This window comes from Lissotriton helveticus, chromosome 6, assembly GCF_964261635.1.
Source record: "Lissotriton helveticus chromosome 6, aLisHel1.1, whole genome shotgun sequence".
NCBI lineage: Eukaryota > Metazoa > Chordata > Amphibia > Caudata > Salamandridae > Lissotriton > Lissotriton helveticus.
This window is the reverse complement of record NC_136067.1, coordinates 702,717,632-703,005,989: the sequence shown is the minus strand read 5'-3', so window position 1 is coordinate 703,005,989 and position 288,358 is coordinate 702,717,632.

Below are 288,358 nucleotides of genomic sequence, written 5' to 3'. Positions count from 1 at the left end.
CCGTGGTGGTCCCAAGGAGTTGCCGTTCTAAGGCTCTCCTATGAGCCTTTGAAATGCAGAACTTTGGGCCAGCCACTGCAGGGCCGCCTGCCGGGATTACAATTTGTAATCCGGCAGGCGGTCAGCGGTGGAGTTTGGTGGTTTGGGAGCGGGGCAGTGGCATGCAGCCCCGCTCCAACACCAGCAAACTCATAATCAGGCCCAAAATCTACATCATATTTGGCCAAGTGAGATAATATTCTCTGCCTTTTTATCGGATTAACAAAACCTTTTACATTCCAAGAAATAACTTTGAATTGAATACATCACAAAAACACATATAATTATGCAGTCTGCAACAATAACAAAATATAAATTAGAGAATATAGAAAAGAAGCCAAAAGAAGCAAGAGAGAATGAAGGGGTAACGGAAAAGAGGGGAGAGAGAAAACAAGTAGAAGAAAGAACAATAGAAGACAGTATGTGTCAGGAACTGATGACTGATAACAAATACTTTGATCTGTCACACAGGTGAAATGGTACAGTTCAACAAGGGACAATGTACGACACTGGAACATTACATAGGAAAACTGAAAGGATGAAATAATTCTTGAGTACCTGCAAGGAAAAAACAGAAAGAAGAGGAGGATGAACAAATGTGCAACACCCAGTAAAACCATGCTGTGAAGCAATTCATAAAAGTTAGAAGCAAATCAAGATATTGCAAAAAATATTAGCACGTTGAAGGTCCAGCTGTGTTCATTGAATCTGCTGCATGGGGATTTAGACATTTTCTGAGATCTGATTGATCTTCGAAAGATGTAGTCTTATTTTGGCAGGTAACCTTGACGATGCAGGGATGGAACAGGCCAAAACTAGCACCTAAAGAACGTAGTGCAGGGAGAAGGTTAAGAAAGTCTGTCTGTCTGATAGCTGTAGCATTGGAGACATCTTGCAAAATAAAGTTTCTCCTGCCTGACCACAGCAGATTTCATTTTGATTTAGCTGCATTTAATACCTTTGAAAGGTTGGTGAACTCCAGGAATAAGATAATCTCTCCTCAAAGTTTGGCAGATGAGTTGATAGTAGCAAGGTGAAACGCCAGTCTATGTGTTCTTTTATAGTTAAGTTTCGTGGATGGTGGTAATTCTACCAATTGCGGCAACAGTTAAAATACCGAAGGCTTCAGGATTGTCTCCTTCAATACCTTCAGGAATACCATAAATGTGCAGGTTGTTGCGTCTGTTTCTGTTTTCTAAGTCTTCTGATTGTTTTTTGTTTTTTTTAAAACTTATTTTTCTAATAAAGCAATTTTATTGGATTCATCCTATATATCACTGACATGCTGCTCAACCAAAGTCATTCTTGTCTCACTGTTTGACCATTTGTCATCAGGTAATGGATTAGTTTGTTCATTTCCTCAACAAACAGATGTGGGGTACAGATTTCCTCCAAAAAGAGTATCTAAAGAAATTGGGGACATTTCTTTCTTCAGAGAGGGTGCATCTTGTTTAAGGTTTTTATTTGCAGAGCCTGATGAATGAGATTTCAAGGCAGCCACTGCTGCACTTGTAGAATGAGGGGTTACAGAATGCACTATGTCAGTTCCCAAAAACTACTTGTCTACAAAAGCCTCCCTGGAAGACAATCCTGAATCTGTTATGGTGATGAGCTGTGCCTTGCTTATCAAATGTGACTTCTTAAAAATGCCCATACATTAGCTGATGACAATGCTTCACAGAAACATTACTAAGCAAAGACTCTTTGTAAACTACCTGTCTATTTATATCTACACTTTGAACAGCATGACAACATATTCTGGCAGAGGACGAAAATAAAAAAAAATAGTTACTCCTGATGAACAACTGAGTTTATATTATCTGGCAAACAGAAAACACGCAGCTAAATATTTCAGAAAGAGTCTGTTAACAAGGTCTTATGTTTAATTGGCACATTAATAAAGTGCTTTCCACATCCTGAAAAAAAGAAGCCTCGCGTGCAGCAAGAAGTAATTTGCCAGACATAAAGATCAACTCTAATTAAAAGGACAAACTTTTTTTCTGACAGGACTTTGTAGTGTGCTTAGCATGGCTCCTTTACAGTGCCATAATATACCTAAAATGGCGGCCGCGTCACTCCAAGCAGTGCAGTCCAACAAAAGGAAGAGATTCAGGCATTGTTATGCATCGGTCAAGGACTGCGCTGTTCCTCAGATCCTCCGATCATCCGCCGCTCCTTACCAGTGATGTTGGGTTGAAAAAAGTGTTAAAACCACATATTTTGAAGAACAAAGTTCCAGCGGTTAAATGAGACTCTGGTGGAGTCGGCCATCTTGAGTGGCATCCATGCCATGCCCAACCACTAAAACACTTTCACTCTCCATAAACTAACAGTTTTCAATTTGTGCCAAACTCATTATTACCATAATAAGAAACAGAAAACAATGGTATAAGTAACAAATAATAAACTTAGAAAGTGTGAATACACCCTCAAATCGGTGAAAGCCATGAATCACAGATTAATAGAAAAATTAAAAAAAATGAAAGCACACACAACTACGTCAAAATGAAAGCACACAATAGAAGAATGCAAATGCAAGTGAGTTCATCACAGACACATACTTGCACCCTTTTTCCAGACCGCTTACTTCCAGTATAATGTAAGGACTAACCACAGAATGAGGAATGGATCTGTGGATCACACACACTAGAAGTGATTGGCAGCTGTCTTTTCCTTACCTACCATTCTTTTTACATACTAAGTAACCACAAAGCTGATTGCAGGCCTATCAGTTCCATTGTAATAAAGTAGCCACTATTTGTGTTTAAGATCCTTTCATGTGCCTCCTCTGCCTTCTATGCTTGCCTCAGCTACGACTCCCTAGTTAAATAGAAAGGATTCCCACAGAGCAGCACAGCATATGAAAGTGTCTTTAAGAATGGGAGTGGAAGACTCCTCCACTACGTTAGCTGCCTCATCTTCAAGCAAAGATTGATCGCTAAACCGAGTACCAACGACCACTATCACCTCTGAATGCCTGACAGTTTCAGCTGCAACAAAGACTACTACTATTGGTATTTGGAATCCTTCTCCTTCTTTCCTCAAGCAAAGTGGTTGCCTTATTCTGGGCTTCTGCTGTCTCTGTTTGCTCCCATCTACTGACTCACTAGTTCAAAGGAAAGATAGCCAAAGGCGCAGTGCAGCAGATTTGACAGATGCAGAAAGTACATATAACCAATTCATCCTAGTCACTTGCCAGTATATCATCTAGCTGCTTCACTCTCTTCACTCAAAGTGGGCAGTCAATCATAATGATGCCTGTATGCTTACTGCATTTTTTGCAGCAAAATTATGCTAATATTTGTGTTCTGGACCTTTCCCATTGTTTTCTTGATGAACGTAGCCATTTGAGTGTTGATCTTGAGGACCTGCAATCCTGTTCCAACAGCAGCAATGTGCCTGCTGAAAATAAAGGTGGCCCACAGAACAGTACATGGCCACTGAACCATTCAGCCAGACAGAAGCAGGAGCAGGGTCACCACCTGGTCCATCTTCATGCTAAAGTGTGATGTGAATATATTCACTACCCTTTTGCAATTGCAGATTGGGTTTCGGGCACCCCTATGAAATATGATTTGTACCTCACAATACATCTAGATCACGGTTTTTCAAACTGTGGGTCGTGGCCCACTAGTGATTTGCCACCCAATTTTTGATGGTTTGCGAAAATGCAGTCAATAAATTCTGTGTTTATCTTTCACATTCGGTGCTTCAAAGACGCAGGTCAAATGACAGACTAAATGAGATTACTATTTACTTTTCTTTCTCTGACTGCAAAGAGAGAGGGATTTTTGAGTGATTGATGTCACAATCTTGGTGGAGTATAGGAAAGTGTGATTTTCTTTTGCAACACACAAAAAAGGTAAATACCTGTAAATGAACTGTATTTATTCAGCAGTTAGGAAATACAGAAATAAAGCATTTATTGTATTTCTGAAGTGTGCTGGAAACATAGATTTTATTAGGAACACAACAAATCAAGGCACTTTACTTGGTGATACACAAATTATAAATATGCACAGAATCCTGATTTCCACACATTATTGTTCTTGCTCTATATAGTTTTATCAGTAAACATTATGTCTGTGCAAAGTTAGGGGCACACCAATAGAAAATGTGCTGTCTGTAAATTACGCTTACTGACACAATATCAATGCATACAATATCGAAACACAAAAATATCAGAAAATAAATATTGTTAACAAAAATATCCCTGTCCTCTACTTAATCACAAAGTTTGAGTACACAAATATCATTGTTAAAAATATAAATGTTTACTAATATCAAAAGCACAAATATCAGAAACATAAATATTGCCATCTTTTAATAAACAAACATATGGATTTACACAAATATTGATTACCATGATATCACCAAAATAATTACAGCATCATTAATAAATAGGTAAACACTTTTTACATAAATCAATTGTTTAAAATAAACATAAAATATGTTATACACATATTAAAATAAAACGTTAAATCACCTAAATATTTACGATTCCCCTAAGAAATATATAACTAAATTCAATATAACCAGAATAAATATTGCCATTATCTACAAACAATTAAAAATCAACTTAAATATTAAAAAATGTATAAATAAATAAAATGTGATTTAAAACTATTAAACTGTGTAGCAACAGATATAAGTAAAATCTAAATTAGAGTTTACCATAGAAGGACATAACAGGTAAAAAAGTGCAAACTAAAACTAATTAACCAATAAAGTCAAACTATGGTCAACCTTAACCAATAAAATCAGACAAACTCTAAATCATATATATAAAAAAACACTCATTATACCAAATAAATACTTCTGAAACTACAAACATTGCAAGATGAGGAAACTCTTCCAGATTCTCTAACCAGACTCCTAAAGTAAAAGTTTGCACACCTCGACAGATACCTAACCAAGTAAGTAAAACTTATATTTAAACTAAAACTAACTTGTAAATAAACTCAAAAATGTAAAGTAGGCAATAATTAACAAAATACTCTTCAACCTCAATCTCTTTGCTTGTAATTCCTAAAAGTAAACAATACAACTTTTAAAACTGATAACTTGCCAGAACAAACCTACCTCAAACCAGCAAATAGACATAGTAAAGTAAGTGTACAAAATGTTTAAAAAGATTTGAAGCACACCCCAATAGCGAGTAAAAATAAACCTAATGACCTCAATCTCTACAAACTGCAACAAAAAGACATTTCAAACAAAAGTAACTGTTTTGTTCCTACCGCCAGAAAAGAAAGCACCTGTTCAACGTCCCTAATGGAAAAGCTACCGAACGGTGTGAAATATTTAAAAAAACATATATGTAAGTATAAAAAAATAGAAGTGGTTGCATAATGTCTTATGTAGATAACAAAAGTGTAAATTTGGAAAATGATATGTATGAATACTGTTAAACTACTTTCAGATACTATGGCAAAGCAAGCAAAATATTCTTGGTCCCAGAAAGGAGAGTGGTTACTAAGTCAGATGGGTTGCACCTACCACCAAGGAAGTGGATCGGCAGAAAATGTTAATTGGAAATATACCAAATATTATTTTAATATATGCTATTGGAGTACCACTACAAAAGATAATGTTGTAATACATGTAAGAGAACACAACCAACCCCTAGATGTGACAGAAATAGAAGTAAGGGGTGTATTACAAGATATAAGAGAGGCACGCACTAGCTCCCAGGAGCCCACAACCAAAATCCTAAAATATATATTTGCCTAAAGTTCCTGAGCACATCACAGGGCAACTACCACTTCTACCCATTTTCAAACATTTAATTGCAAGATCTGAAAAAGCTACCAGCGATATTCCACTTGCCTCTAGAAGATACCAAAGAAATATCTGAACATTTAACAATACCACATAATGAGGAACCTTTAGTTTTATATGACAATCTAGATAATGAGAAATGAACCCTAATAGTCTCTACAGAAAATAACTTACTCAAACTAAGTCCTTGTCAAGCCTGGAAGATTGATGGAACCTTTAAAATGTGTTCCAAACCAATCCATCAGATATACACCATACATGATGTGTATCAAAACACATATACCCCTTTTATATATGACCTTCTATAAAATAAACAAAGCAGCACTCACAGCGATCTCTTAAACCGCATTAAACATAAAACAAATAACAACCAACAAAAAAATAATACAGTACAAGCCATTATTCAAAGCATTTTACACATTTACCCCCACAGAGCCTTACAAGGTGGTTACTATCATTTTAATCAAAGCATATAGGGACGCCTCCAACAATCTGCACTAAGTGTAGAATATGCTACAAACAAACAGCCAATTTGCCTTTGAAATAAAGAAATGATAAAACTAGCCTATGTCCCTGTCACAAACGTAGCTAACCACTTCAAGTCACAAACAGAAAGCCCTTTCTACCAACCAAACGAACACAAACTAAGCCCCCGATGGATTATTTCGAAGATACTTCGGTTGGCAGGTTGATTTGCTCCGGACACACACACCCACCCCTATGCCAAATACCATGGTATAATGTCTATGGCAGCACCTTGACATAGGAAGCCAAAACAAACAGCGCAGTAGTAGGATGGCACAATGCCTTCCAATTCACGCTAGGCAGAACCCAACCTACACTCGATACTTTTATAGAAGAATTACAAAAAGAGCAAAGCTACCAACGAATGGAGCAATCTGCTAGCCAAATTGCACATAAACTTAGCAAACAAAATAAAAGACTGTACGACATCATACAATTTAAGCTCAAACTCTTCATGAACAACAAAGGTGTAGATTACTTAGGACATAATAGCCAAGAGTATATAATATCATAAATAGTAACCTACAAAACTCCCAAAAACCTGTCACAGATTCTAAACTTAGACATGAAATACTTTTTCATATAAATAATAAACATAATATTTTATTGTATCAGTCTAAATATTAAATAAAACTTCAATAGTAAAAAAAGATTGAGATAAAATAATATATACATTATTTACATACAAATATAAGCCTGACCAACCCAAAAGTTCAAAGAACAAACTAAATCCATCATATAAAATAAATACAACACATAAACAATGCATTTCCAAAATAATAATAACAAATTTAGACAAACAATAAAATATAACATTTTCCACACAAAAAAATTATAAAATAAAGAAAACTTACTTTTCAGTAGCTGCAGATCTTCTTTTATATTCACATAGTTAAAAAGTAACGAAGCGCAAAAAATGGGAACAATAGTTTCCAAAAAGCCCCCAAAAATGCAAAAATTAAACAAATCCAATAGACATCCCACAACGCAATCCAAAGTATGTAGTAATCATTAAAAACCAGCAAAAGGGTTTAAAAATTGGAACTCTCCTAAAAACTCAAAAAAAAGAAAATCAAAACTAAAAATATGAATTTAATATAACATATACAACAAAACCTAATATAATAAAGTACATACAAGACAACACAAACGATATTATGTCCAAAATTGTCTAAATCAATATTGTTTACAACAATATTAAATACAACACTTAAAAAGATTTTTTAACCTTCAATATTCCTGTCGATTATATTTTTGACAGCCCAATATTCTTGACACAATATTTTTGTATCACAATTTTTTTTCTATATTTTGGCCAAGCACTGTAAATGACAGTGCAGTACCACACAATGCTTTAGTTACATTAAAAAAATCTCACGTCCTCATGTCCATTAAAGTTAAGTGGGTCACAAACATTTGTGAATCTAAAAAGTGTGTTGTGGTTCTAAAACGTTTAGGAACTACTGGTCTGGATAAATAGTTTTCTACACCATGTGATGTGTGACCTCCACATTGCATACAATTCCACACACCTGAGGTTTTGATGTCCTGTGCATCTACAAATTGTGGCCCGCTATAGCAGCCCTTCCATGCAACAGAGTGGTTGGTACCCTGCACCTAGGTGAACTTTGATTAGCACTATGATTTCTAGAATATCTGGAAGTATTACCTCCATGCAGTAAATGTACACCTTATCTATTAACGGCCAGCTGTGTATGGTGCACTTAAAAACTTAACTACACCCCTCTCACTCCTTGTTTCTTGATCACTGATCTGCTCTCTGAAACAGTTTTATATGTTTTACAAACCTTTATTAAGCTCGCTCCTTGGTAAATCTGTGAGCTCTCCTGAGACATACTTGTAACAAGCTTTCAAAAGTTCATACATTTTTGCAACCTGCATTGAATCTGCTCCTTGTCAATACTTAACAGTCTGTAAAAAAAGCCAAACATTGCCTTCGTGGCATACCCTGTATGGGCATATCTCTTCATCTTCTTTGACAATATTCTCTTACACCATTCACCCATGCAGCCATTTTTTGTGTTCCTCACCACCAAACACCACATTGATCCCAATAATCATACCCCACACATACCCATGTATTCACACAACCAGAAACACTGCCAATCTAACATCATTAAAATAACTACTGTAGACATTCAACAAACAATCTATTGTTACCCAGAATGTTCATTCATGCTCATCAACCATAATTATGACTCAGAAATGTTCATTTGACATTTTCAGCTGCCTCAACAATCCTGACATTGACATTCTTTTCATCACTAATTCCTAGATCACTCTACTTCCTCCTATCTGTCTGTCTGTCTATCTATCTATCTATCTATCTATCTATCTATCTATCTATCTATCTATCTATCTATCTATCTATCTATCTATCTATCTATCTATCTATCTATCTATCTATCTATCTATCTATCTATCTATCTATCTATCTATCTATCCGTCTATCTGTCTGTCGGTCTGTCTGTCTGTCTGTCTGTCTGTCTGTCTGTCTGTCTGTCTATCTATCTATCTATCTATCTATCTATCTATCTATCTATCTATCTATCTATCTATCTATCTATCTATCTATCTATCTATCTATCTATCTGTCTATCTAATATACATAGATAGATAGATATACATATATATATTAACACACATATAAACATACACATATATATATATATATGGCGGTGTCCAGTAGGTAGTTATAGTTAGGACCTATTATCCATAAGAAAATCGTAAATTCTTTTCCCAATAACTTTTCCGCCGGTTGCCGAATCTTCGTGAAATTTTCAAAAGTTGTGGGGTGCTCCGGTCAGCTCCTATCCTGGAAGTTTCGGGGTGATTCGGCAAGTGGGGGTTGAGACAAACGTGTTTTGTCCATGTTAATTTCTATAGGAAATTTTAGACACGGCTACAGCCCGAACTGCTGAACGGAATTACACCTAATTTGGAAAAAAGGTAGCCCTTGGTTCAGAAGGAGCTCTTTTTGTTAAATGGTGTAAATACGTTCAGTAGTTGCTGAGAAAATCAAAATAAAAAAATATCGATATATAGAGGCGCAGTGGATCCGCGCACCCTGCCGATCACGAGCTGCATTCTAATCGGCTGTCAACACTCCAAACCAGGAAGTGTTGGCAGCCATCTTGTGCCTCTGTAGAACCGAGGCATAAGAAAAGAGAAAAAGAAATGCGTAAAAGACGAAAAGGGAACAGGGTAGAAACTCCCTGACCCCCTAGGCCTGCCTAGGGGGTCGCACAAGGGCCCCCCGGGCCAAATAAACATTATTTTTGGGGGGGTTTTAAACGCAAGATGCACGAAGGATCCCCGGATCAGGCCGTGAAAAAAAAAAATGAAGCGCGTTATTAATTAGCCCCCGGGTGGGCCAAGTCCCGGGGGCCTGTTACAAATATATTTGCCGGGGCCCAGGTGGACCCCGGCAGCCCCGGTGACCTCAACCACCCGGGGCTTTCTATAAATATTTGCGGGCCACACAGCCCCCCGAATCCCCGGGGACCGCCACCCCCGGGGCTTTCTTTACATATTTGTGGGGGTCACATGGCCCCCCGCAGCCCTGGAGACCGCAACCCCCCAGGACTTGTTTTTTTTTTTAAACTACCTCCCCGGGGCACCAACTAGGCAAATTTGGGGGTCGTTTATGGACCCCCGAGCCCCGGAGACCACCACCTCCCCCGGGGTTGCTAATGTTGGGAGGGGGGCTGCACGGCCCCCTCCTGGGGCCAGTGATGGCCCTGGGGACTACTACCACCCCCCAGGGCCGGCTCCTGCAGTGTCCAACCCCCGGGACACTGCTGTTTACAATGACAGGGCGGGAGCCTCGCGGCTCCCACCCTGTCATTGCAAACTCTGGTTTGGGTTTTGAAAGCGAGAGCAGGAAACCTGCTCTCGCTTTCAAAATCCAAACCACATTGCTTTTCCACAAGGGGAGCTGCATCTTAGCAGCTCCCCGGGTGGAAAAGCAATGCTGGCTCCTGCAAGAGGCGGGGAGCGGGCGGGACGGTGTGGGAATTGGGGACCCCCCACGCTCCCCAACGAGAGGCTGGGCCAGACGCTCCCCCTCCCCCATAAGGAAAAAACACAGAAAGGCCGGCCCCGGGGGATGGGGTCCCCGGGACCATAAATGGCCTGAGGATGGGGGCCACGCAGCCTCCCTCCAATAATTATTGTTTTTTTTTTAAATGGCCTTGACCGGAGAATGGGGTCCCCCGGGCTGAATATGGCCTCGGGAGGAGGGCCAGGCGGCCCCCTTCCAATTATTTTAAATAAATATAGGGGTCAGGCCCTATGGGATGGGGTTCCCAGGGCAAATAAAATAGGAAAGGAAGGGGGGCCATACAGCACCTGCGCCCCTGGTGCGTTGTAAGATGGGGAATTAATTCCTCCTCAATCCTGTGGGTCCCTGGGGGCCAACTAGCCCACCAGGAACCTCCAGTATGCACCAGGGACCTGCATTGCAGAGAGGTGTGCAGAGGCCACGCCCCTTATTATACCTCTAAGCAACGCTGCTCTGTGGGGCTTAATGGAAGTACCTGATGGGCTGGTTGGACCCCAGGGACCCTCAGGATTCAAGGGGATTTAATCTCCCAACTTAAAACGGCCACAGGGCGTGCTTACACAGTGGTGAAGGGAGGGGACAGGGCCTGAGGTGACGTGTGGAAACACACCCTGTGGTGCGTTTTAAGTTGGGGAAATAATTCCCCTTCAATCCTGAGGGTCCCTGGGTGCCAACTAGACCACCAGGTGCTTCCAGTAAGCGCCACTGTGCTGCATTGCAGAAAGGTGGTCCAGGCTGTACCCCTTTTTACACCTCTCTGCAACACAGCTCTGTGGAACTTACTGGAGATACCTGGTGGGCTAGTTGGACCCAAGGAACCCTCAGGATTCAAGGGGACTTTATCCCCAACTTAAAAAGGCCACAGGGCGTGTTTGCACACATGTCACCTCAGGCCCACCTACCTTCACCAGTGTGCAAACACGCTCGTGGCGCGTTTTAGGAGGTAGTTTTAATCCCCCTGCCCTATTATGTACTAGGGTCTTACAGAGGAGGTCATGCTAATCACAGGGGTACCCCAACGCATAGTGTTCCCTAGTGTATGCAGGTGTGTTCACTGTATTCTAAGTGTATTTTAACATAGCACTGGTTCTAGGCCTGGTTAGTCAGAGTCAGTTATCACCAGTACCCGTCTGAAAAAGTTGTGGGTACAGAAGGACTTTCTGCTCCTCTGTTGGTTCTTTCTGCAGATCTCTTGTTCCTGCACTTTTTTTTCGTCTTTGTGGACTTCTGTTGCTTCTTGCTGCATTTATTTTTTTTCTTTCTGTGCGTTGTTTCTACTTTTATCACATGTCCTACCTCTGTAGGCATAGTTAGAAACTTGCATTTAAAAAACCTTTGAAATTCATTGAAAAAATCATAGGTTTCAGGCACGTTATAGTTAGAAATTAGCATTTTAGAAACCTTAGAAATTCATTGAAAAAAACATAGGTTTCAGGGGTGTTATAGTTAGTTGGACATTTCACTCATACAAAACCACGGAAATTCCCCCGTTATAGTTAGTTCAGCTAACTATAACTCGCGCGCCCGCAATGCACTGCTGATGACGACACATATTACATCACTCATGACATGGTCAGTGACATCACTGATGACATCACTCATGACATCTCAAATGACATCACTGATGACATCACTCATGACATCATCCTTGTGATAGAGTGGCAGACCTCCTCTCACCCTAATATAACAGTTGATACACACACTCAAAAATACAAACTAACATTTTCAAAACAATGAACATCTGAGTTCAATATTCACTCTTGTGTGTGCTATAGATGTGTTTTTTACGTTTTATGTATTATCCCTTCTTGATATCATATGAAATGTTATGAATGTACAAATTCTATATTATGACTTGTTATAAATGCATAAACTCTATATAGAATAAGAAAAAGAGGAAACATTCCTCAACAAAAAAATTGTTCTTTGTATATATAAACAAAATATCAAAATATCGATTTTTAGAAATAATAAAAAAATTTAAATATCAAATTCACTCTAGGTGTTGAGTCTATATGTAATGGGCTTTTAATAAAGTATCTTCGAAAATAATGCACCACTAGCTATAGACCTTTTTCAAAGAATGTTTACTCCCTATGTATAGCTGGTATAGTTCCTATATAGGGGTCCCCTACTTCCAAATCAAAAGATGACGACACATATTACATCACTCATGACATGGTCAGTGACATCACTGATGACATCACTCATGACATCTCAAATGACATCACTGATGACATCACTCATGACATCATCCTTGTGATAGAGTGGCAGACCTCCTCTCACCCTAATATAACAGTTGATACACACACTCAAAAATACAAACTAACATTTTCAAAACAATGAACATTCCAATACCAGTACAACACACCTATTCAATAATTCCAAGATCTACACACACATCCACTCATTCACCAAAAGTCCTATTCTGTCACTCATACATTTACTCACTCATTATATGTACTCATACACCAATACATCCTGTTACACACCGCCACTCATCCATAGAGTTACTCACACACATAGTCAGACATGCAAACAAAGTATCAAAACATCCATTTACTTGCATATACAGTTATACACACACTACCACACTTACTTCTACAGAAACTTACACATATTTACTCTCTGAAACAATCACTTATAGAAACACATACTTATTTATACAGGAACTCTTCCAATCTCTCACTGTCACATATACTCACTTATATAGACCAATACTCACATATACTAGTATGTCAAATCCCTCCTGTCACATTTCCTGACCAGGAATAACCTGCTAGACCCCTCCCAGAATGGCTTTCGACCGTGTCACAGCACAGAATCTGTGCAGGTCCTGCTCTGTGTCTAGCGCCATTCAGCGCTTACACTGGCTGCCTGTGGTCAGGCATATTGAATTTAAGGCTCTCTGTATAGCCTTTAAAGCCTTGTAACTGTCTTCTCCCGGCACAACTTCTCCTGCCCTATGTTCCCTCACGCAATCTTCGCTCACAGGGTCAACATCTGGTAGTTGTTCCCCGAACCCAGAGAGTCCGCGCTGGAGGCTGCTCATTCCGTAGTAGAGCTACCCTCCTTTGAAATACACTCCCAGCCCACATCCGGCGCCTCAACAGCTATCCAGAATTTAGGAAGGCCATTAAAACCCACCTTTTTCCTGCACCATAGTCTTTTCCTCTGGTCCATCCGTCATGTCAGTTGCTTTGCTGTCAGCGCTGAGACGCCCCTTCGCTGGGGCAGCTGTTTGCGCTTTACAAGTAATGTTAACATAACATAATATAAAATAAAAACACTATTGAGACAGTCCTTCACTCACTAACACACCCATACACACACTCATCCACCCATAGAGTCCTGCACATATGCTGTCTTCCGCACATACAAACAGTGAGTCACTCATTCATGCATTTATGCACTAAGTAATACCCCCCACCAAACCATAGAGACACTCAGACACTCATACCGATACTAAAAAAAACAACTAATAACCCGTATACACACTCAAGTAGCTACTCACCAACCCATGCAGCCACTTGTACACAAAGGGGCTCATTAGGATGGCGGGTGGACTTTGCCCGCCCACCACCCTCGCGGAAAACGGGACCGCCCGTGAGCTGAGCGGCGGTCCCGCACTGCATATTAGGATGCGCCCGCCACAGTGACGGGCGCATCATGCATTTCTAACATTGTGGCGGGCGGTGCTCTCAGCACCGCCCGCCACAATGCTAAAAATGCATGTATACATTTGCATACACAAAGCGGCAGGCACCGCGCGGTGCCTGCGGCATTGTGTATGCAAATGCAGGGGGGTACCATAGGTACCGCCCCATGTGCACCCCCCACTGCCCCCTTCACCATGGGGGCCCGCAGGGGGCCCCTAAGTGAAGACCGCATGCCTTTCCATGGCAGTATTGCCGCAATAGAAAGGCATCTGTTTAAGCCCATTGTAATATGGCTGGCGGTGTCTGATAGACACCGCCACCATATTAAACCTTTTCTGCCCCGGTCAAAAGGTGACCGGGGACGAAAAGCGGTGGGCCGCGGTCCCCCCCGCCATGCTAATATGGCGGGGGGAAATGGGTGGCGGTCGGACCTGGATGTCGGGCAGATCGCCACCGCCCGCATGGCGGTGGCGATCAGCCCGACATCCTAATGGGCCCCAAAGTGAGAGACTGATACAGATATTTACATATTTAAACATTGCTCACTAACCTATTCATTCACTAAGATACACTTAATCAGTCAGTGATACAGTCAAATTTACAAAACAAATACATCCATTTAGACACTTATATACCCATTTATTCTTCCATCGACCTTGAGATATATATATATATATATATAAAACATATTTATTTTCAGAAAAACACACAGTCACTGGATGATGTCATCAGTGATGTCATCAGTGATGTCATTTGAGATCTTATCAGTGATGTCATGAGTGATGTCACTGACAATGTCATAAGTGATGTAATATGTGACGTCATCAGCAGTGCAGCTGAACTAACTATAACGGGTGAATTTCTATGGTTTTGTACGAGTGAAATATCCAACTAACTATAATGCCCCTGAAACCTATGTTTTTTTCTGTGAAATATATATATATATATATATGTATGTATGTATATTACCTACTGGTCGCCAGAAGGTAGTTATAGTTAGGACCTATTTTCCATAGGAAATCCACAACATTCTATTTGGAATAACTTTGGCGTCGGTGGATGAATCTTCGTGAATTTCTCCGAGAAAATGGCCTGCTTGGTTCCGCTCTTTCCCTGAAAGTTTGGGGGTGAATCATCAAGTGGGGGCAAGAAGAAATGGGGGTCCCAAAACGTGTTTTCCCCATGCAATTTTCCATAGGGACCTTTAGCCAGGGCTTCAGCCCGAACGGCTGAACGGAATTATAGCAAATTTGGCAGAGAGGTAGAGTTCAGTTCGCAGATTGTGCTTTTTGTTAAATGGTGTAAATCCGTTCAGTAGTTTTGAGAAAATTACAAGTAAAATCATAGCGATATCTAGAGACGGAGTCTGACACGCGTACCGAAATTCGTACAATTACGAGCACGAGCTGCATGCTGATTGGATGTCAACTGTCTGTGAACACTGCAAACCAGGAAGTGTTTGCAGCCAGTTTGTTCATCGCTAGAAGCGAGTCACAAGAAAACAGTAAAACAAAGTTGAGAAATAAGGAAAGGGGGCAGGCTAGAAATATCCTGACTCTCTAGGCTTGCTCAGGGGGTCGTACATGGATTTTTAGGTTCCATTTTTTTTTTTGAAATAACAAATCGCGGTGTACGCATATGGTACTCGTACGTGGTGGAAAAGGGTAAAACAACTCGAAGTCCGTTTTATTTATTAGGTCTCGGGGGGCAAATTCCGGGGGCAATTTTTAGAGCTATATTTTTATGACAGTATGTAAAACTTTAGTTTTTTTTCCTGCATCAGTTGTACTCTCTACGCATGTGCAGCCTTGTTTGCAAGTGCACTTTTTTTTCTTTTTCTTCAAGTTCGCCAAGCAAACCTCTACTGATTTTAGATATTAAATTTGCCGCTTTCTTTTCCCGGGTCGTGTGTGTCATCCGGTGCTATACTTTTGTAATATATTAATAAACATATTGTATGTATATTTATGTGAAATGTAGTGTCGAGGCGCTAAACATTGATTACATACTCCGTCCAACCGCCATTTTAGTAGTTTTCTTCCGTTATTTTTATTATACCTGTTACTTTCATTTTACCCTGCGCTTATTTTCTCTGTGATTGATGAGATTTCCTGCCACAGACACCACGGTGTTTGTCCTTTGCCTCCGATCTTATCAGACTTGGTCACACGCATACCTAGAAACTAATTTGAAGGACGTAAGCCACAGCCATTACAACGCGTGTTCGTCAACAAAAAAACATTATTAAGATTATGCATTTATCATGTGTGGTAAATGCATACTAGTTGTAAAAGCATGTGTGGAAAAGCGATATGCGTGCTAATGGTTTTGTGGTGACGATCACGCGTGCTTATGAACCGGGTCTGGGCGTGGTGGAGTCTAGGGTACCAGGCGGAGGGGCACCCAGCTGCACTTATACAATATAGAAGTAATATAGGATTTTTAAAAGTAAAAAATGATTTCATAATTATCCTAGATTAAGTCTTCTGTTAGTATGTTCATTAAATATATGAATATATGTTTTTAAACAATTAAAAACATTCGCGTCTTTCGTGTACGGGGCGCCGTACATGACATCACACAGAAGCTTTGATGCGACGCGTATGTCAAAGCGTATTCGTAGCGTATGCTGAGAATGATTAGCAGTACAAACTATGGTGTGATCACTCTCCCATTGTCAAATCAGAGCATAGGGCGCGCTATGAGAATGATTAGAAGTGGTCACTCATTGGAGATCCAATTCAGGTGTGTGGCTTATCCACAGTATCATAACATTATTTTTTAACCTGTTTAAGTTTGAGGTTTGCATGAAATACTATGCTATAGGCAGATATGGATGTTTAGGCAGCTCTTATCTCCATGAAGCTTGGTTATTACCATTTACATATAGGTGCCTGAGGGAGGGAACAGAAGTCTATGTGAATGGCGAGGATTTCACAATAGTACCAGATCACTCCTTAATTTGTAGACACATACAATTGCATGGCTCTTGTAAACAAGATGCGCCTAATTTGGACTGCGTTTTGAAAGGTAGTCCGACACCTGTTATCATAACAACGTTCAGTTTACTGAAAACGGGAGTTATTTACTTTGAAATAATGGAGATTGTTGTGCAATGTTAGAAGGCATCGCTTACATGATTACGGTAACTGAGCGTGTGGTTTGATTACAAAAAAGTTGTGTTAACTCCTCTGCATGGGAAGCTGGATGTTTCCATCTGGCTGTCGATTTCGACCTTGAAAGCAGAGTCAACCAAATGAGTCATATAAGAGCGCTATTGTCTCAAAAAGAGGTCGCTCTTATACCTGCTACAGAAACATTTGTCCTTCATGTAGCAAACACCCGCACAGAAGTGCATGCTTTATTACATACAGACGTGCTCTTGAATTTTGGGGAGTTCATTTAGAGTATCTTTAATGTGTCCTTGCCTACGGGGTTACCTTACTTGTTTAAAGTTAGAAGCAGTGGCCTTGTGACTTCTGTAGAAAGTATATTTGGTGTCTTTTCTGGATTTTTTCATTCGATTTTTTCCAGCATCTTTGGTGGATTGCGCTTAATACTCGCATTAGTTGCCGGTGTGCTTTTAATAATTTGTTTACATAAATATGGATGCACATCCTGCAGCAGACAACAATATGTCCCGGGGTTGATGGTCCTCAACCGAATGATTAGTTATTAAAGAGCGCTGCCTCTGGCTACATTGTGTGCAGCTTATGGATTATCGTTTCGATTTTCCTTTTTCACATGCATTCAACCTGTGTTCCATTGCCTGAGCTCTGATTTCGACTGGGCCCTGGATTTATGTCTCTGCAGTACGGTGTCTCCTAATGCGGATTATGGCCAGCAGATGAGCCCCTTAGTGGTTCATGACGTGCTCTGTTCTGGCGGCGGGATTATGGCCTTAGCAATGATACATGGGATAATGGGATGTTGGAATGTTTTTGCAGCGGCGCTTGAGTTCCTGGCACACAGTTACATTGAAGATGACCTGAGTTTTCCTCCGCTGGTGATAGAGGCTCCGGTCGTTAAGGAAACATGTATCTTCATTCCCACTATTGAATTGGATGGCTGAAATGTTTTCAGATGAGAACAATGACTTCCTGTTGGAGTCTGTTGCTACATACTGTGCTTACAATCAATCAATCAAAGCATTTATATAGCGCACTACTCACCCAGAGGGTCTCAAGGCGCTCGGGGAGGGGGGTCCGCTACTGCTCGAACAGCCAGGTCTTGAGCTGCTTCCTGAAGGCGAGGTGGTCCTGGGTCAGGCGGAGGTGGGTCGGGAGGGAGTTCCATGTCTTGGCGGCGAGATAGGAGAAGGACCGTCCCCCTGTGGTGGCTCTTCGGATGCGGGGGACGGCGGCGAGGGCGTGGCCACAAGAGCGAAGCTGGCGTTTGGGAGCGTAGAAGTTGAGGCGGCTGTTGAGGTATCCTGGTCCTTGGTTGTGTAGGGCTTTGTGAGCGTGGGTGAGGAGACGGAAGGTGATTCTCTTGTTGACCGGGAGCCAGTGTAGGTCTCTCAGGTGTTCGGAGATGTGGCTGCGGTGGGGGATGTCCAGGATGAGTCGTGCTGAGGCGTTCTGGATCCGCTGAAGTCTCTTCTGGAGTTTGGCAGTGGTTCCTGCGTAGAGGGAGTTGCCGTAGTCCAGACGGCTGGTGACGAGGACCTGGGTGACCGTCTTCCTGGTCTCGGTGGGGATCCACCGGAAGATCTTACGTAGCATGCGCAGGATGTTGAAGCACGACGAGGAGACGGCGTTGACTTGTCTGGTCATGGAGAGGGAGGAGTCCAGGATGAAGCCTAGGTTACGTGCGTGGTCTGTTGGTTTGGGTGCGCTGCCTAGTGCGGGGGGCCACCAGGAGTCGTCCCAGGTGGAGGGTGAGGAACCCAGAATGAGGACTTCCGTCTTGTCCGAGTTCAGTTTCAGGCGACTGTTCTTCATCCATTCGGCTACCTCTTTCATCCCTTCATGAAGGTTGGCTCTGGCGGTGGCGGGGTCGTTGGTGAGGGAGAGGATCAGCTGGGTGTCGTCGGCGTAGGAGATGATGTTGAGGTTGTGCTGGCGTGCGATGTCTGCGAGGGGGCTCATGTAGACGTTGAAGAGGGTTGGACTGAGCGAGGAGCCTTGAGGAACTCCGCAGATGACTTCGGTGGCTTCAGATCTGAACGGGGGGAGGCGAACTCTCTGTGTCCTTCCGGCGAGGAAGGAGGTGATCCACTCCAGTGCCTTCTCCTGGATTCCGACGTTGCTGAGTCGCTGCACTAGTGTACGGTGGCAGACAGTGTCGAAGGCCGCGGAGAGGTCTAGGAGGATGAGGGCTGCTGTTTCTCCGTTGTCAAGCAGTGCTCGGATGTCATCTGTGGCTGCGATCAGGGCGGTCTCGGTGCTGTGGTTGGCTCGGAAGCCAGACTGCGAGAGGTCGAGAGATCCGTTTGTCTCGAGGAAGACGGCCAGCTGCTTGTTGACGGTCTTCTCGATGACTTTTGCAGGAAACGGGAGCAGCGAGATGGGGCGGTAGTTCTTGAGGTCGGTGGGGTCGGCTGATGGCTTCTATAGTAGAGCGCTGAGTTCGGCGTGCTTCCAGCTCTCCGGGAAGGTGGCGGTGTCGAAGGAGGTGTTGATGATGTCCCGCAGGTGGGGTGCGATGACAGCATCGGCCTTGTTGAAGACGTGGTGAGGGCAGGGGTCGGTCGGAGATCCGGAGTGGATGGAGTTCATCGTTCAGACGGTGTCTTCGGTGCTGATCTGGGTCTTGGCACGGAGGGTGGTGGTGGGGGGCGGTGGTTCGGTCGTGGCGTGCGTCGGTTGAGTGGTGAAGCTGTTGTGTATGTCCACGATCTTGTTGTGGAAGTAGGAGGCGAGTGAGTCGCAGAGGTCTTGCGAGGGAGTGATGTCATTGTTTCCGGCGCTGGGGTTGGAGAGCTCTTTGACGATGCCGAAGAGTTCCTTGCTGTTGTGTGCGTTGTTGTCCAGTCGTTCCTTGAATGCAGCTTTCTTGGTTGCGTGGATGAGTTGGTGGTGTTTTCGAGTGGCGAGCTGGAGGGCAGTCATGTTGTCCGGTGTTGGGTCTCTGCGCCAGGTTTTCTCGAGGGCTCGGCAGTTCTTCTTGGAGCTCTTGAGTTCTTCGGTGAACCATGGGGCTTTCTTGCTGCCAGGTCTGCTAGGCGGGGTCCTCAGGGGGGCGAGGTCATCAGCGCAGTCGCTGATCCACTTCGTGAGGTTGGTGGCCGCTTGGCTGGGGTTCGTTGCGCTGGTGGGTGGGTTCTTGCTCAGGGAAGTCACGAGCTGGTCGGCTGTGATCTTGTTCCAGCTTCTGCGTACACGCTGTTGGATTACGTTGTTTTGATTTTTCTACGTATTCTTTATTATTTAGCTACTGCTTTCTATCAAAGAGCGAAAAACTTTTTGGGGGAAATGTGAACTTGACTCTGCTTTTTAGGCTTGGACTCTGCGTTCCTAATTTGCCCACGTTTATATCACGTGCTTCGATCAAGGAAGGGTGCCGTGGGGCTGAGCCTTGCACTCACACCCTTTTAAGTTAGCATGGGTTTATTAGAAGCTTGCACACTATTTTTGCTTTCCTGCTCTGCTTTGCACATGACACGTACTTGTGATATTGTTTAGAGAACGCTGAGTATTTTGCTTTATATGAGAATAATTTGGTATGCTAGATTTGTAAACTGCCTCGCTAGTTTTGTGTGTATAGTGAGAGCATGGAACATTAAGGTTATCTTGAATACTGTGTCTGTTATTCAGAATGATCCTCGCACGTTCAAGCCATAACACATATGCAGCTGTGGCCACCTCTGATACTTGCGCGTTTCATAATGCATTGTGGAGGCAAAGTTACACACAGTTGTAGAACATTCGTATCTTGACAGTTTGTGGAGCACTGCATGTGATCCACTACTGCTGAGTACCAGAGGTAGGGGTCTGCCCATGTAATCTTATGAGACTTTCTGTAGTTATAAACTGATCTGCTAGATAGGGAGGGTGAAATGTAGGTATATTTTAAATTTGTTTACCTTTAACATTATAGGATGCTTTTTCCGTTTGTATTTCATAGAATAGTAACAATGCTGACAACCTTGTTTCTGATAATATGTTTGGTTGTATTATCTAAGGTACTGTGCATGAGATTATGGCGTTAGAAATAAACATTTCAAAGTTGCATGTGTCTTTATTTACATCTTGTTTTGGACTGGTATAAGACTATAATGAAAGAGAGCTCTTGTTATCCACTTTACTTCATGTAATCTAAGTCGCATGTTCTGGGTTGACTAGTCATTGGTGTTTTTGCTCTAGGGCGAAGAACCAATGTGTCACTGATTGCAAGTCTGGTAGGGGGTTTGTGTAGTAAGGTGGGTTTTGGTACACTGTAATTCACTGAGGTCCTAAGTCTTCATGCACAGTTCTGTGTATGAGCAGAATTCCTGGAACAGTAGTTACAACAAAAAGGCTCGATAAAGGGCTTGCACTTTGAATATGAATATAAAATAGAAGAATAGTTGATAATCACAGCTAAGGAATGCAGCAATTAGAGGTGTGTATGAGCGGATGATGTGTAGATTGAGTGGAATATGAAAAACGTGAAAAATAAGAAAGGCTGGAGAGACGCAAACTACCCACTGCATTGTCAGTGAAGTGGATCTTTGAATTTCCAGGTCATTACACAGATAGGGTGTTGGATTCTGCAGTGGGAGCAAGAGGAACTAGTACCACATCTAAGGAAGAAAGCTAGTGCATAAAGTACACACAGTTGGGCAGATTTACAAGCTTGTGGGAAAAATGATGCAAAAGTGGCGCAAGGGGCTTGTAAACCTGCCCCAGTGTGTGGTAGAAAAGACGCAAGAAAGGACGGAAGTGTGCAAATCACCCACTGCTATTCACGGGTAGTAGTTACCAAGAAGGCTGAATAAAGGGCCTGCACACCAGATACACTGGCCACAGGACTCACTCCAGACAAGGCTTCTACACGGCGTCGCTTACCCTGCGAGTCTAAGCCCTGAAGAAGCCCTTGATCTGGGCGAAATGTGTTGGCTGATCTCAATCCTTTGCATGCCAAAAACATCTGGAAATAAAAGACCAATAACGGCACAAGACTAATGTCATCTGAGGGGGAGAAGCAACCGGCCAGTGAGGGGCGGACATACCTGCGGGGAAGACGCTCGCCGACGCGCTCCTGGGGCCCTAATGCTGTAAGTCTCACCGCCACTGCACGCCATCCTGCGGCTGGAGACTACAGCTCCCAGGGAGCTTAGCGGCCACTTCCTGCATCCGGCCACAGCGCGCCCGGAGGCGCTACTTGAGCAGGACACTCCCTCCGCGTCGCGGGACGCGCACGGGTGTGCGCCGGGCTAAGCCCGGGCAAAGGGGTGGCCCTCAGTGGACCGAATAGGACGGGACGGGCCACCCCCCTTGTAACTTCTGCTAAAGGAGGTATAGTGTACACACATTATTTTGACTCTTTTCTGTAATATCACTATCTCCACTCCGATTATGCCCTGCACGGGGGGAACAAGCTCAGCTGCGCAAATGCACTAAACGATTACCACAAGCTCTCTGCCTACTGTTCAAGTGATAGACATAAACTGTCCTTGTTACTCTCCATCTAGTACACTATCTCCTCCATTAAACTCCCCAATAGAGCATAACCTGTCCCTGTGGGATGAACTAAACAGTCTATGCAAAACAAAGTATGTCAGTTTGGATGCACCCTCTCTTGCCAAAGGCACCGGTACTATAAATACTAAAGGCAGTACACAGGAATCCCCCTTTTTATTGAACAAAGTCAATACACAAGCCTCTGTACTTCCATGGCTATTACCCGTCAAAAGAAAGCATGATGAGGACAATGCCGAAAGGACTCAATCCAAATTCCATAAACCATCTGTAAGCCCCGCATGGTCTGTTCATAATCTCCCTATCATCATGGAGACTGATGTCAAACTGGATGAATCAATATCTTATTCCCAGATCCTTCTATTGACTCAGATTGAACAGCTTGTTAAAACCATCATTTCCCCACTAACAGAAAAAATCAACGCTATAGGAGAAAGGCTCTCGGGTCTAGAGAATAAAATCACGGCTATCCTGAAACCCATTGATAATTCAGCAACATCGAACCGACCCCAGCCATCTACCACTTTTTCAACAGCTAAGCCAACTGCCATCCACAAAAGCATGCAAGTCACCCTACAATCTCCTAAAATCCCAGATTCAACTATTCCTAAAGCTCCTTTCAAATCTGTTATACCAAGGCCCTCAGAGGTCAAGACAGTACGCAAAGTACCACACATACACCTCCTGCCAGAAGCCGCGCCATATGTGTCCGTCCTCTCAGGAGTACCAGCACTTGCGATGGGAAAAGCTGAAAGACAGTAGGATCTATTGAACAAAGTTATATTCTGGATGGGAAGAAATAGACCCCTACCACCGGATAAAGACGGCGGAATCCTGAGTGTGAGAAGGGTGGGCTGGTTGGGCCCACTACCAAAAAACATTTCAGGGGACTTGGTACTGGTTAGATTCAGGAACCGGAACATCGCACCTTACTTAAGATCTTGTCCGCCCCAAGAAGGGGATGGCCCAATACATATTTGGGATCTATTTGATTTTTATCCCTGTATGCCAAATATCCCCCGGTTAGGACCAACAATAGCCTACCACCACGCGTTGGGTGGGGAAGTCCAGGTACCCAGTGGTATTAGTTTTTCTGTTTCCAACAGATTTGATCCATTGTACAACTGTCGCAACTCTTGAGTCTACTCATCATAAAGGACAAACCCGTGTATCTTTACTCCAGATAGGGATAAACCCCTTGAATAATATGTTACACTATTGAACTCCGAGGTTGGGGTTATGTCTTTTTTGAAATTGAAGTTATGTTATTCTTGAATGTACACATTTATTTTTAATGATTGTCTCTTTTTTGGTACGCTTTTATGATTTTAAAAAACAAAATCGAATAAAGCATTTAAAAAAAAAAAAAAAAAAAAGGGCCTGCACTTTGAATTTGAATTAAAGAAGATGAATTGATAAGCTCAGCCAAGAATGGTAGCAAGTAGGTGAATGTATTTGTGGTTGTTGTGTTGATTGAGCGGAAGATGACTAAGGTGAAAAATTAGAGAGGTTGCAGAGATGCAAACTTTCCATTTCTTTGTAAAGGAAGTGGGTGTTTAGTTTTCCAGTGCATATATATATTCACTGAAAAAATCAAAGCTTTCAGCCATGTCATAGTTAGGAATTAGCATTTAAAAAACCTTGCAAAGTCACTGAAAAAACCATAGGTTTCACACACGTTATAGTTAGGAATTAGCATTTAAAAAACCTTGGAAATTCACTGAAAAAACATAGGTTTCACACATTTTATAGTTAGCTGGACATTTCACTCATACAAAACCATCGAAATTCCCCCGTTATACGGGGGCTCTCTTCAGGCACCTGCCTTACCTCACCCATCTGCACAGGCCGCGGACTCCGATTCTGGAGGAGCCAACATACATGGTATCTCTAACACTGCCGTAGAGTCAATCCTACAGGCCATCGCCGCCCACAGGGAGGAGACTGCACAGGATAGCAGGCGTTCACGGGCGGCTATCCGCAAAATGCAAGGTGTGGTTAAAAAGCTATTGGAATCATGTAAGCAGATTGGTATAAAAATGGCGGAAGTGGAATCAAGGTTCTTTCCACAGAAAATGAGGCTATGGCCAATACGGAAAATATAAATCTTCAAGCAGCCGAGCTAACAGATATTAAATGGAAGCTCGAGGACTTTGAAAATAATCGTCAGCGCCGCAATAACCTGCGCATACTTGGTGTCCCCGAGAAAATGGAGGGAGAAAATGTACGCGCTTTTGTGATTAGGTTATTTAAAGAGTCATTGCCCGAATTAAAAGACTGGAACTGGGAATTCGAAATCCAGCGAGCCCATCGAATGCCGTTCAATCCTCCTGCTAAACCCGGCCCATGCCCAAGAGCAATACTGGTTTATTTTGGAAATTTCCTGTTAAGGCAAACTATAGCTGAGAAAGCCAGGCCAGATCATAAACTGACATTCCAAGAGATATCATATTTCACGAGACCTGATTTTTGCCATGCAACAGTTGAGAGGCGCTGGCGATTACGTATGTTAATTAAGCCTTTTCAGGAGAAAGGAGTCCAGGCCTATCTGAACAATCCTGCAAAACTTAAGGTGGTCAAAGGGGGTCTGACAAAATTTTTTGTATCTGAAATCAAAGCTCAGGCTTTCCTAGAACAGATGAAGTAATCAGTTCTGCGTGACTATGTATTAAATCTTTGCCCTTTCAGTTCATAAAGGATGGGGGTTTTAATCTATTGAAAAACCGCATATCTCTCTAATAGCAAGACCAACCTATAAACTAACTGGATGCGATTGGCCCATTTTGAAGGGCAACAGGATATCAGCCCTTAGAACTCTGGTTTCAAACCTTTTTTTTTTTTTCTTCTCTTACCTTGGGATTTGGTATGAATTTAATATAGTAATCAAAGGTTAAGGTATTTAGTTTGTTGCATGTTGCATGTTGTTTTTTCGACATTCTGTTTATTATTACTTAGCATTTTCTTTTTCAAATGAAGATAGCGGAAGCTCTGGTGTTGTTCTGCAGCCATCACCCAGACTCTAATTGAGTCTGATCGCCTCATAGATTGGGGGGTGGAGGGAGGGCAGCAGGTAGACGGGTCTACTCGGGGCGAGGGGGAGGAAGGGGGTCTGCAAAAAATTAGAAAATACGAACCTAGCCGGATGGCAGTTGCCTCACAAATGAACATAGAGTTTGCAATGAAGATAACTGTAGAAAAGAAGCAAACTATATCAAGTATTAACCCTAATAAAGGAATACGTTTTACACCAGTTCAGTCTATCCTATACAACAATGGGTAGGTTGAGTATTAAAAGCTGGAATGTTGGAGGGCTCCTAAACAATGAGAAACGCAGACGATTGGCTGAGCTCATTGGTTTAAACCCAGTGGATGTAGTATGACTCCAGGAGACACATGTGCCTTGGGATAAGAAATCCTTATTAAATGTAAAGGGCTATAATCTGGCAATATCTTCAACCCAAACGTCAAATATTAGAGGGGTGGCAATATTAACCAAGACACATTTGGGAGAGACATCACGCTATCTCTCCGACCCCCACGGCAGATGGGCTATAGTTAAGCTCACTCTTGGTATTACTATATGTAATGTGTATGGATCCAATGATGACGATCCTGCTATATTTGAATACTTAGAAGCAGAATTAGCCACCTGGCAGGGACCCTTAATTATATGTGGGGACTTTAATATCTCTCTTAATCTCTCACTAAAAACCGGTTCTGCGACAAAATACGTGGGCCGAAAACCCAAAGTGTATAAAGCAATTAAAAGGTTAGTTAACAGCTTTGGTTTAATAGATGTCTGGGCTCAAAATAACAAACAGGATCCAGGGTACACTTATTTTTCGCACCCGCATCAGAAACATGTACGTATAGATTACATGTTTGTTACACAGGAGTTAGCCCCACAGTCTTCGATTGTTAAATATCCCCAAATAATATCAGACCATAATGCCCTCATTCTTTCTACTGAATTTGGTTCCCCGCAAAAGCAACGTAGGCACTGGTCATTCGATCGTAAACTTTTGGTTAATGCTGCATACATTATGTATATCAAGAAATGGACAGAAGATTTTTTTAATATGAATCGTTTCAGTTCTTCAAGAAATATTGTGTGGGATTGTTATAAGGCAGCACTTAGGGGAGAAACTACTAGCTATCAAAACAGGATCCGAAAAAAACAACTTAATGAACATAACCTGAAAATATCCACCGAGCTAAAGCTGAAGCAGATCACACCAGGCTAATTTCTTTGGGGCAGGACGCCAAGCAATTAATGTATCAAGTAATTACATTTGAAATCTGAGATTAACACGACTCTCAGCCAGAAAGCGGCGCAAACATACAGGGCCCATAGAAAAGATCTATATGAGAACGGAGAGAAAGTAGGCAGACAACTGGCTCTAATCACCAGGCAAAAAAATTTTGCCAGTAATATTAGTTTAATTCAGGAGGGTGGTCAAACATTTACTAAAGCGACTGATATAATACAATTATTTCAGCAATACTATCAAAGTCTATACACTGAAGACCTAGCTACCACTGACACTCAAATAAATCTGTTTCTTAACAATTTTCTTGATAACGAGAATGGAGAGAAAGTTCTCGATGAGGCTACTCGTGAAGATCTGGAAGGGGAAATCTCCATCGAAAAAGTATTAACAGCACTTACTTCGTTACAAGCAGGAAAAGCAGTGGGGCCGGATAAAATTCCAATAGATTTGTATAAAATTTTATCTGAACAACTAGCCCCAATTTTGCATGATCTTTTTCTAGGGATACAATGGAACGGAGTTTCTCCTGCATCTTGGTCTGAAGCCAGTATAGTTGTATTTCCTAAGAAAGGAAAATCACCCGAACTTCTCACTTCATATCGCGGCATATCCCTTATTAATTCGGGCTCTAAATTGTTTGCTAAAGTAATGGCCGGTAGATTAAGCAGGGTTATTGAACACCTGGTCTCCCCTTGGCAGCATGGTTTTGTTCCAGGTAAAGGGACTACTGATCACACCTGCAGGGCTCTGTCCCTCTTCGATGCCATTGCTGTTAGGGGAGGGCAGATGTCAATGATCCTGTTGGACGCCGAGAAAGCCTTCGACCGGGTGTCATGGAAATTTCTCTGGGCGGTTATGGCAAGAAACAATTTTGGCCTCAAATTTTTAAAAGCTATGAAATCTATGTATACGTCCCCCAAAGCCAAATTACAAATTATGGGTTCCGAATCTGGTCAGATTAATATATTGCGGGGTACTAGACAGGGCTGCCCTTGTTCACCACTTTTATTTGCGCTTTATATTAATCCGCTTATATTAAAACTCTTAGAGCATACACTTATTACCCCCATCCTGAGCCACTCATTTGAGACTAAAGTACTAGCCTACGCGGACGATATCGCGGTCATTACCGCTGATCCAGTAGTGGCCATGTGCGAAATCGAAGAATTAACTCTGGAGTTTGGCTTATATTCGGGTTACTCCTTAAATAGGGGAAAGACTATTATACTGGCTACAGCCAATACAGTGTGTAGTGATCAAAGAAGGAGTCATAAAGCCACCTATTTGGGAGTCACTTTAAGCCCTGATACCAAGCATATCGTAGCTTTGAACTATGACCTTCTCATCGCCAAGATTAAACAGGACCTAGATCGGGTCAATAATTTACACCTCACGATCATTGGAAGAGCTAACTTTCTTAAAATGAATGTTTTACCCAGCTGTTTATATCTTTTTCGTGCAATACCGTTAGTAGTAGAGTCAAGGATATTAAAAACACTCGACTCACTTATGTCGAAATTTTTATGGCAACACGGAAAGATTAGGAGATCGCATAAACTGCTCTCCCTCCCTATAGAAAGAGGGGGACTTGCTGTTCCAAACTGTACGCTGTACCACTGGGCTTCGATTCTAAAACTCTCAACTCCTATGTTTTGTAATAGTAATGGAACTACACATGTTGATATTGTTTACATTCCTTCAATATATGAGCTGGTTCTCGGTAAAGCAGCAAAGGGGCTCTTCCTCCAGGCAATTGACACTAAGTATATGAAAAAGAAATACAAGGTTGAAATTATGTTAAGCGCTTGGAAAGTCTGGGAAAAGGTTGTTAAACGTATACAACTTAAGAAACTTAGCAGTTATACGCTATTATGGAAACATAGTACTCTTTGTGCACCATCCTATGATGTAATAGCAAGAAAATGGGAAAGGATTGGTATAACTACAATTAGCGACTTCTTGATTAACGATTTTGAAACCACTTTTAACGACCTGAAACAGAAATACCAACTCTCAAATGGTGACTACATTAAATTTGCACAGGTAATAGCGTATTTAAGAGCAAAACGTCCCTCTATTTATTTGGGGAGAGTAGAGATAATTGAAGCCCTTAATAACACAAACACTAGAATAGGAGCACTTTATAGGCTACTCCTAATTAATATGTCGGATGACCTGGAAAAAACCGAAACTAGCTGGGCTACAAAATTAAATAATCCTGACATGGATGTTGATAGGATACTAGAGATGAGCCGACTTTTGATTATGGCCAGTAACTTAAAAGCCCAAGTATACAAAACAGTCTTCAATCTCTATTATACACCCGCCAAGCTCTTGCAATGGGGGAAAAGGGAGAATAACATCTGCCCAAGATGCTCGAAAGGTCCCGCCACCCTGATACACATGTTTAGTAGCTGTCCCTCACTTGTCTTAATTAAGAACATGCTCTTGAATTTTTGGGAAGAGCTTTTTGGGCACAGGGTACCAGATTCAGATACACTCTTTGTCTTAGGATTCGATACTACTTTAAAATTGACTAAAACAGAGCAAAAAATACTATATATTGGTACCGCTGCCTTTAGAATCATTCTGGCAGCTCGCTGGAAGGAGCAAGAATCTCCTAGTTTTCAGATGTGGCTTTCCCGTTTTCTGGCAATCTAAAGCACAGAGACGGCTATATATACTACAAGGGGAAAAAGAGCAAGGAAACACGGGGAATCACTCTGGCTTCCTATAACTAATTGGAAATCTAAGCATAATCCTATGACTATATAAGGCTCTTAGATCGCTCCATTCCAGTTGCTTGCTTTGATGCTCTTTGATATATTTCTGTTATTTCTCTTTCCTTTAATGAATCTGTAATGTTTTGCTTTATATGATGTATTGTATAGATTCTGTCTGGCTCTGCCTGTGTTGGGTTCGTAATAAAAATAAAAAAATAAAAAGAAATTCCCCCGTTATAGTTAGTTCAGCTAACTATAACTTGCGTGCCCGCAATGCACTGCTGATGACGTCACATATTACATCACTCATGACATGGTCAGTGACATCACTCATGACATCACTGATGACATCTCAAATGATAACACTGATGACATCACTGATGATATCATCCTTGTTAAAGAGTGGCAGACCTCCTCTCACCATAATATAACCTTTGATACATACATTCAAAAATAGAAACTACAATTTTGAAAAGAATGAAGATACCAATACCAGTTACAACAACCTGTTCAGTAATTCCACCATCTACATACACATCCACTCATTCACCAACAGTTCTATATAGTTACTCATACATGTACTCACTCATTGTATGTAGTCATACACCTATACATCCTGTTACACACCGATGCTCATCCATACAGTCACTCACACACATGCTCACACATGCAAATCAACTATCAAACATCCATTTACTTGCATATACAGCAATACACACACCGCTACACTTACTTTTACAGAAACGTACACATACTTACTCTCTTAAACAATCACTTATAGAAACACATACTTATTTATACAGGAACTCTTCCATTCTGTCACACTCTCACATATAATCACTTATATACATCAATACTCACATTTAGTAGATTAAAACATATGTAGTTACTCATAAAGATACTATTGAGACAGTCATTCGCTCACTAACATACCCATGCACACACGCATCCACCCATCCACCCATACAGTGCTGCACAAATGCTGTCTTCAAAACATACAGTGAGTCACTCATTCATGCATCTATGCGCTAAGTAATACTCCCCACCGAACCATACATACACTCATACTGATACTCAAAAAGTCAACTAATAAGTTAACTCTTACAGACACTCATGTAGCTACTCACCAACCCATCCAGCCATTTATAGACAAAGTGAGACACTGATACTCCCCACCGAACCATACATACACTCATACTGATACTCAAAAAGTCAACTAATAACTCTTACAGACACTCATGTAGCTACTCACCAAGCCATCCAGCCACTTATAGACAAAGTGAGACACTGATACAGATATTTACATATTTAAACATTAGTCGCTAATACATGTATTCACTAAGATACACTTAATAAGTCAGTTATGCAATCATTTTTACAAAAATACATCCATTTAGACATTTATTTACCCATTTATTTTTCCAACAACCTTTAGATATACATATATAAAAAATATTTATTTTTCATTAAGACACACATTCACTGGATAATGTCATCAGTGATGTCTTCAGTGATATCATTTGAGATGTCATCAGTGATGTCATGAGTGATGTCACTGACCATGTCATGAGTGATGTAATCTGTGACGTCATCAGCAGTGGATTGCGGGCGCGCGAGTTATAGTTAGCTGAACTAACTATAACGGAGGAATTTCAATGGCTTTGTATGAGTGAAATGTCCAGCTAACTAAAACATGTGTGAAACCTATGGTTTTTCAGTGAATTTCCAAGGTTTTTTAAATGCTAATTCCTAACTATAACGTGTGTGAAACCTATGTTTTATATACTCATTGTAAATGCTGGACAAAATCAGAATATCAATTATTTAACCTGCTTATCTTACCATGGGAACAAAGCTAATCCTGACTGAAATGCCCTAATCAGGGCAAAAATAGTCTTGGGTTTCATATGATTCGGTTCAGGGAGAACCTGGCCTGACAGTTTGGGCTAGCCTATTCCTATTGGAAGAGGGGAAACACTGAACTGCATGTGGCAGGGTCCAAACATTGCATGGTGGGCAAAAGAATGAAGGGTTGGAATGCTACCAATAGTGACTGCTAGTGGTTAAACAAATTGCAAGCATCCCTCCCCTCACATTTTGTGTGTTTGATGCACCACCCTAAGCGGTAAGGGTATACGCAGATATGGGTTCTGTGCTCACTGTGCCACTGGAACTAGGCTACACAGGCTGAAAACGCCCCAATCAGGGCAGCACCATCTTAGGTTGCTTTTGCTTGTGGTTCAGAGAGACCCTGGCCTGGTAGTTTGAGCTGGACTGTTCCTATTGGGTCAGTGTCAAGACTGATTTGCATATGGCTGAGTTTAAACTGATGTGGCATGATCGGCAAAAGAACAATGTTTTGGAATGCTACCGCAAGCGATTGCCAGTAGTCAGACATATTGCAAGCCTACCACCCATCACCTTTTGTGTGTATGGGTTACCTTACCATAGTGTCTCTGATCAAAATCGATATTTTGGTTAATCTTTAGTTGCTACATTATCAAGAAAGACTCAAGTTAGTTCTCCATAAATTGCCATAGTAAGTTGCTGGCAAGTATAAGCCATATGCTTTATGAGAAGCACAGAAGTCCATAAATAGCAGCATCGTATTTACTTAGGTCTAAAATATACTGATCAGGAGTTCTTGGATGCTCCAAACCTCAGCTACCAGAGCTGTTGCAAATATCCCTAAAAGAGACAACATTTCTCCAATGCTGAAGAGGCTATACTGGAATGCAGCCATAACAAAGTACAATATGTTTGTTTTTGACAAATAATATGGTGTATAGCAATCTTCAAGCCTATCCTAAAACTACAGTAAAATTATATACCCTGGCCTAAACGGTTTGCCCTTGTGGAAAACTTCTTCATGGGTGCCCCAGTTGACTGGGTTTGTGCTGGTGGGATTTTGTTTCCATCTCATGCCCATCATCTTTGGAACTCTCTTTTTGAATGAATGTGGGTGGTAGAGAATCTTGTGTCTTTTAGGCTATTGGTAAGGACCTATTTTTTTGATCCCAGCTAAACTCTAAATCAGGTCCTAAGGGTAGATTAACTGCTGTATATAATTGATGATGATAATATTTATAATGCTATAATGCCCTACTCCTGCGCCTACTTAATAAAGTACAACATTCCTAATTTGTAGCCCTTTCAATTCCTCTCCCTTGATAATCTGGCTAGGTTTCTCCAAGCCCCAAAATAAAAAAGTTTATGACAGAAGGCCCTTAAAATGGTAGCTTTTTAGTTCCAAAGCCACATTGATTGTCATAACAACAGTGGGGCTACAGCAGTCATCTGGAGGTTGAATTTCCTGTCTGAGTGCTTTTGAGGCACTATGTCTCCCGCTGCGTGGGGCACTTCAGTTCTTACCTGGACTTCATCAACCTCCGCAGTCAACTGAAGGTGGATTTTCCTGTCTGAGCACTTTTAAGGTGCTGTGTCTCCTGATGCACGAGACACTTCAGCCCTTACTTGGACTTCATTGCCCACAAGCCAGTGGGGCTACCACAGTCATCTGGAGGCCGGATTTTCTTTCTGAGTGTGTTTAAGGTGCTGTGTCGCCAGCTGTGTGGGACATGCCTGGGGCGGTCTGGGTGTAGACTTGGCCAAGAGTGGGACAGTCTGTGCCAAGAGAAGACTGGTTTGGGCTACCTCTCTTGGCCTGTTGTCTTTTTGGACTCAGGTGACATTACAGATAGGCCGTATCTCGCAAAAAAGCCTGATAAATTTGTAAATAGCCAAATCCCAGGGGCAATGTGGATAATTACAATGGGGGTCCAGAGGGGCCCCGGGGACCGCCACCCCCTGGGGATTTAATGTTATGAATGCGGGGGGCTCACAGCCCCCCGCAGCCCCGGGGACCACCACCCCTGGGGCTTCTTTTTTATTATAATTATGGGGGGCCCAGAGGGGCCCCACAGCCCTGAGGACCGCCACCCCCAGGGCTTCTTTATTTTTAAAAGAAAAAATACCTGTGTGGGGGGCTGAAGCCCCCCCCCACACGCCCCGGGGACTGCCACCTCCCCGGGGCACTACATTTTTCAATTAGGGAGTCCGTGACAGACCCCCCAGCCCCAGGGACCATCACTCCAGGGCTTTTAAATGTTGGGAGGGGGGCCACGCAGCCCCCCTCCTGGAGCCTTGTGGTGACCCTGGGGACCGCCTCCCCCTAGGGCCGGCTCCTGCAGAGTCCCGGGGTGCCTATCCCTGGGACACTGTAGTTTGCTATGGTAGGGCGGGAGCCTCAAAGCTCCAGCCCTACCATAGCAAACTGCTTTGGTTTTTGGATGAGAGAGCAGGAAACCTGCTCTCTCTTCCAAAAACAAAAGACGATTGCTTTTCTACATGGGGAGCAGCATGTTAGCTGCTTCCCATGTAGAAAAGCAATGTTGGCTCCTGCAGGAGGCGGGGAGCCGGCAGGGACCGTGGGGGGCTTGGGGACACCCCAACGGTCCCCAACGAAGCGGGCCAGGGCCCGGGAGATAGGGTCCCCGGGGCCACGCGACCCCCCACCCAAAAATGAAAAAAATAGAAAGGCCGGCTGGGGGATGTGGTCCCCGGGGCCATAAGTGGCCCTGGAGGGGGGCCATGAGGCCTCCCTCCCAGATAGTTTATTTAAAAAAAAAATGAAAAGGCCATGCCCCGGGGGATGGGGTCCCCGGGGCAATTAATGCCTCGGGAGGGGGGCCATGCGGCCCCTTCCTCATTTTTTTAAATTAAAAAAAATAGGGGGCAGGCCCAGGGAGATGGGGTCCCCGCGGCCCAAAAAATTGAAAAAGAAGGGGGGCTACACAGCCCCCCTCTTAGAAAAAGAAAGAAAAACACCGGGATCAGGGAGGAGGCCACGCCCCCTCCCTGCACCACTCTGCAAACGCGCCTCTGCAAATGCGCCCCCTGGCGCGTTTGCAGAGGGGGAAGTAATTCCCCTTGAATACTGCCCATGAGGAACCTTCAGTATGTGCCAGGGGCTGCATTGCAGAGAGGTGTAATGAGGCCACACCCTTTTTACACCTGTCTGAAACGCTGCCGCCTGGCGCATAGTGGAGGTTCCTGGTGGGCTAGTTGGCCCCCAGGGACCCCCAGAACCCAATTTAGAACGCGCCACAGGACGCGTTTGCACAGTGGTGAAGGTAGGGGGCGGGTCTTGAGGTGACGGATTGCACCACTCTGCAAATGCGCCCCCTGCCGCATTTGCAGAGGGGGATCTAATTCTCCTTGAATACTAGGGGTCCCTGGGGGTCCACTAGCTCACCCGGAACCTCCAGTATGTGGCAGGGGGCAGCAATGCAGAGACATGTAAAGAGGCCACGCCCCTTTTTACACCTCTCTGCAACGCAGCCCCCTGGCACATACTGGAGGTTCCTGATGGGCTAGTTGGCCCCAAGGGACACCCAGTATTCAAGGGGACTTAATCCCCCAAACTTAGAATGCGTTTGCACAGTGGTGAAGGTAGGGGGCGGGACTTGAGGTGATGTGTGTGCAAACACACCCTGTAGCGTGTTTTTAAGTTGGGGAATTAATTCCTCTTCAATCCAGAGGTCCCCTAGGGGCCAACTAGCCCACCAGGTGCCTTCAGTAAGTGCCACGGAGCTGCGTTGCAGAGTGTTGTAAAAAGGGGCGTGGCCTCTGAACACCTCTCTGCAACGCAGCTCCCTGGCGCATACTGGAGGTACCTGGTGGGCTAGTTGGCCCACAGGGGACCTCAGGAATGAAGAGGAATTAATTCTCTAACCTAAAACGTGCCACAGGGCGTGTTTGCAGACATGTCACCTCAGGTCACGCCCCCTTCCTTCATCAGTGTGCCAATGCGCCTGTGGTGCATTTTAAGTTGGGGAATTAATTCTCTTTCAATACTGAGGGTCCCTGAGAGCCAAATAGCCCACCAGGTATCTCCAGCATGCACCAGGGAGCTGTGTTGCAGACAGGTATTCCGAGGCCAAGCCCCTTTTTATACATCTCTGCAACGCAGCTCTGTGGGGCTTACTGGAGGTACCTAGTGGGCTAGTTTGACCCTAGGGATCCTTAAGATTGAAGGGGACTTAATCTCTCAACTTAGAACGGTGACAGGGCGCGTTTAGACAGTGGTGAATGGAGGGAACAGGGCCTGACATGATGTGTGCAAACACGCCCTGTGGCGCGTTTTAAGCTGGGGAAAAAATTCAACTTCAAACCTGAGGGACCATGGGGGCCAAGTAGTCCACCAGGTGCTTCCAGGAAGCGCCACTTCGCTGCGTTGCTGAGAAGTGGTGCATGCCGTACCCCTTTTTACATCTCTCTGCTACGCAGCTCTGTGGCGCTTACTGGATGTAGTACGAATTCCGATTATCTCACCTGTTATCAGGAGAGACCTCAGTGCTGCATCTTTGAGCCCAGTACTGATCCTCAAAAGTAATTCTAACCATACTTACCAGTAACTTGAATTTCCTTCCATAGGCTAACATTGACTGGTTTCACTTGGAAATTCTTCTAAGTGGAGAGTTTTGGAACTTTAAAATATTCACCTAAAATCATCCGAACAACGAATTCCGCTTTACTCACCTGTTATCAGGAGAGAACCCAGTGCTGCATCTTTTAGTCCAGCACTGACCCTAAAAAGTAATTCTTACCGAACTTACCAGTAACTTCTATTTCCTTCCATAGGAATCCATTGTCTGGTTTTCACCAGAAAAGTTTCTAAGTGTCTCTTTTCACAAACTAAAAATATTCCTTAAAAATCGCCTGTACGACTTGAACGCATTCTTTCAACTGTTTACAGGAGATGCACCAGTGTGGGATCCAGGATCCACCACTGAGTAAGAAAAATTAATGATAACACTACTTACCTGCTAAGTGAATTTCCTTTGATAGGGTAACATTGAGTGGTTTTACTTGGAAATTCTTCTAAGTGTGGAGTTTTGGAACTTTAAAAAAATCCTCTAAAATCAGCCAAACTACAAATTCCAATTTATTCACCTGTTATCAGGAGAGACCTCAGTGCTGCATCATTCAGCCTACTACTGATCCTGAAAAGTAATTCAAACCGTACTTACAGTAACTTGAATGTCCTTCCATAGACTAACATTGACTGGCTTCACTTGGAAATTCTTCTAAGTGTGGAGTTTTGGAACTTTAAAAAATCCCTCTAAAATAAGCCGAACTACGAATTCTGATTTACTCACCTGTTATCAGGAGAGACCTCTGTGCTGCATCTTTCAGCCCACTACTGATCCTGAAAAGTAATTCTAACCGTACTTACAGTAACATGAATTTCCTTCCATGGGAATCTATTGTCTGGTTTCACATGAAAATTCTTCTAAGTGTGGAGTTTTGGAACTTTAAGAAATTCCTCTAAAATCAGCCGAACTACGAATTCTGATTTACTCACCTGTTATCAAGAGAGACCTCAGTGCTGCATCTTTCAGCCCACTACTGATCCTGAAAAGTAATTCTAACCATACTTACAGTAACTTGAATGTCCTTCCATAGGCTAACATTGACTGGTGTCACTTGGAAATTCTTCTAAGTGTGGAGTTTTGGAACTTTAAAAAAATGCCTCTAAAATAAGCCGTATTACGAATTCCGATTTGCTCACCTGTTATCAGGAGAGACCTCAGTGCTGAATCTTTCAGACCACTACTAATCCTGAAAAGTAATTCTAACCGTACTTACAGTAACTTGAATTTCCTTCCATAGGATATCATTGCCTGCTATAAAAAAAATATAAAAAAATATATAAAATAAAAAAACAAATATTACAATTTCAATATTTAAAAAAAATAAAATTCAATTTATATTAAAAATATGTAATGTAATTTAAAAAATAAAATATCTAAAAATAAATAGTTTAAAACAGTGTAGTAAATCAGTATAAAAAAAATAACAATTAATACATTTCAAAATTATCATTTACAAAACCTTTGAAATTCACTGAAAAAACCCACAGGTTTCAGCCACGCTATGGTTAGAAATTAGCATTTAAAAAACCATAGAAATTCTCTGAAAAAAGCCATAGGTTTCACCCACTTTATAGTTAGGAATTAGTATTTAAAAAACCTTAGAAATTCACTGAAAAAAACATAGTTTCCACACATGTTATAGTTAGCTGGACATATCACTCATATAAAACCATTGAAATTCCCCCGTTATAGTTAGTTCAGTTAACTATAACACGTGACATGGTCAGTGACATCACTGATGACATCACTGATGACATCTCAAATGACTCAACTGATGACATCACTGATTCCATCATCCTTGTGAACGAGTGGCAGACCTCCTTTCACCCTAATATAACCGTTGATACACACATTGAAAAATAGAAACTAACATTTTCAAAACAATGGAGATACCAATACCAGTTAGAACAACCTATTCAGTAATTCCAAAATCTACATACACATCCACTCATTCACCAACAGTTCTATATAGTCACTCATACATGTACTCACTCATCATATGTACTCATACACCTATAGATCCTGTTACACACCTACACTCATACATAGTTACTCACACACATACTCACACATGCAAAGAAAGTAAGAAACATCCATTTATTTCTATATACAGCTATACACACACCACTACACTTACGTCTACAGAAACGTACACATACCTGCTCTCTTAAACAATCACTTATAGAAACACATACTTATTCATACAGGAACTCTTCCAATCGCTCACTCTCATATATACTCACTTATATACATCAATACTCATATATACTAGTTTAAAACATATGTACTTACTCATAAAGACACTATTGAGACAGTCATTCACTCACTAACACACCCATATACACACTCATCCACCTATACAGTCCTGCACACATGCTGTCTTCAAAACACATACAAGCAGTGAGTCACTCATTCATGCATCTATGTGCTAAGTAATATCCCCCACCGAACCATACAGATACTCATACTGATACTAAAAAAAACTAATAACCCATATACACACTCATGTAGCTACTCACCATCCCATGCAGTCACTTATGCACAAAGTGAGACACTGATACAGATATTTAAATATTTAAACATTACTCGCTAATACATGTATTCACTAAGATACACTTAATAAGTCAGTTATATAATCAATTTTTTTTAAAACCATCCATTTACACACTTATTTACCCATTTATTCTTCCATCGACCTTTAGATATACATATATAAAAATATTTATTTTTCAGAAAGACACACATTCACTGGATGTTGTCATCAGTGATGTCATCAGTGATGTCATTTGTGATGTCATGAGTGATGTCATGAGTGATGTCACTGACCATGTCATGAGTGATGTAATCTGTGACGTCAGCAGCAGTGGATTGCGGGTGCGCGAGTTATAGTTAGCTGAACTAACTATAACGGGAAAATACCCTGTGTGGGGGGGCTCAAACCCCCCCACATGCACGGGGACCGACACCTCCCCGGGGCACTAAAGATTCAAATTGGGTGGCCCGTGAAGGAACCCCCCAGCCCCGGGGACCACCACCCGCCGGGGCTTTGTAAAATATGAGAGGGGGCCGCACGGCCCCCCTCCTGGAGCCTTGTCATGGCCCTGGGGACCGCCACCCCCAAGGACTGGCTCCTGCAGTGTCCTGGGCTACCCACGGCCAGGACACTGTAGTTTGCAATGACAGGGCAGGAGCCTCGCGGCTCCCGTCCTGTCATTGCAAACTGCTTTGCTTCATTGAAACGAGAGCAGGGAAATCTGCTCTCGCTTCAATGAAGCAAAGCAGATTGCTTTTCCACATGAGGAGCAGCATGTTAGCTGCTCCCCGTGTGGAAAAGCAATGCCAGCTCCCGCAGGATGTGGGGGGCCAGCTGGGATCGTTGGGGGATTGGGGACACCCCTACGGTCCCCAACGGAGAGGGCCAGCCCCGAGGGATGGTGGGGTCCCTGGGGCTACAAGTGGCCCGGGAGGAAGGCCACGCGGCCTCCTACCCAAAACTTTAAAAATGTATTAAAAAAAAGAAAGGAAAAGGCCATGCCCCGGGGGATGGGGTACCCGGGGCATATTTAGGCCTTGGGAGGGGGGCCATGTGGCCCCCTTCCACATTTTTTTTATTAAAAAATAAATTAGGGGGCAGGCCCTGGGGGATGGGTCGCAGGGCCCAAAAAATTGAAAAAGAAATGCGCCACGGAGCTGCGTGTCAGAGTGTTGTAAAAAGGGGCGTGGCCTCTGAACACCTCTCTGCAACGCAGCCCCCTGGCGCATACTGGAGGTGCCTGGTGGGCTAGTTGGCCCCCAGGGACCCACAGGATTGAGGAGGAATTAATTCTCTAACTTAAAACGCGCCACAGGGCGTGTTTGCAGACATATCACCTCAGGCCACGCCCCCTTCCTTCACCACTGTGCAAACGCACCCCATGGCACATTTTAAGTTGGAGAATTAATCCTCTATCAATACTGAGGGTCCCTGAGGGCAAACTAGCCCAACAGGTATCTCCAGTATACGCCAGGGAGCTGCGTTGCAGACAGGTGTTCAGAGGCCATGCCCCTTTTTACACTTCTCTGCAACGCAGCTCTGTGGCGCTTAGTGGAGGTACCTGGTGGGCTAGTTTGACCCTAGGGACCCTTAGGATTCAAGGGGTCTTAATCTCTCAACTTAGAACGGCCATAGGGCGCGTGGTGAAGGGAGGAGACGGGCCTGAGGTGACATGTGCAAACATGCTCTATGGCGCATTTTAAGTTGGAGAAATAATTCCCCTTCAATCCTGAGGGACCCTGTGGGCCAACTAGCCCACCAGGTGTTTCCAGTAAGCGCCACTGCACTGCGTTGCAGAGAGGTGGTCCAGGCCGTGCCCATTTTTACATCTCTCTGCTACGCAGCACTGTGGTGCTTACTGGATGTACCTAGAGGCCTAGTTGGACCCTGGGGACCCTCAGGATTGAAGGGGAATTATTTCCCCAACTTAAAACGCACCACAGGGCGTGTTTGCAGAGTGGTGAAGGGAGGGAATGGTGTAGGAAAGTGGCTCTATATATACTGGACCGAAGTAAAATCAGCCGAACTGCGAATTACGATTTACTCACCTGTTATCAGGAGAGACCTCGGTGCTGCATTTTGAGCCCAGTACTGATCCTGAAAAGTAATTCCAACCGTACTTACCAGTAACTTGAATTTCCTTCTATAGGCTAATATTGACTGGTTTCACTTGGAAATTTTTCTAAGTGTGGAGTTTTAGAACTTTAAAATATTGATCTAAAATTAGTCGAACTATGAATTCCGATTTACTCACCTGTTATCAGGAGAGACTTCAGTGCTGCATCTTTGAGCCCAGTACGGATCCTGAAAAGTAATTCTAACCGTACTTACCAGTAACTTGAATTTCCTTCCATAGGATATAATTGCCTGGTATATAATATATGTATATATATATACATATATTTAAAAAAAAACTATAATATAAAACAATATTAGAATTTCAATATTTTTAAAACATTTTTTTTCAATTTATATTAAAAACTAGCTTACCCGTTGCGCATTGCTGCAATCTCCGAAGAAAGGAAATTCAAGGAATCTTGTTATGATAACATTCAATTTACATTGTGTCATTTTTATTGAAACTTATTCATTTTAATATGGAAAACATTTCAAAGTGTCATTTTAATTCTATTTATTTATTCGAGTGCTTGTGGATACATGATTTTTTGTTTTTTCGTCTGGTGCGTACATCAGTATTCGAAAGTTTGTGAGGGCCCTGGGGGGCCGATATTTTTTTTTTAATTATGCCAGAAACCTTCGCGGGAGTGTACTCCACAACTTCCCAAAGTTTCCTTGCGATCGGATGAATGCTGTTTTAATTCTATTTATTATGAGGGTCCTGGGGGGCCAATTTAAAAAAGAATTATGCCAGAAACCTTTGCGGCAGTGTACTCAACAACTTCCCAAAGTTTCCTGGTGATCGGATGAATTCTGTTTTAATTCTATTTATTTATTCGAGCGCTTGTTGATACACAATTTTTAGTTTTTCCGTCTTGTGCGTACATCAGTATTCGAAAGATTATAGGGGCCCTGGGGGGCCGATATTTAAAAAAATGTTATGCCAGAAACCTTCGCGGGAGTGTACTCAACAACTTCCCAAAGTTTCATGGCGATCAGATGAATGGTGTTTTAATTCTATTTATTTTCTCGAGTGCTTGTGGATACACGATTTGTTGTTTTCCCGTCTGGTGCGTACATCAGTATTCGAAAGATTATGAGGGCCCAGGGGGGCCGATATTTAAAAAAAAATTATGCTAGAAACCTTCGCAGGAGTGCACTCAACAACTTCCCAAAGTTTCATGGCGATCGGATGAATGGTGTAGTAATGCATAAAGAACAAACAAACAGACAGACAGACAGACATACTTTTGTTTTTATATACATAGATATGTAATGTAATTTAAAAAATAAAATATCTAAAAATAAATAGTTTAAAAAAAAATTGTAAATCAGTATCAAAAAAATAAATATAACAATTAATACATTTAAAAATTGTAATTTACAAAACTTTTGAAATTCACTGAAAAAACCATAGGTTTCAGACATGTTACTGAAGGAATTAGCATTTAAAAAACCTTTAAAATTCACTGAAACAACCATAGGTTTCAGACATGTTATAGTTAGGAATTAGCATTTAAAAAACCTTAGAAATTCACTGAAAAACCATAGGTTTTAAGGGTGTTATAGTTAGCTGGACATTTCACTTGTACAAAACCATTGAAATTCCTCCGTTATACATAGTTGTACTAACTATAACTCGCACACCCGCAATCCACTGTTGATGATGTCACATATTATGTCATTCATGACATGGCAACCGGTTTTACTGAGTCACAAGAAAACATTACAAAAATGGATGCAAATCAAGAAAAGGGGCAAGGTAGAAACAACCTGACCCCCTAGGCCTGCTCAGGGGGTCCCACAAGGACCCCAGGGCCCTAAAAACATTTTCTTAAAATATTTTTAGCCGAATTTGTGGTGAGTGCATGAATTCGGCCCAAAAACTTTTTAAAAATCGAAGCACAGACTCCTGTGCTTCGTTTCTTTCAGCCTCTGGGTGGGCCAGTTCCCGGAGGCAATGTTTCATTATTGTACGGGGGCCTGGCAGGCCCCGCAACCCTGCGAACCAACACCTCTGTGGTGCTTAATTTATTATGCACGAGGGCACATGGCCCACCCACAGCCCTTGGGACTGCCACCTCCCCAGGGATCTAATAATTATTGGGGGGCCCTCCTGGGTCCCTCAAGCCCATGGGAACCCCTCCTCCCTGGGGCTTTTTTCATTAATGGGGGGACTCATGGGCCCCCCAATACCTGGGGACCACCATCTCCCCATGGCTTTCATCAATTATTGGCGGGGGCCTCGTAGGCCCCCCAAGACCCGGGGACCATCACCTCCCTGGGGCTTTCTTCATTATTGAGGGGGCCCTCACGGGCCCTCCAAGCCCTGGGGACCACCACCTCCCCGGGGCCTTGTACTCAAAGTGAGGGGGCAGCCCAGCCCACTCCTGGAGCCCTCTATGACCCCGGGGACCGCCAACCCCCAGGTCCGGCTCCAGCAATGTCCCGGGTAGCCCACCCCATGGACATTGCAGTTTGCAATAACAGGGCGGGAGCATGGCTTCGGCCCTGTCATTGCAAACTATGCTTCGCTTCATGGAAGCAAGAGCAGAAAACCTGCTCTCGCTTCCAAGAAGTGAAGCAGTATTGCTTTTGGACAAGGGATGCTGTATGTCAACAGCTCTCCTTGTCCAAAAGCAATGCTGGCTCTGGCAGGAGGCAGCGAGCTGGCTGGGACCGAGGGGGCATTGGAGCTCCCCTGTGGTCCCCAGCGTAGGGTCCGGCCTGGGAGATGGGGTCACTGTGTCCATAATTGGCCTCAGGAGGGGGACCACACGGGCCCCCTCCTAACAAAAAATCAAAGCTGGCCAGACCCCGAGGGTTGGGGTCCCCATGGCCATAATTGGCCTCAGGCAGGGGGCCACACATCCCCTCTCTAAAAAAATACAAATAATAAAGTTTGGCCAGGCTCTGGGGATGGGGTCCCTGGGTCAATTGTGGCCCAGGGGAGGGGGGTCATGCGGTCCCCCTCCCTTATACATCATTTATTTATTTATTTTAAACGAGGCCAGGCCCTGGGGGATGGGTTCCCTGGGGACAAAAGTGGCCTAGGGAAGGGGGGCCAAGCGGTCCCATCCCGTTTTCTTAATGAGAAATAAATAAAAAACTAGGCCATGCTCAGGGGGTTGGGGTCCCCAGGCCAAAATCAGCCTAAGGAGGGGGGCCACGTAGCCCCCTCCAGAAACATAAAAATAATAAAGTCTCGCTAGGCCCGATGGATGGGGTCCCAGGCTGAAATCGGCCTCAGGAGGGGGGCCCTGTAGCCCCTTTCCCGTTATTTAAAAAAGTTCTAAAAAAGGCCCAGGCCCTGGAAGATGGGGTTCCCAGGGCCCAAAAATTACTAAGAGAAGGGGGGCCACACTGCCCCTTTATGAAAAATAAAATGAATAAAAGCCGGCATCTCGCCGGAGGCCATGCCCCCTCCGTGGCCCACTCTGCAAACGCGCCTCTTGGCACATTCTAAGTTGGGGATTAAGTCCCTTTGAATCCTGAGGGTCCCTGGGGGCCACCTAGCCCATCAGGTATCTCTAGTAAGCCCCACACAGTAGGATTGCTTAGTTGTGGTCTGAGGCCACACACCTTTTTATACAACTCTGCAAACGCACCTCTTGGAGCACTGCTGGTGGGGTGATGAGGTCCTCTTGTGTCCTGAGGACCTCAGGACTAAAGTGGACTTCATCCCCGAGCAGCAATGCACCAGGAGGAGCATTTGCAGAGTGGTGTAAAAAGGGGGCGTGGCATTAGACCACTCAGCAATCCAGCTGTGTGGGGATTACTAGAGATAACTCATGGGCTAGTTGGCCCCCAGGGACCCTCAGGAGGTAAGGGGACTAACCCTAACCAAGAGCGGGCCAGGAGGCACATTTGCAGGGTGGTGGAGAAAGGGGGGCGTGGCCTGTATCCACCTCTCAGCAATCCCACTATCTGGGGCTTACTGGAGGTATCAGGTAGGCTAGTTGGCCCCTAAGGATTCCCAGCAACAAAGGGAACTTTAAATCCCACTGACGAGCTCGCCAGGGAGCGCATTTGCAGACTAGTGGTCAAAGGGGGAGTGGCATGCTATGAGTACTTACCAATGCTGCTGTGTGGGACTTACTTGGGGTAATAGGAGGGGTAGTTGTCCCCAAGGTTGTCCTTAGGGGCCAACTATCCCTCCTGTAACCACTAGTAAGACCCACACAGTGGGATTGTTAAGAGGTCTTCGAAGGCTACACCCTCCCTTTTTCCACCACTCGGCAAGCGCACCTCCTGGCACACTACGGGTTGGGGATGAAGTCTACTTTACTCCTGAGGGACTTTTGGGGCCAAGAAACCCTCCTGGTACCTCCTGTAAGACCTTTGTGGCGGAATTCCTGAGCGCTGGTTGGAGGCCCAGCCCCCTTTCTCCACCACTCTGCAAACGCGATTACCAGTTAAAGAAACATTTGCAATGTAATAGGTTTTGCATTTAAGAGAGTAAGAGCTATTGGTGTTGTAAATGTAAAAGTGTTTTATTAATGTTTCTTTGTGTGGAGTGGATGTAAGTGGTGTGTAGTGGAATTATGAGTTATGTTGTGAAGTGAAATTATGTGGATAGAAAGTACATGGTATTTAGTGTATAAGAATTATGTAGAATGGGATTATGTGTTATGGAGAGTAATTGTGTGGTATGATAGTCTGTGTTGTGGAGTGGTAACCTCAGGTTTAGTCTTCCGCATTTCCATAGAAGCTAAACTATAAACTCAATGAGACAAAAAAAAGAATGAACCACTGAGGAGCACTTCTGGACCTAGTCGGAGGTTTGAGCAAGGCCACTGGAATTATGCAACTGTTTTGCTGCACCGACATTTGCAAAAATATACATTTTACGCATTTGCCACATAATCCATCATCTGCTGCATAATCTGCAGATTTGAAAAGAAAAAAAAAAATTCGAGCTCAAACGGCTCAAACGTTACCAAAAATGCACCAACAAGTGTTACAGCATGGTGGAAGGCCCTTTGCAAACCTAGAAGGATCACCTGTTACTTATTGCTAAATGTGGGTATTAATAGGTACTAATGATGTGTAAACCACTCTTGCACTTTCTGCACCTCTCTTGTCACTTTCTGCACCCCTTTTGCCTCTTTCTGTACCTCACTTGCTTCTTCCTTTACCCCTCGTGCCTCTTTCTGCACCCTTCGTCCCTCTTTCTACACCTCTGTTGCTTCTTTCTGCACCTCTGTTGCTTCTTTCTCAACTTCTGTTGCCTTTTTCTGTACCACTCTTGCCTCCTTCTGCACCTCTGTTGCTTCTTTCTGCACTTCTCTTGCTTCTTTCTGTGCCTCTGTTGCCTCTTTCTGCACCCTTCTTCCCTCTTTGTGCAGCTCTATTTCCTCTTTCTACACCACGTTTCTCTCTTCCTGCACCACTCTTGCCTCTTTGTGCATCTCTGTTCCTTCTTTCTGCACTTCTCTTGCCTCATTCTGTACCCCTCTTCCCTCTTTCTGCACTTCTGTTGGTTCTTTTGCACTGCTCTTGCTTCTTTCTGCACCTCTCTTGTAATTTTCAGCACCCCTCTTGCTTCTTTCTGCACCCCTCTTGCTTCTTTCTACAACCTTCTTGCCACTTTCTACACTTCTGTTGGTTCTTTTGCACTGCTCTTGCTTCTTTCTGCACCGCTCTTATGAATTTCAGCACCCCTCTTGCTTCTTTCCGCACCTCTCTTTCCTCTGTCTGCATCCCTCTGGCCTCTTTCTACACTTCTGTTGGTTCTTTTGCACTGCTCTTGCTTCTTTCTGCACCGCTCTTATGAATTTCAGCACCCCTCTTGCTTCTTTCCGCACCTCTCTTTCCTCTGTCTGCATCCCTCTGGCCTCTTTCTGCACTTATGTTGGTTCTTTTGCACTGCTCTTTCTTCTTTCTTCACTTCTCTTGCATATTACTGCACCTCTCTAGCCTCTCTCTGCAACCCTCTTCCCACTTTCTGCACCTCTCTTTCCTCTGTCTGCATCCCTCTGGCATCTTTCTGCACTTATGTTGGCTCTTTTGCACTGCTCTTTCTTCTTTCTGCACCTCTCGCACATTTCTGCACCCCTCTTGCCTCTCTCTGCACCCCTCTTCTCACTTTCTGCACCTCTCTTGCCTCGGTCTGCACCCCTTTTCCCACTTTCTGCACCTCTTTTGCCAGTTTCTGCACTTCTTTTGCCTCTTTCTGCACCTCTCCTGCTTCCTTCTGCTCCCCTGTTGTCTCTTTCTGCACTAGTCTTCCCTCTTTCTGCAACTTTTTTGCCTCTTTCTTCAGTTCTCTTGCCTCCTCCTTCTGCGCCTTTGTTGCTTCTTCCTGCACTTCTTTTGCCTCTTCTTGTACCTCTCTTGCTTCTTTTTGCACCTCTTTTGCTAATTTCTGCATCCCTCTTGCCTCTTTTTGCACCCCTCCTCCCTATTTCTCTACCTGTCTTGTTCTTTCTGCACTCCTCTTGCTTCTTTCTGCAGTGCTCCTGCTTAATTCTGCACCTCTCTTGCAAATTCCTGCACTCCTCTTGTCTCATTCTGCAACCTTCTTCCCACGTTCTGCACATTTACTGTCTCTGTTTGCACCCATGTTCCCACTTTCTGGTCTCATCTTCCATCTTTCTGCAACTCTCTTGCCTCTATCTGTACCCCTTCCCCTTTTCTGTACCTCCTTTGCCTGTTACTACAACTTTTTTTGCCTCTTTCTACAGTTCTCTTGCACCTCTGTTGCTTCTTACTGCACTTCTTTGGCCTCTTTCTATTCCTCCTTTGCTTCTTTTTGCACCTCTCTTTTGCTAATGTCTGCATCCCTCTTGCCTCTTTGTGCACCCCTCTTCCTTCTTTCTGTACTCCTCTTGCTTTTTTCTGCAGTGCTCTCGATTCATTCTGCACCTCTCTTGTAAATTCATGCACCCCTCTTCCCACTTTCTGTACCTCTATTGCCTCTGTTTGCACCCCTGAACCCTCTTTTTACATCCCTCTTCTCTCTTTCTGCAATTCTCTTGCCTCTGTCTCCACCCCTGCTCCCTTTTCTGCACCTCTTTTGCCTGTTTCTGCAAATTTCTTGCCTCTTTCTGCAGTTCTCTTCCCCCATTCTGCACCTTTGTTGCATCTTTCTGTACTTCTTTTGCCTCTTTCTGCAAATGTATTGCTTCTTTCTGCACCTTTGTTGTCTCTTTTTGTACTTGTCATCCTTCTTTCTGCACCTCTCTTGCTTCTTTCTGCACCCTTCTTCCATTTTGTGCATCCCTCTTGCCTCTTTCAGCAGTTGTCTTGCCATTTTCTGCAACTCTCTTGCCTCTTTCTGCACCTCACTTGCCTCTTTCTGCACTTCTCTTGCTGATTTCTACACCTCTGTTATTAGTTTCAGCAATTCTCTTGGCTCTATCTGAACTTCTCTTGCTTGTTTCTGCACATCTCTTACGTCTTTCTGCACCTTTGTTGCCTCTTTCTATACCTTACTTGCTTCTTTCTGCACCACTCTTGCCTCTTTCTGCACCCCTGTTCCATCTTTCTGCACCTTTCCTGCCTGTATATGTACCTCTCTTGCCTCTTTCGGTACCTCTGTTGCTTCTTTTGCACTTCTCTTGCCTCTTTCTGCACCCTTAGCACCTCTCTCAGCATCTCTGTTGCTTCTTTCTGCATGTCTCTTCCTTCTTTCTGTACCCCTCCTGCCTCTTTCTGTATCCCTCTTGCCTCTTTGTGCACATCTCCTACCCATTTCTCTACCTCTCTTGCTTCTTTCTGCACTTCTCTTGCTTCTTACTGCACTGCTCTAGCTTCTTTCTGCATCTCTATTGAAAATGTATGTATCTCTTTTACCTCTTTCTGCACACCTGTTCCCTCTTTCTGCATCTTTCTTGCCTGTTTCTGCACCTCTCTTGCCTCTTTTGGTACCTAAGTTGCTTCTTTCTGTATTTCTCTTACCTCTTTCTGCACCCTCTTGCCTTTTTCAGCACCTCTGTTGCTTTTTTCTGCACTTCTCTTGCTTCTTTATGCACCCCTCTTGCCTCTTTTTGTACCCCTTTTGCCTTTTTGTCTACCTCTCCTGCATCTTTCTGCACCTCTCTTGCCTTTATCTGCAGTTCTCTTGCCTCTTTCTGCACCTCCTTTGCTTCTTTCTGTACTTTTCTTGCCTCTTTCTCAACCCCTCTTCCCTGTTTCTGCACCTCCGTTGGTACTTTCTGCGCTGCTCTTGCTTTTTTCTACTGCTCTGTTGCACATTTCTGCATCCCTCTTACCTAATTCTGTACCATTCTTCCCTCTTTCTGTACCTCTCTTGCCATGCTGCATACCTGTTCCCTCTTTCTGTATCCCTTTTGCCTGTTTCTGCAACTTTCTTACCTCTTTCTGTAGTTGTTTGCCTCCTTCTGTATCACACTTGCCTCTTTCTGTACTTGTCTTGTTTCTTTCTACAACTGTCTTGTCACTTTCAGCACCTCTTTTGCTTCGTTCTACAATTCTCTCTCCTCTTTCAGCACCCCTCTTGCCTCTATCTGCAGCTCTGTTGCTTATTTCTGAATTCCTCTTCCACTTTCTGCTATTCTCTTGCCTCTGTCTGCACCACTTGAATATGTTTCTGCAACTCTCTTGCCTCTTTGTGCAATACTCTTGCCTCCTTCTGCACCTGTGTTGCCTCTTTCTGCATCTCTCCTATCTCTTCTTGCACCCCTTGTTCATCTTTCTGCACCTCTGTTGATTCTTTCTGCACTGTTCTTGCTTCTTTGTGTACCCCTTCTTCAAATTTCTGCATCCCTCTTGCCTCTTTCTGCATCCTTCTTCCCTATTCCTCTATCTGTCTTGCTTCTTTCTGCACTCTTCTTGCTTTTTCCTGCAGTGTTCTTGCTTCATTCTGCTCAGCTCTTGCAAATTCCTGCACCCCTCTTGTCTTTTTCTGCACCCCTCTTTGAACGTTCTGCACCTCTACTCACTCTGTTTGCACCCTTGTTCCCTCTTTCTGCACCCCTCTTCCCTCTTTCTGCAATTCTCTTACATCTGTCTGCACCCCTGCTCCCTTTTCTGCACATCCTTTGCCTGTTTCGGCAACTTTTTTGCCTCTTTCTGCAGTTCTCTTGCCTCCTTCTGCACCTCTGTTGCTTCTTTCTGCAATTCTTTTGCATCTTTCTGTACCTCTCTTGCTTCTTTCTGCACCTCATTTGCTAATGTATGCATCCCTCTAACCTCTTTCTGCACCCCTCTTCCCTAATACTCTACCTGTCTTGCTTCTTTCTTCACTCCTCTTGCTTCTTTCTGCAGTGCTCTTGCTTCATTCTGCATCTCTCTCGCAAACTCCTGCACCCCTCTTCCCACTTTCTGCACCTCTATTGCCTCTGTTTGCAACCCTGTTCCCTCTTTTTGCACCCTTCTTCCCTCTTTCTACAAGTCTCTTGCCTCTATCTGCACCCCTGCTCCCTTTCCTGTACCTCTTTTGCCTGTGTCTGCAAATTTCTTGCCTCTTTCTGCAGTACTCTTGCCTCCTTCTGCACCTCTGTTGCATCTTTTTTGCACTTCTTTTGCCTCTTTCTGCACCTTTTTTGCTTCTTTCTGTATCCCTGTTGTCTCTTTTTGTACCGGTCATCCCTCTTTTGGCACCTCTCTTGCTTCTTTCTGCACCCTTCTTTCCTTTTTTGCATCCCTCTTGCATCTATCTGCAATTGTCTTGCCATTTTCTGCAACTTTCTTGCCTCTTTCTGCACCTCACTTGCCTCTTTATGCACTTCTCTTGCTTCTTTCTACACCTCGGTTGCTACTTTCAGCAATTCTCTTGCCTCTTTCTGCACTTCTCTTGCTTGTTTCTGTACCTCTCTAGCATCTTTCTGCACCTCTGTTGCCTCTTTCTACACCTCACTTGCCTCTTTCTGCACCCCTCTTGCCTCTTTCTGCACCCCTGTTCGGTCTTTCTGCACCTTTACTGCATGTTTCTAAAAATCTCTTGCCTCTCTCTGTACCATTAGCACCTCTCTCAGCACCTCTGGAGCTTCTTTCTGCACTTCTTTTCTTTCTTGCTGTACCCCTTCTGCCTCTTTCTGTACCCCTCTTGCCTCTTTGTGCAACTCTTCTACTTATTTCATTAACTCTCTTGCTTCTTTCTGCACTTCTCTTGCTTCTTTCTGCACTGTTCTTGCAAATGTATGTATCCCTTTTACGTCCTTCTGCACACCTGTTCCCTCTTTCTAGACCCTTCTTGCCTCTTTCAGTGCCTCTGTTGCTTCTTTCTGCACTTCTCTTGCTTCTTTATGCACCCCTCTTGCCTTTTTGTGTACCCCCTCATTTTCTGTACCTCTCTTGCCTTTTTCTGCAGTTCTCTTGCCTCTTTCTGTACCTGTTTGCTTCTTTCTGTACTTTTCTTGACTCTTTCTGCACCTCTGTTTGTTCTTTCTGCACTGCATTTGCTTTTTTCTACGCCACTGTTGCATATTTCTGCATCCCTCTTGCCTCTTTCTGTACCCCTCTTCCCCCTTTCTGTACCTCTCTTGCCATGCTACATACCTGTTCCCTCTTTCTGCACCCCTTTTACCTGTTTCTGTAACTGCCTTACCTCTTTCTGTAGTTCTTTTGCCTCCTTCTGTACCACACGTGCCTCTTTCTGCACTTCTCTTGCAAAAACCTATACCCCTCTTGTCTCTTGCTGACCCCCTCTTCCCTCTTTCTGCAACTCTCTTGCTTCTGTCTGCACCCGCTTCCTTTTCTGTGCCTCCTTTTCCTGTTTCAGCAACTTGTTTGCCTCTTCCTGCAGTTCTCTTGTCTCCTTCTGCACCTCTCTTTCTTCTTTCTGCACCTCTTGTGCTAATTTCTGCATCTTGCTTTTTTCTACGCCTCTGTTGCACATTTCTACATCCCTCTTGCCTCTTTCTGTACCTCTCTTTCCATGCTGCATACCTGTTCCCTCTTTCTGCACACCTTTTGCCCATTTCTGCAACTTTCTAACCTCTTTCTGCCGTTCTTTTGCTTCCTTCTGTACCTCACTTGCCTCTTTCTCCACTTCTCTTGCTTCTTTCTGTACCCTTCTTCCCTTTTTCTGCACAATCGTGCCTCTTTCTACAAGTCTCTTTCCTTTTTCTGCACCTCTTTTGCTTCTTTCTACACTTCTCTCTCCTCTTTCTGCACCCCTCCTGCCTCTATCTGTACCTCTGTTGCTTCTTTCTGAACTCCTCTTCCTCCTTTCTGCAATTCATTTGCCTCTGTCTGCACCTCTTTTGTTTCTTTCTGCACACCGTTTGCTTCTTTCTACACATCTCTCTCCTCTTTCTGTCTGTACCCTTCTTGCCTCTTTCTGTAATTCTCTTACCTCATTCTGCACCCCTCTTCCCTCTTTCTGCAATTCTCTTGCCTCTGTCTGCACCACTTTTGTCTGTTTCTGTAACTATTTTGCCTCTTTGTGCAGTACTCTTGCCTCCTTCTGTACCCCTGCTGCCTCTTTCTGCATCTCTCCTATCTCTTTTTGCACCCCTCTTGTATCTTTCTGCACCTCTGATGGTTCTTTCTGTACTGTCCTTGCTTCTTTCTCCACCTCTGTTGCATATTTTGGCATCCCTCTTGCCTCTTTCTGTACCCCCTGCCCTCTTTCTGTACCTCTCTTGCCTCTGTCTGCACACCTGTTCCCTATTTCTGCAACCCTTTTGCCTGTTTCTGCAACTCTCTTGCCTATTTCTGCAGTTCTATTACCTCCTTCTGCACCTCACTTGCCTCTTTCTGCACTTCTGTTGCCTCTTTCTGCACCCTTGTTTCCTTTTTCTGCACATCCCTTGCCTCTTTCTGCACCTCTTTTACCTCTTTCTGCACATCTCTTGGTTCTTTCTGTACTGCTCTTGCCTCTATATGCACCCCTCTTGCCTCGTTCTGCATTATAAATGGCTAATCCTTGAACTTCTACTATTGAAGCATACAAACTTGTATATTTTGTCTGCAACAATAAATACATTTCAAAATCATCTTCATCAAGCTTAACAGTTTCTTTTGTACTCTGGGTATGCAATCTGTCAGTCCTAACCATGTGAATGTACACAGCCCTCCTGTTATATTTAAAACAACATCCTTTCATATTTGTCATTCAAAGGTACGCTTGGAATCATCATTTTTATCAAGTGGGACTTATATTTCATTTTCAGAATCAGTCTCATTTGAGCACATTTAATATGATCTGTAGAAAACGTTCTATGCTTTACCCTGCCATTGGTTTTAGTAAAAGGGCGTCAGCCAAAGCATCAATCTGCGCTTTCAGGAGGTCACTTTGGGGTACCCACACGCCGGGGTAGGGTATTTGAGTACCAACACTTTCCAGTATAATCTGGAAAAGAAACAAGTATCACTCTTCTTGTAAGCAAAATGTTTCAGAAAGCACATGTTCTCCTTTTCCTGTATTTAATCTGATGACAAAGTATTGTCCTTGATCCCTGCTGGTTCTGGGGAATGATTTGGGAATTCTACCCACACTTTGGTCTCTGGGTTCTTGTTAGTGAAGTCAAACCCTCCTTCCTCTCGTACAGTAGGAAGGGCTTGGTCAGTCCACTTCCTAACTATCTTTCCAAACACTGTTGATTAAGCACACTGTTGATCATTTGGCCATATCTGTGCTGGTAATTTTCCTCTCTCCACTGGCCCCCCATCACCTGTGGGGCTAGTCTGTATTGTGCATGCTGACAAATAGTAATCACAACTTTAATCAGGTCTAGGGAAATATCCATCCCTTTATTCTCCGCCCACCTTTAGTGGCTTTCTCTCTCAGGTGTCCACTTTTTTGGTGTGCCCACTTAGCCATTCCCACCAAATAAGAATCGTGCATCACCACCTCTGTCTCCGAGATTTTGCCTTTTTCGTCTGCAAGGGAATTAAACTGCGTTCCAGTGAAGTGGTAGGACAGAAAGCGTCTACATGATACAAGGTGACTATGCTTTGCGGTAACATTTCCCAAATCTCTTGCCACAACTCCTTATATTACTTCACAGGGAACTATTGTATTTCAGACACACTCTGTGACACCTCTGTATTTTTCACAGGTACTTCCACTGCCTGCTTATGCAAGACTGCAGTGTCTGTCTGCATGTACAACTTACATTTGATCATTTTTGCTTCTTGTGCATGGCCTGTTCTGTATGACTCAGGAGAACTCATCATCCACTGCATTAGAGAAATTTAAAGTCTCAAAATCGAATTGTGCCTGATTGTCATCGGTCCAGTGTCTATCAGAGCACAGCAGCACACAAACAACTGTATCTACCCAGTGTCTATCAGAGTGCAGTGAAACGCCAGCAACTGTTTTTCAAAGGGAGTAAGCCACTCTCCAGCATCTAGCAATGTTTTAGTCCAAAAGCCCAGGAGCATCCTCTTCTTTCCATGTTTTCCCCACATACTCCAATTAGCATACTGCCCCTGAACTGTCACGTGACTCATTGTCTCCTTTCTGTATTGACCACACATCTAAATCATGTTTACAGCCTCTTTTGGCAACACAAAAGCACATTGCTACTGCTCTCCCCACTTAGAATCATGTTTAAAAATGGCATTTTTCATAATTTCTTCCTTCAGACTTTGCATAGCATCTCTCAATGTAAACCAAGGTTTGTCATTTACTGACCAGTCTGACTTGTGACTGCACCCAGCAACCACTAATTGTAACAGGCTGATTTGTTTATCTTCTCTTCAATTTGTAAAGTATTCCTGCATATTGGAGTCAATGCTAAGTCCACAAAACTGTGCTTAATTTTCTCAGTTTAACATCACTTAAGAGGATCCTAAATCAAACAAGTGCACAATCAACGTTAGCAAAGCCTCCCCTGGTTTCTGCTGGGATCTTTCCAAAATGCCATTAATATTTTGTGGAGTAAAGTCCTCCAGTCAATTAATTAAAACCTCCTCTGGGCATTGGGAATTAACCTGCAGCTTTCCTTGAAGTGCTGGCTGTGCATTCCTTTAATACGACTCACTCTGGCTATCTGGAAAGTCTAATAATGTATACAGCGTCACACACATGGTATCTCACTCTTGCTCTGCCTGGTACATCTGCAGCTTATTTTTTTTAAAGATTTACTTTCACACATCAACATATTAGAATTCTTTTAAACTTCAACCAACTGCTGTTGTATTTCATTACGTTCTTTTTCTAACTGTGCACATTTTCCATACATGCTACAAAAAGCAGTGAAAATAATCCAACTTTTTCTCCCTGAAGTGCTCAGCTCTTTTTCCTCTGCAAAGGAAACTTTCTGCAAACATTAAAAAATCTGTGCTTGCTCTTCGTCTGTTAAACATGCATAAGAGGCATATTCCCACCCCAATAGCTCACATGTCAAAATGCAAGTGCACAAAGAATGATGTTGTACATTCAAGATAGAATACATTAAAACACATAGGGGCATATTTACAAAAGATGTGACTGAGCGTCACTAACGTTAGCCTTGTTGGCTTAACACCACACTCTGCTACTTCTGAAACGCAGGGCTGCATCGTGTTTACAAGAATGCGGTGTGGCCATGCGCTTCTACCTGCGCTGGTGCTAAAATTAGCAGCCTAGGGCCATCGCAGGACCCCTGGCACCATAATGCAAAGTGGCTGCGTTGAGGGAAAAGATAATTTAGTGCAGGAAAGTGTCCCTTCATAGACATAAACAATCTGAAATGACACATAAACAATCTGAAAGCCCACCACAACACCCATTGCCCGCCCCTTTCACACTAAGTACAGAGAGAACGGGTTCCTTATTTACAAGGCAGCGTTAAGTGTTTCAATACTGCTTTGTAAATAGGGAGGCGCCCATATTGCCATAGGAATGTCACTAAAAGTGACTTTCTTGTGGTGATAGTGGTTTGTAAATATTCCCCATAGAGTCAATTAAAACGATAGCAGTCAAAGGTCATCACATGATCTCAATACATATGAGTGCATATAGCACTACAAGAGTACACAACATGTCAAAAGCATTGGTGAAGGGCAAAAGAGTAGTAATACTGAGTAAATAAATATGTAAACATAGTTAATGAAGTTTTCATTTTGCTCAAATATGGAAGCCAAAGTCACTTTACCGGCAGATCAGATTTTAGCCCAACTATATCTAAGCGCCCTTCGGCTATTTATTTGGATTCTCCCAGACTGGTCAACTCTTCTTTGCCCACTGCATTTACTATGGAGTCGGGAAATCCTAAAGTTGTGTCGTTGAAAAGAAGGACACCCTACAGGCCATCTAAATCTTTATCTGCTGGTTTTTAAAGGGACGGTAAACGATCCTTCTCAAATAAACTCCAGAAGACCTGAAACATCTAATTCGGGTACTAAGTTCTGTAAGCCTCCAGTACTAAACTTGTATTGAGATAATGGATGGTTGAATGGGCATCAAGTTAGATATGATGTGGAGACAAGGAAAAATTATGAACCTCTAGATGACCACAGAAAAATTGAGTGACTCTCAAATTCCTCTATGACTGCTCAAGATCCTCCAAATGTAATTTTAGTAGATCCTGGCAAGTCAATGCCCTTGCAAACGTTTAAGTTTTCTTTGAAGTTACCACCAGGCGAAATGGCCTAATTTTATGGAATATGGCTGGTGCCTATTCCAAACTGTCAAATACTGATTGGATAGCATTTGTTGGTGAGTATGATATAATTTGCTGTCAAGAGACATGAATGATCGATGCATTTTATAAAGTGGTTTTTTATATTTTTTGCCAACCGGCCATATCTTCCATAGTGGGAAGGACAAATGGGGGCTTGGCTATGTCTATCTTTGTCAAACTCCCCACCATGTGAACTGAAGAAATTTGGAACATGACATAGTTTTTAGCTATATTGTTATTCCTCCCAAGTAACTTTGACATCTTACTTGTACACTTTTATTATAATGTATTCACCAAGAGGACCAGCTATAAGATTGATCAATTTGATGTAATTTTAGAGAGTTTGGATCTAGATATAAACTAATATTTTGTTTATCTGGGCAGGGGATTGTAACATTTCACTTTGTTAGTATAGTGGTATGCCTGTTTTTAATTTAAAAAAATTGAGCTCTGAGTATGTGATGGATTTTAGACACTCATCTTATGGAGAGGCCTTAAACGTGTCGGATATCCGGACCACTATATTACAATTTCCATTATATCATATTGTAGTGTAGTTCCTATATTCCCAATAGGCTCTGCGCATTGGAATAATATATTCAGCAGTGTAGACGTAGGACTGAGGTCGACTAGGTCTCTACTGACTATATTAGACTTAAGTTTTGCCAGCTAGCTCAGAGGTCACTAGAAACTTTCTCGAATAAACGAGGAGGAGTTTAACCTCCCTGGATAGACAAGAAGGGATTAGCTTCTGACAACCATATAACATGACAACTTTGCTCCCTCAGAATAAGAGTGTATCTCTAGAGTCGTGTGAAAACAATAGACAGCTATTTCACTCAGTCAAGTGTGCATACTTAGTTTCACCAGAGTGCAGAGAAAAGAGAGACGGGCGTTTTCAATAAAAGGTTGTTATTTATTGAGCAGTCTTCTTTCTCATGCAAGAGAAATGAATTGCCACAATTGCAATACTCATAGTAAAGTAAAGTGCGTACAGTAAAAGGAGGATTAAGAAATAATACTGTAAAAGCATTGATATGGTTTCTTAGCCATATGATACTTTAAAATAGATAAAATATATACATACTTATATACATTGACTAACGTACTCAACTGGTGCTTCTAAATACGCCTACCCCGGTGTACCTGACCTAAGCCTAATACGTGGGAAGGAGTAAGTAAGTAGCAGTTTAAGTTAAGTTAGTTTTGCCAAGAATCTGACTCAAGAATTCTCTTCAAGGGTTTAGTCAGCTCCGTACCTGGGTATTAGAAAGCAGGAGGTCTTGTATCTCTCTCTCAGGACTCGATATCCCAGTAACCCGCGAAGGTATTTGGATTTCTCGGCAGGAGAAAAGACAGCGTCTCTCTCAGTGCGTCAAAAGGGAGGGGCAGCGTCCGTGGGCTCTCGCATCAGCTGGGCTCCCGGGCAAGTAGATAGCTGCTCTGCTCCAAACCCACCACTGTGTGTTTGCTTAAGGCAACGTTGGTATATTTATACCTGAAAGGTGCCGGGTTTGACGTAAGGTTGGACATAAGACGTCAATAAAGATGTCACTAAGAACTGGCCGTTCTTACAGTGCTTTACAGGAGTTCTAGGACGAAATCAAAACAAAAGCAAGGGGGATTTCCCAGGTTGCTGGAGGTTTGGTTTGTTTAGAGAACTCGTTGTGCTTTCTAGGAGTCTGGGGAAGTAGCCTTGCTTAATGTGACAGCATGTGCTACGACTGAATATGGATATGATTACTATGCTGTTATAGGGATATTATTGATTATAACCGAACAAGGGCATAAAAATAGGAATATTGAGTTAGGCTCCTGGATAAAAACACAATACCCACTCCACGATCTAATGTCCATCATTACTAAAACTAAGCAATAGTAAACATTTAAAGGTGCATGTGTATTCCAACCCACCCCGAAATACATTTTATTTTTTTGTATTTGAAATGGTGTATGCGAAATACACGAAAATTATATTGGTACTGTACGCTTTTCAAGCAGTGTAATCATTCAGTTAAAACGATGTATATATATGATTAGCTGAACGATTTGAGAAATTTACACATGAAATGGCTCTTAATACAGAAAAGAAGGTTGAGACCATTCCATCACATATAAATACAGTCGCTGTAAATGTGCTAGAGGCTGAGGTAATATATTGTCTCTAGAGTTCCTAAAAATAGAAGCTCTGTTCTTTAAGAATAGTTCTACTTTAAGCAGAGTACAAGTGCCAGGAAAAAAGGTAAATATTTTGGAATCGAAGAAAAAATAATTTTGCTTTCAGTGGGAGAAAATAGTTCCAAATATTTTCAGTAGCTTTTGTTTATCAAAGCTGAAGGCCAAATTCAGAGTTCAGGGAACGCTGTGTGCTCGTTTGCTTAAAAAGTTATTCTTTTTGTTCAGGGGAGAACATCATTTCAGACAGACTCGCAAAAAAGTTGTCTACGGCTTCAGGTGAAAGTTCGATCAAGTTCGGAAATGCCTCAACTGAGCAGATTCGAGCATAATTGCCATCGTCGATGTCAGGATCAGCAATGCTCACAGGAGGTCGTACCTGGGTGATGTTGCTCTCATCTCGTACTTCACTACCACCTAATCGTAGTGGTGAAGTCTCAACAAATGCCGTCATCAGGATGGGTAACCGCTGGGGACAACGCGATGCATGAGCCGTTACAGGATTTAGCAAAGTATCAGTATCCGATGGTACTGCTGATGGTAGTGTAAGACAGACGTCCAACACGCATTCTTCTCCGCATAGCATACATCGAAGCACAGTTAAGATGGAATTCTGCCAGATGGGTCTGAATGAAAGAAACCAGGTCATATTCAGATCTCTTAGCCGGGCTAATCCAAGGACTTTAGTTATGCGGTCCCGATAGCGTATAGCCAGGATCGTTTCTTCCATCGTTGCTGGAGTCTTGTCTGCGATTTGGCTTGCCATATCGAAGCAGAAGTATCAAAAATAAAATGCCTGCTACGAGTCCCAACAGAAGTGGTAGGCCGCCAAAGACAGAATGGACAAAATTAGGAAAAATGCCCAGAACTATTTCGAAGGGTGTTAACAGTCCCGAAAAAATTGTCTTAAATATATGTGGGATACCACTGGTATCAGACATATTTAGGATTTGGCTTAGCATTTCTACGAAATGCACGGGGCAATTTGTTGATAAAAGGCTATGTATCTCTGCTGTTGTCCTTGCAACTTGCAGATCATACTTTTCTTTTGATGACGTTAAGGGCACAGTTGTCTGTAAAAGTACAGACTTTATTCTACTTAAAGTAGCAATTCAAATAGAAGAGATATTCAAAGAAGGCCAAATTGTTGCCTCCGTATCTGGAGTGCTGTTTGGATACAATACTTGCATACAGCAAGTGACCATGGAACTCACGCTCACGAGATAGGCTTTTCCTGGCACCATGCCACAACAGCTGTGGTCCACTATTAGAATGTGACTCCCGTTAGAAAGTCGTCTAAAGAATGGCTCTATTTGTGTTGCAGGTGTGCCGTGCTGGTGACATGAAAGGTTATTTGAAGTCCCCTCACAGGCCCCATGCAGGTCAATACCTTGACACAGAAGTATACCGCTTAGTGATTGTTTACAATTTGTTCCACTAAGAAATACATTCTGTTTCTTTTCACTGTAACATGTGTGTGTGTAAGGTAATTTCCATGATGACTTAATGTACCCTTTACCCAACCTTTCATACTGGCCCGCTGGTATATACTCTTGGCAGTATTTAAATTGGAAAGTTGTTATCGGAATTGTGATTATTCCATGTATTATCCATTCAATGATAGGTCTTTCTGACATTGTCAATGGTAATCTCTCAAGTTTTTCAATGCTCAGAATCGTATAGTCTGCTCCTTTTTGTGCCAAACTGATTTGTGTATCAGTAAGGTTAAAGATAGAGAATAATGACGTTGTGTTGATTAAACGCCAGGGCACGTAGCCTGAACGCAGACTTTGCAACGTCCAGCCAAGCTGTACAATAGAACTTAATTGGGACTGACCGTGTTGTAACATTAGTAAGTCTTGCTCTATTATATCAATAGCAGATGATACAATACTGTCCAGTGAATATATTCTGGAGGACAGAGTCATCAACCCATTGTCCACAACAGAAAATGATTTTTCCAAATTAATACGATCAATTTCTCGTATTTTTTCTGCTGTTTCAATTTGCATCACTTTCCAAGCTTCGTTGTAAGTAGCGTATATACCGGCCGTTATGAAACGTTTTTGACGCTGTTTGCGTGGTCCCATTATGAAATCACGCAAGTCAGCACCGTCTTTAAGTAAAGTCAAGTGTTGCTTAATTTCTGCCAGTGTGGATTTCTGTAGCCATTCGAGGCAGAGTTTCCCTACACTGTATGTTGTAACTATCCCTGAATGTTGTCTTTGGGAGTATCTAGGGTCTGGCCTGGTCATTTTTAACCCCTGTAATTTGTTCAGGAATCTATTTTGACAGTTATTTGTGTCTGTGGGCCAGATCAACCATTTTTACCAATCAGGATGTGTTCTGTTTTGGTTAAAACATATGGGATACGTCTATCTCAACATCTGTAGTGCTATTACTGTCAGGTGTTGGCTTTGGAATAGACGGTCTGTTTAAGTCTTTAATTTTGGCTAGGCCAAGACAGGTTGTCTGTTGAATGGTGTCTTTCAAGAATATAATTTGTTCTGGGATCATGCAGGCTCTAAATAATGCTTCTAAACCTTGGACCTGCCAATCTTTGGTACCCCAGATGGTTTTTCCAGAAATCAAAACCAAATGTAATCGTTTTTTCATAAAATGTTTCCGAATAGATCAATTTAGTATTAGTCAGCATTGTTTTTACCCCTGTCTTATTTAACAATTTGAAATAAAACGTTTCTGCATCACTTGTGTTAAATCCTGAAAAATATGGGAATTTCTCGTAAAATTTTTCGAACTGCCTTTCGGTGGAGTTGCACAATGTTCCCATTGATTATAATTAAAAACATTTCTAGGTTGAGCAGATTTATGCAAATAGTGATGTGCAAAGTGGTTGTAGCAATACATTTCTTCATAATTTGATGAACCCTGTAAATAATCATGTTCTGTAAATTTTGCTGACATAACTAAATCTGACATCATATCATTAATACTTTCAAAGTCCCAATCATCAGAGAATGTACTCGGTTTTACAAAGTCACTTAATGAAACCTTGAACTGGTGTGGATATTTTAAGAGCTCGACCGGGCCATAGATTTCGCAATCTGTTTTGTCCCATGCTACCCCACCGGGTACTGGATTGGCTGTGACATTCACTGATGATAGTTCTCTTTTCTCGATGTGAGATGACGTAAGGTTTTAGGACCAAGTTGATGTTCTGACTTGCTGTGTCCATTTTACTGTATTTTCCTTCAATGAATTTTCCCAAACAAAGAACCATGATGAGCCAAAGCAGGAGGAAAAGTACACCTAACAAAATCCAAAATTCAATCCATGGAGAAATAAGATAGGTTTCTTTTAGTTGATGAAAGAGTTCAGTTACTTTGTCTTTAAAATTTTTTGTTGTTGACGTTTCTTCAGGTTCGATTGGATCCTCAGAAAAGTCATCCAAATTGATGAAGTAGCCTGATGCAGTTCTGTCAATTGTTGGAATCGCTTCCGGATTTTTATCTGCTTTTGGAATTTTCTTTGTTTCATTAGCATAGTCTGAGGCTACATCGTTGTAGACTGGTGTTTCTTGACGAACTGTTGCAATTTGGGTCTCAAGAGGCATAAGTTCCATGGCATTATTGCATAGTCCTTTTTTATTCACTGCTGGTTTATCAAGTGTAATTAGTCTCTCAGTTTGAACCTCTTGTATTGTAGCAAGTTTTGGTGTTCTGCTACGTCTTGGGAGTCCACTGGGCCTACTACTTATTATTGGCCACATGATTGTGGTTTTACCAGGTCGATGGATACAACTCGGTTCTCCTTTTTACCAGCAAAGGGCGGTAGTACAACTGATCTCGTTCCGCTGACAGCTAAGACAGGTACTGTTTTTCTGTAAGAAGGCCCACATTCCTTCTTCACTGCAATCTTCTCTCTGACCAGATCCCCAATTTTTGGAATCCAGACAGGCCTTGCTGGGACAGGTGGTTTATCTTCAGTGGCTGTTGGCTGCTGTTTTAACTTTACGTTGCTCAGGCCTTTTCTTGTTTCATTTAAGTCCTGTAAAATAGCCAAACGATCTTTGATATCAAAGCATTTTTCTTCTACCACTGAAGTCTGACTATCTAAGTCCTGAATATTCATTCTAGTCCCGAACAATAGTTCGTACGGACTGAAACCTTTTAGAGAATTTCTTGGAAGATTGTTAAGACTACGTTGGACACTTGTTAAATGTTGGACCCACCCATCACCCGAACCTAATACCCTCGCCGTTATAGATTGCTTTATGTCTCCGTTTTTTCTTTCCACAATCCCATTTCCCTCAGGATGGAAGGGACTAGAGTACCGCAATGCAATGCCCATGCTGCTCATGGCCTCCTTATAAGCTCGAGAGCTAAAAGCAGGTCCCTGGTCAGAATGTAGCATGCCAATTGCGTATGTGCCGATATAAACTCGCAAATCTTTTATAACAGTTCTGGCGTCAGCCGAGCGCTGGGGCCACATCCAAATGAATCTCGTACAGGAATCCACTGCGACCATGATATATTTATAGTTGCCATCCCTTTGTAAGGGACCACAGTGGTCCAGGTAAACACACGCTAATGGTTTATCTGAGATTAGAAGGGACGTCTGTGCCGGTCGTTTCACTGTTGATACTTTCATTCTTTGGCATATTTCACATTCTAGAACATAGTTCCTAGTTTGTTTTCTCATGCGCGGCCACCAATATCTCTGTTTTAGTAACGATATTGTGGCGGAAACACCAGCGTGTGCAGAAGCCAGCCCTTCGTGTGCCGCTGTAATTAGTCCTAACCTATGTTCCATGTTTGGAATTGCCCTATCCCCCACTCCAGGGATTCGAGCAAATGGAACATTATTCGCATCAGTTATGTATGAGTACTTTACTGGAAAGCCTTTCGGGAGTGATTTTATATCATCTTTTACCGTAGCACTGACAGCTTGCATTATATCGCTGTCTATTTTTTGTTTTTGACCGGGTGATAGCAGCTAAGGAAGCCGTTTGCACAGCTGCCTTCACGGCCTCATCAGCCAATGAATTCCCCGCAACGTGAACGCCATCACGTTGATGACTCAGTGTATGTATCACGTGAGTCTTTTGTAGTTCTTTCTGTAAAAGAACTACTTGTTCCCAAAGCATTTTATGCTTGATTGTGCCACCTTTTGCATCTTTAAAACCGTTTTGAACCCAGTTCTGCAAGTATTCATTATAAGACTGAACGCAGTAATATGAATCGCACACTATTAGTGTGGGGAATTCGCGATTGGTATTTTCAAGCGCCATCTTAAATGCTAGTAGTTCAGCTCGCTGAGCTGTACAATCTCCTAGAGATTGGGTTTTAGTGACCAATGGTCTAAATTTTCCTTCGTGCCAACGACCTTTAACAATCGCGCACGCAGCACTGTAAGCTTGTTTACCCCCAACTGCGTGTTGTGCTGATCCGTCTGTATATATTATACAGCCGTAGTGTTCTAGAGGCAGGATTTCGGTCAGCAGAGGACATTCATATTCGTATTGTAGAAATTCTTGTGTTTTCAAATTAGGATCAAATTCGTATACTACGTCTGTTGCAGCAAGAGAATTAACCCATTGTATCCATCTAGGATGTAGTTTTGGAATGCTTGCTTTTGTTACCGCTTCTAGGGCTGGTATTGGTGTAATGATTTTTATTCGTTTACCTTGTGCTAGGGCTCTTTCTTTTGCTACAGCAGTCTGAACCACAATTAGAATTTTTTCAGTAGAACTGAATTTCATTTCAGCTTGTGTGTACAAATGTGATTTGTAAGCTATTGGTACCGTTTCTCCCTCATTAGAGGTCAGGTACGTGAATACGCATCTTCCTGGGATGACTCGGATTACAAGGTTGCGTGTGTTATCGCGAGTTTGCAATTTTGTTTTAGCTAACATGTCTGTTTGTAATGATCTCAAAATTTCTGTGTGTTTTTGAGTCCAATTGATTAGTTTGAAATCAGGTTTTATTAATTCACAGAGAGGTTTAACCATCTCTGCATAATTTAGAATGTAAGTTCTTCCGAAATTCAGGAAGCCTAGTATTGATTGTAAGTTCTTCAGCGTTTTTGGTGCTTGGAGTACTGCGCATTTCTCTAAGAAATTGTCCGCTAGACTTTTGCCTTCACTTGATAATTCATAACCTAAAAATAGGACAGTTAGATGGGCAATTCGTGACTTTTTAAAGTTGAATTTGTAACCCTCTGCTGCGAACCCAAGTATTATGGTGTTCACTCTTTTCAAGTGAGTATCCAAGTCATCATCTGTTAGATAGATGTCATCGACATAGGATAATGCCTCATCATCATATATTTGTAGTAACTCTGTTACTCTTGCTGAGAATAATCCTGGGCTATTCTTGAATCCCTGTGGGAGTCGACAGAAATTTTTGTGTGACCCCATTATTGAGAAAGCGGTCAAATACCTGCTTTCAAGTGCAATGTTTTGACAAAAGAATCCATTAGAGATGTCTAATGTCGTTTTGTACTTTTTGCGCACAGTGTTATTCATTAGTGCTGCACTGTGTGAGTTTTGTACTGCAAATGTTTTGAAACATGAGTTAAGATGTCTGTAGTCCAAAACTAGACGATATGAATCATCTGGCTTAGAGACAGGAAACAAAGGATTGTTCATTTGAGAGGTGCATGTTTCAATCACCCCTTGGTATTCAAGTTGATCTAAGATCTCCCTGACTTGTTTTTTAGCTTCTTGCTTAATTGGGTACTGCCTTTGTGCAGTTGGTTGACATTTTAACTGGATTTTGTGAGGAGGAGAGTCCTTATCCCATCCTACATGATTTTTATATAATGCAGGAGCTTGGGCTACTGCCCATTTTCTTGCATATGTATATTTTCTATGAATTGGAATATGATTTGAGAAGGCAGGTATAATCATTTCTTCGCCATGAGGGCACTCCCTGACAAACTCTGGTGGCCAGTCTTTCTCAGCTAAAAGGATGTCATAGCCTTTTGAAAGATTATCCCAAAAGAGACCCCTTACTTTCCTAGTCTTATCTCCCTCTATACGCAGTGTTATTTTGTATAATTTATGAGGTTTGCTAACTCTGGTATCCGCAGTTTCCACCTGAATGTATTTATTCGTGTCCACTGTCTCCAGATGATTCATCAGGATCTTGCAAGCTATGGTCACTTCTGCTGTGCTGTCTAGCATTGTCTGGGCCCACTCTCCGTTTTTCAGTTGTGTCCTCAGTATCCTCGGCATGTTTGATTATTTTAATACTGGCTACCTTCTTTCTTGGAAATTGTAATTTTTTACTTTGATGAGCAGGTTCTTTGTCTTTGGACTTGACGTGCTCTTCCCTGTGTTCTGACCATCCTCTTCTTTCCGATTTCTGCGAGGAAGTCTGAAAAGATCGAGAGGGACGTGTATCAATATCTTGATATCTGTCAGGTTTTTTCAGATTATCCCTATTTCTAAGGTTGTATCTTTTCTCAGAGGGCTCCCTCTGGGTAGACTTGTGTCCTTGGTCCAGAGATCTTTCTCTCCGCCGAGGAGACCTTCCTCTGGACTGGAATCTTTTTTCTTTGGGAGTGAATTGTTTATTTCCATCCCAGATCTTTTTTGGAGTGTTTATATTATTTTTAATAAATATTTTTTCAGGGTTTTCAGTTAGTTGGGGTTTCACTGGTTTCCCACCCAAACTATCTCTTCCTAGTTCTTCATAGGATTTTTCTATGATTCTGGCAAGTTCAATTGGTTGGTCTGCTATATCTGTCTCTCTCAATTTCTGGCGGATCGCCACAGATGCTGCTTCTCCTTTTATGTTGGCTAATAATATAGCCGGGACCTGCTTGAAGTCTTTCAGTAATTTCATACCCAGAGTTAAAGCAGGTTCTGGACCGTATTCATTTTGAATCTGTCTTAGCACATCTGGTATTATCGCCATAGACGGAACACCATGTGTTTTCGTGTAAATGGAAGCAAAGACTGTGCCCCAAGTGTCACAGTCCTCCACATGTGGTGCGATCCCCATTGAAAGGCAGATAGTCATAATTCTGTGTTTCTCAGTTGGGGTAGTATCCGGAAATACTGCCTCTATTTGAGTAATTTTTTGTGCTAACCAGAATGGAATTTGTTCCCGTTTTGCGGGTACTTTACCAAGACATGATTGTATGTTCTGTGGTGTCATTTTGTTGGTGTTCCCCTGATGAGGGGTCAGCTGTGGAATGTTACTAGCTGGTTGGACTGTTGTAGTCCGCATTACATATTGGACTAATTGTCTATGTATTTTAATCAGTTGTTTTAGCTGGGCTAAAAGTTCTGGTACCTACATTTTTTCTATGTCGGGATGTGGTGTGTAGCTGGCTAGAACCGGCCACATTGCTCCTGGTCTACCTAGTGGACCGAGCCTTGTGATGTGATTATTATGTTTTAGGGTGCCTTTAAACCAGAGCAGGTGCTCTTGGTATTTTAATGGGATTTCAACCTCCTCGAAAGGGGTGTATTCATCCAGAGGTTCCTCTATTTTGTAATAGTGGAAGTCGTGTGTGACAGCGTTTGCTGCTGGAAAGTTTATCCATGAATAGAATACCTCTGTCTGCCGATATTCATGGGCCTCAATTACGAATACGACTATTCCACCTCTCGGTGTTAGTCCATTTTCTATAAGTTTAAGAGTTATAGTTTTCCTTATGTTGACCGGAATGAGTATAACACTCGGGTCGTTTTCTCGGAGACTTGTGTCATCTGCTAGGAGTTGAGCTGCTATTCTAGCTGCCTCCCTTTCGTCTTCACTTTCTGACATTTTTACTGACAGAAAGGTTTTTGTTGCAGATCAAGTTTCAAGGAAACAAAGATTAGGTGCACAATATTTTTGGAACACTGTATCCTTCAACGTTGACTATACCAAAAACTATACATAGGAATCTCTTCCTACTAAGCTCCGGCGGATTTTAACCTTTTACCCACTCCAGACGTCTTTTGAAGTATTTACGGGAAAAGGGATCTGTGTGAAAAAGCACGACTGAGTTACTCTAACGTCTTGCGTTAGATTTATCGCCTTACTAAACGTTGGGCGCCATGGAGTGTAGTTCCTATATTCCCAATAGTCTCTGCGCATTGGAATAATATATTCAGCAGTGTAGACGTAGGACTGAGGTCGACTAGGTCTCTACTGACTATATTAGACTTAAGTTTTGCCAGCTAGCTCAGAGGTCACTAGAAACTTTCTCGAATAAACGAGGAGGAGTTTAACCTCCCTGGATAGACAAGAAGGGATTAGCTTCTGACAACCATATAACATGACAACTTTGCTCCCTCAGAATAAGAGTGTATCTCTAGAGTCGTGTGAAAACAATAGACAGCTATTTCACTCAGTCAAGTGTGCATACTTAGTTTCACCAGAGTGCAGAGAAAAGAGAGACGGGCGTTTTCAATAAAAGGTTGTTATTTATTGAGCAGTCTTCTTTCTCATGCAAGAGAAATGAATTGCCACAATTGCAATACTCATAGTAAAGTAAAGTGCGTACAGTAAAAGGAGGATTAAGAAATAATACTGTAAAAGCATTGATATGGTTTCTTAGCCATATGATACTTTAAAATAGATAAAATATATACATACGTACTCAACTGATGCTTCTAAATACGCCTACCCCGGTGTACCTGACCTAAGCCTAATACGTGGGAAGGAGTAAGTAAGTAGCAGTTTAAGTTAAGTTGGTTTTGCCAAGAATCTGACTCAAGAATTCTCTTAAAGGGTTTAGTCAGCTCCGTACCTGGGTATTAGAAAGCAGGAGGTCTTGTATCTCTCTCTCAGGACTCGATATCCCAGTAACCCGCGAAGGTATCTGGAAACACCGGAGCTGGATTTCTCGGCAGGAGAAAAGACAGCGTCTCTCTCAGTGCGTCAAAAGGGAGGGGCAGCGTCCATGGGCTCTCGCATCAGCTGGGCTCTCGGGCAAGTAGATAGCTGCTCTGCTCCACAACCACCACCGTGTGTTTGCTTAAGGCAACGTTGGTATATTTATACCTGAAAGGTGCCGGGTTTGACGTAAGGTTGGACATAAGACGTCAATAAAGATGTCACTAAGAACTGGCCGTTCTTACAGTGCTTTACAGGAGTTCTAGGACGAAATCAGAACAAAAGCAAGGGGGATTTCCCAGGTTGCTGGAGGTTTGGTTTGTTTAGAGAACTCGTTGTGCTTTCTAGGAGTCTGGGGAAGTAGCCTTGCTTAATGTGACAGCATGTGCTACGGCTGAATATGGATATGATTACTATGCCGTTATAGGGCTATTATTGATTATAACCGAACAAGGGCATAAAAATAGTAATATTGAGTTAGGCTCCTGGATAAAAACACAATAATATGGAGCTTGTAATACGGTGAACGGGATATTAGCCTCTTTTGTGACTGAGTGAGTATCCCATACGCCAAGATCTTAATCAGGCCCTTAGTCTTTGCTAGCTATAAAGGAAATGGGAGGCATAAATCATTCCAAACTAGGTGCCCCTTTTAACTTTAAGACTACAACAATTTATAAGAGCAATTGATACTGTTTTTCGGTTTTCTCACAGGTTAGGTTAGAAACCAGTGAGAGAAATGATCCAGATGTATAAGAGTAAATGTATTGCAGTGGGGATTTATGGAGCGGGAATATTGGAGTATAGTAATCCTGATATTCTCCCACGGGTGAAGAATGATTTTATTCACAGACTCTTATTAGTCCCTTGGAGTACTGCCTCATTTACATCTCATGCCAGGGTAGGATTGAGCTCTTTGGAAGATGTAATTATTATGGCCCCTTTGTTGTTATGAATTAATAGTTGTTATAAACCTGGGCATCCCAGAGTTATTTCTGAACCCTACATGTATAGTTGGAAAGAGAAGTTTAACACCTTGGGTGCTCATGACAAGCTCAGCTCATCATGAGGCATGGTGGCGCTGTGCTCATGATGAGCTGAGCTCATCATGACTACCGTGGCACTCACACGCGGGCCGATAATTCCCCTGCTGTGCTGAGCGTTCCACGGAAATGGGCGTGGTCATGACGAGCTCAGCTCGTCATGAGCACAGCGCCACCGTGCAGCGTGATGAGCCGAGCTTGTCACAAGCACTGTGGCGCTGCGAGCGCCCCTCCCCTCAGCGCCGTGGGGGAATTAGCCCCGAGGAGAAGGGGTTAAACTTCCTTATTACAATTACTGCAGTATAGTTCGGTTGGAAAGAGTACAATCCATGAAGTCAGTTGAAAACTATGTTACTGTGTCCACTTTGTGGGAATGGAACATATTTGCTTTTATTATGTAATTCTACTTACAGATATTATCTTACCCACACACGATTCAGCACATTGCACTTTGTGGTAGTTTTTCTGTTACAGGAACTTGGTCTGTTGACCTTCCTAAATGCCCATGTGACAACCTTGCAATTTAAAGCACTATTTGTTTTGCACAATATATTCTGCTCTTGGGTCCAATATTGTGTGAAGTTAATATTAGACATCACCAGATTGGGATTTTTTTTGTGGAAGACTCAGAAGGACTTCTCTGCTGCTTTGCAGGAAGGACTGCTACTCTCTTGCCCTGTTGCCTGCTGCCCTGCTGCCTGAGGGAAGGACTGGACCTACATCTTAAACTCTGGATCCTGAGAGTGACTCCAATGGCTGGTTGTTGGCCTTCTGATAAGAGCCTCAGGGACAGAGTAGGCTGCAACAACCTTGAGCCCAGCACCTGGACTCTGCCTGCAGTGAGTCCTGTACCCCAAAGTGGTGCCACCTGAGTCCTGGACCCTTGGAAGTGGGCCTAAAGGTGTCAGCCCATCTGTGGTCCCAACAGAACAGATGCAGTTTTTTGAATTGTCGCAAGACTCTGCATCAGAACCACTGTGCGAAACATCCAAAACGCGGGTTGTGCATTGCAGCCCACAGCTCCTTGGAATCAACAATGCATGACACCTCTCCATGCAGGACATCGTTTCTCCACCGCAGCTCCCCCGGTATTTCCGCTGAGCGATGCATCTCCACGCAAGGACCTCGCATTGCCTCTGCTTTGTAATGCATCCTCAACACGGGACTCTGCATCACTTCGCAACTAGGATTTAAGGTTCTTATGTCCAGTGAGCCTAACTTGGTCCCTGTTGCCAGCCCGTGCTCCATCACAGTCGACCTGCCAGTTATCCTGGTCTGGTGTGACCATGAAACCACAGTTGATGCTTTGTGCTTTTAGACAATAAATTACTTAACAGTTTAAAATTGCATACCTCCAGCTCTACTGATTGTATTTTGTTTTGTTTTGGTTTCAAATAACTTATTAAATTGTACTCTATTCTTCTAACTTGGTGTGGGATTTTTCTGGCGTGGTATTTCACTTTATACTGTATACTTTACACATTGCCTCTAATTTAAGCCTGACTGCTTTGTCCCAAGTTGCCAGAGGGTTAAGCACAGGTCATATTGGGTTTGCTTGTGACTTCACCCTGGCAGAAATTGTGACTGCTGCTTGAGTAGGGTTTCATCCCCTCAACCAGTATCCCAATTTCCAACAATATCCAAGATCTGGAAAACTGCCATTCAATCATGAAGTTATTTACAACAAGGGGTGGTGATGGACAGAGTCTCTGAATTAAGCAGAGTACTCTCACCCAGTCAAGAGATCAGGGCTAGATCCAACACCGTTTTTTAGCTCATTGCACCATCCCAGTTTCAGAACCTGGCTGTATGCAAATTAGTCTGTCCCTGGCCCAGTGCATCATGGGAACAGGGCAGACCAGACTACAAAAGCCAATTCTTACACTGGGAAGGAAACAAGCTTCCGGGGACCGGTTTCTGGCATTTCAGCCGTCTTCGGCCCGGCTTGCTTGAATCCTGATGGTGCAATGAGCAAGGGACTCACATCTGAGTATACCCTTCCACGCTTAGGGTGGACCAAATTATTTACAACAAGGGGTGGTGATGGACAGAGTCTCTGAATTAAGCAGAGTACTCTCACCCAGTCAAGAGATCAGGGCTAGATCCAACACCGTTTTTTAGCTCATTGCACCATCCCAGTTTCAGAACCTGGCTGTATGCAAATTAGTCTGTCCCTGGCCCAGTGCATCATGGGAACAGGGCAGACCAGACTACAAAAGCCAATTCTTACACTGGGAAGGAAACAAGCTTCCGGGGACCGGTTTCTGGCATTTCAGCCATCTTCGGCCCGGCTTGCTTGAATCCTGATGGTGCAATGAGCAAGGGACTCACATCTGAGTATACCCTTCCACGCTTAGGGTGGACAAAATTATTTACAACAAGGGGTGGTGATGGACAGAGTCTCTGAATTAAGCAGAGTACTCTCACCCAGTCAAGAGATCAGGGCTAGATCCAACACCGTTTTTTAGCTCATTGCACCATCCCAGTTTCAGAACCTGGCTGTATGCAAATTAGTCTGTCCCTGGCCCAGTGCATCATGGGAACAGGGCAGACCAGACTACAAAAGCCAATTCTTACACTGGGAAGGAAACAAGCTTCCGGGGACCGGTTTCTGGCATTTCAGCCGTCTTCGGCCCGGCTTGCTTGAATCCTGATGGTGCAATGAGCAAGGGACTCACATCTGAGTATACCCTTCCACGCTTAGGGTGGACCAAATTATTTACAACAAGGGGTGGTGATGGACAGAGTCTCTGAATTAAGCAGAGTACTCTCACCCAGTCAAGAGATCAGGGCTAGATCCAACACCGTTTTTTAGCTCATTGCACCATCCCAGTTTCAGAACCTGGCTGTATGCAAATTAGTCTGTCCCTGGCCCAGTGCATCATGGGAACAGGGCAGACCAGACTACAAAAGCCAATTCTTACACTGGGAAGGAAACAAGCTTCCGGGGACCGGTTTCTGGCATTTCAGCCATCTTCGGCCCGGCTTGCTTGAATCCTGATGGTGCAATGAGCAAGGGACTCACATCTGAGTATACCCTTCCACGCTTAGGGTGGACAAAATTATTTACAACAAGGGGTGGTGATGGACAGAGTCTCTGAATTAAGCAGAGTACTCTCACCCAGTCAAGAGATCAGGGCTAGATCCAACACCGTTTTTTAGCTCATTGCACCATCCCAGTTTCAGAACCTGGCTGTATGCAAATTAGTCTGTCCCTGGCCCAGTGCATCATGGGAACAGGGCAGACCAGACTACAAAAGCCAATTCTTACACTGGGAAGGAAACAAGCTTCCGGGGACCGGTTTCTGGCATTTCAGCCGTCTTCGGCCCGGCTTGCTTGAATCCTGATGGTGCAATGAGCAAGGGACTCACATCTGAGTATACCCTTCCACGCTTAGGGTGGACAAAATTATTTACAACAAGGGGTGGTGATGGACAGAGTCTCTGAATTAAGCAGAGTACTCTCACCCAGTCAAGAGATCAGGGCTAGATCCAACACCGTTTTTTAGCTCATTGCACCATCCCAGTTTCAGAACCTGGCTGTATGCAAATTAGTCTGTCCCTGGCCCAGTGCATCATGGGAACAGGGCAGACCAGACTACAAAAGCCAATTCTTACACTGGGAAGGAAACAAGCTTCCGGGGACCGGTTTCTGGCATTTCAGCCGTCTTCGGCCCGGCTTGCTTGAATCCTGATGGTGCAATGAGCAAGGGACCCCTTTTCTGATACATTCAATCATGAAGGGCAGCAGGACATTCATGGTCGTCAATTTACCGAAATGCCTGGGGTAGCAAAAGTGACATCACATGTCCTATGACCTCCACTTTCACTGACACATACTTACACATACACACAAATTCACACACCTACACTCTCTCAGAAATAAACACACTCTCACCTGCAAGTAAACAACATACATTTAAAGGCAGTGTTTACTTATGTCAGCTGCCTTGGAAGGGCGTATTCCACACCATTGTACACTATTTGCAGGAGCGTAACAAAGGCCCCAGCAGCCCACGCAGTGCGGGGGGGGCTACACTCCAGGGGGCCCCTCACACTCACAAACCTCTTCATGAATTAAATGGCCAGCTGGCGGCCTCCTAATAAAATGGTGCGCGCGCGCGCACGCCTGGGGGGGCGCACTCCAGGGGCCCCCTCACACTGCTTAGCAAGCCACAGAGTCCTCCAGCTCTTAATTAATTAAATGGTCGCAGTTGCGCACGCAAGCAGGGACCCCGGCCGGGCCTCTGAGCTTTTAGTGCCATAACGACTTCTCCAGTGACTAAGGGGGGGGACAAGACAACCTGCAATATATCTGTGCCTTTCTTTTGATATTATATTGAAAAAAAGGTGTTGTGTTACACGCCAACTCTACACGCGTCATCCTGCATGATGAGCAAATAGTGAACTGGCTGGGGCAATGAAATGATTTGCTCAAGGTCAGTAGGTCACACACATACACTAAATGTGCTGGGCCTCTGACTGAGGCTCTTTATTAATTCATTAAATTGTGATGGGTGGGGGTGCGCGAGCTGATGACCAATGCCATTTCGCCCGCAATTAAAAGTGCGCGTGTCACGTGAGACTTGTGAGCCTGAGGTGAGCGAGGCATCCAGGACCCAGCCAGCCACTCTACGACTAACACCAAAGACTGAAAAGGACCAGGTGAGTGAGTCTGCCCGAGGCAGGAGAGGGGGCCCCCGCACTCAGCAAGCCTCTTCTGCTCTTCATTATGAATTAAATGGTTATGGTGTGCACGCCCGCCACCCGGTCTCTTATTATAAATTAAATGGTGCGCACGCATGGAAGGGGGGGACCCGGGGAGAGCCGTGCGCGAGCCGGTCTCTCCCCGGGTAGGTTTGTGCGGGTCAATGGCCACGGCAGGTGGGGTGCTGATTAGTGAGTGCCAGGTGGGGGAATTAGGGCCGGCGCAGGGCAACGGAGCATTGCGCACTAGGGAGGCGGGCAGCGATGTTCGTTTTGTGCTTGCTCTCGTTGTTTGTTTCTATCTGCGGCTTGCGGAAACGGAGGAAGTGCGGAGGGCGGTCCGGGTACTTTGCCAGTCTGGGTGTAGATTTGCTGTGCCCTGGAGTCTATGGCGCGGCCTGGGTGGGGCTTGCCCGCTCTGTTCGTAGGGCTGTGTCGGCATGCCTTTCCACACAGGCAGACAGCGGGGATGACGGCGAGGCGGTAATGTCGGAGGCGGAGTCTTCGGGAGAGGCGGTTCCCCCGGGGCAGCTGTCGGCCCCCTCCAGAGCTTCGGGCCCCCTGCAGCAGGTATGTCCCGCCCCTCGTGGGGCTGCTGTCTTGCGTGGGGTCTGGCGGGGGGGGCGGGAGCATTCCGGCGGGGGGCCCTGAAAAGGGGGGGTGGCGTTTTTTCTCTGTGAAATCCATTGAGCCTGCCTCGAATGTTGGAGGCAGGCGGGGGCGGAGTTTGATGCCCGGAGGCTCGCCCTGTGTGCCTCATGTACGGTCTGCTTCTGTTCCACACTGACTTATTGGAGGCCCCCAGGCCTGGTTTGGAGGCATTCTTGGTGTTTCATGGGCAGCGCTATTTTCTTTCACCTGCCCTGTGTGCTGTCAATGGGATTCCTGCGATTCCTTCGGTGTTACCTGGTCATGTTGAGGATGTGGTGGGGCAGGTTGCCTTTTTGCTCAATGTTTCTTCCCCTCTTTACCCAGGGTAGTCATGCTGCCAGTGCGGAGCTCAGCCCCTATGCTGTTCAAGTGAGTGGGGTTGCCTGGTGCCACCTGGTGGGGCTGTTGGACCCCCTCCCCTGCTTCCCGCTGTTTTTCCCCAGCCTTCCGGGGGTGTGCATATCGTTGGGGACGCCTCGGCTGCCCCCATTAACCCCCCTCCTGTGTCCTTCCCCAAGCCTAAGGGGGCGCCCCTAGATTTTTCTGACCGGCGACATAGGGCTTTGGGTGGCGGCCGCTGGGTGTGGTTGGGCGCTGGTGGGGTCCCGGCAGTGGTTCCTCTGGGTGCGGATGGGGGGCTAGGCGCTTCGGTGACGGCGCGGTCCGGTCTGCGCGGCCTTAGGCGTAAGGCACCTGCTACAGCACGTCATTCTGTTTCAATACCAAGTGGTTGGCGGGCTGCCCCAACGGCGGTTTCTGGGGAGGGGAGAGCGGAAGGGGTTTCTGGAGCGGATTCCTCTTTTCAGTGGCAGGGTGGGGAGGTTGGTAATGTTGCACCGGTTTGGACACACCTTTTTCCCTTGTAACACACTGTGAGCTTCCTCTCACATTTTGTTTGCTTTTGATACTTGCACAGGTGCCCACATTGCCTATGTTACGTTTATGCTGGTGCCTGGTTGTCTAGCTTATATTGCAGTATTATACCTCTACTTGTGCTTGGTTTTCCTTTGTAACATGCACATTGTCACTTTTTCCTCTTGGCGCTTTTCCAACCCATGTATTTTGTTTTCTCACCGTTTGTCGCTTTTACCTCATGTTACTTAACGTCTTCTTTTGTAATCTGTTCCCGTGTAATGTTCTCCTCATGTATCAGTCTGTTCTGTTTGGGGAGCGCCCTGGCGCCTTCGGGTGGGGTTTGCGCTTTCTGGAAGCGAGTGAATGGCTGACTAACTACATACATATATAACTTTAAGTTTTACATGAGTTGCAGGGGGGATGCACAGAGGGAACTTGTGAAGGTGCAGGCTGTAGGGTCGCACAAGGAGGAGGCTGGTTTATAGTTATCTCTGTATACATGAGATGGGATACGCATGGGTATACTCTACGTGTTACTTAGGAATTGTAGAGTACAGAGGGGTAATGCATATACTAGTGCTTAGAGTTATCTCTATATACATAGGGAGGGGATACGAATGGATCTACTCTAAGCGTCACTTCGGCATGATTCTGGGTACAATGGCCCCTCCTCGTGCCTTGTTTCTCTCGGTGTGTAGTTGGGCTGGCCAAGTTTTCGCTACGTCTCTCCAATTCCTTGGCAGGGCTTATGTGCTGTCCTCCTCTCCCAGCAGGTTCAGCCTGGGGCCCTTGGTTCCCTTGTTTTCTCCGTCGGCTGGTTTGTGGGGCATGGGGTGTGTTGCCACCGAGCTACGCTCCTTTTCCTTTGAGAAGCAAGGTGGTTGGGCCTGACTTTATGCATGCTGCGGTGTCCTTGCCCGGGAGCCTTCTCCAGGTGGCGATTCATGCGCGGTTGTTTCCACTGCTGCGGCGGGGGTTTCTGGGTATATCAGTACGGTGCAGTCTGGCTTGAGCGGCTACAACGGCAAGGATACAGCTACAGTGCGTCGGTCCTCGGCTGACAGGAAACAGTTACGGGCTGAGCAAGAGGCGTTTCAGTCTGGGGCGGAGGGCTCTGGAAAAGGATCTGGAGCGAATTTCTCTTCTGGATTGTGAGGCGCAGTGCGCAGCGAAGTTATTCAAAGGCTTTCAAACGTTGGTGGACTTGGTGCTTGCAAGTTGCCTAGGGGCTGTGGGGTTTATGTTGGACATGATGATGACCTTATTTTGGATGTCTCTAATGATAACATGGAGGGGGGTGAATTACGAATTGAGGATGTTGCACATGTTTAAGTCACAAGTGAGAGGGGTGAGTTGGGGCAAACTGTTTCTCTCAGTATTTTGCAGGAGTCCTGTGCAGACCATGCGAAAGTTCAAGTCTCATCGTCAATCGGGTCGCGTCAAGGGGACCCTGAGTTGTTTCAACAGAGACTGTCGCGGTGTCGAAAGGTAAGGAAGGCTGGTGGTCTGTTTGGCACAAAGGGGAGAGTCTCCCAGTTTCGTACTAGATCTATTGGTATTGGGGATGAGTTTGTTGGGGAGCAAGTTGCTCTTCAAACGCTGCTTGTGCGGCAAGCTGATGTGAATAATAAGTTTGGAGGGGGCGATGCCGCCATTTCACGTGAGCGGACAGGGGACTCTGTTGCGGGCTGCCCCAACGGCGGTTTTTTGGGGAGGGGAGAGCGGAAGAGGTTTCTGGAGCGGATTCCTCTTTTTCGGAACAGGGCGCAGTGCGCAGTGATGGTATCCAATGGGAGTATTACGATGGAGGTGTGGGAGATGGGGAGATTCCTGGTGGAAGTGGAAATTATGTTAAGGATGATGTCTTGCATTGGGTTATTGACGATGATGATTTGGAAGAAAGAGACGTACGTGCTGGGGAGGTTAGAAGTGTTGCCGCAAGGGTTTGGAAAGGGGGTGTAGGGCAATCCCATGTTGTTAGTTTTTGCAGGAGTCTAGTGCGGACTATGCAAAAGTGAGAGTTCCGTCTTCAACAAAGCTATGTCAAGGGGATTTCTGCGGTGTTTTGACAAACGTTGGCGCCATTGCTTACAGGTCAGGAAGGGTGGTGGTCTGTGTGGCAACAAGGGGAGAGTCTCCCCATCAAACGTGCTCGTTCTCTTGGTGTTGGGGATGGGGATGTCGGTGAGCAAGTTGCTCTTACCAAGCTGTCTGAGCGGCATGCTGCTGTGAATTAAGTTACAAGGGGATGATACCGCCGTTCGAGCTGGGCGGACAGGGGATGATGCTCACACAATGCTTCAAGTGAAAGGGACCAGTCTGTTCACAAACAGTTGCCTTACTCTGGTTTTGTTATGCCGTTTCGGTTCCCACTTATCGGAGGAACCTAAGTCTAGCATTTGGAGTAACGAGTTTGTTGATGTTTTTACGTTGCCATCTCTGGCAAATTGGCGGGGGTCTCTTTTTATGGGCTGCTGTGGTGGGGAAGTGATCCGGTGGGGGGGGGGGGGGGGGGGGGAGGTGTTGGTCAAGGTTTTGAAGGGCCTGGGTAGGTTGCAGTCTGTTTCCGGGTGTTTGCGTCGGCCGGTCACTTTGGATTGCCCCAACAAATGTTGTTTCAATTGAGGGGTTGCTGTTATGATGAGTTTGCGTAATTCACATTTAGGTTGTGTTTTGTGTGGTTGTTTTTTCGGGGGGGCTTTCGGGCCTATGTGCTTTTGGCCTTGCGCACCAGGGTGGGCATGTCCAGTGAGGAAGTGGTTTTTGAACCAGATCGGTTGCGCATCTGTTTGCGCGCTTCCACACTTGACCAGCTGGGTGAGGGCAAGTGGGTTTTCTTGGTAGGAGTGGTGTTGTGGCTTGTTGCCCGGTGTGTGAGTGAGTGGGAGTGTTTTTGAAATCTTGTGTTTTTCGTCTGGTGTGATATTTTGTCATGCTGATGGCAGTCCCGTTACAGTTGTCCAGTTATTTGCTGTGTTACGGCAGGTATTGTTAGCTCTGGGATTGGAGCCTTCACAATTTGGGGCCCATTCCTTTAGGATTGGGGCGCGACGGAGGTTGCCCGGCAGGGGTGGGGCTGGTCTCAGATCCGGAGAATTGGGAGGTGGAGGTCGGGGTGTTGCGAGCAATATGTGAGACTGTAGCACATCTTTGCTTCGTTAACATTTCTTTTTCTACTAGGTCCCTGGCTCAGGATGGCTGGCTTAAACTGGAGGGTGTGGATTATTGGACAGTCTTTCTTGTTGTGGGCCGCATTGGCTGCAGAAGGACAACTTTGTGGGCGATCTTTGGGTCTTAACGGTTTGACACATGAGGTTGTTTGGCATGGTATTGGAGGAATGCGTTGGGGGGGTTGTTTCCTTTGCTGGCTACTCTTGGTATTACGGGTGGGGGCCTGCCTGACCTGCTGGTCGTTCTTCTGGGCGACAACGACCTGGTCTCTTAATGTGGCTTACCTTTGATTAAAACACGGCAAATGGATCTGGAGGTACTCGGAGACGCATGGGCGTGGACCATGGTGATCTGGACAGACTTCGTGCCTCGACTTCACTGGACTGGTGCACGGAATGCTTCTGCGATGGACAGACGCTGAACCGTTCTATGAGACTGTTTTGTAATGATTTCTGTATTTATGCTTTGGATCACCCTCATTTGCAGGTTTCAGAATGGCACCTATTTCGTGAGGATGGTGTACACCTTTCTCGCATGGGTCACTCATTTCATCTTTTAGAGTTACGCGATTTAATTGCACAAGTTCTTGATTTTCAATTGTGGTGCTCTCAGAGTTCAGTTTAACTGTTTGGGTGGGGCAGGAAAACTCTAAAGGTTTTCCTGGGTGGCGGATTTTAGTGGGGGGTGGGCAGCCTGGAGCGGGTCGGTCCATCCTCAATAGGCAGTTGTAGGAAAGCAAGGGGTATACATAAGAGTTAGGGGCTTCTGGTGTGGTTAGGGTTAACTTGGTGGGGGGTTTATCAGTGGGTAGGAATGATCTGTTAGGCTGAGAGCAGTTTGAATTAGTAATTAAATAAATAAATAAAGAAGTGGTTTGATGTGTTGTTTATAACCTGTCTTAATAAAGTGGCCTTTCTTGCTGACTAAGAAGTTGTGGACAGTGACTTTATTGCGCGAGAGGCTGTTCGAGGACGGCGCCGGCCCCGGATGGTTGTAAACGCCTCTCAGCACTGCAACTGTGCCTCTGTGTACGTCGTGTGATCTAAGGTGTTGGTAAATATCTACAAATTCATATTCCTGAGAAGCAATTGCCATATGTTTGCATGCAGATCTGTTTAAAACGGCGTTAGTTAGAATTAATTGGGAGATACATTTGAAAACAAATGCAGTTGTTTCAATGAGAAAGGAGGCAGTTTATTTTACACATTGATCACCGCCTGCAGCTCGTAAAAAACTATTGCTTTAAACCAGTTACTAGTCTATACCGAGGGACTACTGTGCACGTTACTCTGCACTAGGATATCATACATACATACAGGCTTCCTTGCCTGCTGAAGCGTCGCCTGTTTGTGTATCTGCTATTTTTTCAAGTGACAGAGACCGAGTCAGTGGAGTGAAATCACGTGTTGTGAAGACCTCTATTTAACACTTCGCCTTGTGCCTGTGAAAGACCAATACTATAAGACTGGGACAGAGTCAGCTGTTCAGCCTGGCAAGTAGATTCTCTGCGCACAACACCCATATCTCGCTATAGAAAACAAGCTAAGACAGCTTGTTTGGAGTCACAGTGCAGAGAATAATTCTGACAAATGGGTGCTAACATTTGAATTTGAAAAATAGGGTTTGCTGAGCCACTGCACTTTGTTACTAAGATAACAAACATGGTTGCCTGCTGAAGCGTAGCCCATTTGCATTTCTGCCATTTTTTCCATGGCTCAGGCACATTATATGTTCATTTACTCACCATATGGCAGGCCCGAGATCAGCAGCTGCCTGTAGCCTGGGGTGCCAGTCTGGTCATGACATGACTCACCTAGAAGTTCTGCATTGGCATGGCTGCAGGCGTGGCTGCTTGTAGAGGCCCAGGCTGTGACAAATGTGAGTGTTTTTTTAATGTATATGTCTTCATTGCTTCATTTTTGCTCGCGCGAAAGTGTCATTCATAGTCATTGAAATGTCACTCATAATTAACACTGAATTATGATAATGTCACACATAGCAATTTTAAACCTTGGCAGCTATGCGTAAGACATCACGTTGCATGCATGTCGCAGAAGAGGTACGCAGTAGGCAGTTGTGTATCTGATGGGAGCTATCGTTCTTTGAGTTAAAAGGCACAAGGTTCGCTATGGGGCTCCGATAGATATGGAGTGAAAAAAGTAACATGCAATTATATAACTCTATATTTTAATTACAGATTCGAATGGCTGAAAGTACATTCAATCCTAAGTACCAAGACTGCATCTTTGTTCCAGGCCCAAGATCGCGTGTATGTACTTTTATACCGGAACCGAGAAGATATGCCTGCATATTATAACCGATACTCCAGTTTGCCATACGTAAAATCCAGTGACGAAGGACACAGGCCATATTTCTCGCTAAGCCCTCCCCGTCATTTAATCAAGAAGCATCTCCTTGTGCCCCACGTGTCTGTATGTATATCCACGCCATGCCCCTCTATTCCCTGTTGTTGTGCCTGAAAGAAGGCACATGACCTAACAATGATGGAGCCATTCATCAGTGACAGCTATCAGCTACTCACACATGTTGAACATTGTGGAACTGCGCAGTTTTCGGCAGCTATGCCCCTCTGCCTTATAGTTGAACTGTAACGCTTAAAGGATAGACATGCCTATGTTCCTTGCATCTCTGCAACTGACTCTCTGCTTCTGAACAATCGGGTGTGCAGGTATCCCAGACACACTTTACTTTTATATTTGCCCGAAGAGCAGCACTCTGGGCCAAACGTGTCTCTGTTCCCATTCTTGAACAGGAGACCTATTTGGTAGAGTAATTTAACTGAGAAGGAGACCACGTTCCTTGGCTTACAAACGGAACATAATGGGGACTTCTATGCAGGGCTTTAAGTGGGCCAGGTCTTGCCGGTGCATAGCACTGGCAGTTCTTATATGCAGGTGCCAAGACGGGTCCCTAACAGGGTCTCCCTTTTTGCACTCATCATGAAAAAAATACATCTTACCTCTGCAGCAGTACCACCCTCCACTGCCTTTGATGTAACTTCACAGAAACTCGTTATAGTTCTTTCACAGCCCTACCATTTCAGAACTAAAGCATTCTCAATATGCTATACTACGAAGGCATGGTTGTTGCTGATTTATGTTATGCAACTAAAAACCATTGACAAAGCCAATAGTACTGGTTTGCTGTAAGTGTAATGTTACTCGCTGTATTATATATCTAGATGTAATGACAGAAGTAGCAAAAAAAACAGTGGGGCGGCACACTAAGATAAGCATAGATTTTCAGTTTATGTGCTTTTAAGCCAAGTCCTTAATTACATCGGCCACAACCCTTTCAGAGACCCGCCAGTTTTTTAATCCTACTTAAAGCCCTGCTTATATGAGACCCTTTACAAACGGGCCACACGCTGAGTCAAGGTATGTGCGCAGCTACCCTTTACCCCCCAACTACTTGTTACATGACCCAGCGCTTACCTACCCAGATACTCAATGCGGGCTTCACCCAACACACAGGCAACGCTGGTGCTGGTGGGGTAATCGCTCCTGGATGCATGCCCGCTCAGTTCTCTATGTAGCCTGTGCAAGAGCACTTTGAAATACTTGCCATGATTAGAGACCTGTTGTTCCCTGCAATGTGCCCATAACCCCCAGGCTTCGCATGTTTTGATTTTTGAGCATCTGGGATAAATTATCTTCACCTTGAAAGCAACGCTGTTTAGGCTCTGGGGCTTCAGGAGCTGACTGTACTTGACATAGTTCGTGTTGTCTAACACGGTTTGCCTGAAATCAATGGTGTGCACTCATGCATGAGATGATGAGCACTGTACATGCCTCTTCCCGGTATCTCCGCGCCTAGATAAATCTCAGTCTGGAGTTCCCACCTTGCCAACCCACTTTTCCTGTGGCATTTGATCGTTCTCGTTCAGACAGTGTCGTGGATAGCACCACAGCAACAATCACAGGCTGTTTGAAAGGATTTTTCACAAACCAATGTCAAACTCGCCGAATCCAACAGAAAAACACATGTAAATGATCAAATTAAATCTTTGTAATTCCCAGTAAAAATCCATCAATCTATCTAACCTACCCTCCCTTTCAGACACTATGACTACTAGGATGACATCTATGATTATAATACCGTCAGGATCCATTTCAATTATTTTCATGGAGAAAAATGGAAGTACACCCAATGCCAGGCATACACTCTCCCCATCCGCCCAAAAAAAGTAACATAATGGGGAGCCTCAGCCAACGGCCAAGAAGTCAAGGGAGCTGCTGGTCTAAAAAGTTTGGAAAACACTGCTTAAGATGTTCCTGGTGCCATCTGCGAATATGATGGCCAAAATTACCCCGTGGGCTGGCACATCTAGGTCCATGGAAAAGATATTTTGTGTATAAAGTTAAGCAAAAAAACCAAATTGTAGCAAAGGTGCAGAATGTTTAAACTCTGCATAAGTGTTTCTATGGTGGTGCCCATCCATAGGGGAATTAGTTTGACTAAATAGGTTTTATTTATGTATGCTGCTGCTTGCTGTACTTGTTATTGTTTTACCAGTCACTTTGAAATATTTGCACCTTCATGCACAAGCACAAACCAAAAGGTCATTGGTTGACTAAAGTGGTTTGATTTGTGTATGCTGCTACCTGCTGTACTTGTTACTGTTTTGCTAGTCGCTTTGAAATATTTGAGCCTTCAAAAAGAAAATTGTTAGTTTAAACTGGTTTGATTATTGTATGGTGCTGTAGTTGTTATTGTTTACCCGTTGCTTTTAAATATATGTGCCTTTATGCACACACCAAACAGGGAATTGTGTGACTAACCTGGCTTCATTTTTGCATACTGCTGGACTTGTTTTATCATGTACTTTGAATGTATTTTCACGTTGATGCAAGAAGTTAATTATTTTACTAAACATGCTTGATTTTTGTTTATTCCCAGACTGGTGATTGCTTTATTGTGCACTTTGGAAGTAATTGCACTTTTCTTTTGCTTTACCAACTACAGTTTGCATAGATTGTCATTAGGTACTTGCTGATATGGTTTGTTTTTATTCTACATGCAGTGTTATTTATAGTGTTGCTTGCACTTGTCTGTAATACGTGTGCCTTAAATTTTGTATTGACTGATGCCGATTGTGTCCTCCGTGTGTACTGACTGGCGCGCTCATGTAAAGCCAGCCGCGCTAATACTTCCGGGTCGCGTTCCTGCTATATAAACAGTAACACTTTTTGAAGTGCAGAGTGACTACTTATAGATTTTGTCTACGGAAAGGGAACAATACGTTAATCATAACATTTCTTCTTGAATGCTGCTAGTTTGTGACCGGTTTAGTTGTTTGTTTAGTTGTTTCCAGTTTGAATAAAAAAAATCTGTGAGCTTCTCAGCATTGTATCTCGAAGTCTGTTATGAAGCTCTGTGGATATTCAGAAAAAGCAGCTACCAGGTTGTTGTTATATGACATCCCTTTATTAATGTAATAACTGCACTTTCACAATTGCTTTATTAACCTTCTTACTTCACAAATTTGCTTGGAAATGCACCATTTACCTACTCTTTTTCGAAATTTTCTTGGGGAGAGACCCCTCCGAACCCCCTTTAATTGTTCATGCTCGGTCCCTCCGTTCGCTCGCCACAGTGCTCTCCCACAGAACATTTACGCCCACCAATTTCAAAAGTCACCAGCCACCACTGATTGTCAGTCGAGTCATAGTTATTCTTCAGCCATAGGCAGTTCCTGAACAATAGGACCGCTCTTTGGCATTGTTCTGATTGCTGCCGTTCCTGAGACAATAGGCTCGCTCCTTGTCATTGTTCTGATTGCTGCAGTTCCTGAGACAATAGGATAGCTCCATGGCATTGTTCTGATTGCTGCCTTAGTTAAATAATCTGCTTTTGACATTATTGTTACAAATTGCGTAGTTTATATATTAAGGAGTTTTCCACTTTCTCATTAGAACTTTGAGAAAGACAATAGAGGCATTTCATTTAAATGTTGGCGGTTTCAAATCAAAATATACCAGATTTTTTGGGCTGTGGGGCAAAGTGGTAGGTGGTGGGCCGAGCCGCCGGGGGGGCCCCCTCCATGTGTTTTGCAGGGGGGCCCCCTCAAGTTTTGTTACGCCACTGACTATTCGTGAATGATATATTTTATTGTAGTTGACAGAAAATAAAGAGAGTGGAGCCCCTGCTGCCACTGTGTCCCTGGCACTGATTTTGCCACCTCTGAGGCCAGGGGTCGCAAATGCATTGCTAGGAGCAGCAAACGGCAAACGAGGGGTCGCAGCTGCGACACCTTGCACCCCTTAACTGGCGTCTGTGAGTACATTTGAAATAGAATGTCTTAAAAATAGAGATAAACTGTAACTTCAAATTGATAAGTGGCTCCACATCATGCAACTTGATGGGATCTCAAACCTCCCCTCCCCGTACCCCACTGTGCCAGAAGTGCCATATTCTTAGGCTTCATAACAGATACCTGTCCAATCCAGGAACATAAGTCTAAAATGAAAAGCTATCGTAATAATTATGAGGCCTTTTCTTGGTATTCTTTGACAGTCACTGGTTACTAGGCAGCATTCTGGTGTTCCATGGTCATCAAACCTATTATACTCTGAAAGGATAACCAATTTACTCCCATTAGGCACTTGTTTTATGGCTATGCAAAACCAAGCAGTCAAGGAGGTGATAGGGGTTAGAAACTCAGATGTAGCATGACACAGTAATTAGTTCTCAATATATTAAGGGCCTGATGTACAAAAGATGCTGCATTCTCAAAGATGATGCACATGACTTTGAGATTGCAAAGACTCATTTACAATGTACAAAGTAGTTCAAAGTTAATGAATGTTTGCACCGTGACTCCTTTTACAAAAACAGCGAAGTCATTACAGCTATAAAACTACTTTGTTTAATGCTATTGAATTTTTCAAAACAATTGCAAGTAACCCAAAAAATGCTAACAATAGACAACTTTCCACTAGCCCACTACAGGTGAAAAAAGTCCAGACTTAAAAATGAGGGCCTTTTTTAGTCTGAAAATGCACAAAGAGACTGGTCACACCATACTATTTTGCATTTCGCTGCGACCAGCCTTCCCATTTGCACTACAAGGGATGTTCAAATCTCTTGCATCTCAAAAAGCAGCCGATCACAAAAGTCAGAAACTGCCCACCTCCTTAATATTAATGGGAGGCGGGTTAATTTGAACTCAAAAGTTGGAACTGCTAGAATGGAAGCCTGCATGGGACAGCAGAACGCAATCCCAGTATTTACCTTTGCAAGATTCCTGTCTGATTAATATTAATGGATGGGTGGTTTATGATTATTGCAAACAGTACCATTGTACTTTTGAGGGCCTTATGCATCCCTACCTCTGCAAATGCTGATCACAACACAATAGAAAACATGTGCTGTGAACAGCTTCTTTTAAGTATCAAGAGCAATTTATATAGCAGTTCATACGTTGTAAGTGCTGTGATCAATAAGTGCTACTCTTACTGTGGAGTGGTGTGGCTCACTGGTTAGAGGCGGCAAACCCGGAAGCAGACGTCGGCCTGGGACCGGGGTTCGATTCCTGACGCAGCAGGGTCGTGGACCAGGGTCAGCGGACTCGATAATTCACGCCTCGGTGCCTACTCTAACCAGGGGTCGCACTCGGCAACTCTGGGCATTAGCTTACCTAATCTCCACAATGGCCCCATCAACCCTGGGGATGCCTGGCTCCACCTTGGGGACTCCCAGCAGGGACCATCCCACAGGGAAAGCCAGGACAGGTTCCCCAGCGGTATACAGCGCCAGGACGCCGGCTGGCAACAGTGCGCTTTACAAGTATACACATTACATTACGTTACTAAATTTAATGGTACTCAGATTGCTGGCTTTGTAAGAATGGAATGCAGAGTTGGCCTTGCAGAGGGTTGAATTAATAACCAACATAACCACTCAAGTCACAAAATCACCCTGCCAGGTAAATATCATGGGGCATATTTACAATAACGGCGCATCCCTGCAAATCAGCAGGGATGCGCCAGTTATTGTGCGCCACAGCTCCGCCATTATGGATGCGCCGCATTTACAATGCGGCGCACCATGGTGCAAAAACGGCACAGATGCGTGACGCATCTGTGCCGTAAAAGTGACGCATTGCTGGAGTTGCGTTGCAAGCGCGACGCAGCTCCAGAAATGCTCTAGGGGCCTTATCAAGTTAATGCTGCGTCAATCCTTATGCCTGCTTCAGGCAGGCGCAGGGTTTTGACGCAGCATGGCCCTAAAAGTGACCGAGTGAAATCTTGTTGATTTCACTCAGCCACTTTTAGGAGGCATTCCTGCGCCGGAACGCCCCCCCCCTGCACAGGAACGCCTACATGTGGCGCAGGGCATTACAACGTGACGCATCTCCCAGATGCGTCACGTTGTAAGTACCCCTGCACCATGGAGCAGGATTTGCGCCGCCGCTGCATCACAAAAGTGACGCAACGGCGGCATAAATGAGGCACAAGGGGCTTGTAAATCTGCCCCCATGAGCCTACTTAGAGTATAATAACTCTACCGGGAGACCCTTTGGGGTAGCTGCGCGCTCTACAAGCTCTTTAAATAAATAAAACTACTGTGAACTGAATCATATCTCCAAAGGAAAGCTTTACTTCTTTAAGGGCCATATGTACGACGGCATTTCGCATTTTTTACCGGTACGAATTGATATTTCGGACCATTAGGAAATGCAAAATGTCATTTCGGTAAGTACCAAAGGCATTTGCGATAGTGAAAAATGTGATTTCTAACTTGTAAAAATTGCATTTTGAAAATCGCGAAATAGTTGATTACAAATTGAGATTTCCAAATAGCGAATCGCTAACCACATGTACAAAGGATTTACTAATTGTGACTAGTTGAAAAATGGCTATTTAGGAAATGCAATTACAATTCATTCAGATCAGGTGGTAACCAGGAGCAAACTATAAAAATGCACCCAAAATGCATCTGGCTCTTTCACAATACCGATTTTGTACATTTTGGAGAGGAGGATGATGGTTTTGGCTGTGAGGCAGAGAAGAAGGAGGAGACAGGAGAGGACATTTTAGGGTGAGGGTCACACTATTTGAACAGAGGAGGAGAATATTGAGAGGCACCGACTGAGTAGTCAGGTAATACTCAATTTAATTTCTGAGTTAAAACCTAAACTACAAGCCCCAACACTCAGAAGCGGTGCACTCCGACCACATGTGCCGGTATTGTGTTGCCTACACCTCTTAGCTTCTGTCAATTACCAGGGGGTCATAGCAGTGGAGTGGGTTATGTCACAAAGTGCCTTTCCAGGTTCTTTTGAAGGTTCCTGGACATTATGGTTAGCAAAGTCATCCAATATATATCATCCTCCAATACCCATCAATTATTGCAACAAACCAAATTGATGTTCTCCAGGGTAGCACAGTTCCCCAATGTCATTGGCTGTGTAGATGGCGAAGTATTGCCATATGACTCCCTGCTAAGCAACTGAATACATATACAGGACAAGGAAAAGCTCACACTCAATCAATGTGCAGGTAGTGTGCGATGCCTCCTGTATCATAACAGACCTTGTCACCAGATAAATCAATAAATACAGTGGCCAAGATGGTGTGTGTAATGTGGCCTAATTGCTTTACTTCTCACACTCTTAAGGTGACAGTGGACATGCCTTACATCCCTGCCTACTCACACCATACATTACTCCGAGGACAGGAAGTGCGTGTTCAATAATAGAGAGGACCTTTGGGATCCTGAAGTCCCACTTTCCCTGCTTCCACAAGACCGGCAGGGCACCACTGTATAGACCGGATACATGTTGTAAGATAATCGACACATGTGCCATACTCCACAATATTGCAATGAAGAACAGTCTGCACAACATCCCCATCGTGTCTGATTCTGACTCTGATGATAAATTACCACCACTTCAGGTGCAGCAGGAGGGCACACATGCAGCAGAGGGACGTGCACGACGCACAGAGACCACAACAACTATTTCAGAGGTATGAGAAATTTCATTTCAACATCCAATAATGAAACATCACACACGATGCTAATGCTTGGTGCATAACTTAGAGACAGACCTGCCAACTCACACAAAGGCAGGAACAATTAGCAGGAAACCACTGTAAAAAAAGTGGATTTCCAAGCTGAGGCTTTGAACTTCCAACGTCCTTTAAAGGGTGGAATAACACCCCAATACATTGCCACCAGCCTCAAAAAACCTTTTTGTTGGAGGAGAGGGCTTGGGGGCAAAGGTGCCTATTAGGTACTTTTTGGCATGATGCCCTGCCCCCTCTAAATCCCCACCCCTCCTCACACTGTGAGATTGTTGTACAAGTTGTCAGGTCTGGAGAGGCCACCATTTATTCAGGTATCAACAAAATTGTTTCAATCAAGAATCACCTGTACCTTTCAGCCTGTAACATTGTTGGAAAATAAACAACAAAGTAAGCAATGCCAAACTAAACAAAGGCGACTCATTCCTCTGAGTGTTCAGTGGTTCACTTCTTTCGGCATGTGGGGTTGGGTGCTTTGTCAACGACACTGGGCCATGGGACTTGTGACATGTCAGTCCCAGAAGTGTGTCTGCGTGAACGCCTGGTACTGCATGCCAGCTGAACGGATGTGCCACTGAGGCTAGAGCCATCTTCACTCCCAGGTGGGGGCAGGATGTTGGGGACACAGGGGTTGTTGGTCTGGATATTCTCAAGGGCTGTGGTCACTTGCCCTAGCCCATAAGCAATATCCTGACAGCATTGCCCATGTCAGTCTAAATGTTTACAGTCTGCCTTGCTAGCGGTATTGTGGCTAATGTGACATTTTCATGTTGCACAGATGCGTTTGATGCAGTCATTAGCACACAGTTCAGCAAGCAAATTATGTGTACTTCAACTCCAATGATGCATTGCCAGGACGGGACAAGAAGCATCCCAATATAGTTAGTCATGCTGTAATGTGTGATATATGGATTTGCTAACATTATGTTTTGTAAGGTAATTAAAGGAAAGATGTCTAAGGAATGGTGGTCCGGGTGACTCTTAGGGAGATAATCTTCTCCAGAATGCTGATCCAGATTCGTGTCTTTTGGCTCTCTGGCATGGAGAAGGAGGCCTTCCTGAACGGTTCGTCCTTATGGGCCTTACATTCCTCTGTCAGGAGCTCCAGGTCTTTTGCAGTAAATTTTACCTTCCTCTTCCTGCTCCCTGAGCCCTTGTTCCCTCTTCTGGCTCTTCTCCAGGGATGGCATTATTCGGTGGCAGAGGTGATGCAAGCTCATTCCTTATTTCCAACCCATGCCTCTGGGTTGTGGCCACACACTATGGGGCTGATTTGCAAGCCCCTTGCGCTGCTGGTGAGCCACTTTTAACATGGGTAAAAGTGGTGCACTGGCGGCGTAAATGGCTTGTAAATAAGCCCCTATATTTGTAAACTACCTGGTCTGACATTATCATTCTGCATCCAGAAAGCTCTGTTTACTTTTTTGCAATTTCCTAATTGTGAACGCAAATCCATAGGAATTGCAATTTGTGGAATTGCTGGTTACATACAAACATACTGTTTTGTGATTCTCAAATAGCGATTTCTACGGATTCGCTATTTGGAAATCGCAATTCCGGAATTTCGTACAAATGGTCCTAAATGTAGTGGTCCACTCACAGGGGCTAATCTGTTTCACCCATGAACATATGACCTATGATAAATAGATAATACATATATTAATATCCATTACAGCAAAGGCCACTAGTTACTTCAAATAAATGATGATCAATAATGTATTTTTTTATTTATAAAAGTTTTATATAGCGCGAACTTGACCCACGGGGTATATGAGCGCTTTACAATAAAAGAACATAAATGGTTGAGGTGGTATACAAACAATCAAATTTTTCAAATTGTGCAATAGCAATATAAAGTAAACACATAACAAATATAGAGGACCCAGATTCTGCAGGACGTTGTACATTAGACAGTTAATGAATGTTAGGAGATTGTGCTAGCAAACATACATATTATAACTTCTAACGCTCCAATGTTGATATTTAAGATATATAGATGACCAGGCGGACCCACAGTCAACTAAGCATTAGACAACATACAATTATTAGACAACATACAGTTATAGAAAAAGGGCTGTGGTATAAGCCTTACATCCGGTAGACTGTACCAAACCATTTTAGATAGGTAGTGGTGATAGGAATTTAAAGATGACTCAGTGTCCTCCTATAATTAAAACTTAGGAGATGAATTTGTTCATTAGTAGTCTTTTTACTACCTTTTTGAATGCAGTAAAGAAGGTGATTCCATGCACTATTGGCGGTAAAGAGTTCCAAATCTTTGGTGCAGTCCCTGAGAAAGCTCCACAGCCTGTTCTCTTCTTATGGAAGGTTTGAGGTTACAGAAGGAAAGTGATCGCACTTCGTAGTTGTCTGCATCCTCCAGACTTTAAAAGCTTTAGTGCCAAGTAACTGGGTGTATTGTTGTGAATTGCTTTATGCGTCATGCACGCCACTTTAAAGTGTATTCTTGCCTCGTAAGGCAACCAATTCAGTGCTTTCAAGGTTGGTGAGATGTGATTGTTTCTTTTGGTTCCAGATACCAGTCTAGCCGCCGCATTCAGTGCTGCTCTCAGCTGGGCCAACTTGAATTTAGGGAGGCCACAGAGGGTGGTGCTTCCATAGTCTTATCTTGGCAGTACTAGGGCTTGTACTGCAGTTTTTAGATCTGCCTGAGGGAGGAAGGGTTTGAGTTTCCTTAAAATACTCATCTTGAGATAGCTGCCTTGGTAGTCATAGAGATGTGTGACTGCATATTCACATGTTTGTCAATGGAGATACCTAGGGATTTGGCTGAGTCAATGATGAGGGGGACACAGTCAAAGGAAGTTAGGTGTGTTAACCAGAGGTCTAGCTTTGGAGTGTGGCTCGGAGGTGAGATGAGAATGAATTCCTTTTTTTGTATTCAACATCAGATGGTTGTTAGTGAGCCAACTTTGAGTGTTCAGTAGAATAGTGTTGAGGGCAACGAAGTCATCAGGCGAGGAGATTTTTAGGTACAGCTGGGTGTCATCCGCGTACAGGTGCTATAGAATGTTCACTGATTTCAGTGCATTTGCCAAAGGCTCCATTAGGAGGTTGAAAAGAATGGGTGAAAGGGCAGAACCCTGAGGCACACCAAGTGTGACCATGGAGGGTTGCGAGAGTGAATTCTTCATCTTAATTCTTTGTGATCTGTTATTCAGGAAGGAAGAGAACCATTGCAACACTGTGCCCGTGAGGCCCATCTTTCTTTCCAATAGGGACAGAAGGTTGTCATGCTTGACTGTATCGAAGGCGGAGGACAGATCAAGAAGTACCAATAGGCATGATTCATTGCGGTCAAGCATTTTTAGTATATCATCCATAATGTGTGTGAGTGCAGATTCTGTGCTGTGTCCTCGGCGGAAGCGCGATTAGTGACAGTCTAAGAGGTTGTAGTTCTCAATGTGGTTGCATAATTGTATTTGTACACATTTCCCCAATAGTTTTGCCAAGGTGGGGATGTTGGTAATAGGATGGTAGTTGTTAAGATCAGATGGAGAGGTGTCAGCTTTCTTTAGTATAGGAGTGACCTGCCCTATTTTTAGATAGTCCGGAATGACACCTTGACTCAGAGAGGCATTTACAATTTTTGCCCATAATGGTAGGATAGATGTTTTTAAAGTCTTGAACAGGGCAGGAGGCATGGGGTCCGCGAAATGATTGGAGGGGTTGATTGCTTGGAAAGTGTTGTCAATAGTTTGTTGAGAGATTGTCGAGAAGGAGTGCCAAGAGGCGTTGTTTTTTTAGACTTCCCTTGTAATATTAGAATGTACTTTGAATAAAGCTCCCAATTTAGGATCTTGGAGCATAGAATGCGGGAGGGCCATCCTACCTTGGATGTCTAGCTCAATGGTCCTAGTCTTTTCCTGGAAGAAATTGGCAAGCACGTCACATGTAGGAGTGGCCAAGTCATTTAACGCACTAAAGTTAGTTGTGTTACATGATTGTTTCTTGACGATTTCAAAGAGTTTTTTGGGCCGGTTGATAGCTTGGTTCAACTGAGTTCTGAAAAAGTCTGCCTTTGCCTTAAGAATCTTCCTATTGTAAGAATTTCCTAACCTTCTAAGGTGCTCAAGGTTAACAGTGTTAGGAGCCGATTTCCAAATACGTTCAGCAGCTCTTAGATGTCTGCGCCCCAAATTCAGGCCCTCATTGAACCAAGGCTTAGAAATCTTGGAGGAGACATTTTTTTCCTGTAGGGGTGCTGTAGAGTCCAGGATTTCGAGTAATGTGTCATTGTCGAAGGTTGTAAGGTCATGTACGTCAGTTATGTCCATCATGAGTTTCAGAGCAGAGTCGCAATGGTTTAACAAGTAGATGGGATTGATATTTTGTAAGTTCCGTTTCAATTGCCTTGAATTTGAGGGTTGGCCCCTTTTATGAATAGCTTCGATATTGATGGAGAAGAGGATGCTGTAATGATCAGACCAATCGCATTCGGGTGATGGAATCTAGTAGGATGATGTTTGATTTTGCAATGATGAGGTCCAATGTCTCTCACTTGTTATGCGTTGGGCTGTCACAGAATTGGGATAACTCATGTTCAGACAGAAACTCCTTAAGACAACCTACAATATGATCATTTGCGTTGTTCCAATGGAGGTTGAAGTCACCTAAGAAAATATGAGGCGCTAGAGAGTTGTCTATGTGCTTTGTATCTGAGATATTAATGCATAGATAATCACAAGAGGATAGCTCAATAGAGTCAGCTTTCTTGACTGATATTGAATTATGATAGATGCAGGCTACACCTCCCCCTAATTTCCCAATTCTATCGAGTCGTATTAAGTCATGGGAAGGAGGATTCAGTAAGTCGAGAATGGGAGAGGAGGAGCTATTTAGCCAAGTTTCTGTGAGTACCATAATGTCTAAATCATCCTCTAAAATGAGATTGAATATGTCAGTAGCATGTTTGCTAGCAGATCTGCAATTAATGAGCCCACACTTCAACTTGTTAATCAAAGGGTTTAAGGGAAGCGGTTCTAAATGGATATTTGTGAGGTTATCTCGATTTACAGATCTGTTATTGAGTGTAGGTTCTCCGAGGAGATTGGATTCAATGGTTTGAATAGCTTCGCAATGGGACTTACTATTGGTTTGAATAGCGTCGCAATGGGACTTACTATTGTCAGAATGCAGGGAATAAGATGTAAGGAGGTCGTCTATGTCACTGTCTGATAGTTCAACACTTGACCTCCTGGTCCACAAGGGGGAGGGTAAACTACCCGATTAGTATTTATAGGGAGTGTGATTTTGGATATGGATCTACTAGACGAATGGTTGAGCTGAGTAATGTTGTCAGTGTGAGCATTCATGTGGCTGCAATTTCTCATTTGGAGACTGATTTGATTCACGGTGTCATTAGTAGCTATGTGTAAACTAAGAAAATCTTGCGTGATAATAGGAAGGTTATGCATTTCAACCTTAAGATGGTATAGACCAGTTGGCAACTCATTGTTTTGATTGATCAAGATGGAGATGGGAGAGTAGGAAGTAGATGTGGGCTTATGTTCAGTTAGGGAGGGCGATCTGCCCGAAGCGTCATTATGCATGGTATCCAATTTCTTGTGTATATCTACAATAGGTATGTGTGTGTGATCAATTATGGAGGGAGATCTTCCAGTAGGTTCTGTAGGCAAGATCACATTCTCCAATTGCTTGGGGATAACTTCCATAGGAGTCCAGGTGGGAAGCAGAGATGGGAGGATTAATGTGGGATCCACGTCCAATGGAGGAGTGGTATAGCAGCAGGGGTCTTCCCCGTGAAGTTGTGGATGGGTCACAAAGATCTGTGATTGGATAGGCGGGATGAATATAGCGGGTGTAAGGGTTACCTCAGATAGCGTGGCAGATGGTGGGCAAGGGGGGTCAAGGCAATCTGCTTTGAGTGAGGGAGAGGAGGGCAATGTTTGTGGCAATCAGATTGGAGCCATCCTGCGACTAGGGCCAGGGTAACGTTGGTGTGTCAATCATGATGTGATCGGGATCAAAGACTAACCTTGACTCTTCTGGTCTGGGGGGTACAGGAGTGGATTCAACCAAACGTATTAGGCAGTAGGGATTAATGGTGGTTTCAGCACTGCTAATGATAGAGGCTGAGGACAAGCCTATCACGTCAGGGTCAGGGGACCCAAGTGTATCTGTAACAGATGAGTCAGGGGAGCTGGACACAATGACAGGTGCGACATTTGTCAGATAGGGAGAGTCTGATATGGTATTTCAAAAAGGAGGAGTTAGGGAACCCTCTAAATCCTGGCGCTGCAAGGGTGCAGTGAATGTGCTATTACTATAGTTTACTGCATTCTTAAGAGTAGGGAAGAGCCTGTCAAAGAGATAGAGATTCTCATTAGAAGATTGTATAATGGAACTCACAAAAATATTTAACGTTTTCCCTAACTTCCTGGTCCTTCTTCCAACTCAATAGATAAAACATATAGTCATATTGTTCAACTTTTATTCTGCTCAAGGTACATACAAATGTATTTATTAGCATGTTCAATACCAACATGTAACTGAACAAGCCAGTGTCAAGTGCAGCCATTGTACCCTGTGTTGCTTTAAGTGCAGCCATTTCACAGATATTGCAGCTACAATTTATTTCATCCTTTCTCATCCCTCCTCCACAGCCTGCTCACTTTTTGTTCGACCTTGTACTCAGACAGTGTCCGTTTATGCTACCTCCTATGCCTCTAGAAGTGGCTCATCAGCGGGGAGGTCCGCAATTTTCATGATAATTTCCCCCCAGGTTGCCAGATCCTCTGCCGCTATTTCAACTCTGCGGGTGTGTTTAATATGCTGCTAATCGGTCAGTGTTCACTCCTCCAGATCCCTTCTCCAAACGAGACTTCCGGAATTCGAGGCGCCCATCAGCCGATAACAATCTGGCATCTCACAAAGACTATTCCCAGTGCCTTTCGCTGGTTGGCATTTTCAATATCCTATCCCCCTGTGGCAGCACCGCCAGAAAGTACATTTTCGCTGTCTTCAGCAGGATGACTCCTAGTATATGTGTCAATGCACCAACTACATCTGTCCCGAATCCCACTAGTCGCCCACAGGACCATGTCATGTGTATAAAGACTGCCATGGGCTGGTCACATCTGCTACATCAAGATGGAAACTTAGGGTAGATTCTAGAGAGTTTCTGAGGGGTCATAAACGTCTGGTGCAGAAATTAAGATGTGTGATTCTGAAGCGGGTGTTGGTGAACACTGATCAGACCTACCACAGGCTCGTCACCATACAGTGTTTGACAGTTCAGCCCCACATACACGCTCTACCTCTCTTTAGCCTGTGCCATGCCCCCCCTTATCTGTGAGTAGGGCTACATGTAGATGGGTAATAAACTGTCTGCAACCTACCAGGTCCCTCAGTTGCAGCAGCACATCTTGTTCCTGCGGTTCTTTTGGGAATATGGCCCAGACCCCCTGGGTTATGTGAGTTAATCTAGTGTACTGCAGAAATTGCCCCGGGCCGACCCCAAACTGCTCTTGTGCCTGGTCAAAGATGGTTCCCCTGCACTCCTACCACCTCCCTCCCACCACCTTGTGAAGGAAATGTCATGCAATAGTGTAGAGAAGTGTGTGAGTGCCCAGAGGGGCAGTTCCCACACATATGGCGCCCTGCTAAGGACCACTGTCACCAGCCTGTGACAAAACTCAACCCATCTGTTGTATCAAATATGGTAATGAGTCAGGAACATTTTTCCCATCATGAGGACCTCCAGAAGTGCAGAAGTGTGTACAGGCCATACAGGTCATGTGTTCCTGCTAGTAGAGCCTTCTCCCAGTACGAGTCTTCATCCAACAACTCCACTGCGTGTTTGAGCTGAGACGCTGCCCAATACAGGAAAAGATAAGGCAACCCAAGGCCTCCTTTCTGTCACGGGAGCATGAGTGTTGCCAATTTGACTCATCTGTGGCCCCCTGCCCAAATAGCAATTTATACAGCATCACGAACATGGAGTGGGGAATTGGGCACATTGTATTTTGCAGTATGTAGAGACATCACTGCAGGAAGTCCATCCTTTCTACTGCTATTTACCCCATCATAGATAACAGGAACATCTTTCAGAATTCAATAGATCAAGTCAGCTCCTCATCATCTTCTCCATGTTAAGCATATGTTGATCCCCGGGTTCCGCGCATCCTAAATTTCAAGAAATTGGAAAGTGTTGTACTCCCAGTGTATTATTAGGTCCTGAGGGAGCTGTGCACTCTCCTGCCCCAACACAGCCAGGTGGAACACCTTAGACTTGGCACTGCTCATAAGCAGTCCTGAAACCTCTGTAAATTTATTCAGCTCTTCCAGCAGTACCATTACTGACTGCTCAGGGCTCTATAGGTAGACCACGGTATCATCAGCGTATAAAGAATTCACAAGTGAGGTTTCACCCAGGTGGAGCTCCATCAGACCAAGCCTCCTTCTCAGGATACATGCCATCACAAACTACATAGGGGGCCAAGGGATAGCCCTGTCTCTTACCCTGCTCCATCTCCCAGGATTCCGAGATCACCCTCCCAGTGCGGACCTGCTCCACCGGCCACGTGTATATAAGCCTCACCCATTTAATGAAATTAGGGCCAAATCCCATATGTTGTAGGGCATACCACATGTATTGCCACTTCACCATGTCATTCACCCATTCAATATCTAGTGTTACCACCGGGGAGGTAACCAACACATGCATTAAAGAGTTAGGTACCTCAAATTACACATAGTGCTGCTTCCCAGGATAAACTAACCATTTTGTCTGGGTGTATTAGTGTCTGGACTACTCACAGTAGTATAGCAGCTAGTATTTTAAGGTCTGTATTAAGCATAGAGAGGGTCTATATGAGATGAGCTCAGCAGGATACTTTTCTTCTTTAGGGAGCAATATTATCGTCACCTCTTGTCATGACCCTGACCTACTTGTGTTCTCACTCCTCCTGGACCTCGTGTATGGGGGGCTAGTGGGATCGAGCACATGTCTCATTGCCTCCCTGACTGTTCATGGGACTCATTACCTCCCCGACACACATTAAAGGTCATACGCTTTACTACTAGTACCCTGGTAGCAGCTCTGCCACCGGTGCCCATAGTATGGTCTGACCACTTTGTCATTCCTTTAACACTCACCCCCACTAGTCAGTCCCTCTGCAATCTAGTAAAGCACTCTCTGCCCTATATGGTTAGGAAATGGGAGGCGCTAAGGCCTGAGGCTTTTGGGGATAAGCTGTCATCAAGCACCCAGGTTTTAGGGACTGAAGTACATATAGCTGAGGGGCAAGTCTCTCTGTGGATTAAGGAGGCAGTGGATTTTATTATCCCCCTGAAACCCGGTAAAAGTTCCCACAGAACACCCTCCGCTAAATGGTTTTCTGTGGAATTGATCTCTTAAAAACAGATTGTAAACACCTTGAACGCCAATGGAGGGTGAACTACCTTAAGGAGAACAGAGTGCTATACCTGGCTGCTCTTAAGCTGTATCAGCAAAATGTGAGGAGAGTACGGAGGAAGTTCTACATTGAGCCAATTGAAGCAGCTAAAAATTCCACCGTGTGACAGCTTCAATGCCAGTCTCGTCTGACTATTGCAATCAGGTTGCAGACATTTTTATGAGCAAGATCGACAAAATCTATGGTGCTTTCCATGAAAGTCAAACACACAAGATGATGGACAGAATGTTGCACAATGGCAAAACATTCCCCCCCCCCAGTAACAGATCTGGGTTCAATCCATCATTATTTTGCTCACCAAGCCACCCCAGTTCAGACATGGCCATATGCAAATCAGTCTTGACCCTGTGCCTCATGGGAACACTCCAGCCCGAACTGCCAAGCCATGTCTTCCCTGGACCGGTGTCAAGCATCCTAGGACCGGTTTCTGGCTATCAGCCGTCTTCAGCCAGGATAGCTTGACTCCAGTGGCTTAGTGAGCACGGGACCCACGTCTGGGCATACCCTTCCCACATAGGGTGAACAGCAAAACACACAAGATGATGGACAAAATGTTGTACAATGGCAAAACATTCACCCCCAGTCACAGATCTGGGTTTAATCCATCGTTATTTTGCTCACCAAGCCACCCCAGTTCAGACATGGCAATATGCAAATCAGTCTTGACCCTGTGCCTAATGGGAACAGTCCAGCCCGAACTGCCAAGCCATGTCTTCCCTGGACCGGAATCAAGCATCCTAGGACCGGTTTCTGGCTATCAGCCGTCTTCAGCAAGGATATCTTGACTCCAGTGACTTAGTGAGCAGGGGATCCATGTCTGGGCATACCCTTCCCACATAGGGTGAACAGCAAAACACACAAGATGATGGACGGAATGTTGCACAATGGCAAAACGTTCACCCCCAGTCACAGATCTGGGTTTAATACATCGTTATTTTGCTCACCAAGCCACCCCAGTTCGAGGGGGCGTGGCTGGCTGCCTAAGATGGCGGTTGTGCTCCGATAGAGCTCCGGACCTCCTGGGGGGAATAACTTATTCTGTGCCGTCGCACTGCCTACTGCTTGACAGGAATAGGGGTCCCGGATGGCAGGAGCCCCCCTGTACTGAAAAATCCCCCAATCGACCTGGAAGATGGTGAACTGCTGGAGCTACAGCCCGAGGCCACCCAGACACGGGCCGCGTGCGGGGTCTGGGCCCCGCTGCGAGGCGCGATCCCCCGCACTGCTTGGACGGCTGTGGCTGTCCCGGCCTGACACTGGACACTAGCCTGGCAAAACAAGACCTCCCTGGCTCGGATTAGCATTGTCCTGCCTGCCCATCGTCCGCCGCCGGGGAGCGGCTGTACCGCATGGAGGACACCGGCATGTGGTGAGGTGCAGACATGCTGAGATCGTTGCCCTGGAGCGGCACATTGGGCTGCGACTTGCAAACTCTGCACGAGGGAAAGGGTTGATGGCGCCACGTTCGTCCCTGGGAGCTGCATCGTGGGGGGTGCTGCCTGAGGCCTGCCTGTAGCCGAGTGCGGACAAAGACCGGGGTCTGCATTACATCCGAACCGCGCCTGATACACGCGGCGGCGGACACCGCGGCACGGGCTCGTCCCTGCGCCTGACTACCATTGCGGCCCCATGGCCTCTATCCATCATGGCTCCGTCGACGCCCTCAGCCTCTGCCCACTGCGGACCCACCGACGCTCCTCCTCATCGCCGGAGCACCGCCACACCGCGGGGCCCCTTGATGTGGGGAAGCAGCTGACCACGCGGCTCGGAGACGGAGCCACCCCTGGAGTCCAAAGCTAGGTGAAGGTGCGGCATAACGGCAGTGGAGTGGCAACAAGCCCATTCTTGGAATGATGTGGGGACTAAACTCAAGGTGCGCTTCCACACTGGCCTTGGCGCCTTAGCCCTGAGATTGCTGGAGGGACTAACACGTCCAGGGAGGCCCTTAATCCACGGCGACGTGGCAGGCTTGGTTGTTACGGACTTCTGCCACAGGCTTTGGGGGAGTGTCGGTGCCTTGCTGTGGGGGTCCAGACTGGGACGGCTCTCTCTCCCCCCACTGTGTAGAGTGTCTATGTACAAGCTGCCTTTCCTGTTTGCGCCCCCACCACCAACTGGACCTGCCTTTCCGGTGCGGACTGTCTGCATCTACCGGAGGGAACCAAGCAGGATCTTACTACGATTTGTACCATAGTGCACCTATAGAGACACACACACGGGCTGGCCTTGAACTACTGTGGTACGCCACTAATTATCCCTATTAGAACATCAGGACCCGCCTGGCTGAGCGTAGTGTGGAACCGACTCACCCACCCCTGTGAGCGGTCGGACGGATTGGTTGTCATGTGGGTGAGATGACCCTGCAGGCTACTGGACGGAAGGGGGTTCTGGTGCAGTTTCACTCTCTTTGGGGATTACCTTCTGCTGAGATCGCTGGATCTCCGCTGCAGCGCTAGCCCTGGCCTCCACTAGTTGGGAACCAGAGTCTTGAGTGTACCACTGCCCAGGACATCGCAGACGCTCCTCCTGATATCCAAGGAAACGAGCTGAGGCTGAACTTGGCACAGGGTCCGCAACATGAGCAGGAATCGGACAAGGGCGCTGGAGGGCCACCAAGGGAATGACCCCCCACCCCGTGGATCTGACCTCACTAGTCGCCTCCCCTCATCGGGAACGGCTCCCATGGATCATACAGGCGGTACACCTGATAAATTAGACCTTATACTTTAGGAGATCCAGGACTCTCGATCCGCGCTCGAGCTGCAGATAGGGTCTCTTACCACTGGGATGGCGCTACTCAGGGCGGACCATGGCAAGTTAGCTGACACAGTTAAGGAGCATGGACAATCTATCGCTGACCTCACCCCCAAGGTCGCGGACCACTCATCCACTATCAAAGAACTACAACAACAGATGACGTTGCTTATGGGCCGGGTGGAGGATGCGGAGGGCAGGAATAGAGGCAATAATATACGTGTTATTGGTCTGCCAGAACGCAACAAGAGAAATAGGGCAGCAGAATTTATGGAACATTGGTTCAGAGACCACGTAGCCCCAGAGAGCCTCTCCCCATACTTCTGCATTGAAAGATCCCATAGGATTCCGACTGGTCAGCCCAGACCCAGTGCACCGACCCGCCCCCTGATAGTTAAAATTCTAAACTATAGGGACTGTGACACGCTACTACAGAAGGCGAGGGAAAAGTCGCTCATCCAATTCGAAAATCATCGTATATCACTGTACCCCGACTTCAGAGGCAGAGATCCCCTTATGAAGCCGTAAAGAAAAATCTTCAGAAGGCACAACTCAAATATGCTTTGCTGTATCCTGCCCGGCTGAAAGTTATCCACGATAAAAAGACTTACTTCTTCAAAAGCCCGGCGGATGCTGAAGAGTGGATGGAAGTCATGTGTATTGGATCTAGCCAACTCAGCCACTCAGACCTTTCTTCACAGGAATCAGGTGTCCTTCCGAAACGGACCTCTTCTTGATCTCAGACCTCTAACAGGAACAGCAGAGGCACTGGCCCCTCACGGGAACAACAACGGCCTTATCAGGAGGGAGCCCTTGCCATCGCTGGTGCCTTCCGTGAAGACCCCAACAAACTCCACACATATTCGGAGGATAGCACGCTACACTCAGACTCAGAACATAGCATAACTCTTTTCCCCTCGATCACGCTTATGATATAATCGATACCTGATCGGGGATGAGGTGTTAATTAGACTCTGAGAACTGCTATGCAAGGACGACATACGCACAGGACGGACTCCACGCCCTGGAGCCAGGCATATCCATTTTTTCTACTTTATCAATATGGGTCCTGTGCATGTTATTACTCTGCCTTGCATTGATTGCTAACGTAAACTGCCTAAAAGTTGGCACAACGATATAGATTATGAAGCTTTGTCTAGTATGTATTAGGTTGAACACTTGCGGGGCTCCGGAATCATCCTACCCACACCCGGCAGAGTCTGGAAGACGGGCTTTGACGTGTCTGGCTACGACAACCCCCCTGGGGAAAGGTCCCATAGAGCCATCCAATCATGGACCTTTGTATGAGTAGGACCACGTCTGGGGGCAGCTACCCCTCTATTGGCGTATGCACCGTTATTTGTTATGCATTGTTGGTACGATGTTGTTGGGCACAGCCAGAGGACCCTGACACCTTTAAATATCTAGGAATTCATGTCTACAGAAGGTAAGTGGATCAGATTGACGGCAACATAATGCGAGCTATCACGGCTGTTCGGGCAAGTGTAGCCTTCTGGACCTCTCTGCCATTGTCGGTAATGGGGAGAATCGCCTTATCGAAAATGGTGATGTTGCCTCATCTTTTATTTTATTTCGTGAACCTGCCTGTGATCCTGCCACGGTTCATCTTTGCCACACTAAATACTATACTGGTGAATCTCATCTGGGGCACTGGCCGCAGACGAATAGGCCTGCGGAAGTTGCAACTGGAGACCCAGAGTGGCGGCCCGGGCGCCCCTGACTTCAGAAGCTATTACTATGCCAGTCAACGCCAATGGCTTTCCTTTTGGACGGCAGGGAGGAATCTGCAGGAGATTGGGTTCACGCCTCAAAAGCTGGATCGGGGCGAACTACATTATTTACTACTACAGAAAGACACGATTCCCATAGATAGCCCTCCACTATTTAAAACGGCATTATACTGCTGGAGGAAGGCACTGTCATACACTTCTACAGCAACCCCTTATACCCCTAACATCCCCGTCCTGGGGCTCCCCACACAACAAGGTAGACTTACGAGTGCCAGGATACAGGACTGGACAGATAGCGGAGTGGAGGATGTCGGGGCGTTCTTCTGGGATGGGATCCTACTTGATCACAACTCCTTTGTGCAGGCTACAGGCGCACCCCCACCCATCTATACTTACTGCATGCCGCAGTGACACATTACATTAAGAATACATGGGCCCTGCAATGGACTGAACCCACTCAGCATAACCTGGTACAACTCCTATACTATATGGGACATGGGGGGCATTTAGTTTGGTGGCTGTATACTGGTGTCCGAGCGCATGCAGCAGTCACACTCCCTTCCTTCAGGGCGAAATGGTCTGGGGATGCTGAGGTTGAACTCACTGATAAGGCCTGGAAATGTATGTTGGAACACCCTAAGAAGGTATCGCACAATGCGAAACTAAAGTTCATACAATCGATGATTCTCCATAGATCATACCTTCCTCCTAAGAGACTCCACCGCATGTTCCCGGACTCCCCTCATTGCTGCCCCCGCTATAAAAAAGATAAGGCAGACTTCCTGCATATGTTATGGTCTTGTCCCTGTCTTCGAGCCTATTGGGGGGGGTGTACCACACACTGAATACAGTCACGCAGTTACCGGTCCCAACTGACGCTTTGAACTGCCTTATTGGTCTTCGTAAGTGCTCAGGAGTACAGAAAGTACAGCTAAAATTCCTAGACCAAGCCCTTATATTGGCGGTACAAGCTCTAACCATGAGGTGGAAATCCCCCAGGTGTCCCACGATATCCATTTGGCGGGCTGATTTGCTCCAGTGGGGAAGCACAGAGGGCTCAACTGTCAGACCTCGTGCTAAATCTATCTCCTTGGTCTGTAAGGTGTTGGGTAGACCAGCTGTTCCCACCGTTTCAGCCCTCTGGAGTTGGCGGCAGCGTCTGGCCAAATCGTGGTCCTAGTAGAATAGTGGTTCCTGGATGTGCCATTAGCGCAGTCAGTTAGCGCTCTAGCAGTAGGCGGCAATCCACCATTTTGTGTGCTCGAGAATACCTCTCTGCGCACTTCAACTGTTGTTTTTCCGGCGGCAGGTTGCGCTTCTCTTGCGTGCCCTTCAGCCCGCATTTCTGACAGGGAAATTTCTTTCCCTTTTGTTTCCTGTAAACCTCAGTACTTTATGAGGCTTGCGTTATCCAAGTGTCCAAGTTCGTTGTTCCTAGTCCCGGATGTTCTCAGTGAAGGAACCTGTAGCGGCTCCCTGAAATTCCTCGACAGCCGCCCTTCAGCGTTTCCAGTTCTGCACCTCTGGTTGGAGAGTGAAACTCTCGTTTCCTGAGCCCAGTGTTCGTGAGGTATTTCGGCAGGAAGGTTTCCTACTTGCCTGAGTTCCAGCCATACCAAAGACCACTGGTAGGAGTTTTCTGAATTATTATGAGCAAGTTCGTTTATTCAATTTGAGATATCTGCCGGTTTTCTGTCCTTCTGCTCAGCACAAATTCTAAGACCTTTAGAGACATTGTTTGGAGCCTAAACGAGTCTTGAGTACTGATTAAAGAAACTCTTTCTATGAACCTACTGAACATTACAAGTCATAAGAAGGCGTCATTACAGAACTAAGTCTTCCTTACAGAGAGTGAGCCTTCTCAGCAGAGTTCTTCCCCGGCTACCAGTCTACAAGTATATAGGGTACTAAATGATATGCATATTATTGATACCAATGTATACCAACTGAAATATCATCTAACGCCTCCAGAACTACTTCAAGGGCTATCAAGTCAGGGTCAAGCAACTCACTCATTCTCTTTGGACACTTTTGATAGAGAGCAGCTAAATCCACACAGTACACAGGTAGGATCTTGGATAGGAGGAATTAATTCTGTGCCACAGTATATTTGGGAACTGTATTAATGTTGTGCTCAATATTGTAGGTGAGACCAGACCTGAAATACTGAAGAGTCTTGGTGATACCTGTGTGGCAGTCTCTCTTTTTCATTCCACTTCCCCTTTCCCTTACTCTTCTGGGCTTAGAGAAATCTGGGTTCAGGGGAGTGGGGGAGTTGGGAAATATTCAGCTGGGAACCTCTCCTTCACGCCATCTGCTTCTACGGATACTCAAGGAATTCAGGTACACTTTGTGACAGATTGAAGTGCCCTGCAATTCTTCCGTCCGAGCAAGATGGCTGAAGGCCTTGATGTGAAGGCGTTGGCATCTGTACTAGAAGGGTTACAGAAACAATTGAGTGAAACCAGGGAAGAGGTTAGGAAATCCAATTTAGAAGCAGGTTATCTTCGTCAGAGATTAGACCAGCTGTCAGTGAGTCCCAGTCCGAACTTTGGGGGGTTAAAAGCTCCAACCTTTGATCCATCCCCTACCTCCTCCTCAAATTTAACCACACAGGTGGTACATGCCATGTCCCCGACTATTCCGTTGGCGGCCCCAGAGTGGTTTCAGGGGGATCCCCATAAGGCGCAGATATTTATGACCCAGTGCTCTTTGCATTTCCTTTGCAAGCCAATTCTATTTAAGGAGGACCAGTCCAAAGTGGCTTTCGTGCTTTCTTACCTGAGTGGTGACGCAGCAGCTTGGTCCATGCCCTTGGTCACTTCTAACAGTCCAGTCTTGTATAAATTCGAAGATTTTAAAGCGGAATTTTTGCGGATCTTTGATAGAAGAACCATTTCCCAGACCACCGACAATGAACTTTTAGATTTAAAACAGGGGAATAAAGAATTGGTGGCTTATCTGGCGCAGTTTAATAAATTAATTGTAGAAACTAATTGGCCAGCAGAAAAAAGGGCAGCAATCTTCTACAGAGGACTTAAGGATGAGCTTAAGGATGGTCTTGCTCAAATTCCCAAGAGACCCACAGATGTGTCGGAACTCATAGACCTAGTGCTCCAGATAGACCAACGGCAATCAGAGCGGCGGAGTGAGAAACGCAAGGATTTCAAAACATTCCCTCCTCGTCTGGATCGGGTACGTGTAGAACCGGTCAAGAATAGTGAAGGCATTCCTGGAGAGGAACCCATGCAAATTGGAATGGTGAGGGGCCCTCTCACCATGGAGGAAAGAGAGAAACGTCGAATTGGAAAACTTTGCATGTATTGCGGTCAATTTGGTCATTTTGTTCGGGAATGTCCGAAAAAATCAAAGTCAAGGCAATGGGTAAAAGACAAATCCCACCAGTAGATGGAGTTGCTCTGGTGGGAGGTTCGCAAGAAACAACTCCCAAATCTCAATCTTTAGCAAACACCCTGCAGTCAGCGGCCCCTCATTTGATTTTGTCCTGCAAGATCCAATTTGGAAGTTCTTCGGAGGATGATGTTGCCATTATGTTAGACTCTGGGGCAACTGGAAACTTCTGTGATATTCGTTTTGCAAAATCTTTGGGAATCCAATTTGAGAAAAAACCCCGCCCAGAGCCGGTGCGGGCAGTTGATGGAACTAATCTATCTTCGGGACCCATCATTTTTGACACTGAGAAAATCACCATTTTGGGACCGGAAGAGCATCGCAGTTATGTTCATTTCAATTTGATTGACGCTCCACAGTTTCAGATGATTTTGGGGTTACCGTGGCTCACAGAGCACAATCCTCACATTGATTGGGCGAGTCGTACGGTGGAAATGAATTCCCTTTTTTGCTCTGAGCATTGTTTTCATTCACCATCGGAAAAGATGCAGGCTACCACTCCATTGGGATTCGTTGATCATGCTCAAATGATTTGTGCGGTGGAGATACCTGAAATTCCCCCCGAATACCAAGATTTACAAGAGGTGTTCAATGAAAAGGAGGCGAATAAATTGCCACCCCATAGAGAATACGACTGTCGGATCGAGTTGGAGCCTGGAGCCTCCTTATCTTGTAGTCGGATCTATGCTCTATCGGAACCAGAAAATCTCCATTTGAAAGAGTACATTGAGCAAAATTTGGCCTGTGGTTTCATTCGACCATCTCAGTCCCCAGTGTCTTCTCCACTCTTCTTCATTCCTAAGAAGGATGGCTCTCTGAGGACTTGTATCGATTATAGAGCCTTGAATCTGGTTACAAAAAAGAACCGATATCCATTGCCTCTCATTTCAGAACTTTTAGATCAAGTGAAGGATGCTCGAATCTACACCAAGTTGGATTTGAGGGGGGCTTACCACCTAGTTCGTATGGCCGAAGGAGAGGAATGGAAGACGGCTTTCCGGACTCGTTTGGGGTTATTCGAATACCAAGTGATGCCCTTTGGTTTATGCAATGCCCCTGCTGCCTTTCAACATTTTGTAAATGATATCCTGCGAGCGTTTTTAGATCGTTTTGCAGTGGTATACATTGATGACATCCTCATTTTCTCTGACAATCAAGAAGATCATGTGGGTCATGTTCGAGCAATTTTGGAACGACTGTTGGAACACCATCTATTCGTGAAATTGGAAAAATGTGTTTTTCATTCCACCAAGGTGGAATTTTTGGGGTTTATTCTTTCTCCAGAAGGCGTATACATGGATGATTCCAAGTTGCAAGCAATTCGTTCCAGGCCAGCTCCCAAGTCTGTAAAAGAAATCCAGAGTTTTTTGGGATTTGCAAATTTCTACCGAAGGTTTATTCAAAATTTTTCCGAGAAGGTTAGTCCCATTACTAAATTGTTAAAGAAAAATGCCCATTTTGATTGGAAAGAGGACTCAGACGAAGCCTTCCAATCCTTAAAAGCAGCCTTTGTCTCCGCCCCAATTTTGCAACATCCCGATATGAAGGAACCTTTTTTCATTGAAGCCGATGCTTCCAACCTGGCCATTGGGGGGATTTTGTCTCAACGCCATAAACAGACAGGTCAGCTGCATCCAGTGGCATATCACTCCAGAAAATTATCCTCTGCAGAAATCAACTACTCGATAGCTGACAAGGAGTTGTTAGCAGTGAAGGATGCGTTTCAGGTCTGGAGACATTATCTATTGGGAGCAAGGCATGTGGTGACAGTTTTTACGGATCACCGAAATCTGCAATTTTTGAAATCGGCACGAACCCTTACACCCCGTCAGCTACGTTGGTCACTATTCTTTGCAGATTTTGACTTTGTGTTGACTTATAAACCTGGATCTGCTAACGGAAAAGCTGATGCTCTTTCTCGCCTCAGCACTGAAGGAGGGGCAGAAATGACCACGGAGGGTTACATCATTCCTCAAGAAAAAGTGGTGGCCATAGTGGAAATTGGAGATTTGATCAAGGAAGAGTTCTGCAAAGAGGAATTTTCTAATTGGATCATGGAAGGTCAGGATCGGGAGGTTCGAGATGGGAAGCCATTTGTGCGAGGAAAGATGTTTGTTCCGAGTGAAACCCTGCAAAAGGAAGTCATTCAGCAGCTCCATGATCATCCCCTAGCTGGTCATAAGGGAGCAGACAAAACTTTGGAACTAGTAAAGAGGACCTTTTTTTGGCCAGAGATGGACACTCAGGTGAGACAGTACATAGCCACTTGTGAGCAATGTGTTAAGGGAAAGAGTTCTAGACAGTCCCCTCAGGGGTTGCTTTTGCCTTTACCTACAGCCCCCTCTCCTTGGCATACCATCTTAATGGATTTTATTGTGGAATTACCTTCCAGCCAGGGTTACTCAGTCATTTGGGTGGTAGTAGATCAGTTCACCAAAATGAGTCACTTTATTCCTTTGAAGGCCTTACCCACTGCCCCACAATTGGCCTCGTTGTTTGTCCAACACATAGTTAGGCTACATGGAGTCCCTAAGGTAGTGATTTCAGACAGGGGACCACAATTCATTTCCCGATTCTGGAGGTCATTTTTGAAAGGTTTGGGAGTAGATTCCCGTCTGTCTACCAGCTTCCACCCTGAGACAGATGGTCAGACAGAAAGAGTGAATCAGGATTTGGAGCAGTATCTTCGCTTGTACTTAATGGACCAGGAGGGAGAGTGGCCTGATTTGTTGAGCACTGCGGAGTTTGCCTATAATAATTCAGTTCATTCAGCTACTGGTTTCTCCCCATTCTTTTTGAACTCTGATCGACATCCAAATATGATCCTGGGTGGGGAAGAGGCAGAGGTTCCAGCCGCTGAGGAAGTGATTCAGAAATTACAGAAGACATTTCAGTTGGCTTCTCAGAATCTTTCCAAAGCAAAACTTGGATATAAGAAACAAGCAGACAAACGACGGAGAGAGAGTCCACAATATAAGGTTGGGGATTTGGTTTGGATTTCTACCCGACATATGAGATTAATTGGAAATAGGAAGTTTCAACCTAGGTTTGTAGGTCCATTCCCAGTTGAGCGTATGATCAATCCAGTCTGTGTCAGGGTCACTTTACCTAAATCCATGAAAATTCACCCCACCTTTCATGTCTCCTTAATCAAGCAGAGCCCCCCAATGCTGAGACAAACTCGCCCCCCAGTTCCTGTGCAAGTTCATTCTGCTGAAGAATTTGAGGTGAAGAGAATTTTAGACTCTAAGAAGAGAAGAGGCAGCCTTTTCTATTTAGTGGATTGGAAAGGTTTTGGCCCAGAAGAGCGATCTTGGGAGCCCAGTTCTAATGTCCATGCCCCCAAGTTGGTTGCTGACTTTCACAAGACCTATCCACAGAAACCCAGGGAGGGGCCTTTGGGCGGGGGTACTGTCAGACCTCGTGCTAAATCTATCTCCTTGGTCTGTAAGGTGTTGGGTAGACCAGCTGTTCCCACCGTTTCAGCCCTCTGGAGTTGGCGGCAGCGTCTGGCCAAATCGTGGTCCTAGTAGAATAGTGGTTCCTGGATGTGCCATTAGCGCAGTCAGTTAGCGCTCTAGCAGTAGGCGGCAATCCGCCATTTTGTGTGCTCGAGAATACCTCTCTGCGCACTTCAACTGTTGTTTTTCCGGCGGCAGGTTGCGCTTCTCTTGCGTGCCCTTCAGCCCGCATTTCTGACAGGGAAATTTCTTTCCCTTTTGTTTCCTGTAAACCTCAGTACTTTATGAGGCTTGCGTTATCCAAGTGTCCAAGTTCGTTGTTCCTAGTCCCGGATGTTCTCAGTGAAGGAACCTGTAGCGGCTCCCTGAAATTCCTCGACAGCCGCCCTTCAGCGTTTCCAGTTCTGCACCTCTGGTTGGAGAGTGAAACTCTCGTTTCCTGAGCCCAGTGTTCGTGAGGTATTTCGGCAGGAAGGTTTCCTACTTGCCTGAGTTCCAGCCATACCAAAGACCACTGGTAGGAGTTTTCTGAATTATTATGAGCAAGTTCGTTTATTCAATTTGAGATATCTGCCGGTTTTCTGTCCTTCTGCTCAGCACAAATTCTAAGACCTTTAGAGACATTGTTTGGAGCCTAAACGAGTCTTGAGTACTGATTAAAGAAACTCTTTCTATGAACCTACTGAACATTACAAGTCATAAGAAGGCGTCATTACAGAACTAAGTCTTCCTTACAGAGAGTGAGCCTTCTCAGCAGAGTTCTTCCCCGGCTACCAGTCTACAAGTATATAGGGGTACTAAATGATATGCATATTATTGATACCAATGTATACCAACTGAAATATCATCTAACGCCTCCAGAACTACTTCAAGGGCTATCAAGTCAGGGTCAAGCAACTCACTCATTCTCTTTGGACACTTTTGATAGAGAGCAGCTAAATCCACACAGTACACAGGTAGGATCTTGGATAGGAGGAATTAATTCTGTGCCACAGTATATTTGGGAACTGTATTAATGTTGTGCTCAATATTGTAGGTGAGACCAGACCTGAAATACTGAAGAGTCTTGGTGATACCTGTGTGGCAGTCTCTCTTTTTCATTCCACTTCCCCTTTCCCTTACTCTTCTGGGCTTAGAGAAATCTGGGTTCAGGGGAGTGGGGGAGTTGGGAAATATTCAGCTGGGAACCTCTCCTTCACGCCATCTGCTTCTACGGATACTCAAGGAATTCAGGTACACTTTGTGACAGATTGAAGTGCCCTGCAATTCTTCCGTCCGAGCAAGATGGCTGAAGGCCTTGATGTGAAGGCGTTGGCATCTGTACTAGAAGGGTTACAGAAACAATTGAGTGAAACCAGGGAAGAGGTTAGGAAATCCAATTTAGAAGCAGGTTATCTTCGTCAGAGATTAGACCAGCTGTCAGTGAGTCCCAGTCCGAACTTTGGGGGGTTAAAAGCTCCAACCTTTGATCCATCCCCTACCTCCTCCTCAAATTTAACCACACAGGTGGTACATGCCATGTCCCCGACTATTCCGTTGGCGGCCCCAGAGTGGTTTCAGGGGGATCCCCATAAGGCGCAGATATTTATGACCAAGTGCTCTTTGCATTTCCTTTGCAAGCCAATTCTATTTAAGGAGGACCAGTCCAAAGTGGCTTTCGTGCTTTCTTACCTGAGTGGTGACGCAGCAGCTTGGTCCATGCCCTTGGTCACTTCTAACAGTCCAGTCTTGTATAAATTCGAAGATTTTAAAGCGGAATTTTTGCGGATCTTTGATAGAAGAACCATTTCCCAGACCACCGACAATGAACTTTTAGATTTAAAACAGGGGAATAAAGAATTGGTGGCTTATCTGGTGCAGTTTAATAAATTAATTGTAGAAACTAATTGGCCAGCAGAAAAAAGGGCAGCAATCTTCTACAGAGGACTTAAGGATGAGCTTAAGGATGGTCTTGCTCAAATTCCCAAGAGACCCACAGATGTGTCGGAACTCATAGACCTAGTGCTCCAGATAGACCAACGGCAATCAGAGCGGCGGAGTGAGAAACGCAAGGATTTCAAAACATTCCCTCCTCGTCTGGATCGGGTACGTGTAGAACCGGTCAAGAATAGTGAAGGCATTCCTGGAGAGGAACCCATGCAAATTGGAATGGTGAGGGGCCCTCTCACCATGGAGGAAAGAGAGAAACGTCGAATTGGAAAACTTTGCATGTATTGCGGTCAATCTGGTCATTTTGTTCGGGAATGTCCGAAAAAATCAAAGTCAAGGCAATGGGTAAAAGACAAATCCCACCAGTAGATGGAGTTGCTCTGGTGGGAGGTTCGCAAGAAACAACTCCCAAATCTCAATCTTTAGCAAACACCCTGCAGTCAGCGGCCCCTCATTTGATTTTGTCCTGCAAGATCCAATTTGGAAGTTCTTCGGAGGATGATGTTGCCATTATGTTAGACTCTGGGGCAACTGGAAACTTCTGTGATATTCGTTTTGCAAAATCTTTGGGAATCCAATTTGAGAAAAAACCCCGCCCAGAGCCGGTGCGGGCAGTTGATGGAACTAATCTATCTTCGGGACCCATCATTTTTGACACTGAGAAAATCACCATTTTGGGACCGGAAGAGCATCGCAGTTATGTTCATTTCAATTTGATTGACGCTCCACAGTTTCAGATGATTTTGGGGTTACCGTGGCTCACAGAGCACAATCCTCACATTGATTGGGCGAGTCGTACGGTGGAAATGAATTCCCTTTTTTGCTCTGAGCATTGTTTTCATTCACCATCGGAAAAGATGCAGGCTACCACTCCATTGGGATTCGTTGATCATGCTCAAATGATTTGTGCGGTGGAGATACCTGAAATTCCCCCCGAATACCAAGATTTACAAGAGGTGTTCAATGAAAAGGAGGCGAATAAATTGCCACCCCATAGAGAATACGACTGTCGGATCGAGTTGGAGCCTGGAGCCTCCTTATCTTGTAGTCGGATCTATGCTCTATCGGAACCAGAAAATCTCCATTTGAAAGAGTACATTGAGCAAAATTTGGCCTGTGGTTTCATTCGACCATCTCAGTCCCCAGTGTCTTCTCCACTCTTCTTCATTCCTAAGAAGGATGGCTCTCTGAGGACTTGTATCGATTATAGAGCCTTGAATCTGGTTACAAAAAAGAACCGATATCCATTGCCTCTCATTTCAGAACTTTTAGATCAAGTGAAGGATGCTCGAATCTACACCAAGTTGGATTTGAGGGGGGCTTACCACCTAGTTCGTATGGCCGAAGGAGAGGAATGGAAGACGGCTTTCCGGACTCGTTTGGGGTTATTCGAATACCAAGTGATGCCCTTTGGTTTATGCAATGCCCCTGCTGCCTTTCAACATTTTGTAAATGATATCCTGCGAGCGTTTTTAGATCGTTTTGCAGTGGTATACATTGATGACATCCTCATTTTCTCTGACAATCAAGAAGATCATGTGGGTCATGTTCGAGCAATTTTGGAACGACTGTTGGAACACCATCTATTCGTGAAATTGGAAAAATGTGTTTTTCATTCCACCAAGGTGGAATTTTTGGGGTTTATTCTTTCTCCAGAAGGCGTATACATGGATGATTCCAAGTTGCAAGCAATTCGTTCCAGGCCAGCTCCCAAGTCTGTAAAAGAAATCCAGAGTTTTTTGGGATTTGCAAATTTCTACCGAAGGTTTATTCAAAATTTTTCCGAGAAGGTTAGTCCCATTACTAAATTGTTAAAGAAAAATGCCCATTTTGATTGGAAAGAGGACTCAGACGAAGCCTTCCAATCCTTAAAAGCAGCCTTTGTCTCCGCCCCAATTTTGCAACATCCCGATATGAAGGAACCTTTTTTCATTGAAGCCGATGCTTCCAACCTGGCCATTGGGGGGATTTTGTCTCAACGCCATAAACAGACAGGTCAGCTGCATCCAGTGGCATATCACTCCAGAAAATTATCCTCTGCAGAAATCAACTACTCGATAGCTGACAAGGAGTTGTTAGCAGTGAAGGATGCGTTTCAGGTCTGGAGACATTATCTATTGGGAGCAAGGCATGTGGTGACAGTTTTTACGGATCACCGAAATCTGCAATTTTTGAAATCGGCACGAACCCTTACACCCCGTCAGCTACGTTGGTCACTATTCTTTGCAGATTTTGACTTTGTGTTGACTTATAAACCTGGATCTGCTAACGGAAAAGCTGATGCTCTTTCTCGCCTCAGCACTGAAGGAGGGGCAGAAATGACCACGGAGGGTTACATCATTCCTCAAGAAAAAGTGGTGGCCATAGTGGAAATTGGAGATTTGATCAAGGAAGAGTTCTGCAAAGAGGAATTTTCTAATTGGATCATGGAAGGTCAGGATCGGGAGGTTCGAGATGGGAAGCCATTTGTGCGAGGAAAGATGTTTGTTCCGAGTGAAACCCTGCAAAAGGAAGTCATTCAGCAGCTCCATGATCATCCCCTAGCTGGTCATAAGGGAGCAGACAAAACTTTGGAACTAGTAAAGAGGACCTTTTTTTGGCCAGAGATGGACACTCAGGTGAGACAGTACATAGCCACTTGTGAGCAATGTGTTAAGGGAAAGAGTTCTAGACAGTCCCCTCAGGGGTTGCTTTTGCCTTTACCTACAGCCCCCTCTCCTTGGCATACCATCTTAATGGATTTTATTGTGGAATTACCTTCCAGCCAGGGTTACTCAGTCATTTGGGTGGTAGTAGATCAGTTCACCAAAATGAGTCACTTTATTCCTTTGAAGGCCTTACCCACTGCCCCACAATTGGCCTCGTTGTTTGTCCAACACATAGTTAGGCTACATGGAGTCCCTAAGGTAGTGATTTCAGACAGGGGACCACAATTCATTTCCCGATTCTGGAGGTCATTTTTGAAAGGTTTGGGAGTAGATTCCCGTCTGTCTACCAGCTTCCACCCTGAGACAGATGGTCAGACAGAAAGAGTGAATCAGGATTTGGAGCAGTATCTTCGCTTGTACTTAATGGATCAGGAGGGAGAGTGGCCTGATTTGTTGAGCACTGCGGAGTTTGCCTATAATAATTCAGTTCATTCAGCTACTGGTTTCTCCCCATTCTTTTTGAACTCTGATCGACATCCAAATATGATCCTGGGTGGGGAAGAGGCAGAGGTTCCAGCCGCTGAGGAAGTGATTCAGAAATTACAGAAGACATTTCAGTTGGCTTCTCAGAATCTTTCCAAAGCAAAACTTGGATATAAGAAACAAGCAGACAAACGACGGAGAGAGAGTCCACAATATAAGGTTGGGGATTTGGTTTGGATTTCTACCCGACATATGAGATTAATTGGAAATAGGAAGTTTCAACCTAGGTTTGTAGGTCCATTCCCAGTTGAGCGTATGATCAATCCAGTCTGTGTCAGGGTCACTTTACCTAAATCCATGAAAATTCACCCCACCTTTCATGTCTCCTTAATCAAGCAGAGCCCCCCAATGCTGAGACAAACTCGCCCCCCAGTTCCTGTGCAAGTTCATTCTGCTGAAGAATTTGAGGTGAAGAGAATTTTAGACTCTAAGAAGAGAAGAGGCAGCCTTTTCTATTTAGTGGATTGGAAAGGTTTTGGCCCAGAAGAGCGATCTTGGGAGCCCAGTTCTAATGTCCATGCCCCCAAGTTGGTTGCTGACTTTCACAAGACCTATCCACAGAAACCCAGGGAGGGGCCTTTGGGCGGGGGTACTGTCAGACCTCGTGCTAAATCTATCTCCTTGGTCTGTAAGGTGTTGGGTAGACCAGCTGTTCCCACCGTTTCAGCCCTCTGGAGTTGGCGGCAGCGTCTGGCCAAATCGTGGTCCTAGTAGAATAGTGGTTCCTGGATGTGCCATTAGCGCAGTCAGTTAGCGCTCTAGCAGTAGGCGGCAATCCGCCATTTTGTGTGCTCGAGAATACCTCTCTGCGCACTTCAACTGTTGTTTTTCCGGCGGCAGGTTGCGCTTCTCTTGCGTGCCCTTCAGCCCGCATTTCTGACAGGGAAATTTCTTTCCCTTTTGTTTCCTGTAAACCTCAGTACTTTATGAGGCTTGCGTTATCCAAGTGTCCAAGTTCGTTGTTCCTAGTCCCGGATGTTCTCAGTGAAGGAACCTGTAGCGGCTCCCTGAAATTCCTCGACAGCCGCCCTTCAGCGTTTCCAGTTCTGCACCTCTGGTTGGAGAGTGAAACTCTCGTTTCCTGAGCCCAGTGTTCGTGAGGTATTTCGGCAGGAAGGTTTCCTACTTGCCTGAGTTCCAGCCATACCAAAGACCACTGGTAGGAGTTTTCTGAATTATTATGAGCAAGTTCGTTTATTCAATTTGAGATATCTGCCGGTTTTCTGTCCTTCTGCTCAGCACAAATTCTAAGACCTTTAGAGACATTGTTTGGAGCCTAAACGAGTCTTGAGTACTGATTAAAGAAACTCTTTCTATGAACCTACTGAACATTACAAGTCATAAGAAGGCGTCATTACAGAACTAAGTCTTCCTTACAGAGAGTGAGCCTTCTCAGCAGAGTTCTTCCCCGGCTACCAGTCTACAAGTATATAGGGGTACTAAATGATATGCATATTATTGATACCAATGTATACCAACTGAAATATCATCTAACGCCTCCAGAACTACTTCAAGGGCTATCAAGTCAGGGTCAAGCAACTCACTCATTCTCTTTGGACACTTTTGATAGAGAGCAGCTAAATCCACACAGTACACAGGTAGGATCTTGGATAGGAGGAATTAATTCTGTGCCACAGTATATTTGGGAACTGTATTAATGTTGTGCTCAATATTGTAGGTGAGACCAGACCTGAAATACTGAAGAGTCTTGGTGATACCTGTGTGGCAGTCTCTCTTTTTCATTCCACTTCCCCTTTCCCTTACTCTTCTGGGCTTAGAGAAATCTGGGTTCAGGGGAGTGGGGGAGTTGGGAAATATTCAGCTGGGAACCTCTCCTTCACGCCATCTGCTTCTACGGAAACTCAAGGAATTCAGGTACACTTTGTGACATCAGCTCTTCAGAGAGAAGTAGAGAGGGGGTTGAGGACACAGCCTATCTCATTGGAGTGAGAAGCTATGCTGATTGAATTGAAATCGATAGATTTAGTACCCACACTAGATGCCCCGACACCATAGCGCTACTTGTCACCGGGTTGTTCCCTAACCTCGGACTCTGTGATCTGGGCCATCACTTTATATCACAAGGAGGCTACAACCTGTGGGGTGTGCTGTGTTTATAATGATTCCCGTTGATTATTTTCGCTGTGAGAGCGGGACTGGCCTGAAGGGGGAGTGGAAGGGTTAGGGAGGGGGGAGTTGGGGTTACACACGTTCTAGATGTTCGCTAAAAATGTACTTGACTTTGTGTTTGATACTTCCTATATTGTGCCCTTTCAGCTTACACTGACAACAGGATTATATGAGATCATGATGATTGGCATTGTAATTTACATAGAACGATATGCGCCGAATCTGTATACGTCATATGCAATGTAACTACTATAAAAGGAAAAAGACTGCCCCTGTATAATTTTATTGCCTTGTATAAAATAATGAAGTCATCAAAAAAGCCTGTTTAAAAAAAAAGCCATCCCAGTTCCGACACTGCTATATGCAAATCAGTCTTGACCCTGTGCCTCTTGAAAACAGTCCAGCCCGAACTGCCAAGCCATGTCTTCCCTGGACCGGAATCAAGCATCCTAGGACCGGTTTCTGGCTATCAGTCGTCTTCAGCCAGGATAGCTTGACTCCAGTGGCTTAGTGAGCACGGGACCCATGTCTGGGCATACCCTTCACACATACGGTGAACAGCAAAACACACAAGATGATGGACGGAATGTTGCACAATGGCAAAACATTCACCCCCAATCACAGATCTGGGTTCAATCCATTGTTATTTTGCTCACCAAGCCACCCCAGTTCAGACATGGCCATATGCAAACCAGTCTTGACCCTGTGCCTCATGGGAACAGTCCAGCCCAAACTGCCAAGCCATGTCTTCCCTGGACCGGAATCAAGCATCCTAGGACCGGTTTCTGTCTTTCAGGCTTCTTCAGCCAGGATAGCTTGACTCCAGTGGCTTAGTGAGCACGGGAACCACGTCTGGGCATACCCTTCCCACATAGGGTAAACAGCATAACACACAAGATGATGGACGGAATGTTGCACAATGGCAAAACATTAACCCCCAGTCACAGATCTGGGTTTAATCCATTGTTATTTTGCTCACCAAGCCACCCCAGTTCAGGCATGGCCATATGCAAATCAGTCTTGACCCTGTTCCTCATGGGAACAGTCCAGCCCGAACTGCCAAGCCATGTCTTCCCTGGACCGGAATCAAGCCTCCTAGGACTGGTTTCTGGCTATCAGCCGTCTTCAGCCAGGATAGCTTGACTCCTGTGACTTAGTGAGCACGGACCCACGTCTGGGCATACCCTTTCCATATAGGGTGAACAGCAAAACACACAAGATGATGGACGGAATGTTGCACAATGGCAAAACATTCACCCCCAGTCACAAATCTGGGTTTAATCCATCGTTATTTTGCTCACCAAGCCACCCCAGTTCTGACATGGCCATGAGGTGAATGTATGACATTGTTCTGCATTCTGTCCATCAACTGTTGTTTTTCCATTTCTCACCCCGAGTGGGACGGGTATGCTCAGACGTGAGTCCTGTGCGCTCCATGCCACTAAAATGAAGCTATCCTGGCTGATGAGGGGTGAAAGCCCAAATCCGGTCCTAGGATGCTTGATTTCAGTCCAGGGAGGACCTGGCTTGGCAGTTCAGGCTGGACTGTTCCCATGGGGCACAGGGTCAAGACTGATTTGCATATGGCTAGGTTCAAACTGGAATGGCATTGTGAGCAAAAAAAACACATGAATTTAGGCCAAGATCTCTGTACTGGGGTGAATGTATGACATTGCTCTGCATTCTGTCCATCAACTGTTGATTTTGCTTTCCCTGAAAGTAGTAGGAATCACATCCCAACTCCTGTAATAGATGTTGTAGGAATCGAGTACAGTTTTGTTTTCTCTCCGCCTGGAGTAAGCGAGGACTGAAACTTATGGAGACAGTGAAATCTGGGTCAACTTTAGACCCGATCCCCCTAGATATGTGAAGCTAGGGAAAGAAGTAATTGCCTCAGTTCTTACCTCACTTCTGGTTCCTCTGTTAAAGAAAGCCTCCCTTGGTCCTGCTCTCCAAGAACATCTTAGACCTTTATCTTTACTTCCTTATGTGGCTAAGATTGCAGAGAAGTTTCTTAATAGTCAATTGCCTCTTTTTCTGGAAGAGAGACAAGTACTCCATGAAACTCAGTCAGGGTTTAGACCCCGATATAGTACTGAGTCGGCTCTTATTTTTGCTTCAGAGGCTTTGAAGATGGCTGCTGATGAGGGAAGAACAACTACTCTAATCCTCCTAGACCTAAGTGCCGCTTTCAACACGGTCTCCCACAGTCTTCTCTTAGAACGGGTGGGGGAGGCCGGGGTCGGGGGAGTGATATGGAGTCGGATAAAACACTATTTGTAGAATAGATCCTCCCAGGTCCTACAGCATCCTTTTGAATGTGTCCATTATCACAAGGAGTGCCGCAGGGTTCTGCTCTCAGCCCTACCCTGTTCAATGTTTATATGCGCCCCTTGGCAAACATTGTGATGAGACATGGGGTAAAACTGGCATCTTATGCTGATGATACACAGCTGATAGTTACCCTGGAGCAAGAGGAGGTAGGAACAGCTGCCAAGTTCAAGGCCTGCTTGGGGGAAGCTTGCCAATTGGATGAAGTTCAGCTGTCTGCAGCTGAAAGCGTGTCAGACGGAGGTGATGGTAGTTGGTAAGCAGCCCTCCCTTTGGTCACACTCGTGGTGGCCGGAGGAGCTGGGTCCATCCCTGACCCCCAAGGCCAAGGTTAAGAATCTTGGAGTGTGGTTTAATGACTCCCTTTCATTCTCTGAACAGATATTAGCATTGGCGGATGCCTGTTTTGGTACCCTGAGGATGTTACAGAAAATTCTGGATCTTCTCCCAGTTGAGGCTAGATGGACTGTTATACAGGCTCTAGTCACGTCGCTTCTAGACTATTGTAAGATCTTGTACATAGGGGTGACCCAAAGAAATCTGCACGTACTGCAGAAGGTGCAGAATGCTGCAGCCCACCTAATTCTGAACATTCCTAGATGGGCTTCGGTAGGAAAGGCTCTGAGGAAATTACACTGGTTCCCCATACAAGCCAGAGTTATCTTTAAGGCCTTATGTTTTACTCAACGGATTTTCAATAAGAAAGGTCCTGGCTTTTTGCTCCCCTATAGACCGGCACGATGCCTAAGGTCCATGGGCACGGCTAAGTTGATTGTGCGTAAGGTACGGAAGGCAAGGGCGGGTGGGAGTTCCTTGCAGCGAAAGCCTGGAATAACCTCCCTGCTGACCTAAGGATTTGCCAGTCGGAGACTATGTTTCGGAAAAAACTTAAGACATGGCTATTCCGCTTTTCCCTGGATGATGGGAAATAGGCCCTATGTTAGCTGTTCTTTAGGGGGTTCTGGTTCCAGGGTGTGGGGGAGGGCTTGACCCAGCTGCTGGGCAGTGGCGGTGCATCCATTGGGGGCGTTGGGGCGTTGCCCCACTAGCCATGGACGACCACACTGCCAACAACATGCATTTAAAGTTTAAAGTCAGAAGGATTTTGTAAAATAAATCTGAGCGCACCACTGACTCAGGCAGTGCGCTACCGTCCCCGGGACAAGCCTGACAGAATCGGGCAGCGCATAAGGAAGTGGGCCGTGGGGGGCGGGGCTGCGGCAGACGCCAGAGCAGAATAGCGGAGTAACTGCGGGCCAGTCAAAATATTGAGGATTCCTGGATTTCACATGCGCAGTGTGTACTACAGTAACTGTAGTAGTACACACTGCACATGTGAAACCCAGGAGTCCTCAATATTTTCACTGGCCCGCGCATGCGTACAGTGGTCCCCCCACCCCCATAGCACTCAGAGACTGTAGAGACACAGGCAGGGACCCGGGGCCCCGGTCTTATTATGGGCAGATAGCAGTCTGCTCGTAGCCAATCCTGGCGCAGTGGCGCTGTTAACGCTGCGCCAGGATTGGCTGCTGCAGCAGGATGGTGCAGCGTGTGGGTGTTGGCCGCTCTGGTGCGGGCCGCACTACATGGCCAATCACATATGGCTATATCCAGCCATGTGAAGGTGATTGGCCATTACCGCGCGTGGCGCACCACTGCCCAACAACAACTAGGCTAAAGTGAAAGTAGAAGTAGTCAGTAGAGTCAGAGAGTCTGTCTGAGAGAGTGTCACGAAGGAGAGTGACCGGTCGTCATGACTCGTCCTGGTTGTTGTGGGCCTACGGACGGTCCGGACCGCCTGGTGTTTTTGTGTGCACACTGACTGAGCAGTACTGCAGTGTAGCCTGCGACTCAGACTGAGACTCTGCGTCGGTCCGGTCGGAACGGAAGACAACAAGTTGACGTCACACGGTCACCACCACCACCGCGACACCGCGTCAACGTAAGTTTTTTACTGGCGGCGGCCTCCTCTGACCTCTCTGCCATCCCTAACAAGTGCCAGGCTGACGGTTTGCATGGGGCATGCTGTGAGGTGGACAAGGAGAGGGATGGTGCACGGGCTGCTCTGATCAGCCTAGCTGCTGTCCAATTGCGATTTAGCCTAAAACACCAACAGGAACCTTCCATGCCATCGCAGCACTTATTAAAAGTAAAAAATGAAACTTAATGTACGGTGACTGACTCTCTCTCAGTCTGTGCCCCGGGTTGGTTAACAGTGCTGACACAGCTCTGAAGAGAAAAATATTGTCACCCTAAACATAAGTGATTAAAACGTGATTTTCCCATGCTCTTCTCTGGGTGTGAGGGTGTTTGCTGGTGGTGGAGGATGGAGGTAGCTGACGGATAACCATTCCCATGTACTGGGATCAGCAAATTAGCAAGGGCTGGGGGGGGGTATAGATTTCTTTCGCCATTAAGGGAATCCCTGAGATGAAAACCTAGCCAGACACACAAAACACAGAGATCGCATACGGCATACTTGTACTTCCCTGGCAATGAGTGTGTTAATTAGTTGTGCTTGTAGGATGAAAAGAAAATGAGAAAGATGTGTTTTTAATATTATTCAAGCGTCTGGAAAAGTGGTTGTTAATGAAGACTTGCTGGGTTCTTCGCTGCATTGTCATAACGCATAGACCTACACGCCCTTTCTGCACTCGCCACTGTGAACTACGAGACTAGACTTACGAAGTGCAGACTTATGGCTGCTGTCAAAACTTTAACCCTTTTTAAAATTGTCACCACAGCTTTAAAAACCCATTCTTACCCAGACCCCCAAAAAGAATCTGCTGTGTAGGTATTAAATTGTACCTGCACTTGACACCCAGTCTGGCATGTTGTGCATTTTGGGTGTTAAATTGTACCTTCAGTTGACACCCAGTCTGGCATGTTGTGCATTTTGGGTGTTAAATTATACCTTCATTTGACACGCAGTCTGGCATGTTGTGCATTTTAGGTGTTTAATTGTACCTGCACTTGACACCCAGTCTGGCATGTTGTGCATTTTGGGTGCTAAATTGTACCTTCACTTGAAACCCAGTCTGGCATGTTGTGCATTTTGGGTGTTAAATTGTAACTTCACTTGACACCCAGTTTGGCCTGTTGTGCATTTTGGGCAGTCGCTTTGTTGACATGTCCTAGCAGATCTCCGGTTCAAAATGTTTATTTTACATAGTTGACAACATAACTAGGCAGGTTCAAGGGTCCAGAGCAGAGATCTGAGAGAAAAGGAGAGATAGAAGGAAGGACGGGAGAAAAGGAGAAATGAAAAGATGGATGGGTGATGGAGAGAAAGATGGATGGACGGATGGCAAAAAAGGTGAATAGATGGAGTCAAAAGATACTGATGGTGCTGGGAATGTATGACACTATATGTGGGCAAGTTAACAAATAAAAGGAAGAGCTCGACCAGAGCTGAGCCATTCACTGTCTTTGTTAGAACAGATTCACAATTGCTTTATTAACCTTCCTGCTATCTCAAATTCGCTTGAAAATGCACCATTTGCCCACTCTTTTTTCAAAATTTTGACAGGGAGAACCCCCGAACCCCCCATAGGTGGTTCGCCCTCGCCTGCTCCGCTGGTTCGCAACATTGCAGTAGGCCCATTGTTTTACACATCACCACTTTCGAATGTCACCAGCCGCCACTGCTGCTGGGTACTAATTTGGTGTTCTAGCGCGGGGACACTCCGTTGGAGCAACCAGGCGCTCTATAAGCTGTATAATAATAATAAAAATAATAATAATAATCATAATAATTGCCCGCTGTGGGCTTGACAACGTTCTTGGCATGGTAATAATCCTGAGGGGCCCTAAGCCATCGAGTCATGAACCACCAAAGAACAAACAGAAACATTCCCCAGGGCCTTCAGGCTGACTCATCATGCCTATGGTGATATTAGGGCTGACTCGTAGGTACATGGCAATGGGTATATTTCGGCTGACTCATAGGTACATGACTATAGGGACATTTGGGCTGACTCATCAGGATATGGGAATGGTATTTATACCGCACTCAAAACTCGAGGCAGTGCGTGGCTTACCAACTGGTTGAAGCGGATGGATCCTCTTCAGCGACCCCGCTCACCTGAACATCTCCATGATTCGTCCGAGCATCTTCTGCATTGTGGCTCTCCTGCAAATCTCTACACAGCAGACATCTTCTCCCCTGCAAATCCAGCAACATAGCGAACTCCATCCCTGCAATGCCACACTGCTCTCCGGCAAGTCTCCGATGCTGTGGACATCTTCTTCCCTGAAAATCCAGCGATGCAGCAAACACCATCCCTGCAACGCCTCACCTAAAAGGAGAAAACATGGTTAAGTACTATCCTTAAGGTTAGTGCGCTAATGGAAAGTGTATCAGCCAACGACTTGTTTTAATGAAGCTGAAAATCAGAAAAACAGGAGAACTCTTAAACATTGAGACATTTGGGGTATTATTTAACATGCACACCGAGGTCTTGGTATTAGCGCCCGGTGACATTCTTATGTGCCATCCTTCACCGTGCTACACATTTTTTTAATTACCCCTCTACTTGTATTTTCATTACAGCTCACCGTGCACTACATTACACACATGTCACAAGAACACTCTCAAGGACTGAGAAGAGACATATACATGACTCCAAGAAGATGGTGGCTGAGCTTGAAGGCACACAAGTCTCTCTGTTTGTTATTTTAGCCCAACCCCTCTTCTCTTCTGGGGCAGTAGTTGATTCACGGTTACAATTCCACTATCAGACACCGCCCTAGGATAGATAGTGGGGTCCAGCATTGTCCCTTTGGACAAGAGTCAGGTGAGTGACATGACACCTCTCTCATACTCTAGGGCTGCCCTCCCTGCTCCCACGTCTCTGTGTACACTTCCAATAGTTTTTCCATGGTGCCTGGCGGCAACAGCTAAAATGGCTCTGCTGGTAGGCGTTCAGTCCCCGGTGTCTACCCCCGCTTCAAATCCACCAGTGCTTATTGTACCTCCAAAATCATTAAGGTGGCTTCCAGGTGCATTTGATGTTCCCAGACAAGTCTGGGTATCGCTGCAACCCAGATTTACACCACTATCACATCCGTATCTGCCAGCAGGCTTCACATAAAGCCCTCCAGTAAGTGCTGCACAAAAGACTGACCTTCTAATGGACAGCTCCCTTCGCTGCACAGCTCCACCTGGTAGCTGCTGCTGCTCCCATCGCTGCGCTGGCCCTCTGGTCAGGAGTTTGAGACACTCCTCCACCCACAGGCTCCTGCCTCTGCCTCATCTCTGGTGGTCTAGTGGTAGAGCATCACTGCTCTGCTGCTTGATTGCCCTTCTGTCTCACTTATTCTGCTTTCCTCTGCCTCTTTTAATTTTTATCCTGCTTCTGCATTTTTTTCTTTCTTTTTCCTGTGCTTTTTGCTTCTTTGTCACCCTTGCCGCTGTGATCCCCCGCAGTCCACCCCCTCCTGTGACCCTTCCCGCTCCCTGCATTTCCCACCTCCCAGAACACCTGCCCCCGGCAGCACTACTTTATGGCGGATGCTGTGCAGTGAAAGTGCAGTCCACTGACCTTCTAGTGGACTGCTCCCTTCAATGTGCAGCTCAACCTGGTAGCTGCTGCTGCCCCCATTGCTGTTACTGCTGCTGACCCTCTGATCAGGAGTTCAATGCCCTCCTCCACCTGCAGGCTCCTGCCTGCACCTCATTCCCGGTGGTCTACTGGCTGAGTGTCACTGCTCTGTTGCTTGACAGCCCTTCTGTCTCACTTTTTTGGCTTTTTTTCTACCTCCTAATTTCTCTCCTACTTCTGCCTTTTTTGTTTTACTTTCCTTTTCCCATGCTTTTTGCTTCTTCATCACCCTGTTATCTCCATGGCCCCAGCCCCCTCCAGTGACCCTTCTCGCTCCTTGTGTTTCCCACCTCCCAGCTGTCCAGCCCCCCGCAGCACTACTTAATGGCGGTGTCATGAAGCAGGCACGCCAGTAGCACACTGAAGCCACACCAAAGGCAAGCCTGTCTGCGCCTGGATTGTGCCCAGTGCCAGGGACCCTGGTTCTCAGACGTTCTATCACTACAATGCCAGCACCCTCCTAGCCCTCAAATCAGGACGCTACACCGCCTGCCATCTAGCATTGCCAGAGTAGACAAAAGGACCCTTCTCCTGCCGAAACTGCAGCCACACCTTCACCCACACCAACAGGCCAGCTCCTTTTGCCGCCCAGCTGACCAACAGCGCTGATCGGCTCAAATACATTCTCCTCATCATGCGCTCCCTCCATTAACACGCCACAGAAATCTGGGACCTCCTCAATGGGGCCTCTCTCAACATCGCCTTCTTCATGTAAACCTAGACCAACCCCTGTTCTGGAATGGACATTGTCACCGTCATCCCGACAGCTGCAAAACCAACCACACAGACCGTGCTGACCAACCAGGAGGAGGCATCACCATTGCCCACAAGAACACCCTTTGAGAAACCACTTACTTGAATGACCCAACAACAACCTTGGAACACCTCCGCTCCCAGATCCAGACCAACTCCAACACCACCCTCTGCAACACCCTCATCTACAGACCCCCTGGCCCCTGCCCGCCCTTCACCAATGCCAATGTAGATCTCATTGCACCCCAGGCTCTCGCATCCACCGATTATCCTACTCAGAGATCTCAACTTTCACCTGGACAACCCCAGTGACCAGAACACTGAATCCCTAATGGAGAACCTCACTAAAATCAGACTCAAGCAGCTAGTCACGGCACTAACCCACATAGTCTGACACACTCTTGACCCCGTCTTCTCCTTCAGCGCGTACATCACCTGCAGCCACACCACCAAACTCCTCTCGACCGACAACCACTGCGTGCACTTCATCTTCACCATTTCTACCCTTCACCACTGCCCTCACTGTCCCCCATTGTAGGCCACCAAAGAACTTCTCATTGACTTCTTCAGCACAACCACACCACCAACAGATGCCAACACCATAGCATGCAACCTCCACCAATGGATCTCCAACTTAACCGACACTCTGGCACCCCTCAAGAAGACACCAGGCAAACAAGACTCCAAGAAAGCCAGCTGGTTCACTCCCATCCTCCACGAGTCCAGACGCAGCAGCAGATGACTTGAAAAGAGATGGCAGAACAACAAAACCCCAGAAACCCACGTAACCTTCAAAAGCGCTGTCAACGCACATCACTGTCTCCTTAAAACCAGAAAGAAAATGGCGCTCCAAGATGAATCAATGTCAACGCACACAAAAGCAAAGAATTCTTCACCATTGTCAAGGAGGTCGCCCGGCCCAACAGCAAGACCACAGATGCCCCATCCTCCCAATACCTGTGCAACAAACTAGGCCACTTCTTCCACCACAATTGTAGGCAGATTTATGATAGCTTCGACACCCAAGACCCTGCCACAGCGCTCACCACCACTTCACGCAACCATGCCACACCCCAACAGATCATGCTCAACTGGACTCCGCTCACCACAGACGACACACTCAAGACCATGAAGAGCATCCACTCCGGAGCCCCATCGGTTCCTTGCACGTATCACAGCTTCCATAAAGCAGCCGCCTACATAGCCCCAACCTTCGCCACACCATCAACTGCCTCATTGAAGCCGCCACCTTCCCCGATGACTGGAAACACGCAGAGATCAACCCCCTGCTGAAGAAGCTGTCTGCCGACCCAACAGACCCCAAAAACTTCAGACCTATTACCCTTCTCCCCTTTTCATCAAAAAAGGCAAGAAAAGCCCAACTCTCCAAGTTCATCAAAGAGAACCAAGTCCTGGACACCTCATGAATCCGGCTTCCAAAGCAACCACAACACCTAGACTGCGCTCCTCTCTGCCACCGACGACATCCGCTCCCTCTTCGATTGGGACGAGACTGCAGCCCTCATCCTACTGGACCTCTTGCCCGTCTTCAACACCGTCTCCCACTGCACCTTAATCAAGAGGCTCCACGACAGGACACTGGATTGGATCCACTCCTTCCTTACAGGCAGACATAGCGAGTCAGACTACCCCAGTTTCTCTCAGAACCTACAGAGATCAGTTGCGGAGTGCCACAGGGCTCCTTGCTGAGCTCCACCCTCTTCATGGCTACATGGCCCCCCTTGCGGCCATCATCAGAAACCTCTGACAATACCCAGCTTATCCTCTCCCTCACCATGAACTGACAGCTATCAGAATCAACCTTCACAGTGGAATAAAGGCCGTCTCCACCTGGATGAAAGACAGCTGCCTGAAGCTCAACTCAGGCAAAACCGAAGTACTCATCCTGGGACACGCCCCTCAGTCTCAGACGACTCCTGGGGGGCCGCTGGACTAGGAACCCCTCCCACCCTTTCAGACCACTCATGCAACCTCAGCATCATATTGGGCTCCTTGCTCACAATGAACCACTAAATGAACGCCATATCCTCATCCTGCCCCACATGCTCCGCCTGCTTCGAAAAACATGCAGATGGATCACCACAGAATCCAAAAAGACGATCACCCATTCACTCATTACCAGCAGACTTGACTACGGTAATGCACTCTACGCCGTCCTCACCCAGAAACAGCTCAGGAAACTACAGAACGTCCAAAACGCCGCACCCCGCCATAGTCACATAACACAACACCTCCAACAACTACACTGGCTCCCAATTAACAAGGGAATCACCTTCAAGCTCCTCACACATGCCTACAAAACTCTCCACAATGCAGGACCCGCATACCTTAACCACTGCCTCTCATTCCACGTACCCGCTAGGCAAATTAGCTCCACCCAACTTGCCCTGGCCGCCATCCCACTGATTCACAAGACCAGAACTAGAGGTAGATCCTTCTCCTACCTCACTGCCAAGACCGGGAACACCCTTCCTCTAAACCTCAAGCAATCCCCGTTGCTGACCCAATTCAGGAAAGACCTCAAGAGCTGGCTCTACGACTGAACCTCCACTAACAGGCGGATCAGCAGCCCCCCCCCCCCACTCAGCGCCTTGAGACCCTCACGTGTGAGTAGCCGCACTATATAAACTCCTCGTTGATTGATTGAAGTCTTATTTATCTAATCGTGTGCTACCACTACTACACCATTGTCGGAGGGACGGGCAGAAACAAAATCGAGGAGGCCTGATAAGATGCTCAATCTTGTCCACTTTTGCTTAAGGTCACACAGGATAAATAAAAGAATACGATTGGTTTGGGCGAGTGGCTTTCTCTCTTCTTGTAGATAGGCAAAAAAGAAAAAAGGGGAGGTTATTTTTCTTTTTACACAGTTCTTGATTCTTGGTTTTCCCGATGTTTGTAACTTCTTTCTTCTTTTTTCTTCACAGGTCTGTGCTGCAGTATCAACGTCCCCAGGTAGCTCGAGAGAAAGCAAAAGGTACGGTGAGTATGGGGTTTCTTTCCTAAAAAAATAATAAAAGAAACAAAACGGGACAGGACAGCCTTCACCACACCCGGGGCCTCATTTATGAAAAGTGACGCATCGCTGCGTGAAAACAGCGATGCGTCACTTTTCATTGCGCCCTCCTTGCGACACCAATGATGCGTCATATTTACAGTATGATGCATCATTGCGCAAGGAGTTACAGATACGTTAGTATTTCTGACCTATCTGTATGGCGCAAAAGTGACGCATTGCTGGAGTGTGTCACAAAAGTGACGCAACTCCAGCAATGTATCCTTTCACATGGGGCAAGCCCCATGTGAAAGGGCCTGTGTCAGTCTTATGCCTGTGAGAGGCAGGCGTAAGAAATTGACGCATTTGTCTCCTAGAAGTGGCGCAGTGAAATCACATAGATTTCACTGCGTCACTTCTACGACCCTTTCTTGCGTCAAAACGCCCCCTTGCATACATTATACCTGGCGCAGGTATAAAGTGGCGCAGGGATTTACAAAGTGACGCATCTACCTAGATACGTCACTTTTTAAATATGGTGCAACAAGGCACACTTTTTACGCTGCTGGTGCGTCACAAAAAGTGACGCACCGGCGGTGTAAAAGTGACGCACGGCCTCATAAATGAGGCCACCAGAGTGGATGTCCTTGTCTTGAAACAGAGAGGATTAGATAACTAGGTTCTGTCCGTTGTAGTACGATTAAAATTAGGGTCATCCTCAGACAGTGAGTGGGCTACTCCTTCTTTCTTATTTTCTACAGGTAGCTAGGGCGGTTAGTTACCTTCACAACTGCGTGCTTTTTTCAGCTTTTTCTGTGACAAAGGTCCTCATTTTCTCGTGGCCTCAGACATAATGTTGCTACAGTTATGCCTCACTCAGTTATCAAGGTAGGAAAGGGAGGGATCAGGTAATCAAAGGATCATAAATAAAATGAGAAAACTATACATATATAGCGTTAGTGGAGTTATCAGCCCCGTACAGTGAGTTCACACAAAAAAAAAGAAAAAGAAAGTGAGCCAACCATATGCGTTAGCGTATTGCTTTCGTGTTCCTCTCTGGGCACTCACCGCGGTAGCCGCAACTCTCCCTAGAGTTGCGGCAGGATTCCTGGCTTTCCTGGGGCATCCACCAGTCCTCTGTCCATTCGTCTGGATCTTCGTCCTCGGGAAGTTGGCCCGGTCCCTACGCCTTGTTGGAGTTCAGTTCAAAATTTGCGAACATACGTGACAAGAATTTTCAATTCTATTAAGGACAAGGAGGCGAGGATTATGCTTTCTCATATCTTTATTAGAAATGCTCAGCAGCCAATTAGAAAAAAGTAGATAAAAAACAAACTACAGTACCCATGAACACCAGGGTATCACATGACCAACCATAGAGACCATAGCATAAAAGGTCATGTAGAGAGTATCACATCCTCTTTCTTTGGTGAGGAAAAAACAGTTCAGATTAAAACAGGTAGTCCAAAAGAAACGCTGAACATCAGAAAAAATTAAGCCATAAGCAGCAGCAGAAATCCACGCTGAAGAACAAAGGACTCGGGCAGTCGTAGAGCACCGGAAATCAGAAAACCACCAACAAGGCAGGATAAGCCAGATGGAACAGAAAAACCTTTACTTCAGTCAGAACTTGAAAAGAGACATATAGCCGTAATACATATCCAGTATAGATAGCGAAGTCATAAATAGGGGGGTAGAAAAAACAAGGAATTGCAATAAACAAAATCCGTATGGAAATAGCAATATTATATAATAATATAACATGTGCAGCAAAACAACAACAACGGGTGGGATAATCCTTGCCTCCTTGTCCTTAATAGAATTGAAAATTCTTTTCACGTATGTTTGCAAATTGTGAATTCTATGTCAGGACAGGAGGCTCCGATTATGCTTGTTCAAAGCTGATCCACCACCACAGAAGCAATATGATCAATAGGTTTGTAATAGAATGTTTTGAACACTGAATCAGAAGACTAATCTGCGGCCTTCATGATGTAAAATAAAGGGACACCCATAGAGAATGCTTTAGAAGCCATAGCCCCACGTGCCGAATGAGCACCAAAAACTGAAACATCAATGCCAGCTTCTGGCATGAGCCATCTAACCCAGCGAGCCAATGTTGCTGGGGTAACAGGGTGAAAATGCTTCTGCAAAGCAATCAACAGTTGACCTTGCATATCTGAACGTAAAGGAGCAGTGCTTACCTCATAATCCTTGACACATTGAACAACGCAAAGGTTGGGATGAGTGGGAAAGGAAGGATAGGTAATCGAGGTAGTATTCGTTTTGGTACGTCTGGAGAGAAGAAATGTGACACCCTCAGGTGTAAAACTGCGACCTGCCAAGTCAAAAGCACGAACATCAGACACCCGTTTGCAGGAAACAAGGCATAATAACATAGTCAGTTTGGCTGACAATTGTTTACGGGAAAGCAAGGAATTGGAAGGCCAGGCCTCCAAAAATTTCAAAACAATGGAAACATCCCATAAGGATACGTACTTAGGACATGGAGGTTTCGCTAGGCAAATACCCTTAAGTAATTTGGCAATCAGAGGATGTTCACCCGCAGGCTTACCAGCAATATGAAGATGGCCCGCCGAAATGGCGGGATGGAAATTATTGACAGTCCGATAAGCCAAACCGGAGGAAGCAAGAGAAGCTAGAAAGTTAATGATCAGGGAAACATCCGCTGAAGTGGGATCAACCTCCCGTTGAACACACCAGTCACACCATCGTTTCCATGACCCTCTGTAGCGTTTATGAGTATTGGGTGACCAGGCTTCACTGATAAACTTGGAAGCGTCTCGTGAAAGGCCTGGGACCGTCCAGCGATCCTCGAAATTCGCCATGCTGGCAGAAGGAGATTGCCTGATAGAATCAGGGGATGCGGATTGCCTAGAGGATCCAGCAAGAGATTCCACTTCTGGGGAAGAAGGAGCGGCACCGCACAACACATCTCCAGGAGAACCGGGAACCACGCCTGAGCCCTCCACAGAGGAGCAATCAGAATCAATTCTGGCTGATAACGCTTCGTGCAAGCCAAGACCCTGGAAATCATCATGAACAAGGGAAAGGCATAGCACAGAAACGACCGCCAAGTCTGCAGAAACGCATCAGTGGCCAGGGCTTCCGGATCCGGCCTCCAGCTGAAAAACAGAGGGAGATGAGTGTTGAGGCGAGAGGCGAACAGGTCGATCCGACACTGACCCCAGATCCGGAGGAAAGAACGGAAAATGCGAGGATGAAGCCTCCAATCGCTGAAGTCCCGAAGGTGGAGCGAATTTCAGTCTGCAATCTGATTGTTGCGACCGGGAAGATACTCGGCAATAACAGTGATCTTCTGTTGCAGACAAAAGTGCCAAAAATCTTTGGCGATCTCCGCCAATATCTTGGATTTCGTTCCGCCCAATTTGTTGACATACCAAACCGCTGAAATATTGTCCATGCGGAGAAGTATGCAGCAATTGGACCGAAGAGGAGTGAAACAACAGATCGCAAATTACCCTGCCAGGAGTTCCAGGCAATTTAAATGGAGAGACAACTCCTGGGAGGACCACCGACCCCCCGTCGAGACGGGACCGCACCGGGCTCCCCAACCCCACAGACTGGCATCGGACTCTATCACCAGTTCCGGAGAGGAGCCGAACAGGGCTCGCCCATTCCAGGCATCCATGTGGTCTAACCACCACTGCATCTCCTACCTCGCTTCCTCTGAAAGAGGTATTAGATCGGAATAGCGAAGATGACGGATCTTCAAACATTGAAGTGCCTTGTAATGCAGAGGGCCCTGGAAAATCGCCTGAATGGAGGACGCCAACAGACCTACAACTCGTGCTAACAATCTCAATGACACATTCTCTCTGGAAATAACTGAAGTCAATTCCCTCTTGATGTACCGCATCTTTTGATTGGGTAAGAGAAGTTGACTTGAAAGAGAGTTGACCTGGAAGCCCAGAAAATCTATCACCTGCGATGGAGTCAAAACCGATTTCTGAGGGTTCACCAGAAATCCCAGAGACTGTAAGAGATCGATAGCCCACTCCAGGTGTGTCAGGAGTTTGAGGGGACAGTCTGCCATGATCAGAATGTCGTCCAGATATATTATCAAGCGAACACCCCGAGCACGTAAACATTCCACGACGAGCCTCAGAAGTTTCGTGAATCACCAAGGTGCTGACGAGAAGCCGAATGGGAGAACCTTGTACTCGAACCAATTCCACTGCCATTGGAATTGCAGGAACCGACAATGTGGCTCGAAGATGGGAATCGACAAGTACGCATCTTTGAGGTCGAGACGAACCATCCAATCCCCTTCTCGAAGAAGATCTCACAACAGATGGATTCCCTCCATCTTAAAATGTCTGTAAACGACCCCTCCGTGGAACTCCTTCAGATTGAGAACCAGGCGGGATCCCCCCCCTTTTTTCTGAACCAGAAAAACCGTGCTGACGAAACCGTTGGGATGGCGTACAGTCTGAATTATTGCTCCTTTTTCTAGGAGAGAGTTGATTTCCGCGGAAATGAACTCTTGGTCCTGAAGGGAGAAACACAGAGGGGTGGGAGGGTGGGTATGATGTTGGGACTGATAAAACTCTATTTTGTAAACTTGAACAGTGTCCAGCACCCAAGCATCATTGGAGATTAGACGCCAATTGTGCAGAAAAAATTGTATCCTGCCCCCCAGAACCACATCGCAAGCTGGAATCAAGCTCACCTGAAGTGTTGGAATCCTGGTAGCCACCTTGATTGACACCGGAATGTCCTTTTTATACTGCCCTCTCCCTTTGCGAGAGGGATAGAAGTTGGAACGGGTGTTGTAGCCTGAGTCTTGACCACCTCCTCTTTGGGACTGGAATCCCCTTTGGGAATTTTGTTGAGAGCCATGGCCGAACGAGCGCCCCCTGTGTCGTACGGACTTGGCAAAAAACGGTCTAAATTCTCGCCGCAGTGAAGCTTGAGCTTTGTCAAGGCCACTGAATGTTGCCACAAACTTCGTAAGTTCTTTCAAAACTGGCTGGCCAAATAACAGACCTTGAGCTACGGGACCGGACTAGGTAGAGGAGAGCTCCGCCAACTTGGGATCCAACTTAAGTAGAATAGAACGGCGTCGCTCACAAGAAATTGCGCAGTTGGCATTACCCAACTGGCAAATAGCCCTCTGAGACCACTCGATAAGTTCATCCGGATCGACAAGGGCTGAAGACTCTTTGGCCAGAAACCCAAGATCTAAAATCTTCGTGAGAGGACCTAACAAATCGAGAAGCTTGTCCTGACAGGAATGCCAAGATCTGTCAATACCCTTCATCGGATCTTTGGCGTATTTCTTGAAGTAGGTGACCATCGTGGGATCAACCTCTGGAGTGTCAGCCAAATGGTCGCCGAGATCCGGACTTGGACATTCGGACCAAAGGCGGGCCCTGACATTCTTTTCAAAGGGTTGTCGAATGTGAGCTTGTACATACTCCGCCACAGCAGGGGAGGGAAGCCAGGAAGTTGAATGCGGATGAATGATATCTGAAGGATCTAAAGTGAGCACGGGAGGATGTGTAGGAGCATCAACATAATGCTCCTTACACAACTTCTTTCGTGGTGGAGGATCATCCTGATCAGTGGAAGTAGAAGAATGATTATCATCCGTATCCGTAGGGAGGTTGGTGGATGCCGAAGCGCCCACCGAGGCCTTAGTAGAAGACTTGTCAGAAGCCAGACTTCTGGCCAATTTCCGAAAATCCGACCTATGAGGATTAACTGGTGACTTAGAGGACGAACGTGAGGATGGCAACCAGCCTTTAAGGGATGTATGGCATGAACAAGTGCCTTATTAACTGAGTGTTGCACTCCCTGGTCCAAAGCCTCAACCAAATCATGCTCCAAAGAGCCAGAGGCATCATCCTCATAATAGTAGTCATCTTCATCAAAATATTCATCCATAGTGCCATAATAGTGTTACAGTAATGCACAAAAGATGACAAAATTCAATAGTGGCCAAAGGCACAATGCAGGGGGAGTGAATAACCCCACAGCAAGCCAGCAGCACAGGCAGAACCTGCACACACTGCAAATAATTGAATGTGGAGGGAGGGCTTGCTGCAAAATACACACTCTAAGCAGAGCCTATGCTTTGTTATACAGCCCAATGCAGTTATTTTGAGCAAAAGGCGTAATTGGGGCTGAGAATACGAGGCAGTGGGCATGCGGTGTTGAAAAACGACCTTCTTCAGCTAATCTCTGTGGAAAACACAGAAATCAAGCGCCAAAATGGCCGCCGCGCATGAGCGGTAACGGCCACCTCAGTAAACAGAAAGAAGAGCTTGCGCGCACAGCGCGCGAGTCCTCCAGCCCCAGTCTCCCGCTCCACGTAAATAAACAAGGACGCGGGCGCAAAGCGCCCGGACACAGGGTGGTGAACACACGCCCCCTAAAATATGCGCGCACAGAAGCGACGAGACGAAACAATGCACATTTGAAAAGCCGATACCTGCAAATCAGCGCGACAACAAAGAGCGAAGGAAAAAATGCAAGCGCTAGTAAGGTATCAACATTAGAAGTACAAGCAAGCAGCAAATAACAAGCAATAACAAGTAAGTAATAGTAAGGAAGCACTTAAATGGCTGCGGAGCAGCAAAGAAAGAGGATGTGATACTCTCTACATGACCTTTTATACTATGGTCTCTATGGTTGGCCATGTGATACCCTGGTGTTCATGGGTACTGTAGTTTGTTTTTGATCTACTGTTTTCTAATTGGCTGCTGAGCATTTCTAATAAAGAAATGAGAAAGCAGAATCGGAGCCTCCTGTCCTGACATAGAATTGCTCCTTTCCGGTCCCTGTAGATCCGAACACCATCCTTGATCTTCCTTCTTGTTGACACGTTCCCCTCTGGCATCCTCCTCCTTCCGGTTTTCCAGTACTTCCTGTGGGACTTTTCTTTCTAAGGCCCGCCCAAGGTGGTGATTGGTCCTCTCACCGGGCGTGACCCTCAGCAGCTTGTTCGGGAAAGGTGGAAGGGTTAACCTCCAGGTGTCCGCATTCCGGCATTCCTGACACCATGGCGTCTGGCCAGGCGGTGTCCGATAAGCCCCAGAAACTGATCCCCGACCCTCCCTTACAACAATTAACAGTCGATGTAGGTATTGGGTGTGAGTCTATTTCTCAAGACGGGCCCAAGTGTCCTCTAATTAGCACCTAAGCTGTGTTTGCTGTCTGCAAGCATCAGGGTCCGAATTGGTGTGGCCATCTCAAGTCACCTGTTCACGTTCCATCTCTGTGAGATCACGTTCCAGTTCTGTCTCACCCAAGGCCTAGCTCTTCCGTGCTGATGCACTGCCCTGCTTCCTCCCCAAGTGCTTTCTCCTGCTTTTGACTAATTTTCAAAAAATGATTTCTCTTTCCTTCCTCCCTTTTTTCTGAGTGCTTTTCCTGCTTTTGCCTAATGTTTTTTACTCTTTTCTTCCTCCTTTCTCCCATTTCTTTCTACGTGCTTTATCCTGCTGTTGCCTTTATTTTTACTACTTTCCCCTTCCTCCTCTTCTTTTTCCGAGTGCTGTCTCGTGCTTTTGCTTAGTTTTGTATTGCTTCCTCCTTCCTCTCCCCTTTTTTGACTGCTTTTGCCTTATTTTTCACTGCTTCTCTGTGTTTTCCCCACATTTGTTGCTCCCACCTGCCGCCTGTATTCCCACCTCCCACCTAACCCTGCCCACCACCTCACAGTGCCCCTCCTTCCTCCCAGAACCTGCTTAATGAAACCCATAGCACGACCCCATTGAGCAGACCCCAGGCCCCAGCTCTCCTGTTCTGCTGCACCGCTCTGCTTCCCGGCTGCTGTGGTGCTTCTTGTGAATTGTGGAAATTAAAAAACAAACCTCAACATAGAAGATCTGATTGGACTACTTGATTTTCTTTTCCTTTTTCTGAAACATTACGGATCTATAATATACAGGGCGTTGAGACACTGTTGGATTGTTTGGAGAAATACCTATACGTCCTTTTGTTTGGAAATAATGATATTAGTGTGCTCAGGTGTTTTATGTTTATATGTATGACCTGGGTTCGGCTGAATCCCAGGACTGATTGACACTTTGGTGGGTAGGTGTCATATACCTTTAGAGCACCCCGGCCATAGTCGTGTTTGATATTAACAGATTTTTTCATCAAAACTGGCATGACACTGAGATGTACGGCTCAACATAAGCAAACCCATACTCTGTATATGTATATTTCACAGTTTATGGTATAGCAGGCTGTTAAAGTGCAGCTAGTGCTGTAATTTCAAAAAATACTACAGATTTCATTTACAAGTAGGAATACTATGGATTTAATTCACAGGAGAACAGTTCCTCAAATAGTCTTTAAAGTTCCAGGCAGTAGGACAGAGGCGCAGAACAAAAAAAACTACAATGTAGTAATTTTACTATGATATGTTTGGTCCTCCCTTTCCCGTTGTGATTGAGCCAAAATCGAAATTGCTCCTACATTCCAAAACCGAGCACCCAAACATCTAATGTCCAGCTAAGTAAAATCAATAGTCGCGTTTTAGGCTGACAAGAGTCTTATGCCCACATGCATCGAGGTAAATTGCATTCGCAAATGGTGCGAATTGCAAAATTTGGCCGTTTGCGAATGCAATTTCCTTTTTTGGGATGCATTTTTTTTTCTCCATTTTTCGCAATTTAAGGTATCGCAATTATGTTGCGATTTCTTAAATTGCGATTGCATTTAAGAAATCGCAATTTGTGATTTCTTAAATGCAATGCATTACCATTTTTCTTTTGCAAATTCGCAAATAGGAAGAGGTAAATTACCATGAAGCTGAACTTCATGGTAATTTGGGAAAACTTCCAAAAATGCACAAAAGTGCATTTTTGAAAGTTTCATTTTACACACACACATGCCCTTGGGGCATGTGTGTGTGAAAAATGTTCTTAAAGTTTCATTTCATGGGTGCGGGGGGGTTGCTATTTCATGGGTGATTCACCCATGAAATAGCATTCTCATTTTGCGATTCCTTAATTGCGAATCGCAAAATGAGAATGGCTTCCCATTCATTCCTATAGGCCTCTAGGCCCATAGGAATCAATGGGAAGGGATTCCTTAATTGCGATTCGCAAATTGTGAATCGCAATTAAGGAAAATTATGAAATCGCAAAAAAATTGTGATTTTTTAATGCATAGCACTTTTCTTAATTGCGATTCCTTAATTTTCGCAATTAAGAAATCGCAAAATGTAACAATGATGCATGTGGCCTTTAATGTCCAAGTCAGTGGCAACCAGGAATCTTGCTCCTGGTGTAGAAGTGGGAGAAAGTTTCAATCAAAAACCAGTTAGGTACCCACATGATTTCAAATAAATTTCAAAGGAGTACAACATAGGAATGGATCAGCACCCATTGTGATATACCTCGGAGGTACATTCTCTTGAGGAGCTCACACTTAGAGAAATACCTGCCACGGGCAGACCTTATTTGTTGCAAGCTACCCACGGGATTTAGTGCACCCACTGAACCTCGGAATTTACAATATCTAATTGGCAACCATATTTTAGTGTTAGGTACACATCACAAATAAAATTGTGAAACCCCCCAAACTGTAAGGACTAGAGGGATGGTACAAATGTTTCTTAAATCAGAACTGGACCCCACATCAGTGATGGGAATGTATATGAAACGTAAAGACCTTTTCAGAGTGAAGGACGGTGACAAAGACAGGAGGGAAACTGTACAGGCTCAACAGTAATTTGGGAAAAAGTCTCTGCAGCTCATTGACTTGTGTGCCCCTTTCCAAAGGTCTTGCTTCTTCTAGGCCAGTGTCAGGCAAGGGTTCTGCCAGTAAGCTGCACATTTGCTGTATGGTCCTCTAACGCTTGAGTAGATCATGATTGGTCATGGACAGCTTCTCTCCTCACAGTGCAGTCTGTTATTATAAACATGTACACACAATATACATAACTCGCATATCCCACACAGAGGTAGCCTAGGAAACCCTTTTATGTGAGACAGCACTGATCTTTACAGGGGGGCATCAATTAGGTAACCCATACACAGGGTCACAGAACATGCTTTCTCCGGCCAAGAATCACATTGCCACCACTGCCAATTACCTCATGGGCTGGGATGAGAGGCCAGGAGCTATTCGATTTGAAAAAGAGGGGACAATGTGATGATCCTCAGGTCAGCAAAGCATAGCTCTGTCGATGAACAGCTAAGCAAACAAAATGAAGCCCTTCCATTGAATTGTGGCTTCACTAGATTACAAATCTAGGGCTGGTCACAACTAAGAACCTGTCAGGGTTGCACAGGTTTCTTAAACCTGGCAGAGAACTTTCCCAAAAGAAGATCAAAACATCTCACTTAGGTGGCTGTGAAAATTGCTTGCTTACTGGTTTCCTAAACACCAACCTCACACCACTAAAAGTCGACTTTACAAACATCAAATATTTTACCACTAGTTTAACCTCTAGTTCCATGTCACAGCTTTCATAAAACACATAGAGCCAGATGTACTAACATTCTTTCCGATTTGCTATTAGGAAATAAGTATTCCGAATGAATGAAATTGTTGTGAGTTTCACAGGTGATTCCTGATGGGTGGCACATAGACTCACCTGATGCATAATAATGAGGTAGGTTGCAATTTGCAACCCATTAGGAATTGCAGCAATCAACGGTATGGTGGCCTTCTGAGGTCAGCAGATCACATGTCTGTGATTGTTTTTAAATAAAGCAAACTTTTTATTTAATGTAGCCCGTTTTCCTTATGGAAAACAGGATGCTATGGAAAGAAAAAATGAAACTTTGGGGTTTCAGTTTTTGAAAGTAGGCAGTGGTCCTTCGGACAACTGCCTGCTCTTAAAACATATTTGTTTTCCATTCGTAAAGGGAAAAGGGTGCCCAGAGGACCCCTTCCAATTGGTAAATGGGTTACTCCGTCTTTCAAGGAGTCAGCTACATATTTAACGTTTTGCGATGGCAATTCATACATCCCATTCAGATACGGTATTTGGAAAGGATGCCCTAAAGAAGCCCTGTCCAAATACTGCAACGCATACACAAATTGTGATTGAGTATTTGTTGTCAAATCACAAATTGTGTTTGTACATTGTTAGAACTGGCTATTTCTGGTAGGCTAAGGCTGACGCCAAAGCCAGGCAGAAACCACCATTCTAGTCAGGGCAAGGGAGTCACACGCCAAGATAACCCCTGCTCACCCCCTTGGTAGCTTGGCACGAGCAGACAGGCTTATCCCGGAGGCAATGTGTAAAGCATTTGCGCAAGCACACAACAGCAACAACATCCTAGGCACACCACAAAAGGAACTCCACACAAGGTTATATAAAAATAGCTTCTGTATTGTCAAAACACATCAGATAGAAATCACACATGTACATTGTGCCAACTGGCATGGGCAATATTCACAAGGGATTATTTACAAGACAGGGCCACATGGGCCACTGTCAGAATCAGCACTTAGTAGAAATAGCACTTTTAGAACATAGAATATAGGATATAAAGTCACTGTAGCACAAGTTAGCAAGTATAGCACACAACCAGTAACTACTGATAACAGGTAAGTAACACCTACGCAACCCTAACCACCTTAGGAGAATGTCACGCAGGGGACCAGGACCTCACTAGGACCACCTGTACTGGAAATAACAACCACCTAAGAATCTCTCTCGAAGACAACTTGTGGTGCCCTTCTGTGGTAGTCCCCCCTCTGGGGACTCGAAAACAGCAGAGTGCCCCGGGGCCCTCGTGGGCTCTAAAACAAATGCGCCCCTCTGGTTGGAGTCCCCCCTCTGGGGACTCGAGCTCACAGAAAAATGCCCCCGGAGCCCACGCTAACACCACTGAGGAGGGGGGGGGGCGGGCACCGGCAATGTGCCCCGACGCCCCCCCTCTCTTCTAAGCAGCACCGGGGACCTTAGCCAACACGGGACTCACCGGGGCATTGCAGCGGCTGGGGGGAGGAGAGCTCCCGCTCCTCGGGACTCTCCGGTGCTGTGGCCTGGACTCTGCTTTCGGTGTGGGGCTCCCCTCTCCCCACGGGAGCCCCGCGATATCTCAGGCCGCACTTCTCTCTCCTCGGGTTGCTCCTGCGAGGGCGGGACTTCCGATCCTGGCCCCTAGAGCTTCCGGGTCGCCGCGGGCAGTGCGGCGACCCTTCTCAGGCAGGCGAGGAATCCACCGAGGGGTGGGCTCTCTCTCTTAAATCAATACCAAAGCGAGGTAGGCCCTCGCTAAATAATTCAATAAACGGGGTGGCACCCGTCCACAAGGATAAACCAAAATCGATCAAGACGCAGGGTGGCACCTGCGCACTCGGCACACAAAGGGCAGGAGCGCTTCCCACACGGGATAACCACAGTGCTCTGCCAGAAAGTTAAAAGTAAAGCTCTCCCAAGCGCTATAAAGGCATATGCAGGGCTCCCAGCGCTAGGACAGGAAAAACAGCGCTCCCAAGCGCTAGAAGGACAGATAAGGTTCCAGCAAAGTTCTTCAGGGGATGCAGCAAAGTCCTGGAACCAATAGTTGGAGAAACCAGCCCATCAGCAAAGAAAAGTCCTTCAATCCCCCCAGGCAAAGCAGGGGGGTCCCAGTACAGGGTCCATCAGGTATCCAGGGGCTGGGCAGGGCCCAGGGAGGCAGGAGGCAAGCCTTCCCCTGAGCCCAAGCAGCAGCACGCCCCTGGCAGGATGCAAGGCAGAAACAAGAACATTTTGGAAGGGGACACAGCCCCTTTTTATACAGCAAAATCCTTTGTCTAAAGGGTGCAGACAGTGTAAGAACCAGCTACAACTGGTTATAGGGAACTCCAGTGTGAGGGGCAGAGGCGACAGCAGCCCAGCAGGAGGTGGGGCCAGCATTGTGGCAGGCAGGCACAGTCCTATTCACTCCCAGGTGCTATCTCCTCCCACCACTCTAGTTGCAGATGCAGTCATTCAACCAAGGGCTGACTCAGACAACCTCCTGGGGGCCCGCCAGCCCCTGTCAACCTCAAACCAGACAGTCAATCCACAAGCAGGCCCAGGCACACTCCTGGAGCCAGGCGCCAGCCAATCACGTGCCAGCAGACTCACTACACACGCACACCCATGTCTAGAAGTGGCACTTCTACACTAGACACATTCATGCCACATACATCATTACGCAGCATTCAATCTCACGAGTTCGCACATACCAAACTCGACCCTGCACTCCCCACACATCAGGAACTACCATGGTCACACAGATTCCCCATGCATTCCTATGGGAGGGCAGGTCACTCACCACACATACACAGAGAGCTCACGCACTTTACACTGTACCACAGTGAAAAAGTGCGCAGAAACAGGCTCATCAAAAGCAAAAAGTTTCGAGGTGAACATGCCAAAAGGACCAGGTCCAACACAACCCCCTTCCAGCCAAAACACAGGGTAGACCAATCACTCCACTGATGGGCTTCCCTGCTTTGGGCGACAAAACACGGACATGGGCCCGCACGGCAGGGACATCCTCCAGTTTTGCGCCACTCTGAACCCACATGGATTTCTCTCAACAAGAGCTCTCTGGCACAACTAGGATACCCCACTGGTACTCTCTAGTCATCCACGGCCAGGACCAGGCCCTAGGCCATCCAAATGTCACAGGTCCTGACCACTTCACAGAGTGGGGGACAGTAACCCCTGGCACACAATAGCCATTCTCCACTCTCCCTCTCAGTGTAGCTACAACTACCACTGATCCTTGAACCTAGGGACCACACCCTCAGGCTGACCAGAGGTCACGGGCAAGACTGCCCCACCCTACCTCTACTTCTGGGGTTCTGCACCCTCCCAGGGAAGCACCCACCAGAGCACATCTCTCCTACCAGTTCAGGACCTCACTCCATCACTGGTCTACCACCTCAGATCTGGAGACTATTTCACTTCTGAGGTACAAAGCACACAGCACAGTCCCTCTTCAAACAGGTGGGGGGACACAGCACACAGCAAAATCCCCTTTCCTCTACCTTAGTGGAAACAAAAAACTGCAGGTGAGCCCCAGATCACACAGCAAGGGCAGCCCCCTCAGTCTCTTCAGCTGATCTACTTTGGCAGAGATTCCTTCGTGACCTGGAAGTTTCCTAATCTCCCAACCTAGGATCTAAACCCTCAGGTTGCACCGGGGTCAGAGACAAGGACACCGTCCCTCTGCACCCCCTTCCAGAGTTCTGCACCCCCCCCACCTTGGAGCGGTACCCCTGGAAGCCAAAACCGGTCAGTACACTGATTACAGATGCCCTTCCCTCCAGGTCAGGCTGAACCTGAACCTGGCCTCCCCCCTCCTCGGGGAACGACCTCCAGAGGCCCCACAAATGGTCAAGCACTCTAGACGGTCAAATGCCCAGCGAACCAGGACTTCTGCACCCTCCACTTAGGGGCGGTACAGCCCAACACCAGGACCACCGGAGTTCTGGCTACAGACACTCCCCGTCCTCTAGACACAGGAAGATCCTCCTCAAATGACCTGTAAGTACAGCCTAGGCCCCTGACCTGGCGCTCCCTTAGGGAACCCTCCAGGCCCAGAGACAGGGTTTCGGGCCAACGTGGGACACACCGTCCCACACTCACTCCGCCTCCACTGAGACAGGACGTGAGCCCCTAAACCCCTACCATCCTACTAGGACCTAGCTGGGCTACACATGAACCTCTTCACCTACACAGGATCATCAGATACACAAGCCACTACTTTTAGAATCACTCCCTAATGCCTCTGCAAGACATCTAGCACACCGCCAGACATCCACCTTCTTGTCCAGTGCCTCTGCAGGACCTCCTGCACACCACCAGAGGTACACCTCCCGTGCAAGCTCCTTTAAAAAAAACTCACACCAACTCCTCCAGTTCAACACACCACTCATCCACACACTCCCCCTCCAGACTGGTGAGGCAGTTCCTCACTGCCCTGACTCTCAACCTGTACCCCTCTTACTGAGCACAGGCACCATACTCTGGGAACTGGGAATGGGACTTCACGCACTGGACACATTTTAGCTGCCACCACTGGATCCTACCAACTGGGGAATCCAGACACACACACTACACTCAGGGGATAACGACTCTCCTGAGCGAGCCATTTCTCCTCCACACTCCCTCTCTTCCATCTACCCACATAGGGACAGGAACAGGGATTGGGCACTGGACCCAGCAAGGGATTCCTAATCTATGGGAACCTCCCCCTCTACTGGCATCCCGCCCTGTCATTTTCTCTCATCTGCCACTAAACATAAAGCGCAGGAACACAATTTGAAAATGACACTTCTTGAGGAAAAACAAAACCTGAAACAATAATCCCAAACATGTGACTATCTAAAAAATGCAGAGTTTTGTAATGTAGCCAGCTGTCGCTGTGGTACTGCGCAAACACAAGTCCTAATCCGCACCGCTGCCACCAATGTTAGAACTGGCTATTTCTGGTAGGCTAAGGATGACGCCAAAGCCAGGCAGAAACCACCATTCTAGTCAGGGCAAGGGAGTCACACGCCAAGATAACCCCTGCTCACCCCCTTGGTAGCTTGGCACGAGCAGATAGGCTTATCCCGGAGGCAATGTGTAAAGCATTTGCGCAAGCACACAACAGCAACAACATCCTAGGCACACCACAAAAGGAACTCCACACAAGGTTATATAAAAATGACTTCTGTATTGTCAAAACACATCAGATAGAAATCACACATGTACATTGTGCCAACTGGCACGGGCAATATTCACAAGGGATTATTTACAAGACAGGGCCACATGGGCCACTGTCAGAATCAGCACTTAGTAGAAATAAAATTTTTAGAACAAAGAATATAGGATATAAAGTCACTGTAGCACAAATTAGCAAGTAGAGCACACAACCAGTAACTACTGGTAACAGGTAAGTACCACCTACGCAACCCTAACCACCTTAGGAGAATGTCACGCAGGGGACCAGGACCTCACTAGGACCACCTGTACTGGAAAGAACAATCACCTAAGAATAAAATACATTTAGGGGTATCAGCAAGGACACATTACACATGATGCATCAAAACACATTCAGAGGGGCAGGGAAGGAAAACACATGATGCCTAAAACATTCAGAGGTGTAAGGAAAGAAAACACATGATGCATAAAAATATTCAGAGGTGCAATAAAACCACACAATTGCGCAAAAACTTACATAATCCACCACCTGTGGCAGTCCCTAGGCCAACTGGCCTTGTTGGGGCTAGGACGCCCTGTGTCCAAAAGTCAGGGGCCTAAACGTGGCAGCTGCCCACTAATTGCTGGGCAGCTGGGAAATAATGATGGGGCCACGTGGGAGCCACGCAGGCTCTCCACAACTGGTCGCCCCTGAGCCTCTCTGGGCTCCAAGCAAAGAAATGCGCCTGGGAGCCTCTCCGGCTCCCACTCAATTATGCCCCTTGAGCCTCTCGTGGGCTCTCGCAACAAATGTGGGCCAGGAGCCTCTTGGGCTCTAAAAGTTAATTGTGGCACCTGAGCCCCTCGTGGGCTCTCCAAGACAACTTGTGGCGCCCTTCTGTGGGAGTCCCCCCTCTGGGGACTCAAAAACAGCGGAGTGCCCCGGGGCCCTCGTGGGATCTAAAACAAATGCGCCCCTCTGGTTGGAGTCCCCCCTCTGGGGATTCGAGCTCACAGAAAAATGCCCCCGGAGCTCACGCTAACACCACTGAGGGGGGTGGGCACCGGCAATGTGCCCCGACGCCCCCCTCTCTTCTAAGCAGCACCGGGGACCTTAGCCAACACAGGACTCACCGGGGCATTGCAACGGTTGGGGGGAGGAGAGCTCCCGCTCCACGGGACTCTCCGGTGCTGCGGCCTGGAGTCTGCTTTCGGTGTGGGGCAACCCTCTCCTCACAGGAGCCCCGCGCTATCTCCGGCCGCACTTCTCTCTCCTCGGGGTGCTCCTGCGAGGGCGGGACTTCCGGTCCTGGACCCTAGAGCTTCCGGTTCACCGCGGGCAGCGCGGCGGCCCTTCTCAGGCAGGCGGGCAGGCGAGGATTTCACCGAGGGGTAGGCTCCCTCTCTTAAATCAATAACAAAGCGAGGTAGGCACTCGCTAAATAATTCAATAAACGGGGTGGCACCCGTCCACAAGGATAAACCAAAATCGATCAAGACGCAGGGTGGCACCTGCGCATTCGGCACACAAAGGGCAGGAGCGCTTCCCACACGGGATAACCACAGTGCTCTGCCAGAAATTTAAAAGTAAAGCGCTCCCAAGCTCTATAAAGGCATATGCAGCGCTCCCAGCGCTAGAACAGGAAAAACAGCGCTCCCAAGCGCTAGAAGGACAGATAAGGTTCCAGCAAAGTTCTTCAGGGGATGCAGCAAAGTCCTGGAACCAAGAGTTGGAGAAACCAGCCCATCAGCAAAGAAAAGTCCTCCAATCCCCCCAGGCAAAGCAGGGGGGTCCCAGCACAGGGTCCATCAGGTATCCAGGGGCTGGGCAGGGCCCAGGGAGGCAAGCCTTCCCCTGAGCCCAAGCAGCAGCACGCCGCTGGCAGGATTCAAGTCAGAAACAAGAACATTTTGGAAGGGGACACAGCCCCTTTTTATACAGCAAAATCCTTTGTCTAAAGGGTGCAGGCAGTGTGAGAACCAGCTACAACCGGTTATAGGGAACTCCTTTCAGTGTGAGGGGCAGAGGCGACAGCCGCCCAGCAGGAGGTGGAGCCAGCATTGTGGCAGGCAGGCCCAGCCCTATTCACTCCCAGGTGCGGATGTATGACGTTACAACTCATACTTTTACAACGCATGCCATTACAACAAATTTTTTACAACGCAAAAACGTTTACAACGCATGTATTTACAACGCATGTTTTTACAACGCAGGTACCTTTACAACGCATACCATTACAACGTAAGTATTGGTAAGTATATATTATTTTTTTTAATTTAAAATTATTGAAAATAATATAATATAATTTAATTTAATTTAATTTAATTTAATTTTATTTAATTGATTTAATTTAAATTTAATTTTATTTTATTTTTACCTTATACCCCTGTACCCCAAAAATCCAAAACTGACCCTGAACCCTAAAAATACCCCTGTACCCCAAAAACCCAAAACAGACCCTGAACCCTAAAAATACCCCTGTACCCCAAAAACCCAAAACTGACCCTGAACCCTAAAAATACCCCTTTACCCAAAAACCCAAAACTGACCCTGAACCCTAAAAATACCCCTGTACCCCAAAAACCCAAAACTGACCCTGAACCCTAAAAATACCCCTTTACCCAAAAACCCCAAACTGACCCTGAACCCTAAAAATACCCCTTTACCCAAAAACTGAAAACTGACCCTGAACCCTAAAAATACCCCATTACCCAAAAACTGAAAACTGACCCTGAACCCTAAAATAACCCCTTTACTCAAAAACTGAAAACTGACCCTGAACCCTAAAAATACCCCTTTATCCAAAAACTGAAAACTGACCCTGAACCCCAAAAAATACCTCTTTACCCAAAAACTAAAAACTGACCCTGAACCCTAAAAATGCCCCTTTACCCAAAAACTGAAAACTGACCCTGAACCCTAAAAATACCCCTTTACCCAAAAACTAAAAACTGACCCTGAACCCTAAAAATGCCCCTTTACCCAAAAACTGAAAACTGACCCTGAACCCTAAAAATACCCCTTTACCCAAAAACTGAAAACTGACCCTGAACCCTAAAAATACCCCTTTACCAAAAAACTGAAAACTGACCCTGAACCCTAAAAATACCCCTTTACCCAAAAACTGAAAACTGACCCTGAACCCTAAAAATGCCCCTTTACCCAAAAACTGAAAACTGACCCTGAACCCTAAAAATACCCCTGTACCCCAAAAACCCAAAACTGACCCTGAACCCTAAAAATACCCCTTTACCCAAAAACCCCAAACTGACCCTGAACCCTAAAAATACCCCTTTACCCAAAACCTGAAAACTGACCCTGAACCCTAAAAATACCCCTTTACCCAAAAACTGAAAACTGACCCTGAACCCTAAAAATACCCCTTTACCCAAAAACTGAAAACTGACCCTGAACCCTAAAAATACCCCTTTATCCAAAAACTGAAAACTGACCCTGAACCCTAAAAATACCCCTTTACCCAAAAACTAAAAACTGACCCTGAACCCTAAAAATGCCCCTTTACCCAAAAACTGAAAACTGACCCTGAACCCTAAAAATACCCCTTTACCCAAAAACTGAAAACTGACCCTGAACCCTAAAAATACCCCTTTACCAAAAAACTGAAAACTGACCCTGAACCCTAAAAATACCCCTTTACCCAAAAACTGAAAACTGACCCTGAACCCTAAAAACGCCCCTTTACCCAAAAACTGAAAACTGACCCTGAACCCTAAAAATACCCCTTACCCAAAAACTGAAAACTGACCCTGAACCCTAAAAATACCCCTTTACCCAAAAACTGAAAACTGACCCTGAACCCTAAAAATACCCCTTTACCCAAAAACTGAAAACTGACCCTGAACCCTAAAAATGCCCCTTTACCCAAAAACTGAAAACTGACCCTGAACCCTAAAAATGCCCCTTTACCCAAAAACTGAAAACTGACCCTGAACCCTAAAAATACCCCTTAAAAAACCCCAACATATAACATTTAAAATATAATTATATACTTACCAATACTTACGTTGTAATGGTATGCGTTGTAAAGGTACCTGCGTTGTAAAAACATGCGTTGTAAATACATGCGTTGTAATGGTTTTTGCGTTGTAAAAGTTTCGTTGTAATGGTAGTGCGTTGTAAAAGTTGCGTTGTAATGGTTGTTTCCCCCCAGGGGATATCTCCTCCCACCACTCTAGTTGCAGATGCAGTCATTCAACCAAGGGCGGACTCAGACAACCTCCTGGGGGCTCCCCAGCCCCTGTCATTCTCAAACCAGACAGTCAATCCACAAGCAAGCCCAGGCACACTCCTGGAGCCAGGCGCCAGCCAATCACGTGCCAGCAGACTCACTACACACGCACACCCATGTCTAGAAGTGGCTCTTCTACACTAGACACATTCATGCCACATACATCATTACGCAGCATTCAATCTTACGAGTTCGCACATACCAAACTCGACCCTGCACTCCCCACACATCAGGAACTACCATGGTCACACAGATTCCCCATGCATTCCTATGGGAGGGCAGGTCACTCACCACACATACACAGAGAGCTCACGCACTTTACACTGTACCACAGTGAAAAAGTGCGTAGAAACAGGCTAGTCAAAAGCAAAAAGTTTCGGGGTGAACCTGCCAAAAAGGGCCAGGTCCAACATACATATATAAAAGCATTTTTACGGTCAGAAACGGCCTGATCGGAAGTTGCCGACCGCAAAAATGCTTCATACATGTGTCTCATATGTCTTTGTACCATAACGTAGTACATACCAGAAAATCAACTAATGTTACACAGACTATTGTCTATTATCTCTAAAAGATTGATCTTATATCTTATGTATCCTATATTCAGTGAAAACAACTGTCAACTATTTAATGCAGGATGTATATTTATAGATTTGAAATATGAGCCCAAATGAATGGAAAAATATAGAAAATACCTATATAGATTTAGTTAGCAAAATGTAATCATGAGCATTAGGTGCATCTGAGAACTGAAACAACATGACTTCTATGTATTTATAAAAATGGAACCATTAAGAACGCACCATTCGGCTTTACTTGAAAGAATTCCAACTCTGAAAAATTCACAATGGAGTTAAAACTGTGAAGTGACAGATGTTTACTCTAATCATTAGCATTCTGTTTCGCCACAGTTTTGAATTTAATTTAAGAATATTATAAAGTCTCAAACGTTTCCAATTTGGGTAATATAAATCGAATCCATTCAGAACCAAGCACACAAATGCATCTATAATTATTAAATTGCGTATAATTGTCTGATATAATTATTTGCTCAATTGTCAATGTTCTGGAAAAGTGCAGATTTGATTTGGAATGATCTAAAGAAATAGTGCTGAAATTCTTCAATGTGAAGAATGGCTTGTTTTCCCTAAAAGTGTATTGTTTTAAATTCTTCTAAATAGAGAAAATACCAGTAAAAAGCTGGTTTGCATGCTCTGTTTGACTCACAGGCTGAGAACGTTTTCTCGTATATTTTTAAGAGATTAGCATTTCTATTTAGAAGGCTAAGGAGAACTCGGAATAGTTTAAATATTCTGGGGCTGATACATAAAGATAAACTTACACTTTTGTGCAAGTTTATGATTGTTTGCTATTCACAAAAGGATTTACCCATAATATCTTTGGATGGATTTAGGCCCAGATCACTGTACTGGGGTGAATGTATGACATTGTTCTGCATTCTGTCCATCAATTGTTCTTTTTGCATTTGTCACCGCTAGAGGGTCCCAGATGTGGGTCCCGTGCTCTCCATGCCACTGGAGTCAAGCTATCCTGGTTGATGAGGGCTGAAAGATCGAAACTGGTCCTAGGATGCTTGTTTCCAGTCCAGAGTGGGCCTGGCCTGGCAGTTAGGGCTTGACTGTTCCCATTGGGCGCAGGGTCAAGACTAATTTGCATATGGCTGGGTCCAAACTGAAATGGCATGGTGAGCAAAAAAACAATGGATTTAGTCCCAGATTGCTGTACTGTGGTGAATGTATGACATTGTTCTGCATTCTGTCCATCAATTGTTCTTTTTCCATTTGTTTTCATATTAAGTCCCCGCTTGAAACAGTTAAGGCTAAAAACTTGGTGTGAGAACGGAATAGGCACACACCATGTCGCCATTAGAAGCAGGGAGAAAATTCTAGAAATGCCACAGAGTGGACCCATAGAAAAAAAGTGAACCTGTTTTTGTGTTCTTGTGCCTGCACTACTGTCACTGCTGCCCATCATTCTGCAATCCCGTTGACCCTGCTTTGGTGGGACAGGATCCCAGAGCCACCGGAACCTCGCGCCGTCAACATTACACCCTGGTTGAGAGACCACATCTCTCAGGGTGCAACAAGAGTTACACTGGTGCCGCGAGTAAGGGGGGAGGTGCCTGAGCTTCCAGCGCGCTCAAAGTACAGCCACTCCCCCTGCGGCGCGGGACGCGCACGTGTCAAGGGCGGGCCCATCCGTGCCTGTCCTAGCCAGGAAGAGGCTGGCTGGGCCACGCCATTTGAGTCCTTACTTGGAGCTGCACTTCCCCGTCCTTAGGACAGCGAATCGTGGTGAGCACGGACATGCACTAAACAACTAATTAATTGTATGGACTGTGAAGGATTGTTGCAGCATTGACTATCTGACTTTTTTATTAACTGTGTGGACCCGGGTCACTACAACCGTACTACTGACATTAGTATTGAGTTCTCCTCTCTTTTTGTTTAGTCTGGGAGCGTAACGCGATCTAAATCCCAAACAGTATGGGGAAGAGAAAAAATATCACAACTCAGAAGAATAGCCCCGGGGGGGCCTCACAACAATCGCTATTGAACTACTTGACAGGCGCAATGGGGCAATTAAACAACAGATTAGCTCGGTGGAGGAAGCCTTGAACTCTGAAAAGAACTCAGAAAAGACAATCTCTAATGGGGATAGCGGGGAAACGTTTACTTTTGGTGTCTTCAGGCCTAAGTGCGCCCTCTTCTACCCATAAACTAGTCCCAATCAATATGGGAACTAGCAATGGTTGTGTTTTTAACGAGTCCGACCACATTTCCGTAAGTGATCTTGACAGTGCATCCCAACCCTTAATTAAGCGTGCAAGGATCATATGATTGAAATTCATAGAGAAACAACAAAAACTAGAAAACCAGCGAAAATTGCCAAGCCTATACCCCAGTCAACTTTCACACATAAGTCTAAAGAGAAACCCCCAGTACGAGCCCAGTCTAATATTTCCTCAGAGCTGGATAAATTAAACAATAGACTTAATAAGCTAGACTCATACCTCAGAGAAACGTTGATAGTCATAATAAATAGAATAGAGTCACTAGAGACAATGCTGTTAAAACGTCTTCCTCCCCCACATATAGTAACCTTATTCCCATCAAATGGTAGAACAGACTGCGCTGAAAACACAATCAGTCAGCAATCCCCTTGCAGGCCTGCCCGTAGAGACGAACAGTTGGAGAGACGGGAGATTACCCATGCAAAGGATCCTCTGAATCCCTATTCAGACCAGAATTCTGCGCCCGCTTCCTTTCCTACTGTCACATTAACCCAACTAATGACTAAGAATGTCCCAGCTAGCGTTACCAGGTATCACTTGGCCGATTGCGAGAGGCTGAACATGGGCGCCCTACCATTAAATAGCATAGATAGGGGAGTGGGTAGGGGTCAAAATGTACGAGCCTCCCAGAGAGATCAGGGGAACCTAATGAGAATTGATCTACCTTCAGCAGTGACTCCTTATACTGTTGTCTTGGCGAATGTTCCAAGACTTTCACTGGGGGTGGAGGAGACTTGGGACTCTCTTAGAAATAAATCCCTATGTTGTCTGGGTTCTAAAACTGGACACATTGACAGGTTGTTTGCCGAATTCAAAATGGCCAGAAGGATTAGTTGGGTAGGGAGAGTTTTGAAGACGTTAGATGGTGACTGTGTGGTTCTGTCTTTCCGTACCCCACGATGTGGGCAATCAATCCTCACTGGAGTGGGAACTCAGTGGATCTCGAACTATGACATTAATATAGTCCCTTTAGGATATTTTTCCCCTTCACTTCTTAACCATCAGCTCAACTCGAGATCTGAGGCCCAAAATGCGTTCCTTGGTCCCAGGTTTAATATCCCAATGCACAATAGGTTTGCCCTATTTAATGATTTCGAACAAGTAGATTGACTACAATTAGATTTAAGGAACTCGCGGATGCAGCGAGCTCCGCAGGTAGTCATTAAATCTGATAATAGTTGGAGTTCACTTACGAGTAAAGATAAAAGTTTGTCAGCTGACACAGTCACCATCCCCAAGGACAATACGGTTATAACTGATCCAGTTCTAGTAGGCAGGGATCGTTCCCACAATCATAAAAGCGCAACCCTGCTAGCAACACCATTACCCAATGTAGTTATATCAAAAACCATTAGTGAGGGATTATTATTGGTTGAGGCAGACGAAAGATCCCGGAAATCAAACTTGAATGAAATGTTATTTTGGAATGTAGCAGGAATAAAAACCAAGGTTGAAAATCATTTATGGCATGAGTTTGTGAAAAGATTCAATATTATCAGTCTCCAGGAGACATTGGTGACTGAACCGATCCATATTAACGGCTACAAAACATTCCATAACCCTGCCATAATCTCATCCCATGGCCGCTCAAAGGGGAGTCTATGTATTTATGTTTCAAATTGTTTGAATCATAACAGAATAGAGTGGATACATGATAACAAGTTTGTACAACTTCTGCTATTGCATTCAGACAAATTAATATGCACTGCTCTAGTGAATATTTATTCCCCATTTCCCCATGATCAGATTGATGGGGTCTTAAGGTCACTAAGGCATAATTTACAGAAAATCCAGGCCTCAGTGTGAAAGGATTTGATCATTGTTTGGGGGTAATTGCACGTTATGTAATTATGTGGATGGGGGTCCTTGTGGTATTGGCTTTGATAAAAACTGCTATTTCTCTCATTTTGTTTATACCCGTTTTGGTGAGTTGCTGAATGACATGCTGTTTGAGTTGATTTAAACTTTGCAAATGATTTATGCCCCTTCCCAGTTCCCTTTACACCAACATTCAATGGGAGGGGTACCTTTTCGACAATCAACTTTATTCTAGTGACTTGTAGGCATGCTTTTAGAGTGGCAGATTTTCGCACTCATAATATTGCATTAAGCGATCATTTTGCCTTGAGTTTAGGTTCAATTGAAAAAGACAAGGCTAGGCGTGTGATGCATTCTACATCCCATATTGTTAAAAATATCACCTTGTTTAGCCAAAATGGGTTTGCCTTGCGTTGGGATAAATTGGTCCCTGACAATTTCACAAATATGATTATCAAAAACTGTAGCCAGGAAATCATGATATGTCTAGACGAATACGCAAATAACAAAGACGTTTTACATATCAAAAAGGCTTTATCAAGAAATACCAATGATAACCAGGGCCACAAGCGTGGGTGGTTCGATTCAAAATGTACTAAAGCCCACACCAAATAAAAAAATTGTCCACATAAAACAATAAAAAATCGATTAGAGATTGCAGGGGTTCGAAGAGAATATAATCGCACCCTGAAAGAAAGGAAGCAGGAGCTAAAAAATGAAGCATGATGCGCTTTGAATGCAGCCTCAGAACTTAAAGATAGCTAAGCCTTTTGGAAAGCAGTTCATGCCCCATTCCTGGTGAGTGGCGAAAGGGCCTCCGTTGAGATTCCCATTAACAAATCAGAGTGGCTGGAGCACTGCTCAAAAGTATTCGATAAACCCCACTCTGTTTCCCCTAATGATGGAAACCCTGTTCTAACCTTAGAGACAGAGTTGTTAACTAACTTCCCTAACCTAAGATTTGATCTAGATAAAGTTGTATTGGCCTTTACTCTAAGTAGCGGGGCAAGCCACCCGGGCCCGATGTCATCCCCGTGGACCTTATTAAATTTAATACAGAATTTTGGGGCCCTATTCTAACCCAAGTTATCAACGCAAGTAGAAAGACAGGTCCAATTCCATCTTTGCTTGTATCTATACTAGTCCTTATCTTTAAAATGGGGACCGGTCCAACCCAGTCAAATATAGGCCTATATCATTTCTTGATTCCACAGTGAAAGTAAATGGTAGAGTCCTTTTAACAAGGCTTCAAGATTGAGCGGAGGAGCTCTCGATCATTAGTGACATCCAAAACGGTTTCCGTAAGGGACTAGGGACAGTAGAGCACGACCTGAACTTGGACATGTTGATTAGCAAATACACAAGGGCAAAAAGGGGTAGACTTTTCCTGGCTTTCGTGGATCTATCAGCGGCATTTGACTGCGTGATCCATGAAAAACTTTGGAAAATTCTAGAAACCCTGGGAGTGGACCCACCCATAATCCTCTTCATAGCAAAGCTGTATCAAGGGGCTAACGTAACGGTTAGGTTTGGGGAAGGTGGCAAATGCACTAAACATTTTGATGTAAAATGAGGAGTGGGGCAAGGTTGCGTCCTTGCCCCTTTCCTATGTACCTTATATATAAATGATTTGGGAAGGGTGATAGTGGATGAGTGCCAGGATAAACACCTCATAGGTAACCGCCCAATCCCCACTCTGATGTATGCAGACAACAAGGTGCTTATGGCCCGCACCCCAATTGCCATACAGAGGGTCATCGCTTGCTTCACTAAATACATGTCTAATTTAGGCCTGAGCGTCAACATTCCAAAGTTCTATGTTATGAAGTGCGGGACGGGAAGTAGTAAACCCCGGCCTTTTGTTTTAAACTCTAATGAAATTAAAAGTGCAGACACATTTTCATCTCTTGCTATTCTATTTGACAGAATGGGGACGTGGTCTCAGGCAGTTAAATCGAGGAAGCTAATATTTCATAAAGCTGTAGCCGCCTCAATAAATTTTAGCAGGAAGATCGGCAAAAGGGCCCCAATAGAATTACTACAAATATATAAAGCTAAGTGTGTTGCAATTGCTATTTACGGCGCAGGCATATGGGGCCAGGAGGATGTGTCAGCCCTGCAGGTTATAGAGAATAGGTTCTTGAGATACTTATAGACTCTACCTGCCAGTACCTCCTCTTTCATTTGTCACACTGAATTAGGTTTACCATCTCTCTGATATTATAAAAATCCAACCAGCACTCTGGACCACAGACCAGACAATTTTAAATAGACAAATTCTAATGGATTGCCTTAATTTAGAGGGGGTTAAGAACACAAAATGGCTGGAATGTATCAGAAAGTTTATGCACAACATAGGCCATCCTGAATATTTTGCTGATCCGACTACAATAGGCTCCATATCAAGGAAGGATTTTAAAAATAATTGTTTGGCTTTTATGGAAGACCTTAGAAGAGGGGTAGGATTAAAAAAGCCCACTGTTCATGCCCATTACTCCATCTTAATAACCTTTAAAATCCAACCCTATCTAGGGATGCCTAGTAGATTTTTACTAACACTCTTCCATTTGGAAATTTACATAGATCAATCTCATTTCCAGAACAGAATGATTGGTCAAGGGATCTGTGCAAATGCCCTTGTGATGGTTTATTGAACAAGTCGACCATCCACGTATTATTTTTTTGCAGATTCTATTTGTGGGAATGAACGAACTAGATGTTGCCTCTCCTGAGGAAAATTGGCCTAAGGCAATGTCGTCCGGCTTTCTTAGTTTTACAATTATTGGAAGATGAATTTTCTATTATATCTGTTTTATTGTTTTTAAAGAATGTTTTTAAATGTTGGAAATCAATTTTAATGTAAATCATGAAGCTATTCATTGAAACCATTTTCTTTCATCTGTGATTGTTATCATGTATGCTACGATCCTTTTATGAGTTTTTGTATTCTGCTTTTATGATAATCAAGTGATATTATCAAATAAAGCGTGTTTGAAAGTTAACCTCAATCTTCTGCCACTCAGGCCAGCCGGTAGTTGTAAACATGTTTAGTTCGTACTCGGAGGACATTTATCTGAGAAATGGTGCCAAGATTTGTGCTGCATCAAGAGAAAAAGGAGAGAGTTTGAGGCTTTTCTTGAATTGTGATTCACCGTCCCAGTACTGACTTTCTGCGACTCCTGGGGGTGTTTCCCATAGTGTCCTGATAATAAGAGAGAAGCTGGTTCCTGGTAGATCCACCCTAATTTAGACCAAGCAATAGTGTGGGATCTGGACATTGCCTCTGACTTCTGGGTCCTCACAAAAGGATATAGTCAATCATAAGAAATTAAGCTCTCGACACAACCACTTGCCAAAAAGTAGAATTAACTAACATCCAAAAACGTTTCCCGCCTTGCGCTCTGAAAAGGGTTTATATGGAATTCTACGGAGAACAGAAGGGTTTTCCCTTATGAACACAATACAATAGAATAGAATTCTTCCACAAATTACAGGTCATTTAATGTATTCACAATAGTGCGCAATCCCACACATTCATCATGGTATGAGTTCCAATTGGAATGTTTTAAATTGATTAAGGTGGGGGGCGCCCTTACTTGGACGACGTCACCATCAGAGAATACTATACAAATCTTGAATAACTGTTTTTTCTTCTCACAACATAACATATTGGGAGGCGCACTTAATTGAAAATAATCGCACAAATCATGTGTGCTTATAGGAATATACACATAGCAAATATTAAACGCTCAAATTCCAAAACAGACTCGCACGCACTCACACACAGCTAATAATGCTTGTAAATTTGGAAGTGCAAGGGCCCTAGGCGCACGAATATGAAATACATTATTTTTGACAAAGAGATTTCAAGGAAAAATGTGTATTGTACACATGTGCAGTCTGAAGACAGTAGCAGGTCTAAAAGTATCTGAAAACTGTAAATGTGATACTGGGTCTTTCTATGTTTATACAAGTATATTGTGCATTCAGAGATTGAGCGTTCCTTCAGAAGTTAAAGATTGTACAAGCATACAAGGTTTTAGATGTTATAACGCTGATGTCTTTTGTGCATTTTTTGAGCCGTGTGCTGCAAATGAAATTTGCTTCTGTGAGTAGTCAAGGCCAACCTTTTAAAGGTTACAAAAGCAGGGGAAGCGGGGCATTCCTCGCTTGCAAGAGAAATCAGGCTTAACGTTAGAATGTTTGCTCAGTTTGTTGTAATGGTATCTTGGCTTCTAAATAAGAATTAACAGTTTTTTGAGTCAAAAAATTTTATTGCATTTTTGAAAAGGAAATAGGCAGTATCATTGCAACGGAATATACTTCATTTTTCCCAATAATCTTATCCATTGATGTAGGTGTCATGCATTCAGGGATCATGCAGAAAGCATTTACAAATATCACAAATTAGATTAGGCATTCATGAAACTTGAAAACGACTGCCACAACATGTTACTATAGTGATCGCCCGATTGAGCAGTAGGCATCATGCCAACATGACAGCTTCAACCGATAGGTGAAGTATGCAAATTCAATAAAAGCATTAAATCAAAAAGCACAGGGATCAGACTTGAAGTCTTCAGTATATGCATTCAATACCTGGTCACACTTGTCCGGCCAGAATGTTGGGGTAATTGAGGGCTACAGAAGACAGATCTGATATACCACAGGGGAGGGAACGGCACAGAGATTTTACTTCGGCATGTTGAAGTCCATTTTGTAATACATTTGCCTTTTGCATGAAATTACACCCAGGTGCTTCAAGGCAATGAATCTGTGCAACAAGGGGAACACAGCCTGTCACATGGTGTGTATATGTTGCTAGTTGATTTCCAGTTAGGCTGGATGATTTAACTAAAAAACAAAGGAACAGATTGACTAACATGAGGTTAGGTTGATTTACATGGTGTAGATCCGTGATTGTATGCACACCCATACACACCAGATTTAGAGCTAAATTAACCTTTCGATGCTCATGGTAGGCGTGTGCTCATGACGGCCGGGAGCAGTCAGAACGTTGCTGCTCCGCCCATGGTCTGTTAATTCCCCGCCTGTGCGGCAGAATTAATCAGTAGGCGGAGTTCTGACGGCTCCAGGCCGTCATAAGCACATGCCCACTGTGATTTATGACGGCCGGGAGCCGTCATGAGTACCGCAGCGTCACGCCCAACCCCGCCCCCCTTGCACCGCGGCAGAGTTCGCGCCACGGCAAAGGGGTCAACCTGAAACATACCCTCAATGTAAGATCTGATCTCCTGCCCCTGAGTATTGACCTGCTTAGATTCAAACAGCATCTGGGATACATCACCTCTAATTTCTCTGCCCTTTCAGCATTGATCATTAGGACGAGGAGAACCCAACTTGTGTAAAATAGTCTGCGTCCTCTATGCTGTATGGACAGTTAAGTGTCTGATTGGACTAAGGTATTGTATTGTAATTTCATTTATATAGCCCTTACAAGCAGTTGCGGCACACACAGGTAAGAGTGGTGGGAATGTGGGGCCGGGTGAGGGGGATTTCGACAGATGATAATGAGGGGAAATTAATTATTTATTTAATTTTCTCTTGTTATCATATGTTGAAACCCCCACCACCCGGCCCCAATACTTTTATCTGCATGGGCCACGACTGCTTAAAACACTATCAACTTTTGATACAGGGTGGCCTGGTGTTTTAACTTCAGTAAAAAGTTGGAAATGGAAACCCGTATTTATCCTGTAAGATAAAGATGCATAACCATGGGAATGAAACCGAAGCGCTGAGAGGGCTGTGTTGACTCCCAACTAAAATGTACACTTGATTGTTTATGCCGAAATGACAATTCATCTATGTGCATGGGCTTTTAGTTCTGTTTACGGATTCTATTGGATGGCTATAATTACAAATAAATATGCTAAATAAAAAAAACTTTAGTAATAATTTAGAAAGGCTTAGTTTGGTAGGTTGAGCCACTTTTAATTAAAAAAAGTATATACAAGTCAAGGTTGTCTAAGTTATATTTATGTTGTACATTAGCATAATGCAACAAGAACAATTGATGGACAGAATGCAGAACAATGTCATACATTCACTCCAGTACAGAGATCTGGGCCTAAATCCATTGTTTTAGATTTATTCAGCAGTCCGTCTATCATTTGTTTGCGTAGCACTTTTCACCCGATGTGGGATGGAAATACCCAGACGTGGGTCCCTTGCTCACTGTGCCACTGGATTCAAGCTAGCCTGGCTGATGAAGGGTAATACCCAGAAACTGGTCCCAGGATGCTTGTTTCCGGTCCAGGGAAGACCTGACTTGGCAGTTCGGTCTGGACTGTTCCCATGAGGCACGGGGTCAAGACTGATTTGGATGTGGCTGGGTCTCAATTGGGGCGGCGTGGTGAGCAAAAGAACAATGGATTTAACCCAGTTCTCTTGACTGGGGTGAATGTATGATTTATTCAGCATTCCGTGGGAATTTAATTCTATATTTGTAACCATTCAGGGATAAGTGGGTTAGCAGTCTGAAACCAAAAAGATCTCTGGTCATTGTATTAAAGATCCAAAATCAATGCATATAAATAACATTTTAAGCAGTATCGTCATCAGTCTCACATAACTGTAGTATAGAACCACATATTTAGTCAAAGTAAATCTATTTATAAATAAATGTATCCTTAAGAGGATGGTAACAGGTAGAGATTCCTTCCACCAACAAAGGCAAGAGACTGGTCAAAAGAGTTTTCTCATTGGCAAAGGGATCAAGTTAGAGTCCACTAAGGAAAAGTCCCTGGGCATGGGCAAGGGGAATGGAGAATAATCCGGAAAGTTCAGGTCTGGTCTCTCACCAGACGGCTCCATATAGTCGAGTAGGCAAGTTCATCAGCAAAGGGAAAAAGGAAAGGGCATGGAAAAGATAATTAGGCAGGCAGTTGAAAAGGATTCCAATCAATCTGCTAAACAGAAGAAGCCACCCCTCTCTTTGGAAAGTCACTTTTTATACCCCAAATCGTCCATTTGTGACATCAGTTGTCAACACAAATGTCATGTGACCATTTTTCTGTTCACCAGGTAAAATATTGATACTCCAACATATTTTCTCATGTTGCTCATGAAAAACAACTGTCCATTCCGTCCTCACAGGTGAATTGCAAAGAGCTTATTTACTTTATTGCTCTCCAGGGATTAAGTCAAGAGGTCAAGTTTCCAACAACTCACAAACAATGAAGAACTGGAAAAGCGGTTTGGTGATTAAAAAATGTTGCATAAACAGAACAGATATAGCAACATTTGGAGAAAAGTAACAAAAATCCATTACACCAGGCTATGATATAATGCACCCTAAGAAAAAAACAACGCAATTCAATGCATTTTATTGTTAGCATTTTTATTTAATAAAATAAACTCATAATTTAGTTAAAAAATAATGGAATAAATCAAGCAGATCTTGTATGGAAATATTTGTAACATCGTCAGTGATTATTAGACAGAAATGTTCAACTCTAATTATGGCCTACTACCAACATTTTAAAAGTACCTACGTCCAAACTATTCCTAAAATCATTTAAATACAAATGTTTTAAGAAACATAAGAACCAAAAAATGTCTAGCACTTATACTGAAAGTTACAGTCATATACTACATTACATAAATCTTTTACACCACTTTCCGTTTTGTTATGGAGCATTACAATGAAGGCAATGGAGATGATAAGTTTCACCATTAAATTTTCATAATGACTTTGTTAAAAATATAAGGTAATCATTTCATAAACATGTTAAATTCATTATTCTTTTAATCTTGTTATCTCTACATATCCAAACAGACTTTTACGGTGCTGGTGCTTCAACCTTTCTCAGTTTCAGTGTTATTTTTCAAGACGTGTGTAAAATGCACATTAGAGTTTTGTTGCCCTAATCTGTTTTGTGTTGTTTAAGGAATAATAAGCTTTTACACTGTAACAGGCCTGATTAGGAGTGTCCTCGATCGGTGTCCCTGGTGAGGATACTGCTCCAGGCATTCTAACATTTATATTGTCTCTGGGCCCAGAACTACCAGCTGGTGCAATCACCCATGCACACGATATAAAGACTGCGAGAGAAGAGCATCAAACACTCTCCTCTCCCCTCCCTGCCCCAACCCCCACACAATGATCCTAAAATAGTCCCCTATACATTTATCACCTGCTCCAAGCAGGTTGTAAACGTGTGAGGATTTTGGTAGTTATTTTTCCTGGAAGGGGGTAAAACAAGTAGAGTTGGACTCAATGTTCCTGGGTCCATGTATGATTCCCAATTCAAGGGGAAACAACTTGTAAACCTCAGATATAAATGCAGTAATTCCAGCTGGAATCAGAGATTTTGGCTTGCCGGTATCCCCACTCCTAATTCTTGTAACATTGGCCTAAGTCCAATATTCCCAGTCCTCGATATTGTACATAGCACATTAAGAGGATGAATTTCTGATTTATTCTGTTTTGTTTCTATGCAGAGGCTAGGACATATTCATCAATATGTTCAAGGAACACAGATATTGAAGTGTTAGCATCTTCAGCATAGATTACTTGAGTTAAACTTAAGCACAGGACCTCGGCTTAGGTCCTGGGCTTTCCTGTCGACTATGTTTAGTCACCAGATATGGCTCAATTGCTAGCAAAAATAAAGGTGGTGACAATAGCCATGGGGTGCTAAATACTCTGACTGTAGCTGAGGAGTTATCACGTAGGGTTAATGACATTTGTAGAAAACTGTTATCACATTAAAGGCTGTGGAGCACTGAAAACAGACAAACACACTCTACCTCATCAAAGGCCTTATCTGTGTCCAGTGTTATCATTGCAGCTGAAATTGTGATTTGTTTTGCTCTATCGCTTGCCAAAAGTTCCTTATTTACAATCATGATCTGATATTACCATAGGTTCTACAAATTAATCTTCCATCGGGGCTAATGGACTACCATTAATAAGTAGTAATTTCATTTAAGATTAGTTTTGTTGTGGGAATGAGAAGAAAGTGGCTTACCACTCATCTGGATAATATATTCTCCACATATCTCTCCGGTCAAATTTGGCCTAGAGTTTTCTCATCAACATGTGTGAATTTATAGTTTTAATGTCTGTATAACTCACCCTCAGAAGTATAGTAGTGTCAGGAAGTTTGCATGACATTTTCTTTTACAACTCCAGGAGTCAGGGGTGGCAGCATTGGGAACAGTGATACTGATGACATAAATCATTTGTCAATCATTGACCATCCTCATCTGACTTTGCTGACATAACCTCAAGTTTGGTTTTCTTAGCCGGTAGTTTTATTACATCACTTTTTATCCATACTTTTGAAACAGGTCATATCTTCAATCCAGTTATTCCTTAAAAACAGGTTCTGGGATTTAATCCAAACCATAAATGTTCATGTGATCCTGAATGAATAGCTATATCACTACTGTCTTTTTAATCTCCTTGTTTCTATTTAATTTTTATCTCTATTGTTTCCCACTCTTTCTGTTTTCTTTTACTTAACTTGGCCTTTCTGTACTTCTTTTTATCTTCTCTATTTCTTTTTTTTCCCCTCATCATTAGTCGTCACAACATGATGAAAAAGACAAACCACATGATACTAAAAATCATCCATGGCTCCATCAATGTATAGTAGGCTACCGGTCAATTTCACATTGGTGCTTTCTCCATCCATCTCCTATCCAGCTGACCTCCTCCTTCTTCCAATGCATCCATAATTGTTAACATCCTACCCACTCTCATCATCTAGTTTGCTCAACACTGACTATGAGCTCCATACAGATTACACTCAGACCGATTGCCTGCTACTTCCACCAACTACTACTTGCACTTTCCTGTCCTCTTTGGGCCCCTGAAGAGTTGAGTTCAGGGTCTTTAACTGTTGCTCTTCGCTCTTCTTTTGCTGGATATTTTTTGGGACCCAAAAATATTTAAAGGCTGGCCTTTTCTTCTTGCCTACTGGCTTGTGCTGTATTGGTGGTAATGGCAGGATTTCGTTCATAAGGAGGGGAAGGTAAGTGCTTTAATTCAACTATGTGTGTCACTAAATACTTCTGTAACTGCATTGTAACATTGCTGTAACAGCATTATAACTTTGCTGGAGCACTCTTAAGCTCTTTGGTGAAGTCTCAACGTTGACTCTGACATTGACATTGTTGATCCTGTCCTGGAGCCCAGAGATGTAGTTCAACTAGTAGCCGTGGAGTGTGCTGTTGCCTTTATGGAAGCTGCAAGTGGTCCCGAGATTATAAAGGGCCATAGGCCCAGAGGGGTGGAGTGCTGAGGGAAAGTGAGAGGTGAACTCTCCAGAACACCTTTTTGAACTTGGCTTACTCCTGCCCCCGTTGTTGCCCAGGAGAGAACCTTTTAGCCTACTGGCCCATCATCCTCGCCTTCTCATGTTCCTGCTCTCTGGCCCTGAGGTCTACTAATTCTTTTTAGTGCTCTCACCTTTGCACCAGGCTTTGGGCTCCTGGGTGTTATTGGGTGATTCTGGATGATGAGCTTCTACACAAGCATGTGGGAACCCTCCTAACCCCCTCTCCCAGTCCATGTGTTTAGATGGGTTTCTGCAGCGTGCCATTGGAGTGATCAGCAAGGAAATTCAATTGGCCAAGCACCGACTCTCTTCTTCATCTGACTCACTAGGTCATCCAGTGTGCTCTCGATCCCATTGCCCACCTCCCTTAGAAATCCATTGTCGTTTGGTCAGGATCGCATGTCAAAGCCATCAAGTAATTCTCCTGTTTTATATTCACCTCTAAAGCACTTGTCACATTCATCCAATAGGGAACCGCCTATTAAGAGGAGCTAAGGGCAAACATCCAGCAACTCCTGCCACCCAGCAAGACTCAAATGCATGAGACTTGGTAGACTTGTCTGTTGTTGATGGGTTACTAGATGTGAAACTATCAGCAATATTGGAGGCCAAGCTGCAACCCGTTTACGACAGCTTGAGCTCCATTGAACATGAATTGTCTAAAATGGCCGCAATTTTACTGCCACCCAGCCTGCTGGTCAAGTCAATTTTAGCCTCAATGGGCCCATTCTTAAGGAGAGTCTCAGTTTGACTGTTCCAAATGCAGTGGACGTGGGGAATACAAGGAGCCCAAACATTATTTCTAAAACCATATTGGATGCTCATGCTAGCAATGCAGGAGAAGAGGGAGACACATTGAGAGACAAGCGAACAGTTGAAAATGTTGTAAATGTTGTAATCGTTGAAAATGTCCTCAAAGTGAGGTCTGTAGTTTGACAGGGTATGAAATGCTCTACCCTTGTGATGTTCAACATGCAGCTCTGAGCGACAAGCGCCATTGATAATAAATTATTCCCATGCTCAACCCTTGCTAGCATGGCAGTGAGCAGGCAGGCCTAACTTAGGAGACAGGTATGTAAAGCATTTAAAAACACCAATTCCGTAAATAATTAAGACACAACACAAAATAAAAATCCCACACCAATTTATAAAAATAGGAATTATTTTTATCTTTAAAATATCACCAAAATGACAAAAATCCAATGTAGGGAAATAGAAATATGGATTTTGAAAGAATAACCACTTTATAGTGCTTAAAGGCCAATAGCGCCACTCTAGGACTTCTGGTCGCACTTGACCAGGACAAAGTCAAAATTTCAGGCTGACCGGGATGGAACCCTGGATGGATATACTTAGTGGGAGGCCCCAGTCAAAATTTTAGAAACTTTTCTGAAGCTTTTGCTTCCGACCCCCCTCGCTGCTCCTCACCAGGCTGGAGAGAGTTTCCCAGCTTGAGTTTCCACGAGATCCCGGTCAAATCCTGGAAGCCTGAGTTCCGGCGCTTTTCAGCGGAATGAACCTGCAGCCCAGGCTGAGTTGCGGTTGAAGGTCGACAGCTTGGCTCTCCTGGTTGAGTCGGTCCCCTTCTGGAGCTTTTTCCCAAAAGTTCTCCAGTCTTCAGGAGGTGTTTCTTGAAGTTCTCCTTGTGGGTTCAAAGTGCCCAAAACACACATCCAAGGGTCTGGAAACTTCCGAATGGTCCTTGGAAGGTTGATACCGCAATTCCCACAATGCACCTGTCCAAATCCTTAAAAGTCCACTGGATGCACTCCAGGCTGGGGACTTTTGGTGGAGAAGGTGCAGGTAAGATTTGTTAACATTAAGATTCTGACGCTCGCTAGGCCTAGAGTGTTGGGTAATTTGCTTACTACTTATGTTCCCCCTCGCAAGTTGCGCTCCGCGAGGCAGCACCTGGTCAATGTTTCCCGGGTGAAGCGCTGTCACACGGGGGCTGTTCCTTTCGCTGCCTGGCAGCAAAGTTATGGAACTCTTTGCCTGTGCAGATACGCAGCATGGAATATCTGCTCGTTTTTAGGACAGCCATTAAAACCTTTTTCTTTCCCTTAAATTAGCCTCTGTGGTCTTCTTCTGAGGTTGTTCTGTCGTGGTGTTTGGCCCGCCTCACTGATGCTGAAAGCGCCGGGACGACCCTTTGCGGGGGCAGCTGTGCGCTATACAAGAACTGGTAACATAACATAACATAACATGTAGTTTGTAGGGAGACCCCTCTTTAATCCCTTTGAATAAAGGTACATCACAGGGCTGTAGTTCCAGATAGTGCAGCAGACGCAGTCCGTCAGAATGCAGGTCCTGGTGGTCCACATCAAATTTCTTGCATGGCAATCCTTCTTCTTCTCATAGTCAAAACAGCAGATCTCACATATTTATTTATTGTTTATTTATTTTTTATTTTCTTTATTTTGAGAGTTTTATATAGCGCGAACAAGATCTTTGCAGATATCAGAGCGCTTTACAACAAGGGGGTATGTAGTATGTATCGTATTTATTATACTTGTTGCTTTAAGGAATGTTACATGAGTGTTCGTATGAATGTTCTTAGAATGCCTTGTTTCCTATGTCACGGTTATTATGAGCCTGTTCTTCATCATTACTGGTCGTGGGTTATTTACTCTTGGAATAAAACCTGCTTTTATATTACAACACCTCGGATCTCATCTTTTATTGATCTCAACAAGCATACTACATTTATTGGCGACGTTTTTGAAGCTTGCCGATTTCAGACCCACCGACGTGAGCAGATTGACTTGTGACTTTTAAACCACAGAGACGGAGCTGATTATATCACCGTGAATTTTCAAATTTCAAGTGATCACTCTTATTTACCTGGACTCCCCGCTACAAAAACTGTGAGTTTATTACGTTTTTCACATTACCTTAAAGCGCTCGTCAACGGTTTGAATCTCGATCACCGTTATTTCAAACGCGAGCTGGATTCTTCACTCGCGACCCAAACCGACTTGCCTTGTACTCGTGCAGCCTGTACTCGCGCAGCACGTCATCGCGCAGCACGTCAATTGTTAGTACGTCATTGCTGTTTATGCGCTCCATGGCAACGCGCATTGCTTACTAACCAACGCACTCTACGTGTAGTGTCTTCACGCTAATCACGTTGACGGCCATTTTCAAACTAGGTATTGACGTGTAATTTCCTTGTCAGATTTACGCGACTATTGACATTTCTAGTCGGATTTTTACTGAACAAGAAGATTGAGTAAACAAAGAATACAGAAATCGGTTTTAGTGAACGCTTTTGGCTGACAAGTAAGAATTTATTTAAAATTTTTATTTTGTTCTCCTTCTAAATGGCATCTTCTGGTAACAACAACAATGGAATTGTAGCACCTCCTTCATTTTTAATAGCTCCTGGCAAGCCTCCAACACCATGGCACAAATGGTTACGTGTATTCACAAATTATTTGGAAGCAATAGACGCTTTGGATTATTCTGCCTCAAGAAAAAGAGCTATTCTTTTTAACCATTTGGGAGATGCAGGTCAACAATTATTTGATAATTTATCTGTTGTTCAAGCTCCACCTGATGATGACACTTGGAATGTTTATACTGAAGCGTTAACGCGCCTTGGCAAACAATTTAAAGATGATCCATCAGTCATGGTTGAGAGGCATGTTTTCTTCAAAAGGAAACAATTACAAGAAGAGTCCATAGAAGACTATTTAGCAACTTTATGTGTACTTGCCTCAAAATGCGAGTTTGGTACTTATCTTGAAACTGGTCTGCGTGATCAGTTAGTTTTTAATTGTTTCAACAAAAAGATCCAGGAGCGGATTTTGACATGTAAAAATCCAACTTTGGATGAAGTTATTGTAATTGCGAAAAGCATCGAGTGTTCTGTGGTTTCCTCGAAAATTTTAGCTGAACATGCCTCTTCTTCAACTGTTTGTAATGTTTCACAAGCATCCAATGATAATAGTAGTGTTAATGTTGTTTCTAACCGCATTAGTGGTAAAAAAGTTTATGAACAAAAATCCAATGTATTTTGTTACAGGTGCGGTTCAAAATTTCACGTGGGAAACAACCCTAAGTGTCCATCACAAGGTAAAAGGTGTTCAAATTGTAAACGTGTAGGTCATTTTGCTGCGTTATGTCGTTTACCTAGAGATAAAACTAAAGTTAATATGGTATATTCTGAAGAAGAAATTTGTGATGCGTTAAATGTTTCTTCTATATCCTTTATTCAGATTAATGCTCTCTGTGACTTCAGTATCAAGGGTCCTATTTGTAAAATTTCTATTGGTGTACATACTATGCAAGTTATGGCGGATTCAGGATCTCCCATTACCATTTTAGATGAAAGTACCTTTCAGTGTTCTTGGAACAACACAAAATTACTTGCTACAGATGTTAATCCCAAAGCCTTTGGGGGTTTTGATATAACCATGCGTGGTTATTTCCCTGATAACATTGACTTTAAAGGGAGAGTAATATATACTAAAATTTATGTTGCACTGAATGGCAGGGATATTTTAGGTTGGCAGGATCAAGCTAGGCTCGGTATTATTTTAAAGCCTGGTCATCCTGAACCTGTTGCCTTGGGAGATCTACCAATTCTGGCCATCCTTGATTATTGTAATGATCCTATTCTCTGCAATGTTTTAGAAAAATACAAAGATGTTTTTGAAGACAGAATTGGTTTAGTAAGAAATTTTGAGCATAATATTAAATTAAAAGATAAGGTCTGTCCTGTTGTCCAGAAGGTACGTCCGGTGCCTCTATCTGTTAAACAAGATTTGAAGAAGCACATCGAATCTCTTATGGCTCAAGACATTATTTGTCCTATTGATTCATCAGAATGGGTTTCTGCTGCCGTCATAGCACGTAAGCCTTCTGGCGAAATTCGTTTATGTGCAGACCTTCGTGTTCTTAATCGCAACATTGTAATCGATGTGCATCCTTTGCCAAAAATTCATGATATGCTGGCCAACATTGGTAGTAGCAAATATTTTTCTACTATTGATTTGCGCTCAGCATATCATCAAATTCCGTTATCTTAAGAGTCTCAACCTCTTACAACCTTCAAAGATTAATGGATACTATTTTCAATAATTGTCCGGGAATTCAGGCGTTCCAAGATGATATTTTGGTACATTCTGAATCTCTGGATCAACATTATATTTTAATGGAATATGTTTTAAAATCTTTACAAAGTCATGGTCTTACTGTCAACAAAAAGAAGTGCAAATTCTTAGCAAATGAAGTTGATTATTTAGGTCACAATCTTTCAAAAGAGGGAATTAAACCCAAATCTTCTCTGTTAGAAGCTATCAAAAATGCTCCTTGTCCTTTAGACAAAGACCCCTTAAGGGCATTTTTGGGATTAAGTGAATATTATGCTCGTTTTGTCAAGGGCTATGCTCTGGTAGTCCAACCGCTTAGAGATCTTTTGAAGAAACATGCCAAATATATTTGGTCTACTGACTCTCAAGCTGCTTTTGATTCCATCAAAAACATGATCCTCTCTGCTCCTGCCATCAAACCTTTTTCCCATGGAGTTCAGAGCATCATTACGGTAGATGCTAGTTCCCGGGGACTAGGTGCTGTCCTTAGTCAGATGATTAAAGGTGAAGAATGCACCATTGCATTTGCTTCACGATCATTAACTTCGGCTGAACTCAATTATAGTACTATTGAACGAGAAGCTTTAGCATGTTCATGGTCCGTGGAAAAATTTAGAATGTATATTTGGGGAACTAGGTTTCTTTTGTACACAGACCATAAGCCTTTGATTTATATGCTTGGTGAAAGTTCCTCTAATAGAGCTTCTTCTCGTTTAGTTAGATTATTGGCACAACTCCAAGAATTCAATTTTGAGATAAAATATTTGCCAGGTGGTAAAAATATCCGTGCGGATTGTTTATCACGCATTCCTTTGCCCACACAGGGGTCAGTAAATTCTGATCTGGAGTGTGTTTTTGCAATTGATGATGCTATTCAAGGTAGTAAGATCACTAAACAGGATTGGTTACAGGGCATGGAAAATGATTCTTGCCTACTAAATGTTAAGAGATTTTTGATAAAAGGTTGGCCTATGGATAGAAGCATGTCCATGGAGGAGAAACATTATGCACAAGTTGCATCAGAGTTGTCAGTTTCAGGTGACATTTTGTTCAGACAAGACAAGTTTGTCCCACCTACTGGCATTAGACAATCTATTATTTCTGTAGCACATGAGAGTCATCCAGGTATTACTGGCACCACCAATAAAATTAAAACCACTTATTGGTGGCCTGGAATTGACAATCAGGTAAAATTGTTCGTCAACCAATGTCCACAGTGTTTATGCTCAGATAAACATTGGAAATTGTCCAATTCACCACTTATACCAGTAGAATGGCCTGAGACTCCTTGGCAGAAAATTGCTCTGGATTTTTCGGGTCCATTTTCTGTTTTTAATTCTGAATATAAATTCTTAATTGTGGCTATTGATTACTTTTCAAAATGGATTTATTTTTCTTTTGTTAAGAATCCGGATTCTGGTGCTGTGATTTCATTTTTAAAGCGTTTATTTGTCATTGATGGTACTCCACATGAAATTGTTTCCGACAATGGTTCACATTTTGTTTCACAGGAGGTGAATATGTTTTTAAACAATTTGGATGTTAAGCATACTTTAGTTCCTCTTTACAGTCCTTCATCAAATGGTCTAGTGGAAAGAGCAAATCGTTTGTTGAAAGAAGCTGTTCAAACAGCTTGTGCTAATAAACTAGATATTTCGGAATTTCTTTGTGAGAAAATCTGGAACTATAATTGTACCCCGCACAGTACCACAGGAGTTTCTCCTTTTGTTTTACTTCGTGGTAGGATTCCAACTTCTAAGTTGAATCCTTCTTGGTTAATGAAAAGTTCTCTTGTCAATGTTGATTTAGCTAAGATTCGTGAACGTGTTAAAATGAAACAAGAGTGTTACAAAGATTATTACGACAAACGTATGCATGTTGCAGAAAAGCCTCTTGTTACTGGTGATTGGGTTATTATTAAGAAACCTGTAAAAATCACTAAGGGTCAATCCAAATTTTCTGCTCCTGTGAAAGTACTAAAAGTCTCTCGAACTGCAGCTCTTTTATTTGAAAGAGGTTGGTGGAACAGGAATGCTCTCGTTAAGATTTCTGACCAGCAAGCAAGGATTATTTCCTCAAACAAGCAGAATTCGAGTTTGTCTGATAATTCGAGTTCTGATTGGTTTGGTGTTGGTGAAACTTCAATGATTCCATCTATTCCATCTGTTCCTGGCAATCGTCCTGCAAATGTCATTCCTGATTCTTCTTTGTTAGCTCATGGAGATTCAAAAAATGTTACTGCTCTCCCTGCTTTACAACCTGTTTCTAATACCATTGGTGCGGGGGATGGTAGGGCGGATGGTTGCAGAATCAGATCAGTTCCTATGAGACTTCATGATTATGTTTTGAATTAGTATTCTTTTTACATATGTAAGTGCATTTATCTTTAGCTTAAGTTTATTTATTAGGGGAAGGATGTGTAGTATGTATCGTATTTATTATACTTGTTGCTTTAAGGAATGTTACATGAGTGTTCGTATGAATGTTCTTAGAATGCCTTGTTTCCTATGTCACGGTTATTATGAGCCTGTTCTTCATCATTACTGGTCGTGGGTTATTTACTCTTGGAATAAAACCTGCTTTTATATTACAACACCTCGGATCTCATCTTTTATTCATCTCAACAAGCATACTACAGGGTAGTAAAAACAAGAGAGCAATTAACAAGCTTTTGAGCGACAGATAGTTGAGGTAGTAAATGGGTAGTAAAAATAAGGTAGATAAAAGAGGGAGCATAAACAATCAGTTAAACAATAATACAAATAGTCAATCTGATAAACAAGTATTACAAATAGTCAGGAGTCTCAAAAAGTTCCAAAGTTAGGTACATGTTCAGGTGAATTTAGCCATGAGGATAGCTTTCACTGCTTTCTTAAAGAATGTAGTGGAGGTGATAAGTCTGGTTTCTGGAGGGAGTGAATTCCAGATCCTGGGTGCCATTCCTGAGAAGGAGCGCTTATATGTTTTTTCCTTCCGGAATCTACGAGGTTTCAGAAGGAGATTCTTAGAACTTCTAGTGGATCTTGAGCCACCAGAAATTGTCAGCTTCTGAGTAAGGTAACCGGGTGAGCTGTGGTGTATAGCCCTTTGAGTCATGCATGCAATTTTCAGATGTATTCTGGCCTCAAAAGGCAGCCAGTTCAAGGATTTTAGGTCAGGGGAAATATGTGCGTGTTTTTTTGATCCAGTGATAAGTCTTGCTGCAGACTTCAAAGAGGCTCTCAGGGGTGCAGTTGTAGATAGGGGGAGTCCTCAGAGTGCGACGCTACCGTAGTCTAAGCGCGGCATGACTAGGGCCTGTACTGCAGTTTGGAAGTCCTTGGCTGGAAGGAAGGGTTTAAGTTTCCTCAGGGTATTGATTTGGAAATTAGCTCCCTTAGTTGCATTGCTGATATGCCGTTGCATGTTGAGATTGGTGTCAAGTGTTATGCCTAAAGATTTCGCTGAGTCCACGATGGTAGGTTGGACATTGAGTGCAGTTAGGTGCTTGAGCCAGGTTTGAGAGGTGGAGCTTTTCGCAGGAGGTGAGATCAGAAGGAACTCAGTTTTCAGGGCATTGAGTTTGAGGTGATTATTGGCAAGCCATGATTGTGTGTTTCTGAGCGTTGAGTTAAGAAGTTTGATGTCATTGGGGGATTGTAATTTCAGGTATAGTTGGGTGTCGTCTGCGTACATGTGAAAGTGTACATTAGATGCTTGTAGCAGGGTGGTGAGAGGTTCCATGACCAGGTTGAACAATGTTGGAGAGAGGGAAGATCCTTGTGGGAAGCCTAGTGTTACAGGCACTGGTGGGGACATCAGGTTGTTGCTCTTGAATTTCTGAGACCGGTTATGTAGGAAGGAAGTGAACCATTTGAGAACTGTCCCAGATAGGCCCATGCTGGTATTTAACAGCTCGAGTGAGTTCTCGTGTTTGACTGTGTCAAATGCTGAGGACAGAGCAAGAAGGATGAGGAGGCAGGTATCGTTTTGATCAAGGATTTGGAGGGCATCGTCAATTATGTGTGTAGTAGCAGTCTCAGTACTGTGCCCTGCTCGGAAGCCTGATTGATGAGCGTTGAGGAGGTCAAACTGTTCAATGTGTTTCGTTAGTTGGAGTTGTACGCATTTTTCCAACAGTTTGGCAAGGGTGGGAATGTTGGTAATAGGACGGTAATTGTTTAAGTCAGAAGGGTCAGCTGTTGGTTTCTTGAGTATAGGTGTGACTTGTCCAACTTTGAGGGAGTCGGGGATGTGACCTTGCTGAAGTGAGCTATTGATAATTTTGGTCCATAGTGGGAGGAGTATTGGGATGAAGTCCTTTACAGCGTTAGCAGGAAGGGGGTCTGTGAGGTGATTGGAAGGTTTCAATGTGGTGAGCAGTTTGTTAATTGTATCTTCAGAGTAGGTATCAAAGGATGACCATACAGCATTGTTCTTTGGTTCAGTGGGTGTTATGCTGTGGGGGTTGGAGTAAAGGTTTACATCATTGAGGAGATCTTTCCTTATGTTATCAGTCTTTAGATTGAAGAAAGCAGAGAAGTCCTCACAGGATGGTATATCGCCTATTGTGCTATGCGATAGTTGGGGTTGTTCCTTGGATTGTGTATTGATTAGTTCAAACAGCTTTCTTGGTCGGTTTTTTGCTTGGTTGAGCTGAAGGCTGAGGAAATATGATTTTGTGCGCTTGATTTTCCTGAAGTATGTATTTCTCTTTTCCTTCAGAGTTTTAAGGTTTAGTGCAGAAGGGGCTGATCTCCAGGTGCGCTCTGCCATGCGCATGGCCCGTCTATCTTCGTTGAGTCTACCATCATACCATGGGTTGGATTTTTTAGTGGAGACTCTTTTCAGTTGCAAGGGGGCGGCCTCATTGATTATAGAAGTCATAGAGTTGAGGTAGTGGTCGGTCAAAGATTGAACGTCCAGAGCACCGTTGGGGGGAAGGAGAAGATTGCAGCTACGAGAAGGTAAAGAGTTTGGATTGAGATTCTTCAGGTCCCTTTTCCAGACTTTGGATTTGGTGGGTTGAGCCGGGTTAAGTTTAACTTTTTCATTGATGAAGAATGTGATAATGTGGTGGTCTGACCAGTCACAGGGTTGGATTGATCCAAGTTGGGTAGAGTTTTCTTTAGAAATGATAAGGTCGAGGATAGAGCCTTTATCATGTGTCGGGCTGTTGCAGATTTGGGTGAGGTCAAGAGCGTTGAGGTAATTTTTTAGGCTATTTACCACCGCGTCATTGTGATCATTCCAGTGGAGATTGAAGTCACCAAGGAAAATTTGAGTGTGTTGCCGACCGGAATTGGATGAAATTGTGTCCATGAGTTGTTGGGTGAAGATGAGGTTGTCCCCAGGTGGGTGGTAGATGACGTGTAGAGAGCATATAGGTTTGCTCTCGCTGATGACATCTAGGCAGAAGTATTCACATGAGGTGAGAGATGGGGAGCTGGCTCTAGTAACTGAGAGGTTGCTTCTAAAAATACATGCGATTCCACCGCCTGATTTGCTAGGCCTGTCAAGTCTAATGATGTGGTAGTTGGGGGGAACTAGAATATCCATGATGGGTGTAGAAGATTCAGTTAACCAAGTTTCAGTCAGAATGGTTGGATCAAGGTCCAGTGAAATAATGAGATCAGCGACGTCTGAGAAGTGTCTAGGGGCCGACCTGCAGTTGAGAAGTATGCATTTGAGCCTTGGGGTGTAGGGGGTGGTAGAGGGTTCTAGAGTGAGGGGGGCTTTTTTAAGGTTATTTGGGACGGAGCCTCTGTTGTTTTGAGTGGGGAGCCTAAGGGCGTTAGGGTGAATCGTGGGGATGGAAAGGTGTGTGGTGTCTAGGTTGGTTTGGGTAACTGGGTCATATGAGCGGAGGAGGGTGTGTATGTCGTGGTCCGAAAGAGGATTGACGGTGCGACAGGAGCGGTTGATGGGATTACGAGCGGGGATAGAGGTCCAGTGTCAGAAGTTTTGTGTGAGACGATGAGCAGGATGAGTGGGGGATTTTTTAGGGGGGGAAGTGGTAGTAGGTAGGGGGTGTCTGGGTTCTTTGAAGAGTAACTCTTTGAGGGTGTGGAGATCTTCTTTGACTTGGAGGAGGGTGGACATAATCATGTCTAGCATGTGATTGGGAGTGGAGTTGGGACTGGGTACTGAAAGTGTATGGGTGTCTATGTTACAGGAGTGTAGGGGAGGGGGTGTGATGCTATTGGAGGGGTTAGTGGTGTTAGTGAGTGGGTTAGTGGTATTAGTGAGTGAGTTAGTGTTCGGAAGGGTAGGTATGTTGGGGGTGAGGGGAGAGGTTGAGTTAGGGGGGAAGGATGTTGAGGGGTGAGTGTACGCTAGGCGTTGCGGGGGTGCATGTGAGGTGGTGGTGACTAAGAGTGGGGGGAGAGGTTGAGGGATGAGTGAGGGCTAGGGGAGACTGGGGTGCAAGTGAGGTAGTGAGGACTGAGAATGGGGGGGAGAGGTTGCTAGCTGGGAGAGGGCGAGGGGTGGCTGGGGTGCCGGTGGTGTAGTGGGGGCTCGGAATGGGGGGTGATAGGATGGGAGGAGGATCTATTGTGGGGAGGGGGAGTGTAGTTGAAGGAGGTAGGGTGTTCTGAGAGTCCAGTAGGAAGTGGGAGGGCAGGGTTCTGTTGGGGGGAAGATGGGGTGGGGAGGATGTCCGATGAGGAAAGATCTAAGTCTGTGATAGAGGGATGTGAGGTGACTGTAGCGGGTGGGTGATGGAATAGAGTAAAGGGGGGAGGGGGAGATGTTTGTTAGTGATAGGAGGTGCTGTGGAGTCGGGGTTGTTAGGATTGGGGGCCAGATGAATTGGAGACTGAGGGTTGGAGATATATTTTTTGAACGTGGGGAACAAGTTGTCGAATAGGTCAAGGTTCCTGTCTGTGGATTGAATTAAGATAATGCCGTTTTTATAGATGGTGATGGTTGCTGTAGCTGGGAAGAATTGGGAAGGGGTGGTGGACAGTGTTAAGCCATGGGCGGATTTCCTGGTGGCGGAGATAGTGAGGAATGTGAGGAACGCTTTTCTCCATTGTGCTCTACGTGTAGTGTATAGGATGACATCTGTGTTCTTGGCGCCATTGTTTAGTGAGAAGTAAGTGTCTACAAAGGGGGTTTCAGGGTGTCACATATTTAATCAGTGTTCTCTGGGGTCAAGCAGGAGAGCACTCTTGTCCAATGAGGTGCAAGGCAACACCCCAGAGCATGACAACTTCCTCCAAAGTGTGGCATATTCTTGTCCAAGAAAGTACCATTGCTCCAAAATTCATGATGGCTGAAATCTCAGCTGAGGAGCAAGAACTTGCTAAACCACCCTGTAGTGTGGCTCGTTTCCATAGCTCTCCTTCTCCTAATATCTACAGATTCCTACCTTAAGCATGCTAGCTGGCTGGGACAGAGGGGATGGGGGTATACCTGCCTGTCCTGTTCCTCCTTTGAAGCCTCATGTTTTACGACCCCTCCCCCCTGCTCTGGCATTCCTGTATAGGAGAGCCCTTTCCAGCAGATATCCAATTACCTGGTGAGCCACTTATCACGTCATCAAAGCAGCCTGGCTAATCCTATTAACTCTGACCAACCAGGGAAGACTGCAGGAAGGCTGAAGTTTGGCTTACAGGCAAGAAAGTCTTATAACTTCTTTTCTGTATAATTTATAATATTCAGCAATTGCATATTACTGGATTTGTCAATATCATTCTCCTAAGACATTGAATTATATTTTCATTCAATTCCTAGCAATGTGTGGCTAGGTATCTACAATGAGGAAAACAAAATGTGTGATTTCTCTATCACCAGGTCACATAAAATATCTGTGATAAAGGCCTTGCTTATAGTTACACGACATCCCACTCTTGGGGCACCGAGGGGAGACCTTGGGGGTCCTAAATATGCAAAAATAATGTAGATCCTCACTGCAGAGTGCACATTGCACTAAAGTTGATTTTGGGAGGGACTTTACTGCAATTGGGGAAGTGAAATTTGCAATTTCTCAATCTCCAGGGTGTGGGAGAGTAAGATATGCTTACTATGTTTACCCCCACTTTTTGCTGGTGTTTCACTGTTTTTTGACTTTGGTCTGGCTGGGGCCCTGCTAACCCGAACCCCAGCCTAGCTGCTTCCTCTCTAAACTGATTGCATGTACATTAGGTACACTCCAGATTGGTTACTGGGTTACCCTTGTGAGTCCCTAGTATATGGTGCACCAGGTAATCAGGGCATAGGTACCCCAGAGGCCTAAAAGGGGCTGAAGCATGTAATATGCCACCCCTGGGAAGCCTTCCAAAATGGCACCACAGGACTGCTACTACAGCCTGGGTAAGGTGGTGCATGCACCCCTTACTAAGATATAGGTTACCTATATCTACCTTTAATCACTGACACATAGAAGCCTATCAGTCACTCCTATGGCAGGCCTTACCAATCCTGAAGGCAGAGTGCTTGGTTTTGTGTGAGAGGGTGCCCATGCATGAGCTAGACACCTCGGCAGCTTTCGGAGCCTATTCTATGAGGATGTTCTGTGATGCAGCCAAATCATACACTCTTGAGTGCATTATAACTTTGCGGTAAATGCTAACTTTGGAATGGCTGCATGGAAACATGTTGTGTTTGGTGTCAAACACTTTAGAACCCTACCCCCCCCCGCCAGTTCAGGCGGCGGGGGTAGAATTCCGCCCTTCTTGACCCAAGTGGGCTGGGGATGCTCAGACGTGAGTCCCAGGCTCTCCACACCACTGGAGTCAAGCTATCCAGGCTGATGAAGGCTGATAGCCAGAAACCGGTCCTTGGATGCTTGATTCCGGTCTGGGAAAGACATGGCTTGGTAGTTCGGACTGGACTGTACCCATGAGGCACAGGGTCAGAGCTGATTTGCATATAGCCAGGGGGATTTGCATATAGCCAGTGTCTAACCCAGGGTGGTGTGTAGTGCAAAAAAACGATGGATTTAGGCCCAGATCCTTGTACTGGGGTGAATGTATGACATTGTTCTACATTCTGTCCATCAACTGTGTTTTTTGCAATTTTCACCCCGAGATGGGCTGGGGATGCTCAGACGTGAGTCCCAGGCTCTCCACACCACTGGAGTCAAGCTATCCAGGCTGATGAAGGCTGATAGCCAGAAACCGGTCCTTGGATGCTTGATTCCGGTTTGGGAAAGACATGGCTTGGTAGTTCGGACTGGACTGTTCCCATGAGGCACAGGGCAGAGCTGATTTGCATATAGCCAGTGTCTAGACCAGGGTGGTGTGGAGTGCAAAAAAACGATGGATTTAGGCCCAGATCCTTGTACTGGGCTGAATGTATGACATTGTTCTACATTCAGTCCATCAACTGTGTTTTTTGCAGCTTCTTGAGGGAGAGACATGTACACACTGGTCTGCCCGGTCATAGTTTTAACCTCATCACTGCGGCGCAAATTCTGCCGCAGTGCTGAACATTCCGATCACGGGCGTGGTCATGACGGCTCCTGGCCGTCATCAGCACACGTCCACCGTGACTCATGACGGCCGGGAGCCGTCATGAGCATGGAAGAGGTTAAAGAGCCCCGGCATCACAAAATGGATGCTGCAGCCAGAGACACGAGTCTGACCTCCTGCTGCTGACCGAAACTCCGGCAGGGGAGGCCTGGACAATAGGTTTCCTGTCACAGGGAGGTGTAACTACCTCCCAGACAGGCTTTAGTGTATTAAGGCTGGGTGGGTGCACTCTGAGAGTGCTTTGATGTCTGCACTGGGGGCACAATTAGTGTCCCTGTGCATAGTCCAGTCCAAACCAGTTGCAGGGGCTACCAGCCCCAACTCTGACGTGAAACTGGACAAAGGAAATGGGTGTAGCCACCCCTCTTTCCAAACCCTCCCAGAGGTGGGTCCCCAGAGTATGTCCAACCCCTTTTCTTAGTATAAGTAAGGGAACCCTGGCAACAGGACTTTAGATTACACCTGGACAAAACTCTGAAACTGAATCCTGGAACTTCGACGCTCTACTAAAGACTTGATGATGGAATAATCTCCATTGGGGTCAAGGAGTGACTCCCCTATTCAAACAAGCACCAACAAAGCATTTGCCGGTCTGCATCTCCGAAGCTCCTGCCGGACTCCGAAGTAATTGCAGCCCAGGAAGAGAATTTCCAGACTTCGCGCAGGTTGACCCTAGCCCCAGCAAAGCTGAGACCCGCAGACCTCACGAGGGACGTGGAACTGGAATCCCTGGACACTGTGCACATTTGCTAATTGCATTGACTTCCTGAGCTTTCCTGAAGTTGTGCTTTGGGTTACTGGTAGCCCAAGTCCCGAGCACCATCTGCACCGAAGATTGTGGGCCTACACTCCACGAGTGTTCTGTGGGCCTGCTTCTTGCATTTCCGCTCGAGGCTCCTTCACGAGCGCTGGTCCGTCGACTGGTGGGTCCCCTCGAAGGTAACTCTACTTTTACTTGGGCTTCCCTGGTTGCTTCAAACGTGCCCTGACTCCCCACTGAGTGGTGAGTCCCTCAGACCTTGCTGGTCTGCACCAAAGCCTATCCCTGCTTGCTGCATGGGTTGCTGTTGCCAAGGCTTGTTGGGTCCAATCCAGAAACTGACACCGCAGCACTCGACATGCTTTGTGGGACAGCTCAATTCCAGAACCTGGTCATCGTCAATGCCTCCTGGTCCTGGTGGCTGAAGAGTCAAGCTTCACCTTCTTCACCTAAAATCACTAGACATCTGTGGGCATTCGACTATCGTGCCCCTGGTCACTGGCTAGGACCCAGACTCTGTCCCCTCTGCTTTCAGGTTCTTCACATCTTTGATCCAGGCTTGGATCACTCTGGACACTTTCCACTTCTTCAGTAGCAGCACTTTGTAGCAGATCACCATTGAAAACAACGACGAAACCCGACACCTAAAGGCACCTATGCACCCGGTTCCCTGGGCAAGGTAACTCGAGTACTCCGGTGCTCCCGTGGGTGTTGGCCCTAGGACCCAATAAGTCTAAAGGGGTTTGCTCAAAGTCTTCCTCTGAATGTCCTTTATCTTTAAAATTCCAACTGTCACTTTCCCCATAGAAGGTGACGGTGATCCGCGGCTGTGTTTAGACACTGCACGCGTCCCCTGTGGGTCCCCTGTGTCACTACCTTGGGTGGTTCCTTGTGGCCCCAGCACTTCTACAGGCTCTAGGCCTTGTGTGTAGTTAAGTCGTGGTTCTTATACCACTTTCTTAATATATGGTTTGTTACGCCCCTAGGGCTCAACATATATTGTGCTAATTTACTGTGTGCTATTGAGTTTTCTGTATGTACTTTTGCCTCTAGCCTCATAAAGGGACTAGTGGGATGTATTTAGAATAAATACATATATTTTATATATATACCTGATGTGGTTCTCCTTTCATTTGGTCATTCACGAGATTATAGACTGGTAAAACAAGCTGCTTTACATTCCTCCAAGACTTAGCCTGGAGGCTGCTCTCCACAGCTACCACTAGGATAGCTTTCTATAAAGGTTGTCTTTATTCTACCTTCAATAAGGGTCATTTGGACTGGTGCAAGGTGCCCACTAGAATAGTGGACAGCATATCCAGGCCAACTTCTCACAATAACACCTCTGGAAAAGTTCAGGACAGCGAATGTCCTCGTCCTTCAAAGGAACCCCCTATCTCCTATTCTTCATTAACTTTTGTTTGAGTGCATTTGGTGAAGCCGTGCAATTCACACCATTAGTGTGCAGAAAATCAAGAGGGATTCCTGGGTTGTCACACACATGCGCAGCAAATACACTGCATGTGTATGGAGCAGCACATGCAGACTGTAATCATAACTCCAACATGCACGTTCCACTTGGATTGAGTGATGGGCTCAATTGCTCGGGGGACTTATAGACCAATTTCAAACTTGAACTGTCAGGAGGCAACTCTTGCTGGCAGAGAACAGGCTTGGTGTGCCTCTATTATCTATTGCTGCCACCACTGTCAGCAGTGGTGGCTCCTTCGGCTTTGGCAGAGGAGAGTCGCCCCACTGCTCTGTGAGCAGTCAAAAAAGGAAAAATAAAATGATAATAACAGACATTATTATAATTTTATTTTTCTGTGGCTTGTCTGGTTAGGGGTGGGGCGGGCTCTAAAGGAACAGGGGAGGAGTGGTAGGCACTCACTTAAGTGACCATGACTGTCTTTCCAGCCCTCTCAGGCCGATCAAAACAGTCCTGCGTATTTTGCATGTTCTTCATCCAGCTGTAATACAACCTGAGTGACGAACATGCCCAGGCCCCCAGTCCCTCTCTGAGCGTCAAACCACGATGCTCAGACCAGTGGTAGTGATGGGCTACGGGAGTCTGGAATCCCTGGTGCTGTTCCTGGTTCCTGCCCTTGGAAGCAGGCGAAGCGGACCGAGAGGTGGCAGCCGACCTGCAGGTAGGTGGTTTTTTAATGTATTTTCTTTTGTTTACCCCTACCCCCGCCCATCAGCCCCTTCACCCCCCCACTGCCCTTCTACCCCTGTTAAGTTGCAGCCACCACTGGCTGTCAGTCCTCGAATGTTCTGTGATCCGACAGCAGTCCCACTCAAGAAGTGAGGGTACACAGAGTGTGCCCCACAATACCAAAGAGCTCAGCTCTGGGTTGCTGTCTGTGTCACAGTGAGCTACTAGCAAACATGCATGGTTGTCATTTATACTGAAGCCAAAAAAATCAAATGCCATCAGAAACCCACTATGGGAAACCCAGGGCAGAGGCGAACACCCTCCTAAGCCTTGCAGGGCACATATTCCATGTCCCAACATCCAGTGGCAGCTACCATGTACTGAGGGTTAATGGGGGGCCAGAGAGGACAATTAAACCCCCCATAAAACACTTTGTGGTGTGAAGCAACGTCCTCTTCCTCTGGTTGTCTCTCTTTCCAGGCAGGTTCCAATGCGGTACTAGGAAACTGCACTAACCAATCCTGGCGCTACTCTCGCAGCAAGAGACCAGCACCAGGATTGGAGGGAGCAGCTTCATTCAATACTCTCAAGAGCACTGGAGCCTGCGCTTTCTCTAACCCAAAGGCTGACCAAAGAGACATGCACCTTTTTAAAGCGCACAGCTCCCTACTGCCCCTCTGCCTCACTCAGTGGCATAACGAAAGTTGAAGGGGCCCTCCTGCATGGTACACAAAGGGCCACCCCTCTGGATTTAATCCGGAGCCATCAAACCTCAGATCTGTGCTGAGCAGTGTTGCCAGATTTTGAGACCCGTCCTAAGCCCAAAGCTGTCCAAGTACAAAACCCAAAATAAGCCCAACGCAGACCAGTATTAGCCCAAGCACCAGCCCAAAGATAAAACTCTCAAAGTATTCAGAAACAGCATTCAGAAAACATTTTAAAGTTAATTCTATAGTCTATTTGATATACATATGGTAGGAGGAGGAATACTGGGTGGCAATGGGCTTCTGAAATCATGCCTGAATTCTATTACAAACACTCATTTTGATAACCAGTCCCCACTGCAACCTTTTAATCAGCACTTCTGTCACCACAAATACAAACTCGAGCCCGGTACTCCTGAATTAACTCTACATGAGCAGATTACAATCAGCCTTAATGAAATCTAAAAACTGGAATGTCAAAGCTATTTCAGCAGAATGGCTCCATAAAAGAACATTGAATAGATCTTGCAGAGGTAGCACCACACAATGATACATGTATTAAGAAAAAACCCTTGTGATACAGTACTTCCGGTATGACTTGGCTTACAAGGTTTGCATTCTATGTATTTGCCTGCAGAAATTTAAACAGAAAAGCTTCTTTTACACGCATTCATGACAGTTTGGGACAACAATAAAAATAAACATTGTGGAAGACAATTAACAAGAGTGCTTAAATATGAAGTGACCCTGTGAAAACTTAAAAGATTAGAAAAAGAGTCCTGTTTAACAGCTGCCAGGGTCACTGCAGTAAGATGAGAGGCCAAAAATGAGACATTCCCTTACTCTGATCAATTCCCTTCCTCACCTTTCACTCTAAAGTACTTCACCATGACAACATAATCTGGCACTAAAAGTAATACAGAACCTGTGCTGTTGCCTTCGCGTTGTAGCACAAACTAGACAAAAGCTCATGGTCTTGGCATGAAGCAGAAGTGTTCGTTTGGGGTCCAAAAGACCTCTTTTCCCCAGAACCTTCGGCTACACTCTTCCCTCGACATCTGAACACTGATGCTCTCTGAGCTCTGCTGACACTGTCATAATTTCTCTTGTCCCATCCCAATCCATTCCCTTTCATCATTCGGGCTGTCCCACTATCATTACACTGCTGCCCTGGGTAATCTTATGAGCCTGTGCAGCTGTTTTATGCTGATCACCCACAATGAACTTTACTTGGGGTGGGTCCTCAAACTGACTTTGAAATGGCTACCTATATTCATGTAGTTAACTTTAAGGGCAAAAGCACTTATTGATTTTTCACCAATGACTGTAAAAACCCCAAGGCAATCCATGTCAGCAAAGCAGTCCCTGTGTATGTTTCCCATGCTTTACTTCATTCCCAAGAATATTTGCTTTTTCTACATGTTGGGTTTCTGTTTTAAATTGCATTATTGCATTATTTACTTTCAGAGAAGCAACCTGTAGGGGGTTTCATATTCTCATTTTCATCTGGGCCCAAAAAAAAGTACTCAGTTAAGGGGCCATCAGCCCTCCTGTTGTTGGAGTCCCATCCTGGCTGAGTGCTATCTGGAGCCTAACACCAAGATATCTATGTAATGGAGGGAAACAATACACTCAGCTTGGTATCAATTCATAAGTTCTTAAACAACACTGTGATTTGGAGGCACATTTTTGACTCTGCTCATCACCTGTATGTAAGAGATATGCATACACTGTAAGAATGTCAGAAATACGTCTGTATGAGTAATACGACTAATGATCTAAATACCACTTACTAATTTAGTTTTGTATTCAATTTCTTTTATGGTGCTATTTATCCTAATGTATGGTTTTAGAGTGCTGGACAACACAAAAACATAGTATACAGAAGCAATGAAACATACTAGTGGGAAAAACAATGTAAATTGGATTTTTACAGAAGGCAATCAGTGCTACAAGGTGTAGGAGTCACATATCTTCCATACAGGTAGGTATTAATGTAAGAGTACTTGGTCTGAAGAAACAAAGTTGGGATTTACAACATGATGGAGTGGTTGCTCATGCCAAGACTTAATTATTATCCAAATGGGACCTTTTTAGCAATGTTGGATTAACAAACGTTGAATGGGGGGAGGGGAGGTCTAAGCTATGCCTTTCACTTAGCATACAGCTCCTTAAAGCCCATTCTTTGTTCACTGTTATGTTAGAAGGATTTTAATTTATTAACTGCTAGTAACTAAGGGATCTCTGTGACAAAAACGCAGTAAACCACTGAGCGATCAGTATACAATACAAATCTGGGATCTGCATGTTACACGTAGGGTTGCCATTTGGTTGAATTTGCTCCAGCATTACCAGTAATTTAAGGGCTCAGTCAATAGAAAAATTACCAACATCTTTAAAAGCTAGTATTTGCCTCTCATCAGTGCATACTTTAAACAGTAACTATAACAAGAAAACACTTTAAAATGTGTTATAGAGCTACCTTAAGGATACCAGACTGATAATTAGAATAAACAAAGACAGGGAAGCCATGTTGATTTTGCATAAAACTTTATTTAAATATGCTGTGCAGGCCTTTACAGAATCGTCTAACGTGAAAATATGTCAATATGTTTCCTCGGTAAGTGATTGTCGTGATGCTTTGCAGCAGCCACATTGACCCTCAGCGCTATTTTATAATGAGGCAAAACTGTGATGAGAAAAAACAAAGCTCTCTTCTGCCAAATTCTTAACCACAAGATTTATCTTACTGTTTCTTTTGCCACATGAAAACCAGCAGGAATCACATCTTGCCAGCCAACAGAGACCAAACACCTTATTCAGTTAACGAGGCAAACACCTATCTTCAGTAACATACCCGTCACCTGTTTCAGCCAGGCCCTTCGCCTCCAGTGACAGAGACCCCACTCAAATAACCGACCCACCCTTAATTCAATGAGAAGGACACTCTCCTTCACTGACAGAAACATCTCCCGGTAGCGGTGTCAACATAACCAATCTCCTTCACAAACAAAACCCACCCCTTGAAAAACACAGTCCCACTGCTTCAATTTCAGGACCACCAGCTTCTTCGTTAATAGTGCCTCTCCTTCCTTCACCTTCAGTGACAGAAATTCATTCCTTTAGTAGGGAAAAACCACTTTCACAAGCGAGAGCCAGATTTTTAGTGAGATAAAGCTCCATTGACGTACGGTTAACAGACTTCAGATCCTGTAGTGACAGTTTCCAGCCTAGTGTGAGATACAAGGACCATACCCATCCTCCAGTGAAACACCCAAGCCCCTTCTTTGCCTATCAAATGAGAGCATTGTACCAGTGCTTGAAATGGAAAAATAGAAGTGCAGGTACCCTGTACCATAGTACCTGTTTGTTTCAGAGAAGTGCCAGTACTCTCCAATTAAAGCTATTACCTCTCACTTGAAAAGTGCAGGTACATTCCCTCTCAAAATAAAAAAGTGATGGCACTCAGCACTGGCCCATTTAAAGCACTGATCGTACCCCAAGAAGACCCTACCTTACTGAGAGTATGTACTGATGAGAGGTCGGGCCTCTGCTCCGTGATATTGTATTGCAATTGCATTTGAATAGCGCTTACCACACCTGACGAGGCATCAAAGTGATTTTTCGACTAGTAGCACGCTACTCTGGAACCCATAATGAATTAGTGGTGAATTAGTGTAGTGAAATATCTGAGTAATTTGAGTGGTGAATATGTTAGTCAGTTATTTGGATAGAGAAAGATAGTGAAGGTTAGAAGAGGGGAAAAAAGGTGTACATTTATATAGTGCTTGATGCCCCTCATGAGTTGTTGAAGTGATTTCGGTGAGTAGCACGCTACTCCGCAACCAAAACAGGATGGATATATATTTTTTCTATATCTATATACTGTGTTATTCAAACACACAGATTTTAGATGCATGCCAACATTTTGGAACAGGATGGTTGAAGATTTTGAAAATAAAATGATAACTGATTTCCCCCCTTTGACTGCTACTGCAGCAGAAGCAATTATAGGAAGGCTTTTTGGCTTTAAAATCTAGATTCTCCTGCCTGAATCGGGTCTATTCTGAAGGATGCGTTTTGCAGTTAATTCCATAACTATCTGCTCAGTCCATCATAACTACCACTATCGCCCTCCGGCCATGTTCGCACTAAACAAACCACATAAGTAATCATAGAGTAACCCTGTGTATTATCCTAAATTGTCAATAAATCAAAAATGGACTAGCTAAATAATCAAAAGAAAATAAATTATTTTAATTTATCAAGGACTCAAGTATGCTTTGTCAATGGTTTGAGGCACCTGGTAGGTGTGCTCATAAAGCCCTCACCCACCAACCTAGTTGGTGGCATGCTTCATCATCGGGCCCACCCAGTGACACCTAGCGTGTCCCGGGTGTGCTTCGACGCCTGAAGACAGCGGAGCAGGTATGTCGCTGTGTGTGCGGTGAAGACTGTTATGGATTGTGAATTTAAAACGGCTTGGCGGGGATCCCAGTGCCCAAGGGCAAGTACACTTTATTAGCTGGGTCACCGTCAGCGGTTAAAAATAAGGTTGGTGGGTGAGGGCTTTATGAGCACACCTACCAGGTGCCTCAAACCATTGACAAAGCATACTTGAGTCCTTGATAAATTAAAATAATTTATTTTCTTTTGATTATTTAGCTAGTCCATTTTTGATTTATTGACATATAATTCGGGGGATAAGGACTAGCTTTCTGGTCCTCTCTCTCCCTCTTGATACACGCATATTATCCTAAATTCGCGTAATCTCAAGAGTGTTTTGCTAGTTGCGATTTCCTTTAGAACTTGATGATAAAAATGTTTTCATAAGGTTGAAAGGCTGGCTCCTGAGGATGCCGTTCAGAAAGTGCTAATGCAGCCTCATGCAAACAGGAGGTGGCAATCCTCGTTATGAGCCATGCCAAACACAAAACAAATATCACCTTTGATGCCCAAATGGCCAGGGCAGCACGGAAAAGAAAAGTAAAGGCTGCCCATTCACAATTTACACTGCATTACCAGCTCAAGCATGGTTGTCCGCAGTTAATGCCATGCAAGGAGAGAGTAAGCACACCGGACAACAGGGGTGGTTAGGCTGTCTTTGAAGAACGGACAGATAGCACAGAGGCGGCAGAGGGAGTGTGTGTGTAAAGTGTTTGCTACTGTAGGTGTGCCGAAGACAGACAGCTGAGACGAAACAAACAAAGGTACATTCAGAACCCACGTAAGGGCTCTGTACGTGGGATGGGTCCCTCCGGCTCTCTCACCTGGCAGCAATGAAACACTGACGTTAAAAACGTGTCCTTTTATATATTGATGCCCATTAAAGGGAAAAACACAGATCCTTTTCTCAACAACGGTATCTCAATAATTACTGTTGAACCATTAATAAAATCCATGTCAGTGAGGCAGCAGCTCCGGTTTACATTTCAAATGGTTTAATTAATTTACTTCCCTCAAAGTGGTCGCTTTTTACAGTAAGCTGTTTTCCTGTACTTTTTTATGCAGCTTATTAATCAATTATGCAGACTCTGAACTGCATCTTATGTAGGTGTCTGAGCTTAGATTGTGGGTGGATGTTTATGACAGTCCAAGATTGGATTCTCTGGAGTGGAGGATGAAGTCAGTGCAACGTTCTCAAAATGCCTGTCAGTTGGTCATAAATGTGGTCAGAATACATGCTCGTGCAATCCTTGGCCCCTCTGCTGTGCGTACAGAGCAATATGCTGGCATGCGCAACTTATAAGCGTAGAAAATGTGTATGTATGGAAAGAAGATACAAAATTGTTGAAATAGAATGAGGGCGAACATATTTTTTTAAAATGAAGTGATTACAGGTGAATACGTGTGGGTGTGGTGAAGGAGGTGCAATGAAAGTATGTGCAGAGGGAGAGAGTGAATAGAGGGTGATCAAGACGAAATGGTGTGCAATATGCAGATGGAGGATTTCTGAAAGAAGTGGGGAGAAAATGGGTGAGAGTGTCTAACAAAGAGGCTGCAGAGTAAAGTGATGTGCAGGGAAGAACATGGTTGACTGGGACACTCAGCAGACCACTACTCTTCCACAGACATCAGTAATGTTTCATTTGCAGGCTCATATTATCCGAGTTGAAACCGAAACATTTTCAAGGCTAGTTTTCCACAACTATATCATTGTTACTCATTTATCTGATACTTCAGGCAATTTAAAAGGCCAGTAGGTTAGGCTTCTTTTAACCACATGTTTGTTATAGCGTGACGTGTCTGGGAGGGAGCATATACCAGAAAACTCAAGAGAAACTCTCAAATGCTAGTCAGGCGGAATGCTGTATGATACATGTTTTAATCTACGCCTTTCACCACTTAAGCCACGCCTCTTGTAAAGGATTAAGTTAGGCTTCTTTAACCACGTCCACCTCCACGACCATCCCTACCTTTTTCACGACCACCCGCATCTTTTTCACCCCACTCAAAACCCTGGACCTATGGTAGAGTGCAACACTGCTGAAGTGGGGGATTGCATGTGGGATTGAGTGGTATTCCTGCAGTCACATGAATGCAATGATCTGTATGTACGAATCTATTCAAGCAGATGACGTCACCGCATAGACTTCACTTTACGATCTTAAGATTGAAGAAATTCGGTTTTCTTGATACCTATGAACACTGACATAAATAAGCCTGCTAAAAGACCTGAAAGCAACTTCACCACATGCGCGATAAACGGGTGACATGAGTGATGAGCTTTGAGTGATACGTACCCAGAAAAGAGGTAGTCGTGACAGGTCCTGGGTACCGCATTGCTCAGCCTGTAGATCCTTTGCTCGTTGGACTATAATTATGAGCGGCCTAGTCCAGGGCACTTATCCTCCACTGTCACAGAATATTCCCCTATGTATTTGGTTGCGAGAACCCTAACTTTTGGGCAGGCCTTGCTTGTTGCTGAACCTGGTTCCCCATAGGTCCAGAATCTCTTGGGGGCAGGACAGCAGCATTCAACGGGGCCGTCATAGGTAGCGCTATCGCGCTATATGGATGATTGACAGTCCTGCTGAGTTCAGGAGCTACGCAATCATTTAATTGGCAGCGCCGCTGCAGTCTAAATCTCGCTAAGACAGCAGAGAGCAAAATTAAGCCTACGTTTCTGCACAGAGAGGTATTTCCACGCACAAAGGGGAAATATATCACCCATTTCTGCGGGAAATACCCCAATCTGGCAAACCCTGCTGAGGCGGCCCCTTGCAGCTCGGGCCCCCCCGCCCCCCGGGGGCTGCGGTGGCCTGTGTTACGCCCCTGGCCTCAAAGGCCCCACCCCATCCTGTCACTCAGTTCAGGATGGGTCAATTGCTGAAAAATAAAATAGTGATAAATAAACTTTATTTGCATTTTATCTTTCAGCTCTGGTCTATGAGGTGACACGCCTCCGCTCAAACGGAGGAGCCACCCCTGAAGTTGGCCAACATAAAAGGAGTGCCCCTGCTATAGAAAAATATTAAACAAAATTGTCTTATACTCAAACCAGAAAAATCTCAGATTGCACTAATTGAACAACATTTTTGTAATAGCCAGCTTTAGAAAAGCAGCAAAAAAACATTTTTGGGAATGTAAATAACACAGGTGAACAAAAAAAGTGTTTTAATGTTTATGTGACACTAAATCAAGCTTTACTGTTTTTCGAGTAGACCTCTAATTGCTGCTTTAAACGATGGGGATTGAGTGATAACAACAAAGACATGCAGAGTTGTTTTCAGTTGCTTCGCCTTTAAGCTGTCAGTAAGGAGACACTTTATTTCAGATGAATGAGAACACACTACACAGCCTGGCGGCGAGGCATCTGTCGCCGGAAACCATCTTGTAGCATCACAGCAGGATCTCTGTGCCCACTTGCCAATTATTAGATCCTTTTCAGAAAGGAAAACATTAGTAAAATGATTTTCTTTTGAGAGGAAAAGCTGAAAGAGGTCTTCGAACAAAGGTGTTGCATGAAAAAGAACATATTTGATTTTTATTGACATGGCCATGTCATGCTGGAAAGCAGCAGGTTAGAAAATAATGAGAAGAACATTCTGGTTGAACAGCTTTGGAAAGCATCTACATTATTATTTATTATTATTATTAAAGGGGTTTGTAAAGCGCCTGGTGACGCCTCCCGGCGTGTCCCCGCGCTGTGGAGATAGAGTCTTAAGAGGACAGAGACATATGACAAGCAGCTAGAGAGTGAAAAGATAGGTTTTCACCAATTTTCTGAAGGAAACCTCATTTTTATCTAGTCTGATATTCATGGGGAGGGAATTCCATTTCTTGGCTGCAAGGGTGCGGAAGGACCTACCTCCCATTCTGGCTTTTTTAGGGAGCGATGTTTTAAGCAGACCCATTCCCTTGGAGCGAAGGGATCTGTTGGGCTCATACAGTAAGGCTAAATTAGACATATAGGATGGAGCTTTTTGATATGAAGATAAGATATAAAATTAACGTATTAGGACTGTTTTTGTTTTCTGAAGCAGATTGAACAATGTACTGACTACTACTACTGATTTCCAAAATCAAACAAGCATCAGAAAAACAATCTGTCTCGCTTATAAGACCTATGGCCGTGGGCAGGGAAGTCAAAGACGGACCACATAGAGCACCCGATGAACGCCTACAGAGGGTGGGTGTCAGCAGGAGCGGGGGAAAAGCCAGTGAAAATGCACACCAGCGATTGCGTGGCTTGCTGCGAATCGCCCAGTGAGGTAGCAGGAGCAAGGAGAAGGGAGAGGTCATAAGCAAAGCCACGGGACCCCGCTGCACAATGGAAGTCTTCACAAAAAAGCAGGGGCGTAACACAGGCCCCTGCAGCCGCCGCAGTGCGGGGGGGCCCGAGCTGCAAGGGGCCCCTTCAGCAGGGTTGCCAGATTGGGGTATTTCCCGCAGAAATGGGTGATATATTTCCCATGTGTGTCTGGAAATACCTCTCCGTGCAGAAACTTAGGCTTAATTTTGCTCTCTGCTGTGTTAGCCAGATTTAGATTGCGGCGGCGCTGCCAATTAAATGATTGTGTAGCTCCCGAACTCCGCAGAGCACAGGTGTCAAACATCCATATAGCGTGAAAGCGCTACCTATGATGGCCCTGCTGAATGCTGCTGTCCTGCACCCAAGAGAGTCTGGACAAATGGGGAACCAGGTTCAGTAACAAGCAAGGCCTGCCCAAAAGTTAGGGTACTCGCGACCAATTACATAGGGGAACATTCTGTGCCAGTGGAGGATAAGGGCCCTGGCCTAGGCTGCTCATAATTATAGTCCAACGAGCAGAGGATCTGCAGGCTGAGCAATGCGGTACCCAGGACCTGTCATGACTACCTCTTTTCTGGGTACGTATTACTCAAAGCTCATCACTCACATCACCTGTTTATCGCGCATGTGGTGAAGTTGCTTTCAGGTCTTTTAGCAGGCTTATTTATGTCAGTGTTCATAGGAATCAAGAAAACCGAATTTCTTCAATCTTGAGATCGTAAAGTGAAGTCTATGCGGTGACGTCATCTGCTTGAATAGATTCGTACATACAGATCATTGCATTCATGTGTCTGCAGGAATACCACTCAATCCCCCACTTCAGCAGTGTTGCACTCTACCATAGGTCCAGGGTTTTGAGTGGGGTGAAAAAGATGCGGGTGGTCGTGAAAAAGGTAGGGATGGTCGTGGAGGTGGACGTGGTTAAAGAAGCCTAACTTAATCCTTTACAAGAGGCGTGTCTTAAGTGGTGAAAGGCGTAGATTAATACATGTATCATACAGCATTCCGCCTGACTAGCATTTGAGAGTTTCTCTTGAGTTTTCTGGTATATGCTCCCTCCCAGACACGTCATGCTATAACAAACATGTGGTTAAAACAAGCCTAACCTACTGGCCTTCTAAATTGCATGAAGTATCAGATAAATGAGTAACAATGATATAGTTGTGGAAAATTAGACTTGAAAATGTTTCAGTTTCAACTCGGATAATATGAGCCTGCAAATGAAACATTACTGATGTCTGTGGAAGAGTAGTGGTCTGCTGAGTGTCCCAGTCAACCATGTTCTTCCCCGCACATTACTTTACTCTGCAGCCTCTTTGTTAGACACTCTCACCCATTTTCTCCCCACATCTTTCAGAAATCCTCCATCTGCATATTGCACACCATTTCGTCTTGATCACCCTCTATTCACTCTCTCCCTCTGCACATACTTTCATTGCACCTCCTTCACAATATCCACACGTATTCACCTGTAAGCACTTCATTAAAAAAAAACGTTTGCCCTCCTTCTATTTCAACAGCTTTGTATCTCCTTTCCACACTTTAGCACATTATCTACGCTTATAAGTTGCGCGTGCCACCATATTGCTCTGTACGCTCAGCAGAGGGGCCAAGGATTGCACGAGCATGTATTCTGACCACATTTATGACCAACTGACAGGCATTTTGAGAACGTTGCACTGACTTCATCCTCCACTCCAGAGCATCTAATCTTGGACTGTCATAAACATCCACCCACAATCTAAGCTCAAACAGACACCTACAGAAGATGCAGTTCAGAGTCCGCATAATTGATTAATAAGCTGCATAAAAAATTACAGGAAAACAGCTTACTGTAAAAAGCAACCACTTTGAGGGAAGCAAATTAATTAAACCATTTGAAATGTAAACCGGAGCTGCTGCCTCACTGACATGGATTTTATTAATGGTTCAACAGTAATTATTGAGATAGCGTTGTTGAGAAAAGGATCTGTGTTTTTCCCTTTAATGGGCATCAATATATAAAAGGACAAGTTTTTAACGCCAGTTTTTCATTGCTGCCAGGTGAGAGACCCGGAGTGACCCATCCCACGTAAAGAACCCTTACGTGGGTTCTGAATGTACCTTTGTTCGTTTCGTCTCAGCTGTCTGTCTTCGGCACACCTACAGTAGCAAACACTTTACACACACACTCCCTCTGCCACCCCTGTGCTATCTGTCCGTTCTTCACAGGCAGCCTCCCCACCCCTGTTGTCCAGTGTGCTTACTATCTCCTTGCACAGCATTAACTGCGGACCCCCATTCTAGAGCTGGGAATGCAGTGTATATTCTGAATGGGCAGCCTTTACTTTTCTTTTCCGTGCTGCCCTGGCCATTTGGGCATCCAAGGTGATATTTGTTTTGTGTTTGGCACGGCTCATAACGAGGATTGCCACCTCCTGTTTGTATGAGGCTGCATTAGCACTTTCTGAATGGCATCCTCAGGAGCCAGCCTTTCAACCTTATGAAAACATTTTTATCATCAAGTTCTAAAGGAAATCGCAACTAGCAAAGCATTCTTGAGATTACGCAAATTTAAGATAATACACAGGGTAACTCTATGAATACTTATGTGGTTTGTCTAGTGCGAACATGGCCGGAGGGCGATAGGGGTAGTTACGATGGACTGAACAGATAGTTATGAAATTAACTGCTAAACGCATGCTTCAGAATAGACCCGATTCAGGCAGGAGAATCTAGATTTTAAAGCCAAAAAGCCTTCCTATAATTGCTTCTGCTGCAGTAGCAGTCATAGGGGAAAATCAGTTATCATTTTATTTCCAAAATCTTCCACTGTCCTGTTCCAAAATGTTGGCATGCATCTAAAATCTGTGTGTTTGAATAACACAGTATATAGATATTGAAAAAATATATATCCATCCTGTTTCGGTTCCGGAGTAAAGTGCTACTCACCGAAATCACTTCAACAACTCATGAGGGGCATCAAGCACTATATAAATGTACACCTTTTTTCCCCTCTTCTAACCTTCACTATCTTTCTCTATCCAAATAACTGACTAACATATTCACCACTCAAATTACTCAGATATTTCACTACACTAATTCACCACTAATTCATTATGGGTTCCAGAGTAGCGTGCTACTAGTCGAAAAATCACTTTGATGCCTCGTCAGGTGTGGTAAGCGCTATTCAAATGCAATTGCAATACAATATCACGGAGCAGAGGCCCGACCTCTCATCAGTACATACTCTCAGTAAGGTAGGGTCTTCTTGGGGTACGATCAGTGCTTTAAATGGGCCAGTGCTGAGTACCATCACTTTTTTATTTTGAGATGGAATGTACCTGCACTTTTCAAGTGAGAGGTAATAGCTTTAATTGGAGAGTACTGGCACTTCTCTGAAACAAACAGGTACTATGGTACAGGGTACCTGCACTTCTATTTTTCCATTTCAAGCACTGGTACAATGCTCTCATTTGATAGGCAAAGAAGGGGCTTGGGTGTTTCACTGGAGGATGGGTATGGTCCTTGTATCTCACACTAGGCTGGAAACTGTCACTACAGGATCTGAAGTCTGTTAACCGTACGTCAATGGAGCTTTATCTCACTAAAAATCTGGCTCTCGCTTGTGAAAGTGATTTTTCGCTACTAAAGGAATTCATTTCTGTCACTGAAGGTGAAGGAAGGAGAGGCACTATTAACGAAGAAGCTGTTGGTCCTGAAATTGAAGGAGTGGGACTGTGTTATTCAAGGGGTGGGTTTTGTTTGTGAAGGAGATTGGTTATGTTGACACCACTACAGGGAGATGTTTCTGTCAGTGAAGGAGAGTGTACTTCTCATTGAATTAAGGGTGGCTCGGTTATTTGAGTGGGGTCTCTGTCACTGGAGGCGAAGGGCCTGGCTGAAACAGGTGATGGATATGTTACTGGAGATAGGTGTTTGCTTCGGTAACTGGATAAGGTGTTTGGTCTCTGTTGGCTGGCAAGATGTGATTCCTGCTGGTATCCTGAGAGCCAATCTGTGGCAAAAGAAACAGTAAAATAAATCTTGTGGTTAAGAATTTGGCGGAAGAGAACTTTGTTTTTTCTCATCACAGTTTTGCCTCATTATAAAATAGCGCTGAGGGTCAATGTGGCTGCTGCAAAGCATCACTAGCATCACTTCTCGGGGAAACATATTGACATATTTTCACGTTTGAAGATTCTGTAAAGGCCTGCACTGCATATTTAAATAAAGTTGTATTCAAAATCAAAATGGCTTTCCTTTCTTTGTTTATTCTAATTATCATTCGGGCATCCTTAAAGTAGCTCTATAACACATTTTAAAGTGTTTTCTTGGTATAGTTACTGTTTAAAGTATGTACTGATGAGAGGCAAATACTAGCTTTTAGAGATTTTGGTAATTTTTCTATTGACTGAGCCCTTAAATTATTGGTAATGCTGGAGCAAATTCAACCAAATGGCAACCCTACGTGTAACATGCAGATCCCAGATTTGTATTGTATACAGATCGCTCAGTGGTTTACTACGTTTTTGTCACAGATATCCTTTAGTTACTAGCAGTTAATACATTAAAATCCTTCTAACATAACAGTGAACAAAGAATGGGCTTCAACGAGCTGTATGCAAAGTGAAAGGCATAGCTTTAGACCTCCCCCCATTCAACTTTTGTTATTCCAACATTGCTAAAAAGAGCTCATTTGGATAATAATTAAGTCTTAGCATGAGCAACCACTCCATCATGTTGTAAATCCCAACTTTGTTTCTTCAGACCAAGTACTCTTACATTAATGCTTACCTGTATGGAAGATATGTGACTCTTACACTTTGTAGCACTGATTGCCTTATGTAAGAATCCTATTTACATTGTTTTACCCACTAGTATGTTTCAATGCTTCTGTATAATATGTTTGTGTGTTGTCCAGCACTCTGAAACCATACATTAGGATAAATAGCACCATAAAAGAAATTGAATACAAAACTAAATTAGTAAGTGGTATTTAGATCATTAGTCGTATTACTCATACAGACATACATCTGACATTCTTACAGTGTATGCATATATCTTACATACAGGTGATGAGCAGAGTCAAAAATGTGCCTCCAAATCACAGTGTTGTTTAAGAACTTATGAAGTGATACCAAGATGAGTGTATTGTTTCGCTCCATTACATAGATATCTTGGTATTAGGCTCCAGATAGCACTCAGCCAGGATGGTACTCCAACAACAGGAGGGCTGATGGCCCCTTAACTGAGTCCTTTGTTTTGGGCCCAGATGAAAATGAGAATATGAAACCGCCTACAGGTTGCTTCTCTGAAAGTAAATAGTTCATAGTATGTACTATAATGCAGCCATACATTGCATGAAAGTAAAGCAGAAACCCAACATGTAGAAAAAGCTAATTTTCGTGGGAGTGAAGTAAAGCATGTGAAACATACACAGCGACAGCTTTGCTGACATGGATTGCCTTGGGATTTTTACAGTCATTGGTGAAAAATCGATAAGTGCTTTTGCCCTCAAAGTTAACTACATGAATATAGGTGGCCATTTCAAAGTCAGTTTGAGGACCCACCCCAAGTAAAGTTCATTGTGGGTGATCAGCATAAAACAGCTGCACAGGCTCATGAGATTGCCCAGGGCAGCAGTGTAATGATAGTGGGACAGCCTGAATGATGAAAGGGAATGGATTGGGATGGGACAAGAGAAATTATGACAGTGTCAGCAGAGCTCAGAGAGCATCAGTGTTCAGATGTCGAGGGAAGGGTGTAGCCGAAGGTTCTGGGGAAAAGAGGTCTTTTGGACCCCAAACGAACACATCTGCTTCATGCCAAGACCAGGAGCTTTTGTCTAGTTTGTGCTACAACGCGAAGGCAACAGCACAGGTACTGTATTACTTTTAGTGCCAGATTATGTGGTCATGGTGAAGTACTTTAGAGTGAAAGGCGAGGAAGGGAATTGATCAGAGTAAGGGAATGTCTCATTTTTGGCCTCTCATCTTACTGCAGTGACCCTGGCAGCTGTTAAACAGGACTCTTCTTTTATCTTTTAAGTTTTCACACTGTCACCTCATATTTAAGCACTCTTGTTAATTGTCTTCCACACTGTTTATTTTTATTGTTGTCCCAAACTGTCATGAATGCGTGTAAAAGAAGCTTTTCTGTTCAAATTTCTGCAGGCAAATCCATAGAATGCATAGCTTGTAAGCCAAGCCATACTGGAAGTAGTGTATCACAAGGGTCGTTTCTTAATACATGTATCATTGTGTGGTGCTACCTCTGCAAGATCCATTCAATGTTCTTTTATGGAGCCATTCTGCTGAAATAACTTTGACATTCCAGTTTTTAGATGTCATTAAGGCTGATTATAGTCTGCTCATGTAGAGTTAATTCAGGAGTACCGGGCTCGAGTTTGTATTTGAGGTGACAGAAGTGCTGATTAAAAGGTTGCAGTGGGGACTGGTTATCAAAATGAGTGTTTGTAATAGAATTCAGGCATGCTTTCAGAAGCCCATTGTCGCCCAGTATTCCTCCTCCTACCATATTTATATCAAATAGACTATAGAATTAACTTTAAAATGTTTTCTGAATGCTGTTTCCGAATATTTTGAGAGTTTCATCTTTTGGCTGGTGTTTGGGCTGATACTGGTCTGCATTGGGCTGATTTTGGGTTTGTACTTGGACGGCTTTGGGTTTAGGACGGGTCTCAAAATCTGGCAACACTGCTCAGCCCAGATCTGAGGTTTGATGGCTCTGGATTAAATCCGAGGGGGGGGCCTTTGTGTACCTTGCAGGGGGGCCACTTCAACTTTCGTTACGCCACTGCAAGAAAGCCCACCCACTCACATCGAAATGGAGCCGCAAGGGATTTGTTAGATGGGCAGCGGAGACAGCAGCAAAGACAAACACAAAAGATCACTAGCTCAGTAGAAAAAGTGACTCAAACATGTTCTGGGGATGCCCCATGACAGGGGCACTGGGAGAAGGCGATTGGTCAGCAAGGGTCTGGTTCAGGCGGACACAGCACTTGCAGCCTGGGCAGAGGTGATGGCCACCCACCCATATCTTGGTAGCAGGAGAAGCCTAGAAGCAACAAATACTAGAAACCTGCAAAGGGGCCATCATGCAGAGCTGGGACAAGTCATGCTGGTAAAGTAACAGTGGGAACAAAGACTGTGTAAATGCTGTCCATTTATGCTTTATAGTTTACAATGGCTAAGTAATCTGTTTTTGATAAACCTTGTGTTATTCGAGGTATGATAAACTGCGGCCAATTTGCACCATAAGTGGTTTCAGTGTATTCAATAAGTATGAGGGGATCAGGTCATTCAGGAGGGACAAGGACCACTCACACATCTGGGAGGGGTTTTGGCTTTGCCAATGTTCTTTCAGCAATGCAGAACAACTTTGCGGCTGCTGTAGTGAAGCGGTCATCCTGTAATGTTGTAGGCATGTGCACGCATGCAACAGGTATCTATACGCCTACAAAGGGACACTGGCTTTTTTTTATTGACCATTCCGAGACGGAACAGTAAACAAAAAAAGTAGCATAAAAGGACTCTTTTTAAACATATGATAGAGTTTTAAAGAAATAAATACATAAATAGGCGGATTAGCTGGTTGCAGGAGCAGGTTTGGGAGGAGTTGGAGTGAATGAATGCAGAGTATAGGGACTGAAGCATCACAGCAGGCGGGGAAAAGCGACATAGCGGGTGAGTGGAAGAGAAGTAACACAGGGGAAGGGGAAAGTAGCAACACGATGAAGAGAACATAGGAGAAAGGTAGAAGCCTCGACCACGAGCAGTGCAAAACATGGGTGAGAGTAACATAATTGTAGGTAGGGGGAAAAGTACATGGGTGAGATACAGAACATGGAGGGGCAGCTAAAAGTGGTTGTCACCTTGAAAATGCAAGCACTTTCTTGAAGTGTTTGAACTAACAAAAACAGGCACTGGCAAAGCCAATAGGTCTGGCATTGGCCGCCAGCATTCTGGCAATTCTTATTTAGTCTTGTCATGGTTGTTGCAAAAGTTTATTGTTTGGGAATATGCCTGGCCCTCATCAATCTAAGAAAAAAACATTTGCCACAGGAATAAAAAATGTTGGGTCTAAAACAATGACACATTACCATAACACATGCTGTAACTCATAACAAAGTCTGCCAATTGTTGAAGTGGGCTGATACATTGCCCCTTAAAGCATGCTGCAGTGGATGATAGAAAATCTGTTTGACCCAAACTACAGAATAATGGATGAAATCTGCTTAAACCCCTATAAGTAACTATGTTATACTCACACATTTAGAAAAAAGTATTGGCTAACACAGACCGAAAAAGTCAATCAGTCACACGCACCAACAAATACAACCCGCACCCCCCCGATCAAGCGTACACGAACCCCCAACAGCCCGTATAAGTCACATGCACCAACAAATACAACCCGCACACCCCCCCGATCAAGCGTACACGAAACCCTCCACCCCCCAAAGGCCCGTATAAGTCACACGCACCAACATATACGACCCACCCCCCCCCCGATCAAGCGTACACGAACCCCCCCCACCCCTCAACGGCCCGTATAAGTCACACGCACCAACAAATACGACCCACACCCCCCCGATCAAGCGTACACGAACCCCCCCCACCCCCAACGGCCCGTAGAAGTCACCCGCACCAACAAATACGACCCACACACATAACAATTATAAAGCGCACGTGAACCCCGAAACCAGCACAAGGAGTTCGCAAACGAGTCGCACAACAACACAACACATGTCTCCTGTGTACACTCCATTGGGAAACAATGTCCTGGCAACATACAGACAGGCAAACAGAGGGCCCAAGTAACACCCACCCCATATAACACACCCACCACTAATACAAAATAAGCCACACCCACAAATTGACCTATAAAAGGGTCCACACATACAACCCATCATCCTTTGCAACATACCTATTTGCAAAAAGAAGACACTGCCAGCACATCAACAACTGTACCCATTAACCCTCACACATACACCCTATCTCATCTACACCCACAACACCCCATTCACAATCAGACACACACACCCCCATCCATACACCATCTCCCCCTCAATCACATACACCCCACACCATGACTACACCAAAGAATCCAAAGTTCACTTACCCGGAGATGGAGGTCCTTACAGATGAAGTCATCAGAGTGGAGCCACAGCTGTTTGGCGCATTGGTCAGACAGACCAGCATAGCTCAGAAAACACGCCTGTGGGAGAGGATCGCAGACCGGGTCAATGCTGTTGCACCCATCAGGCGCACCAGGCAGGAATGTCAGTCCAGGTGGTATGATCTGCGGAGGATGGTCAAGAAGAAGATTGACCAGGACTACGCCTGTGCACACCGCACTGGAGGTGGTGGTCCCCGCAGACCTCCACAATACCAGCCCTGGGAGGATAAAGTCATGGCCCTGCTACCACCGGTGGGAGTTCACGGAATACAAGGGGCCGTTGAGCCTGGTGAGTATACAAACAACTCATGTAATATGGGGGGACTCCCAACAGGTATGGGGGTATGGTGGATATGAGTCCCAGCAGTGCCCAACAGTATGGGGGTGGTGTGGATATGAGTCCCATCAGTGCCCAACGGTATGGGGGTGGTTGTAAGGGGGAGGGTGATAGTGTGGAAGGTGTGGATATGAGTCCCAGCAGTGCTCAACGGTAAGGGGGTGGGGTGGATATGAGTCCCAGCAGTGCCCAACGGTATGGGGGTAGGTGGCTATAAGTCCCAGCAGTGCCCAACAGTATGAGGGTGGGGTGGATATGAGTCCCGAGCAGTGCCCAACAGTATGGGGGTGGGGTGGATATGAGTCCCAGCAGTGCCCATCAGTATGGGTGTGGGGTGGATATGAGTCCCAGCAGTGCCCAACGGTATGGGGTAGGTTGTAAGGGGGAGGGTGATAGTGTGGAAGGTGTAGGGTAGGAGGCTGCCCTCATCCCATATGTCCCAGGTACACACCCAAGCACCATGCCCAATGCACAGGGAGTGTGAAATTACGCACAAGATAGCAGACAATGGGCCCTGGTGTAGGCAGCACAAGGCCCTCCTGTGACCAGTGCAAACACAAACACCAGGTCAAAGTCAGACATCCTGTTCAGAAACCCACCCACAACCACGATCATGGCAGCATGCTTCATGGGGGCACAGCCAAACCACGAAGGATGGACGCTTGCAAATCACACTCAAACAACTAGCATGGCCTGTCACACACACCCCTTACAGAAACTTATCCCCTGGGGACAGGCAATGGAGTGCAACACTGTCACAATTGTCATGTAAAAACAAAACAATCACTGATATGATGACGCATCCAAATTTAACAGGCACAGTGCTGATTCTCAAGTCCATTGTGCCTCTCACACAATGCACTTGACCCATCTCATGAACGTTGTGGATGCACTAAAGTTGCACCATGGACATGGGTATTGACAAGGTGATGCATCTTGGAGAAGTGCCACGTTCTAAAGCCATGAGCTAGAAGTGGGTGTACAGGTCCAGGGGGGTTGGCAGTGTTTGGCCACCATGGAACAGTAACACCTACCAAAAGTAGCTGAATTGAATCAGAACAATTCTGCTCTGTCTCTTACATTAACATGCTCTAAACCCTGTGCATGCTTGACGCTGGCATAAGGATTGACACTGTATTGTAAATATTGCATCTAACAGAGCACTGCTGTATCTATGTCGTGCCGGCAACACAAGCCACAGCAATGGCTGTGTCAGTCATTCTCAAGAAAATGGAACATGGCTAATACCCCTGAGCACATATTAATTGGATCCCACTACATACACATACACAAGTGAACAATGACAACAATATAAAGCAGGTTGAACTGTGATGCTGACAATGGAGAACAAAAAAATATGTGTCATGATAGTGCATTAACAGTGTCTGTCTCTCACACCCACAGGGCAACGTGTGGAAACTACCCCCAACCAGGGGGAGAAGAATCCCAGTCCCAAGCTCAGCAGGACCCTGACCCCACCAACAGTGACGCCTCACAACACACCGTGGATGACCCCAACCAACCTGGCCACTCTGGATCCCAAACCCCTGCAGCAACTGGATCAGATACATCTGTGCCAACCACCAGACCCATTCCCACCACATCCCAGCAGACAGGTCAGAGCCCTTCCCATTATCCACCAGAGAGCCAGTCTGAAAATGAGGGACACCCTTCGGCGGGCACCCTGGAGGTGGCAGACAACATCCACCCTGCCAACACTCGGGGTCCCATCGATCTGATGTGCCCACAAGTGCAGGCCGTGCTCGTGTGGGTCAGGGTGATGGGGGTGGCGCAAGGCGGAGGCGAGATTCTGGCCAGGAAGCTGCAGGCACCGGTATGGCTCAACTGAGTACCATCCTGGAGGCATACCGGCGGGACACCAGAGAGGTCAGCCAGGTAGTGGACGCCCTCAACGAACTGAAACAACAGCAGGCCGAGTAACATGCCAGGCAAGTACGACATCATGGACGGGTGGAGGCAACACTGGCTGAGCTCTTGACGGTGCATCGGGATATGAGCCAATCTCTCCGTCAGACGTCTGCCAACATGCAGCACCCTCCCTGTGTCACCAGGCCACAAACGTCAAGGCAAAGTTCTACTCCAGCCACAGGGAGGGAGGAGGAGGAGGAACAGTCTGACGGAGCGTCCCATGCATCATCAAGTACTGCATGTGAGGGTCCCCTAAGGAAGGTGGGGCGTCCACGGTGAAGACGTTGAGAGGCAATGGTCCATGCACAACTCCCAGGATACCTGCCTGGCATATTGCCCTTGGGTGCAACAGCATCACCTATTTGAGTCTCCCACATGGACTTGCTGGTCACAGTCTGCCCAATGATGCCACGCACTGTGGCCTGGACTCTGTTGACTGAAACTGTAAGGCATCTCATCTCCAGCTGTGAACTTTGGATTCCCCCATATTTGTACAGCACCTACTCACGTTTCCTACACAAGATCACCAAATAAATCTCAGAAACATCATACGCATTGGTGTAGTAATCTTGTACCCATAGTCTCAAACATATGTGTGTGGAAATGTATGAAATGCTAGAGTATTTAACAAACCACAGCCATCCACACACTTGGATCAGAGTCCGGTTGAGGACACACATAGGTCAAATTTTTCAAATAACAAGATACATGGATGGCAATACACACCCGTGATGGTTACTAAATGCTGTAGGGGGGTTTGGCTTGGAATACTGCAATTACAGACAGGCACAGGAGAGTCACTTGTAGGTGTATAGATCAGGGTTAAACAGTAGGTGTCCACGTAGGGAGTACCAACATCTGTGTCCTTATTTATGAGAACTATCATCAGCATGCAGCTGTACTGTGGATGTGATGAATGGTGCACAGGCCAAGGGTGGCAGGACAAACTGTGGGCAATGGCCTGTTTCACTCTCTACAAGCTCACCTGATCACGTGACCGCCCCCTATGCAGCTACAACAACCATACTCATGTGACGGGTGCAACGCATCCAGAACGCCTTGCCAAGTCTGAGAAATCTCTTAACCAGACCGGCCACATCACACCACACCCAAGAGACGTGGTTTTGGTGTATGTTCCCGGTGGCTATTTGACTGTCTGTGACGGCCATGTTGAAGTGGTGTGCTGAGGTTGCGTACTTGCACGTTACGGTAAGGAAGGCGAGGTGTGCTGCTGTGGTGTTGACAAGGTAACACAGTACAATATTGTGCAGCTGGAAGGTGTGTGTGTGCTGTACGAGGCACATGACCTGGTTGTACGTAGACACACTGTCAAGTGGGGCAGCATAGTCTTGCCAGTATGTGTTGCACACACAGGCAGAGAAGCTGTTATGGGTGAGTTTGAGGTATCGTGATACCAGGTGGATGAATGTCTGGTGTTCTCTGTGTGTAGGCTGGCAGGAGCATGCTCTACAAATGGATGGAAGGAGGAGTATCCTATAGGCGTGTGGGGTCCAGGATCTGCCCACTCGGTGCTGCATTGTGGCTGTGGATGTGTCTGGGTGACTCAGGGTCACTGCAAGCAAAATGGCAGAGTAATCACCAAATATCACGGTCACAGGATCAGGCCCCTTAGGGCCAAGTGGGGCACAGGACACACAGCGTCAGCAGGTGTAGTCTGCACGTAATGGGTAGCAAGGTAAACAGCACTTACACAGCCATCTACCTCACGCACAAAATTGAACTTTTGTCTTTACCAACACCATGCCTATTGTCACTGTACACGTATCCACATATGAACAATTAATTTACATTAGGCCATATTGAATACATGCACATTAGAAAGACATGTGCATTGACAGCAAGGAGGCACAATGTTCTGTGGAAATCACACGTCATACAGAACATGATGAAGTTCCTTGGGAGGCCATGCAGCATTATCCAATGTACATGGCCAGTGGCATTGCCCTGAACCCAATAATAGTCATGCAATTATGTCACCTGTAATGCTGCAGAAAGATTCTCCACACGACTGCCAGGGACTGTCCGTACCTTTGATCATCAGAGTTGTGCGATGCTGAAAGGGTCCCACCTCCAAATAGCCCCTTGGTCTGAGTACAAATGACAGACACAAAAGGGTGATCAGGCGAGGGAAGGAGAGGATGGGAACTGCAGGGAGGGAGATCTGAAACAGAGGCAAACAAGCATTAGGATTGCATTTTAAGTCACTGATTCGACAAATACCTCATGAGATACACTGTACCAGTCACAGCTGTGAAGTGTAACCACTGTACCCTATTTGAGATCACAGATAATGCTATGACATAAGATCACATGCATGTACACAGACACATAAAATATAGTCCAGTCTGTCACCTATTAGAATCTTGTGTAACGCTCACAAGTCTGCTACTATGCAATGAGATCCATGTTGACAAAAACTAAGTCACAGTGTATGATGATGTGTCCCAAAACAAGACATCAAATTGTAAGGCAGTGCTACTCACGCAAAGTCAAATATCTGTATTTGGCCCTGAGTATCCGTAAGGGCCATGAAGGCAAACTTGAAATCACCCACAACAGCTGTAAGCATCTCATATGATGAGGAAGATAATGACCTAAATCCAATGAAGCCCCTCTAGAGCCAGTCTGTTGCTCTTGCAAATGAGCCTCACTGTGCTAAACATGACAAGCAGGTGGAAATTAAGTCAACAGCAAGTAATGAGGAGCTAGGCCACATAAAGAACCCTACCGTCACCATGAGATGCTGCACGGGACTAGAGAATCATGTGATTAACCTCACTCCACTGGTGCCATGGAATAATTTACATGTGATTCAGCCCACCATTCTAATGTCATCAGCCCAACATACCTGGCATCATGGGAATGGAAAGTGAACTTCAACTCACTGTGAAAGCACGTAGCAGTATTCTCAACCTGCACTGAGGTAACAACATGACAGTGACATGACATATTGGCACAAGGGGCAAGGCATCCATGCAAACAGACTCACACGACAGTTGTCTTAACATGAGGGACATACACCGGCCCACACCTACACGACATGGTTTTTGGGAAACCAAAGTGTATTGGCCCACAGGGTTGAGGGGATGATCCAGACACATCCTGCTGCACACAGTGAGGCTGCAATCCCCCAAAGAGTCCGTGGTTGTGATCTCCCACACAATGTCCAACCATGGTATATGCAATGTTTCAGTGTCAATGTTTACACACATTGATGCATTCACCAGAGTCAAAACTCAGCGACAGATGACTGTCAGATAGGGTGACTATCCTGTCATGGGAGTGGGGCTACATGGAATCGGAAACCTGATGTTGTTGCATGTACGCATGGTCCAACAACTTGCGCATGAACATGTACCACACAATTGAAACAATACCAATGCAAAAAAGCCTTATATGAGTCCTTACCCAAACTGACATTTCCACATGTCCGTGCATGGTCCGTTGATTTGGCTGACGTTGCTATCATCACGCGCAATAGCAGGCTGACCAAGATTACACCAACGGACAACAGGCAGCGCGACCCGGGAATGAGAGGCACACAAGGGGTCAAGTACATAATAATTTAATTCAGACATGGTCATGTTGAATAGACTAAGGTTGTACTACACTTGTACATTCCAAGTTCACACATAGCACGTCTGTGTGTGGCATTACATCTGCACCTGTGTGACACTGCGCAACAAACATCAAAGTGACATTGCATACAGACAGCTGGACACACAGCATGCTACCCATTCAACTCTGTGGTACATGAATGAACAAAATGCACCTAGGACTCACCATTATGAAAAGAAGTTGCGATGAGGTGACTCTGGATATCATCTTCAACCTCCTCGTCACTGGTATCCTGGCCAAGTCCTTCATCCTCCACAGGCGGATGTTCCAGCTCATCAGGATCTAGGATGAGTGGCACGGCCTCCTCCACTGCCATGTTGTGTAGCATGCAGCACACGGTGAAGATGTCACACACCTTAAGTGGGGTGTATGGGAGGGCTCCGCCTGTCTTGTCGAGGCACCTGAACCGGCTCTTCAGGCGTCCAAATGTTCGCTCTATCACCCGCCTGGTCTGCCCATGAGCATTGTTGTACTGCTGGTCTGCAGCTGTTCTGGGGTTGCGTAGCGGAGTCATGAGCCACGGCATGTTTGGATATCCTGCGTCTCCTGCAAATTGACATCATTGAAATGAGTGTGTAATATGATGCAGTTAAGGAAATAATGACATACAGACATACATGAGTAACAGAGTTTACCCACCAACAAGACATGCCCGATTGTTGCGCAGCTGCAGCATCATCTGTGGTACCCTGCTACGCCTCATGATGAATGCATCGTGGCACGATCCTGGAAAACGTGCACAAACATGGGAGATCAGCATGTTGGCAAGACACACCACCAGGGCATTTATCGAGTGGTAATGTTTCCTGTTTCGGTACGCTTGCTCCTGAGCCTGTGGTGGCACCAGAGAAACATGTGTTCCATCAATCATCAATAGCACCAATTACATGTGGCATGCGTCCCAGGCCATAGAATTTCCCCTTGACATCTGTCAACTGTGCAGGAGTAGGGAATGTTATGAAGTCATCTATGTGCACCAACATGGCTGCCAATACATCACGTAAAACCCTGCTGAACATTGTTTGGGACATCCCCCCCACATCAGCTATGGTAAATTGGAACGTACCCGTGGCAAAGAAATGTAGTGCTGCCATCACCTTTACCTTGGGTGTCAGCGCAGTTGGATACCTGTGTCGTGGTTGGAGATGTGGTTCCAGCTTGTCCGTCAGGTCCTGAAACAACTTTCGTGTGAAGCGGTAACGCCGTATGCAATCACGTTCCCTCATGGCATCCAAGTCTGGCAACGGCCTTGCCAGAGGGGATGCTCTGCACAACATATAAAGGAAAAAAAGGGTACAACTGTCAGACAAAGACAATTACAATGTACATGGCACAAGCAACACTGCTTACACGCATCTAATCATTTTTTATTCTGGCGTGGGCTACACATTGAGGACACATGTGCCAGCTGGCTGCCACTCCTCCATGATAACTGATAGACCTGTTGTCTGTGGAATGGACATGACATGCATACAAATGATCTGCTGGGCTGGTCTGAGTGAGCAGGACCATGTATCATGTCAGTGACACATGTCACGTGAACTGCATGAGGAGGTAGTCTGCACATCCAGACAGCTGACAGCAATGCACACACCCACATCACATGTGCCATCATTTGCACATATCAGACATATTGTGCTTGAGGTGTGCATTTGCAACAACTACAACATGGACATTATCAGATTGCAGATATGTATGTTTGGGGACAAATGGTCCATAATGCCATCACACATATGAGCGGATGATTTGCACCAGTGGCATGGTGTGCGTACATGTGTAACCCTGTCATCACGGCAAAGACCCATCATTGATGCTCCTACAGCAGATGAACTTGACAGTATACAAACAGCATGCACAATTTCGCACATGACACACACATGACGTGGTCACACACGGTCATGCTGGGCGTCAATTTTACATCTGTGACAGTGGGCATGTTGCTGTCATCATGTGACAGATGCCTGTACTGAATGTTGTGCCATACCAGTGTTGATGTGCATCACAATATGTTCAAGATGTAACTCAGGTGAGAAGTATTGAATGTATGTGGAACACATGTGCACCGTGATTAATGACATGTCTGAACAGCTCTTCCCACATCAACTGTGCCACAATATCACATTCCCTGTGCTATATCACTGTCTGCCACACATAGGGCCTGCTAATGTAAGGATGCCATGCAAATCTATACATCCACATCCTCAACATGAGCCTACACCTACATCCCCGCCATGTGATTTCCTGGTATCACTCTCCCAATGTTGACATGAATGAGCTTATGTACGCAGCCTACACATGCATTCACTTGAGCATGTCAAACGCACAGTATCCCGATTGAACGTGCCTCTGTACGGCTCGTTTCCCTATTGCATTGTAGCTATACGCGAGCAGAGCATATCCCGATTGAACGTGCGTGTGTACGACTCGTTTCCCTATTGCATTGTAGCTATACGCGAGCAATGCGTACCCCAAGTGCACGTGCGTGTGTACGGGTCGTTTCCCTATTGCATTGTAGCTATACGCGAGCAATGCGAACCCCAAGTGAACGTGCGTGTGTACGGCTCGTTTCCCTTTTTGCATTGTAGCTATACGCGAGCAATGCGTACCTCAAGTGAATGTGCGTTTGGAAAACAAGTTTCCCTATTGCATTGTAGCTATACGCGAGCAGAGCATACCCCGATTGAACGTGCGTGTGTACGGCTCGTTTCCCCTATTGCATTGTAGCTATACGCGAGCAGAGCGTACCCCGATTGAACGTGCGTGTGTACGGCTCGTTTCCCTATTGCATTGTAGCTATACACGAGCAGAGCGTACCCCGATTGAACGTGCGTGTGTACGGCTCGTTTCCCTATTGCATTGTAGCTATACGCGAGCAATGCGTACCCCAAGTGACCGTGCGTGTGTACGGCTCGTTTCCCTATTACATTGGAGCTATACGTGAGAAGAGCGTACCCCGATTGAACGTGCGTGTGTACGGCTCGTTTCCCTATTGCATTGTAGCTATACGCGAGCAGAGCATACCCCGATTGAACGTGCGTGTGTACAGCTCGTTTCCCTATTGCATTGTAGCTATACGCGAGCAGAGCATACCCCGATTGAACGTGCGTGTGTATGGCTCATTTCCCTATTGCATTGTAGCTATACGCGAGCAATGCGTACCCCAAGTGCACGTGCGTGTGTACGGGTCGTTTCCCTATTGCATTGTAGCTATACGCGAGCAATGCGAACCCCAAGTGAACGTGCGTGTGTACGGCTCGTTTCCCTTTTTGCATTGTAGCTATACGCGAGCAATGCGTACCTCAAGTGAATGTGCGTTTGGAAAACAAGTTTCCCTATTGCATTGTAGCTATACGCGAGCAGAGCATACCCCGATTGAACGTGCGTGTGTACGGCTCGTTTCCCCTATTGCATTGTAGCTATACGCGAGCAGAGCGTACCACGATTGAACGTGCGTGTGTACGGCTCGTTTCCCTATTGCATTGTAGCTATACGCGAGCAATGCGTACCCCAAGTGACCGTGCGTGTGTACGGCTCGTTTCCCTATTACATTGGAGCTATACGTGAGAAGAGCGTACCCCGATTGAACGTGCGTGTGTACGGCTCGTTTCCCTATTGCATTGTAGCTATACGCGAGCAGAGCATACCCCGATTGAACGTGCGTGTGTACGGCTCGTTTCCCCTATTGCATTGTAGCTATACGCGAGCAGAGCGTACCACGATTGAACGTGCGTGTGTACGGCTCGTTTCCCTATTGCATTGTAGCTATACACGAGCAGAGCGTACCCCGATTGAACGTGCGTGTGTACGGCTCGTTTCCCTATTGCATTGTAGCTATACGCGAGCAATGCGTACCCCAAGTGACCGTGCGTGTGTACGGCTCATTTCCCTATTACATTGGAGCTATACGTGAGAAGAGCGTACCCCGATTGAACGTGCGTGTGTACGGCTCGTTTCCCTATTGCATTGTAGCTATACGCGAGCAGAGCATACCCCGATTGAACGTGCGTGTGTACAGCTCGTTTCCCTATTGCATTGTAGCTATACGCGAGCAGAGCATACCCCGATTGAACGTGCGTGTGTATGGCTCATTTCCCTATTGCATTGTAGCTATACACGAGCAATGCGTACAACATTGGAGTGGACAACACAGCTGCTGTCTCTGTATCCTCTGGACCCCGATTAGCTGAGCATGGAGAGGGCACCTGCATTCAGTGAGGGGGAGAACAAGGCCCTGCTGGATGCCTTCCTGCCTAACTACAGCAAGCTGTATGGGAGACCAGAGAAGCAGGTGAGTGATGTGAGCACTACCTTGGACTGTGCACCTGTTGTGTGCGTGACACTACAGCCATTGTGTATGTATTGTTAAGAGATGCTATGTTGTTTGGAGTGAGTGCCGGTGTGTACAGTGTGGTCTCTCACATGCAGTTAATGATGTGGTGTAATAGTGTTTACTGCTCCTCAGCATTGTGCTAAATGTGACATTAACTGCAATGTGAATCACACTTTCTGCTGTGCCACACCTTGCATGTTCTTTTTGGATGTTTTCCTGAGCCGGTGCAGTGTTCCCTCATGAATGACAGATGAATGTATTCACTGTAGATGGATTTGTTCATGACATGTGTGCCTGTTGGACAAAAGCATGCTTTGAAGTGATGTACATTGAAGAGTGTGATAGATCTTTGTCACCTGGCAAATTGTGTTGGTGATGTTTTGCAAGACTGGTGCATGACGTATGCCGCAGCCATACCCATGTGATGAGACAAGTATGCTGCGCCGTGTGCATGACTTGGACAGTTAGCTTGAGGCCTGTGTCACATCTTTCGCAGGTGTGACATGTGCTAAGTGATGTTGTATACACTGTTGACAATGACAAGCAGATGAGCTGTGCCAGGGTGTGCATGTGTGGTCTGAAGATGGTTATTTGGTGCATTGGGGTTTGTGACAGCATGTCACGTGCTGCAGTGCACCCTGATGTAGCATATATTGCTCAGTGTGTGCCATTCTCAAAGAGTGGTTTGCACCCCTTATGGCATCTGTAGCCTTTCTATGGCATGTTGTGCATTGTTGTTTGCTCACAGGCCACATACACATGGACAATGATGCAAGTGTGGTCAGCATCCTATGCCATGTTATCATCGTCTATTTGGTGCAAGTGTGTGTCTTTGGGACATGGACCAGGTGTACTGATGTTGTCTACCTTTATATTCGTGACAGGTATCTGTCTATGAGAAGGGTGACATCTGGCTGGAAATTGCCAGGGCTGTCAGGAGTGAGGGGGGCCTCGCAGGAGGCTCAGTAACATCAGGAAGAGGTGGCAGGACATCCGGTGCTGGACCCACCGCATCGCCAGGGTACAGCTCAAGCTTGAAGCTCCACGCCGGCATGGCGGCACCCGCCACCTCACCCCCCCACATGCTCTGGGTCCTGGAAGTGGTGTTCCCAGACCTCCATAGGCAGTTGCAGGAGGGACAGCAGCAAGAAGGGGGTAGGTACATGTCTGTTTGTTGTCACGTGTGTCACATACTACCTGCAGTGCTCCGAGGCATGGTAACACTCCCACAGTTGGAGTGGTGTGGTCAGAAAGGCACTTTATGCATTGGCATAAGAATGGCCCAGTTTCCGCAGATGCTTCTTTACATGCCTTGCCCTACTCCACATTTGACCAGCGCTTTGGCTATTGATTGTTTTTCACATGTACTCCTAAGGTGCACTGTCTTAGTATGCATATTCCTTTGCACATCATCATGTTGGAGGGAGGTCTGTGACACATGTTGGTACCTTACATGTAGCACCACATGTGCACTGTGTCTGCCCTTCTTCATATTTTGGCACTGATCAGGAGTCTCAACATGTGTTTTCTGCACAATTCAGCCTCAGTGGATTTTGTCCATGGTACACTTTCTAATTGTCATGTGTTAGCTACAGGTGCACACTGTACATGTAAACTAATTTTGGCTTGTGCATACTCACACTGGGCAGTGCGTGTGCGCATATTCTCAAAATATGTTGCATGTTGTTTGTAAATAATATTGACGGTCAGCCACACAATGTGACTTTGGGTGTAGACAGCTGTGATGCCAGTGTAAGGTGATGGAACACTTGGTTCAGGTTCCAGGATGGCATCACATGGCAGTTCGGGCAGGACTTTTCCCATGTGGCACAGGGTCAAAGCGATTCAAACATGACCAGGTCTGGATTTGGGTGGCAGGGTGGGCAAATGAACAGTGATTCATCATCAGCTATCCTGTTGTCAGGCAGTGGCTCATCATTGTGTCTCTCATACAAGTTGTTGCCTTGCCTGTTACTTGTATCCTACTATACATTGAGCGTTGTGTCTCTTACAATTGCCCAAGACTAGGCTTAGCATTGTGCAGAGCTCAGTGGCATTTGACTCATGATGCATGCCATGTTTAGAAATGTGCCCAAATCATTTGTAGCTGATATGTCTGATGTGTACAGGTGACTGATATGTTTTTCTTATTCTCCTTGCCAACAGCATCATCACCACAATCTGGAGGAGACACAGGCGCGGACCAGACAGAGGGACCCAGCGACAGTGCCACCTGCTTTGAGGAGTCAGAGGGAGGCAGTGGCACGGAGGGTGAGGAGAGTCAGACGGCCGGACCTCATGAGCACGACACCTCCTACCATGTGGACGGCTCGGAATCAGACTCTCCGGAGGAGGGGGAATATGCAGCTATGCCATCTTCTACATCTTTGGCTGTCCCCTCCTCCTCCAGTACCATCTCCACCCTCCCAGTTGTTAGGGTCCCTAGGCTCCGTGCTAGCTCCCGTGTCTCCTTTGTTCCCGGCACCGCAGCCCCTACCCCTGTCTCCCCTGCTGCCCTCAGTGCTGAGTCTGTGGACCTACTCCGGCAGATTCTAGTAGGTCAGACATCCATGTTGACTGTCCTCCATGGACATACCCAAATAATGACACAGTTTTTGTCGTTCATGGAGGGCATGTCATCTGCCATGTCTGATGTACGTCAGAGTGTGGCTGCCATAGAGTCATCACTGACCACCCAGCAGCATCTGCCCTCCCTTCTTCAGTCCCATCCATCTCAGCCTCTCCCATACCTACCCAACGTACACGCAGATGCCACAGGTCAGACATCACAACAGACACACCCAGCACACCCACACGGCAGACAAAGCGCAACTCACCACGCACCCAATCTCAAGGGGATGTAGGCACACCCACAGGGAGAGGGGACATACGTCACACACGCATCCACAGACCCACGAAAACAGACTCACAGCCCTCTACCTCCACCCCCAATGTGTCCCCGGGTTCAGGTGGTAGTTTTTCTAAACTGGCTGAAGTGTGCAGCCAAGTATATCTAGCCACATTCTGCGAGGCACCGACCAGTGTGGAGGGATCCACACCACCTGCACCCACTACACCTGTCCTTCCCTCTCCTGTCCCTGCAGTGCCAGAGGATTCCCTAGATGATGCCCCCACTGTTTCCACAGACGATTGAACTCTATGTGCAGGCAAGTTTGGGTGTGACAACATCGAGGATGCCACAACCTTTTTTCAACGTTATTTGGACTGGCCATTGGCCTTCTGTGAGCATGGACTCATATTTACGTTTTATCTTTTGATGCGGCTGAATAAAGCTTTTGATTTTTGGTTAAGTACTTTTGGTTTTCTGATAATGGCTTTGACTGCTGTGTGCCTGGGAGCTGGTGTGATGTTCACATTTGGGTATTGTAACATGTGTCTATTTCCTGATGGTAATGAGGTTAACCATGGTATGTTTCTGCTTTCACTGCTGGGCACTGATGGGGGTCTTAGCCACACACACACTCTAATGCTGGGCACTGCTGGGCACTGCTGGGGGTCTTAGCCACACACACCCTATGCTGCCGGGCACTGCTGGAGGTCTTAGCCACACACACCCTATGCTGCTGGGCACTGCTGGGGGTCTTAGTCACACACACACTCTAATGCTGGGCACTGCTGGGGGTCTTAGCCACACACAACCTATGCTGCTGGGCACTGCTGGGCACTGCTGGGTGTGTTTTACACACATCACTTAGATGTGACGCAACATACACATACATTACTGACGTATGTCCCACACGTCTCACCATTCCACTGGTGATATGCGGTAGCGTACCGTACCCCGAGGTCGATGACGTAGGTGCGGCACGTCTCACTATTACACTGGTGATATGCAGTAGCGTACAGTACCCCGAGGTCGATGACGTAGGTGTGGCACGTCTCACTATTACACTGGTGATATGTGGTAGTGTACCGTACCCCGAGGTCGATGACGTAGGGGCGGCACGTCTCACTATTACACTGGTGATATGCGGTAGCGTACCGTACCCCGAGGTCGATGACGTAGGTGCGCCACGTCTCACTATTACACTGGTGATATACGGTAGCGTACCGTACCCCGAGGTCGATGACGTAGGTGCGGCACGTCTCACTATTACAAGGGTGATATGCAAAAGCGTACCGTACCCCGAGGTCGATGACATAGGTGCGGCACGTCTCACTATTACAATGGTGATATGCGGTAGCATGTGGCGCAACGTACCCAGACATTACAGGCGTGCAATGGTGATGTGCCCGTGTGGTGCCACGTACAGGTATACTTCAGTTGTTGGGGTTCGTTGTACTCACCTTCTGCGCCGTCGTCGGTTTCTATGTACGAGGTGGTGGGCGTACAGGACTGGGATGACACGGACGATGGGGTCATTGTCTTGTTTGTGGCGTACCGGGGTGCGCTTCGTGCCGGACTCTGCTTTTACGGAAGTTTTGAGCTCTCGTAACAAAAGAGCCGTACGGAGTGTCTTCAACACGGATCGTACTTCCTGGTACGGATGACGCGGTCTATTTACGTTCGGACGTAGCGTGGAGCGTCAGCCGAATGCAAATCGTATGGACTTGCGATTTGTACGGAGTTTGTTACGAGTCATACGGAGTGGCTCTTTTGGTTGGGATCGTACTTGCTGAATCGTACGGGGACGTTTACGAATACGAATCGTACGGGGAAAAACGCTCCGTACGTAGATTCTGAGCGCTTTTTACCAGACCGGAATCGACCCCAAAGTGAAGTTAACCAGATGCTTACATAGGCTGACCCACTGCCCCATACTGTATGTAGTAATTGACAAAAGCAGAATGTGAATGTCACGACAAAAGAACCAATGAATGAAGAGAGGTGGCTAAAAGCCCCTATTTGTAAGTATGCATAATTGAGTAAAATCAAAAGATCTTGGCTAACGCCAATAGCTAAAAGTGGTTCCCTAGAAACAAGCAGAGGAAGCATGCATGGAGGCAAAGAGGTGGTACTTCTTTGGAGGAAAGGACACAAGATGGACAGAATGAAACAATGAATGCCACCCAATAGAAAGTAAGCAAATAAGAGTGACAGTAAAGCCAATCAATAGTAAGCAATGTCCAGGCAGCAAGCCTCTATATGTTCTTGATAAGCCCACAATATGTTTTTCACAACCAGACAGCTTTCACTGTCTGGAAGGCTTGATTTGAAAATGGATGAAAACACAATAAAAAGCAAACAATGGGAACACCGATAGGTCTGGGTAATTGGTAAGTGACATGTCTTGTACATTGATTGGTTTGTTTCTGTCAGTGTTTGAGTTGATGAATGAGTGAATGTGACAATGAAAAATCCTGATAGATAAGTGAGTACAGTGAGTGCATGGATGGATGAATTAGTGGTTCAATGCATTAGGCAGTAATTGCACAGATGAATACCTCAGTGAGCATACATGGATGAATGGTTGGATGAATGAGTGAGACTAAAGGGATGGATACAAGTCAATATGATAGGGCCAGGCTGGAGCAGAAATAATAATGTTATTAAAATGCTATGAAGTGCAATATTATGCCAGTAACATTATTACACCGGGGCTGTGCACTATTGTGTCAACAATGCCTACAAATATATAATGAATTTGCCATGGATGTCCACATTCTGTCAAGGATTACCACCAGTATGCCTTGAATTGCCACCATAATGTCAGAAAGAGCATTATGACAGAACTTGATGCAAATATTGCATTGGGCATTTGCATTATGCAAATAGTTAGCACTATTATGTTGGAAGCTGCACTGTGCTATGGTTAAACACCATCATGCCATGAATGTCCACATCACGCCTAGCTTATAAATTACATTCAAGTACATATGAAGGCAAAGAATAATATGTACCCAACACAAATACATACCAAGCACAAATCAAAAGTACATTAGAGCTGTATTGCAAGCAAATTGCCAATGTTCCTTGGGTTAAGAAAGGCTGCCAACTCATGGTCTTTCTGACAACAAAGAGGCCTTGATGTATTGTGTCTTTTAAAAATACTGATGAAATCTCAGCTGAAGCCCCAAAGCAATATAATAATACTGCATGGCAATACAATGCAGCAACACAATAGCACATCACAATAGCAATGCTCCACAACAACACATCAAAACACTAAAAAGGCAAAACAGATCACAAAAACATGACATAATCTAACACTACTCAGTTGCTCAACACAGTTTCATTCTTGTTATGTGTTTTGATGTTTCCTTGTGCTATGTTTTTGTTATGTTGTGTTGCTTTGTAATATTTTCATAGTAGTTTGCTGTGTCGTTTTGATGATGTTTCTTGTTGACTGTGGTGTTAGTGTAATTTTTTTGTTGTCCTCTATTTTTATGTTGTGTAGTTGTGGTGTTATTCTTCTAGTTGGTATTTGTTTTGAATTAATATGTGTGTTTGCTTACAGCAATGTTTAGCTCTGTTGTCCTGTTTTGGTATGTATTGTCATGTTTTTGTAGAACTGCTTTAATTGCAGTTTTATTAAGTATTGTGTGTCATTTCTGTATTTTGTCGTATTGCTGCTGTGTTGATGTGCTGTTATTGTACTATTATTGTGCTGTGCTGCTGTCATCTATTAAGTTATATGTCTTGTGTGTAGGTGGGTTAGGTTATTTATTGTGTTGTTATTGCGGTGACTCTCTTGTGCAAAGTGTTGTGGTTTTGTATTGTTTTAGTGATTATGTTTGCATAAATGTGTGCTATTGTGTTGTGTGGTGTATTTTCTTGTGGTCTATTGTATTATTTTATTATGTTTGCATTTTTCTTGTCTTCTCTGATGTGTTGTCTGTGGTGCTGTGCGGTCCTTTTTGTGGTTGTGCTGTTGTGGGTGTTGTGTTGTTAGTATCTTGGTATCATTTTATTTAAGTAAGTGTTATAGTGTTTTGTTATTGCTGCTCCTCAACTGTCGTCCTTCTGTGTGGGCATGTAGTACATTGTGGGGATTTTGATGTGGCGTTAACGGTAATTTGGCTCTAAAACGGACAAATTCAGAGGTAAAGGCGAAAGGTGTGCTGTTATTCAGCACAGTTTATATGTCGGAGCTGATGCTTTAGTTATGTGCAGAGCAAAAGAAAGAACAAATGGTTCAGTGGGACTCCTTTGTCTTTAATATTAATGAACTTTCCTACCACATTCCAATCAAAAATTGATATTTATTCTCAACATAGTTATAGATTATTATATACAATTAAAATGGTGTTCAGTGAGTGTGCAGTGGTGTGAAAAATTAGACAATGATACGTATATACACTAGGGATGTCCTATATATTTCTCTGTATACAACAGTAATAAAATGTGTGTGTTCCTTATTTGATGTCTCCAATTTTGTAGGGTTGTTTTTCAAATGAGAGAGTACATGGTGTAACCTAATGCTGGGTGCCCGTTTCTTTCAATGCTTTGTGAGGGTATAGAAGTGGCAGTTGTGAGCATATGTCTAATTACACATATTTTTTTCTTCATAGCTGGGGAGACTGTGATCTTCTAACAATTACCACCCCTCCATTTGCATGATGCACACTGCGGTAAGGTAAGTCGTGGTGTTTCTATTCATTGAGTCATCCATACAGAAATGCCTGATACATACACACATTCTATCCAATAAGTATTGAGCCATATGGTATACTTATGTTCTGAAGAGACCCTGGCAAAGATCACATAAGGTGGAAACATTGACAATTTTGACAGGGATTGTCTTTTACCATAATTGAATTGGAGATAGAAAACAAGGAACACACACCATATTAATATTATATAGAGGGAAATATATAGGACATCCCTAATGTATACATGCATTATTGTCTAATTTTGCACAGCACTGCACAGCAACGCACCAGTGTTTTAGGGAATCGCTGCAATGACATCAACCAATGGGCTATTGAAAAGGTCTGACGGCCTTATGGTGTTCGTTGGCGACATCCACAGCGAGGACAGCGGCGAGGAGGTCGACATAGAAGACCCCGAGATCATGAGGAAATCTGTCGAAGAGAACGCGAAGCTGGAAGCCAACTCTGTGAGTGAGCCGAACAAAGTGGAGCACAAGAGGGAGTCTGGAGTAAGGAACCTGCCAGCCAATGAGTATCACGCCCTGGTCCAGGGGGCTTGGTGAGAAGGAGGATGCTGTGACATCCCCTTCCACGACCCAGGAGGGCCGTGGTCTCAGGCAGGTGGCCATGTTTCATTATTTTTCACTAAGGAGGTGGTGGGAAGAGAAGAAGATAACTCTCACCCATTCACACAAAAAAATAAGGAAAGGGGAGCACAGACCACAACGTCACAGGTTTGGTGACAGCATGTTGGTCAGGCACATTAGACAAAGTCTTTGACTAGCTACTGATCCTATACATTGTTTGTTTTCAAGGGGGAGATAATGTTCCTCGTCCCTGGACCTGAGGAAACAGGCCACAAGGAGGACACCCATAATTGAGCCACAGAGAGGGAAACGTGTGCCAGGAGCGGCAAGAGGAAGAAAACCCTATACTGAAACGTGATGAAAAAAAACTGAATAACAATTTGTGTGAATAAACATCATACATAAATCCCACTTAAGTCTGGACAGTGGTGATGTGTTGGACTGCTGCTTGACCACACCCGGGTTCCGGTTTTGGGCATATGGGGTTGTACTCTTTATCTATTGGTTATGTGCAGAGATAGTGCCTTCATGGAGGTGGTAGTATAGTGATGGAAGGTGGTAGCACAGTGGTAGAGTTTGGCAATGTGGTGATGGTGTGTTGTAATGTGCTTCTGTCGAGTATTGGTACTGTGGAGGGTTTACAGTGCAGTAAAGGCTTGTGGTGCGTATAATTTAGCCCATGGTGCTGTGAGGTGTTTTCTTTTGGTAGGGCTACTAATTCCCTGGAGGGTTGATTGTGTGGTGCTTTGGGTTGTTCATTTGGTACTTTGAAGTATGAGGTGGTAGTGAAGTTCAGTGGAGGCAGAGTGGGTTGGCTGCAGTGGGGTAATATGGTGGTAATGAGTGATCCTGAGGGATTTTCAGGCAGAGGTTTAAGTGTGGGAAAATACTACACTAATGGTGAGTAGCGTGTCAGGGCGATGAAGGTAGTGTGTTACTGTGAGGCATTTTTACATAGATGGAAGAAGGTAGTGCAGAGGTAGAGTGGTTGTGTAAAGTTTTTGGTGAAAGAGGAGGCTGAGGTAGTAGAACAGCAGTGCAGAGGTGTATGGGGATGATGAGCCGGTCGTCTGGTAATATGGATTGGAAATGTGGTGGCATGACAATGTTGATAATCATGTGGTGGCAGTGAGAGTAAAGTGGATTAACTATGAGAAAACATGTGATGATTCATTGTAGTTTTGAGATGTGAAATAGTCCCTCCCTAAGCCTCATGAACTATAATTGAAACACTCCATGCAGAATGATATAACTCTGTAGCGGAAGAGTGAGAAGCACCTGCCAGTTATTTTATCCCGAAAGGGCACAGTTTGCTTTTCAAGTTAAGAGGATTATCCCAGGTGTGACCCTAATAAATTGGAGCTAACTTGACAACATCCTCCCTTAGCAAGGACATTTCTTTCTTTGGCTTCTCCAATCTTCTAGACACAGATGACATATCAATATTTATTTCATTCCCTACACATACCCCTTAAATTGCCATTCACTCACTTGTAGTAAGATTATCCAAAACTAAAATAACAATTTTTGCCTGCCAACTCACCCCCTCCAATTTTTCCATTTTTGTCCCCTTCACACACACATTGTGACCACAACATCGTCTGCCAGAAATCCTGGCATATACTTTGATTTCAAAATGAACATAAGACAGATCATACCCAATACAGCCTCTGCTGCAAAATTCCAACTACTAAACATCCGTAAAATACGCTTCACCATTCCTTTCTACCAATACACTAATTTCCTCATTAGCCCTCAGCTAGTTAGACTATTGCAGAAGACTATAAGTTGGACTAAGGGGCATAGCTATCAATAGTGCAACAGGTGCAGTGATACCGGGACTCAGTATTCTGAGAGACCCAGTGCATCTTAGTTCTACCTTTTTTTTTAATTCCATACCAAATGATGGGCCCCATTTCCCTCTGTTACTATGTCTTTGATTACACTTCTGTATATTCTTTCACACCAATTGACAAAGTTCCAAACTTGCCATTTGGACCATCTTCAATCTTCTCAACCTTAAGCCAACATCAAAATACTATTGTCAAAACAATTGGTTATCAGAAAATGAGAGACATCTACTAACTCTAATCTTGATTCTCAAGCCATACGCAGAGCCACCTAGCAACACTTCTTATTTGTTACAGTGCAAATCATGCACTATGATCTGCCAATCAGACATCATAGCTACACCAAAACCTGTGTGCGGAACATCTAGACGTTGCTCATTCTACAGACTAGGGGCCATATTTATCAAAGTTTTGCTATGCCCATGAAAGGTAACAAAAAACCTAGATAAAATTCTGCAGCTCACATAAAAAGAGGAAAAGGCCTCTAGAATTGCTTTTGTGCAGGAAGGTATCACTTCATGCACAAAAACAGCACTGCCTGCAATACAGGCAATCTTGCACCATGGTGCAAGGAGTCCTGCGTTAGTGCTATGCAGCCAAAGTGCGCCAGTGAAGTAGAGAGCAGGAATGCGCCCTATCTTGATAGATATGTTGAATTGCTGCACTCCTCTTGCATGCTGCTCAGCAAGAAAAATGTATAAATATTGCCCGTGGAATGCTACAAACCACCTCTCTTCCCAGTAAGCTAGTGTCGGTAAATTTGTTAAGCTTATTTAATATTGCCTTTAAAGAATATCTCAAGTCACAAAACCAACTATACCTATTCATCCGAGAGCACATGTTACAGCAACGTCCTCACTGTAAATATATAGGGCCATATTTATCACTATTTCATGCAACACAATGTAGTAAGGCGCTGCGCTGCATGAATGCAAGAGGGCAGGAATGTGCCATATCTGTCAAGGTTTGATAGAATATGAGTCGTTACAATGGGTACAAATACAACGCTCACCATTACAACGCGTCTATTAGTACGCATTGATAATTACAGCGAGATACCATTACTACACAAAACGTTTACCACAACTGTGCCTTTACCACGCATTCCATTATAACGCAAAAACATGCGTGGTAAAGGTATAGTAGTGGTAAAAGTTTCTAAGGTAAGTGAAAGTCCTCTCACTACATTTACACTACCCAGCACGACCCCCTACACTATCCTAAACCCTAAAAAACTACCCTACACTACACCACAACACTACCATAAAACACTATCCCCAGCATGACCCCCCTACACTACACAAACACCACAACACTACCCTAAACCCTAAAACACTAACCCCAGGACGACCCCTACACTACACAAACACAACTACACTACCCTAAACCCTAAACCTCTACCCCCAGCATGACCCCCAACCCTCAGTCCTGTCCCTACACTCAAACACTACCCAGCACTGACCCCCTACACTACCCTAAACCCATAAACACTACCCTACACTACACATACACCACAACACTACCCTAAACCCTAAAACACTACCCCAGCACGACCCCCTACACTACACAAACACCACAACACTGTCCTAAACCATAAAACACTACCCCCCGAACGACCCCTACACTACACAAACACCAGAACACTGCCCTAAACCATTAAACACTACCCCCAGCACGACCCCCTACACTACACAAACACAGCCACACTACCCTAAACCATAAAACACTACCCCCAGCACGACCCCGACCCTCAGTCCTGTCCCTACACTCAAACAATACCCAGCACTAACCCCCTACACTACCCTAAACCCTAAAACACTAACCTACACTACACATACACCACACTACCCTAAACCCTAAAACACTAACCCCAGGACAACCCCTATACTACACAAACACCACTACACTGTCCTAAACCATAAAACACTACCCCCAGCACACCCCCTACACTACACAAACACCACTACACTACAACAAACCATAAAAGCCCAATCCCCCACCCCATGACCCCCCAACACTACCCTAAACCCTTAAAAAATGAACCCCACCCCATGCCCAATCCCCCTTACCTCTCTCTCCTCGTGGTTCCTCTCTCCTCCTGGGACCTTCCTCACGTCGTCTCTGTTAGACGGGGACCTGGAGGGTCGGCCGAGCACAAGGGGAGAGGCCTCCGGTGAGGGCCGTCTCCAGCGATCGTACAGACGAGTAACTTCCCCCCCACAGATGGACGCCACACGAAGATCAGCTTAACACCTTTTATAGGCAATTCTTTGAGTAAGGTGGTACGATACAAGGAGATTAGGACACGATGATCCTCTCAATTCTAGTCTCTATTAGGGAAAGGGGGTAGCGGGACAGTCTTGGTACCTACAGGTACTGAGGTGAAACGGTGGTAGCTCACAATCCTCGAGCTCGGCGTTCGGACGGGTCAGACCGCGGCAGCGCCAGCAGGTCCCGAAGAGGTCGTAGGTGGCAACGGGCCGCGGCAGCGCCAGCAGGTCCCAACGAGGATGACGGTTACAACGGGCCGCGGCAGCGCCAGCAGGTCCCACAAGGATGAAGGTTGCAGAAGGCCGCGGCAGCGCCAGCAGGCAGGACAATAGTTCACAAGGCAGGGCTGCGGCAGCGCCAGCAGTCCGTCAAGGATGAGTTCTTCTCGGTGTCTCTCGACTCCAGGATACAACTGCCTTCCTGCTCTGGGGTTGCCTCAGTTATAGGTCTGGCGCCCTTTGATGTCCGGACCCTCGCACTGGGAGGTCGGGAGGTCCGGGATGAGGGAGTCCAGACACCCAGCAGGGGGGTGGAGCCAGCACCCGGGGAGGCTGGGGGCGATCGGCCCCTGGCGGGGGGAGAGCCATCGACACTTCTTTCTCCCATTAACCTGCCAAGTGGTCCGTTCACCTCCTGGGTGGATGGTGGTGCCGGGATGTTGGGGCCCGGCCAGGCCCAGGGTTGGGGTCGAGCCGAGGCCACGCGGCCGCGTGGTGCAGTGTCCAAGATGGCGGCTGGGCCAGGCAATGGGGTTGACGGGGGCCTGGGCCCGTGGCACAGAGATGTCCGGGGGCAGGCGTCCCGGAGGGGGACGGGTTGCGGGTTGCTTCTGCGGGTAGCCCCCGGAGAGCCGATGTCTGGGCCCTGTCATGCGGGGAGGGAGCGAGCCCTTCGTGGGGCCTGTCCAACATGCGTCCCCCCCAGCTGAAGGCGGGGAGAGTCACCCATCCTCTTGGGGACTCTCCTCGTCGAGGCGGAAAAAGCGGGACAGGCCATCCGCGTTGGCGTGGTCTTGGCCAAGGCGATGCTCCACAGTGAAGTCCATCCCCTGCAGGGAGATGGACCATCGCAATAGTTTGGGGTTCTCTCCCCGCATTTGCATTAGCCATTGCAGGGGCCGATGATCTGTTTGTACCCGGAAGTGGGTTCCGAAGAGGTAAGGCCGGAGCTTCTTGAGGGCCCATACTACTGCGAAGGCCTCTCGCTCAATGGTACTCCAGCGCTGTTCTCGGGGCAGGAGGCGTCTGCTGAGGAAGGCCACTGGTTGGTCGACTCCCTCGGGGTTCAGTTGGGAGAGGACAGCCCCGATGCCATGGTCTGAGGCATCAGTCTGGACGATGAACTCACGGCTGTAGTCGGGGGCCTGGAGCACAGGGGCGGTGCACATGGCGGCTTTCAGCCTCTCGAAGGCCGCTTGACAGTCGGGGGTCCAGTTGACGGTTTTTGGGTTGGTCTTGAATGTGAGTTCCGTGAGGGGCCGAACAATGCTGCCATAGTCCTTCACGAACCGCCGATAGTATCCGGTGAGCCCCAGGAAGGCTCGGACCTCGGTTTGAGTTACGGGGGGCCGCCAGGACTGGATGGCAGCGATCTTGAGCTGGAGGGGGGCCACCAGACCGCTCCCCACTTGGTGTCCGAGGTAGGTCACGAACCCCTGGCCTATTTGGCACTTGCTGGCCTTGATTGTGAGGCCGGCCTGTTGGAGGGCCTGCAGGACCCCTCGGAGGTGGCGGAGGTGGTCAGACCAGTGGCGGCTATACACCGCGATGTCGTCCAGGTATGCGGCGCTGAACTCTTCGAGGCCCGCCAATACCTGGTTCACAAGTCGTTGAAACGTGGCTGGAGCGTTTTTCATGCCGAAGGGCATCACTCTGAAATGGTAGTGTCCATCCGGGGTGGAGAAAGCGGATCGTTCTTGTGCCCTGGGGGTGAGGCCGATCTGCCAGTAGCCCGCCGTCAGGTCGAAGATGCTGAGGTAGCGGGCCGCCCCCATGCGGTCAACTAGTTCATCGGCTCGGGGGATGGGGTGAGCGTCGGTTCGGGTGACAGCATTCAGACCCCGATAGTCGACGCAGAACCGGAGCTCGGGTGTGGTGCCCGGGGCCGCAGCTTTGGGGACCAGTACAACCGGGCTGGCCCAGGGGCTGTCCGAGGGTTCGATGACTCCGAGGGCGAGCATCTTGGAGACTTCTTCTTGGATGCAGGTGCGTACCCGATCTGGTACTCGGTACGGCCGGTGTCAGATAGGAGGACTGTCGCCAGTGTCCACGTCGTGCAGGCACCAGGGGGTGACCCCGGGTGTGAGGGAGAATAGGCGTGCAAATTGCAGCAGGAGGGCCCGACAGTCTTGGCGCTGCTCCGGGGTCAGGGCCTCGGAGAGTTGGACCCCGTCCACTGAACCATCTTTTTCCCCGGTCCCCAGCAGGTCAGGGAGGGGCTCGGAGTCCTCTTCAGCTCCACTGTCTGTGGCCATCAGCAGGCTGAGCTCCGAGCGCACGAAGTGGGGTTTGAGTCTGTTGGCGTGGAGGACCTGGAGGGGGTTCCGGGGGGATTCCATGTCGATGAGGTAGGTGACGGGGCTCTTACGCTCGATCACCTTGAAGGGCCCCGTCCACCTGTCCTGTAAGGCACAGGGTTCGATGGGGGACATCACCCACACCTGCTGGCCAGGCTCGAATTCGATGGAGGAGGCATGTTGATCGTACCACTTCTTCATGTCCTCCTGACTGGCCTCAAGATTGGCTTTGGCGAGCTCTCTGAATCGCCGGGTCTGATTGCGGAGGGTCAGGAGGTACTTGTAGACGTCTGGAGGGGTGTTCAGGGGGGCCATTTCCCACTCCTCCTTAACTAGGCTGAGAGGCCCGCGAACAGGGTGTCCGTACAGGAGTTGGAAGGGGCTGAAGCCGAGGGACTTCTGGGGGACTTCTCGGTAGGCGAAGAGGAGGCACGGTAGTAGCACGTCCCACTGGCGGCGTAGGGGTTCTTCCAGCCCCATGATCCTCCCCTTGAGAGTGCGGTTGAATCGCTCGACCAGTCCGTTTCCTTGCGGGTGATAGGGGGTTGTGAATCGGTAGGTGACTCCGCACTGTTGCCATAGGGATTTCATATATTTTGAAATAAAGTTCGTGCCCCTGTCACTGACGACCTCCCTGGGGAAGCCCACTCGAGAGAAGATCCCCATTAAGGCTCGCCCTACCACGGGGGCTGTTACAGTTCGAAGGGGAACCGCCTCAGGATAGCGGGTGGCGTGGTCCACCAGGACCAGGATGAAGCGATGCCCTTGTGCTGTTCGGGGGTCCAGGGGCCCCACAATGTCTATTCCCACCCTTTCGAACGGGGTGGTCACAACGGGGAATGGTTGCAGGGGTGCCTTGAGTTTGCGGCCGCTCTTCCCGCTGGCCTGGCAGGTCGGGCAGGACCGGCAGTGGTTGGAGACGTCATTTCTCATTCTCGGCCAGTAAAAGTGAGTCACCAGGCGGTTGTATGTTTTGTCTTGCCCCAAGTGTCCAGCCAGGGGGACATCATGGGCCAGGTTCAAAAGGAAGTCTCTGAAGCGGAGGGGCACCACCAGCACTCGACTGGTCCCCAGCTCCGGTACTCTTTGTTCGCTGTACAGTAGGTCATTGTCCCAATAGATCCAGTGGGCCCCTGCGGTGTCTCCTGCGCTCTGGGTGAGCGCTTGCTGTCGCAGTCCCTCGAGGGAGGGACATGTCTTTTGCTCTTGCCGGAATTGTTCTTGGGTGGGCCCCCCTTCCTGACGCCACTGAGCCAGGTCCGGAAGGTCTTGGGGCTGAGCGGGCTCTTCTTGGGATTGTTCCGGGTTGTCGGTAGGGATGGAGTCTCCCTCCGGAGCGATCGGGGGAGGAGGTGCTGGCCATGCGGGTTCTTCAGATCTAGGGATGGTGTCGGCGGCCATGGACCGGGTTGTTACGCACGCCCAGCCCGGGAGGCCTAACATCCCCAGGTGCTCTCTTCTTTCAACGGCTGCCCATGGGGAACTCTCGAGATCGTTCCCCAGGAGGCAGTCCACGGGGGCATCGTCGCGGACAGTCACTTTTAGCATCCCGGACACTCCTCCCCATTCGAAGGGGACGCAGGCCATCCGACACAGGCTCTCCGAATTGTCGGCCGATCGGACGGAGCAAAGAACATTTGGCAGGATTTGTTCTGGGGTCACCAGGTGACAACGGACGGCCGTCACACTGGCCCCTGTGTCACGCAGGGCTTCGGCCTTACGCCCATTTATGTTCACCCACTGGCTGTACTTCCTGGTGTTGGCTGGTAGGGGAGCCCGCGGGATCAGGTCTCTCCCCCCTAGGCAGGCCAGGGTCATGGCGGCAGGTTCCCACTCGGGCTGCTCCTGCTCGTACTCTTCAGGTCCTTCGGAGACTTGCTCTTCTCCTAGGGCGGCGGCAGCCACCTGGCGGGGCCCGGGGGTCTGGTTCTTTGGGCAGGTCGGGTCACTGGCATAGTGGCCGACTCGCTGGCATCGATGACACGTAACATTGGCTCGGAACCCCGGGCGCATCGGGGGTTGCCCCGGCCGGCCGGGGGCGGGGTGTAGTTTGCGGGAGCGGCTGGGACGGCGTCTCTCCCCCGGCCCGGGCCTCCTCCTCCTCCTCGGGGACGATGATGACCTTGGTTGGTTCTGTTCTGCTCGTTGGGCCCACTTCGGGCCACTCGGGTGCTCTCCCATCGGTCAGCCTCGGCGGCGAGCTGCCGGGGGTCAGTCAATTTACTGTCGAGGAGGTGCTGCCTGAGCTCGACGAAGCAGTTGTTGGAGAGGTGCTCCCACACAATGAGGTTGAAGAGCTGTTCGTAGGTTGTTACGTTGCTACCCTTGATCCATCCCTCGAAGGCTCGGCTGAAATAGTTCACATATTCTATCCAGGTTGTACCCGGGATGCGGGTGCAGTTGCGGAACCTCTGGCGGTACATCTCGGACGTCAGCCCATATCGACTGAGGAGGGCGGCCTTCATGTGGTCATAGGACGTCATTTGATGGTCCGGAAGCTGCAGCAGGGCATCACGGCCTTCATTGACGAATCTCCCCCATAGACCGGCTCCCCAGTCACTTCGAGCGATCCGGTGGGCAGTCATGGCGATCTCGTAGGCCTTGAACCACTGCTATATGTCGTTGTTCCGAAAATATTCCCGGACCACATCTTTGGGGATGTGGACCTTCTGTTCGGTAGTACCTGGGGGGCGCGGTTGTTCGGGCACCCCTAGGTCTTTGTTCTGTTTGCGCATCTCTATCTCCGCTAGCTTGCACTCGTGTTCGTATGCCAGTCTTTTTTCTTCGAGTTCTCTCTGTCTCTGCTTCTCCTCTCGCTCTTCTTGGAGCCGTAAGTGTTCTAAGTTCATTTTTTGTTCTGCCAGTTTCAATTCTCCGTCTAATTTGAGCCGTGCCAGCTCTAACTCGTGAAGTCTATTTTTCTCTCGTTCTCGGATCTCTTCCCGGGAGAGATCCGTTCTCCTTTCTTCTGTCAGAGTGGTGTTTGGTTCCGGGGCTTCGGCGGTATTCGTCTCTGCCCAGGATTCTAGGGCGTGTTTGAAGTCCTCTTTCGTGCTCAGACCGGTGGTAGCAATGCCTAGTTCTATGCAAAATTGTTTTAGCTCTCGGTGGTTGTACTCTTCCAGTTTTTCCATCTGGAATTTCTCTGCAGATCCGCTCTCTCTGGTCGTCATTGTGGATTAGTCGTAGGGTGAGTTACTCTCTGTACGGTTACGCGTTGGTTCGGATCGCGCCGCTGGCCACCAATGTTAGACGGGGACCTGGAGGGTCGGCCGAGCACAAGGGGAGAGGCCTCCGGTGAGGGCCGTCTCCAGCGATCGTACAGACGAGTAACTTCCCCCCCACAGATGGACGCCACACGAAGATCAGCTTAACACCTTTTATAGGCAATTCTTTGAGTAAGGTGGTACGATACAAGGAGATTAGGACACGATGATCCTCTCAATTCTAGTCTCTATTAGGGAAAGGGGGTAGCGGGACAGTCTTGGTACCTACAGGTACTGAGGTGAAACAGTGGTAGCTCACAATCCTCGAGCTCGGCGTTCGGACGGGTCAGACCGCGGCAGCGCCAGCAGGTCCCGAAGAGGTCGTAGGTGGCAACGGGCCGCGGCAGCGCCAGCAGGTCCCAACGAGGATGACGGTTACAACGGGCCGCGGCAGCGCCAGCAGGTCCCACGAGGATGAAGGTTGCAGAAGGCCGCGGCAGCGCCAGCAGGCAGGACAATAGTTCACAAGGCAGGGCTGCGGCAGCGCCAGCAGTCCGTCAAGGATGAGTTCTTCTCGGTGTCTCTCGACTCCAGGATACAACTGCCTTCCTGCTCTGGGGCTGCCTCAGTTATAGGTCTGGCGCCCTTTGATGTCCGGACCCTCGCACTGGGAGGTCGGGAGGTCCGGGATGAGGGAGTCCAGACACCCAGCAGGGGGGTGGAGCCAGCACCCGGGGAGGCTGGGGGCGATCGGCCCCTGGCGGGGGGAGAGCCATCGACACTTCTTTCTCCCATTAACCTGCCAAGTGGTCCGTTCACCTCCTGGGTGGATGGTGGTGCCGGGATGTCGGGGCCCGGCCAGGCCCAGGGTTGGGGTCGAGCCGAGGCCACGCGGCCGCGTGGTGCAGTGTCCAAGATGGCGGCTGGGCCGGGCAATGGGGTTGACGGGGGCCTGGGCCCGTGGCACAGAGATGTCCGGGGGCAGGCGTCCCGGAGGGGGACGGGTTGCGGGTTGCTTCTGCGGGTAGCCCCCGGAGAGCCGATGTCTGGGCCCTGTCATGCGGGGAGGGAGCGAGCCCTTCGTGGGGCCTGTCCAACAGTCTCCGAGGGGTGCTGCATGTCATTGTGAGAAAACAGCCTCAGTTTCCTCACAATGACATGGATCATTTTTTTCGTTTTTAGTTCGCATGTGAATACCTTTACAACAAAATTCGTTGTGAAAGCATACCATACATGCCTTTACAATGAATTTCTTTGTAAACACATGTATGGTATTTGCACATGCGAAGTAAAAATAGCGTTGTAATTACTTTGCGTTGTACAACACTTGTGTGGTAATGCATGCGTTGTAATGGTATGCGTAGTAATGATTACGAACTAATGGCTGTTTACCGGTATGACGCATTCCTATTCTCCGCCTGCGCTAGAGCACAAGCTGCTGCCTAGCTCTAATGCAGGCACCATTGCACCATGCTGCAATGTTGCCTGCGTTGCAGACAGGATTGTTTCTGTGCAGGAAGGGACACCTTCCTGCAGAAAAACAATCCCATGAGTCATTTTCCTCTTTCTATGTGTGGTCCAGAATGCACCACACATAGAAACAGGCAAAACGAGGCAAGATATAGATATTTCTCCTCATTACGCCTCTCCTGGGTAGTCGTAGCATTTTGAAGCATTCCCAGATTTAGCAGTTTTGGGAAATCACATACAGCACCAATATTCATGGGTGGTGGAGTGGAAACATTCATACTTCAGCAATGGATGCCTCGCTGGGGCAGAGTAATTGAGGGCAGAGACTTGCACTACCTTGTGTTACTCCAATTTAACCAAGCCACGCAAGATGGCCTTGCGTGGCTTGGTAAATATAATTCCAGTATTTGTGTTACACTTGAGCTATCTCATGTGGCGCAAGGGCAAAGCAACACTTTTATAAATATGCCCTTCACTTAAAAAAAAAAATTAGCAATTTTCAATTCATACTTTGCCATCAAGGAACCCTTTGATTACCCAACATAATCTATGTATGGACCCACCAAAAACTGTTTGACCTATTTACCGATTGAAAATATACTTTTGCACTTCATTTATTTGTCGGTTTGCTACTGCTGTTGAGAAATAGACACTTGTTGGAAAATGGCCCTTCCCACAGGGTCATCTCCAATTTTTTGCCTTTCTCTGTCTATTTAAACTGAATTCATTTTTGTTGGCTTGAGGACTCTGAGCACTTTACCACTGCTAAACAGTGCTAAAGTGTGCGTGCTTTCTCCCTAAAACATGGTAGCAGTTACTCATACCCAATCTGCATACATAATGTACATATAAATCTCTGGTAAAGTGCACTACATGTGCTCTGGGCCTGTAAATTAAATGCTACTAGTGGACCTGCAGCACTGCTTGTGCCACCCAAGAGCCTGTGCATGCAGTTTAAACTGCCATGTTGACCTGGCAAGATAACCCTTTTGCCAGGTCCATACCTTCCCTTTTGATACATATAAATCACACCTATGACAGGCCTTAAACAACCCAGAGGGCAGGGTGCAGTGTATTTAGAAGGCAAGATATGTACTTGTTAAAGTCTAGGCCCATTTACACAATTCTCTCCAGAGGGGACAGGTCTTTCTAGTGGAGTGAGTGGTGAAAGGAATCAAATCACTGGTTATCATTTCAATACAGTGCAACCATTGTGGCTACACATTAATCCGATTGCATCTTTGATCTGAGTTTAGTAGGTTTAATTGTAAATTCAGAAACAAATTAATATAGATTAGTCTCAGTATAATGGTATACAAAATACAAAAAGATCAAGGTAAGTCCAAATCTCCTTAAGAGATGTACCCTATATAATACAAAGCAAATGACAAACTCGACAATAATGACGCAGGTAATCAGAAAAAAGAAATGAAGTTTAAATTGCATTAGATGATTTTCTTTAACAAGCATGAGTAAACTAACTTTCCCTACTCTACTTTAAAAGGGCAACTCTACACTAAAGCATTTGAGTAAGGACATAATCAAATAAGGAAAGAAGAAAGGTGTCAGCCATCAGTCTTCAACAGAACAGAACATACCTTCCCTTTTGATACATATAAATCACACCTATGACAGGCCTTAAACAACCCAGAGGGCAGGGTGCAGTGTATTTAAAAGGCAAGATATGTACTTGTTAAAGTCTAGGCCCATTTACACAATTCTCTCCAGAGGGGACAGGTCTTTCTAGTGGAGTGAGTGGTGAAAGGAATCAAATCACTGGTTATCATTTCAATACAGTGCAACCATTGTGGCTACACATTAATCCGATTGCATCTTTGATCTGAGTTTAGTAGGTTTAATTGTAAATTCAGAAACAAATTAATATAGATTAGTCTCAGTATAATGGTATACAAAATACAAAAAGATCAAGGTAAGTCCAAATCTCCTTAAGAGATGTACCCTATATAATACAAAGCAAATCAGCCATCAGTCTTCAACAGAAAAACTCTGACACTGGGTCAATTAGCTTAAAGCCATGCAAGCAGCAGCATAGGTCTGCTCCCTAAGGAAACACAGGATAGAATCTCCCTAACTAAACATAGCACATAATATCGTCTTTTGTTGACGTGACACTCTCATGTGACTCCTCCTTGGGAAACTTCCATAGCTCTGGCACAACTGGATACTTTCAGCAGCTTTCCCAGCCAGACAGGAAGAATGATCTCTTCTCCTCCTTGGCCAGTCCTCTCCCATAAGAACCGCTATTTCCTCAGCCGACTCGTCCTTCGCATGCTTCGTTATCTCCTTGCACAAAACTCCTTCATTCTAAATAATGAGGCTTATCCTCATCTGCAACTGAAACAACTCAGCAACATAGATTGCATAATGAAATCTGAATGTGAAATTATATTTCAAATCTGAGCAGCAACTGAACTAATTTCTTCTCGAGGCATAGTTTTGCTAAGTTAACATGTGCACAGGGTTAAGGAATATGTGCTCCTTTCTATAAAAAAATGCTACTGCTTAAAGCATGAATAAATGCAATGAATTATAAACATGTCAGTTTAAATCATCTGTTCTTGATTAATTCAAATTATGCATATAAACATTAAACATTAGTTGCACACATCCTAATTAAGTATTTCCCAATATGGCATTTCATGTTATTTCTTCCTGTTGCATTAATACATAACTTGCCACACAACTTTATTAATCACATTCTAAGTACATGTATTTCAAACAAAATTCCTTTTGGCACATAATACTCTCCTCCCTTTAGTACATTAGTCAGGAATGAATATATGTGAGTGCTGACCATGTGTGAATATGATGCACCCCTACATTATCTTCATATGAGATCAAGATTACACTTCTTCATACTTTAAAACATTTTTCACTACCGCAAGGTCTATATCATCCATAGGATAACATTGGGGCAGGTGTTGTCTTCAGTCAGAAAGTTAACGAGCAATAAAGATGTCTTCAAATCTTGATTTTATCTTTAAATCTTGTTTTTATCTTGCCACATTTGCTCTGTGCTCAGAGACAGAGGTCAGAAGTAAGTTTACAATTACTTTTTCTTATTTGATAGCAGAGTTCCAGGATTTTTTAAAGTGAATTGTCTGACCTGCTATACGAAGTTTGAAATGAAAGACTGTAGGGTATTAGGTTTTTCCTAAAAAACATTTAAATACCTAATAAATCAACCATACATTTCAAAATATATTTCAGTAGTTGCGAAAGCCCATTTTTTGTACTTCTGTGTGATGAAAAAATATTTTATTAGGGTGAAAAACATATCAGAACACTTTACTTGGTTATGTGCAAAGGATAAATGTGTTTTCTGAAATCAAATGTTCCCAAATTTTTGTTAGCACACTATGTAGCGTTATAAGTAAAGCAGAAAAGTAGTGGGGAGGCTTTTGGTTATTTCTTGGAAATTTACTGTCTGTAAACGACAGTGCGCTACCACATCATACTTTAGAAATACATTAATTAAAAGTGAATGTTTAAACATGAACTGAGAAACAGCCTTGCCCCTGCCCTCATGGCAATGCTTTTAGTAAACTGAGAGGCAAGTCAGGGATTGCGTGTACCCTATAAGTGGGCTAGATTCCAATTATTCATAGAGCAAACATTTAGCCTATATAATCAAACAAAAGAGTTTTATTTTGTACTGCAGATATGCTGAACTCACATAGTTGAAGGTGCCGTTGTGTGAATGAAGAAAAAGGCGACTGTAAAATAAAACACTTGCTAATAATCACAACATTTGAGACCAGTTTACGGGTCAAGTGCATTGCAGTTAAGTCGAGTAGATTATTGAAGCTTCTCGACCTGCAGGTCTAGTAACATTTTTATGATTTGTTGAGACCTGAACATTTACATGAAATAATCATCAGCAATTATTGATGAATTTCAGTTCACATGCTATAACTTTGCAGGTCAAACACAAGGAGATGATGGACGAGTGCTGAAACTTTTCAGACACTCACCCACAGTCTCAGATCTGGGTTGAATTCATCATCATTCTTTAGCTCACTTCGCTACCTCAGTGCAGACCCAGCCATATGCAAATCAATCTTGACCCTGTTCCTCATGGGAACATTCCAGCCCAATCTGCCAAGCCAGGTCTTCCCTGGACAAGACACAAGCATCCTGGGACTGGTTTTGGGGTAACACCCCTCATCAGCCAGGCTAGCTTGAATCCATTGGCAAAGTGAGCAAGGGACCCACATCTGGGCATACCCTGCCAACTTAGGGCGCATCCCCTCTGCTGCGTGAATTCACCTGATGCATGGCTTTCAGAACTAGCAATGCATGGCACTCTCCTTGAGGTTTTTGCACCTCCATCTATGGTAGCCTTGATGACAAGAACTCCAAATCGAAGCCCTTGCGTGCATCGGAGCCGCTGCTGCACGGATCAGAAAAAGAACATCGCTGCACTGCAAGGATCAAAATCAGCATATCGTTTCATCATCAACGTATCGCTTCAGCTGTATCTTGCATCCCCATCATCGACAGGATCTTCAACATCGATGCAACCCAGACCACGGTACTTTTGCTCAGCGGGCCCTAACTGGCCCCTGTAGCCAGCCCACGCTCCATTGCAGTCACCCTGAGCTTTTGACTTTGTTCCGGCCAGTGAGAACAGATGTCCTTTGTTGGCGCTTAGTGCTTTTTGGTGCAATTTTCACTTTATTCTTTAAAAATTCATATCAAGAGCTCTGCTTATTGGATATTTGCCTTCCTTTTTGGTCTTGTTTTATTTAATTAAGTTCTATTTTTCTAAACTAGTTGTTTTATTAGGTAACAATGTGGCTGTTTGAAGTTTACAGATTGCCTTAAGTCAAACTTGACTCCTCTGTGCTAAGCTACCAGCGGATGAGCCCAGGTTAATTTAGGGTTTGCCTGCTTCTTATCCTAACTAGAATTGTGTTTGCCGCCTGACTGGGGCTAATACCTCAGTCAACCAAAAACCCAATTTCTACCAATACTTAAAAAACATAAATACGCCCAATCAATTATTCTTACTCCTCTAGAATCGTACAAATCATTAAAATGAAAATCTCAAATGGATAACATTTCAATCCTTTAAATTTCCCTTAATCTGGTATAAGCCACATACAGGAATTTATAGTTTCCAGACTTTATTAGTTTTAGTACAAATGTGATTGTTTTTAGCCGGTAAACAGAAGTGGAAAGTTTATCCACATTTCACGTGTTAAAGGTGGCTCTTAAATAAAGCATTCTCAGCCCCACGAGCCAGGGCATAAAGTACTGACGTGAAGTGCTGACTCCCTATCTGTTTTACGCAACTGACATCAGTGCTCAGAAAGAGGCATGAGATAAAAGATCAACCTATTGAATTCTTAGGGGGCCATTTATATGATGGTGGTCACAAGCCATATTTTAAAAATTAGCAGATGCCCCATATACCCATCTGTCTGTTCTCTCAACTTGTTTAGAATTAGAGGAACTACTTTTCTTCTGACTCTGGAGCCTAAGCAGGCTCCATTGTCGGAAACACCTTGCCAGATGGTCAGTCACCAGAAACCTCCCACTTTTTGGCATCAGAAGGCTTACATTGGCAAGAGATGGCCTTCTGAAAAAGATTTAACCACTCAAGACCACCAAATGTATTGTAAATGTATTGCGACTTATATAGCGCACGTATCACCCGAAGGCATCAAGGCGCTTACCTTGGGAACCCGTCCTGGCTTTTCCCTGTGAGATAACCCCTACTGGGTATCCCCAGGGTGAAAGCCAAGCATCCCGCAGCGGGTGGGCCGCCGTAGTGGAGATTAAGCAACTATTGCCCAGAGTTGCAGCGTGGGACCCAATGATTAGAATAGGCACCGAGGCGAGAATGATCGAGTCCGTGGACATTTTGGGCTCAGGACCCTGCCGCGTCGGGAATTGAACCCTGGTCCCGGGCCAGACCTCTGCATCAGGGTCTGCCGCTCTAATCAGTGAGCCACACTCCTCCACCAAGCTCAGTGTGACAGTGCCATGCAGGAAAAAACAATAATTGTGACAAACTGGGAGAAAGCCACCATTGCCCCTACTTTGAGGATGTACTGTTGAATATTAAAACATACTATGTTGTATTGCACAATAGTATTTACAGCAAACATTCCCGTTGAACATATGCGCTTAAATTCACTAAAAGGTCAGAGGTAGCGGAAGTCACATCACACACCATATGACTTTTGCTTTCACTCATTCACACAAACGCTTATACATACACAAACATTTACACATACACATTCTCTCTCTCACATAAACACTCTCACCTACACGCATGCACACAACACACATCTTAAAAGCATGTTTTACTTACCTTAGCTTCTAGGGAGGGTCATATTCCAGCTAATTGTACTCCATTTTGTATTACAATAATAGTCTGCATTACTTTATTGTTTGATTAATTGATATCATTACGGGCGAGGAACATGGCGGCAGGCTGACGCTGGCTGCGGGAGCTCCGTTTTGACCGGGAGAAGCCTCGCTATGTCTGTGCCCGTTAGAGGCTGGATTCTACCTTAAGAAGCAGTGAGAGTGCAGATAATATTCACTATCTATATGTATAGCCTTATTCTTACATATTTTTTCGATTGTTTTTTTCTTGCCACGGCGTTCTCCGAGCTTCGGGCAGCAGGACCCAGGAGAGATTTCGGATGGGCATGGAGTACGCAGAGACAGTGACGGAGGAGGAGGTAGGGCCTAACGCGGAAGCAGTTGATGCTTGCTGTGCACGCCGAGCGAGACTTTGGTGCCGGATCAGGGCTGCGGCTGCAAAAATCAACTTTCGTGCTGCAAATTGTGCTGGAGTTGCTGTTACACGGTCAGTGACGGGGGCAGTGACGGGGGCTGAGGGGTGGAGAAGCGCACAACACCGTGCCGCTAGCACTAGCGCCTTTGGAATCGAGGACTGTTGTGAGACACATCTGCTGTAGGTTGGACGTAGGCCCGAGGTCCCCCTGCTGTTAGGTGGTGAAGGGATGGACATTGTGTTTGAAAGGGGCCTAGGTACTGTGCCTGAAGAGTGTCCTGTGGGGCAGAAAGAGCTACGAGGGGGCAAGGTGGTCGGGGAGGATAGTGGGTGTAGAGAAGGGGGAGAGGCCCGGAAAGTTCCATCAGGAGTGATAGTGCAGCCCACTCCTCCAGAACAGGTTGCTGCAAATGGACATGGAGCAATTGGAGATTCACACCAGGAGGAACAATTTAAAATTCCTGAAGATACCCGAAGGGGCAGAAAATGGAGATGTATAATCTCTGATCTGTAAACTATTGAGAGAAGGGGTGTTAAAAGACAAATTAGACATTGACCTCGAGAGCGAAATCCAGAGGGCCCACAGAGACCCATTTAGACAGCACCCAGATAGAAAAGCTCCAAGGAAGATCTTAGTCAACTTTCACACTTATGCAGTGAAGGAGCTGATTCTAGGTAGGGCCCTCACAGATTCATCTCTTCAGTTTGATTTAATCAAATACCTCATCTGCTTAGATGTAGGCAGAATTATAGCACAGACGCAGTGGGAGCTGGGGTCACGAATGTCTGATTTGAGAAGTCAGGGGGCACAGGTATTGATGAAATTTCCTGCGGCATTGAAGGTGGTGTGGAGGAACAAAATTTATTTATTTTGGAATTTTATAAAGCGCTAAGTTACGCTCACCGGCGTGTCCCTGCGCTGAATTGCTTAGTAAGGGAGGGAGAGTGAAGGGAAAGGAGCTAGGGCAGTGCTAGACGGAACAGGTGAGTTTTGAGGGATCTGCGGAATTTGGACTCAGAGGGTTTCAGGCGTAGTTCAGTCGGCAGTAGGTTCCAATTTTTGGCTGCAAGAAAACGGAACGTTCTCCCACCCATGCGGGCTCTGCGGATTTTGGGGACAGTGACCAGGCCAGTGTCGGAGGATCTAAGCATCCGCTTTGGTCTGTAGGGGGTAATAAGACCATTCAAAGGGACAGGTGCCTTGCCTCCTAGGATACGATGGCAAATACAGAGGGCTTTATATTTGATCCTTTCACAGACCGGTAGCCAGTGGAGAGATTTTAGGGCCGCTTTGGAAGAGGTACGTCTCGGGAGCCTTAACACCAACCTGGCCGCTGCATTCTGCAGCACCTGGAGACGGTTCATACTACTGACCGTACTACCCAGGTACAGGAGGTTAGCATAATTCAGTCTCGATGTTACTAAGGCATGCACAAGGGTCTGTCTGTCTCCAACAGGGAGCATATCAAGGACCTTGCGCAGGGTTTTGAGTACTCCGAAACACATTCCCACAACCCGGTTGATCTGTGGCGTAAATGATAGCTCGGAGTCAAATAGGACCCCCAGATTTTTGGCCTGTTGAGCTGGCACAGGAGTAGGGCCTAAGCAGTTTGGCCACCATGCTGAGGACCACACAGACGGGCCGCTCCCCACCACAAGCACCTCAGTCTTGGAGCCGTTCAACTTCAGGCAGTTGTTGGACATCCAGGAGGCTAGCTCCTGCATGCAGGCACTGAAGTTGGCGGCTGCGGTGTCGGGCGCCCGCGATAGGGAGATAGCCAGCTGCGTGTCGTCAGCATAGGATACGAGTTGGATATCGTTTTTCTCCACAATAGTGGCTACAGGAGAAGCATACAGGTTAAACAGGGTGGGGCTAAGAGCAGAGCCCTGGGGAACTCCTTGGTCGAGATGGAATTGCTTGGAGTAGCAGTCACCCTGTCTGACCTGGAAGCCTCTTTCCATCATAAAAGATTGTAGCCATCTAAGTGCCCTCCCTTTGATTCCTCCCTTATTAAGACACTTTAGCAAGATGGAATGTGCTACAGTGTCAAAGGCGGCACTAAGGTCAAGCAAGATGAGTGCCATAGTTTGACCCTCATCAACTCCCTGCCTGATAATCTCGGTGGCCAAAAGTAGCGCAGACTCTGTAGAATGGCGAGGGCGGAATCCAAACTGCGTAGGGTGAAGAAGATTGGATTCATCCACAAAGGTCATAATTTGAGAATTGACCACCTTTTCTGCCACCTTGGCCATATAGGGAAGAAGGGAAATGGGTCTCAGGTTGTCCAACCTGTCCCAGCTAAGGTTAGCTTTTTTTTTTGGAGTGGGAGTACAATTGCTTGCTTCCATTTTCTGGTAACAGTGCAGGTCTTGAAAGAGATGTCCAGAACATCTCTAATATAAGGTTCTAAAGTTTCAATGCTTCGACCGAGAAGTTTCGGCGATGCTGGGTCACAGGGAGACCCGGATTTAATCGAACGACAAATCCGCTGCAGTTCATTAGTTGATGGAATCTCAAAATTGCAAAACTATCTGTCCCTGCATCTAAGTAAGGAGATTCCCTAAACTCAGTTGCCTTGTCCTTTCCCCCTGCAAAAGCAGAATAGATATTAGCCACTTTATCTGAGAAGTAGGTCGCAATACGGTTGCAGGGCTCAACTGAGCTTAGTGAGGGATCAACAGAGGAGCTGCATATGGAAATTTCCTTGCAGATTTTAAATAGCTCCTTGGTGGAGTTTTGGGCTTCTCCAATCCTATCTGAAAAGTACTTAGTTTTGGCACGTCTGATGAGAGTGTGATATTCCCTGCTTCTGGTTTTATATTTCAGTTTGGCTTGCTCTAGATAGGCAACCCTCCATAACATATAACATTACCTCTCCCTAAGAAGTTGACACTTTCCTAATAAATTTGAAAGAGAACGTTAGAACCCCAGAATGATCTCCTCTCCCACTCACCAAAAAGGACTTTCGGCCTTAATAGGGCCACTAATACCATTTCATATTTCATACTTTTTTATATTCATTCTTTATTGGAGGGGGAAAGGAAGAGAGAGAAAAGAGAAAGGAGGGGTGAAGACAAAGGGAAAAACAAAATCACCAATATAAAATATGAAACATGAAAAGTAGTTAAACATGTTAGAAATATATAAATTCTAAAAAAAAATAAAAAAAAGATCTTAAGTTGGAACCAAGGGCTCCCAAATGGCGACAAGATCGACAAAGGTTACAAGGGAGGGTTTCTCAAGTGATGGGGGTGGGTGCAGGGGAGGGTGGGATTAGTAAAGGGAAAAATTATTCCTCATATAACCATAACGGTAAATAAAAATAGGGCGTTACTCTCTAGTAAGAAAAAGATTCGAATTAGTTTTAAGTCTTCTCCAAGATAAACTTTCACATGACAAGTACATTCAGTAAAATAAAAATAGTAAGCTGGAATGTAAATGGGTTAAGTGATAGCAAGAAACTCTCCAGAATCCGTGAATTCCTGAATAAATCAAGGGCCCATATTTGCTTGCTTGAGGAAACTCATCTAGACCACAGGAGTGCAGGGCAGCATTTAGGAACCAAAGGTGGATCCAGGATCTTCTCTGCTCCAACCAGAGTGGAAATACTAGAGGAGTGGCTATCCTAATTCGTGCAAACACCGGGATTAGGGTAGAGAGGGTTGAGACTGACTATTCAGGCAGATGGCTGACTGCATCCTTAGTAGTAGACAGCTCACGGTTAGCATGTGCAGTTTATTATGGGCCCAACCTAGATTCCCCAGGGGCCTTGTTGAGTTGAAAAGCTAGTCTCTTGGATTTAGCGATACCCATTATTATAGGAGGGGACTTTACCCTGATCTTTGATGCAACTTTGGATCGCACTTATAGGGCCAGATTTACCCCCTCCCCCCCCGCCCCACGCAAATCTCAAATCGAGCTTAAAATCATCATGAAAGATTTTAATCTATTGGACGTTTGGAGGGTGAAAAATGGTAATGGAAGAGATTACTCCTTCTATAGTCGCAGATATAGGCACCACTCCAGAATCATTTTTTTCTTACTGGATCAGGTGCTTTTTCCTGCAGTTGACACCGTATCATACATTCCAGCTTTACTATCAGATCATTCGATGGTGGAACTAACATTTAAGCTTAAACAGGGAGAACAACTAAGAAGGTGGACCCTGGACAGATCAATACTCCTAAAAGAGGAGGTAGAAAATGATCTGGAGACGCAGGTAGCCAAGTATTTTAGGCTGGATTGTGGTACCACAACCGATCAAACTGTATGGGAGGCCTTCAAGGCCTGTATGAGAGGATCCCTGAGCACTCTAAGGATTTGGAGAAACAAAACTAGAAGAAGAGTGGAAGAAGAATGTCTTCTTAAAATAAAACAGAAAGAACAGCAGTTACAGAGGGCTTTGTTAGATCAGCAGACTAATCTGGCTGCTATACAAAGTGAGCTAGATACTTTACGGGCAGAATATCAGACTAATCTTGCTAAAATACTCAAAGACAGGTGGGATGCAAGCAAACTGCAACATTTCTCCTATGGGGAAAAGTGTGGACAACTTCTTGCCTGGAAGGCCAGGACTGACAGGGTTAGAAATCAGATCAAGAGATTAACCGTGCGTAGTACAGGGGTCACCTCCCATGACAGCGACCAGATCCGTGAGGAGGCCAAATTGTTTATGCAAAATCTTTATACAGAAGAGAATTGCTTTCAATCTCAAAGAGCAGAAGATTGGCTAAATCAGCTCGAATTGCCTCAGTTAACAGAGGCAGACAGAGCATTTCTGAGCTCAGATATAAGAGAGGGTGAAGTTCTAAATCAGATAAAAAAAATGGCCAAGGGAAAGGCAGCCGGCCCGATGGGCTCCCAGTAGAGTTATATCTAATAGGCTCTGATAAAGTGATCTCAGTCCTAACGACTCTGTTTAATAAGATACATCTTTTAGGCGAGACTACTCCACAAATTTGGTCAGAAGCCACAGTCACTCTGATCCTGAAACCTAATAAGGACCCCTTAACAATTGAGTCCTACAGGCCAATCTCGCTGCTAAACACGGACTATAAGATCTTTGCAGGGGTTTTGGCAGCGAGATTGGCTAAAGTCATCAAAACTATAGCACATAAAGATCAGAGAGGCTTTATTCCGCGCAGGCAGTTAAACAAACTAACTTTCCAAGCTATTGCTGCCATAGACGTCGCTACAGATACGAAACTCCCTTTGACTATTGTAGCTATCGATGCCGCTAAGGCTTTCGACCAAGTAAATTGGTCATATCTATGGTCGGCACTATCTAGTTTTGGAATTCCTGAGAATTTTATATCGTCAATCAGATCTCTCTATTCCAGTCCTCGGGCAAAAATTCTTGTAAACGGACTCCTCACGGACTGAGTTGCTATATCACGCGGAACAAGGCAAGGGTGCCCCCTATCCCCGTTGTTCAATTTATATATTGAACCTTTTGTCTGTCAGTTAAGATCAGACCCTTTGATTAAACATTTTAAAATCGCAGATCTAGCTCTAACATTTTCCCTATATGCAGATGATCTGCTTATGTTCACCTCTAACCCGGATGAAGCAATTCCCAGGTTATTTGATCAGGCAGAGTCCTTTGGGGAAATCTCAGGATACAAAATAAATAAAGATAAAAACCGAGATTATGCAATGGAACCGGGAGGTGGCGGCCCCAGGTGTTAAGTCGCGAATGAGATATCTTGGAATACATCTGGCCCAAGATTTCTCAGAGATATCTAAAATAAATCTAACAAGAGTATATAAGGATGTCTGCGGTCTTTTGCAACGGTGGTCAGGCCTCCCGTTAAACATCTTTGGGGGGGTGAACCTAATTAAAATGATCATCTTATCTAAAATCACTTTTCTTTTCAATTCAATCCCATTAATTTTTAATCCATCTGACATAGCCAAAGCACAGGGGAAAAGCGGTTCCTTTATCTGGAACACCAAGACATCAAGAATCTCCTGGAAAAAACTAAGGAGAAACCTAAAAACAGGAGGGTTGGCTCCCCCGGACCTACTTATTTATTGTCATTCTTTCCATTTTAAAAATTTCAGACTCTTTGCTGACAAGGCGGATGCATCCTCCTTAGGACTCTTGTTTCAGGCACTACTACATGGTATCCCACAAGGGCAAGAATATTTCCTTTTTAAATATGGCGATCCAAGGTTCTATAAAAAGGTGAGGCTAAAGATCTTGGGTGCGGCCCTGAAAACTTGGCTATTTATTAGGAAAAGAATGGGAATTTCATACTACGCATCCCAGGCCCTGATATGGGACTCTCCAGGGACGCCAGATTGCCTTAATGATCAGCTGTCACGCCCCCTTAAATTAGCAGAATTAACATGCTGGCATGATTTGCAAAAGAATTCACAGCTCATGGACTGGGAATCTCTGTGTAGTCTGACTGGCGGGACTCTTACTAGGTTCAAGTATTATCAGCTGTCAGGATGTTGGGCAACTATACCATGGGATTTTGATACATCCAATCCAAAGTTTGATTCAATATCTAGGAAGGGTGGGTGGAAAAAAGAGCTATCCTTTTGGTACTGGCCATGATTGAGGCAGAGGGAGTGACAGAACCTGAACTCCAAAGATTGTGGAGTAACGTTTGGGGTCTAAATTTTAACAACATAAAGGACCTCTGGGGGGACTCCTTTAGTATGCTGAAGGCAGTTGTTAAACCAGCTCCCCTTAAAAGAAATCATCTTTTTACTATGTATAGAGCATATATATCACCAAAAAAACTAGTAATAATTACAGGCCTAGAACATCACTGCCCAAGGAGAAAACAATTGGCTGCTGATGACTTTCACATGTTTGTAGAATGCCCGATGATAACAAGTTATTGGTCTAAAATACAGGATTTTCTGGCTCAGGTACTACATATACAACTAGTGGTCACCCCGAGGTTGATTCTGTTCGGGTTAGCCACAGATTATCATCCCAATGATATGGCGTCCAAATTTATTTTTTACGTTATTATCTTGGCAAGACGAGAAATATGTAGGGCCTGGAAAGATGAGAATGCCCCCACTTTTACAGAGTGCTTGAAACATATCATTTTCACAAGTCAGTCCGATATAGCTTGTGATAGCACAAGCTTTGGTAAGGTTTGGGCGGCCCTTGTGCCGTGGCGGAACAGATGACGGTATTCCTATGATTTCACCTGGGCACTGTTGGTTCCTTGCCTCCAAATCATCACAGGGTCATCAGGATAGTATGAAATGGAGTGGATTAAGAAAACAGTTGCTGCTAGAGGGGCTCATCCCTTCTCTCTCTCCACGGGTCTCAAACAACGGAGCCGGAACATCCTGAGCAGAGGAGAGAGGTCGGGATTCTCCATCTAGAACGCCTGTATTGGTATATGAGGAATACAAAAAAAGAAAAAAAATTGATATCATTACAATCATTTAGAATGTATAAATAGACAATAACATAAAGAGACCATAGGCTAAAAATTAGTTGAGTGTAACAAACGATTAAAACACAAAATACAGAAATTCTAATCCAATAGCTTACTTCAGACAAAATATGTGGTAAAAGGGAGTCTTTTGAAAGTGCAATGTGCCTTTTGCTGAACAGGTTAAGTTCACATTACCTTACCGACGTGATTATCACAGGTGGCAATCTAAAGCCACTGACTTGGGACCATTCATTTCTTGTTGACAAAACATGTACAAATCTGTTGGTATGAGATTTCATATAAGCTATAGTACATATTATTAGGGGCCAATTTGTCAGTTACTTAGGTGGCGGGAATATTTCACGGCTAGTCTAGTTTTAATTATAGAGCACCATATACTAAGTTTTGCTCTGGGAGGTAGGAGCCCTGGCTGAAATATTTCCCCATTGATGTAGCCTGTTGAAACAATACCGAAAAAGGTCCTTTGTGCATATGTATGAGCTGATGATCTTGACAGTACCTGAGCATAGAGCCATAACCCAAGTGGCATGAATGGTTCAAGTGCAATGGTGCAAAATAGTGTTCGCAGGCTTGCTAATAGAAAAGGTGATTAAAATAGACTATGCTGGGTTTCCAAATACAGTAGTCAGTTATGGACCTTTATTTTATTTATTTTAAGAGTCTTATATAGCGCTGGCTAGAACCGGAGGTATCAGAGCGCTTTACATGAGGTTCCACAAAAATTACATTACAAGATTATATCAGTTCCAATTTACATCAGTTGCTAGACAAACAATTACAAGAGCATAGAAGACGAAATGATTGAAGTGTAGAGGGGAGGGGGGTAAGGGTAAAGGTGTAGGAGGGAGATACAGCAGAAAGACGAAAGGAAAGTCTCCCCAAAGTCTGGCTTGGTAAGTGACGGTCGAGGGGAAGTCCCAAAACCCATGTTCTCTATAGCTATCAGGTAGCTCCACCGGGCATTGGTCAAATAGCTAGGTCTCAATGGGAAAACATTTAAAGAAACATGGAGGGCAAAATAAATGGAGTGTAGAGGGGAGGGGGCAGGGAAGGTAAGAAAGGGAGGATAGGGGAAGAGACAACGAGGAGAGACGAAATGAAGTCTGTCTAAAGGCCGACTGGGTAGGTGACGACCAAGGAGCGAGTCCACGACCCATCTCCCCTATAGCTAAACCAGGTAGCTCCATCGGGAATTCGACAAAATAGTTCAGTCTCAATGCATTGAGAGAGGAGACAAGGAGAGACATAAATAGAGGGATGATGCGGGAAGAGGCGACAGGAGAGACGAAAGGAAGTCTGGCTAAAGACCGACTGGGTAGGTGACGACCAAGGAGGGAGTCACGGCCCATCTCCCCTATAGCTAAACCAGGTAGCTCCATCGGGCATTCGACAAAATAGTTCAGTCTCAATATAATGAGAGAGGAGAGAGGTAGAGACATAAATAGAGGGAGGATGCGGGAAGAGACAACAGGAGAGATGAAAGGAAGTCTGGCTAAAGACCGATTGGGTAGGTGACGTCCAAGGAGGGAATCCCCGACCTATCTCCCCTATAGCTAAACCAGGTAGCTCCATCGGACATCAGACAAAATAGCTAGATCTCAAATGACGAGAGAAAATTCACTGATAAATAGGGTGGGGACTAAGGGCCAGGACAGGTGAGGGCAGAGGTCAGTATTAGCAAAGTGGAGAGGAGTAGAGCGGGGAGGGATAGGGGGTAGGTAGTTCGGTAAAAAGTTCCCATGGATCAGGTGGACTATAGTTGACAGCTTCTGTTCGGGCGTCTGAATTAGGCAGCCATTTCAGGGTCAGGCAGCCAGGGTTCCATGTCTGCAGCACCCCAGGGCGTTAACTCAGATTCAGGGCACCCACTTTGGTGTTGTAGGTCACAGCTGACCTGTTGCAGTGGTTGCAGGTTCATGGGGGGTTCACTGTAGTTCGTTGAGGGTGAATTTTCTGGTCAGCTTAGGTCGGGCGTCTGAAATTGGCGGCCATTCCAGGGTCAGGCAGCCGGGGCTCCATGCGTGTTGCACCCCAGGACCCCCATTCTGAGTCAGGTCCTCCAGCTCAATGAAGTAAGTCACAGACGACCCACCGAGGAGGCTGCAGGATTCTTAGGGGGGGCAAATCTAGTCGCTTAGGCTTCCTGGCAAACAGGCCCCCTTCAGCAAGGAGATTGGTTTCAGCAAGGACCTTCTAGCGGCATCAAGAGAGGGGAGGCAACACAAGAGGTGCAACCATGACTCTCGATTGAAATGATATAGTCTGCATGGTCCCTCCTTTTCTGTGATGACCCACGCTGGATTGAGGTCTGCTCTCGAAAGACTAATGAGCTGCATGTTCAAAATGTCTCTACACACAACGATTGGTGGCTTCTGAAAGGTATACTTGGGGGGATCCCTTCCAGGTGGGAGGTGTTCAAAGGGCTAGAATGTCTGATGTCTTTAAGGAGGCGATGTCTTGCTGATGTGCGGGTAAGCACATCTGCCGGTTGATTGCATTCGTCCAGGTCAGGAAAGAGATGGTGTTGGCTGTTAATGCAGGTGCTACAATTTGGAGAGGTGTTATTGCCTTCTGTAGATGACAATGCCATGGATTACCTGTGCTCTTGAATGTGTCTTTCAGGCAAGTTTCAGGTGAGTTTGTGGCGCCGAAGCTAGGGCGACTGACTCCGGAATCTGGGGATCACGGTTCGATCCCCAGCACTGGCGGCAGATTAGCCCAGCACCATGTGACTCTGGGCAATAGCTTGCTTAATCTTCCCGACGGCCCCCAGCACCTAGAGACCCTTACGGGTGATTGTGCGCTTTACAAATGTGGATTGTTACAAATGTGGATTGCTTCTTCAGCATGCATATGTAGTATTTCAAGATGTCAGCCTCAGAAGTTAGTTTTTGATTTGTCAGGCCGAATTCCAGGTGGGTCCTAGACCTACGAAGATGCCTGGGCAGTTGAAAAGTTTTCTTAAGATCTGAACACTGTGCGTGTTCTAGACTTGGGGCACAGGCCCCAGGAAAAGCCTGGTGCCAATAGTATAGCCCTGGGAGGTGGCAAGCGTTTATGACTTTCAGGAATGGAGCAGCTGGGGCACTTTTTATTTTCCTGTTAAGGCAGGCATGCCCGCATATTATGACTGTGGCTTTCTTTTTTTAATGAGTCTAAGTGCGTTGAGGGTTTGGAGGTCTCTGAAAACCAAACTCCCAGGTAGTTGTATTTCAGTGCTGTTTTAAGGGTCTTGGCCCTAGGAAAGAAGTTTCTTATTTGTTGGACTGTCGAAGACCATGACTTTAGTCTTGTCCTGGTTGATCTCGAGATAGTTTGCTTGTTGTTTTGTGGAGGCTACTCAATGCTTGCTGTATGGCCACTTTGGTGTGGTCTGTTATTACGATGTTGTCTGCATATTGGATGATGTGTAGAGATGACTGGCCTAATCATGGGTGAGCAAGGTGGTAGTTTGCCAAGGCTTTGCCAGTCTGCAGTATATAGATTAAAGAGCAGAGGGGCGAGGACGCAGCCTTGCTTGAGACCACCTTGGATGGGAATTTTGGAAGTGGCAGAATGTGGCCCTATCCTCACATGGCCATGTGTCTGAGTAAAGAGAGACTATGGCCCATAGGAGGTTTGAGGGAATACCCCACATTTTTTATTTCCTCCAAAGCATGGGATGATTAACCTTGTCAATGGCAGCACTGTAATCAATAAAACAGCAGAGAAGTGGTAATTGTTTTCTTTAGGCTGCTGGATGTTATCCATGGTTCATAGTGTCACTTGAAAGTCTTCTGAAAAAACTGCAAGAACATCTTTGTTTAGAGCCCAGGCCTCTAGATGGTTAAGTAACAGTTTGCCGTATGCTTTTGCCTCTAAGTCCAACAAGGCGATCAGACGGTAATTGGATGACTTTGTTCAGTCACCTTTCTTGAGTATAGGACACAAGATGGAGCCCCTCCAGTCGTCTGGTACTTCGGCAGTGAGGAAGGGTTGTTTGAATAGGGGAGTCAGAACCCTTGGCCATTCCTCAGGGGTACATTTGAAGACTTTGTCAGGAATGTTGTTGGGTCTTGGCTCCCCGTAATTTTTCAATGCCTTGATTATTTTACAAATCTGGGCTATTGTGGTAAGATCCTGCTGGTTCCTTGTTGGCTGGTCGGTGGCCCCCTGCTCGTCCATGTACCCTGATGCTGTTGGATTGCTAGTGTACAACGCTGTAACATGAGTCACCCAGGCTCTATGTGTGACTCCATTTTCCCTGGATAAGTTTGCAGCTTTTAATCTGTTAATGTAATTCCAGAAGCGGGCTAGGCTTCTTTCTTGAATCATTTGGTATAGCTTCCTTTTCTTCTGAGGCTTTCTTCATTTCCCAAACTGTTTTTATGTTCTTTGCACATTTTAATGATGGCCATTGCAATTTTGATGGTTGAGTTGCATATGTGAATATGCATGGATCTTCTTAACCTTCTCCATGAAGTAATGATGACTATGTTATGCTCTCTGTTGGTATGCACACTCCCTGTCACTATAGGGGGTTGCTTGCTGTCCCTGGTAACTTGTAGAGAATCCATAAGCTCAGTGGTCAGTCCGCCCCACGTGTTTTGTGTGACACCCAGAATGCTGGTAGAAGACACCGTGGTTACCTTGTGAAGCCACTTAAATAACACTGAAGTGTCTGTAGGCCTCCCTTTGATCCACCTAACTATATTTGTTGCTTTGAATCGTGTAGAGGAGCCCACTGCCCAGTATTTGGGTGCCATGGGACCGTCTAAGTTTAAGGTTAATATCATGGGTGTATGATCGCTTTCGCATGGCCTAAGAATCTCAAACTTAGTGAGATAGTCCTTTAGAGATTCAGACAAGAAGGTGTAGTCAACTGATGAAATTTCTTTGAAAGTGGAGAGGGCTGAAGATGTAGAGCTAGGGACTTCAAAACTTGGTTGGCAGAGATTCATTTGAAAGTTATTGACAGGTCATACATTTTTTCTGATACTTAACTTTATGAGCAGGGATGCTGACACTTCCCAAGTCCCTAATCTTAAAGTCACCTGTAAGCAGGATTTCATGTAAGGAGTGGTACAGCACAATGACTTCTAAGCATCTGCAAAGGGCAACAGTTGGGTGCTGTTTTGATGCTTTCTGCGCATTGCGGTACCAGTTTAACATCAAAAGGGGAGTCATTCTATGACAAATTGTAAGGCTTGAGATTGTTACTACTTGGTAGGCCGGAGAGTATTGGTTGAGGTGTACAACTCCAATCTTGCAAATACAATATTACCATAATAGTGAATAATATAATATTATTTACTATTAGTGTTATATATAACACATTTACAAAAACAAAGAAAGCGTAGCCCTGACTGATTTCCATAACGAAGAGCTGCCCCTGTGTGTCATCCCAATCCCAATCCCAATGTCATCCCAAAGGCGAATATAATTAAGAAAAGGTTCAATACCTAAGAGAAATAACAGTGGAGAAAGAGGACAACCTTGCGTAGTTCCTCTAAAGAGTGGAAATTGACTAGAAATTTGACCATTAATGAACAAACGAGCAGTAGGGGCAAAATATAAAGCAGAAATCATACGAATAAAAGGGGCACCAAAATCAAAGGACAATAAAGTTTTAAATAAAAATTGCCAGTGAATCTTATCAAATGCTTTTTCTGCATCTAATGCCATCACTCCCGCAGGAGAAGTAAGTTGAGAACTTTGTTCAATAATATGTAGTAGAGTTCTAGTATTATTAGCAGAATATCTATTTTTCATGAAACCAGATTGGTCTGGGTGAATAATGGAATGGAGAACAGGAGCTAGTCTAGTAGCAAGGATTTTCGCATAGAGCTTACAATCCTGGTTTATTAGGGAAATGGGGTGATAATTAGAGACCAAGGTAGGATCTTTATCAGGCTTAGGCAGTACAATAATTAAGGCGTCCGTAAAAGAGCCCGAGATAGTACCAGAGGAGCCAAAATGAGAGAAAAGGGTATGCAAATAAGGGAGGAGATGGGATTGAAATTCTTTGTAAAATTCTGCTGGGATACCATCCGGACCTGGGGATTTATTCTTGGGAAGTGACTTAATGGCAAGCAAAATTTCTTCAGATGTAATTGGTGAATCTAGACCTGTTCTATCTGATAAGGAAATATGGGGTAAATTGCACTTATTTAAAAAGGAATCGATTAAAGATTCAGGGCAGGTGTCAGGTTTACTATAAAGGGTAGAATAAAAACGTAAAAATTCTTGCACAATATCGTTATGGGAAATAGCCACTTTGCCGTGAGATCCTCGTATAGAGGTAATCTGAGTCTTATCTCTTTTAATTCGTAAGTAATTAGCAAGGAGTTTTCCCGATCTGTTGGTATTAAAACGAAATTTAGCATTGGACTTTGAAAGTTGGACTCCTGCTCTGTGACTAAGAATAGTATTAAATTCATAGCGGAGTTTTTGAAGTGTATGTTTGTACTGGGGGTCATTGGATAAACAGACGCTCAAATTTAGCAATTTGCTTTTCCAAATGCTTAATGGTAGCGTTAAATTGTTTGTTCTCATGAGCCATAATAGAAATAGTGGTACCTCTAATGTAGGCATTAAATGCATCCCATCTGGTGACAATTGATGTGGAGTCTTCAGGGTTGAATAAAAAATAATCTTTTATAGCCTGCAACAGTTTAGGTTTATGCTTATCAGTAAGGACAATGTTGGAGTTCATACGCCACCTATTTTGTTTAGTAAAAGTAGAAGAGATATTTAAGACAAATGAAATTAGAGCATGGTCTGAAATGTCTATAGTGCCTATAACAGGATTAGTAGCTGACTGAAGTAGGGAAGGTGAAATCAAAAAATAATCAATCCTTGAATGAGAATTATGGGGATTAGAGAAAAAAGAAAACCATTTTTCAGTGGGAAAGTGTAGTCTCCATACATCAGCCAGTTTAGTAGTACTAAGGAAAGATTTAAAAGCATGAAAAACTTTAGGGGGTCTAAACTTGGTAGTAGAAAGTCTATCAAGTAATGGATCAATGATCACATTAAAATCCCCTCCAACAATCAAAGGAACTTGTCCCAACTTTAGAACTTCTGTAGATAAGGTAGACCAAAACGAAGGATCATCGGCTGTGGGGCCATAGATATTAAGTAAAAAGAAGGTGGAGTCATGAATTTTAACTTTAACAACAATAAATCTACCTTCTGCATCTGTGAATTTATTAATAATCTGACAGTGTAATCTCTTTGCAAAGAAAATCGCAACCCCATTTTTCTTACCAAGGGCAGGTGACGAAACAATAGTGTCCACCCACTTTTTGTTCATATATTGTAAAATGGTGTCATCAACATGTGTTTCTTGAAGAAAACATATATCAGCTTTAGAAGCCCCCAAGTAGTCTAGAATTTTCGTTCGTTTAACTGGATGTCGCAGACCTTTAACATTAAAAGAAACAATTTTAATATCATGTGTAGTAGCCATGAAGAAGTAAAATGAGGATGAAAAGAGGAGTTAAAGAAAGAGAAGAGGGAGAACAGCCATGGAAGAAAAGTAACTCTACGTAGAAAGCTAGAAAAGGCAGGGAAAGACATAAAAGGAAGAAACAGAAAAGGAAGAAAAAGGTACAAACAAGGCACATAAATAAGGACACAGAGTCGCACACCCGTTCCACAAGCATGGCCAGAGACCGTTGGAGCCCATGAAGAAAGAAGAATCGCCAGGAATGCTCAAATTAAATGCGATCAAGTAATAGGAGCTTGAATCTCCATTGATGACGAAGCTTGTTGGTCCAAAAAGAGTCTTAAGTCTGCAGGACGATGAAAAGATTTTGAGAAGTTGTCTTTCCAAACTCGCATTGTAGACGGATCAAATAGACCATACTTAAAACCAAGGCTTTTCAGATGTGGACGCATAGAAGAAAATTCCTTGCGAATAGCAACCGTTTCCTTAGCAAAGTCTTGATGGATAAATATTTTGGAGCCATTTACCAGAAGCGAAGGAATGTCTCTGACAGCTTTCCTTATGAGAACCAAGTGATGGTGACGCAAGACCTTAAAAATCACCTGCCTGGGTTTGGTATGGCGTGGATTCCTGTGTGAGGGAATTCTATGCGCTTTGTTCACCTCAAATTTTTCAGGAAATTTGATATTTAGAAGACCAGGCAGCAAAGATTCCAGGTACAAGCGACAGTCGGAGCCCTCAACTTCTTCAGGCAAATTGAAAATGCGGAGATTATATTGTCTATTACGGTTCTCCAATGCTAATAATTGGGTATGCATTGGTACTATCTGAGCCATCAAAGGTGTAAATGCATCGAGCTTGGTTTTATTGTCCTGAATTTTAATAGAATTGTCAGAAACTTTCATGGAGATTGACGCCATATCTTTGCGAACATTTTTCACTTCATTTGCAATAGTATCAGTATTCATGCGCAGCGCCTTTATTTCTTCCAGTATCAGAGTAAGTGAAGGTTCAGAAGTTTCAACAACTTTCGATTTATTTGGGGGAGGAGACACCTGCTGCTTCCTTTTGTTGTTAGCAGAATTTTTGTTATCCATTTTGAGGAGAAAAAACAACTTTTTGCGTCAGGAAAATGTAGAAATACCAATTCCACCTCAAAATTTAATAAATATGAGGCAAAAGGGTATTAAAAGCTCCCAAAGCACTTGAGGAAAAGGCAGTGTAAGAGTTAATGTGAGCCGTGGGAGTGGCTAGGCCCAAGCCAGGCCCTTTCTTCAGAAATGCACCGCCCCCTGTGCTGAGGCAATCGGCTGAACCGGAGCAGAGGCTGGGGAGAGGAGCCAGGAAGCAGACAGAGAGATCCCCACGCGATGAAAACGCCCAAAATTAACAGCAACGGTAGGGGGCCGGCATAGGAGGCAAGCGCTACCAAAATTGAGCAAACCTTGTGTTAAAAATCGTCGTTATTCAGCTCATTAGGCTGATGAAGTTACGGAGCTCCGGTGGCGGCGGCCATCTTGTCGACGCGCTCGCGCGACTCTTTCCATTTGGATTTTGAAGTGAAAGAATCTCTTAATCTGCAATTCCTCTTGTATATATACTATTGAATTTCAAAGACTTTGGGGCATATTAGCAAGGCTGAGCGATAATTATCGCTAAGCGCGCTTAGCGCTGTATTTTTTATCCCCAGCTATTGCTGGTTTACATCGCGGCGATAACGCGTCAATCTGTTTATCTCCAAGGCGATAATAAACCAGCAATACCGGCGATTCTCCAGCAATAACGCGGGAATTCCAGCTATGAATTCCCATCGCTAAGGAAAAGGTTGCTAATAGGCAGGTGAGGATTCAGCCGTAGAATCCACCTCCCACAGAAAACAATGGCTAAGTCAGGATTTTAGCAGGTGTTAAAATCCAGCGATAATCGCGGTTAGCGCAATTTTTTTTATCGCTTTGCAGGCATTGCTAATAGGGACTTCTTCCTATAACTTTTAGCGAGGAACGCCTACTTTGCATGTCATTAGCGATAAATATAGTTGACATGCAAGGCGGTTAAAAAACAGCCGCTATCGCTATTAAACTGTCGCTAACAGCTTGGTAATAGGGCGATAAAAATATTGTTGCTTTATCGGCAAAAAGTGCCGCTAAAGCGGTGATACTGCCCTTGCTAATATGCCCCTTTGTTTTTGTGACATCAGAAATACGTTGAAAATATTTGACTAAGGGTGATGTTTGATAGAGAACAGGCACCAATATGAATTTGTGTTTTTATTAAATTTTTAAATGTGACTGTGGTTTTGTTGAGTGGCCTGGAGTTGCAGTGAGGGCCTAGAATGTTTTGCATTTAATTTGTTTGCTTTTATAAAGGAAAAAGTTTGCCCAATTAAGTATATTTTCTCCCTGTTTGTTAATTTGCACTAATCATTTATTTTACCACATGGCCTACTCTGCCCATGGGCCATCCAGCCAGTATTAGTCATTGGGTATATGAAGCAACTGTTTCTGTGTTATACGTTGTTTTAAAACATCTATGATTTAGGCCAGGGATGGCATAGGATGTGGGTTGTTTTGTAGCTCACATTTTATTTTCTGCAAAAGTTTATTTTGGTGGTGTAATATATTTTTCGGCCTTGGGAGGATGTGTGCTGTAAAGGTTTTATAGCTGACTTAAATTTCATTTTTGGCATTGCTGAATTGATTGCAGTATTTTCTTCATTGTTTGCCATGCCTCCTTTGTCTGGCCAGTGTGAATGTGTGTGTGATTGCCATAAACTCACATTTTGTCTTTGTTCTCTATGCCATGTGGCCAGCAGTAATTTTGTGTAGTCACTGTCCATAGGCCTGCATGTGTTCTTTGTTGTCCGTGTCTCTTTGTTTATTGTTGTTTGAACATGCGGCTAGCGGGCACTTTGTGTAGCTATCCAGTGTGCTTTTTGCCATAGGCCTGCATGTGTTCTTTGTGGTACATTCCTCCTTGCTTGTTGTTGTTTGACCAGGTGGCCGGAGCCACTTTGTGTAGTCTGCCAGTGTGCTTATGCCACAGGCCTGCATGTGTTTTTGTTGTCCATGCCTCCCTGCCTGTTGTTGTTTGACCATGTGGCCTGCAGCCATTTTCTGTAGCTGACCAGTGTGCTTTTGCCATAGGCCTCAATGTTTTCTTTGTTGTGCATGCCTCATTGCTTCTTCGTGTTTGAACATGTGACCATTGACCATTTTGTATAGCCTGCCAGTGTGTTAATTTTTTTCTCAAATACTTTTTTAATTGACATTGATAGAAGAGGGCTACTATGCGTTATTGTTCTTTGTTCATTTTTTTAAACTTTTTCCCTGATATCAGTTTAATGTGCTTGAGAATCATTGTAGTATGTATGCACAGTATCAAAGTTTACAATGGTGGACTCCTAGCTCTGCAGCTCATGCTAGTTCCAATAAGTCTTGTTCCTGCGCAAACAACTCCCCAGTGCCAGCCGTTGTGTGACGCCTCTGTGCTCCAGATCTAAAATTGATTTCTACGAATGGGGGTGCGCCAGGTAATGAAGTCCAATAGGCTGTGAGTAGTGTCAAAAAAATGTCTTCATTTTAATTTCATAAGCAATTTCAGTAGTAAGCAAATCTCACCCAATGTGTTTCATTCCCTTTAGGGGAACTTCATCAGGGCTTAAAAGTTAATCAGTTTGTTTTTAATTGATGGCTTTGTCATGCAGGAAATTCTCTCCAGTGTATTGCGCTGGAAGCCCTCGGAGTACTTACAGGCATAATAAGGCCTGCATGTGGCGACCATTAGAGTGCTTCTCCAGTCAAAACTCCAAAGTTGTAGAGCGCGCCACACAAGTTCCCCTAGAGGGAATGAAACGAGTTAGCTGAGCTTTGCTTACTACTGAAATTGCTTATGAAATTAAAATAATAACTTTTTTGACACTACTCACAGCCTATTGGACTAACATAACCTGGCGCACCCCCATTCGTAGAAATCAATGTATGTACAGTGTTTATAACAATATTAAATGCATTATTCCATTTTCGTCCGCACCTCCTTGCCTCCAAAACAATTTCTCATAGTCCCTTATGAGACAGCAGTAATGACTTTTTTAATATTATTTGATTTTATCCTGCACCCCCTGCCTGTTATAGGTGCGCACCAGCATTCACCTTTTGTTAAAGGATTGTTCCATTTTTTACCTGCACCCCCAGCTCGGCATCGGTCTCTGAGCCTTAGGCAATAGACGCATACCAGCATTCACTTTTTTAAGCATTGTTCAATTTTTTTTCCTGCAACCCCTGCCTGCCATTGGTTTATTAGGCCATAGGGATATACCAGCTTTCACGTTTTTTGAGGATTATTCAATTTTATCCTTGACCCCTGCCTGCCATAGGTCTCCTAGGCTATTGGTGCACATCAGCATTCACCTTTTTAAGGATTATTCAATTTATTCCTGCGGCCCCTGCCTTCCATAGGTCTGAGTCTTAGGCCATAGGTACTCACCAGCATGTACATTTTTAAGGATTATTAAATTTTTCCCTGCACCCCTTGCCTGGCATAAGTTTGGGTCTTGGGCAATAGTAAGTATTATTCCAATGTTCACTGCATCCTCTGCCTGTCATAGGTCTCTTGAGTCATTGGCCTACACTATAATTCACTTTTTTGAAGGATTATTCCATTTTTCCCTGCACCCCCAATTTGCCATAGGTCTGGGTCTTAGGTCATAGGCGCACACCAGCATTTGCCTTTTTAAGAATTATTCATTTTTTCCCTGCACCTATCTGTCTATCACAGGTGTATCACCTTAGAGACACACTTTTAAATCTGTATATTGTTGTTATCCTAATTGAAATATTATTATGTAGTTTGGATTGGAATTGAATGGATTCACTATTGTTAATTATTTGGGATAACCTTACTATTGTCTAAATAATATCATTCAAACAGAAAAAATTCCACATTTAGCTGAATGCTGTTCTTGTTTGTCTGCTTAGGTGCACGAGAGTCATCACCTACAGTACTGCCAGACATTAGGCCAACACAAAGTGACAGCACACCACACCACCTGGGTCTTCCACTTCCTGCTTCTGCTTGTGCAGCTAAGTGCCAATTGACAGAGCTTAAAAATAGTCTGTAAAAAGATGTTCCTTCCAACAAAGTGGCCAGTGAGAAGGAGAAGAACACGCAAATAGCCACCACTGGAATACCGCCCTCCACCTTTTTCAGGAAACATGGTCTGCTTGCTGCACCGTCCTCCCAGCAGCAAGCGGGGAGCGGCACTCCTGCATCAACGGCACCACTCCAAACTAAGCTCAAGGCCATGACTCCCAACAAGTGAGCCACTGTAATCATGGCGATGAGCAGTGAGTCTGAATTGGATTTGTCTCACATGCAAATTTTCCAATTTACGGAGGAAACTGAGTATAGGGGACAACAGGAGCAACAACCAGCAACAATTCTTCCTGAAGTGAAGCAGAACAGGAGGTTGAACTTTCTGCTGAGCAAGATGTATCTCTTGAATCATTGGCTTCAAGATTTTCAGCAAGAAAAAGAAAGGGTACTCCACCATCTTCTCCAAGCCACCCTTCTGATGATCTGGACATTGATTGGAACCCCGCCAAATATGAGATCCACCACAAGAGACAAGGGAAAAGGAGAGTTCCTGAAAGGCTTGGAATTATGGAAATGGACAGTGATGATGACAAGCCAGTGATTGTCAGTATGGAAGGATGCTCAGTGGATACCCTAATTACACCTCCTACTCAACCTGCTCAGAGGGATGTGGCACTGGTTCCATCACCACTACCGCCATCTTCCATATTTGTGAGGCTCCCACTAAGAACTGAACCACCACTATGTCAGTTGAAGTACCCACTGCAGAGAGCAATCAACACAGCCTCCTACCTCAAGTTCTCCAGGCATCAGCAGTGGCACACTAAAAAAGTTCTGCTCCTCGTTTGGGACTTCTTTACGATTAGCAAACAGGAGTATAACATTAAAATACACTCAATTTGCTATGCAAGTGTTCATCGAGGTAAGCCTGCTACACACTATGGTACTAGAGGCAAAGCGACTCATTTGAAAAAACATTATGCAATCCAGTAGGAGGAACACCTTAAAAAAGTAGCTAGTGGTGGTGATGGTGATGAGAGAAGGGAATCAGCTCTGGCATGGTGATAGAAGGTGATTAGGAAGAAGAGGATGACAGCTTTACACAAAGCAGCTCTGTCCCCTTCAGTGAGCCAGCATCACCCGCATCAGCAACCGCCAACTGGCACAAGACTCAGATGCAGACACCACTGCAAAAATTGATGAGTTCCCCAAGACGCAAATTGAGTCTACCACCTCATTGTTCTCTTCGAAAGTAACCTGTGTTAGGGGCGCCACAAAAAAATAATCTAAGCTATTACACACATGTTTAGGCAGAAGGAGTCCATTGAAAACAACCCCCAATTGAAAATTTGTACAATGGGAAGATGGCTAAAATGTTAGTTCTGGAACTCCTTTTGGGATTTGAAGAATTTGTGGAAGACATTTGCCCGAAATGTAAGGTATCCAGCCAGACCTATTTTACCAGAGTTGCTGTTCCAGTGCTCCATCACGACGTGCTGAAATTAGCTGGACAAGCTTTGCAGCAGAGTTCTGTTCACACTATCCACCTGAAGACAGACATGTGGACCTGTTGTCAAGCAACTAATTACTTGTGTATCATTGCACACTGGATCCCTTCTGTTAGGCAACATCTATCGTCAGGTCTCAGTGTCGAAGAAACATTTAAGGGTGTTCTACTGCATGTAACTGTACCAATGTTCACCAAGTATTATTCTCATACAGCTGCAAACTTCTTGGAAGACTTTAACAGCAAGATTTTTGAATGGTTTTACCCAGAGGTCTCATATTTGGATTTATTGTCACAGACAATAGCAGTAATATAGTCATGGTAGATGGTGGATATTTCAGGGTACTGTGTTCCACACATTTTATTAACCTGATTGTGAGATAGTCAGCAACATACTGGCCACCTGCCGCCTGCCGAAGAATCTGCATTAATTTCAGTCATTCTTTTAAAGCCCAGAAGCAGTTGAGGATCATCCAGTATGCTAATAGAGTAACGGTTAAAACCCTCATATGAGAGGTGCCAACACTTTGTAACTCAATGTACTATATGCTGCAACACCTGTATGAGCAGTACTGATCAAAGACTATGCCCTTCAAAGTGGAGGGTATACAACTGAGAGATGGACAAATGGGGCCTACTCAAATGTCTGACACAATGATACTTTCTTTTGAGCATAATCCTGAATAAATCCACACCTCTTTATACAGTATTACCGTATAAAGGGTATGCTGAATATGTGAGAATAATGTAGGTATAGAAAGGATTGAATGGAGTATGCCGGTGGTAACCCTTTTAGGTATAGGTCAGATTAACTTGCAGCGGTTTTTCTTCATCATTAACATTTTTTATCGTTAACATCACTTTTGTGTATGATTGATGGAATTTGTTTTTTAACTTAAGTGAAGTGCTTTATTTTTTTGACAAAGATGGTTAAAACATATATATGTGTGTATTTGTAGATGCCCCTGATGATGGGAATCTTTCCCCGAAATGCATTGGGTCGTTATAATAAAATCATGACATGTGGAACCCATTTAGTGCTCCCGAGCTTTTGTGAATCAACGCAAAATATTGATTGGATAAAATTAATTGAAAGAAAAAGTGAAGAAAGAAGGCTAAAAACAAATGGTGAATAAATGGAGATTATAGAACACTAAATGGTATGATTCATTTGATTCAGACAGTCTTGGGGCAGTGCAGCTTGGTGGAACCAACTATGGTTCCCTCGTGTTCTACAAACAAATGCTAGCCACTTTAATTCCTTTTTCAGAAGAGGATGTTTCACTTTACAAGACTTAGAGCATGATTTAGATCTTTGCGTGCGGATTACTGTGTCACAACGGTGATGGATTCCTTTCTGCCGAAATATAAATCCCATAGGATATAATGGGATTTATATTTCTGAGGACGGAATATCTGTAACCATTTTGATGAAGTAACCCATATGCTGAGATCTAAATCAGGACCTTTTATTGTCAATCAAGTGTGAGAACTGGAAGATGAATGGCTAGATATTAGAGACCTGGGCAAGAGTTCCGGTGTGCAGCCTTCAACCTACTGAGAGGGTAGTGCTGTAACTGTTGTCTTACACCCAACACAATAATCACCATCAACACCAGCAACAAAGGAATCTGACCCAAACTCTGGGCTTGGTTTCAAATTGCAGGGCCTAAGTCAAGTGCAGAGACAAAGGCAACAGAGGTCGAGCAAGTGACAGTACCAACAGCCATTCAGAAGTTGGTCCAAGACTATTTGGTTGACCCAAAAGAAGTCTACCTACATCAAAACCCATAAGTCTATTGGTATGGGTAGATGTGACCGTGGCAGAGCTCCAACAGGCTGGCAATAAAGTATCTGGCTTGCCAGTGTGTCTTCTGAGGTTGTATTCAGTGAAGCTGGGATAGTTGTAACTATCAGAAGGACCAGTCTCTCGCCTCAAAACATGAAGAGATTGACCATGATTAAAATTATCCAACACTTAACTACACAAGATTACACTGTGCCTGAAACATCACAGGAGGAGGATGAGAGCGATTGCTTAGACTCAAGTGTGTTAGCTGAAGAACGTCTGGGTTTGAAAACAAACTGTACTTCCCTGACCAAGTATCCCACAACAGAACTTGAATATATATCATCGAACTGCTTTGGAAAATAAATTATGAAGAGATGAACATTTATATATTTGATTTCTGGCTGACACTGCCCCGTTTAGTCACATAACATGAATGGAGTGCACACAAGAAGCCTCCATTTTCTTAAAAGGCATGAAGACAACAATTCATCCCATCCCCATCCTTCTTTTCTTCATTTCCTAGCTGGTTTGCCACTGACTATCATCATTAATTATACAAGACTGCCCTTGTGTATCACTTCCATGGTAAAAGATATACAATAGACAAATGTGCACTTTGCTTGGAACAGGTAACTATTGCACCTATGACTGATGCATTGAGTGTTGATTGGAAGGGTGTTGTAACACATTTTTAAACCTGATATGTTTGGGGCCTGGGGGATGATTCTGCCTGAATAAATGACTTGCTTTCACATTTCACCATAATTACATACATGGTCAACTGCTTTCCTGTACTCCTTTTTTTTTAAGGTGTCTCAGAAACAAGTCTAGTTAACAAAACTATACAAAATGCTTGAAATCATTTGCTTTTCTTGTTCATCAGCACTGCATGTCTATCTCATTGGGGTCGAGAGTCAGAACGGGATGACCACTACAGCTAGAAGTAAGTAGTTAGGAACAATGCAGATCTACCTCAATGGGAAAGAGAATGAGTCAAAAAGGCCTTCTTCTGTGGACTGGAAAGAGGTACATGGATTATGAAAATGGCGCGTAGTGGGATGCTTCCAATGTCAAACTCTAATTGAATGGTTGTGGTCTGGGGGGACTGTTACTAGACACTTGCCACATAATGGGTGCACACAGATAAATGTTATTAATATTTATGAGATGGTCAGCCAGTTAAATGCAGCTACTTGTCTGGGATTAGTGGTAAAAGTTTGTTCTCACTTTTCAGTTAATTGCACATGACTGCTCCAGCCTATGCTCTTCCCTCTTGAGCCTCATCCACCATAAAGCTTACCTTTACCTTACAATATTGACATTTATTTTTTGTGCATCGCGCATGCATTTTCTTCCTCTGCAGGAAAACTCCATAACACTGACACTTCTGGTTACCGGGACTGTTCAGCCCTGCACCCAAGATGGACATTCCAAGCAGAAGAAAAATACAGATGGACTTTCCATTTTGGCATTTATGCAGTATCATTTTTCTTTTCTTAACAATAACAATTTTTCTATCTGTGTGGTTCTTCCCTATATTGTATTTGTCAACTCTAGGTAACATAAGAATTAGATAACTTGGGACTCTGGGGCTGAAGGACTGTTTCCATTAGGTAATTGAACTGTGTTATTCCTTCCACAACAGATGTTATGATGATGATTGTTAGAAATGGGGGTCTCTAGTTGGCAGAGGTAGGTAGCTTTGTCCAAATTGGGAGCCTTGCTTCTAGTCAGGGTAAGGGGGACACACTTTTAAAATAATCCCTGATCAGCCCCTTGGTACCTTGGCACGAGCAGACAGGCTTATCTCAGAGGCAGTGTGTAAAGCATTTGTGAACACATACAGTAATCCAGTGAAAACACTACAAATGGACACCACACCAGATTAGAAAAATAAGTAATCTTTATCTAAACCAAAACAAGACCAAACAACAAAAATCCACGATACAGTAATAAAAATATGACTTTCAGATGGTAGAAATAGTTCAGTTCAAAGCAAATTGCAAATGCAACACTTTTCACACAAAGTACCTGGGATGCGTCATGCAAACAAACAAAACGGGCCACAGGGAGGGTGATGCATCGGTTCCTTACACTCAGGGAAGGTGATGGGTTGGTTCCTTGCTTTGGGGAGGTGATGTTTTGCTTCCTTACTGCTGCGCAGGCGAGGCGATGCATCGGTTCCGTACCAGAGAGTAGGTTATGCGCCGGTTTCTTACGGCGTGGGGAGGTGTTTCGTCAGTTTCTTACTGCATCCCCCAACAATGTGACAAACTTGGTGCATAATGTGATGTGAGGATCTGGGACGAGGAGTGGATTCTTCCACCTGCCAGCGGACAACAGTCCAAACAACAGCAGGCACATCTTTCCAGGTCAGAACTCCCAGCAAGGGAGTTCAGGGGAGCTGGTGGTGAAGTCTTTGTGTCCCCGAGACTTCAGAACAGGAGGCAAGCTCAGTTTCAAGCCCTTGGATATCTTCCTCAAGTAGGGGACACAGCAAACAGCAAAGTCATTTTCTCCTTTACTGAGAAGCAAGTAGCCACTGCAGGCCAACCCCAGACAGCAAGCAGCACAGGGGCGGTATTACTCCTCAGCTTCTCTGGCTCTTCTCCTTGGCAAAGGTTCCTCTTGATTTCCCAGAAGTGATCTAAAAGTCTAGGGGCCCGATGTAGGTCAGTCGGTAACGGCCGAAAATCGGTATTTTCGGCCGTTTCCGACCGGTATTGAGTAATCGGTATGTAGGGACACATTATTTTACAGATTCGGTAAATTTACCGATCGGTAAATTTACCGAATCTGTAAAATACCGATTCGGTATTTATACCTATTCGGTATTATTGATATGTAGGTGGGACTCTTCTGAGTCCCACAAGCCTTACAGAATCGGTATTTTACCATGAAATCCAACTTCATGGTAAAAAACCGATTCCGGTGTGCATGCACATGTGTGCATGCACACCTGTGCCATATGACAGGCAGACCTGCCCTTAGGGCAGGTATGCCTGCCACATGGCCCCCGAATCTTTTTTGGGGGTGCTAGAGGGTGTCAAAGTGACACCCCCTGCACCCTTGTGTCAATCGGTATTTACCGATTCGGTAAATACCGACCGGTAATGGCCCATTCATTCCTATGGGCTTCAAAGCCCATAGGAATGAATGGGCCATTACCGGTCGGTATTTACCGAATCGGTAAATACAGATTTTTACCGATTCGGTAGCAGGATCATCTGGATGTTCCTACATCTCAACCCCTTAGATTTACCGATTTTTAATTACCGAATCGGTATGATTCGGTAATTTAAAATCGGTAAATCTATTTTACCTACATCTGGGCCTAAAAGTCTGGGGTCTGGGCCCCTCTTTTTATACCCAAAAATCATTTGTTCTCTAAAGGCAGGTAGTGTCTGTACACAGCCAAAACCAGTTCTGAGGGGCACTTTGTAAGTGCACACCAATCTCCATTGCCAGTGTGAGCCCTAACTCCAGACACACGGCAGGGGGGCGGAGCCATCATTGTGGAAGGCAGTCACAGCCCAATTCAGGTGCAGGGGCTACTCCTACCACCACTCCCAATGCAGACCAGGCCCATTCAGCCCAGCCCTGACTCAACAGGCTCTCTGGAGCCACTGCTCCTCCCCAACCCTTGACACTCCAAAGCCAGACATGCAATACACAAACCTAGCAGAGGCATACTGGATGGCTAAGCAATAAAATACATACTTTCTAAAAGTGGTAGTTGCAAACACACAATGTAAAAATCACCCTCTCCAAAAGATGATTTGTAACATTCTGAGTTCAGACATATCAAACTTTATTTTCCTACCTTGTTCCCAGGGGTAGTTATGTTTATAAGATGCTATAAACAAACTCCCAATTCTTTCTTATGGGAGCAGGCAGCCTTGCAATAGTGAAAAAACGAAATTGGTGGTATTTCACTACCAGGACCTGCCACACACATCAGGGCATGTTCTACCTTTCAAATACAATGCACCCTGCCCACAAGGACACCTTGGGTCTACCATCGGGGTGACTAACATGTATGGAAAGGGAAGTTTAGGAACTGGCAAGTGTGTGCACTTGCCAAGTCGACATGGCAGTACCAGACTGCACACAGGCTCTGCAATGGCAAGCAAGGGTTTACATTTATAGGCTGCTTATGTGGGTGGCACAATCAGTGTTGCAGCCTACTAGGAGCATTTGATTTACAGGCCCTGGGCACACACAGTGCACTGTACTAGGTTCTGGCTAGTAAATCAAATATGCCAATCATGCAATCAACATTCCATAATTACAATTTTCAAAGGGAGCACTTGCACTTTGGCACTGAACAGCAGTGGCAAAGCACCCAAAGCATCTAGATTTGCAAAACGAAGTCCAACACACAGCAAAAACACAGAAGGCAAAAGGCAAAACTACAGGGGAAACCCACGCCAATGGTGCCTGGTCTAACAGTGATGATTCCCCAACTCCCCTTTTCCATTCAGTCATGAAGCCCCTAACTCTCTTCACCAGGTTGTGTGACATACTGAAATGTGATGTAATAATTTACACCATAAATGGATCCCACACTTGGTGGGGTGGATGTTGTGAAAGTGACTCCGACTGTTACAGGATCTTCTTGACTTAACAATATCCCACGCCAGCCCTACTAGCCACCCAGGCATGAATGGAAAATATTATAGTGCAGTCATAAAACATCATATGTCCGGGAATAGGGACTACTACTGGTGTGCACTATGGCCAGATTCACAAAGGTAAAGTTAAATTTAGGGTGAATAGTTACCCTTGAGGTGTAGCTGTACAAACACTAATTTTATGAGTACTAACTTTATAAGTACTACCTACCTACTAGTAGTAGCTCCTTTTAAAATAATAGAATTTATTTACTTATTACTCAGAAAGTTACTACTCGTTAAATAAAGTTACCAATGGAAATTTGCTAGTCAGAAACATACACTGCAAGAGTAAAGTAACACCAAAGTGTAACTTACTTTATGTGAATCAGACCTTGTGTTGCTTCCAAAATCTATGCAACATGGAGCAAACTTCTCCTGAGCCCTGACTTGAGGTTTTAGTATGTTTAGTTTTAATTGTTTTAATATGTGAAATACTAGTGCTCCAGAATGCTTACTACTGCAAGTTGTTTGTATGACTTCTTTGTCATGGTGGTCTTAGTCTTTTTTTTGAACTCATACATGCCACCAGAAGATGTCTGCTCTAGATGGGATCTCTCTGAGCCTTTCACACACACAGACTTAGATTCCGCCCCTGGAGTGTGTGCGCAGCATACAGAATTCACCCAGAGGTAGGCTGTCTCCTTGTCCAACTCCCAATTACCTAGATACACCATTTTTACCAGGGAGGACCGGACCACAAACCTCTGGCATAATCATTGGACTTGAGTCATTCTCTTGACCAATCCTCTAACGCAGACCAAACTTTAACAGCACTCTCTCCACCACACGCCCTATCTGACTGGCTGATCATCATGATGTTCTTTAAACAGTCAGCAAATCTGGGGGGGGCCTTCGACTTCCACTCTCTACATATTTCTCTCCTAGCGATAACAATCACATAGAACAAAAACTGTGTGGCACAATTATTCATCAAAAACCCCTGCGGGAGACCAAAGAAAATCAATCTGGGGCAACAGGTAACTGATGGTGATAGAACCTCCTCCAAAAAGCCAAACACCTGCCTCCAGTAGCTGGTAATTTCTGGGCAGTCTATAAACATGTGTTGATCATCAGCTGCCGGAAGGTTACATCTCGGGCAGTGGTAGCTTTCAGCTGATATCCTGGATAGCTTAGCAGGGGTCCAATATACCCTGTACGCTGTAAACAGGTGATTTCTTCTGAGGTTGGCTGTATTGATTATCTTTTGAGACATAGTGAATGCGTCAGACCAGGCTTTTTGTATCTCCTTTGGACTCTCAGTTAGAACATTGCCCCAGAGACTCGCTAATTCAGAGTCCAGACTATATTTTACTGCCACCAGAGTGTTATACCAGAAGGCGACCTCCCGCTTCCAGCCTCTCCCTCTACCGATGAAATCAAGAATCTGGGTCTCCTCCTCCTTCCCCCAACACTGTCTTCCCCACCATGATGACAATTGGTAGTATTTGAATCTAGTGAGGGACCCCCTAGTTAGATTTACTAGAAATTCCCAATCTAAGAGCCGAGTGTTAACACAGAGGTCCCCCCACTTTTCCAAACCTGCTTCTTTCAGTGGCTGAGCCAATCGATCTAACAAACAGTCCGGGGTGCCCGGGGAGTCCCATATTGGGGCTTGTACGTTGTAATAGGGGATCCCCAGAATCCTCCGAATGTATTGCCAGATTTTAAGTGCCGCCTGTAAAATCTTCAGGCGAACCTTTTTGTAGAATTTTTGGTCCCCGAATTTATAGAGAAAAAATTCAAGACCCTGTGGCTGGTCCGATAACATTGCCATGCGAGGAGAAGTCTAGCTTATTGGCCAAAATTCTAAAGTTCTTGAACTGGAAGGCATAGCAGTATAAAAGCAAATAAGGTAAAGCCAGGCCTCCCAACTTCAGCCCTCTTCTCAATTTTTTTCCAGCCTATCCTGGGAGATTTTGTGGCCCAAATAAATGATCCAATTTTCCCTTGGAGGTTAGCAATGTCCTTGGGGTTAAATGATAGGGGTATGGTGTTAAACAAAAAGGTTATTTTGTGGAGGATGGTCATTTTAACCAAGTTCACTCTTCCGTAGATGTTCATGGGCAGGCCCCCCCACCTAGATAATAACTTACTTACTTCCTTCACCACTGTCTTCCAGCTGGTTTTCGAAGTATCTGCTAATTTCTGTGTGAGGTATATTCCCAAGTATCTAATTTTTTGTTTAGCCTCCTGTACCGGGGCTACGCTATTCCAACTCATTATGTCGGTTTTCTCTTTATTGATTTTGTATCCCGATGCCCTATCAAAAGCTTCAGCTAGTTCAAATAATCTCGGAATTGCCTCAGCATAGTTTGCAGTGTATAGGAGGAGATCATCTGTATATAATGCCGTTTTAAGTTCTAACTCCCCCATTTTAAAAGGTGAAATAACGGAGTCCGTTCTCAGGGAGCATACAAAGGGCTCGATATAAACATCGAACAGGAGGGGGGACAGGGGACAGCCCTGCCTGGTACCTCTGGAGATGTTAAACCAATATGTCAGACCACCATTAATCAAGACTTTGGCCCGGGGGCTCCTGTATAGGGATTTAACTCCCTCGATAAAGATGGAAGGAAACCCAAACCTTGTCATAGTCTCCCAGAGTTACACCCAATTAACTTCTTCGCTGCGGCGGCTATTCCGCCGCAGCGCTAACGGTCGCGGGCGGGCGCGCGGCTCACCTGCGCTGGTGACAGAACCGTTCCGTCACGGCTCGCGGGTGAGCTGTGCTCATGACGGAACGGTTCCGTCACGGCCCCGCCCGCTTAATGAAACCCGCCGCGCAGGCGCGAAATCAACGCCGCGCAGGCGCGGCGGCCGGGCCGTGACGGAACCGTTCCGTCATGAGCACAGCCCACCCGAGGGGCGTGACGGAACGGTTCCGTCAGTAGCGTCGAAGGTGTTAACCTGATCGAATGCTTTAGCAGCATCAATTGCTACAATGGTAAGTGGCAGTCCTCTCTCCTCTGCTAAATATATTGCCCCAATCACCTAAAACGTGAGCTCGTTGAGCTGCTGGCCAGTTGTAAACCCTCTTTGATCTGGGTGAATGATTGTCTTAATAACTTTTGCTAATCTGTTGCTAGTATTCCAGAAAATATCTTCAGATCAGAGTTTAAAAGGGAAATCGGTCTATAAGACTTGATTTTTTGGGGATCTTTATTTGGTTTAACTATTAAGGCGATAGTAGCCTCCAACCAAGAAGGGGGAATACCATCTCCTTGTAGAAGAATTCTGTTAAAAAGTGTCATAAGCACGGGCAAGATTTCCTCCAAGTTATCCGCATATGCCTCTGTCGGCAGGCCATCCGGACCAGCGACTTTACCTCGGCTCATCTTCTTAACTTGAACCCTTATCTCTCCCTCTGTAATCTCACTAGCTAACAAGATCTTATCTGATTCACACAGATGGGGCAAATCCCTCAAACCTAACCAGACCTCCACATCCTCAACTCCAAGACTGGTATCATCTTGGTATAACCCCCTCATAAACCCCCTTGCTTCCTAATCTCTTCTTCTTCGACTATCAGCAACCCTGAATCCCGGTGAATTAGTGAATCAATATTATTCCTGCTTCTCTCTGACCTCAACTTCCAGGCCAGGAGAGCACCACACTTCTCCAGATACTCAAAGTTCTTCGATGTACTGACCTCCCACCTATCCTTGATGGCTTTATAACTTCTAGCTTTAAATACTGCTTGAAGTTCTAGAAGTTCTTTTTCCAACCTCGGGATATTATCCCACTCTGTAAGGGCCGCTAGCTGTAGTTGTAATTCTTTCTTTTTTATGACTTCAAGGTCATCGGTGTCCCTTTTCTTAATAAATCTCCTCTTATAGCTCATCTGTGAACTCAATATACTCTTAAATAGGCCTTAAAAGATTCCCAAACTAATTGCTCGCTACCTGAGCCTATATTGAAATAAAAAAACTCAATAATACTTTCTTTGACCTTAGATTTGATTTGATCATCCAGCAGGATTGTTCTATCTAAAGTCCATCTAACTTCTATGGGCCTAATCCTAAAGTTTATTAGTAGTTCCACCACTGAGTGGTCGGAGAAACCTGCTGGAATATGGGACACCGATACTATGTCTGGCAGTAATGCATGATCGACCAAAAAATAATCAATTCTCGTACATTGCTTGTATTTTTTGCTGTAAAAAGAATATTCTCTTACAGCGGCATATTTAGCTCTCCACACATCCTGTAAGTTAAAATCCTTCATGATGTTCCTAAGAGCTAATAGAGAGTTCGTTGGGACACGGTATTTCGCTCTAGGGGTACGGTCTAACTGCTTGTCAAAGACCAAATTGAAATCTCCCCCTAATATTATCGGTGCTGTGTGTTGTAATAAAATAGCCCCTAATTTTAGAAGAAAACTAGAATTATCCTCATTCGGGCCATAATACACTGCGCACGTAAAGGGAGAAACTACCTATGGTGAGCACTGCCATCAGCCATCTGCTGGACTGATCAGTATCCCATTTCTGGACCTTAATCCCCTTATTTGCCCTAACAATGATGGCTACCCCCCTTCTGCCTTGAACATAGTACCTCCTGAACCCAACCAAGTTTACCAAAGACTTGTTCCCATGACTTGGCCTCTAAATGAGTTTCCTGTAACAAGTAGACATAAGTTCTGAATTTTTTTAATATTCACAGACCCTAGATTGTTTTCTCCCTCCGCCTATACCATTAAGATTCCAGGAGAGGAATTTATTACCGGTTACTCTGCCATAGCCATAACCTGACGCAAAAATTTCCCACCTTCCAGAGCTCTAACCAACATGTCAATTTTGCAACATATGAGGACAATTTTTTCTTTTCACCCTCCCCCCTGTGACCCCTCTCTAACCCTCCCCTGGGGAACCCTCCCATCTTACCAGGCGCTGGTATCGCCTTTAGGGAACCCTCGCAACAGCGGCACTACGGCTATTCATCTTTAGCGGAACGGCAATGTTCTATAACCTCCCTACTGAACCTAAAAAAGCCATCTTTTTTTTAAAAACAATAAGAGAAAGGACTAATTAAGAATCATAGAATCACTCCCTTTTTTTTCCTTTTTACCCCCTTTAAGTGTTTATTGTTATTTCATTTATTTTTTTATTTTTGTTCCCCCTTTTTTTATCACTTCTCTACCTCTGTCTTTTTTTTCCCTTTACTCTAATTGTCTTTTATACTGATTTTTATCTATTTTATTGACCCTCCACCAATCCACCTATGTAAGTCTACTGATGACTGTGTATTTACACGAGAGCTAATTATTTTCTCATCTGGGACAAGAGGTCGTCAACTTCCTCCGGATGGTTACAATTATGCATTTTATTATTCCACATCACCTTTAAAAGGGCATGGAACTTCATCTGCACCTGCGCACCTAGCGACCTAATTCTGGCATTCTGGAGCCTAATTCCCACTGTCTCTTAGCTGTCCGGCCACCGATGTCAGATCGGATTTGATATGGATTGGCCCGATAATGAAGGGTGGATCGTGTAAGGCAACTGTTTAAGATTAATTCCTTGGGGGGGCGTGGTCTGGCAGCGACCAAAATGGCCGCCTGATCTTGAACCGCTCCGGGGTCGACCCTATAAACCCCCAATATCCGCAAATGATCCGCGGTCTGCACGGCAGCTGAGGTTGGAATCGAGGAGCCCTTCTCCTCCGACGCTATCTGTTCCCTCCCTGGTGTTAAACCGAGCCCGGGTGCCGGAGATCCGGGACTCCGCGTTTGGAGGCCGACCGCGACCCTTGCTCCGCGGACCCAGCGATGGAGCACCGGCCTCGCGTGCTGAGAGGCGCGGGACGAGACTGCTGAGTGGCGGTTGGGAGCGGCGCCTGACACCGAGGCCCCCCGGACCGCGGATTGCGGCGCCTTCTACCGCCCGCACTGACAGGGGTCTAAGCCCAGGCGGCGGCAACTGAGGGACCGAGAGGCGACCAGTTAGGGCCCCCGGTGATTGGACTTGTTGGCTGGCGACGCCGTTTGGCGCCCTGGGGGCTGCGCCTCTGATCGGGGCTCCTGCCGGGCTCCTGCACGCCCGCGCTGAGGCGCCTGCAGCGGTGTGGACTCCACCGGAGCTGCGGGGGGACCTGCGCACGATAGTGGCCTGTGCGAAGAGTGCAGTGGGACCCTGACCTCGGGTCTGCACCGAAACTTGTGACATTGCTTGGAGATCTCGGCGAGGGACCCTTGCTCTGCCGGCCCCGGGGGAGGAGACGGTGCGCCTGAGGGGCAAATGAGGCTGCCCCCTCCACGCCTGTGTCCTATGATTGTGGGGCCCCAGTGAAGAGTGGGTAGCGGCCCGGTGCAGCCCGACGTGGCCCAGCGAGTGGACCCCTGCAGCTAAGCCTCTTTGGATGCGGCCGGCCGCGTGGGGGTGGATTAGATGTACTCTCCTGATTCTACCTGGCTGATGGTGGGGCCCGCTGGACGATGGGCCCCCCGTTACTGAGGGCGGATGCGCTGACCGGAAACTCATCTGGGACTTGGCTTACCGGACAGGGGGGGCCTGCTTCGCGGGTGGAAAGATCCCTATCGGCTGCGGTGACTGGCCGCGCACGACCGGACCAAGAGATCTGGTTTGGCCCTACCTGGGTGGCGGCCTGGTGGTGTGGCGTGAGAGCGACCGACCGTCAGCCATCCTCTGCGATCATGCGGGGCAAGTAGAATACGACGCCTCAAGCCAATACGATGCCCCACCCTGCACCATCGGAGGAGCCCCGGGAGCCGTCCCTCTCCTCCATCATGCAGGCCATTCAATCTCTGGGCACCACGCTGGAGTCCAAAATAGACAAAATGTCCATCGAGTTGACGCTTCAGAGGGCGGATCTGAACAAGACGTCGGAAAAGGCTACACAGAACGCGGCGGCTATCATAGATTTACAGGGGACTACCAAGTATCTGCAGCAACAGGTCCAACGGCTCACGCACCAGCATCAACAGATGGCGGCTCGGTTGGAGGACCAGGAAGGGAGGGCCCGAACGAACAACCTTAGAGTTGTAGGTGTGCCGGAAAAAATGGAGGGGGCCAGCGTAGAGCTGTTTCTAGAGGACCTTATCTTGAACACTCTCAAACCCAAGAGGCTATCTAAATTTTTCGTCATAGAACGGGCGCACAGGGCGCTGGTCCCGCCTCCGCACCCGGGGCTCCCACTGAGGACCATTATTGTATGAGTATTCAACTACCGCGACCGAGACGCAATCCTACAGGCGGCACGGCGACACGGAGATTTGCGGGTGGAGGACGCCGCGATCCGTTTCTTTCCGGACTTTACGCTTAAGGTCCAGCAGGAGCGCAGATCGTTTGACGCAGTCAAGAGGAAGCTGCGGGAGTGCGACCTTCGCTACATGATGTTCTTCCCGGCACGGCTCAAAGTGCTGGCGGAGGGCAAATCCTTCTTCTTCACCACCCCAGAGGAGGCCCATACTTGGCTGGAGGGGCGCGGGCAACGTCGGAGAAGCCCGGATGGTGAGGGCAGCTGGAGGTCTTCGGCCCCCCCGGTCTCCGGCCTCCTCTGTGTGGACGCCGAGGGACATGGGCCAGCACCGCGACGATCTGTCCTCTCGGCGTCTCCGGCTCTGGAGTGAGTAGTCAGACTATCTCAACTTGGACTGGCGAGCTCCTATGGACATGTAATGTATGATGACACTGTTAATGCTTGAAATAGCCATGATTGCACCTCGCTTTGCTCTCTCCTGCGGGGGAGGTGGTGGGCTTGCTTTTTTTTATTCTTAGACTAGTATTTATATTTGTATAAGCTTAGGGATCTGCTTTTATGACAATGTTGTCGAATAAAGTATTTAAACTTGAAACTTGCTTTGTGCAGGGGTCCTGAAAAGTATCGAGCTTTCGGGGACTGCTGAACTGGTACTGGCTATTCGCCTTTGCCCTAGCGGGTGGGCACAAATATTTTATTAGGGGAGGGTTCTTTATGCATCATGGGCCTTTGGTTCTGGCTGGGATGTTTGTTGGACTACCCTATGGAGTTACACGGGGGGTTTGGGGTGGAGAGCCCAGGGGGGGGTGGGATTGGCTACACCACTCCCTCTAAGGTTATCGTTTTTCAGGACTACAGGCGCTCTGCTGATTGGGGATGTCCGGCGCTGTTGGCTGGAATGGCAGGGTAGCAGGGTAGGGGAATGTTGTGAGGGGGGCACGGGGGCTTGGTTCAGTTGTTTATCTGTGATTTTAGTATTCTATCTTGGTTTTAATTCCATCAACACGCTTGCGGGGCGGGGGAGCAGAGGGAGGGAAGGGATGGCTCTTCCCTATTAAGGGCTGACAGGAGATATGGCAAATACGCACTCACATAGGACGCAACATATCAACATTTTATCCTGGAATGTGAATGGCCTGCAGAATAAAATCAAACGGACAGTTGTCCTGCAGTACATTCGCAGACATGCTCCTGATGTTATCCTCCTACAGGAGACGCGTCTGTTGGGGAATCATTGCAGGGCCTTGGACAGATTTGGGTACACCCTCAGTGCACACTCTGGTTTTACGACAGGCTCAAGGGGAGTTGGGATACTTATTAAAAACTCACTTCCATTGGTTCTGGGACAAAGTTGGCTTGATCCCCTGGGTCCCTATGTGGCACTATCTGCACATTGGGAGGGCCGCCCTCTGATCTTCTGCTCACTCTACATACCCCCAAGGCTGCACGCGTCCACCCTACCGGAAGTGGGGCGGTTGCTGCTGGACTTGCCTCCGGGGACGTTAATATTAGGAGGTGATATGAATGATGTGATGGCCAGGGATATGGACAGGTCGTTACCCTTGCTGGGTGGGGGGGGGCTCGCCACCTCAGGGACTTTACGCAAGCAATGGGTCTTCTTGATCTATGGCGAACACATAACCCGCACCTCGGACAGTACACACATCTATCGGCGGCCCATGGGTCCTCCTCTAGGATTGACTACATTTTCACGCGCGCAGACAGCATGACCCTGTTCCGAGATGGACACCTTCTGGTCAGGAGAATTTCAGACCATGCACCGGTAGGGGTCCAGTTGTAGGGTCCCACTCGAGACTGGAGCATCCCCCCTCGGCTTGACTCTTTTCTCTTTAAGGATAAGGACTTTCAGGAGCGCTTTGGGGAGAGAGTGGATCAATATTTTACTGAGAACGTAGGCTCCGTGGAATCCCCTGGGATAGTGTGGGAGGCCTACAAATCCGTGGCGAGAGATTTTGTCTAAGCCGAAGTAGGGCGGAGGCGGAAAGATAAATATGCTCAGGTGGAGCGTTTAGAGGCAGAGATTATGGCATTGGACCATGAGACAGGGCTCACCCCGGACCAAGACCGAGCTAGACTGCATAGGGCACCCCTGCTAAGTAAAGAAGTGAAGGATCTCCAAACGGACCAAGCACGGGCACACGCACTAGCCACCCAGCGCAGAGTGTATGACATGGGTGACAAGGCGAACAGAATGATCGCCTGGTTGGAAAGGAGAGACCGGGACCGTAGCTGGGTGCCGAATATAGAACATCCAGATGGATCGGTGAGTACCACCAGTATGGCCATAGCGGAGGACTTCGCACACTACTACGAAGAGGTCTATCGCTCCCGCACGTCTCATACTGACCAGGACTGTCGAGATTTCCTTGCACCCTTGCAACTTCCAGTCCTGGAGGCGGTGGACAGGGATGTGCTAGAGGCTGAAATCACAGTTAAAGAAGTAAAAGAGGCCATGGGGGATTTGCAGACGGGGAAGGCCCCGGGACCTAACGGGTTTCCGGCGGAGGCATTCGGCTGTGTGGCCAGCCACATTGCACCACATTTATGCAATATGCTCCTTGAGGCGCGTGACGTGGGTCACCTTTCGTGGGATTTGCACCTGGCCACAATCTGGAGGCGGGCGACAAAGTTGATCGGCTGGGAGAAGAAACTTATGGCTCAGACGCCCCTATGGAAGGGAGATTTCCTGAGGGAAGTAGTTAAACTCCGCGATTTGCATTCCTGGAGCCTCATTGGCATAGATCTATTGGGCGATGTCTGGAAGAGAGGGCAAGTGGTGGAATTCGCGGCTTTGCAGTCCGAATTCCAGATGGGGAATGGCGAATTTCTCCACTACCAACAATTCACGCATGCCATAAATTCACACTTGTCGCAAGGGGACCAGCTACCCGAGTACACCCCGCTTGAAGACAGGCTGCTCCTCGACCCAATGATTGATAAGGCCATCTCGCTCACCTACAAAAAGTTAATTAATAACCTCTCAGACACACTTGGGCCACTCCGGGAGAAGTGGGAAACTGATTTGGGTTTGCTGGAAGATGACGATTGGAGCGAAGCCCTACAGTGCCCCAGGGAAGTAGCGATTCGGGCAAGATTCCGTCTGGTACAGCTTCGTATACTCCATAGGTCTTACACCCCACGCACAGTGCAATTTAAAATGGGATATGCAACATCACGCTTCTGCCTGAGAGGGTGCGGGTATGAGGGCACATTCTTCCACATCCTCTGGGATTGCCCCAAAATTCGCTCCTACTGGGTCAGGTTGAAAGACATAATGGAGGAGGTGGTTGGGGAGGAGGTACCTCTGGAGGCCAGGTGGCATATATTTGGAGTCACGGGAGAGGTAACATGGCCCAAGGGGGAAAAGGTGTGGTTGGCGTTTGGGAGTATGGTGGCTAAGAGAAATATCGCACGTCTCTGGGGGAGTGACCTACTACCAACAATAGAGGAATGGGAGCGGGACTTGGACTGGTGTCAGAGGGCGGAGAAGGTCATATATGACAGTAGGGGCTGCCCCAAAAATGGGAAAAAAATCTGGCGGGCCTGGAGAAGGTACAGGGGAGAGTGGATGGACGCCTCGGAGGATGAGTAGTGAGGCCCTGCCAAGTCGGGCATCGCCCGTGATATGTTTGTGTTCCCTCCTTACAGGGAGGCTGTGGTTTTAGGCTCTGCAAAAATTGGGGTTGGTCAGAGTTGAAGAATTTCAATTTAGGCTTGTAGAAAGCCAATTATTTAATTTCAATGTTCACACAATCAACAACTTCGTTGTAATTAACTATAGAGTATGTTCTTCATTAATTTAGACAATTTAGTTCAAAATACATTGGCATTTATTCAAGCAAAGTTTCAATCCAATTGCAGCCAAAGGTTCATTATAACGACATAGTAAACATGTAATTGTAAACTCATTACATTTGAAAATTCAAAACAGTGCTCTCAGTGAGAAGGGAAGGGGTGAGTGAGGTGAGTGGGACACGGTAAAGGTGTGGTGACATTTTTGTGGCATCATTTCGCAATTAAGAAGCCTTTACACTCAAATCAATTAGCAAAGGTTCCAAGTAATCATCACACATAGAGGATGAGACACAATCTCTTTTTTCAGTCCTATGGTGTGAAATAAGCAAAGCGTAGTTCTACGTTTCGACCCCTGGATTACGCTAAAGGGTTGCTTTCAGCCTCATGTTGGGGTCTTCATCAGGAAAGGGGGGGAGAGCCTAGGGGGCAAGGTAAACACTTCATTTAGTATGTAACAGTGATTGTGCGTTTGTTTAAAAAGGGGTTTAAGAGACCGGGGATGTGGTATTTACCTACATCAAAAGACAGTCGACGTCTGTGCCGTCTAAAGCGGGGCCGTGGTACAGCTCCCAAAATTCATCTGAAAAAATATAAATTAAAACTCGGCGTCAGGGTGCTAGTTAGTAACAAACTGCCAGAGGGTGAGTGGTCGAACTGACCGGGACTTACTTTTACGTTGTACTATTGGACATAGTACCGGAAAACGCTGTGGGCACGTCCCTCAAACACGGGGACCTCAAGTGCTCCTTGGCTGTAGGAACAGAAAGGTAGCGCATTGAAGCATGCGGCATGGATTTGCAGACAAAGTCCGCGAGAAGGATTAGTTATTTAGTTCTATGGTCAAGCCGGAGGGGTTACAATCTTACCTTAGGACGGGACCGCACTGGGTAGATTCCCGTTCCAGCTGCGCGTTGCATCCGAGTGAAGACTCGCGGTGCAGCCGCTGGATGCCGGTAAGGCGAAAAAGGGCTCGTCTCAGGCGGCCAATCAGCGCGAAGGTAGGGCGGAACCATTCTAAAACTCAAGGGAGCGTCTACTCTGGACAGAGTTAGGAATGGCGACTGCAAGGGGGGGTCTGAAAAAACCTATGTCGGTTGTCAAAGTAGACAGCCTCAATCTAGCCCCGTGTTGTTTCAAATAGTGGCAGTCGCTTAGACACAAATTAGGGTTAACCGAACAATCATAATTGCACACATAAATTGTAATGTATTATAAAACACTTATGTACAAACGATTATTGCCGTGAGCCTCGTACCATATCGAGACGTAGACAAAGCAAGTCTTGAACAATGACATATGGAACCTCATTGTAGTTCAAAGGTACGTTAAAAAGTGCACCTTCAAATAGTGTACCTTATATAAAAACAAATGTCCAGAATCAGAACACATTCATGTATGGATAGTTGTGGTACGTTAGGAGGGCGGTGGTAGATTGAGCGTAGCCTTCACAACAGAAGCAAGTGATCATTCATGAATATACAGATAATGGTGTGACTACTTGCGTGTGAGAGGTCGTCGCATCAGACCTAGAGCAATTTAGAAAGCCATACATTATATTAGGTAGGATTTATGTAAAATAGCCTAAGTAACCACTATTCAGCTAGTGCACTGGAGGGCAATTTATGTGGAAGAGAAGGCTGTGTGAGGGAATTCAGAGTCTATGGTGACACACAGTGTTCATTCTGGACACAAACTGGCCATCTGAGAAAAATTCGCGTCGAGTTCATTCAGTCCTCTCCTTATGGTTTGAAATTTCTGCATCCACTTGCATTCTCTGGTGTTAAGGATGGAGGTCAAGTTGCCTCCCCGTGGTCCCAGGCAGACTTTCTCTATCACTAGCCAGCGTAGAGATTCAGGTGTATGATTCCTTTCTTTGAAATGTTCGACCAAGGGAGCCCCGGTTGTAGAGCAACGGATTCTGCTGCAGTGCTGAAAGATACGGTTTTTGACCTTTTGTATAGTTTGACCTATATACATGAGGTCACAGGGGCACAAAATTGCGTAGATCACTCCACTGGTGTTGCAATTGGTCAGAGACTTGAGATTGATAGTGAAGTTGTTGTATTGGATTTGTTTGGTCTCCCAACACATAGGGCATGCTTTGCAAGAGGTGCATTTGAAGTGTCCAACAATTTCCGGTAACTTCCATAGGCTCTGGATCTTGGGTGCCTGTGGAGTTTCAAGCAAAGATCTTACCACCATGTCTCTGACGTTTCTCGCTTTTTTGAAGGCGTGCCTTGGAGGTTCCGGCACCTCAAGGATGTCTGCCACCAGGCCCCAATGTTTGTTGACACTTTTTCTTATAGTGTTACTCTGGGTGCAGAATGTGGTTACGCATATCATGCGTTCAACTGACGATGCTCGTTTCTTGGTTTCAAGTAAGGTTGATCAATCCTGGAACCAGGCTCTCTTGCGGGATCGCTTCACTAGGCGTTTAGGATAGCCTCTGTCAATCAGACGGTTGATGAGTTCATCTGATTCCTTAAAGAAATCTTCTTTTTGTGAGCAATTCCTACGGAGGCGCAAGAATTGCCCAAAGGGTAGGTTGTCTCTCAATCCCCTCGTGTGGTGGCTGGAGTAGCGTAGAAGAGAATTTCTCTCTGATGGTTTACGGAAGAGAGTGGTATATAAGTATCCATCTTTCTCCTTGATGCTTATATCGAGGAAATCAATCGACTCTTTATCCATATGCATCGTGAATTTGATGTCTAAGGATTGGTTATTCAGCCAGAGTAAGAAAGTTCGGAGGTTGTCTTCATCACCAGTCCATATCATTATAACATCGTCGATGTAGCGGTGCCAAGTTGTTATCATCTCTCTGTGTGGGTTGTCTGGTGAAAGGATGCAGTCTTGCTCAAATTCAGACATATAGAGGATAGCTAGGTCCGGTGCAAAGGCAGCGCCCATGGCTACTCCTTTACTCTGTATGTAATAGGTGTTTTGGAAAATGAAAAAGTTCTTGGTCATTGCAATTTCAAGCAATTCGATCAGGAACTCCGTGGGGACTGGTGTAGGTTGTTCCCGTCTATTAAGTATTCTCCTCATGCAATCCAGGGCCGGTCTCTGCGGAATGCTGGTATACAGCGAGACGATGTCCATGGTCACAAGAATCTGGTTCTGTTTGCTGAATGATTTATGGTCGAAGAGGTTGATGACTTGCATGGTGTCTCTTAAATAAGTCGGGGTGGCTTCCGCTAGGGGCTTTAAGAAAACATCAACGTACTTGCAAAGTGGTTCAATCAGTGAGCCACATCCTGATATGATGGGTCGTCCAGGTGGCTTGTTGAGGTTTTTGTGTACCTTGGGTAGTACGTATATAGTAGGAGTCCTAGGGTGATTCACATTGAGGTACTCGAACTCTTTCTTGGAAAGGAATCCCATTTCTAATGCTTGTGTTGTAATAGTCACAATATCTTTACGTACTTCTCTGGTAGGGTCCCTTGCCACCGGTCTATAGCTGACCCCGTCCGTGAGTTGGGATTGGATCTCAGTTTTGTAATCGTCCACATCCAGTATGACTATTGAGCCCCCCTTGTCCGCCGGCTTAATTACCACAGATTTGTTGTTTTTCAATGATTGGAGGGCGCTCCTCTCACCGCCACTGATGTTCTGTTTCACGTATTGTTTTTTATTGATGGTTTTAAAGACATCCCTCATGACCACACTTTCATAAGTTAGTATCTCATGGGCGACTGACGCCATTGAAGGCATAAAAGTGGACGGTGGTCGCAGATTGGTGAAGGCAGTCATGGCTGGAGTTGATTTGTTTTTGAAAAAGAATTTCAGCCTTAGTTTTCTGAAGAACCTGGTGAGTTCAGTTTGTATGTTGAATTTATTTGGGTAGGATGTCGGTACAAAGGAGAGGCCTTTGCACAGTATCTTTCTTTCATCTTCAGTGAGTGTGTATTTAGATAGATTTATGATGGGATCACTTCTATCAGGTGCCCTGGTTACCACCTGTATGTCTTCCTCCTCGTACTCCTCTCCCCGTGATCTTCTTGCTGGAAACGTACTTGCTTGGGGGTGTTGCCCTGCTGTCTCCCGCTGTCCCAATTCTGCTGTTGGTTGCCTCGATTGGGGCGGTTGTTCCATGACCCACGGCCTCTTCCTCTGGGTGGTCTCCACTGGCTGCCCTCTAAAAAAGGGGATTGGTGTTCTTGTGGGTATTCCTGTGGTTGGTACCATTGTTCCTGTTGTTGGTAGTTTGCACTGGATGCGCTCTGGTCGTTCTCGCTGTCACCACTGTAGGAGGAATCCGAGAAATTGGTATACCTTCTTGCACCCCTGTATCCTCCCCTTCCTCTATTAGAGAAACGGCCTTGGTTGTCTTGCCTATAGTAGTCTGGTTGCAGATACGGGTAGGTCTTTTTCCGATCAAAATACTTGATATCCTTAGCCAATTTGTCTAGTTTTTTTGTCTGGGTCTCAACATCAAAGTCTTTTAGAGTCTTTTTTAGTCTCTCTAATGTTTCTTTAGCGTCAGCAAAAGCCGAATGGTTGGCAATCTCCGCCTTTAAGTCGTCAATTTCTTTCGTCAGTTGTTCCACTTGATCTTTGGCCGTCTCAACTCCCAGCACCATCCAGTGCCGGGAGCAGTTATTTGCCACGAAACTAAATCCCTCCTTAAATTTCGGGTTATCCACGAAGATGGCTGGTTCGTTCCGGACCTGTAGTCCGGTAGGTATGATGTTTGCTCTGAGATAACCTGTTAATAAGTGACCATGTAGCTTGGTTCTAACTAATTTCTTCTCTAGGCGTTCAAGTCTAGTGATCTTCTCATTGAGGGAATGGTCCACACTGCGAGTGTCACTGGTTAGGAAAGCAGTTCCCGTTTCACCCCCGATTAGAGTCTTAATGTAGTCTTCTGTATACGAGAGGGTCTCAAGTTCCATATTGATGAAGCCCTAACTATACGCAAAATGAATTAATCAAAATTGTTTCAAAAAAACGAAAACCCTCGCAAGAAACCTCTTGCTCTGAGAGTGTGAGTACAAAAAGGGGTTGGCCCTTACGAACTCCAGACCTGGGTCAGTGAAGCATTGCAAAAATTGGGGTTGGTCAGAGTTGAAGAATTTCAATTTAGGCTTGTAGAAAGCCAATTATTTAATTTCAATGTTCACACAATCAACAACTTCGTTGTAATTAACTATAGAGTATGTTCTTCATTAACTTAGACAATTTAGTTCAAAATACATTGGCATTTATTCAAGCAAAGTTTCAATCCAATTGCAGCCAAAGGTTCATTATAACGACATAGTAAACATGTAATTGTAAACTCATTACATTTGAAAATTCAAAACAGTGCTCTCAGTGAGAAGGGAAGGGGTGAGTGAGGTGAGTGGGACACGGTAAAGGTGTGGTGACATTTTTGTGGCATCATTTCGCAATTAAGAAGCCTTTACACTCAAATCAATTAGCAAAGGTTCCAAGTAATCATCACACATAGAGGATGAGACACAATCTCTTTTTTCAGTCCTATGGTGTGAAATAAGCAAAGCGTAGTTCTACGTTTCGACCCCTGGATTACGCTAAAGGGTTGCTTTCAGCCTCATGTTGGGGTCTTCATCAGGAAAGGGGGGGAGAGCCTAGGGGGCAAGGTAAACACTTCATTTAGTATGTAACAGTGATTGTGCGTTTGTTTAAAAAGGGGTTTAAGAGACCGGGGATGTGGTATTTACCTACATCAAAAGACGGTCGACGTCTGTGCCGTCTAAAGCGGGGCCATGGTACAGCTCCCAAAATTCATCTGAAAAAATATAAATTAAAACTCGGCGTCAGGGTGCTAGTTAGTAACAAACTGCCAGAGGGTGAGTGGTCGAACTGACCGGGACTTACTTTTACGTTGTACTATTGGACATAGTACCGGAAAACGCTGTGGGCACGTCCCTCAAACATGGGGACCTCAAGTGCTCCTTGGCTGTAGGAACAGAAAGGTAGCGCATTGAAGCATGCGGCATGGATTTGCAGACAAAGTCCGCGAGAAGGATTAGTTATTTAGTTCTATGGTCAAGCCGGAGGGGTTACAATCTTACCTTAGGACGGGACCGCACTGGGTAGATTCCCGTTCCAGCTGCGCGTTGCATCCGAGTGAAGACTCGCGGTGCAGCCGCTGGATGCCGGTAAGGCGAAAAAGGGCTCGTCTCAGGCGGCCAATCAGCGCGAAGGTAGGGCGGAACCATTCTAAAACTCAAGGGAGCGTCTACTCTGGACAGAGTTAGGAATGGCGACTGCAAGGGGGGGTCTGAAAAAACCTATGTCGGTTGTCAAAGTAGACAGCCTCAATCTAGCCCCGTGTTGTTTCAAATAGTGGCAGTCGCTTAGACACAAATTAGGGTTAACCGAACAATCATAATTGCACACATAAATTGTAATGTATTATAAAACACTTATGTACAAACGATTATTGCCGTGAGCCTCGTACCATATCGAGACGTAGACAAAGCAAGTCTTGAACAATGACATATGGAACCTCATTGTAGTTCAAAGGTACGTTAGAAAGTGCACCTTCAAATAGTGTACCTTATATAAAAACAAATGTCCAGAATCAGAACACATTCATGTATGGATAGTTGTGGTACGTTAGGAGGGCGGTGGTAGATTGAGCGTAGCCTTCACAACAGAAGCAAGTGATCATTCATGAATATACAGATAATGGTGTGACTACTTGCGTGTGAGAGGTCGTCGCATCAGACCTAGAGCAATTTAGAAAGCCATACATTATATTAGGTAGGATTTATGTAAAATAGCCTAAGTAACCACTATTCAGCTAGTGCACTGGAGGGCAATTTATGTGGAAGAGAAGGCTGTGTGAGGGAATTCAGAGTCTATGGTGACACACAGTGTTCATTCTGGACACAAACTGGCCATCTGAGAAAAATTCGCGTCGAGTTCATTCAGTCCTCTCCTTATGGTTTGAAATTTCTGCATCCACTTGCATTCTCTGGTGTTAAGGATGGAGGTCAAGTTGCCTCCCCGTGGTCCCAGGCAGACTTTCTCTATCACTAGCCAGCGTAGAGATTCAGGTGTATGATTCCTTTCTTTGAAATGTTCGACCAAGGGAGCCCCGGTTGTAGAGCAACGGATTCTGCTGCAGTGCTGAAAGATACGGTTTTTGACCTTTTGTATAGTTTGACCTATATACATGAGGTCACAGGGGCACAAAATTGCGTAGATCACTCCACTGGTGTTGCAATTGGTCAGAGACTTGAGATTGATAGTGAAGTTGTTGTATTGGATTTGTTTGGTCTCCCAACACATAGGGCATGCTTTGCAAGAGGTGCATTTGAAGTGTCCAACAATTTCCGGTAACTTCCATAGGCTCTGGATCGTGGGTGCCTGTGGAGTTTCAAGCAAAGATCTTACCACCATGTCTCTGACGTTTCTCGCTTTTTTGAAGGCGTGCCTTGGAGGTTCCGGCACCTCAAGGATGTCTGCCACCAGGCCCCAATGTTTGTTGACACTTTTTCCTATAGTGTTACTCTGGGTGCAGAATGTGGTTACGCATATCATGCGTTCAACTGACGATGCTCGTTTCTTGGTTTCAAGTAAGGTTGATCAATCCTGGAACCAGGCTCTCTTGCGGGATCGCTTCACTAGGCGTTTAGGATAGCCTCTGTCAATCAGACGGTTGATGAGTTCATCTGATTCCTTAAAGAAATCTTCTTTTTGTGAGCAATTCCTACGGAGGCGCAAGAATTGCCCAAAGGGTAGGTTGTCTCTCAATCCCCTCGTGTGGTGGCTGGAGTAGCGTAGAAGAGAATTTCTCTCTGATGGTTTACGGAAGAGAGTGGTATATAAGTATCCATCTTTCTCCTTGATGCTTATATCGAGGAAATCAATCGACTCTTTATCCATATGCATCGTGAATTTGATGTCTAAGGATTGGTTATTCAGCCAGAGTAAGAAAGTTCGGAGGTTGTCTTCATCACCAGTCCATATCATTATAACATCGTCGATGTAGCGGTGCCAAGTTGTTATCATCTCTCTGTGTGGGTTGTCTGGTGAAAGGATGCAGTCTTGCTCAAATTCAGACATATAGAGGATAGCTAGGTCCGGTGCAAAGGCAGCGCCCATGGCTACTCCTTTACTCTGTATGTAATAGGTGTTTTGGAAAATGAAAAAGTTCTTGGTCATTGCAATTTCAAGCAATTCGATCAGGAACTCCGTGGGGACTGGTGTAGGTTGTTCCCGTCTATTAAGTATTCTCCTCATGCAATCCAGGGCCGGTCTCTGCGGAATGCTGGTATACAGCGAGACGATGTCCATGGTCACAAGAATCTGGTTCTGTTTGCTGAATGATTTATGGTCGAAGAGGTTGATGACTTGCATGGTGTCTCTTAAATAAGTCGGGGTGGCTTCCGCTAGGGGCTTTAAGAAAACATCAACGTACTTGCAAAGTGGTTCAATCAGTGAGCCACATCCTGATATGATGGGTCGTCCAGGTGGCTTGTTGAGGTTTTTGTGTACCTTGGGTAGTACGTATATAGTAGGAGTCCTAGGGTGATTCACATTGAGGTACTCGAACTCTTTCTTGGAAAGGAATCCCATTTCTAATGCTTGTGTTGTAATAGTCACAATATCTTTACGTACTTCTCTGGTAGGGTCCCTTGCCACCGGTCTATAGCTGACCCCGTCAGTGAGTTGGGATTGGATCTCAGTTTTGTAATCGTCCACATCCAGTATGACTATTGAGCCCCCCTTGTCCGCCGGCTTAATTACCACAGATTTGTTGTTTTTCAATGATTGGAGGGCGCTCCTCTCACCGCCACTGATGTTCTGTTTCACGTATTGTTTTTTATTGATGGTTTTAAAGACATCCCTCATGACCACACTTTCATAAGTTAGTATCTCATGGGCGACTGACGCCATTGAAGGCATAAAAGTGGACGGTGGTCGCAGATTGGTGAAGGCAGTCATGGCTGGAGTTGATTTGTTTTTGAAAAAGAATTTCAGCCTTAGTTTTCTGAAGAACCTGGTGAGTTCAGTTTGTATGTTGAATTTATTTGGGTAGGATGTCGGTACAAAGGAGAGGCCTTTGCACAGTATCTTTCTTTCATCTTCAGTGAGTGTGTATTTAGATAGATTTATGATGGGATCACTTCTATCAGGTGCCCTGGTTACCACCTGTATGTCTTCCTCCTCGTACTCCTCTCCCCGTGATCTTCTTGCTGGAAACGTACTTGCTTGGGGGTGTTGCCCTGCTGTCTCCCGCTGTCCCAATTCTGCTGTTGGTTGCCTCGATTGGGGCGGTTGTTCCATGACCCACGGCCTCTTCCTCTGGGTGGTCTCCACTGGCTGCCCTCTAAAAAAGGGGATTGGTGTTCTTGTGGGTATTCCTGTGGTTGGTACCATTGTTCCTGTTGTTGGTAGTTTGCACTGGATGCGCTCTGGTCGTTCTCGCTGTCACCACTGTAGGAGGAATCCGAGAAATTGGTATACCTTCTTGCACCCCTGTATCCTCCCCTTCCTCTATTAGAGAAACGGCCTTGGTTGTCTTGCCTATAGTAGTCTGGTTGCAGATACGGGTAGGTCTTTTTCCGATCAAAATACTTGATATCCTTAGCCAATTTGTCTAGTTTTTTTGTCTGGGTCTCAACATCAAAGTCTTTTAGAGTCTTTTTTAGTCTCTCTAATGTTTCTTTAGCGTCAGCAAAAGCCGAATGGTTGGCAATCTCCGCCTTTAAGTCGTCAATTTCTTTCGTCAGTTGTTCCACTTGATCTTTGGCCGTCTCAACTCCCAGCACCATCCAGTGCCGGGAGCAGTTATTTGCCACGAAACTAAATCCCTCCTTAAATTTCGGGTTATCCACGAAGATGGCTGGTTCGTTCCGGACCTGTAGTCCGGTAGGTATGATGTTTGCTCTGAGATAACCTGTTAATAAGTGACCATGTAGCTTGGTTCTAACTAATTTCTTCTCTAGGCGTTCAAGTCTAGTGATCTTCTCATTGAGGGAATGGTCCACACTGCGAGTGTCACTGGTTAGGAAAGCAGTTCCCGTTTCACCCCCGATTAGAGTCTTAATGTAGTCTTCTGTATACGAGAGGGTCTCAAGTTCCATATTGATGAAGCCCTAACTATACGCAAAATGAATTAATCAAAATTGTTTCAAAAAAACGAAAACCCTCGCAAGAAACCTCTTGCTCTGAGAGTGTGAGTACAAAAAGGGGTTGGCCCTTACGAACTCCAGACCTGGGTCAGTGAAGCATTGCAAAAATTGGGGTTGGTCAGAGTTGAAGAATTTCAATTTAGGCTTGTAGAAAGCCAATTATTTAATTTCAATGTTCACACAATCAACAACTTCGTTGTAATTAACTATAGAGTATGTTCTTCATTAATTTAGACAATTTAGTTCAAAATACATTGGCATTTATTCAAGCAAAGTTTCAATCCAATTGCAGCCAAAGGTTCATTATAACGACATAGTAAACATGTAATTGTAAACTCATTACATTTGAAAATTCAAAACAGTGCTCTCAGTGAGAAGGGAAGGGGTGAGTGAGGTGAGTGGGACACGGTAAAGGTGTGGTGACATTTTTGTGGCATCATTTCGCAATTAAGAAGCCTTTACACTCAAATCAATTAGCAAAGGTTCCAAGTAATCATCACACATAGAGGATGAGACACAATCTCTTTTTTCAGTCCTATGGTGTGAAATAAGCAAAGCGTAGTTCTACGTTTCGACCCCTGGATTACGCTAAAGGGTTGCTTTCAGCCTCATGTTGGGGTCTTCATCAGGAAAGGGGGGGAGAGCCTAGGGGGCAAGGTAAACACTTCATTTAGTATGTAACAGTGATTGTGCGTTTGTTTAAAAAGGGGTTTAAGAGACCGGGGATGTGGTATTTACCTACATCAAAAGACGGTCGACGTCTGTGCCGTCTAAAGCGGGGCCATGGTACAGCTCCCAAAATTCATCTGAAAAAATATAAATTAAAACTCGGCGTCAGGGTGCTAGTTAGTAACAAACTGCCAGAGGGTGAGTGGTCGAACTGACCGGGACTTACTTTTACGTTGTACTATTGGACATAGTACCGGAAAACGCTGTGGGCACGTCCCTCAAACACGGGGACCTCAAGTGCTCCTTGGCTGTAGGAACAGAAAGGTAGCGCATTGAAGCATGCGGCATGGATTTGCAGACAAAGTCCGCGAGAAGGATTAGTTATTTAGTTCTATGGTCAAGCCGGAGGGGTTACAATCTTACCTTAGGACGGGACCGCACTGGGTAGATTCCCGTTCCAGCTGCGCGTTGCATCCGAGTGAAGACTCGCGGTGCAGGCTCGGCTCTGGACCGCATTTCTAGAATAGGGGTGGGGGAGGAGAGGGAGTCAGGAGGGTGGGGGGGGTAGCTGGGCAGGGGATGGACTGAAGACCGGAAATAGGCTAGAGGGTAACCTGCACTGGAGGTGGACCATCCCAATACCGGTAAGTGATTAAACTGATGTGATTTTAACAATGTAAGCTAAATCTGCTCTTCAACTGCTCCTGAGTGTGTATTATGATGGAATTGTTTTGCTTTCAATAAAAAGATGTTTAAAAAAAAAAAAAGATTAATTCCTTGATACTGTAGGTTTGAAAATTGACAAGAATTTTCCTGGGTGCCTTCCGGTCTGGATGTAACCTAAAGGGGTCTCTATGCACCCTCTGAATCTCTGCTTCAAGATCGATATCCGGCCGATCCTTCAAGACCCCATCTCGTAACAATTTGCACACAAACCCCTTGATGTCTTCTACTTCCTCTCCCTCCGGAATCTTCAAGATTCTGAGGATATTCCTGCGGGTTTGCATCTCAATCTTTCCATGTCCATCATGAGAGACCGATTTTGTGCTTTTAAGGTGTCGATGTCCTTAGAATTTCCCAGCGTGGACTCCGATAGCATAGAAACCTTGGGCCTTATTTATGAAAAGTGACGCATCGCTGCGTGAAAACAGCGATGCGTCACTTTTCACTGCTCTCTCCCTGCGACATGATTGATGCGTCATATTTAAAATATGACGCATCATGTCGCAAGGAGTTACAGAAACGTCAGTATTTCTGACGTATCTGTAAGCGCAAAAGTCACGCATTGCTGGGGTGTGTCACAAAAGTGACGCAACTCCAGCAATGCGTCCTTTCACATGGGGAAAGCCCCATGTGAAAGGGCTTGCGTCAGTCTTACGCCTGCTGTGAGGCAGGCGCAAGATTTTGACGCACCAGCGTCCTAAAAGTGACGCAGTGAAATCTCATAGATTTCACTGCATCACTATTACGAGGCTTTTTGCGTGTGAACGCCCCCTTTGCATACATTATACCTGACGCAGGTAAAATGTAGCGCAGGGGTTTACAAAGTGACGCATCTGCTTAGATGCGTCACTTTGTAAATAGTGCGCAACACGACGCATGTTTTATGCCGCCGATACGTCACAAAAAGTGACGCATCGGAAGCGCAAAACTCACGCACGGCCTCATAAATGAGGCCCCTTACTCTCAAGAGAACTTGTCCGAGTACATGTATCATCTAACCTAGTCTCCAGAAGATCAAATCTATCATGAAGACTTTTTTGGTTGGTCTCTGAGATCTCAAACTTACTCAGTAGATCCTCCCTCAGTGACTGAAATAGAGAGCCGATTCTGTCACCTTCGAACTCAGAACTAACTGAACCCACTAACTGCTGGGGGTCAGTAGAGCCTTGAGAAGTCAGCTGGGCCTGCACCGGTGTTTGAACCTGGACCTAAACCAAGGCCCGGAACTGTGTTTGAAAATTTCCGGGGTCGGCAGAGGCCAAGGGCAATAGGGGGTCCACGAGCTCCACCATAACAGGAGACCCTTGTAGTTCTAATGGGGGGAGAAAGACATCTCTGGGTATAACTGCTGCTGAAGAACTCCCGGCTGAACCCACATCAAGCCCTGTTTCCTAATTCCCTGAATTCCCCACATCCTGCACAGACCCCAGAGGTGTATATCGGTTTCCCAAAGTCAGGGGGAGTGGAACAGATGTCAGATCTATTACCACAGTCTCCGTCCCTGTCACCCCCTTAGGGCTCACCAAATGCTCCATAATTTTAAAATAGGTCTTGAGGGATGGAGTGTTCTTTTGCAGCTGTTGAGTCGCCTTTTCACTTCTAACCTTCTTGGCAGCCCCCCACTTTTTCTTCCTTTTGTAGGGGCTTAATGGGGTCGGTCCCTCCCTCTCCACTATATCAACAGAATCCAATACCCCTTTTGCCTTCAGGTCTTGTTTGGACCTCAGCTGGTATCTGTTCCTGTTTTTTAACAGCGACTGCGCTACCTCAATCCCACTTGGTTTACCCCCAGGTTTGCCCCCGCTAACTGCAGGGAGATCTACCAATGACTCAGACTCCCCAGACTCCCCAGACTCCCCAGACTCCCTAGGCTCCTCAATTGAATATGTAATGCCCACCCTCCGCTTAAGGGGTTAACCGGTTGAACTGCTTGAGCTGCTGAAGACTCCAAT